Raw genomic sequence first — 261449 nt, forward strand, 5'->3', positions numbered from 1 at the left:
TAGTCCTTTGCAGCTCAAAAACAATGATTATTCCAGATTTGATAGAAGGGAGAAAAAAACTGCATTCTCACAGGAGGAAGAAAACTTTAAAGATTTCCTTCATTTTAGGCAGCCAACCCTTATGGAAAAACCACATGATTTCACATGTGAAATTTCCATGTTTTGCACAATACAGTGCTATGAAAAAGTATTTGCCCCCTTTCTAATTTGCATATTTGTGATACTGAATGTTACCAGATCTTCAACCAAAACCTAATATTAGATATAGGGAACATAAGTGAACAAATAACACAACAATTACATATTTATTTCATAAACAAAGTTATGCAACACCCAATTCCCCTGTGTGAAAAAGTAATTGCCCCCTTACACTCAATAACTGGTTGTGCCACCTTTAGCTGCAATGACTCCAACCAAATGCTTCCTGTAGTTGTTGATCAGTCTCTCATGTCGCTGTGGAGGAATTTTGGCCCACTCTTCCATGCAGAACTGCTTTAACTCAGTGACGTGTGGGTTTTCAAGCATGAACTGCTCATTTCAAGTCCTGCCACAACATCTCAATTGGGATTAGGTCTGGACTTTAACTAGGCCATTCCAACACTTCCAATTTGTTGCTTTTTAGCAATTTTCATGTAGACTTGATTGTGTGTTTTGGATCATTGTTTTGCTGCATGACCCAGCTGCGCTTCAGCTTCAGCTCACAGACGGATGGTCTGACATTCTCCTGTAGAATTCTCTGATACAGAGCAGAATTCATGGTTCCTTCTATTAAGGCAAGTCGTCCAGGTCCTGAGGCAGCAAAGCATCCCCAAACCATCACACCACCACATTTGACCTTTGGTATGATGTTCTTACTGTGGAATGCAGTGTTTGGTTTTCGCCAGGTATAATGGGACCCATGGATGCAGCTCCAATGCGGAAGTGTCCAGAGAATTGGTCAGCAGGATAGCTGTACAGGGATAGTATTTGTCGCAGATGGAAATGGAACCATTGGAGAGGCGATGGAACCAGATTTGGTGATGAATAGTGGATCGGATGGAGAAGCATGTTGAGATTATCTGAGCTGTAGGAAGTTGGTTAGTGGTTCACAAGGGCTAGATTGTAGCCGAACAGTTAGACTGGTGTGGTTTTGCCAAACTGATCGGTTAACTGTGTTTGATGGTGAAGGTATCTTTGTCGAGGATGGTGATGTCGGATATGCTGAGATGAGAAGGGATGTAGGTAAAAGATGAGGATGTTAACTTGGAACATCGCAGGAAGCGAAAAAACGCCAAAAGAAACCTCCATCCCAGTGTGGCGAGACTGCGATGGAGACGTAACCTGATCTCAGCATCTGGATGCAGGCAGACAGGATGTCAATGGTGATAGGCTGGCAACGAGGGTGGGTGGCGGACGTCGGCAAAGGTGGACTGTGGGCGGCAGTTGAAGACTTGAACAGAGCCAGTTGGTTCACTGATCTAGGAGAGAGTTTCAACTGGCGGAGGAAGAGCCAGGAAGGCCGTCAAGAGGGAATGTTGAGCCGGAGGGCGGGGATCACTGAACTGAGAGAAGTTCACAGCTGTAAGGAACAGGGGCAGAGCCACGGCTGGAGCAGCAGGCTGCCGCTATAGTCGTCGCTGGCAGAGAAGAAGGTGAGGCACTGCAGGGGTGGCGGTCACAGGACCAGTGGGACCAGAGGTGAAGATGGAGGTCATTACTGGTGAAGAGGGAGGGTGTGTCACTGTGGGAGCAGCGGTCACGGGTCAACGGAGCCCGAGGTGGGGAGAGAGGTTGTCACTTGCAGAGAGAGGGAGAGCTGCTAGAGGCTGTGAAGATAGCGCAGGCTAGGTAGCCGGGAGGCCGGAGCGGCCGGCAGTGAAGACTGGAACAGAGAGGCAGCTGAGAGGGCCAGGGCCAGGGGCCAGACCACTGAAGGGGCAGCAGGCACATAACTGGGTGTGGTAGTAGGTGGGGATGTGAGAGGTCATTGCTGGCAGAGAGTGGAGACGCTGGTGTGGTGGCAGCGGGACCTGAGGGAAAGAGAGAAGTCGACACTGGCAGATAGAAAGGGTGAGCCGCTGCCGGAGTAGCAGTCACAGGTCATTCGAGACCTGGGGGGATGGGAGCCAGAGGCTGTGAAGATAGTGCAGGCAAGGTAGCCGGGAGGCCAGAGTGGGAAAACCAGTTGCACCGCCAGCGGAGACAGAACGTGAGAGGTATAGGAGGCAGTATGCTGAGAGAGAGGTTGTCACTAGCAGAGAAAGAGTCGCTACCCTAGCAGGTAGTCACAGGGCCAGTGGGACGTGAGGGAAAGAAGGGGAAAAAACTGGCAGAGAAAGAGGGTGAGCCGCTGTTGTAGTGGCGGTCACGGAGCCAGCCAGACCTGAGGTGGGGAGAGAGGTCGACACTGGCAGAGAGAGGGTGAGCCACAGTCATGTGCCAGTGGGACCGGAGGGAAAGAGAGAGTTCGACACTGGCAGAGAAAGAGATTGAGCTGCTGTCAGAGCAGCGGTCACAGGGCCAGCGAGACCTGAGGGGAGAGAGCCAGAGGCTGTGAAGATAGTGCAGGCAAGGTAGCCAGGAGGCCTGAGGCTCCCGAGAAACAGCCACGAACTGTCCTGTATAACTACCGTATGAACAGCCTGCAAAACGCCACTCTACCCACTGCTGTCAGACTGTATAATAACTCTAGCTCTTAAATGGTTTTCCGAAAAATTATATTTTTTACAATCACATTTTAACATTTGGCACCGGAGAAGATGGCTGCCGTTTTACAGCCCTCTAACCAATTGTACTATAGTGTGTGTGTTTTCACGTTATTTGTAATTTATTCTGTACATAAGGTTTCTGCCATCGTCTCTTATAACCAAAAAGAGCTTCTGGATATCAGGACAGCGATTACTCACCTCGTATTGGACGAAGATTTTTTCTTCAACGAGTCGGACGCGAAGGATATCCTACAGACACCCGACAAGGCCCAAATCCCTGTCATTCGCAGGAGATAGAGACGGAGATATCGTGGACGTAGGTCGGGGTGCCTTGTAAGGATCCGACGGCGAGCGAGTAAACTGCCTCTTCCATCAATCCTATTAGCCAATCTTCAATCATTTGAAAATAAATTAGATGACCTAAGATTACGGTTATCCTACCAACGGGACATTAAAAACTGTAATATCTTATGTTTCACCGAGTCGTGGCTGAACGACGACATGGACAACATACAGCTGACGGGATATACGCTACATCGGCAGGATAGAACGGCTGACTCCGGTAAGACAAGGGGTGGCGGTGTATATTTGTAAACAACAGCTGGTGCACAAAATCAAATACTAAGGAAGTAGACCACACTATTTACCAAGAGAGTTTTCATCTATATTTTTCATAGCTGTCTATTTACCACCACAAACCACTGCTGGCATTAAGATTGCACTCAATGAGCTGTATAAGGCCATAACAAAACAGGAAAACGCTCATCCAGAGGCAGCACTCCTAGTGGCCGGGGACTTTAATGCAGGGAAACTTAAATCTGTTCTACCTCATTTCTACCAGCATGTTAAATGTGCAACCAGAGGGGGAAAAAAACTCTAGACCACCTTTACTCCACACACAGAGACGCATACAAAGCTCTCCCTCGCCTTCCATTTGGCAAATCTGACCATAACTCTATCCTCCCGATTCCTGCTTACAAGCAAAAACTAAAGCAGGAAGCACCAGTGACTCGGTTAATAAGGAAGTGGTCAGATGACGCAGATGCTAAGCTACAGGACTGTTTTGCAAGCACAGACTGGAAAATGTTCCGGGATTCTTCCGATGGCATTGAGGAGTACACCACATCAGTCACTGGCTTCATCAATAAGTGCATCGATGACGTCGTCCCAACAGTGACCGTATGTACATACCCCAACCAGAAGCCATGGATTACAGGCAACATCCGCACTGAGCTAAAGGGTAGAGCTGCCGCTTTCAAGGAGCGGGACTCTAACTCGGACGCTTATAAGAAATCCCACTATGCCCTCTGATGAACCATCAAACAGGCAAAGAGTCATTACAGGACTAAGATTGAATTGTACTACACCGGCTCCGATGCTCGAATGTGGCAGGGCTTGCAAACTATCACAGACTACAAAGGGAAGCACAGCCGCGAGCTGCCCTGTGACACGAGCCTACAAGACGAGCTAAATCACTTCTATGCTCGATTCAAGGCAAGCAACACTGAAGCATGCATTAGAGCATCAGCTTTTCCGGATGACTATGTGATCACGCTCTAAGACTTTTAAGCAGGTCAACATTCACAAGGCCGCAGAGCCAGACGGATTACCAGGACGCGTACTCCGAGCATGCGCTGACCAACTGGCAAGTGTCTTCACTGACATTTTCAACATGTCCCTGACTGAGTCTGTAATACCAACATGTTTCAAGCAGACCACCATAGTGCCTGTGCCCAAGAACACTAACATAACCTGTCTAAATGACTACCGACCCGTATTACTCACGTCTGTAACCATGAAGTGCTTTGAAAGGCTGGTCTGTGGTGCCAGGATAATAACCTCTCCCTCAACATGATCAAGACAAAGGAGATTATTGTGGACTACAAGTTAAAAAAATAGGACTGAGCATGCCCCCATTCTCAATGACGGGGCTGTAGTGGAGCAGGTTGAGAGCTTCAAGTTCCTTGGTGTCCACATCACCAACAAACTATCATGGTCCAAACACACCAAGACAGTCGTGTGGAGGGCACGACAAAGCCTATTCCCCCTCAGGAGACTGAAAAGATTTGGCATGGGTCCTCAGATCCTCAAAACGTTATACAGCTGCACCATCGAGAGCATCCTGACTGGTTGCATCACTGCCTGGTATGGCAACTGCTCGGCCTCCGACCGCAAGGCACTACAGAGGGTAGTGCGTACGGCCCAGTACATCACTGGGGTCAAGCTTCCTGCCATCCAGGACCTCTATACCAGGCTATACTGCTGCTCTTTAATTATTTGTTATTTATATTATCACTTATTTTTCTTAAACTGTATTGTTGGTTAAGGGCTTGTAAGTAAGCATTTCACTGTAAGGGTTACAGCTCTTGTATTCGGCACATGTGGCAAATAGGGGCTTGACATTCAAATCTAATTCTAAGGAAGATGGCGCCGGAACCTCTGGATCCAGGGCGGCAAAGCCGTTTCTGGTCTGTGTCAGGTCCGGGCTTAACATCTCCAAGGAGACCCCCGTTGCCAGAGGACGCTTTCTTCGATTTCCACGGCATGTGACGTATCTCTATGGCTGGTTGGTTGGGTCGAGAACAGCCCCTTCTCCAGGGAAGGGGGAGACCCCGTCGGGGATGGAACCCTGCTGAGCACCTGCCAGTCGGCTGTGGAGAGCCGACACGGCGGCAACACTTCCACCAGACCAGAGCGGCGTCCGGCTACTGTGGTGGAAGAAAAAGAAAAAGTAGGCGGGCGTGGATTCCCCAGCAGCTTGTGTAGGTTTGCTACTTGCTTGCTAAGAGTAGCCATTTCTCCCCTGTAGTCCTCCGCAAGCAGTTGCTACATTGAAAGTCAGCGCGGTCCACATTGTCCCGGAACAAAGCAAAATAAACACAGCTCCTGCAGCGCTGGAAATGTTCAATAGCGACATCCATTTGAGTCCACCGAGCCGGCTAGGCTAGCTGGGCTTCCATGTCTCTCCCCCTATGCAGAATCTGGCAGGATCCCGGGACAGACAGCAGCGCTCACAGCAACTAAGCCAAACAGAACCGCAGTATCCAAAATAAAAGTATAGAAAAACACTGTCAGCTTTACAAAAACAATAAACTGTGGTCTCTCGTTCAGCTTTTAGCGTTCAACAACATACGTCGCGCATACGACACCTTCTGCACTACTCTGACTCTAGCCACCTCAACCTGCCTCTCTCCCACCGGACACTTGCGATTCCCAGCGACATAGGCATCCCTACAGTTGACAACTTTATCCACCGAAACTACACAATCCTAATCTTTAACAGGATAACTGATATATCCTAACATGACTTGTTCGGGTAAAGACTGACTCAAAACTCAAAAGGACTGACAGTGGGTCTTCGGTTTCACTGCGCTCACCATCGGATCTGCGTCGCACCAAACGGCGGGCGTCACAAACACCAGAAATCTTCAACTTCAATTGCTCCACCTCCACACTTAACGCTACCCCAGAAATCACTCCTTTCAATGGTGCCCTGTTCCTAAGAGCAAAGCAAGAAACAGATCTTGACCCAAGTTATGTGACATGGAGCCTTTGGTCAGAAGAAACACAAACAAATATCACAAGTCTACTACAGGTTACCTTCACTGATTCAACTGCACCCAAGTCCTTTCCCACCCACCCTGAAACCACAAATGGATCTGCCAAAAGGCAAGGATCCACTTTCTCCCAAAATGTCACTCCTACTGGATCAGATTGTTCTTTGTCATGTCCATTGATTCCAGGCTCGGGTTCCGAGCTCTTCACCACACCTACCAGGTCACTTAACTCACACTCATTCACTTCCATTTCACCTCTAGAACTTAGTCTGGCGCACGGCTCACTCTGTTTGCACTTGAGACCAATCTTCTTCGACACCCCATCTCTGAATTTTTATCGCCATCTTCCTCAAATTTAAATCCAACCTCTGCTTTCCTCATTCTCTTTGACCTCTTCAGAAAGGAACACAAAAAGGTGGATTTCTGACCTGTTCCAATATTCCTTTTCTCCCGATTTTGCTCGCGGCCCGGTGGCATCCCGACATAACTCCATCTCGTAATCGTCCTGCTCACCTCGGAAACGTGTCTTCCCCGGTGGCCGACATTTTCAGAGCATGAGCAGTGGCCACACACAGAAAAACGACCCCCAAACTCTGTTCTACTCCTGTAGTGGCGGAAAACCTTCAGCTCTCTCTTGGTACACACTCTGATAGCGTCTTGCACACTAGTTCCCTCAATTGCAGAGTAGCTACTCTGAGCACGCTGTGACATGCACTGCAGAACAAGAGGAGGAATATTAGTTTGGTCAGGTTAAAGTAGGGTGGCAGTGGTGATTAAGGAGAGTGAGGACATGTGTGGAGGCTGATTAGTTACAGCTGATGCTTGCTGAGGAGCTACGTTCAAGGCAACTAGTTAAAGTGTTGCAAAAAGGCATGGAGGCTGATTGGCAATTAGTAGCAGCTGGTGCTTGTTAGGTTGCTAGGGAGCTGTGTTCAAGGCAACAAGTTAAAGTGGGAACTACCACCGATTTCTCTCTCTTTCGCTCTCTCTTTTGCTCTCTCTCTCTCTCTCTCTCTCTCTCTCTCTCTCTCTCTCTCTCTCTCTCTCTCTCTCTCTCTAGCATTGAGCACATTAGTGTTGCATGGGCAATTCTCTCCCATTGATATGGATATTACAGAGCAGCAGTTTGTAGCGCTGTTCAGCGGATCCCAATTGATATGAGTTATTCCCTGGTTTCATCTGTGATTTCCCTCATCCAACAGCTCCTTAAGTCGACTCTAGACAGACTCTAGGGCCGGAATTCATTCATCAGCGCATTGTAAAGCTGAGCACTGCACTACTGACAATGTACCAGGTAATTTCCCAGACATTCATGGTAAATGCTGCAGATGTCGCAATGCGCTTGTTGGCCACACACCTTTGATTGAATCCCGGCCTTGGTAGCTTAAATGCAGCTGTTTTGGACTGTCGTGACAGTGTGCAGTTATTAAAAAGAAGGTAGTTTAGTTGAGACTTGAAAACTGTAGTGCACTTAAACAGATTGTGCACTTATCCAAGGTGCACTTATCAAATTTAGTCAATTTAATATGGCAACACACTTTACAGTAAAAAAAAATAGTGAAATCGATGATTTAAAGGAAAAGCTAAGTAACAGTACGATTATAGTTTGAAGGCCATGCTAAAAAGGTGTGTTTTCAAACGTGATTTAAAAACGTTGACTGTGTCTGCCCCTCTTACATTGTATAAGTAGTTCCATAGCTGTGGGCCTTGGCTCTAAACATACTGTAGGTATTGTTCATATGCTAGTACCTTGGGAGCGGAGCACTCTCTCTGGGTTGTATGGAACAAGAATGTCTGACGGATAAGAGTGAGAAAGGCCGTGCAGTGCTTTAAAAGTTAAGAGTAAAATCTTAAAATCAGACCAATACTTCAGAGGATAAAACTGGAGTGATGTGCTCATACTTTCTAGGTTTGGTTAAAATACGGGCAGCAGTATTCTGTAAAATGTGCAGGGTTTTAAGAAACTAGACAGGAGAGAGTTAAATCTAACCGTGACACAAATTTATGGACCAGTTTTTCAGCATCCTGTTGTGAAATAATGTGTTTGATTCTAGAAATGATTCTGAGGTTATATGCTGTCTTGGAAATGCGTTTTAAGTGAATGTCAAATGTAAGACTAGGGTCATCAAAGACATTTTTGGTTTAATAAGGCAACCGTCAACATCAAGAGTAAAATCAGAAATCTTATTGGTAAATCTCTTATTACCAATAAGCATAATCTCTGTTTTGTTGCTATCAATGCTTAACCTCCTTGATGCATGCCGCGAGGCGAGCTGCCAGCAAAGTATTGTCTGGATTAAAAGATAAGTACATTTGAAGAGCTTCATTCCAAAACGCTATATATAAATTTTCAGAAATGTTGGTAAATTAGCTTTTATTGTTTAAATAAATTATGAAAGAGATTGGTGTGTTTTTCCACTATATAATCACGGAATGGGGTTGTTCAATGACAGACATGTATTTGTTTAAAATCTATTATTTGATGGTTTCATTTCAGATAGACAAATAATCTTGTTTTTTTGCTAAATGCTATACTGTCAATCACAGAGAAATAAGTCCTACGGCTAGGTTTTACACAGTCAAATGTAACAAATAACTACATTTTTAATAAGGAAATGTACAAATGATACATTTCTGACATCAATATTTAAATCATGTTTAAAAAACACAATTCAATACAGTAATATAAGATCTGTATGTAAAACATTTACATTTGACATTTTAGTCATTTAGCAGATGCTCTTATCCAGAGCGACTTACAGTAAGTGCATTCATCTTAAAATAGATGGGTGAGACCTCCACATATCACAGTCAAATATGCATGATACAAACATTCCATTCCAGCTAAACAATGGATATATAGCATTTGGCCAAAAAATAAAAATCATACACTTTTAAAATCTATGAAAATGTATGACAATAGTAATATTTTACACACACATGAAGGTACCCCCATAAGCAATAATTTCTGATAAACAAAACACAAAACACACATTTGTGGATATGGCGTTTCGTAAATAAACTTCACTTGAGTATCATCTGCATAACAGGGAAAGTGCATGGCATGTCTGCGTATAACATTTCCAAGTGGTAACATGTATAAGGAAAACAATAGAGACTTGTGGAACGCCAAATTCAACTTTGGAACGTTCAGATACTTTGTCACCCAGTTGCACAAATTCATAACAATCAATAAAATAAGATTTAAAGAAGTTAAAAACTTGTCCTCGGAGGCCAACCAAGTCTTCCAGTCTCTTAATGAGCACGGTGTAATCCCTGCAGAGATTTTTAAAGAATGAGACCAGAGACACGGTCAGAGGACAGCAGTAGTTTCATTGCTACGACATGTTCTAAATCCAGATTGGAGGGTTTCTAATGTGCTATTTCGAATCTGGGAAAGAAGTAAGCTGCTGAGCAACTGCTTTCTCTAAAATCTTTGAAAGAGAGGCCTATCAGGAGTGGACTGTACTAATTAGTGCTCCTTCCATGATCAGCCACCTCAATAAAAGGATGGTGATTTATTCTTACTGCAGTGAAATCAACTTGGTCTCCTTATTTCCCACAGCTACCATTATTATAGTAGTATTACTGTCTGTGATAAGATACTCTGCCTATCAATTTGTCTTTGTAATAAGATCTCAATTATAGGTGGATGGTTTCTGCTAGTTTTGAATGGTTTCTCATATAATTTCACTGCACTCTGTTCTGGCTCAGCAGGCTACTTATAACGGCTTCCAATGTAATCCTCTTCTTCAGACCCCTACATGCACACACATGCAGACACACACATTCATTCATTCGACACCCGCTGTCATTTAACCATCACTCATATACGTATCAGTGTGAGAGCACAGCCCACAGACAATGTCAAAATATGAACGATAAAGACAATCATATTTGTCCAGAATCAAACTAAGTCGAATGAGATTCACAGAACCACGTCATCGGCGCCCAGGGAGCAGTTGTTGTTGGGAGATGATGGAGATTGTAGAACTAAATATTGCTTGGGGGAGTAAGGTATAATCTGGATTTTTATGTCACGTAATTAGACTACGTGTTTGGAATGCTAGTTCTCTACCTGTGGATTTCTGTATAGAAGAATGCCTGCGACGAGTCAAGTCTGTATACATGTGTAAAGCATGTGTTGCAGTCACAGTAAACACAGTTTATTGTTGTTGGCCAGGATGGTAAGACTTTGACGACAACATACAGTAGATATTGCAAAGATCTCCTTACACAGAAAGCGGCACAGGTCCTAATCCAGGCACTTGTCATCTCCCGTCTGGATTACTGCAACTCGCTGTTGGCTGGGCTCCCTGCCTGTGCCATTAAACCCCTACAACTTATCCAGAACGCTGCAGCCCGTCTGGTGTTCAACCTTCCCAAGTTCTCTCATGTCACCCCGCTCCTCCGCACACTCCACTGGCTTCCAGTTGAAGCTCGCATCTATTACAAGACCATGGTGCTTGCCTACGGAGCTGTGAGGGGAACGGCACCTCCTTACCTTCAGGCTCTGATCAGACCCTACATCCAAACGAGGGCACTATGTTCATCCACCTCTGGCCTGCTAGCCCTCCTACCTCTACGGAAGCACAGTTCCCGCTCAGCCCAGTCAAAGCTATTCGCTGCTCTGGCACCCCAATGGTAGAACAAGCTCCCCCACGACGCCAGGACAGCGGAGTCACTGACCACCTTCCGGAGACACTTGAAACCCTACCTCTTTAAGGAATACCTGGAATAGTTAAAAGTAATCCTTCTACCCCTCCCCCACCATAAAAAAAAATGACGTAAATGCTACTGTGCTGTGTACAGTTTCCTATATGAGACCAAGGTTAGCTAACGAAATTAGAGGTTCTACAGTCGAAGTCGGAAGTTTACATACACCTTAGCCAAATACATTTAAACTCAGTTTTTCACAATTCCTGACATTTAATCCCAGTAAAAATTCCCTGTTTTAGGTCAGTTAGGATCATCACTTTATTTTAAGAATGTGAAATGTCAGAATAATAGTAGAGAGAATGATTTATTTCAGCTTTTATTTCTTTCATCACATTCCCAGTGGGTCAGAAGTTTACATACACTCAATTAGTATTTGGTAGCATTGTCTTTACATTGTTTAACTTGGGTCAAACGTTTCGGGTAGCCTTCCACAAGCTTCCCACAATAAGTTGGGTGAATTTTGGCCCATTCCTCCTGACAGAGCTGGTGTAACTGAGTCAGGTTTGTAGGCCTCCTTGCTCGCACATGCTTTTTCACTTCTGCCCACACATTTTCTATAGGATTGAGGTCAGGGCTTTGTGATGGCCACTCCAATACCTTGACTTTGTTGTCCTTAAGCCATTTTGCCACAACTTTGGAAGTATGCTTGGGGTCATTGTCCATTTGGAAGACCCATTTGCAACCAAGCTTTAACTTTCTGACGGATGTCTTGAGATGTTACTTCAATATATCCACATAATTTTCCATCCTCATGATGCCATCTATTTTGTGAAGTGCACCAGTCCCTCCTGCAGCAATGCACCCCCACAGCATGATGCTGCCACCCCCGTGCTTCACGGTTGGGATGGTGTTCTTCGGCTTGCAAGCTGCCCCATTTTTCCTCCAAACATAACGATGGTCATTATGGCCAAACAGTTCTATTTTTGTTTCATCAGACCAGAGGACATTTCTCCAAAAAATATCTTTGTCCCTATGTGCAGTTGCAAACCGTAGTCTGGCTATTTTATGGTGGTTTTGGAGCAGTTGCTTCTTCCTTGCTGAGCGGCCTTTCAGGTTATGTCGATATAGGACTTGTTTTACTGTGGATATAGATACTTTTGTACCTGTTTCCTCCAGCATCTTCACAAGGTCCTTTGCTGTTGTTCTGGGATTGATTTGCACTTTTCGCACCAAAGTACGTTCATCTCTAGGAGACAGAACGCGTCTCCTTCCTGAGCGGTATGATGGCTGCGTGGTACCATGGTGTTTATACTTGCGTACTATTGTTTGTAAAGATGAACATGGTACCTTCAGGCATTTGGAAATTGCTCCCAAGGATGAACAGGACTTGTGGAGGTCTACAATGTTTTTTCTGAAGTCTTGGCTGATTTCTTTTTGATTTTCCCATGATGTCAAGCAAAGAGGCACTGAGTTTGAAGGTAGGCCTTGAAATACATCCACAGGTACACCTCCAATTGACTCAAATTATCTCAGTTAGCCTATCAGAAGCTTCTAAAGCCATGACATCATTTTCTGGAATTTTCCAAGCTGTTTAAAGGCACAGTCAACTTAATGTATGTAAACTTCTGACTCACTGGAATTGTGATACAGTGAATTATAAGTGAAATAATCTGTCTATCAACAATTGTTGGAAAAATTACTTGTGTCATGCTCAAAGTAGATGTCCTAACCGACTTGCCAAATCTATAGTTTGTTAACAAGAAATTTGTGGAGTGGTTGAAAAACGAGTTTTAATGACTCCAACCTAAGTGTATGTAAACTTCCGACTTCAACTGTATATGGTGACGTCATTGTCAGAGCCATTTTGTGTGTTGAAAGAAAATGTACAGAACTTATTTTGGTTTATTTCCAAAATACTTATTATAGGATAGAAACTCTATGAAATGTACTTATTGTTGTTAGGAAACGTAGCTTTATACTGCATATGGAAAGCCTTTTATAGTTGCTAATGTGAAACCAAGTGGACGCATGTGGGTTTGCTAGGAGGAGTAGCATAAAGGCTTATGTGTAACATGGATAGTTAGTTTAACTCTAATTAGGCCAGGTTATTGTACCTGATATAGGAAGACGCCGTGCAGAGTTCCAGTTTTCTACTGTTTCATTTGGATTTAATTTGCCTGCTGCACTTTGGGATTGTACTTTGGGATTTTACCTTTTTACCATTAATATCACATGGAACCTGTCAAACCCTATCTGGATTACAATGCTTTATTTGACCACTTATCAACTTTGAATATGTGTGACAAAAAACAGACATTTATCAGCAACCTCTCATCTCATTGATGGAAACATGTATGGAACCAACCTGTATTTTGGTGTCTATAGAAGGCTTTTAGAATCTAGGAACCTTAGCCACTGCAGTCATCATTAGTGTGGGATGTCATCATTAGTGTGGTGCTGTCATCATTAGTGTGGTAAAGCCATCATTAGCAGTGCTTTAATGTAGTGATGTCATGATTAGTGTGATGAGTGTGGTGTAGTGTGGTGATGTCATCATTGATGTGGTGATAGTCCCGTGTAGCTCAGTTGGTAGAGCATGGCGCTTGCAATGCCAGGGTTGTGGGTTCGATTCACACGGGGGGGCAGTAGGAAAATGTATGCACTCACTAACTGTAAGTCGCTCTGGATAAGAGCGTCTGCTAAATGACTAAAATGTAAACGTAAAAATGTGATGACATCATTAGTGTGGGGATGTCATTTTTAGTGTGGTGATGTCATAATTAGTGGCTGTGGTGTGGTGAGGATATCATTAGTGTGGTAATGTCATTGTTAGTGTGGTGGTGTCATCATTAGTGGTTGTAGTGTAGTGATGTCTTTATTTGCAGTGCTCCCATGTCTCTGTCTCTCTCTCTCTACCTGTCACTATGACACGTCTCCTGTCTCCTGTCACTCTCCTGCCATGCCGACCGCTCGGATACTTGACAGACTGATGCTGGACGCCTGATGTGTGTTGACAGCCGTGTGTGTTTGTGTCTGTGCCTGTCTCTGTGTGTCTCTCTCTGTGTGTGTGTGTGTGTGTGTGTGTAGCTGTGCTAACTAAAATGTGTCAGTCTCTAGCCCATCACAGCAAAGGCCAATTATTTCCAGTAATTGTGTTGCTTGGACCTTGAAACCATGTTAAGCATATTTAACACACACAGTCTAATTGTCTTTAATGAAATACACTCTTCTCTCTCCCCCCACTCTGATCCCTCCCTCTCTCCCACTCTTCTCACTCTCATCCCCTTTCTCTCTTCCCACACTCCTCTCTTGTTCCCTCTCTCTCTCCTCACTTCTCTCTCTCATTCTCCCTCTCTCCTCCTGTACTACCCACCCCCCACTCTCTCACCCCCTTCCCATTCTCCCCACTCTTCTCTTTCATCACCTCTCTCACCCCCTCCCTCCCCTCCCCTTCCCTCCTCCCTCCCTCCCTTTCCCTCCCCCATCATCCCCCTCTCCCCCCTCCCTCTCTCTTTCAGCTCTATGACGGTGCGTAAAGGAAAGAAACTCAGCATCACCATCCAGGAACACATGGCCATTGACGTCTGCCCCGGCCCCATCCGACCTATCAGAACAATCTCCGCCTACTTCCCCCGCCTGTCCCCCACCTCTGAGCCCCTCTCCCCCAACCCCACTGGCTCCCCATTGGTCCTCAGTCCTGGGGGCGCGGCCTGCGGGATGGGGGGTGGCGGCGGGGGCGGGCTCTTGACGCCATTGCTGCCGGGGATGATGGGAGGGGGCGGGTCTTTGTCGTTACAGAGCAGTATGGACACGTCTGTGGAGATCAACAGTTCTGACAGTGACGACTGCAGTGAGTCCAGATGTTGGCGTGTTGATGAGTGTGTTTGTGTGTGGGTCGCGTGTGTGTGTGTGTGTGTGTGTGTGCACTTAAAAGTGTATATGTGTGTGCATGAATTAATGTTGGTGTCTATCTATCCCACCCACTCGATTTTATATGGTTGGCAAGGTTGACACGTGATGTGCTTTCCTCTTATTCATTTGACAAGTTTGAGTTAATGTGATTTACATCCCATTTAAATGCATAGTGTTTCATTGATGTACTCTGTTGTGACATCTATATGTAATGTCTTTAGCATGTGTGTAATTTCAGAATGTGGAAGTCAGTGTGCTGTCCTTTCCTTACTGTCATTGGTTGGTTTCAAAGCCTTCTGTGAGTCCATTCTGTGGCTGCCATTGTGACAGGTATGTTGCAATAGCCTGGTCCAAGATCGGGTTGTACTGTCTTGCCAACTCCTATGGTCATTGTCACATCAAACATGGCTGGAAATGATTGATTGATTGATTGATTGACGGAGTCACTGGTTCATTGATAAAGGTTCCAAACTTTTGCTGCCGAGTTGTGTTATTTATGTGACTCCCTCACCCATTCGGTCATTGATATGGGGGTTTTCACAAGTGCAGGAGATGTAGGGGTGATGTGATGGTGTTTGTTTCTAACCATGCTTCTGGTTTTTAACCATGCCAATGATTGTCTCCTATACAGCTTCTTTGGGAACACTGGAGTTTGACTTGCGGTACGAGCGAGCCTCCAGTAAGCTACACTGTACTATCCTCAGGGCTAAGGTAACCTCACAGATACTGTTCACTCACTTCCTATCTGCTCTTCAGCCCAATCCCAAATTGAGCCCTAGACCCTGCGTCCTATGCACTTTTGGAGATCTGAGAGAATGTGACAGGTATAAGCTATATGTTAATAGCTCCATCTTGCCCTCTGATACCAATCAAATCCTCTCAGATCTCCAGAAGTGCATAGGGCACAGGGTCGATTTGGGATTGGGCCGCTCCAGCATCCATCCACTTACCCTGCCATCATACATTTGCGGAATTTCTTCATTCCATTCCTGAAAAAGAGGGTCTAGTAAAGTAAATGAATGAAGGCAGTCATAGGGGAGCATTAATGGGATAGTTCACCCTAAAATATGCAGGCCTCAATCATCCCAAATGAAAGGGAAAGATAAGCACCATCTAATTCCAACTAATTAGACTCAGTTTGACTTCTGACTAACTTTGATGTGGAATTGAATGATCCCTTTTACGTTAATGAGTTTCTGTTTTCAGAATATAATGTTGAAAACAAAGACAGGGGCATTGCTAGGGTGAAACTATATAGTGCACTTCTTTTGACCAGGGCCCATAAGGCTCTGGTCAGAAGTAGTGCACCAAATAGGGAATAGGCTGCCATTTTAGAAGCAGCCTTCATGTTTGCCACTTTGTTAAGCCTCTCTTTTTCTTTCTTTCTTTCTCTCGTTCTCTGTTTTCTTGTCTGCCTTTCCTCTGTTCAGGGTCTGAAGCCTATGGATTTTAACGGCTTAGCAGACCCCTATGTCAAACTGCACCTTCTTCCCGGGGCCTGCAAGGTGAGTCCTGTACAGTAATTATGGGATCTAATACTGATACAGGTTCAGTTAGGTTGTCTTCCCCTCTAATGTGTTAGAATGGAATTGAGTGTAGGGTAATCTGATTTAGATCTGTGGCTAGCACAACTTCTTTGTTTGTGTGTGACTGTAGAGGACCAAACAGTGAATTCCATCAATGTCTCTGAACTCTATTGATGTCTTTGGTTGACAGAATACTGTTTCCTTTCCTCTCTTTTTCTCTTTCCTTTATTTATTATACTCCCTCCCTCCCTCCCTCTCTCTTAACCCTGCATCTCTCTCTCTATTCACTGTCTTTCTTTTTCAGGCTAACAAGTTGAAGACAAAGATAGTGCGGAATACTCTGAATCCGGTGTGGAATGAAACGCTTACCTATGTTGGGATCACAGAGGAGGACATGCATAGAAAGACACTCAGGTGTGTGTGTGTGTGTGTGTGTGCGTGCGTGTGTGTGCGTGTGTGTGCGTGTGTGTGTGTGTGTGTGTGTGTGTGTGTGTGTGCGTGCATGCATGCATACATTTCAGTTGTATGTACAGACTGAGATATGTTCTGGGATTCATCTGATAGCATTAAGGAGTTTACCACAACAGTCAAGGGCTTCGTCAATAAGTGCATAAACAATGTCATCGAGAGGCTAGAGTTACCGCTCACAAGGAATGGGAAACGGACATTGACGCATACAAGAAAGTGCGCTACGACCTCCGACGAGACATCAAAGATGCAAAAGGACAATATAGGAGGAAAGTGGAATCCTATTACACCATCTCCGACGCTCGTCGTATGTGGCAGGGCTTGCAGACGATAACGGATTACAAAGTGAAACACAGCCATGAGTTGCCCAGCGATGCAGAACTCCCAAATGAGCTAAATGCCTTTTATGCTCGTTTCGAGGAATATAACACTGTGCCTTGCATGAAAGCCCCTGTTTTTCCAGATGTCTGTGTGATCTCGCTCCCGGTGGCTGCCCCCCTCTCCATGATGTCACACCAATGAAATGGGCTTAATAACAATAACTTTGATTTTCTCTTGTCAGACCAATAAATAAATTATGCTGGATTATGCTGTCCCAGTTTATATGATGTCCCTCTCTTTCCGAATTCACCTTAAATAATATATATATATATATATATATACAGTGGGGAGAACAAGTATTTGATACACTGCCGATTTTGCAGGTTTTCCTACTTACAAAGCATGTAGAGGTCTGTAATTTTTATCATAGGTACAGTTCAACTGTGAGAGACAGAATCTAAAACAAAAATCCAGAAAATCACATTGTATGATTTTTAAGTAATTCATTTGCATTTTATTGCATGACATAAGCATTTGATACATCAGAAAAGCAGAACTTAATATTTGGTACAGAAACCTTTGTTTGCAATTACAGAGATCATACGTTTCCTGTAGGTCTTGACCAGGTTTGCACACACTGCAGCAGGGATTTTGGCCCACTCCTCCATACAGACCTTCTCCAGATCCTTCAGGTTTCGGGGCTGTCGCTGGGCAATACGGACTTTCAGCTCCCTCCAAAGATTTTCTATTGGGTTCAGGTCTGGAGACTGGCCAGGCCACTCCAGGACCTTGAGATGCTTCTTACGGAGCCACTCCTTAGTTGCCCTGGCTGTGTGTTTTGAGTCGTTGTCATGCTGGAAGACCCAGCCACGACCCATCTTCAATGTTCTTACTGAGGGAAGGAGGTTGTTGGCCAAGATCTCGTGATACATGGCCCCATCCATCCTCCCCTCAATACGGTGCAGTCGTCCTGTCCCCTTTGCAGAAAAGCATCCCCAAAGAATGATGTTTCCACCTCCATGCTTCACGGTTGGGATGGTGTTCTTGGGGTTGTACTCATCCTTCTTCTTCCTCCAAACACGGTGAGTGGAGTTTAGACCAAAAAGCTCTATTTTTGTCTCATCAGACCACATGACCTTCTCCCATTCCTCCTCTGGATCATCCAGATGGTCATTGGCAAACTTCAGACGGGCCTGGACATGCGCTGGCTTGAGCAGGGGGACCTTGCGTGCGCTGCAGGATTTTAATCCATGATGGCGTAGTGTGTTACTAATGGTTTTCTTTGAGACTGTGGTCCCAGCTCTCTTCAGGTCATTGACCAGGTCCTGCCATGTAGTTCTGGGCTGATCCCTCACCTTCCTCATGATCATTGATGCCCCACGAGGTGAGATCTTGCATGGAGCCCCAGACCGAGGGTGATTGACCGTCATCTTGAACTTCTTCCATTTTCTAATAATTGCGCCAACAGTTGTTGCCTTCTCACCAAGCTGCTTGCCTATTGTCCTATAGCCCATCCCAGCCTTGTGCAGGTCTACAATTGTATCCCTGATGTCCTTACACAGCTCTCTGGTCTTGGCCATTGTGGAGAGGTTGGAGTCTGTTTGATTGAGTGTGTGGACAGGTGTCTTTTATACAGGTAACGAGTTCAAACAGGTGCAGCTAATACAGGTAATCAGTGGAGAACAGGAGGGCTTCTTAAAGAAAAACTAACAGGTCTGTGAGAGCCGGAATTCTTACTGGTTGGTAGGTGATCAAATACTTATGTCATGCAATAAAATGCAAATTAATTACTTAAAAATCATAGAATGTGATTTTCTGGATTTTTGTTTTAGATTCCGTCTCTCACAGTTGAAGTGTACCTATGATAAAAATGACAGACCTCTACATGCTTTGTAAGTAGGAAAACCTGTAAAATCGGCAGTGTATCAAATACTTCTTCTCCCCACTGTGTGTATATATATATATATATATATACAGTGGGGAAAAAAAGTATTTAGTCAGCCACCAATTGTGCAAGTTCTCCCACTTAAAAAGATGAGAGAGGCCTGTAATTTTCATCATAGGTACACGTCAACTATGACAGACAAATTGAGGGAAAAAAATCCAGAAAATCACATTATAGGATTTTTTATGAATTTATTTGCAAATTATGGTGGAAAATAAGTATTTGGTCACCTACAAACAAGCAAGATTTCTGGCTCTCACAGACCTGTAACTTCTTCTTTCAGAGGCTCCTCTGTCCTCCACTCGTTACCTGTATTAATGGCACCTGTTTGAACTTGTTATCAGTATAAAATACACCTGTCCACAACCTCAAACAGTCACACTCCAAACTTCACAATGGCCAAGAACAAAGAGCTGTCAAAGGACACCAAAAACAAAATTGTAGACCTGCACCAGGCTGGGAAGACTGAATCTGCAATAGGTAAGCAGCTTGGTTTGAAGAAATCAACTGTGGGAGCAATTATTAGGAAATGGAAGACATACAAGACCACTGATAATCTCCCTCGATCTGGGGCTCCACGCAAGATCTCACCCCGTGGGGTCAAAATGATCACAAGAACGGTGAGCAAAAATCCCAGAACCACACGGGGGGACCTAGTGAATGACCTGCAGAGAGCTGGGACCAAAGTAACAAAGCCAACCATCAGTAACACACTACGCCGCCAGGGACTCAAATCCTGCAGTGCGAGACGTGTCCCCCTGCTTAAGCCAGTACATGTCCAGGCCCGTCTGAAGTGCATTTGGATGATCCAGAAGAGGATTGGGAGAATGTCATATGGTCAGATGAAACCAAAATATAACTTTTTGGTAAAAACTCAACTCGTCATGTTTGGAGGACAAAGAATGCTGAGTTGCATCCAAAGAACACCATACCTACTGTGAAGCATGGGGTTGGAAACATCATGCTTTGGGGCTGTTTTTCTGCAAAGGGACCAGGACGACTGATCCGTGTAAAGGAAAGAATGAATGGGGCCATGTATCGTGAGATTTTGAGTGAAACCCTCCTTCCATCAGCAAGGGCATTGAAGATGAAACTTGGCTGGGTCTTTCAGCATGACAATGATCCCAAACACACCGCCCGGGCAACGAAGGAGTGGCTTCGTAAGAAGCATTTCAAGGTCCTGGAGTGGCCTAGCCAGTCTCCAGATCTCAACCCCATAGAAAATCTTTGTAGGGAGTTGAAAGTCTGTGTTGCCCAGCGACAGCCCCAAAACATCACTGCTCTAGAGGATATCTGCATGGAGGAATGGGCCAAAATACCAGCAACAGTGTGTGAAAACCTTGTGAAGACTTACAGAAAACGTTTGACCTGTGTCATTGCCAACAAAGGGTATATAACAAAGTATTGAGAAACTTTTGTTATTGACCAAATACTTATTTTCCACCATCATATGCCAATAAATTCATAAAAAATCCTACAATGTGATTTTCTGGATTTTTTTCCCTCATTTTGTCTGTCATAGTTGACGTGTACCTATGATGAAAATTACAGGCCTCTCTCATCTTTTTAAGTGGGAGAACTTGCACAATTGGTGGCTGACTAAATACTTTTTTTCCCCACTGTATATATATATATAGCTCAATAAAAGGAAAAGAGGAACACCTTTGGCAATGATAGGAAAGTGTTGGTGGTTAAAACACGAATATATAAACAAAGAAACACAACGTAAACACATTAACATTAAGCTCCGTGACCATACATATTTCACTTTTAAATTATCAAAATTATGTAGTGAAGGCAGTGTGTGTGTGTGTGTGTGTGTGTGTGCGCTTGCCTTATCTAGTAGGCAAGTGTTGTTTCTCTGAAAATACGTCTCTTCCTGTCAACAGCTTTGACAGTGGTTGCATCCCAAATGGCACCTTATTCCCCTTTATAGTACACTACTTTTGACCAGGGCCCATAGGGATCTGGTCAAAGGTAGTGCACTGAAGGAAGTAGGGTGCCATTTAGGATGCATGACAGTGTGTCGTATATATAGCCAGAATAATTCCACCCACCGCCCGTGGTAAAATCCTCTTGAATTTCGTTATGGCACTCTCAGAGCCACTCGGAGGCTTCTCCTGAGGAGACGAGCGGAACACTGCTGCACTCCGGTTCATCCCATGATTATCCACAGTAAATTACCTGTGTGTGCCCACAACACACTGCAAATTAGCCGTATCCCCGGGTCACACCTGATTCCGGGCCGACCTATAAAACTTTGCTGGGGTTGGGCCTTTTTTTCTGGTGTGAAAGTGAGAGTGAGAAAGTAATTTAGTGGTTTATCTCTCGGGCTCTGTGTGTGTGTATGTATGTGTTTGTGTTCACCTGCTTGTGTATACAAGCACATATATATGTGTGTGTGTGTGCATATTTTCAGGTATCGCAAATAGAGTGAGCACTGGTTTGAACCTGAGCAACACATTGCCCTTTGAACAGGCCCACCTCAAAGAGTTTCCAATTTCATTCTCATTCCATTCATAAATAATACATTTCACTCTGGGCTGATTCCTCTTCTGCATCAAACTGTCACACAGAGGTCCATCCCAGTCTGAACATTACCCCACCCGCCACCCTCTCGCTGTCGCTCTCGCTCTCGCTCTCTCTCCCTCACTCCTTCCCTCCTTCTGTCTGTTTCTGTCTTCCATCCCCCCACCTGTATCCATCCATCACTTCTGTGTCTCTTTCACTTCATCTCTCCCTCTAAATCTCTATCTTCCCCTATTCTCTCTCTCTCTCTGTCTCTCTCTCTCTCTCTCTCTCTCTCTCTGTCCCTCTCTCTCTGTCCCTCTGTCCCTCTCTCTCTCTCTCTCTCTCTCTCTCTCTCTCTCTCTCTCTCTCTCTCTCTCTCTCTCTCTCTCTGTCCCTCTCTCTCTGTCCCTCTGTCCCTCTCTCTCTCTCTCTGTCCCTCTCTCTCTCTCTCAATTCAATTTCAATTCAATTTAAGGGCTTTATTGGCATGGGAAACGTGTGTTAACATTGCCAAAGCAAGTGAAGTAGATAGTAAACAAAAGTGAAATAAACAATAAATATTAACAGTAAACATTACACTCAGAAGTTTCAAAAGAATAAAGACATTTCAAATGTCATATTATGTATATATACAGTGTTGTAACAATGTACAAATAGTTAAAGTACAAATGGGAAAATAAATAAACATAAATATGGGTTGTATTTACAATGGTGTTTGTTCTTCACTGGTTGCCCTTTTCTTGTGGCAACAGGTCACAAATCTTGCAGCTGTGATGGCACACTGTGGTTTTTCACCCAGTAGATAAGGGAGTTTATCAAAATTGGGTTTGTTTTCGAATTCTTTGTGGATCGCTGTAATCTGAGTGAAATATGTGTCTCTAATATGGTCATACATTTGGCAGGAGGTTAGGAAGTGCAGCTCAGTTTCCACCTCATTTTGTGGGCAGTGTGCACATAGCCTGTCTTCTCTTGAGAGCCAGGTCTGCCTACGGCGGTCTTTCTCAATAGCAAGGCTATGCTCACTGAGTCTGTACATAGTCAAAGCTTTCCTTAAGTTTGGGTCAGTCACAGTGGTCAAGTATTCTGCCACTGTGTACTCTCTGTTTAGGGCCAAATAGCATTCTAGTTTGCTCTGTTTTTTTGTTTGTTCTTTCCAATGTGTCAAGTAATTCTCTTTTTGTTTTCTCATGATTTGGTTGGGTCTAGTTGTGTTGTTGTTGTTGTTGTCCTGGGGCTGTGTGGGGTCTGTTTGTGTTTGTGAACAGAGCCCCAGGACAAGCTTACTTAGGGGACTCTTCTCCAAGTTCATCTCTCTGTAGGTGATGGCTTTGTTATGGAAGGTTTGGGAATCGCTTCCTTTTAAGTGGTTATAGAATTTAACGGCTCTTTTCTGGATTTTGATCATTAGCGGGTATTGGCCTAATTCTGCTCTGCATGCATTATTTGGTGTTTTACGTTGTACACGGAGGATGTTTTTGCAGAATTCTGCATGCAGAGTCTCAATTTGGTGTTTGTCCCATTTTGTGAATTCTTGGTTGGTGAGCGGACCCCAGACCTCAGAACCATAAAGGGCAATGGGTTCTATAACTGATTCAAGTATTTTTAGCCAGATCCTAATTGGTATGTCAAATTTTATGTTCCTTTTGATGGCATAGAAGGCCCTTCTTGCCTTGTCTCTCAGATCGTTCACAGCTTTGTGGAAGTTACCTGTGGCGCTGATGTTTAGGCCGAGGTATGTATAGTTTTTTGTGTGCTCTAGGGCAACGGTGTCTAGATGGAATTTGTATTTGTGGTCCTGGCAACTGGACCTTCTTTGGAACACCATTATTTTTGTCTTACTGAGATTTACTGTCAGGGCCCAGGTCTGACAGAATCTGTGCAGAAGATCTAGGTGCTGCTGTAGGCCCTCCTTGGTTGGTGACAGAAGCACCAGATCGTCAGCAAACAGAAGACATTTGACTTCAGATTCTAGTAGGGTGAGGCCGGGTGCTGCAGACTGTTCTAGTGCCCTCGCCAATTCGTTGATATATATGTTGAAGAGGGTGGGGCTTAAACTGCATCCCTGTCTCACCCAACGGCCCTGTGGAAAGAAATGTGTGTGTTTTTTGCCAATTTTAACCGCACACTTGTTGTTTGTGTACATGGATTTTATAATGTCGTATGTTTTTCCCCCAACCCCACTTTCCATCAATTTGTATAGCAGACCCTCATGCCAAATTGAGTCAAAAGCTTTTTTGAAATCAACAAAGCATGAGAAGACTTTGCCTTTGTTTTGGTTTGTTTGTTTGTCAATTAGTGTGTGCAGGGTGAATACGTGGTCTGTCGTACGGTAATTTGGTAAAAAGCCAATTTGACATTTGCTCAGTACATTGTTTTCACTGAGGAAATGAACTAGTCTGCTGTTAATGATAATGCAGAGGATTTTCCCAAGGTTGTGTCACAATCGTCTAATGAGGAGGACCAAGGCGCAGCGTTGAAAGTGAACATAGTATTATTTATTAGACTGATCAAAATAACTGACGAAAACGTGATGTCTCTGGTTACATACACAAACCAAAATGAGAACAAGAAACCACCCAACACAAAGTGCAAGACAAACAGTTAAATATGGCTCCCAATCAGAGACACCCAGCTGACACTCGTTGCCTCTGATTGGGAGTCACTCAGACCAACATAGAAAATTAAACATAGACTTACACACCCTGGCTCAACATAACATAGTCCCCAGAGCCAGGGCGTGACAGTACCCCCCCCCCCCCCCCAAAGGCGCGGACTCCGGCCGCGCCAAACAACCACAACAGGGGAGGGACCGGGTGGGCACTCCACCTCGGCGGCGGATCCGGCTCCGGACATGACCCAGGCACGGGTTGTGCTGGACTGACGACGCACACCCCTGGCTTGCTGCGTGGAGGAGGAACAGGCCGGACCGGGCTGACGAAGCGCACCCCTGACTTGGTGCGGGGAGCAGGAATGAGCCGGACCGGGCTGACGACGCGCACCACTGACCCGGTGCGGGGAGCTTGGACGGGCCGGACCGGGCTGGCGACGCGCACCACAGACTTGGTGCGGAGAGCAGGAACGGGCCGGACAGGGCTGACGAAACGCACCATAGACTTGGTGCGGAGAGCAGGCACGGGCCGTGCCGGACTGACGACGCACACCACTGGCTTGGTGCGGGAAGCTTGGATGGGCCGGACTGGGCTGGCGACGCGCACCACAGACTTGGTGCGGAGAGCAGGAACGGGCCGGACAGGGCTGACGAAACGCACCATAGACTTGGTGCGGAGAGCAGGCACGGGCCGTGCCGGACTGACGACGCACACCACTGGCTTGGTGCGGGAAGCTTGGATGGGCCGGACTGGGCTGGCGACGCGCACCACAGACTTGGTGCGGAGAGCAGGAATGGGCCGGGCTGGGCTGTCGACGCACACCGTAGGTTTGGTGCGGGGAGCAGGAATAGACCGGGCTGGGCTGGCGACGCACACCGTAGGCTTTGTGCGTGGAGCAGGGACAGGCCGGGCTGGGCTGTCGACGCACACCACTGACTTGGTGGGAATGGCAGGAACAGGCCGGGCTGGGCTGACGACGCGCACCACTGACTTGGTGGGAATGGCAGGAACAGGCCGGGCCGGGCTGACGACGCGCACCACTGACTTGGTGGGAATGGCAGGAACAGGCCGGGCTGGGCTGACGACGCGCACCACTGACTTGGTGGGAATGGCAGGAACAGGCCGGACCGTACTGGGGACACACACCATTGGCCCCACGCAGGGATCAGGAACGGGCCGGACCGGACTGGTAACACACCCCAGTACCTCTCGCCGTGCCTCCACACTTTCCCTCTCCTCTGTGCCCAGTGGCCCCCCTAACCTGGCGGCCTTCTCTGCCAACGCTTTGCACCGCTCTAACCCGTACACCTGCTGCCCCGACGTTGTGAGCCCCCCCCTAAAAATTTCCTGGGGGTCTCTCCTCCCCGTGGCCCAGGCCTCTCTCCCTCTTGCCAGACTCGCAATCATCTCCTCCCACGTCCATCCTCTCTCCTCGTCCCGCTGCTTGATCCAGTCGAGGTTGCCACGGAGATCTGCCAGCGATGGCTCCTGAACACGCTGCTTGGTCTGGTTATGGTGGTTTCTTCTGTCACGATCGTCTAATGAGGAGGACCAAGGCGCAGCGTTGAAAGTGAACATAGTATTATTTATTAGACTGATCAAAATAACTGACGAAAACGTGATGTCTCTGGTTACATACACAAACCAAAATGAGAACAAGAAACCACCCAACACAAAGTGCAAGACAAACAGTTAAATATGGCTCCCAATCAGAGACACCCAGCTGACACTCGTTGCCTCTGATTGGGAGTCACTCAGACCAACATAGAAAATTAAACATAGACTTACACACCCTGGCTCAACATAACATAGTCCCCAGAGCCAGGGCGTGACAGGTTGCTGTTGACGCATATCCCACGGTAGTTATTGGGGTCAAATTTGTCTCCACTTTTGTGGATTGGGATGATCAGTCCTTGGTTCCAGATGTTGGGGAAGATGCCAGAGCTAAGGATGATGTTAAAGAGTTTAAGTATAGCTAATTGAAATTTGTGGTCTGTATATTTTATTATTTCATTGAGGATACCATCAACACCACAGGACTTTTTGGGTTGGAGGGTTTGTATTTATCCTGTAGTTCATTCAATGTAATTGGAGAATCCAGTGGGTTCTGGTAGTCTTTAATAGTTGATTCTAAGATTTGCATTTGATCATGTATATTTTTTTGCTGTTTGTTCTCTGTTATAGGGTCAAAAAGATTGGAGAAGTGGTTTACCCATACATCTCCGTTTTGGATAGATAGCTCTTCGTGTTGTTGTTTGTTTAGTGTTTTCCAATTTTCCCAGAAGTGGTTAGAGTCTATGGATTCTTCAATTACATTGAGCTGATTTCTGACATGCTGTTCCTTCTTTTTCCGTAGTGTATTTCTGTATTGTTTTAGTGATTCACCATAGTGAAGGCGTAGGCTCAGGTTTTCTGGGTCTCTATGTTTTTGGTTGGATAGGTTTCTCAATTTCTTTCTTAGGTTTTTGCATTCTTCATCAAACCATTTATCACTGTTATTACTTTTCTTTGGTTTTCTGTTAGAGATTTTTAGATTTGATAGGGAAGCTGAGAGGTCAAATATACTGTTTAGGTTTTCTACTGCCAAGTTTACACCTTCACTATTACAGTGGAACGTTTTGTCCAGGAAGTTGTCTAGAATGGATTGAATTTGTTGTTTCCTAATTGTTTTTTGGTAGGTTTCAACACTACTTTCCTTCCATCTATAGCATTTCTTAATATTATTCAGTTCTTTTGGCTTTGATGCCTCATGATTGAGTATTGCTCTGTTCAAGTAGACTGTGATTTTGCTGTGGTCTGATAGGGGTGTCAGTGGGCTGACTGTGAACGCTCTGAGAGACTCTGGGTTGAGGTCAGTGATAAAGTAGTCTACAGTACTACTGCCAAGAGATGAGCTATAGGTGTACCTACCATAGGAGTCCCCTCGAAGCCTTCCATTGACTATGTACATACCCAGTGTGCGACAGAGCTGCAGGAGTCGTGACCCATTTTTGTTGGTTATGTTGTCGTAGTTGTGCCTAGGGGGGCATATGGGGGAGGGAATGCTGTCACCAGGTAGGTGTTTGTCCCCCTGTGTGCTGAGGGTGTCAGGTTCTTGTCCAGTTCTGGCATTTAGGTCGCCACAGACTAGTACATGTCCCTGGGTCTGGAAATTATTGATTTCCCCCTCCAGGATGGAGAAACTGTCTTCATTAAAGTATGGGGATTCTAGTGGGGGGATATAGGTAGCACACAGGAGGACATTTTTCTCAGTTGAGATAATTTCCTTTTGAATTTCTAACCAAATGTACTCTCTCTCTCTCTCTCTCTCTCTCTCTCTCTCTCTCTCTCTCTCTCTCTCTCAATTCAATTTCAATTTAAGGGCTTTATTGGCATGGGAAACGTGTGTTAACATTGCCAAAGCAAGGGAAGTAGATAGTAAACAAAAGTGAAATAAACAATAAATATTAACAGTAAACATTACACTCAGAAGTTTCAAAAGAATAAAGACATTTCAAATGTCATATTATGTATATATACAGTGTTTTAACAATGTGTAAATAGTTAAAGTACAAATGGGAAAATAAATAAACATAAATATGTGTTGTATTTACAATGGTGTTTGTTCTTCACTGGTTTCCCTTTTCTTGTGGCAACAGGTCACAAATCTTGCAGCTGTGATGGCACACTGTGGTTTTTCACCCAGTAGATAAGGGAGTTTATCAAAATTGGGTTTGTTTTCGAATTCTTTGTGGATCGCTGTAATCTGAGTGAAATATGTGTCTCTAATATGGTCATACATTTGGCAGGAGGTTAGGAAGTGCAGCTCAGTTTCCACCTCATTTTGTGGGCAGTGTGCACATAGCCTGTCTTCTCTTGAGAGCCAGGTCTGCCTACGGCGGCCTTTCTCAATAGCAAGGCTATGCTCACTGAGTCTGTACATAGTCAAAGCTTTCCTTAAGTTTGGGTCAGTCACAGTGGTCAAGTATTCTGCCACTGTGTACTCTCTGTTTAGGGCCAAATAGCATTCTAGTTTGCTCTGTTTTTTTGTTTGTTCTTTCCAATGTGTCAAGTAATTCTCTTTTTGTTTTCTCATGATTTGGTTGGGTCTAGTTGTGTTGTTGTTGTTGTTGTCCTGGGGCTGTGTGGGGTCTGTTTGTGTTTGTGAACAGAGCCCCAGGACAAGCTTACTTAGGGGACTCTTCTCCAAGTTCATCTCTCTGTAGGTGATGGCTTTGTTATGGAAGGTTTGGGAATCGCTTCCTTTTAAGTGGTTATAGAATTTAACGTCTCTTTTCTGGATTTTGATAATTAGCGGGTATTGGCCTAATTCTGCTCTGCATGCATTATTTGGTGTTTTACGTTGTACACGGAGGATGTTTTTGCAGAATTCTGCATGCAGAGTCTCAATTTGGTGTTTGTCCCATTTTGTGAATTCTTGGTTGGTGAGCGGACCCCAGACCTCAGAACCATAAAGGGCAATGGGTTCTATAACTGATTCAAGTATTTTTTGCCAGATCCTAATTGGTATGTCAAATTTTATGTTCCTTTTGATGGCATAGAAGGCCCTTCTTGCCTTGTCTCTCAGATCGTTCACAGCTTTGTGGAAGTTACCTGTGGCGCTGATGTTTAGGCCGAGGTATGTATAGTTTTTTGTGTGCTCTAGGGCAACGGTGTCTAGATGGAATTTGTATTTGTGGTCCTGGCAACTGGACCTTTTTGGAACACCATTATTTTTGTCTTACTGAGATTTACTGTCAGGGCCCAGGTCTGACAGAATCTGTGCAGAAGATCTAGGTGCTGCTGTAGGCCCTCCTTGGTTGGTGACAGAAGCACCAGATCATCAGCAAACAGAAGACATTTGATTTCAGATTCTAGTAGGGTGAGGCCGGGTGCTGCAGACTGTTCTAGTGCCCTCGCCAATTCATTGATATATATGTTGAAGAGGGTGGGGCTTAAACTGCATCCCTGTCTCACCCCACGGCCCTGTGGAAAGAAATGTGTGTGTTTTTTGCCAATTTTAACCGCACACTTGTTGTTTGTGTACATGGATTTTATAATGTCGTATGTTTTTCCCCCAACCCCACTTTCCATCAATTTGTATAGCAGACCCTCATGCCAAATTGAGTCAAAAGCTTTTTTGAAATCAACAAAGCATGAGAAGACTTTGCCTTTATTTTGCTTTGTTTGTTTGTCAATTAGGGTGTGCAGGATGAATACGTGGTCTGTCGTACGGTAATTTGGTAAAAAACCAATTTGACATTTGCTCAGTACATTGTTTTCACTGAGGAAATGAACTAGTCTGCTGTTAATGATAATGCAGAGGATTTTCCCAAGGTTGCTGTTAACGCATATCCCACGGTAGTTATTGGGGTCAAATTTGTCTCCACTTTTGTGGATTGGGGTGATCAGTCCTTGGTTCCAGATATTGGGGAAGATGCCAGAGCCAAGGATGTTGTTAAAGAGTTTAAGTATAGCTAATTGAAATTTGTGGTCTGTATATTTTATCATTTCATTGAGGATACCATCAACACCACAGGACTTTTTGGGTTGGAGGGTTTGTATTTTGTCCTGTAGTTCATTCAATGTAATTGGAGAATCCAGTGGGTTCTGGTAGTCTTTAATAGTTGATTCTAAGATTTGCATTTGATCATGTATATTTTTTTGCTGTTTGTTCTCTGTTATAGGGCCAAAAAGATTGGAGAAGTGGTTTACCCATACATCTCCGTTTTGGATAGATAGCTCTTCGTGTTGTTGTTTGTTTAGTGTTTTCCAATTTTCCCAGAAGTGGTTAGAGTCTATGGATTCTTCAATTACATTGAGCTGATTTCTGACATGCTGTTCCTTCTTTTTCCGTAGTGTATTTCTGTATTGTTTTAGTGATTCACCATAGTGAAGGCGTAGGCTCAGGTTTTCTGGGTCTCTATGTTTTTGGTTGGATAGGTTTCTCAATTTCTTTCTTAGGTTTTTGCATTCTTCATCAAACCATGTATCACTGTTATTACTTTTCTTTGGTTTTCTGTTAGATATTTTTAGATTTGATAGGGAAGCTGAGAGGTCAAATATACTGTTTAGGTTTTCTACTGCCAAGTTTACACCTTCACTATTACAGTGGAACGTTTTGTCCAGGAAGTTGTCTAGAATGGATTGAATTTGTTGTTTCCTAATTGTTTTTTGGTAGGTTTCAACACTACTTTCCTTCCATCTATAGCATTTCTTAATATTATTCAGTTCCTTTGGCTTTGATGCCTCATGATTGAGTATTGCTCTGTTCAAGTAGACTGTGATTTTGCTGTGGTCTGATAGGGGTGTCAGTGGGCTGACTGTGAACGCTCTGAGAGACTCTGGGTTGAGGTCAGTGATAAAGTAGTCTACAGTACTACTGCCAAGAGATGAGCTATAGGTGTACCTACCATAGGAGTCCCCTCGAAGCCTACCATTGACTATGTACATACCCAGTGTGCGACAGAGCTGCAGGAGTCGTGACCCATTTTTGTTTGTTATGTTGTCGTAGTTGTGCCTAGGGGGGCATATGGGGGAGGGAATGCTGTCACCTCCAGGTAGGTGTTTGTCCCCCTGTGTGCTGAGGGTGTCAGGTTCTTGTCCAGTTCTGGCATTTAGGTCGCCACAGACTAGTACATGTCCCTGGGTCTGGAAATTATTGATTTCCCCCTCCAGGATGGAGAAACTGTCTTCATTAAAGTATGGGGATTCTAGTGGGGGGATATAGGTAGCACACAGTAGGACATTTTTCTCAGTTGAGATAATTTCCTTTTGAATTTCTAACCAAATGTAAAATGTTCCTGTTTTGATTAATTTAATAGAGTGAGTTAGGTCTGCTCTATATCAAATTAGCATACCCCCTGAGTCCCTTCCCTGTTTCACACCTGGTAGTTTGGTGGATGGGACTACCAGCTCTCTGTAACCTAGAGGGCAACCAGTGGGTCCGTCTCCTCTATACCATGTTTCTTGTAGGATGACAATGTCTGTATTTCCGATTTCTTTGGTGAAGTCCAGATTCCTGCTCTTTAGGCCAAAGGCAGATGACCTCAGGCCTTGGATATTCCAGGATGAAATAGTGAAGGCTTTGTGTTCCATAAAGTGTCTAATGTTGTTGGTTGTGTGGTTTGGCCTCAGGCCAGTAATTGTGAGCAGAGCCTGCTGAGCATCTGGTACATGCCATTGGCTTGGGCTAGTGTAAGAGTGGGTGTTGGGCCTGTTTGCCTGCTCACGGCCTGGGCGTATGTGTGACTTTCATGTTGAGGCCCTCATTGTGGGAGTGGGGGGCTTGGGGTGGGTAGGAGGGGCATAGGTCTGATCTGAGGGGGCCTAAATGGGGTGTGGGCATGGTTGACTTGGGGGGGAGTTAATTGGTGGGGGTGGGGGTGTAGATGTGGTTGATGGTGCTGTGGTCTGGATGTAGGTCCTCTCTGCGGGGGTCCTCTCTGTGTAGGTCCTGGGGGGGGTCCCGCAGGTCTGGGAGGGTGTCTCGCTGGTCTGGGCGGGGTGTCTGTTGATCTGTTGCTCCTGTGTGAGGTGTTGTGTCTGCGGTTGAGGGCGATATCCTTTAGGGTCCGGGCGAAGGTGGGCACTGCTGCCTTATATAGGTGGACCTGGTCATAAAGGCTGTTCACGTCCAGGGTGGAGTGGTGGGCCAGGTAGACATTTGGTTTTGATGCATAGTCACGGGAAATATTTGCGTTTACCCGCTGTATGGTAGCAGGGTGGAAGTCTTTTCGTGGTAATAGGGTTGAGATAACCACTTGTGCGTTGGGGAAAGTAGAAGAAGCTTTTTCTATCACTCCCTTGAGTGATGTGGCCACCCTTTCCTGCTGTGTTCTCAGGTCGTATGTGCCTGTGTGTATTATTATGTGGCTGGGTGATCCTAGTCGGTCCTCAGACAGAAGGTCTAGGGCGCGCTGGGTGTTTGGACACCAGAGTTTAGACACTGTGTGTTTTGGAAAAAGTTTATTTTCTTGTATGTATTTCCCGTTTGAGTCCATAAGGAGTACAATCTGTGGCTTGTGTATGTCCTCAGTGGGTGTGGGGGGGTCGTCATGAGGGCTATCAGGGTGTCTGACTGGGGGGTTGCTCAGAGGGGTTGGGATCCCCTTGGCTTGGGGTTCTTCATTTGTTTGTCTGTGTGTGATGTCGAGGCTATGGTCAGGGTCTAGGGTGTACTGTTCTGCTGCGGTGTCAAGACTTTGGCCAGGATCTGAGGTGGGCTGTTCTGCTGTCTTCTCTGCGGGGGTGGCCAGCTCTCTAATGGGTTGTTCTATGTCACCCGTCATCGTTCTCACCTTCTCCTCCAGCACTCTGATCCTCTCCTCTAGTGCTCTGTTCTTCTCCTGCTCCTGCTCTTTCTCCTGTTGATGTTGTCTCACCACATTCCAGAGTGCAGACATGTCTCTCTCTACCTGCAGCTCTCCAGGTCTAGTTAAGGGGGTGTTGTTGTGCTGGACTGTTGTCTGGGTCTGTGCTGACTGGAGTGTGTACACCTGCTGTTCCAGCTCCACCTGCCTTACCTCCAGCTGGGTGAATTTATCCTTCATTTCAATGAGGAAGTAGTACTCTGTGCTGGGAAGTTGACTTTCTGCTTGGGGTTGCTCTGTGGGGTTATTTAATGAAGAGGTCTGGTCTGACCCACTCGGGGTAGGGGTATCTTTCTCAAGGGAGAGCTTCTCCTGCTGAGCTATTTCTTTGATTAGGTGAAAGTCCAGCTGGAACTGTTTGGTGTTGCCTTGAACCAAAACGGTTCCAGATTTATAGAGATTAATATTAGACGACTCAGAGTCCTCGTTGTCCAGTATCCTGAGTTTCCACCCGTCGCTAACACCCCCCCCTCTTAACAGAGGGGTAGTGTGCTAGTATAGCACTGTGCCATGCCAGGGGATGGTCTGTGTGGAAGATAAGGTTGCTTATGTTCCCATTTTTATACAAATCAGCAAAAAGTGTCTCCTGCTTCCCCAAAAGAAGTTTCAATTTGTACTCTTTTCGTGTCTTGTCGTTTTTTACATTCAGAGGGTACTGTATTTTAATGACCTCTGAACAGTGGGGGAGTGCTTCTAAGGCCTCTCAATTTGGTTGGGGTAGACTGTATGACTCTCCTGCCATTGTTGGGCTCAGGGGCTTTGACACCTCTCACTTCACACGTCAGTGCTAATTGAAATTGTATCTCTTTGTCACGTAAGCTTAAGCTTGGTAGCCTTAGCATTCAGTCCTTATAAAATAAAATATATCATTGTAATGTATTTTTCTTCTTGGTTTTTGAAAGCGAAAAATAGCTTCATACTAAACATTACTCACTCAGTTCCAGGTTGGATGGTGTTTTCAGGTTTCTGTTTGTTTGCCAGAGCATTTGCTGTATAGTTTGAGAATAGTAATCCTTGGTAGTAGAAAACTTTCCAGGTAATTCCGTCCAAAATCAGGTTGTAGGTTTGGAGTTTTGGTTTGGAATGAAGGTTATGTTGTGGAGGGTAGCCTCCTGTATATGTCCCTGCCAAAAAATCCTACTTTATCTAACTCTAAATCTATATATTTTGTTAAAAATGCAGGAGCAATGTCTTTGAGCTCTCTCTCTCTCTCCCTCTCTCTCTCTCTCTGTCTCTCTCTGTCCCTCTCTCTCTCTCTGTCCCTGTCTCTCTCTCTCTGTCCCTCTGTCTCTCTCTCTCTGTCTCTCTCTGTCCCTCTGTCCCGCTGTCCCTCTCTCTCTCTTGTCTCTCTCTCTCTCTCCTCCCTCCTCTCCTCTCTCTCTCTCTCTCTCTCTCTCTCTCTCTCTCTCTCTCTCTCTCTCTCTCTCTCTCTCCTCTCTCTCTCCCTCTCTCTCTCTCTTCTCTCTCTCTCTCTCTCATCTCTCTCTCTCTCTCTCTGTCCTCTCTCTCTCTCCTCTCTTCTCTCTCTCTCTCTCTCTCTCTCTCTTCGCTCTCTCTCTCTCTCTCTGTCCCTCTGTCTCTCTCTCTCTCTCTCTCTGTCCCTCTCTCTGTCCCTCTCTCTGTCTCTCTCTCTCTCTCTCTCTCTCTCTCTCTCTCTCTCTCTCTCTCTCTCTCTCTCTCTGTCCCTCTATCTCTCTCTCTCTCTCTCTCTCTCTCTCTCTCTCTCTCTCTCTCTCTCTCTGTCCCTCTCTGTCCCTCTTTCTCTCTCTGTCCCTCTCTCTGTCCCTCTCTCTGTCTCTCTCTGTCCTCTCTCTCTCTCTCTCTCTCTCTCTCTCTCTCTCTCTCTCTCTCTTCTCTCTGTCTCTGTCTCTGTCTCTGTCTATGTCTATGTCTCTCTCTCTCTCTGTCTCTCTCTCTCTCTCTCAACAGATAGGTGTCACACCTTGATCCATCAGTGGGGAGAGGTTATCTGTTCTGTGGGGAGGAGACAGCATCTGTTTTGTTTCTTGTTCCAGGCTGGTAGGGTTGTGTTCTCTCCTGGGTGGGTGGTGTATAGGCCTAGGGTTGGGGCTGACTCTGACTCTGGACCTATGCGTTGGAGGGCCTAGGTATAGTGTAGCCAACAGGCGAAAGGACTGCCTAGTAAACTACCTGTTACGGCAGGCAAAAATGGCAGTGTGGAAGACCAGGACACATGAGATACAGGGTGTAAGGACCCCATAGCCTTGCTGCTGAGGCTAGTGTAGGCTCCGCTCACACTGGAGCATGTATATAGGGGCTGGTGAACAGTCTGGAGGACTTTGTAGGGGTGTGGGGCATCGGGGGGTTCTATGTACAGTGGACGAGGAGGGGGGCTCTAACTATCTAGGTCCATTAAAATTAAGTAAAGTTTGTGCTTTTAAGTATGTAACTATTGGGCCAATAAAGGCCAATATATTTCTCCCTGTTGCAGGTTGTCAGTGTGTGATGAGGATAAGTTGACTCATAATGAGTTCATCGGGGAGTCTCGTGTTCCCCTGAAGCGCGTCAAGCCAGACCAGACCAAACACTTCAACACCTGTCTGGAACACCCACCCCCAGTACGAGACCCGACACACACATGCATGCACACACGCACCCACACACACTTCTTTCAACTGCAATCCTTTGAGTTAGCAGATGAGCTAACCCTATGAGGCAGAGATGCACAAAGAAGAAATAAGCTCACATTCTTCCTCTGTCTTCCCTCTCTCTTTCCCCAGCCACCCTCTCCAACCACCATGGGGACAGCACTCCGAGGAATCTCCTGCTACTTAAGAGAGGTGCGTTCCCCTTTCCTTCCTCCCTCTGTCTCTCCCTCCTCACTCTCGCCCCCTCCCTCTCTCTCTTTCTCTGTCAGTCTTTCCCCCGCCCTCTTTCTTCCTCCCTCTCTCTGTCTCCATATCTCTCCCCCTCTCCTTGTCTACCTCTCTCTCTCTTTGTCCCTCTCTCTCTTTGTCTCTCTCTCTCTCTCTCTCTCTCTCTCTCTCTCTCTCTCTCTCTCTCTCTCTCTCTCTCTCTCTCTCTCTCTCTCTGTCTCTCTGTCTCTCTGTCTCTGTCTCTCTGTCTCTCTCTCTTTGTCTCTCTCTCCTCTCTCTCTCTTTGTCTTTCTCTGTCTTTCTCTCTCTCTCTCTCTCTTATTTGAACAGTGAGACAGAATAACAACAAAAAAATCCAGAAAACGCATGTCAAAAATGTTATAAATTGATTTGCATTTTAATGAGAGAAAAGTATTTGACCCCCTCTCAATCAGAAAGATTTCTGGCTCCCAGGTGTCTTTTATACAGGTAACGAGCTGAGATTAGGAGCACACTCTTAAAGGGAGTGGTCCTAATCTCAGCTTGTTACCTGTATAAAAGACACCTGTCCACAGAAGCAATCAATCAATCAGATTCCAAACTCTCCACCATGGCCATGACCAAAGAGCTCTCCAAGGATGTCAGGGACAAGATTGTAGACCTACACAAGGCTGGAATGGGCTAGAAGACCATCGCCAAGCAGCTTGGTGAGAAGGTGACAACAGTTGGTGCGATCATTCGCAAATGGAAGAAACACAAAATAACTGTCAATCTCCCTCAGCCTGGGGCTCCATGCAAGATCTCACCTCGTGGAGTTGCAATGATCATGAGAACGGTGAGGAATCAGCCCAGAACTACACGGGAGGATCTTGTCAATGATCTCAAGGCAGCTGGGACCATAGTCACCAAGAAAACAATTGGTAACACACTACGCCGTGAAGGACTGAAATCCTGCAGCGCCCGCAAGGTCCCCCTGCTCAAGAAAGTACATATACAGGGCCGTCTGAAGTTTGCCAATGAACATCTGAATGATTCAGAGGAGAACTGGGTGAAAGTGTTGTGGTCAGATGAGACCAAAATCGAGCTCTTTGGCATCAACTCAACTCGCAGTGTTTGGAGGAGGAGGAATGCTGCCTATGACCCCAAGAACACCATCCCCACCGTCAAACATGGAGGTGGAAACATTATGCTTTGGGGGTGTTTTTCTGCTAAGGGGACAGGACAACTTCACTGCATCAACAGGACGATGGACGGGGCCATGTACCATCAAATCTTGGGTGAGAACCTCCTTCCCTCAGCCAGGGCATTGAAAATGGGTCGTGGATGGGTATTCCAGCATGACAATGACCCAAAACACACGGCCAAGGCAACAAAGGAGTGGCTCAAGAAGAAGCACATTAAGGTCCTGGAGTGGCCTAGCCAGTCTACAGACCTTAATCCAATAGAAAATCTGTGGAGGGAGCTGAAGGTTCGAGTTGCCAAACGTCAGCCTCGAAACCTTAATGACTTGGAGAAGATCTGCAAAGAGGAGTGGGACAAAATCCCTCTTGAGATGTGTGCAAACTTGGTGGCCAACTACAAGAAACGTCTGACCTCTGTGCCAACAAGGGATTTGCCACCAAGTACTAAGTCATGTTTTGCAGAGGGGTCAAATACTTATTTCCCTCATTAAAATGCAAATAAATTTATAACATTTTTGACATGCGTTTTTCTGGATTTTCTTGTTGTTATTCTGTCTCTCACTGTTCAAATAAACCTACCATTAAAATGATAGACTGATCATTTCTTTGTCAGTGGGCAAATGTACAAAATCAGCAGGGGATCAAATACTTTTTTCCCTCACTGTAGCATTCTAGTTTGCTCAGTTTTTTTGTTAATTCCTTCCAATGTGTCAAGTAATTATCTTTTAGTTTTCTAATGATTTGTTTGGGTCTAATTGTGTTGCTGTCCTGGGGCTCTGTGGGGTCTGTTTGTGTTTGTGAACAGAGCCCCAGGACCATCTTGCCTAGGGGACTCTTCTCCAGGTTCATCTCTCTGTAGGTGATGGCTTTGTTATGGAAGGTTTGGGAATCGCTTCCTTTTAGGTGGTTGTAGAATATAACGCTCTTTTCTGGATTTTGATCATTAGTGGGTATCGGCCTAATTCTGCTCTGTATACATTATTTGGTGTTTTCAAATCTAATCTAATTTTATTTGTCACATGCGCCGAATACAACAGGTGTAGACCTTACAGTGAAATGCTTACGTACAAGCCCTTAACCAACAATGCAGTTTTAAGAAAAATAAGTGTTAAATAAAAAATAGCTAAGTAAAAAAATAGTCAATGTGTGGGGGCACAGGTTAGTCGAGGTAATTTAGGTAATATGTATATGTAGGTAGAGTGAACATGCATAGATAATAAATAGAGAGTAGCAGCAGCTTAAAAGAGGGGGTAGGGGTAGAAGCTGTTAAGAAGCCTTTTGGACGTAGACTTGGCGCTCCGGTACCGCTTGCCGTGTGGTAGCAGAGAGAACAGTCTATGACTAGGGTAGCTGGAGTCTTTGACCATTTTTAGGGCCTTCCTCTGACACCGCCTGGTATAGAGGTCCTGGATGGCAGGAAGCTTGGCCCCAAGGATGTACTGGGCCGTATGCACTACCCTCTGTAGTGCCTTGCGGTCGGAGGCCGAGCAGTTGCCATACCAGGCAGTGATGCAACCAGTCAGGATGCTCTCGATGGTGCAGCTGTAGAACCTTTTGCGGATCTGAGGACCCATGCAAAATCTTTTCAGTCTCCTGAGGGGGAATAGGCTTTGTCGTGCCCTCTTCACAACTGTCTTGCTGTTTTTGGACCATGATGGTTTGTTGGTGATGTGGACACCAAGGAACTTGAAGATCTCAACCTGCTCCACTACAGCCCCGTCGATGAGAATGGGGGCATGCTCGGTCATCTTCTTTTTCCTATAGTCCACAATCATCTCCTTTGTTTTGATCACGTTGAGGGAGAGGTTGTTATCCTGGCACCACACGGCCAGGTCTCTGACCTCCTCCCTATAGGCTGTCTCATCGTTGTCGGTGATCAGGCCTACCACTTGTGTCGTCGGCAAACTTAATGATGGTGTTGGAGTCGTGCCTGGCCATGCAGTCATGGGTGAACAGGGAGTACAGGAGGGGACTGAGCACACACCCCTGAGGGGCCGTGTTGAGGATCAGCGTGGCAGATGTGTTGTTACCTACACTTACCACCTGGGGGTAGCTCGTCGGGAAGTCCAGGATCCAGTTGCAGATGGAGGTGTTTAGTCCCAGGGTCCTTAGCTTAGTGATGAGCTTTGAGGGCACTATGTTGTTGAACGCTGAGCTGTAGTCAATGAATAACATTCTCATGTAGGTGTTCCTTTTGTCCAGGTGGGAAAGGGCAGTGTTGAGTGCAATAGAGATTGCATCATCTGTGGATCTGTTGGGGCGGTATGCAAATTGGAGTGGGTCTAGGGTTTCTGGGATAATGGTGTTGATGTGAGCCATGACCAGCCTTTCAAATCACTTCATGGCTACAGACGTGAGTGCTACGTGTCGGTAGTCATTTAGGCAGGTTACCTTAGTGTTCTTCGGCACAGGGACTATGGTGGTCTGCTTGAAACATGTTGGTATTACAGACTCAGTCAGGGACAGGTTGAAAATGTCAGTGAATACACTTGACAGTTGATCAGTGCATGCTCGGAGTACACGTCCTGCTAATCCGTCTGGCCCTGTGGTCTTGTGAAAGTTGACCTGTTTAAAGGTCTTACTCATTTCGGCTATGGAGAGCGTGATCACAGTCATCCTGAACAGCTGATGCTCTCATGCATGCTTCAGTGTTGCTTGCCTCGAAGCAAGCATAGAAGTAATTTAGCTTGTCTGGTAGGGTTGGGTCACTGGGCAGCTCGCGGCTGTGCTTCCCTTTGTAGTCTGTAATCATTTGCAAGCCCTGCCACAACCGACGAGTGTCGGAGCCGGTGTAGTACGATTCAATCTTAGTCCTGTATTGACGCTTTGCCTGTTTGATGGTTCGTCGGAGGGCATAGCGAGATTTCTTATAAGCGTTCGGGTTAAGCGGCAGCTCTACCCTTTAGCTCAGTGCGGATGTTGCTTGTAATCCATGGCTTCTGGTTGGGGTATGTACGTACTGTCACTGTGGGGACGACGTCGTCGATGCACTTATTGATGAAGCCAGTGACTGATGTGGTGTACTTCTCAATGCCATTGGAAGAATCCCGGAACATATTCCAGTCTGTGCTAGCAAAATAGTCCTGTAGCTTAGCATCTGCGTCATCTGACCACTTCTTAATTGACTGAGTCACTGGTGCTTCCTGCTTTAGTTTTTGCTTGTAAGCAGGAATCAGGAGGATAGAGTTATGGTCAGATTTTCCAAATGGAGGGCGAGGGAGAGCTTTGTACGCATTTCTGTGTGTGGAGTAAAGGTGGTAAATTTGTTTTCCTCTTTTAACATGCTGGTAGAAATTAGGTAAACAAGATTTAAGTTTCCCTGAATAAAAGTCCCCGGCCACTAGGAGTGCCGACTCTGGATGAGTGTTTTCCTGTTTGCTTATGGCCTTATACAGCTCATTGAGTGCGGTCTTAGTGCTAGCATCGGTTAGTGGCGGTAAATAGACAGCTATGAAAAATATAGATGAAAACTCTCTTGGTAAATAGTGTGGTCTACAGCTTATCATGAGATACTCTACCTCAGGTGAGCAAAATCTCGAAACGTCCTTAATATTAGATTTCGTGCACCAGCTGTTGTTTACAAATATACACAGACCGCTACCCCTTGTCTTACCAGCGGCAGCTGTTCTATCTTGCCTATGTAGCATAAATCCCGCCAGCTGTATGTTATCCATGTCGTCGTTCAGCCACGACTCGATGAAACATAAGATATTACAGTTTTTAATGTCCCGTTTGTAGGATATCCGTGATCTTAGTTTGTCTATTTTGTTATCCAATGATTGTACGTTGGCTAATAGGACTGATGGTAGAGGCAGATTACGCACTTGCCGTCGAATCCTTACAAGGCACCCCGACCTACGTCCCCGATATCTCCGTCTCTTTCTCATGCGAATGACAGGGATTTGGGCCTTGTCGGGTGTCTGAAGAAAATCCTTCGCGTCCGACTAGTTAAAGAAAAAATCTTTGTCCAGTACGAGGTGAGTAATCGCTGCCCTGATATCCAGAAGCTCTTTTCAGTCATTAGAGACGGTGGCAGAAACATTATGTACCAAATAAGGTACAAATAATGCGAAAAAACACACACAATAGCACAATTGGTTAGGAGGCCGTAAAACGGCAGCCATCTCCTTCGGCGCCATTCCCTCCTTTGTACACAGAGGATATTTTTGCAGAATTCTGTATGCAGAGTCTCAATTTGGTGTTTGTCCCATTTAGTAAATTCTTGGTTGGTGAGCGGACCCCAGACCTCACAACCATAAAGGACAATGGGTTCTATAACTGATTCTGAAAGTATTTTTAGCCAGATCCTAATTGGTATGTCGAATTTTATGTTATTTTTGATGGCATAGAAGGCCCTTCTTCCCTTGTCTCTCAGATCGTTCACAGCTTTGTGGAATTTACCTGTGGCGCTGATGTTTAGGCCGAGGTATGTATAGTTTTTTGTGTGCTCTAGGGCAACGGCGTCTAGATGGAATTTGTATTTGTGTGGTCCTGACAACTGGACCTTTTTTGGAACAGCATTATCTTTGTCTTACTGAGATTTACTGTCAGGGCCCAGGTCTGACAGAATCTGTGCAGAAGATCTAGGTGCTGCTGTAGGCCATCATTGGTTGGGGACAGAAGCACCAGATCATCAGCAAACATTAGACATTTGACTTCAGATTCTAGTAGGGTGAGGCCGGGTGCTGCAGACTGTTCTAGTGCCCTTGCCAATTCGTTGATATATATGTTGAAGAGGGTGGAGCTGAAGCTGCATCCCTGTCTCATCCCATGGCCCTGTGGAAAGAAATGTGTGTGTTTTTTGCCCATTTTTACCGCACACTTGTTGTTTGTGTACATGGATTTTATAATGTTGTATGTTTTCCCCAACACCACTTTCCATCAATTTGTATAGCAGACCCTCATGCCAAATTGAGTCAAAAGCTTTTTTGAAATCAAATCAACAAAGCATGAGAAGACTTTGCCTTTGTTTTGGTTTGTTTGTTTGTCAATTAGGGTGTGCAGGGTGAATACGCGGTCTGTCGTACAGTAATTTGGTAAAAAGACAATTTGACATTTGCTCAGTACATTCTTTTCACTGAGGAAATGTATGAGTCTGCTGTTAATGTTAATGCAGAGGATTTTCCCAAGGTTGCTGTTGACGCATATCCCACGGTAGTTATTGGGGTCAAATTTGTCTCCACTTTTGTGGATTGGGGTGATCAGTCTTTGGTTCCAAATATTGGGGAAGATGCCAGAGCTAAAGATGATGTTAAAGAGTTTAAGTATAGCCAATTGGAATTTGTGGTCTGTATTTTTATAATTTCATTGAGGATACCATCAACACCACAGGAATTTTTGGGTTGGAGGGTTTGTATTTTGTCCTGTAGTTCATTCAATGTAATTGGAGAATCCAATGGGTTCTGGGAGTTTTTAATAGTTGATTCTAAGATTGTATTTGATCATGTAAACTCAGCAAAAAATGAAACGTCCTCTCACTGTCAACTGTGTTTATTTTCAGCAAACTTAACATGTGTAAATATTTGTATGAACAGAACAAGATTTAACAACTGAGACATAAACTGAACAAGTTCCACAGACATGTGACTAACAGAAATGGAATAATGTGTCCATGAACAAAGGGGGGGTCAAAATCAAAAGTAACAGTCAGTACCAGCTGCATTAAGTACTGCAGTGCATCTCTTTGCTGGCCATGGCAGAACACTGACATTCCTGTCTTGCAGGAAATCACGCACAGAACGAGCAGTATGGCTGGTGGCATTGTCATGCTGGAGGATCATGTCAGGATGAGCCTGCAGGAAGGGTACCACATGAGGGAGGAGAATGTCTTCCCTGTAACGCACAGCGTTGAGATTGCCTGCAATGACAACAAGCTCAGTCCGATTATGCTGTGACACACCGCCCCAGACCATGACGGACCCTCCACCTCCAAATCGATCCCGCTCCAGAGTACAGGCCTCGGTGTAACGCTCATTTCTTCGACGATAAACGCGAATCCGACCATCACCCCTGGTGAGACAAAACCGTGACTCGTCAGTGTAGAGCACTTTTTGCCAGTCCTGTCTGGTCCAGCGATGGTGGGTTTGTGCCCATAGGCGACGTTGTTGCCGGTGATGAGGACCTGCCGTACAACAGGCCTACAAGCCCTCAGTCCAGCCTCTCTCAGCCTATTGCGGACAGTCTGAGCACTGATGGAGGGATTGTGCATTCCTGGTGTAACTCGGGCAGTTGTTGTTGCCATCCTGTACCTGTCCCGCAGGTGTGATGTTTGGATGTACCGATCCTGTGCAGGTGTTGTTACATGTGGTCTGCCACTGCAAGGACGATCAGCTGTCCATCCTGTCTCCCTGTAGCGCTGTCTTAGGCGTCTCACAGTACGGACATTGCAATTTATTGCCCTGGCCACATCTACAGTCCTCATGCCTCCTTGCAGCATGCCTAAGGCACGTTCACGCAGATGAGCAGGGACCCTGGGCATCTTTATTTTGGTGTTTTTCAGAGTCAGTAGAAAGGCCTCTTTAGTGTCCTAAGTTTTCATAACTGTGACCTTAATTGCCTACCGTCTGTAAGCTGTTAGTGTCTTAACGACCGTTCCACAGGTGCATGTTCATTAATTGTTTATGGTTAATTGAACAACCATGGGAAACAGTGTTTAAACCAGGGGTGTCAAACATCTGGCCCGCGGGCCGGATCAGGCCCGCAAACGGGTTTAATCCGGCCCGCGAGATGATTTTGTAAAGTATAAAAATGAGCTGCAATTTTTCAATAAAATAAACTGCTGTTCCAATTGTGTCCACTGGATGGCGCAATAGCAATTGTGTTAAGCAAGCAAACTGTTTATACCGGGGCAGAGCAAATAGGTCAAGCAAGTGCAGCCAGTCCGGATGAGCTACTTTGTTTTGCCCGCGATATTTATTACGGCTTCTACTTTTAACATTATGTGCTTTGGCACCCTCATTGCCCCAATATGTCTCTGTCAAAAAAGAGAAAAGTGGACGCAGAGTGCAGAGTGTTCCAAGAAAAATTGTCATCCTTCTATTTATTCACGGAATTGAATGGGAAAGCTGTATGTTTGGTGTGTTCACAGCATGTTGCAGTGCTGAAAGAATATAACCTTCGTCGCCACTATGTGAGTCTTCATGCCGACAAATATGACAACTTTCAAGGACAGCGGAGAAGAGAGAAGGTGAATGAACTGTTGGTGGGTCTGAAGAAACAGCAGTCTGTGTTTACTCACAGCCGAGACATCAGTGACGCTGCAGTGAAAGCTAGCTACCTCATTGCTAATGAAATCGCAGTGGCTTCAAAACCATTTAGTGAGGGTGAATTTGTAAAAACATGCATGCTGAAGAGATTGTGTGCCCTGAAAAGCACCAGGCTTTTGCAAATATCAGCCTGACAAGAAACACAGTTGCAGACAGGATTTCCGATCTTTCAGTGGATTTGGACAGCCAGTTGAAGCAAAAAGTAAAGTCATTTATTGCGTTTTCGGTTGCAATTGATGAAACACGGACATTACAGATGTTGCACAACTGGCCATTTTCATCCGCGGAGTTGATGACACATTGACCGTCACCGAGGAGTTCGTGGAGTTGGTGCCGATGACAGATACAACGACAGCAGCTGATATTTTCACTGCACTCGTCGGCGCGCTGGACAGGGTCGGAGTGGACTGGTCCCGCGCTGTCAGCCTGGCTACAGATGGTGCTCCCTCAATTATCGGGAAAAAAGCAGGCGTTGTGACAAAGTTCAGAGAGAAAGTGCAATCTGCAAATGGAGGACGTGATTTTTGGACTTTTTACTGTATTTTGCACCAGGAGGCTTTGTGTTGCAAGTCATTAAAGATGGATAACGTCATGAATAAAACAAAGCTGCGCTCAAGGCTCACGCACAAGCACTTGAATCACATCCTGAAGTTGGCTGCCACTCAGGATGTGACGCCTGAAATTGATGCGCTGGTGAAAGCTAAAAGATGCCAGGTATCAGGAGTCAAATAAACTATGCAACCCCACTTAAAGTGCTGCATGAGACACCCTGATATAGTTCTGTGATCTGTGATATACTTCTGTGAATTACTGAGGCATTGTGTGTTTGTGTGTTGTTTGTCCTCAGAATTTCAAATAACTTGAGGTGTTTTATGATTAATAGTGATGTTGTGCTTTTGGACACACTGTCCTCAGGCTCCAGCTTTATGTTTATATGTTTTTATGTTGATGTGCTATTGTTTTTAATTGATTTTATTTTATTTGTATATTTAACCTATTCTTGACTCTGTGGTTCTTGCACTTGTTTGGGGAACAGGATTTCATTATTTGTATCTACATTTCTGCCTGAGAAATGACACCCGGATATAGTTCTGTGATCTGTGAAACAGTTATGTGAATCACTGAGGCATTGTGTGTTTGTGTGTTCTTTTTCTTTAGAATTTTCAAATAAACTTCAGGTGTTTTATGATTAATAGTGATGTTGTGCTTGTACTATTTTGGACACACTGTCCTCAGGCTCCAGCTTTATGTTTTATGTTGATAGTATTAAAACAAAGAAAACAATCTGAAGTTGTTGTTTTTAAGTTATATATACCATGATTTTACCGGTCCGGCCCACTTGGGAATAGATTTTCCTCCATGTGGCCCCTGAGCTAAAATGAGTTTGACACCCCTGGTTTAAACCCTTTACAATGAAGATCTGTGAAGTTATTTGGATTTTTACGAATTATCTTTGAAAGACAGGGTCCTGAAAAAGGGATGTTTTTTTTCTGAGTTTATTCGTTTTTGCTGTTTGTTCTTTGTTCTGGGGCCAAAAAGATTGGAGAAGTGGTTTACCCATACATCTCAGTTTTGGATAGATAACTCTTTGTGTTGTTGTTTGTTTGAGGTTTTCCAATTTTCCCAAAAGTGGTTAGAGTCTATGGATTCTTCAATTACATTGAGCTGATTTCTGATGTGCTGTTCCTTCTTTTTCCGTATATCACGTTTCAAGAGAAGACCCAGATGCAGACAGTGTCGAAGTAACAAAGGTTTATTACAAAAACAGGGGGCAGGCAAACGACAGGTCAAGGGCAGTCAGAGGTCAGTAATCCAGATCAGAGTCCAAAAGCTAGAGAACAGCAGGCAGTCTCAGGGTCAGGGCAGGCAGAGGTCAATAATCCAGGGTGGTGTGACAAGGTACAGAACGGCAGGCAGGCTCAGGGTCAGGGCAGGCAGAATGGTCAAACCGGGTGCTGCCAACTAAATGTGAATTTCAATAGGAGCCACTTTGTGCAGACTGATTATAAGTCATTATCGACCTTATTTCCTTCCTTAGTTACTTAGATACTTAAATGAGATGTGGGGAATATGAGAGGGGAAAAGAAATCAGCTTTTAAAGATGGGAGGAGAGGAGAGAGATAATGTAGACAGAACAGAGTATGAATATGATCAATTCTGGTTGGTTTTTTAAAACTCTAAATGTATCCAAAACACAAGGCAGTGATACATAGGAAAGGGCAAACAACTCAGCTTGGTATCAGTTTATAAGCATCACATTTTGAAGCTTTTGCAAAAAGAGATGCCCCAGCTAGCACATAATGTTCTGAGAACCATATGTTTCTTAGAGGTTGGTGAGAGCGTGGTTGTTCTATGGTTATTTTGTATACAACCTTCCCACAACTTTCTGGGAATGGTGCAGGATAGTTGTTTGGCTTTGGAACATTCTCAGCACATTTAAGGTACTTGACAAAAATGTTTTATTTTCTTGATATTTCATTACTTTTGCAGAACGTTTCCTAAAAGTTCAAACATGGTTACATTTAATTTCCATTTTGGTAATGTTCTAGGAATGTTCTCCAACTGGTTTGACATTGGGAATGTTCTCAAATAGTTCAGAGAACATTAAGAAGCAACGTTCTTCTGTGGGAATTTCAGTGCTTCAGCATAACGTTTCCTACATGTTTCCTCATGGTTCTATTTAAAGTAATGTTCTCAAATTGTTCCAAGAACATTAAGAAAACAATCCAGAAAAACCACAGGCAAACTTTAGTAACATTCAGAGAACATTCTAAGAATGTTATTTAAAAACATACATTCCATTCTCAGAACGTGAAGAAAACTTGCCATAAAAACCACAACAAAACTTTATTAATGTTCAGAGAATGTTCTAAGACTGTTATTTAAAAAACATATACATTCCGTTCTCAACAAAACTCTTTCTATCCTCTATCTTGTTAAGTGTGTTGGCCGCACCCACTATTTGGCCACACCTGATCTTAATGAGTGCTTGTTTCCTTTGAAATGGGGTCTGTTTGAATAGACTAAAATGAACAGCTTTGTATGCGTAGAAATATATGATATGCTAACTCCATCCTGGTGGCGCAGTGGACTAATTCCATTGATAGAAAACATACAATTATTGGTTCGAATCTCACTGATGCCATGTCACAATAAAAATGAATTTAAGGAAATGAATTTCCATGTGTCCTATCTGTGCTTGAAGTAAAACAAAAGTTAACCCAAAATAAGCTAGCAGTGTTAATTAAAGTTTTAAGGAACTTATTCAAAAACCTCAAAATAACCTAGAATTTTCGTTCTTAGAGCGTTAATAAAACCTCCCAGGAAAGCTTTCAAGGAATCAGAGTAAAACGCTCTCAGAACCTCCCTGCAACCTAAAAATAAACATTCCCAGAACAGGCAAAATGTTCAGTTCTGTTCTCAGAACGCTAATAAAACATTCAGTCTTACCAGTCAGGAAATGTATGGTTTCATTCACACAACCAATGTGAAACCAAAAAAATAAGTTCCCACAACTTCCAAGGAACCAAATGTGCTAGCTAGGGCATCACAGTTATTGAAGTCAATACATTGCATCAGTGGTACACCTGCAGCACATAGTCTGCGGTAGAATAAATAGCTGTCCAAATGCATGTGAATAAAGTAGGTGAAGTTAAGACTAGAGACTGAATCCGATTGATATGGATGGTTTTTGGAAGGAGGGATCAAAGCAAGAGAGAGAAAGAGAAAGGAAAAGGAGAGAGGCTGAAAAGAAAGTGGGAGGGTTTTGTGTCTCGATTGTCTTGGACAGCTTGAGGCGATGGGGTTTATTTTAAACTCTTAATTCAGATAGATTGGATGGAGGCCAGTCGTGCGTGCGTTCTTGTAAGTGTTCTTGCGTGCGTTCGTGCGTGCACTTGAGTGGTTTTGTACATCTGTGTGCGCGCGCTTGTGTATGTGTGTGTGGCCGTGATAGCTGTGATGGATGGCCATCTGTGGTTTAATCAGATACATCTGAATATGCAAGCTAGCTAGCACAGTGCCTCAGACAGACAGCCATTTGCATTCCTGTCCAGCCCACCTGACCTGCACGGCTCTGTGTGTTTACCTGCTCATTAGGGGAGGAGGGTGTATGTGCGTGTGCATGCACGTGTCAGCGAACGCAAAGCACACATACACCGCCTTCAGAAAGTATTAGTACCCCTTGACTTATTCCACATTTTGTCGTGTCACAGCCTGAATTCAAAATGGATTCAATAAAAAAAAGAATCGCCCATCTACACACAATACCCCATAATGAAAAAGTGAAAACATGTTTTTAGAAATGTTTTCAAATTTATTGGAAATGAAATACAGAAATATCTAATTTACATAAGTATTCACAGCCCTTTGCTATGACACTCCAAATTGAGCTCAGGTGCATCCAATTTCCTTTGATCATCCTTGAGATGCCACTACAACTTGATTGGATTCAATTGTTTGGACATTATTAAGAAGGAAACACACCTGTCTATAAAAGGTCCCACAGTTGACAGTGCATGTCAGAGCAGAAACTATACCATGAATTCCAAGGAACTGTCCGTAGTTCTCTGAGATATCTCCGATATATCTGGGGAAGGGTATAAAACAATTTCTAGAACAATTTCTAGAGTGTTGAAAGTTTCCAAGAGCATAGTGGTCTCCATCATTGGGAAATAAATACAAATATGGAATTACCCAGACTCTGCCTAGAGCTGGCCGTCCGACCAAACTGAGCAACTGGGCAAGAAGGACCACTCTGACAGAACTACAGAGTTCCTTGGCTGATATGGGAGAACCTGCCAGAAGGACAACAGACTCTACAGCACTTCGCCAATCTGGGCTTCATGGGAGAGTGGCCAGACGGAAGGCACTTCTGAGACAAAGGCACATGACAGCACGCCTGGAGTTTGCAAAAAGGCACATGAAAGACTGAGAACATAAGGCAAAAGATTCTGTGGTTTGATGAGACAGAAATGTAACTATTTGGCCTGAATGCAAAGCGCTATGTCTGGAGAAAACCAGGCACAGCTCTTCATCCGTCTAACACCATCCCTACCGTGAAGCATGGTGGTGGCAGCATCATGCTATGAGGATGCTTTTCAGCGGCAGGGACTGGGAGACTGGAAAGGATATATATATTTTTTATTTATTTCACCTTTATTTAACCAGGTAAGCAGTTGAGAACAAGTTCTCATTTACAACTGCGACCTGGCCAAGATAAAGCATAGCAGTGCGATAAAAACAACAACACAGAGTTACATATGGGGTAAAAAAACATAAAGTCAAAAAATACAACAGAAAATATATATACAGTGTGTGCAAATGTAGCAAGTTATGGAGGTAAGGCAATAAATAGGCTATAGAGCAAAATAATTACAATTAGTATTAACACTGGAATGCTAGATGTGCAAGAGATTATGTGCAAATAGAGATACTGGGGTGCAAAAGAGCAAAATAAATAACAATATAGGGATGAGGTAGTTGGGTGGGCTAATTTCAGATGGGCTGTGTACAGGTGCAGTGATCGGTAAGGTGCTCTGACAACTGATGCTTAAAGTTAGTGAGGGAGATAAGAGTCTCCAGCTTCAGAGATTTTTGCAATTCGTTCCAGTCATTGGCAGAAGAGAACTGGAAGGAATGGCGGCCAAAGGAGGTGTTGGCTTTGGGAATGACCAGTGAGATATACCTACTGGAGCGCAGACTACGGGTGGGTGCTGCTATGGTGACCAATGAGCTAAGATAAGGCGGGGATTTGCCTAGCAGTGATTTATAGATGGCCTGGAGCCAGTGGGTTTGACGACGAACATGTAGTGAGGACCAGCCAACAAGAGCGTACAGGTCACAGTGGTGGGTAGTGTATGGGGCTTTGGAGACAAAACGGATGGCACTGTGAGTAGAGTGTTGGAGGCTATTTTGTAAATGACATCGCCGAAGTCAAGGATCGGTAGGATAGTCCGTTTTACGAGGGCATGTTTGGCAGCATGAGTGAAGGAGGCTTTGTTGCGAAATAGGAAGCCGATTCTAGATTTAACTTTGGATTGGAGATTCTTAATGTGAGTCTGGAAGGAGAGTTTACAGTCTAACCAGACACCTAGGTATTTGTAGTTGTCCACATACTCTAGGTCAGACCCGTCGAGAGTGGTGATTCTAGTCGGGTGGGCGGGTGCCAGCAGCGTTCGATTGAAGAGCATGCATTTAGTTTTACTAGTGTTTAAAAAAAAATATTATATATAAAAAAATATATATATATAATTACAAAATAAAAACCCAAAAAAAACTAAAGTTACATTAATGTATGCACTCACTAACTGTAAGTCGCTCTGGATAAGAGCGTCTGCTAAATGACGTAAATTTAAATGTAAATGATTTAAGAGCAGTTGGAGGCTACTGAAGGAGTGTTGTATGGCATTGAAGCTCGTTTGGAGGTTTGTTAACACAGTGTCCAATGAAGGGCCAGATGTATACAAAATGGTGTCGTCTGCGTAGAGGTGGATCTGAGAGTCACCAGCAGCAAGAGCGACATCATTGATATACACTGAGAAAAGAGTCGGCCCAAGAATTGAACCCTGTGGCACCCCCATAGAGACTGCCATAGGTCCAGACAACAGGCCCTCCGATTTGACACACTGAACTCTATCTGAGAAGTAGTTGGTGAACCAGTCGAGGCAGTCATTTGAGAAACCAAGGCTATTTAGTCTGCCAATAAGAATGCGGTGGTTGACAGAGTGGAAAGCCTTGGCCAGGTCGATGAAGACGGCTGCACAGTACTGTCTATTATCGATCGCGGTTATAATATAGTTTAGGACCTTGAGCGTGGCTGAAGTGCACCCATGACCAGCTCGGAAACCGGATTGCAAAGCGGAGAAGGTACGGTGGGATTCGAAATGGTTGGTGATCTGTTTGTTAACTTGGCTTTCAAATACTTTCGAAAGGCAGGGCAGGATGGATATAGGTCTGTAACAGTTTGGATCTAGAGTGTCGCCCCCTTTGAAGAGGGGGATGACCGCGGCATCTTTCCAATCTCTGGGGATCTCAGACGTTACGAAAGAGAGGTTGAACAGACTAGTAATAGGGGTTGCGACAATTTTGGCGGCTAGTTTTAGAAAGAAAGGGTCCAGATTGTCTAGCCCAGCTGATTTGTAGGGGTCCAGATTTTGCAGCTCTTTCAGAACATCAGCTGTCTGAATTTGTGTGAAGGAGAAGCGGGGGGGGCATGGGCAAGTTGCAGCGGAGGGTGCAGAGTTGGTGGCCGGGGTAGTGGTAGCCAGGTGGAAAGCATGGCCGGCCGTAGCAAAATGCTTGTTGAAATTCTCGATTATTGTAGATTTATCGGTGGTGATAGTGTTTCCTAGCCTCAGTGCAGTGGGCAGCTGGGAGGAAGTGCTCTTATTCTCCATGGACTTTACAGTGTCCCAAAACTTTTTGGAGTTAGTGCTACAGGATGCAAATTTCTGTTTGAAAAAGTTAGCCTTTGCTTTCCTGACTGCTTGTGTATATTGGTTCCTAACTTCCCTGAAAAGTTGCATATCGCGGGGGCTATTTGATGCTAATGCAGTACGCCACAGGATGTTTTTGTGCTGGTCAAGGGCAGTCAAGTCTGAGGAGAACCAGGGGCTATATCTGTTCTTAGTTCTGTATTTTTTGAATGGGGCATGTTTATTTAAGATTGAGAGGAAATTACTTTTAAAGAACAACCAGGCATCCTCTACTGACGGAATGAGATCTATATCCATCCAGGATACCTGGGCCAGGTCAATTAGGAAGGCCTGCTCACTAAAGTGTTTTAGGGAGCGTTTGACAGTGATGAGGGGTGGTCGTTTGACCGCGGACCCGTTACGGACGCAGGCAATAAGGCAGTGATCGCTGAGATCCTGGTTGAAGACAGCGGAGGTGTATTTAGAGGGTAAGTTAGTCAGGATGATATCTATGAGGGTACCCATGTTTACGGATTTAGGGTTGTACCTGGTAGGTTCATTGATAATTTGCGTGAGATTGAGGGCATCTAGTTTGGATTGTAGGATGGCCGGGGTATTAAGCATATCCCAATTTAGGTCACCAAGCAGTACGAACTCTGAGGATAAATGGGGGGCAATCAATTCACAAATGGTGTCCAGGGCACAGCTGGGGGCTGAGGGGGGTCTGTAGCAAGCAGCAACAGTGAGAGACTTATTTCTGGAAAGGTGGATTTTTAGAAGTAGAAGCTCAAATTGTTTGGGCACAGACCTGGATAGTATGATAGAGCTCTGCAGGCTATCTCTACAGTAGATTGCAACTCCACCCCCTTTGGCAGTTCTATCTAGACGGAAAATGTCATAGTTGGGGATGGACATTTCAGAATTTTTGGTGGCCTTCCTAAGCCAGGATTCAGACACTGCTAGAACATCAGGGTTGGCGGAGTGTGCTAACGCAGTGAATAACTCAAACTTAGGAAGTAGACTTCTGATATTTACATGCAGGAAACCAAGGCTTTTGCGATTACAGAAGTCAGCAAATGATAGCGCCTGGGGAGTAGGAGTGATACTGAGGGCTGCAGGGCCTGGGTTAGCCTCTACATCACCGGAGGAACAGAGGAGGACTAGAATAAGGATACGGCTAAAGGCTTTAAGAACTGGTCTTCTAGTGCGTTGGGTACATAGAATAAAGGGGGCAGATTTCTGGGCGTTGTAGAAAAGATTCAGGGCATTATGTAAAGACAACGATATGGAAGGATATGAGTAAAGTGGAGGTAAACCTAAGCGTTGGGTAACAATGAAAGAGATAGCATCACTGGAGGCACCAATTGAGTCGGTCTCCGCGTGTATGGGGGTGGGACAAAGGAGCTATCTAAGGCAGGTTTAGCTGGGCTGGGGGATCTACAGTGAAATAGTACAATTAGAAATAACCGAAACAACAATAAGCTAACCATATTGAGATGGGAGAGAGGCATAAAGCAATCACAGGTGTAATTTGAGAGAGCTAAGACAACAGCTGGTAATGACGACACAGTTTGGGCTGAGGCTAAACATAAACAGGATGCGGTACCGTAAAAAGGAACAGTCCAGCAGACATCAGCTGTACAGCTGAGTTATCCTAAGGTCCGGTGAACAGCAATAGGATAGTTCGGAGGTAGTTCGGGGGCTGCTAAAGCACTAGCGAGCAAGAGGCCATGGCTAGCGTGTGCTAGCGGGCCGGGGCTAGCAGATGGAATCTTCGTGGTCGACGTCATAACGGGAAGCCTGTTGAAACCACATCAGACGATTTCGTCGGCAGACCAGTCGTGTAGGATCGGCGGGGCTCCGTGTCAACACTAGGTGGTCCCGTCCGGTTGACAGAGAGGTAGATAGCCGGGAGATGGGCCTAGCTCAGGATGATTAGCCAGACCACAACGTCCATTTTGTTGCAGCTAGCTGGTAGCGATGAATCCGGAGTTAAAGGTCCAGTGATTCAGTGATTCCGGCAGAAAAACTGATATGTTCTGGGTCGATAACGCGCTGTGCAGACAGTGCAGACTGGCCGAATAATAGTCCAGACTAGAGCTGGCTGGTGGGTGGTGCAGGCCACGGACAATGGTGAAAAACCGCTAACGGTAGCTGATAGCAAGTAGCTAGTTAGCTGGCTACTCCCGTCCGGTAGACCTAGAGGTAGATATGAGCCTGGCTCTAGGCTAGCTCGAGGCTAACTGGTGCTTGCATTGGGGGCAGTGGTGATTAGCCAGACAGCAACATCCATTCGGTTGCGGCTAGCTAGTTGCGATCCGGTGATTAATGTCCAGTGATTAAATTATTCCCGCAGAAAAATCCAATGTTCTGGGTGAAACACCGCTAACTGTGGCTAATAGCAAGTAGCTAGTTAGCTGGCTAGCTAGTTTCAACTGGAGATTCTAGATAAAAGGTAAGTCAATAATAGAATCCGTTCCACATTGAGTGAGGCGGGTTGCAGGAAAGTATATTTTGTAGAAGGATGAAAAGTCTGATAGGGAAATATGTACGAAAAATACAAAAAAACAGGGTATTTACAGGCTATTTACAGACACACGACAAAAACAGGACTGCACTACTACGCCATCTTGGAGAGAACAATCAATGGGATAGAGGGAACAATGAATGGAGCCAAATACAGGCAAATCCTTGATGAGAACCTGCTTCAGAGTGCAAACAACTTTAAGACTGGGACGAAGATTTACGTTCCAACAGGACAATGACCCCAAGCATACAGCTAAAACAACGCTGGAATGGCTTCAGAACAAGAATGTGAAAGTCCTTGAGTGGCCCAGCCAAAGCCCAGACTTGAATCCCATTGAAAATCAGTGGAAAGACTTGAAGATTGCTGTTCACCGCCATTCCCCATCTAATTTAACAGAGCTTGAGAAAATCTGCAAGGAAGAATGGGAGAAAATCCCCAAATCCAGATGTGCAAAGCTGATACAGACATACACAAGACGACTCAAAGCTGTAATCGGCGCCAAAGGTGCTTCTACAAAGTATTGACTCAGGGGTGTGAATACTTTTGTAAATTATATATTTCATTTTCAATAAATTTGCTAAAATTTCAAAAAACATGTTTTCACTTTGTCATTATGGGGTATTGTGTGTACATGGGTGTGAAATAAAATCTATTTAATCCATTTTGAATTCAGGCTGTAACACAACAACATTTTGAATAAGTCAAGGGGTATAAATACTTTCTGAAGGCACTGTATGTCGCATGTGAACCTTCGTTCAAGTCGTCATACTGTGGGTGAACAATGTCAAACTAATCAGATAGCATTGAATAGAGTTCTGTGCTGTATACCCACTAATTGCGTGCAATCTCCTGACAAAGACAGGAATAATGAAGAAACTGATTGCAATAGAAAGAAATTGTAGTACCTTGCTTACGTTTCATTTACTGTCCATGTTAAGCCTTCATGGTCAGTGATGAGTCATAGTGACGTTGTGTCTCTCTATCTCTGTCTCGCTCTCTGTCTTGTCTCAGGTCGCTCTGGCATTTTGTTATTGTTGATGGCCATTGTGGCAGTTTTTGACTCAGCGTGTGGAGTTGTTTTCTATAATGGCTGGAGCCTTTCAACTAACCAGAGATCTCTGGTTAAACTGACAGCTAGCCTCCGCGTCCTGTCTGGGTTGGATTGATGTATTCTTAACGTCACAGGGGCTGAGTGCACTGAAACTATTTGCAGAGGAGAGCGTAGGGCCTGGCTTGACCCTTAGGGAAAAACCACAAGATTTCACATGTAGAAAATCACATGATTTCACATGTGAAAACATGTTTTTGGAACACTTCTCATGTGAAAACAAAAATTGGTCATTATGATACACACACACAGTGCTTTTAACTTACACACTTTGACTACATTGTGTATGTTTATTGATACAGTAATTATTATTCAATGTGTCCTCACCTGGGATTTGAACTCACAACCTCTTGGTTCACTGCATTCCAATCTTTCTGCTATGACATTACGTCTGTCAATAACTGCTTTCACCTGTATTTCTACACTTTGGATCTCAGCTTTGTTAAAAAATACACTCAAGAAAAACTATTATATTTATCATAGTTATTCAGGAGTAATATTAAAACAGAATAAAATGCCCCACCAACATTAGACAACTATATAGAAAACCCTAAAATTACTGAAATAAGTAAATGAAATCAATGATGAGAGAATAGTCAGATTAACTGATAACTAAACTGAACAAAAATATAAACGCAACATGCAACAATTTCAACGATTTTACTGAGTTACAGTTCATATAAGGAAATCAGTCAATTGAAATAAATTCATTAGACCCTAATCTATTGATTTCACATGACTGGGCAGGGGCGTAGCCATGGGTGGACCTGGGAAGGCATAGGCCCACCCACTTGGGAGCCAGGTCCACCCACTGAGGAGCCAGGCCCAGCCAATCAGAATGAGTATTTCCCCACAAAAGGGCTTTATTACAAACAGAAATACTCCTCAATTTCATCAGCTGTCCAGGTGGCTGGTCTCAGACAATCCCGCAGGTGAAGAAGCCCGATGTGGAGGTCCTGGGCTGGCGTGGTTACAAGTGGCCTGCAGTTGTGAAGCCGGTTGGACGTACTGCGAAATTCTCTAAAACGACGTCGGAGTTGGCTTATGGTAGAGAAATTAACATTAAATTATCTAGCAACAGCTCTTGCGGACATTCATGCAGTCAGCATGCCAATTGCACACTCCCTCAAAACTTGAGACATCTGTGGCATTGTGTTGTGTGACAAAACTGCACATTTTAGAGTGGCCTTTTATTGTCCCCAGCACAAGGTGCACCTGTATAATTATCATGCTGTTTAATCAACTTCTTGATATGCCACACCTGTCAGGTGGATGGATTATCTTGGCAAAGGATAAATGCTCACTAACAGGGATATAAACAAATTTGTGCACAAAATGTGAGTGAAATAAGCTTTTTTATGGAAAGTTTCTGGGATCTTTTATTTCAGCTCATGAAAAATGGGACCAACACTTTACGTTACGTTTATATTTTTGTTCAGTATAAAATAGCAGTGCATATGGCATTATCTTGCTAAGTGCAGAGATATATTATAGGTCATTGATATGACGTGTTTTATACAGGATTTGTTCATGTTTTTGATATTACGTGCTGCATATGATTTTGAGGATGAGGAAGGTCTGCGTGCCAAAGAAGGCTTGGGGGCCACTGATGTTAATCTTAGAATGAGTATGTGATGGAATGTCCTGACTGGGGTGCAAGATGATACTATTGTAGTTGGGAGTGACACCCAATAATGGTTGGCAACTGTTGGATGGAATTAGCTTGCAAAGCAGTATATAAACTGAGAGATTTTCTATGTATATCATTCAAATGACAAGTGGCAACTCACGTGCAGCTTGTCATGTTGAATCCAGTACCATATATTAAATACATGTATCAACTCTCCATCTAAGTATTCAAGTATCTTCTTGCATATTGAATTCCTTGATACCAGATAAACTCATCATAACAGTAAGGAATGTGTAGGGGACTGCTACAGACTTTGTGGCACAGCAGGATAATCTATGCACCTCAACTCCAGACGTTGTGAGTTCAGATCCCAGGTGGGGTCATATTTTAAGTAAGCATTTCACTGTAATGTCTGCACCTGTTGTATTCGGCGCATGTGACCAATAAAATTTGATTTGATTTGATTTGATTTGATTTTAGCTGAACAGCGTACCGCTTACTTTAAAATCACAATTTTATTACTTTACTTAGAATAGTTTTGGATGGTTTGGGACAATCTGGGACCATTACGTGACGTCCTGACGACCGGTAAAACAAATGGTCCTCACCCTTATGGAAAAACCACATGAATTTCACGTGTTTCACATGTGAAGGAACATGTGATAACATGAAACTACGTATGTTACAACATGTGAACACGTGAAAACATGATCTTGTGAAATAAATGTGACACATGGGGATGCAAATATGAAACTACACACATGCAATTTCACTTACCCATGTTCTCACATGATTTCACATGTGAAATGTTATATGTGAAGTGTTCCAAAAACACATTTTTACATGTGAAATGCCTTTGAATGTGGTATTGTAGTAGGTGCCAGGCGCACCGGTTTGTGTCAAGAACTGCAACGCTGCTGGGTTGTTCACGCTCAACATTTTCCGTGTGTATCAAGAATGGTCCACCACCCAAAGGACATTCAGCCATCTTGACACAACTGTGGGAAGCGTTGGAGTCAACATGGGCCAGCATCCCTGTGGAACGCTTTCAACACCTTGTAGAGTCCATGCCCCCGACAAATTTAGGCTGTTCTGAGGGCAAAAGGGAGGGGTGCAACTCAAGATTAGGAAGTTGTTCCTAATGTTTGGTATACTCAGTGTATATGCCACTTAGCAGCAAACACTTTTATCCAATGCAACTTACAGTAGTGAGTCCCATACAGTGTTAGTATTTGATTTGAACCCACGACCTTAATGCTAGTGCCACGCTTTTAGCAACTGAGTCACAAAGGACCATCAACACACTAGACTTGCTGGCTTAGTCAGAAGGTAAGGTCCTTGGTTTTCACAGCAATGTGGATGAATGTGCACTCGCTCTGTCCCTGCCTCCCTGTCAACTCATTACCATTTAAATAGAACTTTGGCTACCTCTGAATTTTCTAAACATTGCACTAGCTAGCTTCAAGGATTTACAGAAAATAGGATGGGGTTTTACTTTAGAAACACAACATGCAAAGGCATTGATTTGAACATTTTATTAGGATGGAACAAGCCTGCATACTGCGAGAATTAGATGGGGGGAGAGAGAGAGAGAGAGAGAGAGAGAGAGAGAGTCTGATTGGTGGTAAATTCAATGTTCCGACTGCTATCAACAGAGGATCCATCATAGTGAGGACTTGTGTGTATATATATGTGTGTGGGGGGGGGGAATCACTGTGTGTGTGAGAGAGAGAGTGGGAGCGAGAGACAGAATGATGGAGAGGAACATAATGTGGTGTGAGCCAAACAGTGGGTGGGTGAGAGTGGGCGAGCATTCGTTCAGAGGACAAAGAGAGAGAGAGACGAGGGGAAGGGAGCCAGGCTTATACTATTGATCCTCTCCTCTCCTCTGTCTGGGGGGGTGGGGGGGGGGGGGGGCTTTCTATCTATATTAATGACGTGTCAGATGTATCTAGTAATTGACCTTTTCATAGTGATGAGGGTTAATTCATTAACACTGTGTGTGGTGTAACTGTGGGTCTGGTGCTCGTCTACTGGTTGAGTTGTGCTATGCTGCTGCTATGCTGCTCATTACTGTTGAGTGGAGACTGGAGAGGCTTAACGTCGTCCTTCGTACAAGTCCTGTACTCACTACTCATAACAAGTAGCCTACTGTACTCATATAGGCTATTACCAGGACATTACTCTCGCGTTGCCATACCTCTAAAATCACGTCGTTGTCACGCCTCCTTAAGCCTGGTTCGCGACGAAGCTACCAGGACTAGCTCTCATATGAAACCATCCTCCTCCTCCTAACCACCTTCTAACCTTGTCTGACTAATCCTTTACTCAGAGAAGAAGAGAGGAGGAGAAGTAAAGAGTCAAACATTCTGCCCTTACCCTCCCCTTCTTTTTTCTTCCCTCTTCAAGCAGTGGGAGAACGAGCAGCTCCACAGTCTGGAGGAGAGGGGTCGGTTGCTCCTCTCCCTGCAGTTCCTTCCCCCGCTAGACGCGGGCGAGGAGGGAGGAGGGGGGCGGAGAGGAGAGGGGTTGTGTGTCGGTGTGCAGCGCTGCGCTCACCTGGCCGCCATGGACGTCAACGGCTTCTCAGACCCCTACGTCAAAACGTAAGCGTGTGTCTGTCTTTGTGTTTGTGTGTGTCCACGTCAAAAACTATACAAATCAGACATGAGTTGTTACATCATGAAGGAAAGGCATTACTGCTACGGCTATATCTGTACGACTTAACTCATTTTAGTTTATAGGCCAAACAGTTCGGACACTACAGGCGTTTTTGATGTCTCATGGTCTGACAAACCAGATGCGGAAGGCTCACATAGGCAGATGTGATGGATTGAAAACCTGATATCTCTAGTTTAAATTGATAGATTTTGGTTGGGATTTTTTTATTATGTTACTTAGATTGACGCATGGGTACGTCAATAGACTCTTAAAGAAATAAGAAATAGCAGTGAATCTCCTGTAACGTACTACAGAAAAACCAAGGATCACGGAGAAGATAATAGACTGTTAGATGTCATTGCAGGAAGTTGTTGTGAGACTAAGGGCTGGATTCAATCCGTATCACCGAAGATCCTCATAAAAATGTAAAGGTAATTTCCGATTGAGTCGACATGCAGCGTTTACTGTGAATGCAGTCTCCGCGAACGTGGGAACATAGCCTTTAACTGTCAATCACGCTATAAAGTGGATCTTCAGCACTACGGATTGAATAGAGCCCTATAGTCTTGAAAAAGGCCTCGCTGCCAAAACGTCAACACTAAACAATAAACACTGCACACTAGAGATGACTGACAACCGACCTCGACTTTAGAAAAAATATATATTCTTAAATATCCGTTCTCCTTTCCATCCTAATATCTTCATTCTGGCTCTCAACGATGTCTGACTAGAAGGAGGGGGTTAGTTTTACTTCAGCTTTAGGCATTATTATTCAAGCCAAGCAGGAATTAAGGAAGCTGGAGATTGAGAGGAGGGTATAAAGGACAAGTTAACAGTATAATATATCAAACGCAGCAAAGTCTTATTGTCAAGAAAATTGGATAAGATGGGTGGTGAACCAGCCCTAATTGAGCCCAAATGCAGACAGAAGTAAAGTGTTCAAACCATGTGGCTGGCAGCATTGAAAATCAAAGAGAGAGAGAAAGAGCGAGGAAGCGAGAACGAGACAGAGAAAGAAGGTACTGGGTTTTCAGATGAAAGGAGAGGAGAGTTTGAATAGGTTAAAGAGTGAAGAGAGAGGAATGAATATGGGTAGGAGAGATGACCTGGGCCTAGTTCCATTAGGATTCCTTTCACCTTCTCCTAACTCCTTCCTTTTTGGCATTGGTTGGTCGGGAAATCAATACAGTGGAAGCTTTTATTGTCCTGTTGGAAGGCTAGCTGGAGCATCACCATGTTACTTGAATCTAGACCAACTACAATTTCCAGTTCTATCAGATTTGGAAGCACCAAGAGACTGAAATTGAATGGGGCCCAAGAAGACCATCACTTGGTGTGGGTGGCAAGAGAGCATCAGTGTGATAAAGAGAAAGGAATAGAGCATGTTTCTCTTAAATGTAGCATTCATGTTCCTCTTAAATGTTTTCCTTGTGTCATCTCAGTAAAATGTTCCAAAGCATTTATTCCTCCCTAGGCAAAATGGCACAGGAACAGACGAGAGCTCAGTTCACTATCGCCCCGCCCCCGCACACACACTCTGTCACACACACATGCATAGACTCTGTCACACACAGAAACACACACACACACACACACACACACTGTCACCCACACTCTGTCTCTCACACAGATCAAAGCTAAGTCTCTCACTGTGCGTGTGTGTTTTTTATGCAAGTGACAGTGTGTGTGTACAAGTACATGTTAGTGAGTATTGATGTGTGTGCGAGTGTGTTTGTGTATTTATGTGTGTGTGTGTATGTGTGCTACCCACTGTTTAGGAAACATATCAACATTTTATCAGCAGTCAGTGGGATGTCACCACAAAGGCCTGAGAGACACACCTGTGTGCATGCATTTGAGGGATTGAGTGTTTGTGCGTCAATCTATGATACTGTCCCTCCTACCCTCTTTTTCCCCTCTCTCACTCCCCTCCCTCCCTCCCTCCCTCCCTCTCTCTCCCCTACCCCTCTATCTCTCACTCTTTCAGATATCTGAAGCCCGACACACAGAAGAAATCCAAACACAAAACGGCTGTGATTAAAAAGACCCTTAACCCTGAATTCAATGAGGTATATCCCTGCTGGGTCTCCAGGGGAGACTGGCACAATCCTCTTTCTGGGGGTCAATGTTAATGTCAATGCTAATGAGATGTCCAGTCCAATATCCCACACTCTCCTCATCTGTCATCCTCTCTCTGTCTCTCTCTCGCTCTCCCTCCTCTAGTATACAGTATTCATCACCTCATCTACCCTCTTCCCTTTTCATAGACAAATCTCTCTCTCTCCCTCATTCTCTCTCTATCAGTACTACATCCCCTTTCCTCTGAATTGAATTATAACAATTGATAATAATTTGCAATCGTCTGAACACTTTTACAACTGACACATCAATGTGTTGACAAAGACTTACAGAAAGCATATCAGGAAGGTCCTTTGGTTGGCTCTCTCATCTATATATTTATTTCCCCCCCTCCCTCCCTCCCTCCCTCCCTCCCTCCCTCCCTCCCTCCCTCCCTCCCTCTCTCCCTCCCTCCCTCCCTCCCTCCCTCCCTACCTCCCTCCCTCTCTGTCCCCCTCATTCTACAGCGTGGGCATTGAGAAGTAATAACACCAAGCCTTTTATTTCTATTCACTCAGAAGTAATGTACACTATGATGGGGCATTGATATAATTGCAGGGTTGTAGCTAGTCTGAAACCTATAACTGCCTAAATTCAACTGCAAGTGGAGACAATATAAGGCTGAGTTATAGGCCCGTCTGATGATAGTGCTCCCGCTCATATCTGGTTGTTAATGGATGGGATATACTGTACTGTATGTCTCCAGATCACTTATTGCTAAAGCTATGGCCGTGACGTCACCTATTTCTCAATGACCTCCCATACATCTCCCTGTCATGCGACCAAGGAGTAGTTGTATCAACATTGGAAGCGTTTTGCATAACAAGGGACATCAGGTTCAGTATTCATAAAGTTGCTTGGAGTATAGGTATTGGAGTAGGAGTGATGATCTAGGATCAAATTCCGTCTGTTCATAGCTTTAGCACTGCTACTCTGAGACGCTTTGTGAATACGGGCCCTGTTTTTGTGTGTGGTTTAGTTTTTTCCCATTTAGATTTACAGTACTTCTGTAAGTAATGTCACAGCTACGAGTAGAAGTTACTCTTAGGCACAGATCTGGGATCAGCTTGCCCTTCACAAATCCTAACTTTAGTTATTACAGGGGAAACACTAAAGCTGACCATAGATCAGTGTCCAGTGGTAACCTCCTCCTACTCCTACTGAATGGGCTCTCCTGTGGTTCCCTCGCACCCTACAGGAGTTCTTTTATGAGATCTCCATGTCAGAGCTGTCCAATAAGACTCTGGAGGTCACTGTCTGGGACTACGACTTGGGACGCTCCAATGACTTCATAGGTGAGACTTCACTTTGCACGCACGCACGCATACACACACAGAGCGAGAGAGATGGCGAGAGAGTCAAATCCCGACTTCACACATCCCTCTGCCCACAGAAGCCAAACTTTTGTGCAGATATTCCATTGGGACTTTGAACTCCTGAAAGGTTCCCATGGTGACACTGTTTGTCATGTTTACAGGTGGAGTGTGCCTGAGCTGTCACTCACAGGGAGACCCCCTCTGCCATTGGATGGACTGCCTTAAGAACAAGGGACAGAGGGTGGAGCGCTGGCACATACTGACCAATGAGCTCCCAAGATCCGTATGTCATGAGTAAGGCCACACATCTACTGAGACACAAGGCTGAGTCCCAATTCTTCACCCTTCTCCCAAAGTGTGCACTTGCAGACTTCCAGTCATGGATATATCAATAGTGGAAACTCCCTCAAGGCAATGCTTACATCGATCCAGTGCTTTTAAATCCATGATGGGGAGTGTGCAAATGCACACTTTGGGAGAAGTGTGGAGAATCAGGACACAGATCAAATCATCCCTCTAGCCCCCTACCACCTAGGCATTCCTGGAGATCTGAGAGGATTGGATAGTCCAGAAATGTGGAGGGAACTCCACCTAGCTTATCAGAAAGCAAGGGGGAAGCAATGACCATATTGATCTGGATCCTATCTAAACCTTTCAGATCTACCGTAGTGCCGAGGTGGTAGAGGGTAGGGGTCGATTTGGAACTCAGCGAACATGCAGCATGTCTAGGCTCTCTAGAGCCCTGTTTATACCTGGTTCTAACGTGCTTCCCTCTTCCTGATATTTTCCTGATCTTGACTGTTTACACTTATAAGATCTGATCACAATCAGATAACAATGCGTATTTTAATCGTCTGTCTAAAAATGTGGGCACAATCCAAATGTGGACAGGATCAGGACAAAGGACACATGTTAGCACCAGGTATAAATGGGGATGACTTGCCACAGGATAGGATGCACTACCGGTATGTTTCTATGTGTATAAGGGTGATTCAAACCAACACACCATAACACACCATTGAGATGACACATGCTGAATACAAGTCATATACAGTGGGGAAAAAATGTATTTAGTCAGCCACCAATTGTGCAAGTTCTCCCACTTAAAAAGATGAGAGAGGCCTGTAATTTTCATCATAGGTACACGTCAACTATGACAGACAAAATGAGAAAAAAAATCCAGAAAATCACATTGTAGGATTTTTAATGAATTTATTTGCAAATTATGGTGGAAAATAAGTATTTGGTCAATAACAAAAGTTTCTCAATACTTTGTTATATACCCTTTGTTGGCAATGACACAGGTCAAACGTTTTCTGTAAGTCTTCACAAGGTTTTCACACACTGTTGCTGGTATTTTGGCCCATTCCTCCATGCAGATCTCCTCTAGAGCAGTGATGTTTTGGGGCTGTCACTGGGCAACACGGACTTTCAACTCCCTCCAAAGATTTCTGGCTCTCACAGACCTGTAACTTCTTCTTTAAGAGGCTCCTCTGTCCTCCACTCGTTACCTGCATTAATGGCACCTGTTTGAACTTGTTATCAGTATAAAAGACACCTGTCCACAACCTCAAACAGTCACACTCCAAACTCCACTATGGCCAAGACCAAAGAGCTGTCAAAGGACACCAGAAACAAAATTGTAGACCTGCACCAGGCTGGGATAATAGGTAAGCAGCTTGGTTTGAAGAAATCAACTGTGGGAGCAATTATTAGGAAATGGAAGACATACAAGACCACTGATAATCTCCCTCGATCTGGGGCTCCACGCAAGATCTCACCCCGTGGGGTCAAAATGATCACAAGAATGGTGAGCAAAAATCACAGAACCACACGGGGGGACCTAGTGAATGACCTGCAGAGAGCTGGGACCAAAGTAACAAAGCCTACCATCAGTAACACACTACGCCGCCAGGGACTCAAATCCTGCAGTGCCAGACGTGTCCCCCTGCTTAAGCCAGTACATGTCCAGGCCCGTCTGAAGTTTGCTAGAGTGCATTTGGATGATCCAGAAGAGGATTGAGAGAATGTCATATGGTCAGATGAAACCAACATAGAACGTTTTGGTAAAAACTCAACTCGTCGTGTTTGGAGGACAAAGAATGCTGAGTTGCATCCAAATAACACCATACCTACTGTGAAGCATGGGGGGGGAAACATCATGCTTTGGGGCTGTTTTTCTGCAAAGGGACCAGGACGACTGATCCGTGTAAAGGGAAGAATGAATGGGGCCATGTATTGTGAGATTTTGAGTGAAAACCTCCTTCCATCAGCAAGGGCATTGAAGATGAAATGTGGCTGGGTCTTTCAGCATGACAATGATCCCAAACACACCGCCCGGGCAACGAAGGAGTGGCTTCGTAAGAAGCATTTCAAGGTCCTGGAGTGGCCTAGCCAGTCTCCAGATCTCAACCCCATAGAAAATCTTTGGAGGGAGTTGAAAGTCCGTGTTGCCCAGCGACAGCCCCAAAACATCACTGCTCTAGAGGAGATCTGCATGGAGGAATGGGCCAAAATACCAGCAACAGTGTGTGAAAACCTTGTGAAGACTTACAGAAAACGTTTGACCTGTGTCATTGCCAACAAAGGGTATATAACAAAGTATTGAGAAACTTTTGTTATTGACCAAATACTTATTTTCCACCATAATTTGCAAATAAATTCATTAAAAATCCTACAATGTGATTTTCTGGATTTATTTTTCTCATTTTGTCTGTCATAGTTGACGTGTACCTATGATGAAAATTACAGGCCTCTCTCATCTTTTTAAGTGGGAGAACTTGCACAATTGGTGGCTGACTAAATACTTTTTTCCCCACTGTACAATACAAGGCCTGGATGTTATTAAGCACATCTCCATTATGCTATGGAATAGACTAGTGATGGTGTAGATGGTCCCTTCAAGTTAGATCAGGGTTTCTTTGATTATTGGAATCAGCTGAGTAGTGCTAGGGCAAAAACCAAAATGTGCACCCCTAGGACCGAGTTTGGGAAACGCTGAGTTAGATGGAGACGTTTGTCAGTGGGATGGGGAATGTGGTTCTTGTTGCCTTATGGCCTCTTGTCACAACTCAACATCATACCTCTGATTTTATCTGATTTCATCTGCACGTTTTAGTCTACGGGCTCTTTTACTTCTCTTGTTCAGCTGATTTGATTGATTTCCATGTCTTTCATGGTTATTTTAATAACAAATTGAGATCTATGTTGGTAATAATATGCCTATGCTACACCAATACCGGCACACAAATATCTAACATCAGATATCCTGTTTGTATTGTTGTCATTTGAACCCAAATGGAACCCTATTCCCTATGTAATGCACTACTTTTGACCAAAGCCCTATGGGCCTTGGTCAAAAGTAGTGCACTACATAGGGAATAGGGTTCCATTTGGGACAAACACATTCACTGCATCCCAAACATGACATACACTGATAATATTTTGAATACAGAAGTTCTTCCATGTTGTTGCATGATGCAATACAGTATTGACAAAAAAAAGTTGTCCCCTCCCTAATATAACTATCCCCTGCCCCAAAAAAGTATTTGATTAAAAAAAGTATAATTATTATTACTTTATTTATTATTGAGGTGATTTCCCTGTATTGTTATGTTTGTTTTCTGTCATGTTTCTTATATTTGTCTCTTAATGCACGACTGAATGTGTGAATGTGGGTTTTTACTGACGTTTCAATGGCTATATACGATTATCTTGTTGTGCTTTTAACAATTGTTGTTCTTACATTTATATCAGGTGTTTTGTGTACAATATGAAAATACATTTGGAATGCACTACTGTATAAGTCTGACTTGGTTTCTATTTTGTGAGACGGCTTGGCTGAGGGTAATCCAGTACTCACTCAGTGCTACTGAACAGTAAAATAGCTCACTACCCCCTGGTGGTTCAATGAATACATTACACGTTTTCACATATTAGTAATTTAGCTAACCCTCTGACCATGTTCAACGGTCCTTGCTATCCTGCATCCTTGGGACGTCCCAACTCTGACGTTACCTTATTGAAGTTTAACTTTACAATGCTTCCGATTAGGTAAGGGTTAAAGTTAGGGTTAGGGACATCCCAAAGATCCCGGATAGCACTAACCAATTTTCAACTCCCCAGAAGTTTCAAGCAAGAATCAATAAGACGCTTTTTTTTTTATGTGACAAACTTTTAAATTAAAGGCAACATGAATACAACAACACACATTTTAAAAGAATCCCATTTACTGTACATAAGGCTCTGAACTATCAGCGCCACAGTAACTCTTGAAGTCTGAGCACTTGCTATGAGAGACATTTATATTACATTTTAGTCATTTAGCAGACGCTCTTATCCAGAGCGACTTACAGTTAGTGAGTGCATACATCATTTTTTATACTGGCCCCCCATGGGAATCGAACCCACAACCCTGGCGTTGCAAACGCCATGCTCTACCAACTGAGCTACATCCCTGCCGGTCATTCCCTCCCCTACCCTGGACGACGCTGAGCCAATTGTGCGCCGCCCTATGGGTCTCCCGGTCGCGGCCGGCTACGACAGAGCCTGGATTCTAACCAGGATCTCTAGTGGCACAGCTAGCACTGCAATGCAGTGCCTTAGACCACTGCGCCACTCGGGAGACATAACGAGAGACCATGATGAGACTCTAATGAAGGCATCCTAAGCCGGTTTGTGTCTCCCTAAATAAAATGATCAGATCAGTGCAGACACGGGGCTCTCCTTTTCCTTTAATTTTACTGGAGAGTCACCTTATGAAGTATCCTGGGGTAAGGAATGCGTTTTTGAACTCCTAAACCACATGAGTAAAACTCCAGTCCTTAGATTCAGCACTGCAGTGTCTGTTGGTATTGATTCCTCCCTTTTAATTAATTAATCAGTGTTTCTTAATGGACAAGTTCAAAAAGTTTCACTTCCTTTCCGTTTTCTTCAGTTTCATGCCAAGTGAACACGACCCCGTTTTTTTCTTGCAGGTCTAGATCCTTAAAACTTTTTTTTTTAAAGACCGAAAACAAGCAGACACTGACTGCGGCTCTAAAGGAATTGTGTTTGACACCAGTGTCTTCAACCCATGGTTCATCCTCTGCAGTCTCTAAGGTCAGCAGGCTCCATCCCCTGAGTTACAAGCAGGAAGTGGATCAATACTACAATACGGCAAAAGTCAATAACCTCCCTGTAACAGACTGGGCCCCGCTGCCCTTTGGACGGGCTGGTGCACAAACATACATGCACTGCACGCATACAGTAAAATAAAACACACACGCACAGTAAAAATAAATACGTCTACACACATTTGCTGCTTGCTTAAGGTAGTCCATCACATCTGATGATGACTTCAACTACTGCTTGTGGGTTCACTGATGACTGTATAATCAGATCCGGGATGCACACTGTCTGCCACAGACAGAGCACACTTTGGCCTGTCCCGTTGAAACCGGTGCAGCTATGGTCATACACACCCCTCCATATGTATTTGGACAGTGAAGCTAAAAAATGTCTCTATACTCATTTTGGATTTGAGATTTTTATTCTTATCTGTTTTACCGTTTAGAAATTAAACATTTTTTGTGGATTCCAATTGTGTTTCAATGCGGCAACTCCCCAACGGGCTCGGGAGAGGTGAGGATTGGACAAACACGCAGCTTCTCATACACACCCGGAAGTCAGCTGGACCAATGTGTTGGAGGGGACACCGTTCGACTGATGACCCTAGTCAGCTTGCAGGCGCCCAGTCCACCACAAGAAGACGCTACAGCAAGTTAAGACAAGGAATCCCCTGCCAACCCTACCCTCCCCTAACCCGGACAGTGCTAGGCCAATTGTGCACCGCCCTTGGAATTCCTGCTCACGGCAGGCTGTAGTGACGCCCTTCTGCACTTCGGGTGAAGTGCCTTAGCAGGATGCGCCACTCGGGAGCTCCGTTGCAAAGTACAACTTATAAAGGCTTTATATAGCACTACTTAAACGCTTTACAAATCATAAGCATATGTCATAATCTATAAATGGTGTATGAACTTACATTTGGCAATACACCCTACAGTGGGAATTGTTATGTCACCCGTTATACACCATTTATAGCGTAGGACATACGCTTATAGATTATTTGTGAAGCATTTATATAGTGCTTATAAAGTCTTTATGTATGCTATAAAAAGCCTTTATAGGTTGTACAGCCATCATCCAATGTCTGACACATGAGTCCTGATGTGTTTGGCCAGCTTAGCCTCCTCACTGAAAGCCTTGCCACACAAGCTTCAGGTGTGGGCCCCGCCTCCGGCAGGCTGCATTCCATTATGAACGCGCTGGTGCTTCCTACACGTGTAGGCGTCCTTGAAGCTCATGCCGCAGACAGGGCAGCCATACAGCCGCAGCTCCGTGTGAACGCGTCGGTGGTTCCTCAGTGTGCCATCGTTGTTGAATCGCTTGCCACACAGTGCACAAACGTATGGCTTCTCCCCTGTGTGAATGCGGAGGTGGATCTTGAGACGTGAGACGTGACTGAATATCTTACCACACTGAGGGCACGGGTGGGACCTCTGATCCCCCCTGTTGTTTGTTTGTTGTTGACCCCTGTTGTTTGTGGACCTGTTTAATTGTTGATGACCCCTATTTGTTGATCTATTTGTTTGTGGTTGACGTCTGATTTGACCCGGGTAGAACAGGGATATCAAGGGACCTACGGTACCGGTGGTGGTGGCGTCTCCAAAGTCTAGTTCTGTCCCTGTTGTTACACAACCATCGCTGCCAATCTGACGGAAAAAGCCGTCTGGTATCATGGCAGCACTAGCTGATACCAGGTCAGTGGGGACGCCCGAGGCAGTGGAGGCACCATATCGTCTGCTCTCTGCAACCACTGACTCCAAGTCAGCACTCAGGTCTGAGACAGTGTATCTGGTTTCAACAGTGGCTGGTCCAGGGTCCGAACTGGGGTTTAGTTCACCATACCCCATCTGAGCAGATACTGACCCCAAGTCAGTAGGGCTAGCTTCACTAGGCTCTGTTTTGATGCCCTCAGAGTTATAGTGTAAAACCACTCTGTCCACGGGGCATGATGTGCTGCTCAAGGGATTTGCAGAGGGAAGGAGATGCTGGTCGTCTTCTTCGTCCAAGTCCCTTTTCACAGACGCTGAAGTCAATGGAGCTACTACTGGGGTGGTAGCTGATGTATCGGTCTGTTGCAAGGACAGGGTACGTGGAGAGCTACACAGACTCTTCCACTCGGTGCAGTCTGTGGGTAGCTGGCTATGTGTGGCAGGCATCTCATCTTGGCTCATTACCATGTGGTTCTGGGTCTGTGTAGACTCAGGGTCTGGACTCTGGTCGGAGCTCCACTGGTGCTGCCCAGACACAGAGAGAGAAACAGGCCTGGTCGAGACTGGATGGACAGACAGACCGTCAAACAGACAGAAAATAGAGAGAAATCAGCTTGATTAAGTTCAAACAACTACACAAGCAACGACCCAGACATTAGTTTTCAAGCATTCTGTAGGATGAGATTGTTTGGGTAATGTGGTTATCTACTGGGCTTGAGCCTGTCCAAATGCCCCATATCATAATCTTCTAGAAAAACCTGCGTCTCCTCCCCTTTATCTACACTGAGTGAAAGACTTGACAGGTGAAAACAGTATGGGGAGCAGAGATCATCTGGCTTTCACTTGGTCTTTTTTTTTTTTTTCCCAGATGAGTGCAAATAAAGGAGAGATGAGGAGAGGTTACATTTTTCAGACAATAGACAAAGAGCCATTAGCATTATCACCTGCTGAACACTCCGTTCCCGTGTCGAGTCCAACTTCTCGTAGCCTTCGTTTTAAGAGTTCATTCTCTCTCTTCGTCCGGGCAGTCTCCTCCTCGAATTCTGACACTGTCCCCCCGACCACCTCCAGTATCTCATCTACAGCCACCATTAACCGCTCGGTGAGGTAAGCATTCAAAAGCTGTAGTTTAGCCATTTTCCAGAAATTAGCATGCCCAAAATATTTGTTAAAATCCAATGAAATCTGCCTAGTAACGACCCAAGCTAGACTGTTTTGTAAACATCTCCGCGAAAGCATTCACTTCCTGGTTCTTTAACGCTCCTTGGTCATGTGATAAAAACGCTACCGTAATTCATGAAAAAGGGGAGGCAAGAGTTTTATTAAAGGGGTTTTCTACTTAAGATCTACTGTTAGTTTTGCACCCTTATTAATGAGTATATTAATAAATATCTTGAGTGAAGGTGATGTGAGAAAAGCATCTGGCATCTTCCTTTTGGAAATAAAGAACCTGAAAGATGGTTAAACTTTAACACAAAATAAATACAGAATCAGACATGTGATTTTAATAATTCAATGATTGATTTTAGTCATTTAGCTATTTTTCATACTGCCCCCCCGGTGGAAACGAACCCACAGACGCTCTTATCCAGAGCGACTTACAGTTAGTGAGTGCAAACATTATTTTTTATTTTTCATACTGGCCCCCCGGTGGAAACAAACCCACAACCATGGCGTTGCAAACACCATGCTCTACCAACTGAGCTACATCCCTGCCGGCCATTCCCTCCCCTACCCTGGACGACGCTGGGCCAATTGTGCGCCGCCCCATGGGTCTCCCGGTCGAGGCCGGCTACGACAGAGCCTGGATTCGAACCAGGATCTCTAGTGGCACAGCTAGCACTGCGATGCAGTGCCTTAGACCACTGCGCCACTCGGTAGGTGATGGACTGATTAAATTCATTTTCACAGACACACACTCTTCAATCAAGCTGGAAACATCAGTCAAGATGACATTATCCATTAGTTTTCTACTGCACTCTTCTTATTCATCCCAATAAATACATTTAGGAAATATTCCTATGGCTAAAACACTTCAACGTTTCACAATCCCTTCATGTCCTCGTGTGTTTGAAAAGGTGTAGCTGATTCAGTAGCAGCTGATTAGTTAGCGCATTGTCCTCCTCATGTGATGAGCTGCCCTGCATCTGTCAGGTGTGTGTTCAGGTGTACCCGCAGGCCGCTGGCCACGGTAAAGCTCTTGGGACACTGGACACAGCGATAGGGTTTCTCCCCAGAGTGAGTCCGTTTGTGCTTCTTCATGGTGTCTCCGTCGCTGAAGGTCCTTTGGCAGTAGGGGCAGCTGTAGGGTCTCTCACCGGTGTGGATCCTATAATATATAATACGTTTTTCAAAAAATTTAAAAAATAATCATATATAAATGGAGTGAAGAGACTTTAACCCAACACCTAGCAACCTCGTCAAGAGGTTTGGCTTTTTTGGCGTAATGGCTAAGGTGTTGGATTGACAGTCGCTAGTCAGGGCTACCGCCTAAATTCACTACAATATACAGTGAGCTACAAAACTATTGGGACAGTGACACATTTTTTGTTGTTTTGGCTCTGTACTCCAGCACTACAATGACTGAGGTTAAAGTGTCGACTGTCAGCTTTTAATTGGAGGGTATTTTCATCCATATCGGGTGAACCGTTTAGAAATTACAGTACTTTCTGTACATAGTCCCCCCATTTTAGGGGACCAAAAGTATTGGGACAAATTCACTTATGTGTATTAAAGTAGTCAAGTTTAGTATTTGGTCCCATATTCCTAGCACGCAATGACTACAGCAAGCTTGTGACTCTACAAACTTGTTGGATGCATTTGCTCTTTGTTTTGGTTGTGTGTCAGATAATTTTGTGGCCAATAGAAATGAATGGTAATGTATTGTGTTGTTTTTTGAGTCACTTATTGTAAATAAGAATATAATACGTTTCTAAACACTTCTACATTAATGATTACAGTAGCATCCACATGAATTCTACTCCTTTTGCCACGGGGCAAAGATATTTTTTTTCTCCAGTTTTACAGCAAATTTGCTTAAATTCTACTCCTTTTGCCATGTGATGGAGATAATTGTTTTCAGTTTTAAAGTACATTTCCTGCAATTCTACACATTATGCCATGACTTATGCAATGTTAATGATATCTGAGTGAGAGTGACTAACAAAATCAATGGGGGCCACCTGGAGGTCAGGGCCCCTGGGCACGTGCCCTGCGTGGCCGGTCGGTAGTCGGCCATGATTACTACAAGTTTAGATAGCTTGCTAGACTAATTTACCAATCTAAAAATGGTTAGCTGACATGGCTAATTGAGTGACTGTCAGTGATGACATACAAGAGACAAATTGCTGATGCACAACCACTTGCACCTTATGTATTCTACTATTCTAACTCTCAATAGTAAGTTGAGACCCCAACTGTGGTGCTTATGTTGCTTATGCCTGGAGCCGGCCCTGGTGATAGGGATGAACCAGGTGATCAACATTTAATGGAGGACAAGTTGTCATAGGCCTACAACCTATATAGCACATACTGCCATACCTGCCCAATGCCCATGACCCAGCCACAGAGTCAGTACTTAGCTTTTATGTAAAGATAGACGGCTGTTTAGAAACATATTCTATTCTTATTGACCAAAAAATATTTGGCCTCCAAAATGACACAATCCATTATTTACCATTCATTTCTATTGGGCACAAAATAATCTGAAACAAAAATGAAAACAAACAGCAAATACATCCAACAAGTTTGTAGAGTCACAAGCTTGATGTAATCATTGCGTGCTAGGAATATGGGACCAAATACTAAAATGTTGACTACTTTAATACACATAAGTGAATTTGTCCCAATACTTTTGGTCCCCTAAAATGGGGACTATGTACAAAAAGTGCTGTAATTTCTAAATGGTTCACCCAATATGGATGAATATACCCTTAAATTAAAGCTGACAGTCTGCAGTGTAACCTCATAGTCATTGTATCACTTCAAATCCAAAGTGCTGGAGTACAGAGCCAAAACAACAAAATGTGTCACTGTCCCAATACTTTTGGAGCTCACTGTATAATAATACAACATATTAATGTATGCCAACCTCAGGTGTCGTCTCAGGTTGCCTCTCTGGGTAAAGCTTTTGGAGCACCAGGAGCAGCGGTGGGGCCTCTCCCCCGTGTGGATGCGGTGGTGGCGCCGCAGGTCAGCCGACTGGGCGAAGGATTTACAGCACCAGTCACAGGCGTAGGGCTTCTTGTACTGCAGGTGGAGGTCGAGGCTGGCCGCCTGGCTGAAACTCTCCCCACAGCGGGTGCAGCGGTGTGGGCGCCCCTCCTGGTGGTCGGTGGGGGTGAAGTTGTTACTCTCGTTGTATGTCAACACCCCGTCCTTGGGCCCAGGCTCTGTTTCATGTGTTTCATGTACAGGTGTGTTATGGAGCTCTGAGATGTCCATATCTGGAAGGTCTTTGAAGCCAGCGTCGCCTGAGAGTTCATGGTTGTGGGGTAGTAGTATTATAGGATGACCTGTGTAGCCTGAACTGGATTGAGGTTCATGGTTGGTGAGGTTCACTGTGACGTCGCATTCCTTGGGTTCCATTTTGATCCTTCCCTGGATTGGGTCGATGGGAGAAGACCTCTTTCTCTCTGTCCTAAGGACTGGCACTTCAGCGTTGGCTGCTCCCGTTGTTGTGGCACAGTGGGCATTGGAGGAGAATGGAGACGGGGCCAAGGACGAGGTGTTTCCAAAACCCTTGGGTTCTGGGTCTGAGTTGAGCTCAGACTTTGGGATTGCCTCTCCTGGACTGGACTTCTCTTCTACTCGGACCGCTTCAGTGTGTCCATGGTTTGGTCCTGTGAGACCCCCATCCTGACCCAACGCTACCTGGGTCTGTGCCTGTAGCCCTCGTCTGTTGACCTGGCTCTGCTGCAGGGGCTCTGGGTCCTGTTCCTGACTGGAGCGCCACTCTTGCTCACAGAGTTGCTGCTGTCCAGAGAGAGAAAGGGTGGTGGATCCTGCATAGAAAGAGGGTGCAAAGACAAAGTGCAGTCACTAAATAATTAAGAAATTGAGTAAATATGTAATTAATCATGTACTACTATTATTTGTTCATGTTTGCTGCGAGGGATATTTGGAATTCGGCCACTTATCGCGAGCCAACGTAAAGTTACTGTCAATCGTCGTCAGACAAACAGAAAGACGTCACCCAAAGTAGCTAGCTAGTTGACAGGTTTCCAACTCATTTCTGCATGATCATTAAATTAGTATAATCCAACAAAATGTTCTTACGCCAGTCTGTCTCCGCCAAGAGTAGGATGTCCCGGAGCTGTCGCTGCAGGCTTTCATTTTCTCTCTTCGCGCTTTCATTCTCTCTCTTCGTCCTAGCCGTCTCTTCTCCGTACTCCGCCACTGTGTCCCCGACCACGTCCAGAATCTCCCGCACCACTACCGTTAAACGTTCTGTCAGGTAAGCATTCAACAGCTGTAGTTTGGTCATTTTAAACACATAAAATAGTGCAGAATAATGTCTCGTCTCTCTCTCAGCTGATGTTGTGATTTTACTCTTCGCTTGTTGGTAGTTGGGTGAATAGGAAGTGTGTATGTGTTTTATCGCCACCTGCTGTTTGGGAAGTGAAATGGCTGTCTTGTTTTGAGCTACAAGGGGGCAGTGCAACCCTGCATAATTTCCTCTGCATCAGTAGTTTTATAACACGATCCGTCAATCCTGGTCCATCCCAACAACATCTGATTCAACTACTCAACTAATTTATCATTCAGCCCTTAATCAAAGAGGTAAGCCCCAAACACAAATAACACTAAATAGACAGACCTAGTGAAGCCAGCAGATATACCACCCCAATAGGCTAATATGTGGTTTTTGGGGTCAGGCCAATGTGCACGGTGGGTGATTTATCAAATAAATATTAAATTAGCACAAATTAAGGTTTATGTGACCTACAGTATTCAAACACAGGTTGCTGGGGTGCCACAAGACTGTGTTTATCTCGCTGAGCTAAAGCGATTTATCTTGGGGAACTAAGGCAAGTCTTTTTATATTTTTTATATTTTTTATTTAACCTTTATTTAACCAGGGAAGCCAGTTGAGAACAAGTTCTCATTTACAACTGCGACCTGGCCAAGATAAAGCAAAGCAGTGCGATAAAAACAACAACAACACAGAGTTACACATGGGATAAAACAAAACATACAGTCAATAACACAATAGAACATCTATATACAGTGTGTGCAAATGTAGTAAGTTATGGAGGTAAGGCAATAAATAGGCCATAGTGCAAAATAATTACAATTTAGTATTAACACTGGAGTGATAGATGTGCAGAAGAAGATGTGCAAATAGAGATACCGGAGTGCAAATGAGCAAAATAAATAACAATATGGGGATGAGGTAGTTCGGTGGGCTAATTACAGATGGGCTGTGTACAGGTGCAGTGATCGGTAAGCTGCTCTGACAACTGATGCTTAAAGTTAGTGTGGGAGATAAGAGTCTCCAGCTTCAGAGATTTTTTCAGTTCGTTCCAGTCATTAGCAGCAGAGAACTGGAAGGAATGACGGCCAAAGGAGGTGTTGGCTTTGGGGATGTCCAGTGAGATTACATTTACATTTTCGTCATTTAGCAGACGCTCTTATCCAGAGCGACTTACAAATTGGTGCATTCACCTTATGATAGCCAGTGGGACAACCACTTTACAATATATATATATTTTTTTGGGGGGTGGGGTAGAGGGAGGGTAGAAGGATTACTTTTATCCTATCCCAGGTATTCCTTAAAGAGGTGGGGTTTGAAGTGTCTCCGGAAGGTGGTGAGTGACTCCACTGTCCTGGCATCGTGAGGGAGCTTGTTCCTCCATTGGGGTGCCAGAGCAGCGAACAGTTTTGACTGGGCTGAGCGGGAACTGTGCTTCCGTAGAGGTAGGGGGGCCAGCAGGCCAGAGGTGAATGAACGCAATGCCCTCGTTTGGGTGTAGGGACTGATCAGAGCCTGAAGGTACGGAGGTGCCGTTCCCCTCACAGCTCCGTAGGCAAGCACCATGGTCTTGTAGCAGATGCAGGCTTCAACTGGAAGCCAGTGGAGTGTGCAGAGGAGCGGGGTGACGTGAAAGAACTTGGGAAGGTTGAACACCAGACAGGCTGCATCGTTCTGGATGAGTTGTAGGGGTTTAATGGCACAGGCAGGGAGACCAGCCAACAGCGAGTTGCAGTAATCCAGACGGGAGATGACAAGTGCCTGGATTAGGACCTGTGCCGCTTCCTGTGTAAGGTAGGGTCGTACTCTGCGAATGTTGTAGAGCATGAACCTACAGGATCGGGTCACCGCTTTGATGTTAGCGGAGAACGACAGGGTGTTGTCCAGGGTCACGCAAAGGTTCTTTGCACTCTGGGAGGAGGACACAACGGAGTTGTCAACCGTGATGGCGAGATCATGGAGCGGGCAGTCCTTCCCCGGGAGGAAGAGCAGCTCCGTCTTGCCGAGGTTCAGCTTGAGGTGGTGATCCGTCATCCACACTGATATGTCTGCCAGACATGCAGAGATGCGATTCGCCACCTGGTTATCAGAAGGGGGAAAGGAGAAGATTAATTGTGTGTCGTCTGCGTAGCAATGATAGGAGAGACCATGTGAGGATATGACAGAGCCAAGTGACTTGGTGTATAGAGAGAATAGGAGAGGGCCTAGAACTGAGCCCTGGGGGACACCAGTGGTGAGAGCACGTGATGCGGAGACAGATTCTCACCACGCCACCTGGTAGGAGCGACCTGTGAGGTAGGACGCAATCCAAGAGTGAGCCGCGCCGGAGATGCCCAACTCGGAGAGGGTGGAGAGGAGGATCTGATGGTTCACAGTATCAAAGGCAGCAGATATGTCTAGAAGGATGAGAGCAGAGGAGAGAGAGTTAGCTTTAGCAGTGCGGAGAGCCTCCGTGACACAGAGAAGAGCAGTCTCAGTTGAATGACCAGTCTTGAAACCTGACTGGTCTGGATCAAGAAGGTCATTCTGAGAGATAACAAGAGAGTTGGCTAAAGACGGCACGCTCAAGAGTTTTGGAGAGAAAAGAAAGAAGGGATACTGGTCTGTAGTTGTTGACATCGGAGGGATCGAGTGTAGGTTTTTTGAGATATACCTGCTGGAGCGCATACTACAGGTGGGTGTTGCTATGGTGACCAATGAGCTAAGATAAGGCGGGGATTTGCCTAGCAGTGATTTATAGATGACCTGGAGCCAGTGGGTTTGGCAACGAATATGTAGTGAGGGCCAGCCAACGAGAGCGTACAGGTCACAGTGGTGGGTAGTATATGGGGCTTTGGTGACAAAACGGATGGCACTGTGATAGACTACATCCAATTTGCTGAGTAGAGTGTTGGAGGCTATTTTGTAAATGACATCGCCGAAGTCAAGGATCGGTAGGATAGTCAGTTTAACGAGGGCATGTTTGGCAGCATGAGTGAAGGAGGCTTTGTTTTGCGAAATAGGAAGCTGATTCTAGATTTAACTTTGGATTGGAGATGCTTAATGTGAGTCTGGAAGGAGAGTTTACAGTCTAACCAGACACCTAGGTATTTGTAGTTGTCCACATATTCTAAGTCAGACCCGCTGAGATTAGTGATTCTAGTCGGGCAGGCGGGTGCAAGCAGCGTTCGATTGAAGAGCATGCATTTAGTTTTACTAGTGTTTAAGAGCAGTTAGAGGCTACGGAAGGAGTGTATGGCATTGAAGATCGTTTGGAGGTTTTTTAACACAGTGTCCAATGAAGGGCCAGATGTATACAAAATGGTGTCGTCTGCGTAGAGGTGGATCTGAGAGTCACCAGCAGCAAGAGCGACATCATTGATATACACAGAGAATAGAGTCGGCTCGAGAATTGAACCCTGTGGCACCCCCATAGAGACTGCCAGAGGTCCAGCCAACAGGCCCTCTGATTTGACACATTGAACTCTATCTGAGAAGTAGTTGGTGAATCAGGCGAGACAGTCATTTGAGAAACCAAGGCTATTTAGTCTGCCAATAAGAATGCGGTGATTGACAGAGTCGAAAGCCTTGGCCAGGTCGATGAAGACGGCTGCACAGTACTGTCTTTTATCGATCGCGGTTATAATATCGTTTAGGACCTTTAGCGTGGCTGAGGTGCACCCATGACCAGCTCGGAAACTAGATTGCATAGCAGAGAAGGTACGGTGGGATTCGAAATGGACGGTGATCTGTTTGTTAACTTGGCTTTCAAATACTTTCAAGTCTTCAGGTCTCAGGCAAGGTTACTCATCACACAAACGTAGTAGGCATATTTAATGAAACTCAATTGAATTACAGGTCAAGGTGATTAAAGATGGGATCTCTTTATCTTTGAAAGAGAAATTGGCGTGCTCAGCTCAAACGTTTTGTAGTCCAGAAAATTATTTGGGTGCTGGGTACCAAAGGCATATACTGGAAGAAAGAAACGCATCCGTTTGTTTTGATCACTGCTGCTAAAAAATAAGACATTTAAACTTAAAGAATATTTCAGTGAGTGCGGGTTTTACCTTTCTTCCAGTATATTTCCTGTAGGAGGAGGCTATATCAACATCAACTAACTCTCAACTCCTCTGCAACTCTTCCCCGGGTCGTTGCAGGTGGTGGCTCTCCTGGGAAATTACAGGTAAGTACAAAATAAAGTGTCTAGTGTCTAAGAAAGGTTAATAACAGTAGCTACATTTTAAGAAATACGCCCAAGAGAATTCAGACACTGGTAATTGGACAGAGCGAGCCACTGCCAGCCTAGGTCCTCCACCAAAGCGCTTGGGACTGGGATTGGTCGTCTGGGTTTGCATCCCAAATGGCACCCTATTCCATATTCACTGATTTTGACCAGGGCCCAACGGCACTATATAGGGAATAGGGTGCCATTTGGGACGCATCCCAGGTCTGCCTCTTATCCTCCTGTGGTATCAACATCAGGGCTTTATCGGGAGACGAAGAGGTGCGTGATCCTCTGGACTGGACTGGACTGCCCACTGCCGTCCTCCATGCAGGAGAGGAGATGCAGATTGTGTGGGAGAGGCTGCAGTCCCTTAATCTGATTTATTGATTAGATAATTCATTCAGATTTAACGATGAGATAATTCAGTCAGAGAAGCAAAAGAAATCCCTGAAGGTTAACTGTAACCCTCTCTAAATATCTCCTTTACTCTCTTTAACGCTGTCCCTGTCTCTCTACTTCTCTCTCTGTCGCTCTCTCCCTCTACTTCTCTCCTTCTCTCTGGGACGATCTCAATTGCCAATTGCATACTCCTCACGTCCTCTGTCCGCGTCTCCTTCTCAAACCCCATTGGAGGAGAAGGTGTGAGGGGCGGGACCTTTTGCTTTCTCATTCAATTGGTTTTGAGAAGGAGACGAGGAGAGATGACGTGAGGAGTATGCAATCATAATCTCTCTCGCTTCCTCTCTGTTTCTTTCTCTTATTGGTGAACCAGGAAAAGGGGTAGAAAATATGCATCTTGTACTGACAGAATCTTATGGTTAAAGGTTGAGTTAGAATGTTTGCAGGTGAGTTATTAAATGTTTAGCTGTAGAGTTGAGAACTACTGAATAATAGGATTTTGGCCTGAGTTGAAGGTTTTTGATAAATTCTTTACTGTTTAGTTTCTGGGGCGTGTGGTTTCATGTTTTGCCACTGTGTCACCATCCCCCCCCCCCCCCCCCCCCCCCAGGAGTCAGATTGCAGATAGTGGATTTTCGGATCTATAGCGCTCTCAGAAGTGCATTTCATTCGCACAGCAATGTGTCCTGGGTGATGAAGGGAGTTCACACTCTATATAGAAAGGTTATAGATACGGTGGTCATCAGAGCTGAACAGGTCACGTCAACACAGGTCTGCCCCTTTCCAAATCATATTGGTGGTGTTGTTGTTGCTGTGATCATGTCGTATGTTAATGTTATGTGGGTTTAACGTATCTACACTACTGACAATATTATTGGCCCCTGTGGGATAAACCAAGTGTTTTGAATTGAATGGAATGGAATTGAATTGACTCCCTCCATCCACGAAAAGCTGCTTGACAAATCAAACACACTTTTAAAATATGAAATATCTGACTATCTGGAAGGCCACTATCTGCAATTAATTGAATACTGATTCTGCTAGGAGGTTAAAAGGCTAGATACTGCATCATCAGCCTGAACTGAAAGACGCTTTGAATCAGCCATTTTAGAAAATTTCTGAAATAGTTATTTACCTGGATTAATTTAGATTTGGACCATTTAACATTTGACAATGTACATTGTGAAGTTAGCACGCTAGCTTCTGGAGCACAGTGTTGTTGAGGTGGGATGGAATCCCGGGTCGGCTGTACAGGGAGGGTCTGTGTTACATTCAAGGGGGGAGGATTTCGATAAAGCGTTGCATTCAATGGAAAAAAATCATTTTACAGAATATGGAGTGTAGCAGCCGGTGTCGTTCCCTCCCTCACTTTAAGTCCCAAATGCTATCTCCCAAGAGATCTCCTCTCCCTTCCTTTCCCCTGTCCTCTGTAGCACACTGCGTTCTTTCTCTCCATCTGCTAAAACCGGCAAGTCAGAATCTATCTTCTCACAGAGTTAAGTCTGGAGACACACCAATCCCTCCTTACTGCTGCTCGGATCCTGTGCCCTACATACACACACATCCTCCTTTGAACTCTACTAACACGTGTGTGTGTGTTTTTTTCATGGCTCTTGGTTCAGAACATCAAAAGCACAGCACATACAGGACACTATTTCTCGTTTTGTTTCTCTCCTTCTCTCCCTCTATTACACCAAACCTTTTTACCCCTCCCTCTCCCCCTTTCCTCTCTGTGTTCAACTGCATTTTTTCACCGAATATTTTTGTTGTTGCTCGATATGTCTACCTTTATGTTTACCTGTATCTGTCTCTCTAGTTCCTTCCTTTTCTGCTTTTGTGTCATCCTACCTGTTTTCTTTATCTCCCTCTCTTTCTATCTCTCTCTCTCGCCATCTGTACTCCCACTCTGCTCTCTGCCTCCCCCACCCCACCCCACCCCTCCTTACAAACAGAACAAGTCCATCCATCTCATTATCTGTCTGATAATGCCTTGTTTTTTTCCCCACTTGTCAGCGATTTGTAGCTACCCCATTTATTTTGGTTTACCTCCATCACCTTTTCTTTCTACTGCCATCTCCAGTAGCCATCCTCCCCAACGTGTGGTGCTCCCCCCCCCCCCACCACTCTCTCCCTTCCTTTTTATCTATCCACCCTATCCCTCTTTCTCTACAGCCCCATCGTTTTCTCTCTCTCCTTTATTCCAGGCACGGTGGCAGAATCTTTTAATAATTCATATGGATTTAAAATGTAAATGAGAAGTCAGACCTCACTCCCTCCCTGCTCTATCCCCGCTTCTCCGGTTGCTCTCCCTCCCTGCCAACCGTTGCCTTGACAACCGCAACATCCTAGAAACACATAACAGAAATTCACACACACACACAAGACGAGTGGGTTTCTCGGATACCCTATCTCAAGCACATTCTTAAGGTAGGGAAAACGATGGAAGGAGAGCGAGTCTGACGCAGTTCAGGACTAACATGTAGGGAGATGTATTACTGAACATAAATATAAATGCAACATAAAGTGTTGGTCCCATGTTTCTTGAGATGAAATAAAAGGTCCCGGAAATGTTCTATACGCACAAAAAGCTTATTTCTCTCAAATTCTGTGCACACATTTGTTTACATACCAGTTAGTGAGCATTTTGCCTTTGCCAAGATAATCCATCCACCTGACAGGTGGGGCATATCAAGAAGCTGAATAAACAGCATGATCATTACACAGGTGCACCTTGTGCTGGGGACAATAAAAGGCCACTCTAAAATGTGCAGTTTTGTCACACAACTCAATGCCACAGATGTCTCAAGTTTTGAGGGAGCGTGCAATTGGCATGCTGACTGCAGGAATGTCCACCAGAGCTGTTGCCAGAGAATTGAATGTTCCTTTCTCTACCATAATCCGCCTCCAACATCGTTTTAGAGAATTTGGCAGTACGTCCAACCGGCTTCCCAACCCGCAGACCACGTGTAACCACGCCAGCCAAGGACCTCCACATCTGGTTTCTTCACCTGCGGGATCGTCTGAGACCAGCCACCCGGAAAGCTGATGAAACTGTGGGTTTGCACAACCGAATAATTTCTGCACAAACTGTCAAAAACCGTCTCAGGGAAGCTGATCTGCGTGCTCGTCGTCCTCACCAGGGTCTTGACCTGACTGCAGTTTAGCGTCGTAACCAACTTCAGTGGGCAAATGCTCACCTTCGATGGCCACTGGCACGCTGGGGAAGTGTGCTCTTCACAGATGAATTCCTGTTTCAACTGTACCAGGCAGATGGCAGACAGCGTGTATGGCGTCGTGTGGGCGAGCGGTTTGCTGCTGTTAACGTTGTAAACAGAATGCCCCATGGTGGCAGTGGGGTTATGGCATGGGCAGGCAGGCATAAGCTACGGACAATGAACACAATTGCGTTTTATCGATGTTAATTTGAATGCACAGAGATACTGTGACGAGATCCTGAGGCCCATTGTCGTGCCATTCATCCGCCGCCATCACCTCATGTTTCAGCATGATAATACACAGCCCGTGTTGCAAGGTCAACTCTATGTGAAGGAGATGTGTTGCGCTGCATGAGGCAAATGGCGGTCACAGCAGATACTGACTGGTTTTCTGATCCACGCCCTGCCTTTTTTTTTTAAGGTATCTGTGACTAACAGATGCATATCTGTATTCCCAGTCATGTGAAATCCATGGATTAGGGCCTAATAAATTAATTTCAATTGACTGATTTCCTTGTATGAACTGTAACTCTTTCCTTATATGAACTGTAAAATCTTAGAAATTGTTGCATGTTGCGTTTATATTTTTGTTCAGTGTAGCAATGTACCATGTGAAACAGAGCTCGTACTCAACTAGGGTTTATTCACAAGGTTCCTTTCAAACTTGATCAATAATCAGAAATAATCAGAACAGGATCAAGATCAATACAGAGTGCTTTATCAATATCTTGCATTAACATAGTAGTGTACATACATACTCATACTGTCTGTTTATAAAGCAGTCAATTAAGGCATGCACAGTCAGGCAAGTCTGCACAGATGTCTGATTCAGGATTATAGTATAGATCCGTAACCAACGACAATAAGAAGAACAACACTGATTAACTAAGTGGGCTGATGGTCTGGAACCACCGGTGCTGCAGTCTGTGGTTACCTCCCAAATGGCACCATATTGCCTGTATAGTGCACTACTTTTGACCAGAGCCCTATGGGCCCTGGTCAAAAGTAGTGCACTATAAAGGGAGTAGGGTGCCATTTGGGAGTCATCCAAGAACCCTCTTCCAAAGAGATAATATATCAAACAGGATATAGATTATATAGGAGAGGAAGTAGCTTATAAGAAACAGGAAACGGGATCAAATAGATAATTTTAAAGTGATCCTGTATTGCTCAGCTGGTAGAGCATGGCGCTTGAAGGTTCGATTCCCAGGACCAACCATATGTAAAAATGTATGCACACATGACTAAGTCGCTTTGGATAAAAGCGTCTGCTAAATAGCATTTAATAATATAATAAGAAAATAGAAGGAGAAGAAGAACATTAATTAGTTGGGAATAAATCTGTTCTTAATTAATGAATTAGTGGGAGAAAGAAAGACCTGAGAGATTAATAGGAAATTACTAAGAAGACATGAAGAAAAGATGGTGATAACTCAGCTGGTGGCTTGAAAGACATCTATGTGTGTGTGTGTGTGTGTATAAATTATCTCATGAACTGGTTGGTCATCATCGTTGTAATCAAATAAGGTATCTATCTTCGAAGCATATGAATTGTGTAACTAACTAACTGTAAACATGCTTTTTTAGGGCAGTTTTCTTGTCAAGGAAGCTCAGAATCAACCAGTTGAATAACAGTGAAGGCCATTGTAGAATATTGTTTTCTTTGTGTTGTGCTGTTCTATTGTAATGTCATAAAGAGAACAACAATGCTAATAGAAATAACAGTGGAAATAGAAATAGTAACCATAATAATGACAATAGTAATACTAGTGATGATAATAATGGAAAAATACAAATAATAGCACTAATAGCTCAATAACAGTCAATATCAAACCAAAGGCATAATCAGTTATATAAATAAATATATACATACACAGTCATATATATATATAAACTACCAGTCAAAAGTTTGGACACACCTACTCATTCAACGGTTTTTCTTTATTTGTACTATTTTTTTACATTGTAGAATAATAGTGAAGACATTAAATAACACATATGAAATCATGTAGTAACCAAAAGAGTGTTAAACAAATCAAAATATATTTTCTATTTGAGATTCTTCAAATAGCCACCCTTTGCCTTGATGACAGCTTTGCACACTCTTGGCATTCTCTCAACCAGCTTCATGAGATAGTCCCCTGGAATGCATTTCAATTAACAGGTGTGCCTTCTTAAAAGTTAATTTGTGGAATTTATTTCCTTCGTAATGCATTTGAGCCAATCAGTTGTGTTGTGACAAGGTAGGGGGGGGGGGGGGGTATACAGAAGATAGACCTATTTGGTAAAAGACCAAGTCCATATTATGGCAAGAGCAGCTCAAATAAGCAAAGAGAAACGACAGTCCATCATTACTTTAAGACATGAAGGTAAGTCAATACGGAACATTTCAAGGACTTTGAAAGTTTCTTCAAGTGCAGTCGCAAAAACCATCAAGCGCTATGATGAAACTGGCTCTCATGAGGACCGCCACAGGAATGGAAGACCCGGAGTTAACTCTGCTGCAGAGGATAAATTCATTAGATTTACCAGCCTCAGAAATTGCAGCCCAAATTAAATGCTTCACAGAGTTCAAGTAACAGACACATCTCAACATCAACTGTTCAGAAGGGACTGTGTGAATCAGGCCTTCCTGGTCGAATTGCTGCAAAGAAACCACTACTAAAGGACACCAATAATAAGAAGAGACTTGCTTGGGCCAAGAAACACGAGCAATGGACATTAGACCGATGGAAATTTGTCCTTTGGTCTGGAGTCCAAATTGGAGTATTTGGTTTAAACCGCCGTGTCTTTGTGAGAATCGGTGTGGGTGAACGGATGATCTCCGCATGTGTAGTTCCCACCGTAAAGCATGGAGGAGGAGGTGTTATGGTGTGGGGGTGCTTTGCTGGTGACACTGTCTGTGATTGATTTAGAATTCAAGGCACACTTAACCAGCATGGCTAACACAGTATTCTGCAGCGATACGCCATCCCATCTGGTTTGGGCTTAGTGGGACTATCATTTGTTTTTCAACAGGACAATGACACAACACACCTCCAGGCTGTGTAAGGGCTATTTTACCAAGAAGGAGAGTGATGGAGTGCTGCATCAGATGACCTGGCCTCCACAATCCCCCAACCTCAACCCAATTGAGATGGTTTGGGATGAGTCGGACGGCAGAGTGAAGGAAAAGCAGCCAACAAGTGCTCAGCATATGTGGGAACTCCTTCAAGACTGTTGGAATAGCATTCCAGGTGAAGCTGGTTGAGAGAATGCCAAGAGTGTGCAAAGCTGTCATCAAGGCAAAGGGTGGCTATTTGAAGAATCTCAAAAATAAAACACTTATTTGGTTACTACATGATTCCATGTGTTATTTCATAGTTTTGATGTCTTCACTATTATTCTACAATGTAGAAAATAGTAAAAATAAAGAAAAACCCTGAAATGAGTAGGTGTCCAAACTTTTGACTGGTACTGTATATATATACAGCTCTGTGAACTACATCTACAATATAGTGCAAGCAGGTTAAATATCCATAGTTGTGCACAACCATTGAGATATGGAAATAAAAGAAGCCAAAAGTCAGCATTCACTTTCAGCTGAAAATGTTTTTGCATATGTGGTTAGTACAAACAGACATGCTACACTTTGGCGTGAATGGGGTTACAGGAGACTTGGGCAATGTCCTAATTATCTCTCCTTCCTCCCAAAGTGCGCACTTGTTAACTTCCCTGATTCGAAAATAAATAACTTGTACAATAAATATTGTAGAAACTCCCTCTAGCCAATGCCTCCAAACGCTGGTAGATTTTGGCATTAGCTGGTAGAATGTCTATTCCTATCCACATTGGCGGGTGATCACACAGAGCATTTGGGAGCATTGATTTTTTTAATACAAAGCCCACATATTTGAGTGTGTGTGTGTCAAAACATGTGCATGCGTTTTCTGTGATTTATCTTCATTTTCTTTGTGACTGGTAAAATTTGGGCATCCACGACTGGTGGACCAAAAAGTGAATTTCGCCACCCTCCCTCTAGCCCATGCCTCCTCCAATCCAATGCTTTTAGATTTGTGGGAAGTAGTGAACGAGTGTACACTTCAGGAGAAAGGAGATATTATTGGGACGCAGCCCCTCTCAAACCCTGACGTTGTCAGAGTGGAACATCCTCATTCGTCATTCCCAATTGGAAACCTTCTCCTTTGGTTTTCACCCTATGGTAGCTAGTCTAGACCTCAAGGGTGGTTCAGAGGAAGTGCTTCAAAAGGTAGGGTGGAGCAGAGTCTCCAAAAAAACAAGTTGACATAGATTATTCTGCTCAAACAAATCGAAGTGAAAAAGTAAACTTTGGACGTGAATATCATGTGTCGTCATGGCAAATAAATATGCATATTATTTATTTACAACGCGCTGCTCAAGTCAACGAGCCTCTCAGCTACATAAAGAGGTCCTTGGTGTAAAAACATTAGAGTTAACCCATCCTCCATTAAAAACTCTTAATTATAAACACACTGTAAACGATATTGTAAACATGCACAGGGGACTGGTCTCAGGAAGTGAAGGGAGTGTGGTTTCCATGTAGAATGACACCTTTAAACTGAGTGGGAGGGGACTGACTCAACTGCTTCTCCCTAAACACAGCATCCGGGGGCAGACACTCACACGCAAACACACACACTCTTAAAGACTATCTTACACACACACACACACACACACACACACACACAGCCATACACCGTACAAATACTGTAAGTGTTACACTGCATTTCTCTCACACTCTTTCGCTCTCTTGCGCTCTCTCTCTCTCACACTCTTTCGCTCTCTTGCGCTCTCTCTCTCTCTCTCTCTATCTCTCTCTCTCTCTCTCTCTCTCTCTCTCTCTCACACACTCACACACACACACACACACACACACATACACCGACAGAGCACTTAGCCAGAGTCAAGCCAAAGACTGCCTTGCCCCTACTGTATGTGGCTTGGCTCACATTCCAGGCTTTGGCACACAGTGACACACTGACTGACTCCCAGAGGGAGGAGAGGTCATTATGCTCTGTGAATAACAACCAGACAAGGGCAAACACTAAGCACATTTGCATAGAATTTTAACAAAAGAGGCAACAATCAAAGATAATGACTACATACTTTGAGAGGTAAAGTGGGCAATACATTTGCAATACTGAAGAGAGAGGAATGGATTCAAACTATGTTTAGAATTGTCTAAATACTGTCAAGCAGACTTTCAGAACATTGTTGTTGTGTAAGTAAGATGCATGGCTCCCTTGCAAAAGAGACCTTGGTCTCAATAGGACTCCCTGTTAAAATAAAGGTAAAATGAATAAATAAGTTACCAATAAGGGATAGATGATATGGAGGTAGATAGAAGAGGGGGAAATGAAGAGTAAGCAACAACATAAAAATGACCGCCTGTCTTTTGTGTTCATTCTATAACAGCTCTGCTCAGTCTGTGTTCTTCCAGTCTAGTATATTCTCTGACTTTTTATCCTGCATCAGTAACAAGCACCACACCATCTATCTCTCTCTCTCTCTCTCTCTCTCTCTCTCTCTCTCTCTCTCTCTCTCTCTCTCTCTCTCTCTCTCTCTCACACACACACACACACACACACACACACACACACACACACACACACACACACACACACACACACACACACACACACACACACACACATCCTCTTTGCCTCTATCTGTGCCAAACAAAGGACTGCAGCCCATGCAGCTATCCCCAATCCTCCCCTCCCTCTCTCCCTCTTCTCCTCTCCTGGTTTTTATCTCCCTCTTTCTCTCAGCCAATGAGAATCAGTCATTCAGCCGTATGGGTGTGCCTGCCCGTGTCTCTGTACCTGCGTACATCTGTCTTCTCTTACACTCTGTGTGTATGGATGTTTGTGTGTGTGTGCGTGTGTGTGCGCAGGGGGGTGTAGCTAGTGTGTTTGAGAGTGCATGTGATTTACCAGCCCTGCCTCAATCCCAAACTCAGAGTGGCTCATTCTCCCCAGATTCCAGTTATTTTTAAACGAAGACGATGAAGCAAAGATAGATGGGTTTTTCCTTAAATCAAACTGCAGATGGTCCAATCTGTCTATAACTCCTCCCTCCCTTCACATTAAAGAACGATCTGGAACAAATTCAGAACACAAAGCCCCCCCCATCAACATCATCACATTGATCAAAGATCAATTCCAATCCCTGTCACCTCCCTCCTTAACTCTTCCTTTGCCATCTTTAACATTATCCTATATAGGGTGAGATGGTTTTGGCGTCACAGTTAAAAGGATCCCTTGGTTGCGTTACAGTGGTGTGGACTGACTGGAGATTAATGATACAGTGGAAGGAAATAATCCCATTACAGAGAAAAGCAGATGTCCTTTCCGGCGACAATGGAGACACTCCGTGTTTTGTCACGTTGGAACAGCCTGGGAGGAGCAGCCTGGTCCCGGAAAACCATGCAGACTTTAAATACAGTCTGAGAGACTCAGGCAACCATTGCAGGAGATCATGGCATCGTTGACCAGAGTTAGACTCGTTAGACGCGTCTCTCTCATTCAGAGGAACCAGTCTGGTTGTCACTGTCTATCCTACCTCAGTGTTGTTCTACACGACGCCTTCTACTTTCTGAGTGATGGTGGCAGCCAGTGACGAGTGGTCAAAAAATAGGTGGGTAACTCCAGATCACCGTTCGCAGTCAATAAAGTAACGGCCCCTATACTTTCAATGCATTTATCTGCAAAAGGTGGATAAACACTCGAGCAAAATTAAAAAGGTGCGTAAACGGCGTTTACATATGTTTACCCTGCACTACACCACTGGTGGCAGCGTTGGGGTCCGTGGTGTAGGAGTTAGAGGTGAGGGACTTGTCTATCTATTTCAGATAACATATTACAGGCCATACATGCTCGTGCAGCAAAAAAGGGGACACGGGGGTATACTGTAGGTTGCAGGCGCTTTTGTAGAATAGTGTTTTGATTGTAGGAAAGGGGAAAAGTCTGGTTGGGATGGTTGTTGGTGTGCTGTCTTGCGATCTTGCTCCTGGTGTCCATGGTGACCCTCAGGATTTTATTATACCTAATAATAAAGAGAAAACACAAGGGTGTTTGCAAAGATGTCATCAATAATGTTATGAAGAACAAACACTGAAAACGGTCGGACTCAAACCAGCCACAGATAGAACCAGACACATCAAACGCAGGTTGGCATTTATTGGGATAAATCTTGTCCTAAATCAAATCAAATAAAATAAAATGTTATTTGTCACATACACGTGTTTAGCAGATGTTATAGCGGGTGTAGCGAAATGCTTGTGCTTCTAGCTCCGACAGTGCAGTAATATCTAACAAGTAATATCTAACAATTTCACAACATATACCTAATACACACAAAACTAGTAAGGAATGGAATTTAAGAAAATATACATATATGGACAAGCAATGACAGAGCGGCATGGACTAAGATACAGTAGAATATTATAGAGTAGAATGCAGTATATACATATGAGATGAGTAGTGCAAGATATGTAAACATTATTAAAGTGACTGTAAACATTATTAAAGTGACTAGTGTTCCCTTTCTTAAAGTGGCCAGTGATTTCAATAGGCAGCAGCAGCCTCTAATGTGCTAGTGATGGCTATTTAACAGCCTTGAGATAGAAGCTGTTTTTCATTCTCTCGGTCCCAGCTTTGATGCACCTGTACTGACCTCGCCTTCTAGATGATAGCGGGGTGAACAGGCAGTGGCTCGGGTGGTTGATGTCCTTGATGATCTTTTTGGCCTTCCTGTGACATCGGATGCTGTATGTGTTTTGGAGGGCGGGTAGTTTCCCCCCGATAATGCGTTCGGCAGACCGCACCACCCTCTGGAGAGCCCTGCGGTTGCCGTATCAGATGGTGATACAGCCCAAGAGGATGCTCTCAATTGTGCATCTGTAAAAGTTTGTGAGGGTTTTAGGTGCCAAGCCGAATTTCTTCAGCCTCCTGAGGTTGAAAAGACTCTGTTGCATCTTCTTCACCACACTGTCTGCGTGGGTGGACCATTTCAGTTTGTCGGTGATGTGTACGCCAAGGAACTTGAAGCTTTCCACCTTCTCCACTGCAGTCCCGTCGATGTGGATAGGGGGGTGCACCCTCTGCTGTTTCCTGAAGTCCACGATCATCTCCTTTGTTTTGTTGACGTTGAGTGAGAGGTTATTTTCCTGGCACCACACTCCCAGAGCCCTCCCCTCCTCCCTGTAGGCGGTCTCATCATTGTTGGTAATCAAGCCTACTACTGTTGTGTCGTCTGCAAACTTGATGATTGAGTTGGAGGCGTGATTGGCCACGCAGTCATGGGTGAACAGGGAGTACAGGAGGGGGCTGAGCACGCACCCTTGTGGGGCCCCAGTGTTGAGGATCAGCGAAGTGGAGATGTTGTTTCCTACCTTCACCACCTGGGGGCGGCCCGTCAGGAAGTCCAGGACCCAGTTGCACAGGGCGGGATTCAGACCCAGGGCCTCGAGCTTGATGATGAGCTTGGAGGGTACTATGGTGTTGAATGCTGAGCTATAGTCAATGAACAGGATTCTTACATAGGGCAGTGTGCAGTGTGATGCAATTGCATCGTCTGTGGATCTATTGAGGCGGTAAGCAAATTGAAGTGGGTCTAGGGTGACAGGTAAGGTAGAGGTGATATGATCCTTGACTAGTCTCTCAAAGCACTTCATGATGACAGAGGTGAGTGCTTACAGGGCGATAGTCATTTAGTTCAGTTACCTTTGCTTTCTTGGGTACAGGAACAATGGTGGCCATCTTGAAGCATGTGGGAACAGCAGACTGGGAAAGGGAGAGATTGAATATGTCCATAAACACACCAGCCAGCTAGTCTGCGCATGCTCTGAGGACGCGGCTTGGGATGCCGTCTGGGCCGACTGCCTTGCGGGGGTTAACATGCTTAAATGTCTTAATCACGTCGGCCACGGAGAAGGAGAGGCCACAGTCCTTGGTAGTGGGCCTCGTCAGTGGCACTGTGTTATCCTCAAAGCGGGCGAAGAAGGTGTTTAGCTTGTCTGGAAGCGAGACGTCGGTGTCGGCGACGTGGCTGGTTTTCCCTTTGTAGTCTGTGATTGTCTGTAGACCCTGCCACATACGTCTCGTGTCTGAGCCGTTGAATTGCGACTCCACTTTGTCTCTATACTGATGTGTTGCCAGTTTAATTGCCTTGCGGTGTGAGTAGCTACACTGTTTGTATTCTGCCATATTCCCAGTCACCTTGCCATGGTTGAATGCGGTGGTTCGCACTTTCAGATTGGCGCGAATGCTGCCATCTATCCACGGTTTCTGGTTAGGGTAGGTTTTAATAGTCACAGTGGGCACAACATCACCTATACACTTCCTGATAAACTCAGTCACCGTTTCAGTGTATTCGTCTAAATTATTTTCGGAAGCTACCCGGAACATATCCCAGTCCGCGTGATCAAAACAATCTTGAAGCGTGGATTCCGATTGGTCAGACCAGCGTTGAATAGTCCTTAGCACGGGTATTTCCTGTTTGAGTTTCTGCCTATAGGAAGGGTGGAGCAAAATGGAGTCGTGGTCAGATTTGCCGAAAGGAGGGCGGGGGAGGGCCTTATAACCATCCCGGAAGTTCGAATAGCAATGGTCGAGGATTTTGGCAGCGCGAGTACAGCAGTTGATATGTTGATAGAACTTCGCCAGCCTAGTCCTCAAATTTGCTTTGTTAATATCCCCGGCTACAATAAATGCAGCCTCAGGATATGTGGTTTCCAGTTTGCATAAAGTCCAGTGAAGTTCCTTGAGTGCCGTTGTGGTATCGGCTTGAGGGGGGATATACACGGCCGTGACTATAACCAAAGAAAATTCTCTTGGGAGATAATACGGTCGGCATTTGATTGTGAGATATTCTAGGTCGGGTGAACAAAAGGACTCGAGTTCCTGTATGTTACTACAATTACACCATGAGTCGTTAATCATGAAACACACACCTCCGCCCTTCTGCTTCCCGGAAAGATATTTATTCCTGTCTGCGCGATGAACTGAGAACCCCTCTGGCTGGATCTTTTTCGACAGAATATCCCAAGAGAGCCATGTTTCCGTGAAACAAAGTATGTTACAGGCCTCGATGTCTCTCTGGAAAGAAATCCTTGCCCGAAGTTCATCGATCTTGTTAACCAAAGACTGAACATTAGCGAGTAGTATACTTGGAAGCGGTGGGTGGTGTGTGCGCCTCCTAAGTCGAACCAGCAGGCCGCTCTGAGTGCCTCTCCTCCGCCGGCGATGTTTTGGGTCAGCCGCTGGAATCAGTTCAGTTGCCCTGGGGAGAGCAAACAAAGGATCTGCTTCGGGAAAGACTTATTCCTGGTCGTAATGCTGGTGAGTTACCGCCGCTCTGATATCCAATAGTTTTCCCCGGCTGTATGTAATGATACAAAACACTTTCTGAGCTAATAATGTAAAAAATAATACATAAAAAAACAAAATACTGCAAGTATACTGCAAGTTTCCTAAGAGCTAGTCGCGAGGCCGCCATGTTCGTCGGCGCCACGTAAATTCTCACCTAGAGGCAGCTCTGCAGGGTGATTTTAAACCCACACCCAAGAACGAACTACCGCATTTGGGGCCCCTGGGCACCGACCTCCAGGGCCCCCCCCCACCCCTCCCAATAATTTGTGGGACCCCCAATCAAAAATAAAATAAGAAATAATAATAATTTGGTTGGGGGCCCCCTGGAGGTTGGTGCCCAGGGGCCCCAAATGCGGTAGTTCGTTCTTGGGTGTGGGTTTAAAATCTGACTTTATGCCCAGTGTGCCCGTTCTGTAAGCCGGCCCTGCCCTAACCTTAACCCTAACCTTAACCACACTGCTAACCTTATGCCTAAGACTAACATTAAATTAAGACCAAAAAGCAAATTTTTGTTTTCTATTTTTTTTTTACGATACAGCCAATATTGACATTGCGGCTAGTCCATCTAGCAGAAACAGCACAGCTCTGCCTCCAGGACAAGATTCCTCCCAATATATTTCAACCTGCACAACAAACAGACAAACAGAAAAACAAAAACAGATGTTAACAGAGCTACAATGTCCGTGATTCGATCCGATCGCGTTTGTAGACAATGCAGCTTTTAAAGGCTGTTCGCGAAGACTGCATTCACGGAAAGTATTCAGACCCCTTTACTTTTTCCACATTTTGTTACATTACAGCCTTATTCTAAAGTTGATGAAATTGTTTTTTCCCCTCATTAATCTACACACACAATACCCCATAATGACAAAGCGAAAATATCACATTTACATAAATATTCAGACCCTTTACTCAGTACTTTGTTGAAGCACCTTGGGCAATGATTACAGCCTCGAGTCTTCTTGGGTATGACGCTACTAGCTTGGCACACCTGTATTTGGGGAGTTTCTCCCATTCTTCTCTGCAGATCCTCTCAAGCTCTGTCAGGTTGGATGGGGAGCGACGCTGCACTGCGATTTTCAGGTCTCTCCAGAGATGTTTGATCGGGTTCAAGTCTTCAGGTCTCTCCAGAGATGTTTGATCGGGTTCAAGTCCAGGCTCTGGCTGGGTCACTTAAGGACATTCAGAGACTTGTCCCGAAGCCACTCCTGCGTTGTCTTGGCTGTGTGCTTAGAGTTGTTGTCCTATTGGAAGGTGAACCTTGGCCCCAGTCTAAGGTTCTGAGTGCTCTGGAGCAGGTTTTCATCAAGGATCTCTCTGTACCTTGCTCCGTTCATCTTTCCCTCGATCCTGACTAGTCTCCCAGTCCCTGCCACTGAAAAACATCCCACAGCATGATGCTGCCACGACCATGCTTCACCGTAGGGATGGTGCCAGGTTTCCTTCAGACGTGACGCTTGGCATTAAAATCAAATCAAATTGTATTTGCCACATGCGCCGAATACAACAGGTGTAGATATTACAGTGAAATGCTTACTTACAAGCCCTTAACCAACAATGCATTTTTTAAAGATGTTTTTGTTGTTAAGTGTTAAGTAAAATAAATAAAAGCAAATAACTAAAGAGCAGCAGTAAAATAAAATAACAGTAGGGAGGCTATATACAGGGGGGTACCGGTGCAGAGTCAATGTGCGGGGGCACCGGCTAGTCGAGGTCATTGAGGTAATATGTACATGTGGGTAGAGTTAAAGTGACTATGCATAAATAATAGACGGAGTAGCAGCAGCGTAAAAGAGGGGGGTGGGGGGGCAGTGCAAATAGTCCGGGTAGCAATGATTAGCTGTTCAGGAGTCTTATGGCTTGGGGGTAGAAGCTGTTGAGAAGCCTTTTGGACCTAGACTTGGCGCTCCAGTACCGCTTGCCATGCGGTAGCAGAGAGAACAGTCTATGACTAGGGTGGCTGGAGTCTTTGACAATTTTCGGGGCCTTCCTCTGACACCGCCTGGTATAGAGGTCCTGGATGGCAGGAAGCTTGGCAACAGTGATGTACTGGGCCGTAAGCACTACCCTCTGTAGTGCCTTGCGGTCGGAGGCCGAGCAGTTGCCATACCAGGCGGTGATGCAACCAGTCAGGATGCTCTCGATGGTGCAGCTGTAGAACTTTTTGAGGATCTGAGGACCCATGCCAAATCTTTTCAGTCTCCTGAGGGGGAATAGGCTTTGTCGTGCCCTCTTCACAACTGTCTTGGTGTGTTTTGACCATGATAGTTCGTTGGTGATGTGGACACCAAGGAACTTGAAGCTCTCAACCTGTTCCACTACAGCCCCGTTGATGAGAATGGGGGCGTGCTCAGTCCTCTTTTTTTTCCTGTAGTCCACAATCATCTCCTTTGTCATGATCACGTTGAGGGAGAGGTTGTTATCCTGGCACCACACGGCCAGGTCTCGGACCTCCTCCCTATAGGCTGTCTCATCGTTGTCGGTAATCAGGCCTACCACTGTTGTGTCGTCAGCTAACTTAATGATGGTGTTGGAGTCGTGCCTGGCCATGCAGTCATGGGTGAACAGGGAGTACAGGAGGGGACTGAGCACGCACCCCTGAGGGGCCCCCGTGTTGAGGATCAGCGTGGCAGATGTGTTGTTACCTACCCTTACCACCTGGGGCGGCCCGTCAGGAAGTCCAGGATCCAGTTGCAGGGGGAGATGTTTAGTCCCAGGATCCTTAGCTTAGTGATGAGCTTTGAGGGCACTATGGTGTTGAACGCTGAGCTGTAGTCAATGAACAGCATTCTCACGTAGGTGTTCCTCTTGTCCAGGAAGGAAAGGGCAGTGTGGAGTGCAATAGAGATTGCATCATCTGTGGATCTGTTGGGGCGGTATGCAAATTGGAGTGGGTCTAGGGTTTCTGGGATAATGGTGTTGATGTGAGCCATGACCAGCCTTTCAAAGCACTTCATGGCTACAGATGTGAGTGCTACGGGTCGGTAGTCATTTAGGCAGGTTATCTTAGTGTCCTTGGGCACAGGGACTATGGTGGTCTGCTTGAAACATGTTGGTATTACAGACTCAGTCAGGGACGTGTTGAAATTGTCAGTGAAGACACTTGCCAGTTGTTCAGCACATGCTCAGTGTACACGTCCTGGTAATCCGTCTGGCCCTGCGGCCTTGTGAATGTTGACCTGCTTAAAAGTCTTACTCACATCGGCTACGGAGAGCGTGATAACATAGTCATCCGGAACAGCTGGTGCTCTTCAGGCCAAAGAGTTAAATCTTGGTTTCATCAAACCAGAGAATCTTGTTTCTCATGGTCTGAGAGTCCTTTAGGTGCCTTTTGGCAAACTCCAAGCGGGCTATCATGTGCCTTTTACTGAGGAGTGGCTTCCGTCTGGCCACTCTACCATAAGCCTGATTGGTGGAGTGCTACAGAAATGGTTGTTCTTCTGGAAGGTTCTTCCATCTCCACAGAGGAACTCTGCAGCTCTGTCAGAGTGACCATTGGGTTATTGGTCACCTCCCTGACCAAGGTCCTTCTCCCCCTATTGCTCAGTTTGGCCGGGCGGCCAGCTCTAGGAAGAGTCTTGGTGGTTCCAAACTTTTTCCATTTAAGAATGATGCAAGCCACTGTGTTCTTGGGGACCTTCAATGCTGCAGAATTGTTTTTGCTACCCTTCCCCAGATCTGTGCCTCGACACAATCCTGTCTCGGAGCTCTACGGACAATTCCTTCGACCTCATGGCTTGGTTTTTGCTCTGACATGCACTGTCAACTGTGGGACCTTTATATAGACAGGTGTGTGCCTTTCCAAATCATGTCCAATCAAAGTGAAGGGGTCTGAATACTTTCCAAATGCACTATATGTCAACTCAATCAGAAATTACCTTTAAATGGCGCATTGTTGACAACGCAATCAGATTGAATCCCGGCCAAGAAAAAATAAAAATAATAATAAGTACAACAACGGGCAGTAACCTAACCCACCACCAAAAATCAAGCACAAACACAGACGTGACCAAAAGCAGGATAGAACACACAAACAAACAAACAAAAGCTGCACATAACGACAGACACAAAACGGCACTGCAACAAGAACTCGAGAGCTCAGCCACTTTGGCCACTCACTTCCCCAGTTTAAGACGATGGCCGCGATGATGATGATGACCCCGCCAACTAGCGAGACGATAGACAGCACCATTGCGTTCCGGCCCAGACGCCGCGCCCCGTCAACGTTCCCCAGCTGTAGGCTTTTCCTCGACTGGAGAATGGGGAGAAATGTTATTGATTAGGTTACAAAATGCTGGTAAGTTTCCCAGAATTCCCAGGTTGTCCAGAAATCCTGGTTGGAAGACTCCTGGAATCAGGAGGGAATAAACAGGAAATCCAGGAATTTGCAATCTGGGATTTCTGGAAAACCTGGGGATTTTGGGACCCTAGTTGGTAAATATAAAGGGACCACTGCATGAGGAACACAGACATGACAATAAATACACACAGTAAATCATTCACATACCCCTGCTTCAACATACACACACAAATAGACCCATGCATGCAGTCAGACAGACAGACAGACAGACAGAGAGACAGACACACAGGCAAAACACACTGTGAAGACAAAAGGTTAAAAGTAGTGGGTGGCACTCCTATCTCTTCTGATCAGAACATCGGCCATCATTTTCTGTTCATTTCCCAGCAGGTGATCACTAACACACCACGGCCTCCCACTGCTTTCAGCTGTTCATCTTTGTGGTGTTTCTTAGATATCACACGCACGCATTCCATCACAGACAACACTTACAAACCCCCATGTCAAATACTCACCATAACAGAGAAGACGAGACCCACAATGTTGATGGGCCACAAGGGGCAGAAGCAGGACAGGATGGCCAGGATCAGGTAGTCTCTAGGGGGCTTGCCGTCGTCCTCCTCTGGCACGGTGCTGGGGTGACGGCTGATGGAAGGCCTGGGAGACCCTGCCCCATGACCCAGCAGGGACCCAGAGCGGCTTCCTTTCCGCACCCGGCCGTTGGTTGGTTTGGCGTGTTGCAGTCGCTTGGGGGATGAGATGGAAGATGTGGGCGAGGAGTCGGCAGCACACATTCCATTACCTGTAGTAGGGTGGTAGAGGGAGGCAACGAGAGGGAAGAAGGGAGGAAGAAGGAACGAGAGAATGTCCTCATCGTTTCATCACCAAAATCGGGAATACAGACATGATTCAACATCTATAGACGGGTTGGCTGACAACGTCACGAAAACTATGCGCGCATATAAATGTGGCTGGAAGGTGTGCGTTATTATGATTCTGAACGGTCAGATAACTAGCAGCAATGACAATAAGCTGCCATTAGCAACGCGCATGCCCCGCCCACCTGAGGATCTGTCTTTTTCAGCCATCTATTTCCTGTGTTTTGAGTGGTGCAAAATCCACTTGTCACTTCAATCTCGCTGGATTGATTGCTTTCATTTTACTCCTGTGACTCTTTCATACTGTTGCTTGTGCCTGTCATTTTTTCCCATTAACATTACGACGGCAGAAATGTTTGTAATGACCTGTCAAACACCCCGGTAATGGGCTCAATGGAAAACATTGTCTTTCCGTTGCATCTATAAGAACGCTAAAGCTTCGTCTGAGATTTAACACATCTCGACACATCACAAGAACGAGAATAAAGATAACTTTGTTTTGATGGCTGTTCATTTTTTGTGGAATAGAAAAAAGTAATAATTTGCTGCAGTTGAAATTTTAACAAATGAAATGCGCTGAAATGAAAGCAACTTCCAAAAATGAACACGCGGATTATAGTGATATTGTGTTTGATCTCGCAAGCAATGTAAAGTATGTATAGCAGTGGAGGCTCCTCAGAGGAGAAAGGGGAGGACATAAAAAAGTTATAATTTTTAGATAAAACTATACTAAATATAATCGCATCTCACCAAATAATTGATTAAAACACACTATTTTGCAATGAAGGTCTACAATAGCCTCAACAGAACTCTGTAGGGTAGCACCATGGTGTAGCCGGAGGACAGCAAGCTTCCGTCCTCCTCTGGGTACATTGACTTCAATACAAAACCTAGGAGGCTCATGGTTTTCACGCCCTTCCATAGACTTACTCAGTAATTATGACAACTTCCGGAGGACGTCCTCCAACCTATCAGAGCTCTTGCAGCATGAACTGACATGTTGTCCACCCAATCAAAGGGTCAGAGAATTAATCTAGTACTGAAAGCATAAACTACAACTAGCTAGCACTGCAGTGCATAAAATGTGGTGAGTAGTTGACTCAAAGAGAAAGACAATAGTTGAACAGTTTTGAACAAATTAATTTCTTCCAGAAGCAAGAGAGAGATTTCGTCATTTTTTTTCACTTTCAGTTTCACTTACTTAGCTAGCAAATTCAGCTAATTAGTTTAGCCTACTCAAACACCCTGTTCAAACAGAGGGATGTTATGTTAGCTAGCTGGCTATGACTATCCAACACAACACTGGAACTCTTCCAAGTCAAGGTACGCTTTTGGTTTTACTAATTTATTGCCACCGGGTCCCGCCGGTGTAAGTGCTAAACTGCTTACTGACTGTACACTGTAACGTTACTGCATGATTGTAGCGGGTTTACTAACACGTTAGTTATATTAGCTATGTTGACTATGATGTTACTTTAGCTAATATGGTGACCACGATGTAGGCTGTGTGTAGCGGTTATGATATGGTTTGGCTTGGAAAGGTTTTTTCGCCTGGGCACATACAGCTGATGTGTTGTGGATTGAAGTCCACAAGCGAAGGGAAAAGGTGAGAGGAGGACAGCGAATAGATGCGAGAAGGAATACAACGTGGCTGCTATGAAAGTGATCAGGGGTGTATTCATTCCGCAAATTCTGTTGAAAAACATTTCTTAAACGGAAGCAAACGGAACAAAATGGGGATAAACGTACCTGAATTTGTCCAATAGAAACTCTCATTTGCAACTGTTGGACTAATGATTACACCCTACATCAGCTAGATGCAGGCAAGAGTGTGCAAGGCTGTATTGAATGTGTCACTGTCTGTCCATGTGTCACTGTCTGTCTCCTCAAATTTTTCTCTCGACCTGTGCGCACCTACATTGTAAACTTTAATTCATAGGCTAGGTTGTAGAAACCTAATGATGGGTATAGTGAAAATTCGAGTATCATGTAGTAGCCTAAACCTATCGCTGTTACATTGAACTGGGTTAATGGAATATGAATGACAATAGAATGTAATAGAAATAAGGCCATGCTCATGAAAATAAATAATCGTCCTCCCTCATCTTAAACGGCACTGACCGCCACTGATGTATAGATAAGTGTAATCTAGAGCCAAGCGTGTTGATTTTTAATCCGAGGGTATCCTGTTATTGACACACTTGTTGAATTATGCCGCACAACCTGACAACAACAGTAATTAATGAGGCAGTCTAGATAGCGCAGGTGAGTGCAGGTAGGCCTAGAAAGAGGCACTGAAACCCCTTGGGGGGGGGGGGGGGGGGGGTTTGGGATTGAGTCATTGAAAAAATAAAGGGTGCTGAAGAGAAGAGAAGGCTATCTGTAAATCATGCATCTGTCTTCAGTGATTCCCGGACAGAGAGGGCAACACACTCAGGGAAATTAGAAGGGGAAGTGAGGGGACATCTCTAGAACACAAACATTCATAGATTCGTAGATCACAAAAACAGAGTTGAGCTCAAAGTGTTGAGAGGGGTGTTAATTTGAAGTTGGGGTGGATGGGGGGAGGAGAAGGAGAGGGAGAGGGAGGGGGGGTGGAGGAGGATAGGGTAGAGGTTGTCTAATATTGATTTACTGGTTTCCATCTTCTCACTGATTACTGCCAAGTGGTCTTTGGATTCCGATTGGCTGGAGTCAGGGGCTGTCTCTTGGTGCTCAGCTCTGGTTGGCTGTAAGGTGATGGTCTGCTCCGGCTGCTGTTCTCCCTCCGCTCCACTGGGGACAGCGATGGTGTTGGAAGCCATGGCGGAATGTGGACGATGTTGTTGTCACTGGTAGTTTGGGTCTTTTTGATGATTGGTCTTGATTGGACTTTTGATCTTCTTCAACTGAAATGAACGGGGGAAATAGAGAACATAATTAATTTTACAGTTACTTGCATTGTGGTGTTATTGAATTACCAGTTCGTTAGTATGGAAGTCTTACAGCTCCTGCAATGTTCTGATCAACCATACAGTTTACTATAGTCCAGCATTTCTAAACATTTTATACAGGTATACCAGGGACCAGCCAGCAATCTATGGCTTTCTTCATTGGGGGACTGCTTAGATGAAACTTGACATTTTACCAAATCATAGTCAGCTAACCCTCTGAGGGGCAGGTCAGCAACATCCAGGGACCATATAGGAAGGAAACTGCTCAGGGATTTCACCATGAGGCCAACGGTGACTTTATAACAGTTACAGAGTTTATTGGCTGTGATAGGAGAAAACTGAGGATGGATCGTCATTGTAGTTACTCCACAATACTAACCTTAGTGAAAAGACGGAAGCCTGTACAGAATACAAATATTCCAAAACATGCATCCTGTTTTCAACAAGGAACCAAAGTAATACTACAAAAAATGTGGCAAAGCAATTCACTTTTTGTCCTGAAGACAAAGTGTTATGTTTGGGGCAAATCCAATATAACACATTTCTGAGTACCACTCTCCATATTTTCAAGCATCGTGGTGGCTGCATCATATTATGGGTATTCTTGTAATTGTTGGGGAGTTTTTCAGGATAAAAAAGAAACGGAATGGAGCTAAGCACAAGCAAAATCCTAGAGGAAAACCTGCTTTCCATCAGACACTGGGAGATGAATTCACCTTTCAGCAGGACAATAACATAAAACACAAGGCCAAATCTACACTGGAGTTGCTTACCAAGAAGATGCAGTTTTGACTTAAATCTACTTGAAAATCTATGGTAAGACCTGAAAATGGTTGTCTAGCAATGATCAACAACCAATTTGACAGAGCTTGAAGAATTCAGAAAAAAATAATGGCCAAATGTTGCACAATCCAGGTGTGGAAAGCTCTTACAGACTTACAAAGAAAGACTCACAGCTGTAATTGCTGCCAAAGGTGCTTCTACAAAGTATTGACTCAGGGGTGTGAATACTTATGTTAATGAGATATTTCTGTATTTCATTTTCAATAAATTAGCAAACATTTCTAAAAACATGTTTTCACTTTGTCATTATCAGGTATTGTGTGCCTCGACACAATCAGATCTGTGCCTCGACACAATCCTGTCTCGGCACTCTACGGACAATTCCTTCGACCTCATGGCTTGGTTTTTGTTCTGACATTTTTTACATTTACATTTTAGTCATTTAGCAGACGCTCTTATCCAGAGCGACTTACAGGAGCAATTAGGGTTAAGTGCCTTGCTCAAGGGCACATCGACAGATTTTTCACCTAGTCGGCTCGGGGATTAGAACCAGCGACCTTTCGGTTACTGGCACAACGCTCTTACCCACTAAGCTACCTGCCGCCTGTCAACTGTGGGACCAGGTGTGTGCCTTTCCAAATCATGTCCAATCAATTGAATTGACCACAGGTTGACTCCAGTCAAGTTGTAGAAACATCTCAAGGATGATCAATGGAAACAGGATGCACCTGAGCTCAATTTCAAGTCTCATAGCAAAGGGTCTGAATACTTATGTAAATAAGGTATTTCTGTTTTTTATTTTTAATAAGGTATTTCTGTTTTCGCTTTGTCATTATGTGGTATTGTGTGTAGACTGATACTTTTTTTTTTTTTATACAAGGCTGTAACGTAACAAAATGTGGAAAAAGTGAAGGGGTCTGAATACTCTCCGAATGCAGTGTAGGTATGACAGCCTCTGGGAATGTAATAGATGTTCTTCAAAGAGATGACATTTTTTTAAGAGAACACGTTTGTTACAACTATGCAATACAAAAAAAGCAATAACACAGCAAGGAGTAGGCTATGGCTGAAGACCTGCAATGTTAGACAGAGTAAATGGCAGAGGAAAAGGCACTTCTCTTATAACTAGTCTGTGTTATAATCAAGGGTTGGAACCGGTTAAGGGAACAGAACCGGAAAATAAGGACATTATTTGAGGAACAGAACCCAAACGGGTAAAAAAAAAAATCCATACAAGATAGGGAAAAATAACTTCATCCACCCCCCCCCAAAAAAATGGTACATTGACAAAACCAAACCAAAACTCCCACTTCTTCTTTCATTAAAATCTCCATATCTCCCTTCTCAGGCTCTAGGGCCTAAGAGGATGGTACGGCTTGTGACAATACTCCATGCAACTCCTCCGCCAAGAAATGTTTCAGTCCCAGGAACCGGCTCTGCCGCATCCACAATGATATCTATTTGGCCACCTCATTCTCTTTCACCCTTGTCGGGCATTCCAAAGACGTGGCTTCATGGTTCCCAACACAATTGCAACATGTCACATTTTCATCACTTTTAAAACACATGATATGATCTTTTCCACACCTTGGACATCTTGGCTTTTCCCTTCTGCAAACACTTGAAACATGTCAAAAAGCTGAGGTGACTACCTCATGAAGCTGGTTGAGAGAATGCCAAGAGTGTGCAAAGCTGTCATCAAGGCAATGGGTGGCTATTTGAAGAATCTCAAATATAAAATATATTTTGAATAATTTAACCCTTTTTTGGTTACTACATGATTCCATATGTGTTATTTCATAGTTTTGATGTCTTCACTATTATTCTACAATGTAGAAAATAGTAAAAATAAAGAAAATCCCTGGAATGAGTATGTGTGTCCAAACTTTTGACTGGTACTGTATATATATATTGTGGTCCTCTGTAGCTCAGCTGGTAGAGCACGGCGCTTGTAACGCCAAGGTAGTGGGTTCGATCCCCGGGACCACCCATACACAAAAATGTATGCACGCATGACTGTAAGTCGCTTTGGATAAAAGCGTCTGCTAAATGGCATATTATTATTATTATTATTATATACATATATATAGGTTCCCTTGTAGGATGTCATGTGGTCCTCTGTAGCTCAGCTGGTAGAGCACGGTGCTTGTAACGCCAAGGTAGTGGGTTCGATCCCCGGGACCATGCATGACTGTAAGTCGCTTTGAATAAGCGTCTGCTAAATGGCATATTATTATATTAAGTATCTGATTCCTCCTTAAGACAAGCCCCACCCCTCTAACCTTTATGCCACACCCCTCCTATCTGCACACCTCTCTCAGCCTTTGGTCGCGTTCCAGGCTGACTACATTTCAGACGCCTGACAAGGTCTCACAACGCCTGGATAGGTGTTTTAAATATCTGCTAACCACATCATATGATCGAGCAACCTGATGCCTGAATGCGCAGTCGATGATGTGGCACGCAGCCATTGGTTGGTGAAACACAACATCTGCAATGTAGTCGGCCTGGAACGCAACCAAAGTCTTCTGACAGGTGACGTCACACCTACGTAGTGCTAGTCCCTTACATAAGTTACACAACCTAAGTTAACTAAGTTAGACAACCACATATCACAGTCACTTGACTGACCAAATCTGACATAAGAAAATTCTGTCAACCCTCTTATCATTTTGAATAAGGATTAGTCAGTATCGAACAGAGAAAGGTTGGGATTCATTCCAACCCGCCATAGAGACAGAATCATTGGATCACTTGTTTTGGTTTTTGGTCTCAGATTCAGGAATTGCTGAAGAACTGCAACATTTACTTGGAGCTAACTCTGCAACTAGCATGCTGGGTGATTTGAAAAGTCATAGTCAATCGATCAATAATATATACTGAACAAAAATATAAACGGAACATGTAAAGTGCTGGTCCCATGTTTCATGAGCTGAAATAGAAGATCCCCCCCACCAAAAAAAAGCTTATTTCTCTCATATTTTGTGCACAAATTTGTTAACATCCCTATTAGTGAGCATTTATCCTTTGTCAAGATAATCCATACATCAAGAAGCTGATTAAACAGCATGATCATTACACAGGTGCACCTCGTGCTGGGGACAATAAAAGGCCACTTTAAAATGTGCAGTTTTGTCACACAACACAATGCCACAGATGTCTCAAGTTTTGAGGGAGCGGGCAATTGGCATGCTGACTGCAGAAATGTCCACCAGAGCTGTTGCCAGATAATTAAATGTTAATTTCTCTACCATAAGCCGCCTCCAATGTCATTTTAGAGAACCGGCCTTACAACCGCAGACCACGTGTAACCACACCAGGCCAGGACCTCCACATCCGGCTTCTTCACCTGGGGGATCATCTGAGACCAGCCACCCGGACAGCTGATGAAACTGAGGAGTATTTCTGTCTGTAATAAAGCCCTTTTGTGGGGAAGAACTCATTCTGATTGGCTGGGCCTAGCTCCCGAGTGGGTGGGCCTATGCTCTCTCAGGCCCACCCATGGCTGCGCCCCTGCCCAGTCATGTGAAATCCATAGATAAGGGCATAATTTATTTATTTCAATTGACTGATTTCCTTCTATGAACTGTAACTCAGTAAAAATGTTGAAATTGTTGCTTGTTGCATTTATAGTTTTGTTCAGTATAATAATACTCTTAGCAAAAAAATGGTATCTTTAATTTACAATCTGTAGAAACTATGAGAATAGAAATGTTCAGAACTTTTGTGAAACATCACAGCACAGTGGAAAAGTATATGGCAGCTAGAAATCAAAACTGGATGGTCTTCAGATATAGATGGGAGGGGTTGAGGGTAGCTGAAGGCTGGGACTAAAAACAAACAAAAATATGTAAAATATACTGTGTCCGTAAAATGTACAGTGGGGAAAAAAAGTATTTAGTCAGCCACCAATTGTGCAAGTTCTCCCACTTAAAAATATGAGAGAGGCCTGTAATTTTCATCATAGGTACACGTCAACTATGACAGACAAATTGAGGAAAAAAAATCCAGAAAATCACATTGTAGGATTTTTTATGAATTTATTTGCAAATTATGGTGGAAAATAAGTATTTGGTCACCTACAAACAAGCAAGATTTCTGGCTCTCACAGACCTGTAACTTCTTCTTTAAGAGGCTCCTCTGTCCTCCACTTGTTACCTGTATTAATGGCACCTGTTTGAACTTGTTATCAGTATAAAAGACACCTGTCCACAACATCAAACAGTCACACTCCAAACTCCACTATGGCCAAGACCAAAGAGCTGTCAAAGGACACCAGAAACAAAATTGTAGACCTGCACCAGGCTGGGAAGACTGAATCTGCAATAGGTAAGCAGCTTGGTTTGAAGAAATCAACTGTGGGAGCAATTATTAGGAAATGGAAGACATACAAAACCACTGATAATCTCCCTCGATCTGGGGCTCCACGCAAGATCTCACCCCGTGGGGTCAAAATGATCACAAGAACGGTGAGCAAAAATCCCAGAACCACACGGGGGGACCTAGTGAATGACCTGCAGAGAGCTGGGACCAAAGTAACAAAGCCTACCATCAGTAACATACTTTTCCTCATTTTGTCTGTCATAGTTGACGTGTACCTATGATGAAAATTACAGGCCTCTCTCATCTTTTTAAGTGGGAGAACTTGCACAATTGGTGGCTGACTAAATACTTTTTTTCCCCACTGTATATAGTATGGGGTGGTAGGGTTAGGGGAAAATAATAAATAAGGAAAATATATATTTTTTAAATGTATTTATATTTACAAAAATATATTTATGGGGTATTGGCAGGTAGCTTAGTGGTTAAGAGCGTAGTGCCAGTAACCGTAAAGGTCGCTGGTTCTAATCTCCGAGCCGACTAGGTGAAAAATCTGTCGATGTGCCCTTGAGCAAGGCGCTTAACCCTAATTGTTCCTGTAAGTCGCTCTGGATAAGAGTGTCTGCTAAATGACTAAAATGTAAATATTGGAAATGATGCAGACAATTACATTGATAGAAGCCATAATCTATATGCAATATTAAAGCTGATCTACCCCCCTCATAAAAATATAGAAATAACCCACCATGGCAGTGTCTTTATTGACAATATTCATCCTGTACACACACTACTAATTATGAAAAGTGCACACTGGTTGAATCAATGTTGTTTCCATATCATTTCAATGAAATTGACGTCTGTGTCCAGTGGGCTGGTAGTAGTTGTAGGTTTTTTAGACAGTACCCAGGACCAGTCTGTGAGTTCATTTGACCATTGGAAAAAGAGCTACTGCGTAAATACTGCAATGCGGGTTTGATTGAATTGAGTCCAAACTCTTAATGAAATTATAATTATTATAAACACAGTTTAGGGTGGGGATGGTTTGAATTCCCCAAGCAATCAACCTAACCTGGCTCTTACATCTTGTCTACAAGACAAACTTACACACCTTCCCTCACTTCCTTAATTAGGCAGGGATTTAATTAGCCCTTCCCTGCAGTCAAATGGCAGAGTGGCCTAATGGGTGGAATGTTATTAATATTTTACAATTATTTATATTATTTATATTCATAAATTGGGTGTTTCTATGTCAAACAGTTTTGTTATATTTCAGTTTTCTGTGATGTACAGTATATAAACTGTAATATTGCAAACTCCAAATGTAATACATTTCAACTCTATATCTGACATGGTACAGGTATCTTCTTCTTTTTTAAGCCCATAACCATTTGTGTGAGGTGTATACTTTTGTTTCAAACTAGATTTGTTCAAGACTACCAAGAAACACTCTGTGTGACCCTGATTTAGCCCACTGCAGTAAAATGTTAAAGGTACGTTGTAGACAAGCGCATTGCACTGTTGACAATGCACCTCTTAAAGGCAATGTTCCAGACGCTTGTGGAGATCACATTCACGGTAAACACTGTGGATTTTGGCTTAAGCTTAAATAAAAGCTTTGTGCAGGTCTGATTTCTTCATCCCGCCCCTTCTGCTTTTCATACCGCACCCGCCTGCTACCACCCGCTTCCGCAGGAACTGACCACAGTCCTGCAATGTTATTTTAGGTGTATGTTACATAGCTTGCTTTGCAGCCCCGATCACAGCAATTTTGCCGGCCTAGGCAAGATCGAAATGCGCAAAAATAGCCTAAGAAATCGGAGGATAAAATATCAGAGATTAGTGCTTTTTGAGGTCGGTTCGGGTTCTTTCTTTTTTTAATATAATTTACATTTACATTTACATCATTTAGCAGACGCTCTTATTCAGAGCGACTTACAAATTCACGGTTTTCGGTTTCGATATACACTACTGTTCAAAAGTTTGGGGTCACTTAAAAATGTCCTTGTTTTTGAAAGTAAAGCTATTTTTTTGTCCATTAAAATAAATTAAAATTGATCAGAAATACAGTATAGACATTGTTAATGTTGTAAATGGCTATTGTAGCTGGAAACGGCTGATTCTTAATGGAATATCTACATAGGCGTACAGAGGCCCATTATCAGCAACCATCAGTCCTGTGTTCCAATGGCACGTTGTGTTTACTAATCCAAGTTTATCATTTTAAAAGGCTAATTGATCATTAGAAAACCATTTTGCAATTATGTTAGCACAGCTGAAAACTGTTGTGCTGATTAAAGAAGCAATAAAACTGGCCTTCTTGAGACTACATTTTACATTTACATTTTAGTCATTTAGCAGACGCTCTTATCCAGAGCGACTTACAGTTAGCGCATACATTATTTTATCGAACCCACAACCCTGGCGTTGCAAACGCCATGCTCTACCAACTGAGCTACATCCCCTGCCGGCCATTACCTCCCCTACCCTGGACGACGCTGGGCCAATTGTGCGCCGCCCCATGGGTCTCCCGGTCTAGTTGAGTATCTGGAGCATCAGCAATTGTGGGTTCGTTTACAGGCTCAAAATGGCCAGAAACAAATAACTTTCTTCTGAAACTCGTCAGTCTATTCTTGTTCTGAGAAATGAAGGCTATTCTATGCGAGAAATTGGCAAGAAACTGAAGATCTCGTACAACGCTGTGTACTACTCCCTTCACAGAACAGCACAAACTGGCTCTAACCAGAATAGAAAGATGAGTGGGAAGCCCCGGTGCACAACTGAGCAACAGGACAAATACATTAGAGTGTCTAGTTTGAGAAACAGGCGCCTCACAGGTCCTCAACTGGCAGCTTCATTAAATAGCACCAGCAAAACACCAGTCTCAACGTCAACAGTGAAGAGGCGACTCCGGATGCAGACCTTCTAGGCAGAGTTGCAAAGAAAAAGCCATATCTCAGACTGGCCAATAAAAAGAAAAGATTAAGATGGGCAGTCTGAGATATGGCTTTTTCTTTTTCTTTTTGACATGCTCTCCTCTCCCTGCCCTCCATCTCTTTTTCTCTCATGTACAGGTGTAAAATGCAGAATGGACAAATTACTGGTGCATTCTCTCTCTCACACGCCATAGTCTGCATGCACACACAATGATGACACACCCACTTTAAACCGCACATGCAGTGCATACTGTACACTACAGATAGGCTACTGTACACTATAGATAGCAACATATGAACTAAATCACATAGAAACCGCATGCTATCCACCTACCTGATCTTATTGAGTGACATTAAACATTATCCTTCATATTTTGCTTTTCTTGATCACAATTCCAAATATTACAGAAAAAGCAACGTGTAGTAAAAAATAGAAAATATGACAAGTTCAGTAGACTACGATTAAAATCTGCACCCAGAATTCGTCGAATTCTCTTTTTCTTTTGATACAGGCTATAGTAAACGGTAACGGTAGAATTATGCTACAGACCACGCGCTGGGATGTCAGATTGCGCTCTTGTGCTTGCTATGTTGCTACCTCATCATCTCTCTCTCTCTCTCTCTCTCTCTCTCTCTCTCTCTCTCTCTCTCTCTCTCTCTCTCTCTCTCTCTCTCTCTCTCTCTCTCTCTCTCTCTCTCTCTCTCTCTCTCTCTCTCTCTCTCTCTCTCTCTCTCTCTCTCTCTCTCTCTCTCTCTCTCTCTCTCTCTCTCTCTCTCTCTCTCTCTCTCTCTCTCTTGTTCAACGGCGCTGCAAGATTGAGGAGAGGGAGGGGGAGGCTGGGAGGGGGAGACAGGAAACTCGTATGCCCAGAGGCGGGTAGAAAGGAGGCGAGAGAGGGAGAAGTCAACGCAGCACATGCAATAGAATGCTTTCGCTCGCTTTTCTCTCTCACCCTGCTTTCCCTTATTTTTTTTCTTTCAGGCTCTATTTCGCTGATGGGGCAAATAGTAGACCAACGCGCCACTTGCGCCGTCCCCATACCAATTTAGCTAGCCATACCGCCTCAAGCATTCCTTTGTAGCTGGTGCACTGACCGATTTATGTAGGCCTATGTTTATTCCTGTAATCATGTGGGCAATATTGTTGACAGTATTCACCAGCAATTGAAAAGACAGTGCATGCTTGGCTATTATTTGGTCATTTCTGTCCCAACTTTGCTCATGGCACCTGAGGTGGAGATATACAGTACCAGCCAGGCCGAGCCATGAGGGATACTTTAGCGAAGTGTTGTATGCTAGCGACGTCCTGTGGACATAAATCGTACACGCAACACAAACATAAAAAATACAGTAGAGTTACACAAGGGACCTACCTCCTGTATGTAGGCCAAGTTATAGTGATTCTGTTTACTCTTTGGACAAACAAAACATTCATCACGTTACCAGCTACCTGCAACTAAACCACATTTTGTTCTACGTATTTTACATGGTCAAATATACATTGGGATGGTCGAATAGACTATCAAATCGAGGAAAAATCTGTGCTAAAATATCCAGTGGTCTTCTAATAAAAATTTAACCAGTATCAAATCATTGATTAAAGGTGCAATCAGTAATATTTGTAATGCTGTCCAATGGTCATTTCAATTAATGATATACATTGATATTATACAATTTGAGAGTTGATGAATTTCTCAAGCTCTTGCCATCCCTCAGCTTTCTAGCAAACTATGTGGTGGGGCAGCCATTTGGCTGAGAAACCAATAGAAGATTGTGTCATAAATAAACCAGGCCGGAGCATGTTGCTTAATGTTATTTTATTACTCACTACTGCATGAGCTACACACAAAAGAGTCAGATGAAGAGTTCGATTCATGGTGGTTATTGCAAAAATATGGTTTATTCAAATGGATTGAGACACTTCATCCAGTGTTTGTTGATGTCGTTAAGTTGCGTCAATTCAAATCTGGTATAGGAACAAAAAGAGGTCAATACACGTCTTCTAAAATAGACTATTATTTTAATTAATGCAAACACTTGAATTGGTAAATATGATGTTCGTATATACGGGCCCACTGAATAACCACGCAGGGCAGTCAGAGAACTGAGCCATTGTTATAAGTTCTTCTTTAAATACTCTGACAGAGATAGTTCCTGCTCCATGCAGGCCTATCAGAGTAGAGACTGAGCGTGGTTTAGACTTACTCAGCCTATCGTTGGCGCACAGGCTGGTCCCAGCCCCTTGGCGCTTCACTGTTGCCAGGCATTAGTTGTTATCTCCACAACTTGTCTCGAGTCAGCAACCTCAGACATAGTCTGTTCCTCTCCACTGTAGCAGAACACATGTCCTTGAGCGGTTTAACAAAGAGGCAGTGTGTGTGTGTATGTGAGTCACAAGTCTTATCTCATCCTACCCCCTAACGGTTCCCCACATTAATCACAGCTTGTTATATTAAACAATATATATCAGTATAGTACAAACCTATTATGTTTAATCATTAATGTATTCTTTCTAAGCTAGGCATCACATCTAGTTATAAGAAAATAGATCCCCACAATGTGTGTAAAGACAGACCATGGATACAAACAGACATTGACACTGATTAAGGTTTTGCGGAAAATTAATGCTTTAATTTCTTTGATAAATGGATCAATAAATGAATTAAAGAAATTTGCATCAACCTCAAAAGGAGAACAAGAAAAGATTCCTTACTATCCAGGATTCTAGTTAGTATAGATATGCAACACATGGAGTGGACAGCACTTTATAGGGCATCAACGGCACCAAACAGATTCGTAAAAAAGGCATGTAAACCAAGGGAACGTTCACTTGGACGTCTTTAGTCAGACACACATCTATGTGTACACACACACGTCAGAATAATCACCACAGTACAGTCATCCATATCATATCCCTAATTGTCAGTTACTACGTCAGACAGTGCATAAACATTCTCCTCCTTTTTTTCCCCTCCTCCTTTTCCTATTCTCTTCCTCCTCTCACTGGCCCTGGCTCTGGCTCTGAGATAGAGCTCCCAGAAGGCCGTTGGCCGTGCTGAAGAGGTTGATGGGAGAAGAGCCGTCTGTGATCAGGGTGGAGTTCAAACCCAGAGACTGGAGCAGCTTGACCTGGGAGAGGGTGGGGGAGAAAGGGAGGGAGCGGGGAAAAGAGGGGAGGGATGGACAGAAAGGGAGAGATTATTCATTTAATATGATAATTTATCCTTTCCGTTATAACTGATTGAATAAGATCCTGTGTTCCAGTTCCAATATCCTAAACAGTATCTTATAATGTCTTGTCACGCTAATATAGCTAATTTAATTAAATTGAGATTGGGTGGGAGAAAGACAGACCTGCTCTGTGAAACATTACAGTAAAGTAAAACATTACAGAATGATTCTGACCTGAGCAAGAGCTTAAGGATTCTCCAGGTGCCATTTTTATTCAGACAAATGTATTGTGTAGCACAAATATGACGGTGTTATGTATGTAAGGAGTTATGTACCTGTAGCTCGGGCCCGGCTCTGGCCATCTCCTTCAGGGTGTCAGCTCCGATACTTTCCACCAGCTTTTTAAAGCGGTTGCTCTCTATGTCAGCCAGCTTCTGCTGTTTATCCACTTCCAAACGATCCATCTCAGACTTATAGCTTAGCTCCTGCTCCCTCGCCTTGGACAGACGGTCCAGCTCGCCCTCCTGCACACATAATTACAGGTCAGCTACACATCGTATGTGAACCTTTCAGCATTACACAATGTAGAACACCTTCAAACAAAACAGACCTACACACACACACACACACACAGGTCAGCAATTACAGGTAAACTACTGGTTATGTACCATTCAGAATTACACAATGTACAACACTTTCAACCATACACATGCACACACAGCATAGCGAGAGCGGGAGGATACGTACAGCCTCAGTCCTCAGGGCCTCAGCCTTCAGTTTAGCCTCGTTGACTGCCGCCTCTCCCTGGATACGGGCTGCCTCTGCTCTGGACTGGGCCTCTGCCTTGGCTGCCCCTGTACTCTCCACCGCCGCACTGCAACACACACCGTTAGAATTGGTATTTTGTATTTTATTAGGATCCCCATTAGCTGTTGCAAAAGCAGCAGCTACTCTTCCTGGTGTCCACACAAAATACAGAACATTAATAGACAACAGCTCAAGGACAGAACTACATCAATTAATTGTAAAAAATGTTAAAGGCACACGTAGCCTACATATCAATACATACACACAAACTATCTAGGTGAAATGGGGAGAGGCGTTGTCCAATGAGGTGTTGCGTTATCCGTTTTTTTCACTTGAGCAATATGAGATGGAACGGAGTTCCATGCAATAATGGCTCTATATAATACTGAAGGCATTCTTGCATTTGTTCTGGATTTGGGGACTGTGAAAAGATCCCTGGTGGCATGTCTGGTGGGGTAAGTGTGTGTGTCAGAGCTGTGTGTAAGTTGACTATGCAAACAATTTGGGATTTTCAACACATTAATGTTTCTTATAAAAAGAAGAAGTGATGCAGTCAGTCTCTCCTCAACTTTTAGCCAAGAGAGACTGGCATGCATAGTATTTATATCAGCCCTCTGATTACAATGAAGAGCAAGACGTGCCGCTCTGTTCTGGGCCAGCTGCAGCTTAACTAGGACTTTCCTTGCAGCACTCGACCACACGACTGGACAATAATCAAGATAAGAATAAACTAGAGTCTGCAGGACTTGCTTTTTGGAGTGTGGTGTCAAAAAAGCAGAGCAGCTCTTTATTACGGACATACCTCTCCCCATCTTTACAACCATTTAATCTATATGTTTTGACCATGACAGTTTACAATCTAAGGTAACGCCAAGTAATTTAGTCTCCTCAACTTGTTCAACAGCCACACCATTCATTACCAGATTCAGCTGAGATCTAGAACTTAGGGAATGATTTGTACCAAATACAATGCTCTTAGTTTTAGAGATGTTCAGGACCAGTTTATTACTGGCCACCCATTCCAAAACAGACTGCAACTCTTTGTTAAGGGTTTAAGTGACTGCATTAGCTGTGGTTGCTGATGTGTATATGGTTGAATCATCACCATACATGGACACACATGCTTTGTTTAATGCCAGTGGCAGGTCATTGGTAAAAATAGAAAAGAGTAGAGTGTTTAGAGAGCTGCCCTGTGGTACACCACACTTGACATGTTTGACATTAGAGAAGCTTCCATTAACTAAAACCCTTTGAGTGCTATTAGATAGATTGCCATATCGTGGATTCGGAGCTGAGGTTGAAAAACCATAACACAAGTTCTCAACAACAGGTTATGCTCAATAATATCAAAGGCTGCACTGAAATCTAACAGTACAGCTCCCACAATCTTATTATTATCAATTTCTTTCAACCAATGATCAGTCATTTGTGTCAGTGCAGTACATGTTGAGTGCCCTTCTCTATAAGCATATTGAAAGTCTGTTGTTAATTTGTTTACAGAGAAATAGCATTGTATTTGGTCAAACACAATTTTTCCCAACAGTTTGCTAAGAGCTGGCAGCAAGCTTATAGGTCTGCTGTTAGAACCAGTAAAGGCCGCTTTACCACTCTTGGGTAGCGGAATTACTTTGGCTTCCCTCCAGCCCTGAGGACAAATACTTTCTTCTAGGCTCAGATTAAAGATATGACAGATAAGAGTGGCTTTTGAGTCAGCTACCATCCTCAGTAGCTTTCCATCTAAGTTGTCAATGCCAGGAGGGTTGTCACACTAACTTTACAAATTCAAACTTGCAATGCTTTTCTTTCATTATTTGTTTTTTTTATGCATGAATACAATAGCTCACTGTTCGTTGTTGGCATTTCCTGCCTAAGTTTGCCCACTTTGCCAATGAAGTAATCATTAAAATAATTGGCAAAATCAAATGGTTTTGTGATGAATAAGCCATCTGATTCGATGAAATATGGAGTTGAATTTGTCTTTCTGCCCATATTTTCATTAAAAGTACTTTTTTTCCATCATTCTTTATATTATTGATCTTGGCTTCATAATACAATTTCTTCTTCTTTTTGTTTAGTCACATAATTTCTTAATTTGCAGTAAATCAGCCAGTCAGATGTGCAGCCAGACTTATTAGCCACTCATTTTGCCCCATCTCTTTCAACCATACCGTTTTTCAATTCCTCATCAATCCATGGAGCCTTAACAGTTCTAACAGTCAGTTTCTTAAGAGGTGCATGTTTATCAATAATTGGAAAAAGCAATTTCACAAATTCCTCAAGTGCAGCGTTTGGATGCTCCTTATTAATCACATCAGACCAACAAATATTTGTAACATCATCCACATAAGAGTCACAGCAAAATCTTTTGTATGATCTCTTATACACAATTTTAGGCCCAGCTTTTGGAACTTTGGCTTTCCTGGATATAGCCACTATAGTGATCACTGCATCCAATGCGTACGGATACAGCTTTAGAACAAAGTTCTACAGTATTAGTAAAAATGTGATCGATACATGTGGATGATCTTGTTCCTGTAGTGTTTTTAAACACCCTGGTAGGTTGATTAATAACCTGAACCAGATTACAGGCACTGGTTACAGTGAGAAGCTTCCTCTTGAGCGGACAGCTTGATGAAAACCAGTCAATATTCAGGTCCCCAAGAAAGTAGACATCTCTGTTTACATCACATACACTATCAAGCATTTCACACATATTATTTAGATACTGACTGTTAGCACTTGATTGCCTATAGCAACATCCCAAAAGAAAAGGCTTTAGATGTGCCAAGTGAACCTGCAACCACAACACCACTTGACATAAGACCTTCTCTAAGCATTACAGGGATATGGCTCTGAATATATACAGCAACATCTCCCCCATAAGCATTTCTGTCGCTTCTATAGATGTTACATCCTTGTATTGCTACTGCTGTATCATCAAATGAATTATCTTGATTATTAAGTGAGTCTCAGAAATGGCTAATATATCAATGTTATCTGATGTTAGCAAGTTATTGATTTCATTAACCTTATTTCTAAGGCTACATTTAATAATATGTGCTATTTTCAGCCCTTTCCTGGGTAGCTTATCAGAGGTAGACATAATATGGAAAAGAGCAAACAAAGCAAGAGAAAAAAATATATACATTCAGCAGTTGAAGCTACGAACCCATAGGCTTGGCTCTCTCATCCCTTCTAGGCTTCTGGGAGGTCGGGTGGACAATGAGCCTGTCATAGCGAATGTAAGCAATGTCCCCGCGCGTTCTGGCAGCTTTTATGGCTGGGATAAGTTCTTTCCTCTTCTGGCGCACAGCTTCAGGATAGTCCTCGTTGAGGAAGATATACGTTCCTCTCAAGTTCTTGGCTCTTTCCAGAACAGCTACCTTGTCCTTGAACCTCAGGAACTTGACCACTATCGGCCTGGGCCTGTCACCTGGGCCGATGGTGGGTTTTCCAGTCATGTGGGCGCACTCCACCTCAATCTTCCTGTCGTCCATCTTCAATTTCTCAGAGCTCATTTCCCTCACTTTGTCCTCAGACTCCGTCCAGGTCTCATGTGGAGATTCTGCTAATTCCGTCCACAACCATGTTATTCCGCCTTGATTGTCCTTCGAGATAGTCAGATTTATCCGTCATTGTTATCATGGATTCACACACAGAACGGATGTCCTCTCTCAATGACTTACAGATTGCTGTCATCTTGCCGTTCACCTATTTCAACTCGTCGAGCTGACCCTGAGAGAACTGCGAGCTGTTCTTCAGGTCCTGGACCTCTCTGGTCAGGTCGTCCATTATTTTATTAGTTGAATCCACCAGTATTTGAACAAAATACTTGAAGCTGGGGGAGAGAAAACTGATCCTAGATTTGTACCTAGGGTAAACTTCACCCCAGCGCCACAACTAGCCACATATCTAACCTCCGCATTCACACAACTCACAATAGCATAGCTATATTATGTTAGGATCTCTGATCTAAATGTTACTCGGTACAGCTTCGCATTCACACTACTAAGAACAGCATGGTGCTAATGCTAGCCATGCTAATTCTAGCCCCTTGTCATAACATTTTCCCATCAGCGAAGCTAATGTGTTAGCGTCATGCTAATGCTATCCCCCTGCCATTACATTTCCCATAAGTGATGCTAACGCGCGTTAGTGTTAGCAGCATAGCATCAATGGTCACCTGAGGGCCTCCAGCTCCAACAGCTCTTTCCTGGTCCTCTCTGCCTCTGCCTGGTCTGTGATCCTCTGCCTCTCCAGACGACCACGCGCCTCCTGCTCGAGACGCTCTGCCTCATGGCTGCAGGGAGGGAGGGGAATACAAAGAGGGAGAAGGAGAGAGAGGGACGGGGGGGGGGGGAGAGAGAAGTTAACGCTTACCAAACTGGCAAAAACAACCCAATTTGAAGATTAACTGTGTGTGTCTGTCTGTCTGGTAGCAGGTAGCCTAGCGATTGAGAGTGTTGGGCCAGTAATTGAAAGGTCGCTAGTTCTAATCCCCGAGCCGAACTAGGTGAAAAATCTGTCAATGTGCCCTTGAGCAAGGCACTTAACCCTAATTGCTCCTGTAAGTGTGTGCGTGCATGCATGTTTGTCAATGACTGTATATATGAATGGCCAAAGCCATCAATCATGTAACACCAATCATTCCTATGTGAAGACTCAATAGCGCATTGAAGCCAAATTAAGTTTTAAAATGGTGTCTCATGTGCAGCTTGAGCTACTCCAGGAAGTGAGTTGCAGGCTAGCTCAGTGCTGCCCACTCTCATTAAATAACTCAAGTTGAAGGCAGACAGGGGTACTGCAGGCTGCCATTAGCAAATACATTATTCTTATAACTTCTTCTGTAATGAGATTTTAAAATAAAATCGGTTCAAGGACATACATCTGTGGTATTAGAAGCAACTATTGGTACCACGATTGTCTTCAAATTATTACAATTTTATTCACGAAGATTGACATTTTTCCATTCACTATAAATGGGGGATGCTAACAATGCCTGCAGTACCATGGTTGGCCTTGAACTTCGATGGCTTCAGAGGGGGCAGTCGTTCTCCCCTGGTGTGAGTACACGTGAGTGTCATGTGTCCTACCGTGCGGCAGCCTCCTGGGAGTTGGTGGTGATCTCGATGGCCAGCTGGACACTCTTCTGCAGGGAGTCCCTGGTCCTCTGGTCCACCGGCTCCACTGACTGGATGTCCACACTGCTGATGACCAGACTATTCTGGTGGAACAGCAGCCTGGGACGCACTGCCAGCTTGTCATCAAAGCCAAACACAGAGGAGCAGATGATCCGGTTGGAGTTCTGTAGAGTGGAGGGGAGAGGGTTAAAGAGGTTCAATCATGGGGTGTTATTGTTGTCTGGATCAATTGGCATACGTTTTCCAAAGCGGCGTATAGGCCTACCTAAACTACGGAAGCTAAGGGCTGGAGGCCATGTAGAATTCAAAAGTGTGTTAAAAAGCCATCAAAGTGCAGATTTAGATGATTGAGGTGTGGACGGACCTTGTGAAAGTCGTCAAACTGCACGGAGGCGACGGCTCCTCTGACGCGGGAGGCGATGGCTTTACAGGCATCCCCCACAAAGTCAGGCACCGAGAACAGAGCCGCAGCCTGGGAGGGGTCCGCAGGAGACTTCAGGTCAAAGTGCCTGAGAGAGAGAGGGGGAGATGAGGGAAGCGAGGTAGAGATGTATTAAATACATCAGCTGGCCTACAGACTAGACTAGGGACACAGAGCACAGAAAGACAGACCAAATCGCAGAGGATCCTCAAACACACAGACACAGACCCCGCCCCCCCCGTCCCACCCACCAGTTGTAGCTGAGCTGCAGCTGCAGGCGTGCGTGGTCGGCCGTCTCTATGGTGATGATGTCAGTGAAGAAGTCCGGCCCCAGCAGCAGACACACGGCCTTGATGACGTTGGCCCTCTTAGGCTTGTCCCCCGACAGGGACAGCACGGTGAACTGCTCATCAGGACCCATCATTACCAGCTCTGGCCCAAACACCACCCTGAGAGAGGGGAGGGATGGACAGAGGTCGAAAGGGAAAAGTTAACACTAGGGGCCCAATGTTGCTCTGGTCAAAAGTAGTGCACTATATAGGGAATAGGGTGCCATTTGGGCAGCTAGTATAGGGGTTGTTTATGGACAGGGCCAGTGTCATTGTCCCTCCACGTCCGTCTGTCTGTCAGCCATGTTTACCTGGCCTTCTTCTCCCTGTAGTCGTAGACCTGCACGGCAGCATTGTGGGGCACCCTGTAGGACACTACCTTGGTCTTGTCCCGGTCATTCATCTCCACTTCCTTGCTGCGGTCCGAGCGGTCAGCCAGGGGGTCTTTTGTGGAGGCCAGGAGGGTCTCAACGTTCTGAGGCAGATTCTTCGCCCACAGCTCCTCGTCCTGCGTCAGCATGTAGCTATGGCCAATCACAGCACGGACCTAGAGCCAGGCAGCCAATAGGGGAGAGGGATGGTGAGAGGTGGGTGGGGTTTTAAGGCTGCTAAATAACAGGTGGATGGATTCCCTGGATCATTTGAATCAGGTGTTTTAGTGTACGTCCCAAATGGCGCCCCTACAGTACATGGTGCACTACTTTTGACCAGAGTCCTGTGGGCCCTCAATAGTGCACTATATCGTAGGCGCCTGAGCAACGGAGCAGGTGCAATCCCACTTTTTTACCAGAAAGGATCATGATCCATTGGTAATGTCATTTTCAATGATTAGTAATGTTTTGAACTAGTCTATATTAAAATACATATGCCTATTTTATATAATAATTAAAAGCTGCAATATGTAACTTCTTGGCGACCCGACCAAATTCACATAGAAGTGGGAGTTATAGATATATTTGTCATTCTCATTGAAAGCAAGTCTAAGAAGCGGTAGATCTGTTCTATGTGCGCTATTTCTACGCTTCCTGTTAAGTTTTGTTTTTGCGTCTTCGACTTTCAGTTTTGTACAACAGCTTCAAACAGATAAAAATAAAATATTTTTGGTTACTGAAAATATATTTAACAGTGGTTTAGATGGTACAATAATGCTTGTTTTGTCACAAACAAAAATTAGGCGACCTATTAGAATTTTAGCAACCAGGAAACGGCGGACTGATTTTTACATATTGCTCCTTTAACATATTGCATTTTGCACACCCTCCCCTCAAAACGAATGTTTTGCCCACTGGAAAGTTTTGCTTCCCTCCTGCACGCCATTGTTTTGGTTCAGTGCCATAAGAAAGCACTAGTTGCACCACTGGTGTTTAAAATGAAAAGGCACCTGCAAAATAAAATGATGTATCCATTTCGTTGTGCCGTTACCTTTGTATTATTGTTTCATGTCCAATGCACTCAGGGTGTTGTTACATATCATTTGAGAGGTGTTCACTATTTCACTTTGCCTGTAAGAACCATGTTGAGCACGGGCATGTCTGATTGGTTGTATAGCAGCATCTGGGAGAATCTCAATCTCAGAAGGGAGAGACCTCTCACTTTCTCATCCAATGGGTTTTGAGAAGGAGAGAGGACGCGAGGAGTATGCAATTGAGGTTCTCCCACTGACTCAAAGTAGCCTTCCATCAGCCTAGAAAAGATTGCACCTTTGCAGAAAACTGCATGTCTGGTAGCTCGCAATGAGTAGTTCGCAAGAAGATACTGAGAAATAATCAGTAGGCCTAATATTACATGATTAAATCTGTGAAAAGATTTATCCCCAAGCTGTTTAGAGGCATTTAACACCATTGTGCATTTGCACCATATATTTCCCCAACATCAAAATCGGTTAAAATGTTTTCATTCAGTTACAAAAGTAACAGTCCTGACTGAGCCCCATACACGAGTGGACCGTGGCCGCTTCGTGGTTATAATGTAGCCAAGCTGTGTCCGTATGCGCAAAATGAAAAAGCACAGGATATTTGTACCTCGATAAAACAGCTCTGCTTTGTAAGTAATAATCGTCCAAATAAGCCATTTCTACCCTCGTTGCATCAAATACACTACATGACCAAAAGTATGTGGACACCTGCTTGTCGATATGGAGTTGGTCCCCCCTTTGCTGCTATAACAGCCTCCACTCTTCTGGGAAGGCTTTCCACTAGATGTTGGAACATTGCTGCAGGGACTTGCTTCCATTCAGCCACAAGAGCATTAGTGAGGTCGGGCGCTGATGTTCGGCGATTAGGCCTGGCTCGCAGTCGGCGTTCCAATTCATCCCAAAGGTGTTCGATGGGTTTGAGGTCAGTAAAGTTCTTCCACACCGATCTCGACAAACCATTTCTGTATGGACTTTCTTTGTGCACGGGGGCATTGTCATGCTGAAACAGGAAAGGGCCTTCCCAAACTGTTGCCACAAAGTTGGAAGCACAGAATCGTCAAGAATGACATTGTATGATGTAGCGTTAAGATTTCCCTTCACGGCCTCCTGAGTGGCGCAGCAGTCTAAGGCACTGAATCGCAGTGCTAGAGGCGTCACTACAGACACGGGTTCGATCCCGGCCTGTATTACAACCGGCCATGATCGGAAATCCCATAGGGCGGCGCACAATTGGACCAGCATCGTGAGGGTTTGGCCGGGGGGGCTTTACTTGGCTCGTCGCACTCTAGTGACTCCTTGTGGCGGTCCTGCCGCCTGCAGGCTGACCTTGGTTGTCAGTTGAATTGTGTTTCCTCCGACACATTGGTGCGGCTGGCTTCTGGGTTAAGCGGGCGGGTGTTAAGAAGCGCATTTTGGCGGGTCATGTTTCGGAGGACGCATGACTCGACCTTCGCCTCCCAAGCACGTTGGGGAGTTGCAGCGATGAGACAAGATCAAAATTGGGGAGAAAAAGAGGGTAAAATACAAAAAATAATAATAAATACAGTGGGGAGAACAAGTATTTGATACACTGCCGATTTTGCAGGTTTTCCTACTTACAAAGCATGTAGAGGTCTGTAATTTTCCAGAAAATCACATTGTATGATTTTTAAGTAATTATTTTGCAAACAAAAGGTTTCTGTACCAAATATTAAGTTCTGCTTTTCTGATGTATCAAATACTTATGTCATGCAATAAAATGCAAATTAATTACTTAAAAATCATACAATGTGATTTTCTGGATTTTCTATCAAATACTTGTTCTCCCCACTGTACTAGCCCGAACCATGAAAAACAGCACCAGACCAGTATTCCTCCTCCACCAAACCTTACAGTTGGCACTATGCATTGGGGCAGGTAGTGTTCTCCTGGCATCCGCCAAACCCAGATTTGTCCGTCGGACTGCCAAATGGTGAAGCGTGATTCATCACCCCAGAGAACGCGTTTCCACTGCTCCAGAGTCTAATGGCGACGATGTTTACGCCACTCCAGCCGACGCTTGGCATTGCGCATGGTGATCTTAGGCTTGTGTGCGGCTGCTTGGCCATGGAAACCCATTTCATTAAGCTTCCGACGAACAGTTCTTATGTTGACGGTGCCATGTTGAAAGTCACTGAGCTCTTCAGTAAGGTCATTCTACTGCCAATGTTTGTCTATGGAGATTGCATGGCTGTGTGCTCGATTTTATACACCTGTCAGCAACGGGTGTGGCTGAAATAGCCAAATCCACTAATTTGAAGGGGTGTCCACATACTTTTGTATATATGGTGTATGGCCAGTATGAAAAAAACACAAAAAACTAACAAAAAATCATGTATGCATTCACTAACTGTAAGTCGCTCTGGATAAGAGCATCTGCTAAATGACTAAAATGTAAATGTATGCTGCCTAGACAAGTTTTAAGCATTTTCATTGTGACAGAGTGCTTAAAAAAATATTATAATAAAATAATCTATGTTGGAGGTAGGGATGGGCAGACATCTAAACTCGATCTTTAACCAGAGAAAAAACTAATATATATATATATATATATATATATATATATATATATATATATATATATATATATATATATATATATACATATACACACACACACACACTGTAAAACTATTTGGTGGAATGTGCTTAGAATTTTTTATTTTGTATTATTGTCTTGAAGACAAGGTTAATTTGCTTTGACTAGTCTTCCATAGGCCTACATGTGCATTTGCGGGGCACAACAAAAAAGAAACCAAGTCAAGCATCACACAGTTCTTCTCCTTAAATTGTCTCACTCCCTCAATTGCATTCTGACCGCTTCCTCTACACATGCGTCCTGAGTGCGCAACCAATAGCCTATATCTGTTTACTAGGTCCAATTAAGTGAGAGATGCGCATGGTAATTTGTCGTATGGCTACTTCAGGAATGAACTCATCACGGCCAGAAAAGGTGAGGAATTTATTCTGCAATGGTTATGAAAATAAAATAAATAGGAAAAAGATTCCTATGTCTTAATTATTTTAGATTTTTTTAAAATAAATAAAAAACACTGATTTTCGGTCTAAGGCACTGCATCTCAGTGCTTGAGGCGTCACTACAGACCCCCTGGTTTGATTCCAGGCTGTATCACAACCGGACGTGATTGGGAGTCCCATAGGGCGGCGCACAATTGGCCCAGCGTCGTCTGTGTTTGGTCGGTGTAGGCCGTCATTGTAAATAAGAATTTGTTCTTAACTGACTTGCCTAGTTAAATAATGGTAAAATATTTTTTATATGAATGTATATTTTTTATATAAATATATTTTTTATATAAAACGTGAGCGCCTATTACCATCTAGTTAAACCGTGAGCTACGGCTCTGAAAATGGTGGGTTCAATCCCAGTGCTAGGCACATGTTTTTATTTTTCTGTTTTAACACCCCATCTCAAACCTTAACCCTTACCTTAACCAGTCTAAATTAATGCCAAAAATGTACTGTCAAGTTCTGTTTAACCCTATCCCAAACCTTACCAGTCCAAGTTATTGCCTAAACTTAACGGTCAAATGTAGGTTTGGACTGTCATTTCTCTTTGCTTATTTGAGCTGCTCTTGCCATAATATGGACTTGATCTTTTACCAAATAGGGCTATCTTCTGTATACCTTGTCACAACACAACTGATTGGCTCAAACGCATTAAGAAGGAAAGAATTTCCACAAATTAACTTTTAAGAAGGCACACCTGTTAATTGAAATGCATTCCAGGTGACTACCTCATGATGCTGGTTGAGAGAATGCCAAGAGTGTACAAAGCTGTCATTTTACATTTACATTTACATTTGAGTCATTTAGCAGACGCTCTTATCCAGAGCGACTTACAGTTAGTGAGTGCATACATTTTTCATATTGTCATCAAGGCAAAGGGTGGCTATTTGAAGAATCTCAAATATATTTTGATTTGTTTAACACTTTGTTGGTTACTACATGATTCCATATGTGTTATGTCATGGTTTTGATGTCTTCACTATTATTCTACAATGTAGAAAATAGTAAAAATAAAGAAAAACCCTTGAATGAGTAGGTGTGTCCAAACTTTTGACCGGTAGTGTTTATTTTTATGCAATCTTCATTATTGGACACAAAAGACTAAAAACACCAGAAAATCAGCTCCAACTGATTTTAATTTAGGAAATCTGTTCCCAAGTATTCCCACGCATAATGTTATCATATACAAATGTAAGCAAGGTTTGAAATGATTATGTTTCAGTCAAATATTATATCTGTTTGGGCTTCTTGCGGCCAATTTGCAGTCTACAAATTATTTGTAATTATTCCGGCCTCCCCACCATCCGTCAACAACAACAAAAAATGTCCCGCAGCTGAATCTAGTTGATGATCCTTGGAATAGGGTGCCATTTGGGACATGGCTATTCAGCAAGGTAAAAACTCTCACCTTTCCGGTCTTGATGTCTCGGACATAGATTCCTTCATTCTCGTCCAATGGGATGGCCTGTCGCCGTAGCATCACCTCCACGGCAACCGGGGGGACGTACTCGATTGGTCCGCGCAGCATCCAGCGGTCACCGGGGCGACGTTGGACTCCACCCCTCCAGGAGCGCTTGGCCCTCTCCACCCCCTCCTCCTCCTCCTCCTCCTCATCCTCCTCTTCTTCCTGCTGGCAGAGAGAAGAGAAGGAGGGAGAGAGAGAAGGGACAGAGCGAGAATGAGGGAGAAAGTGAAGGGGAGAGAGTTAAGGAGAGGGAGGGAAAATGAGAGAGCGAGAAAGAAACAGTGAGAGTGTGAAAGGACAGAGAATGTACAGTCCTGTTTAGGATCGTTGTATTTGACTCATTTGTTTCTCATCTGCATTTAATTATTCCACCCTTCCCCCTCTTTCCTCACCTCCTGTGTATCGTTGAAGGCCTCTACGGCCCTCAGCACCAGGCCCTCCTCCTCAGAGAGTATATAGACGTCCTGGATGCCCTGCTCTAAATGCTCCCCTGGCTGCAGGAAGAATGAACGCTCACCCTGGGACGAGGAGAGGAGAGAGAGCAGTGTTAAATTAAATCTCATTGGGGAAATGACTAAAAGCTACAAAAAAACAATGAAGTCACTGAACTTCCTCACCAGTGTGTTAAACGGCAATGAGTGACTGAACAAACAATTGACCAAACAAAGGAGTGAATGACAGAGCTCTCTTTCAGTCTTACCTTGACCACCCTCTTCTGACCCAGCTGTGGTTTACCGTCTGGTCCCACCGGGTCCAGGATCACACAGTACTGACGGCTGCTCAGCGTGGTCACGTTGACCACTCCCACCACTTCCTCGGCAACCGACGGGATGTGTGCCTCCCGCTCTGCCATAGTAACGAGCCACTCTTCCCCAGTGCGCCGGTCCCGCCCCCCGTCGTCACGGAATGGCCGTAATGCTCGCACGTGCAGTGCTTTCTGAGAGTGAGAGAGTGAGAGACCGCTTTCACATAGGATTTACTGTATTCTGCCTATAAAATAAAATGTTTATATGACCCTTACATCCAGGGCCATTTTTACCACATTCTTGCCTGCATACGACTTTTATCCCTCCCGTGCGCATGCATGTGGTAGTAGTGGTGTGCAGTTGTGGGTGGGCATCTATTTTAATAAATCCATTGAGAAACGTTATTTCATTTAGGCAGGTCCTAAAAAAACACAAGACTAATATTTTTTTTTTTCAAAAGAATAGAAGGGCATATTGAGTTTATTTAGGCCTATGTTACGGGTCAGTGCAGCCATGGCTGCGTCATTCAAATGAAATCAATAGTTCTTTATTTTGTTTATTAAAACAGACAAGACACCTATCCGATCACAGTCAGACATATTTTATAGTAAGAATATAATGGAATACAGTGCCTTCGGAAAGTATTCAGACCTGTTGACTTTTTCCACATTTTGTTACGTTACAGCCTTATTCTAAAATGGATTAAATACATAAAAATCCTCAGCAATCTACACACAATACCCCATAATGACAAAGTGAAAACAGGTTTTTAGAAATGTTTGCAAATTTACAAATTAAAAACAGAAACACCTTATTTACATAAGTGTTCAGACCCTTTGCTATGAGTCTCGAAAATTGAGCTCAGGTGCATCATCCTTGAGATGTTTCTACAACTTGACTGGAGTCCACCTGTGGTAAATTTAATTGATTGGACATGATTTGGAAAGGCACACACCTGTCTATATAAGGGCCCACAGTTGACAGTGCATGTCAGAGCATAAACCAAGCCATGAGGTCGAAAGAATTGTCCGTAGAGCTCCGAGACAGGATTGTGTCGAGGCACAGATCTGGGGAAGGGTACTAAAACATTTCTGCAGCATTGAAGGTCCCCAAGAACACAGTGGCCTCAATCATTTTTAAATGGAAGAAGTTTGGAACCACAAAGACTCTTCCTAGAGCTGGCCGCCCGGCCAAACTGAGCTATCGGGGAGGTGACCAAGAACCCGATGTCACTCTGACAGAGCTCTAGAGTTCCTCTGTGGAGATGGGAGAACCTTCCAGAAGGACAACCATCTCTGAAGCACTGCACCAATCAGGCCTTTATAGTAGAGTGGCCAGACGGAAGCCACTCCTCAGTAAAAGGCACATGACAGCCCGCTTGGAGTTTGCTAAAAGGTACCTAAAGACTCTCAGACCATGAGAAACAAGATTCTCTGGTCTGATGAAACCAAGATTGAACTCTTTGGCCTGAATGCCAAGCGTCACATCTGGAGGAAACCTGGCACCATCCCTACGGTGAAGCATGGTGGTGGCAGAATCATGCTGTGGGGATGTTTTTCAGCGGCAGGGACTGGGAAACTAGTCAGGATTGAGGCAAAGATGAACGGAGCAAAGTACAGAGAGATCCTTGATCAAAACCTGCTCCAGAGCGCTCAGGACCTCAGACTGGGCGAAGGTTCACCTTCCAACAGGACAACGACCCTAAGCACACAGCCAAGACAACGCAGGAGTGGCTTCGGGACAAGTCTCTTAATGTCCTTGAATGGCCCAGCCAGAGCCCGGACTTAAACCTGATCGAACATCTCTGGAGAGATCTGAAAATAGCTGTGCAGCAACGCTCCCCATCCAACCTGACAGAGCTTGAGAGGATCTGCAGAGAATGGGAGAAACTCCCCAAATACAGGTGTGCCAAGCTTGTAGCGTCATACCCAAGAAGACTCTAGGCTGTAATCGCTGCCAAAGGTGCTTCAACAAAGTACTGAGTAAAGGGTCTGAATACTTATGTAAATGTAATCCGTTTTTTTTTTAATATACATTTGCAAAAATGTCTAAAATCCTGTTTTTGCTTTGTCATTATGGAGTAGTGTGTAGATTGAGGGGGGAAAAAACAATGTAATCAATTTTAGAATAAGGCTGTAACCTAACAAAATGTGGAAATAGTCAAGGGGTCTGAATACTTTCCAAATGCACTATATAACAGAATAAAATACAAATAATATTTCCCACGGGAACGAGTGGAACCGCTGTCATAAACAAAAGTTATATTTTCAAACAGAGCCCAAGCCCATGCATTTTTTATCCACGTTTCATCCCTTTCCTACCCTCCCTCCACCTCGTCAGGAAGCAGGCGTAGGATCTTATCTTCGTCATGATACCGATAGAAAATAATACCAATACTATTTTCAAAAGCATGTGAGTCTCATATTGATATTTCACAACCTCTGCGGGTTTTTGGAGTTGCCTATACGCGAGCAAAATAATTGGCCTACTCTTGATTTAGGCTACATTATTGCATGCTAAATGTTTCTGATCAGTGATAGATGAGCAACCGAATGAGCTATACCACCACTTATTTGCCCAGCCAGAAACCAACTAAACAAACAGCCTACACAGACGGAAATTCAGTTAAACAAAATAACATTGATTGATTATCAGACAAGTCAGTGAAATAACAGGCTTTTGGTCGGGAAGAGCAAAATAATCCAATAGTTAAACTAGAAAAGTTGTAATAAATGAGCCAAATAGACATGTTCATGAGCAGCACTCACCTCAGCTAACATTTCCCTCAGCTAACATTAGAATTGTAGCCTAAACAAACAGAGATTCAGTGAAAACAAAAAGTCTGACATTGATTGATTTATCAAGACGAGTCCCCGCGCTTGTCTCAAAGCAGCGCAATGGCGCTGTCCCAATCAAAACGGTGCTGTAATCAGTGGTGTAAAGTACTTAAGTAAAAATACTTTAAAGTACTACTTAAGTCGTTTTTTTGGGGTATCTGTACTTTACTATTTATATTTTTGACAACTTTTACTTCACTACATTTCTAAAGAAGATTATGTACTTTTCACTCCATACATTTTCACTGACACCCAAAAGTAAATTTTGAATGCTTATCAGGTCAGAAAATGGTCAAATTCGCACGCTTATCAAGAGAACATCCATGGTCATCCCTACTGCCTCTGATCTGGCGGACTCACTAAACACAAATGCTTTGTTTGTAAATTATTGTTGGAGTGTGACCCTGGCTATCCATAAATAAAATAAAAATAAAATTGTGCCGTCTGGTTTGCTTAATATAAGGAATTTTAAATGATTCGTACTTTTACTTTTGCTACTTAAGTGTATTTTAACAACTACATTTACTTTTGCTACTTAAGTATATTTAAAACCAAATACATTTACTCAAGTAGTATTTTACTGGGTGACTTTCAATTTTACTTGAGTCATTTTCTATTAAGGTATCTTTACTTTTACTCAAGTATTAGAATTGAGTACGTTTTCCACCACTGGCTGTAATTACCATCTAGTTGACCACACGTGGGTAGGCGATTGCTTCAAATGTATTACAAGGATTGGATGGCTTTGGGAGTTTCAGTAAGCAACAATATGATACACGCCTTCAATTGCATTAGCCTAGTTTACGCCAATAGTTTCATCATTCTGTGATATTCATTCCCACAGTTATTCTTTATGGATCCATCCAGTTCTGGTAAAAAAAATAAACAGTGCATGCTTAGTGGTGGGCAATGCGAAGAGATGGGTGAAGTGCCATGCCTTGCAAAGTTTAGAACTGCCAGGAGGGTGGTAACAGGGAACTGCCTAGCAATCATCAAGAGTTTAAGAGTGTAGTGCGTGCCAGTGCCAGTGCCGCCTCAGCATTGCGGCTACGTGTCATACTAAGCCGCAGGCAGTACTTTACCGAAATTATTACTAGGTCGTTTGGAGGAAATAAAAGTTTCGGCTTTGATACTGGCAATACCTTTCAGATATAAAGAAAAGGCGGAAAAAAGTTGGAGGTATGGTAAATCTGGCAGGAAAACGTCTTAGGGGGATGTGTGTGTGAGTGAGAGAGAGAGAGAGAGAGAATATCATCCAGCACAAAACATAACACCTGCTGCAAACTTTTGAATTTGAGGCCGCCAATCAAGAGGAGGGAGGGGGAGAACAAGAGATGGTGAACGAATAAAAATAAATAAAGGGCGGGAGAGAGGAGGGAAAAGTAAAGAGGGGGAGAGAAGGAGAGAGGGGGAGTAAATGGGGAAGGAAGAGAGTGAAGGAGGGAGGGGGAGTAAATGGTGAAGGAAGAGAGAGAAGGAGGGAGGGGGAGTAAATGGTGAAGGAAGAGAGAGAAGGAGGGAGGGGGAGTAAATGGTGAAGGAAGAGAGAGAAGGAGGGAGGGGGAGTAAATGGTGAAGGAAGAGAGAGAAGGAGGGAGGGGGAGTAAATGGTGAAGGGAGAGAGAGAAGGAGGGAGGGGGAGTAAATGGTGAAGGAAGAGAGAGAAGGAGGGAGGGGGAGTAAATGGTGAAGGAAGAGAGAGAAGGAGGGAGGGGGAGTAAATGGTGAAGGGAGAGAGAGAAGGAGGGAGGGGGAGTAAATGGTGAAGGGAGAGAGAGAAGGAGGGAGGGGGAGTAAATGGTGAAGGGAGAGAGAGAAGGAGGGAGGGGGAGTAAATGGTGAAGGGAGAGAGAGAAGGAGGGAGGGGGAGTAAATGGTGAAGGGAGAGAGAGAGGAGGAGGGAGGGGGAATAAATGGTGAAGGAAGAGAGAGAAGGGGGGAGGGGGAATAAATGGTGAAGGGAGAGAGAGAGGAGGAGGGAGGGGGAATAAATGGTGAAGGAAGAGAGAGAAGGGGGGAGGGGGAATAAATGGTGAAGGAAGAGAGAGAAGGAGGGAGGGGGAGTAAATGGTGAAGGAAGAGAGAGAAGGAGGGAGGGGGAGTAAATGGTGAAGGGAGAGAGAGAAGGAGGGACGGGGGGGTACATGGTGAAGGAAGAGAGAGAAGGAGGGAGGGGGAATAAATGGTGAAGGGAGAGAGAGAAGGAGGGACGGGGGGGGTACATGGTGAAGGAAGAGAGAGAGAAGGAGGGAGGGGGAGTAAATGGTGAAGGAAGAGAGAGAGGAGGAGGGGGGGAATAAATGGTGAAGGAAGAGAGAGAAGGAGGGAGGGGGAGGAAATGGTGAAGGGAGAGAGAGAGAAGGACGGAGGGGGAATAAATGGTGAAGGGAGAGAGAGAGGAGGAGGGAGGGGGAATAAATGGTGAAGGAAGAGAGAGAAGGGGGGAGGGGGAATAAATGGAGAAGGGAGAGAGGGAGAAGGAGGGAGGGGAGGGAAAGAGAGAGGGAGAGAGAAGCAAGGGAGGGAGTGATAGGTAAGGTGAGGGAGAGAGAGAAGGAGGGAGGGGGAGTGATAGGTAAAGCAAGGGTGGGAGAGAAGTATGGAGGGGGAGTGATACAGTGGGGAGAACAAGTATTTGATACACTGCCGATTTTGCAGGTTTTCCTACTTACAAAGCATGTAGAGGTCTGTACTTTTTATCATAGGTACACTTCAACTGTGAGAGACGGAATCTAAAACAAAAATCCAGAAAATCACATTGAATGATTTTTAAGTAATTCATTTGCATTTTATTGCATGACGTAAGTATTTGATCACCTACCAACCAGTAAGAATTCCGGCTCTCACAGACTTGTTAGTTTTTCTTTAAGAATCACTCCTGTTCTCCACTCATTACCTGTATTAACTGCACCGGTTTGAACTCGTTACCTGTATAAAAGACACCTGTCCACACACTCAATCAAACAGACTCCAGCCTCTCCACAATGGCCAAGACCAGAGAGCTGTGTAAGGACATCAGGGATAAAATTGTAGACCTGCACAAGGCTGGGATGGGCTACAGGACAATAGGCAAGCAGCTTGGTGAGAAGGCAACAACTGTTGGCGCAATTATTAGAAAATTGAAGAAGTTCAAGATGACGGTCAATCACCTTCAGTCTGGAGCTCCATGCAAGATCTCACCTCGTGGGGCATCAATGATCATGAGGAAGGTGAGGGATCAGCCCAGAACTACACGGCAGGACCTGGTCAATGACCTGAAGAGAGCTGGGACCACAGTCTCATAGAAAACCATTAGTAACACACTACGCCATCATGGATTAAAATCCTGCAGCACACGCAAGGTCCCCCTGCTCAAGCCAGCGCATGTCCAGGCCGTCTGAAGTTTGCCAATGACCATCTGGATGATCCAGAGGAGGAATGGGAGAAGGTCATGTGGTCTGATGAGACAAAAATAGAGTTTTTTGGTCTAAACTCCACTCGCCATGTTTGGAGGAAGAAGAAGGATGAGTACAACCCCAAGAACACCATCCCAACCGTGAAGCATGGAGGTGGAAACATCATTCTTTGGGGATACTTTTCTGCAAAAGGGACAGGACGACTGCACCGTATTGAGGGGAGGATGGATGGGGCCATGTATCGTGAGATCTTAGCCAACAACCTCCTTCCCTCAGTAAGAGCATTGAAGATGGGTCGTGGTTGGGTCTTCCAGCATGACAACGACCCGAAACACACAGCCAGGGCAACTAAGGAGTGGCTCCGTAAGAAGCATCTCAAGGTCCTGGAGTGGCCTAGCCAGTCTCCAGACCTGAAGCCAATAGAAAATCTTTGGAGGGAGCTGAAAGTCTGTATTGCCCAGCGACAGCCACGAAACCTGAAGGATCTGGAGAAGGTCTGTATGGAGGAGTGGGCCAAAATCCCTGCTGCAGTGTGTGCAAACCTGGTCAAGACCTACAGGAAACGTATTATCTCTGTAATTGCAAACAGGTTTATGTACCAAATATTAAGTTCTGCTTTTCTGATGTATCAAATACTTATGTCATGCAATAAAATGCAAATTAATTACTTAAAAATCATACAATGTGATTTTCTGGATTTTTGTTTTAGATTATGTCTCTTACAGTTCAAGTGTACCTATGATAAAAATTACAGACCTCTACATGCTTTGTAAGTAGGAAAACCTGCAAAATCGGCAGTGTATCAAATACTTGTTCTCCCCACTGTAGATAAAGCGAGGGAGAGAGCGGAGGGGGGTGTTACCTTGTCAGTGAGGATGAAAGCGTTGACGATGTGGAGGACCTCCTCATGAGCCCCTGGTAGATACGCCCCCACCTTTCTCACTTGCCACTCCTCACCTGGACACACACACACACAGGGAATCACTCAGCTAGGTAGGCGTGTGTGCGCACCGTGTGATGTATGTCTGTGTGTGTGATAGCGATACAACATCTGCTACTTATGTGTACATACATTATATGTACATTCAAAACATTAAATACAGTACATTTGTCTCACCAGTGACCCTGCGGACTCCGCTCCTGTCCACTCCCTCTTTGCGTGCTCGGAGGCGGATGGCCTGGTTCTCTCTGATCACCGTGGCCTTGATGGTCTCCAGCACCGCCACCTCCTTCCTGGGGATGTATGTCCCTAGGAAACAAATTGAAAGATCACTAGCTATCATGTTAAAACAATGCTCTGATTTGGTCTAAAAATATATACATTTATCAACATGACCCCTGTTAGGACCCAAGGAAAGTTGTAATGGATGTGTTAGGAGTTGGACCCAGAGAACTCACCTGGCCCTTCGAACAGCCACTCATCTCCAGCCACCCTCTTCTCTCCTCCCACCTCCTCAAAGTCCAGCAGAGACTGCAGGCGCAGAGCGGTGTCTGGGTAGACGATCTGCAGCGCTGTCACGTGCTGGGAGGGAGTAAAAAATTTATAAAAAAATAAATATCAAAAAAAGAGATTAACACCCATGTGATAAGAATTGCTTTAACTCTCCAAACTTCTAATGCCTAGGCTTTAACTCTGCAGGCTAACACAGTTGTGGCATGCAGGAGAACCGGGTTAGCACCCAGGTACTAGACAGTTATATTATCTCTCCAAGTGAATGCCTACACTTTAGCTCAACGTGATTGTAATGGAGGTGGTTCAGTGAATCACACTTGTGTGCTGAGCAACCTCTGCTCTGAGACCTGAAGACTTGCATTAGCTCCCTCCACTGCTAACACCTAGGCTTTAGCGCTGACGTCTAACAGACAGACAGTACCTGCTGGATCTCCTCTCCGGGGTAGAGGGGGAAGGGGTCCTGGGTGAGCCGGATCTCCTGGTCGGCATGGCGAAGCTTAGCCTGTCCTGATTGGTCGAAGAGCACCTGTCCGTTGTCGTCGCGAGCGACGGGGTTGAGCACCACGCAGTAGTGGCGAGGAGGGACCATGGTCATTCGCACGGGGGAGAACAGCACTCTGGGAAGGAGGGCACAATACAGTCACCTAATGACTGACATGCTAGTCTACACAGATACTGTCCATACACACATACTGAGTGTAAACGTGTTTGTACAAGGCATATGTTGACTAACCTAAACCTGTAAAGAAACCATTAAAAACTTGATATTTGGCAACGTTCAAAGTGTGCTGTCAAACAGAGTGTGTGATGCTGTAACCAGAGATAAAAGGCTTGTTTGGAGTCAGGAGGCTTAGAGTAAACTTAAAACAACCAATCACACCTGTAATTAGGAAATTCAATGCAGACCTTATCAGATAAACACACACCACATACACACCACATCCACTCCTCACCTCTCATTGTCCTGTCTGATGTAGGTGAGTGGTCCTATCTCCACACGAGCGATATTGGTGTTTTGGTCCAGGACATGGATGTAGTGGTGGGGCGGGATACGGATGATTGACGGATTCACCAGCCCCTCAAATTCCATACCTCCACTGATCTCGCTATTCCTGGATGTCATCTAGAACAGCCGGAGTGGAAAAGGTTAACAGGGGTCTATTCAGTGATGTGAAACGTACGATTTCCTATTCTATCTGACAGATAGTCATATATCTGTTCTACACGATACTTTAAAAAAAAATATATAATAATAATAATAATAATCATCATCATATTTACAGGGGACAATAAACATTAATCAACATCAACATTACAGTAATGAAACATCCATGTAAATGTGCCGGGGTTAGCCAAAAGCTAATTTGCACCCATAGTCCCAGGGCAGGTAAAGGCAATTCCACAGCCACAACACAAATACACACTAAAACAATACACTAGCCTACATCCAATAATATATCATTCTAACAACAACTTATTCGTAATAAAAACACTGTCGTCTTACATATGAGAAACCACAGATAACTCATGTGCACAGGTTTGGATAGATTTGAGCCATGTTTTCAATTTAAAAGTACAATAATCAGTGCAGCTTTTCAAGTCCATGGGCATTACATTCCAGTATATTGTAGCTCTGAGAAGGCCGATTGTAACAGAGAAGGCCGATTGTCCAAATTTCCTGTTTGGAAAAGGGACAACGCAATCCCCTCTAGTTTCCGCCCTTGTTATCCTACAGGTGCTTTCCTTGAGCATGATATGCCAGTATAAGGTTGGAGGGGCAAGACAATGCAGGATCTTAAAGACAAGGCTTGTATCTACATACTGCTTAAAGCTATCCAGACTGAATAAATAATGTTTGTGAATGATGTGACAATGGTGGTAACTGTTTGGTTTGTTATCAAAAATCTTAAGGGTTTGTTTGTAGAGTGATTCAATTGGTTTCAGAATAGTAGCTCCTGTGACCAGCATGTGAGGCAATATCTCAGACGTGAGAAGATCACAGCATGCATATATAGTTTGGTGGCCTCCAGAGGAAGGTAAGGTTTTATAAACCTAAAGTTGGATCATCCAAACTTCACCGTGTTTACCACCTTCTTCACGTGTTTCTTCAATTTCAAGTTGGAGTCCAAAATGACGCAGAGATACCTGAAGTTAGACAACTTTCAGATTCACATCATTAACAAGAACAGCTCGTTGGGAAGAATCAATGGAATTTGTTGAGAAGTACATACAGTCTTTTCGATATTTAAATGCAAACAAGAATCAGTCATCCATTTAGAAATGTGTACCATAGCTTCAGTTAACAAACTTGTTGTCTGTGTACATACAGGACTGTATCGTCTGCATACATCTGCATGTTAACTTGTGGGCAAGCAAGTGGGAGATCATTTATATAGATGGTAAACAGAAGGGGGCCTAATATTGACCCTTGTGGGACCCCAATGTTATAGTAAAGGGAGTCCGACTGAGTGTCCCCCAGACGAACCCTTTGGCTTCTGTTTGTCAGATAGGAAAACATCCAACTAATGGCTTCAGTGGACACATTAAGAGAGGATAGTTTGGATAGGAGGACCTCATGATTCACAGTATCAAAGGCCTTTTTAAGATCCAAAAGGACTGCACCAACTTCACCACCTATATCCAGTTTAGATTTAATGCACTCCAGAAAATAGCAATTGGCAGTTTCGGTAGAATGGTTAGTTCTGAATCCAAATTGCATTTGATGTATGGAGTTGCCCTGATTGAGGTGATCAGTCAGATGATCAGCCACTCATCTTTCAGCTACTTTTGATAAGACTGGAAGAATGCTTATAGGTCGGTAATTTTCCACCAGTGTTGGGTCACCAGATTTTAAAACAGGTATCACTGCAGCAGACTTCCAAATATTGGGGAAAATCCCATATTTGATGGACAGATGAACTAGATGTACAATAGGGGCAGTCAGAGGATATTTGTGTCTCTTCAGGAATACAGCGTCTAGACCAGGGGTGTCAAACGTCCGGCCCGCGGGCCGGATCAGGCCCGCAAACGGGTTTAATCCGGCCCGCGAGATGATAAAAAAATAAAAAAAAATAATAATAATTTTGTAAAGTATAAAAATGCGCTGCAATTTTTCAATAAAATAAACTGCTGTTCCAATTGCGTCCACTGGATGGCGCAATAGCAATTGTGTTAAGCAAGCAAACTGTTTATACCGGGTATAAAGTAGGTCAAGCACATGCAGCCAATGAGCTACTTTGTTTTGCCCGCGATATTTATTACGGCTTCTACTTTTAACATTATGTGCTTTGGCACCCTCATTGCCCCAATATGTCTCTGTCAAAAAAGAGAAAAGTGGACGCAGAGTGCAGAGTGTTCCAAGAAAAATTGTCATCCTATTTATTCACGGAATTGAATGGGAAAGCTGTATGTTTGGTGTGTTCAGAGCATGTTGCAGTGCTGAAAGAATATAACCTTCGTCGCCACTATGTGAGTCTTCATGCCGACAAATATGACAACTTTCAAGGACAGCGGAGATGAGAGAATGTGAATGAACTGTTGGCGGGTCTGAAGAAACAGCAGTCTGTGTTTACTCACAGCCGAGACATCAGTGACGCTGCAGTGAAAGCTAGCTACCTCATTGCTAATGAAATTGCAGTGGCTTCAAAACCATTTAGTGAGGTTGAATTTGTAAAAACATGCATGATGAAGGCAGCGGAGATTGTGTGCCCTGAAAAGCGTCAGGCTTTTGCAAATATCAGCCTGACAAGAAACACAGTTGCAGACAGGATTTCCGATCTTTCAGTGGATTTGGACAGCCAGTTGAAGCAAAAAGTAAAGTCATTTATTGCGTTTTCGGTTGCAATTGATGAAAGCACGGACATTACAGATGTTGCACAACTGGCCATTTTCATCCGCGGAGTTGATGACACATTGACCGTCACCGAGGAGTTCGTGGAGTTGGTGCCGATGACAGATACAACGACAGCAGCTGATATTTTTACCGCACTCGTCGGCGCGCTGGACAGGGTCGGAGTGGACTGGTCCCGCGCTGTCAGCCTGGCTACAGATGGTGCGCCCTCAATGATCGGGAAAAAACCAGGCGTTGTGACAAAGTTCAGAGAGAAAGTTTAATCTGCAAATGGAGGATGTGATTTTTGGACTTTTTACTGTATTTTGCACCAGGAGGCTTTGTGTTGCAAGTCATTAAAGATGGATAACGTCATGAAGGTGGTCATCCAAACTGTTAATTTCATCCGATCCAGAAGCCTGAATCACCGTCAGTTTGACAGCCTTCTCAGAGAGAAAGACCACATCTATGGCCTGCCATACCACACTGAGGTAAGATGGTTAAGCCGAGCTGTGCTGAGGCGTTTCTTTGATTTACGAGAAGAAATTGAACAGTTCATGGAAGAAAAGGGCAAACCAGTGTTAGAATTTCATTCCGCAGAATGGATGCAGGACCTTGCATTTATGGTGGATGTTACAGAGCACCTGAATAACTTGAACAAACAGCTGCAAGGGCGCAACAAAGTTGTCACGCAGTATTATGACAGCATACGTTCTTTCAAGTTGAAGCTGTCATTGTGGGAGACGCAACTTGCCGGTGGTGATGCAGCTCCCTTCCCCTGTCTGAAAAATGTGTGCGCGACCCAACATGTGGCAGACATGAAGCGGTTCAAAGATAAAATAACGGGACTGTTACGGGAGTTTGAGCAACGCTTTCAGATTTATGTTTATATGTTTTTATGTTGATGTGCTATTGTTTTTAATTGATTTTATTTTATTTAACCTATTCTTGACTCTGTGGTTCTTGCACTTGTTTGGGGAACAGGATTTCATTATTTTTATCTACATTTCTGCCTGAGAAATGACACCCTGATATAGTTCTATGATCTGTGATATACTTCTGTGAATCACTGAGGCATTGTGTGTTTGTGTGTTCTTTGTCCTCAGAACTTTCAAATAACTTGAGGTGTTTTATGATTAATAGTGATGTTGTGCTTTTGGACACTGTCCTCAGGCTCCAGCTTTATGTTTATATGTTTTTATGTTGATGTGCTATTGTTTTAAATTGATTTTATTTTATTTGTATATTTAACCTATTCTTGACTCTGTGGTTCTTGCACTTGTTTGGGGAACAGGATTTCATTATTTTTATCTACATTTCTGCCTGAGAAATGACACCCTGATATAGTTCTGTGATCTGTGAAACAGTTCTGTTAATCACTGAGGCATTGTGTGTTTGTGTGTTCTTTTTCTTTAGAATTTTCAAATAAACTTGACGTGTTTTATGATTAATAGTGATGTTGTGCTTGTACTATTTTGGACACACTGTCCTCAGGCTCCAGCTTTATGTTGTATGTTGATCGTATTAAAACAAAGAAAACAATCTGAAGTTGTTGTTTTTAAGTTATATATACCATGATTTTTCCGGTCCGGCCCACTTGGGAATAGATTTTCCTCCATGTGGCCCCTGAGCTAAAATGAGTTTGACACCCCTGGTCTAGACCAAACCCATCTTATGTTCTTGAGCTCCCGAATAAGCTAATAATACTGTCCACTGCTGATGCTGAGATTTCAGGAATTCAAAATATTTGTTTATTATTATCCATGGGAGTAAGAACTGTGGTCTTGGCTGAACATCTTTGAGCCAGTTCCCTGACAGAGTCAACAAAAAAATGGTTAAAGGTGGTGGATATGAAATTGGAGTCTTGAATTAGAATCCCATTAACCTTTAAACGTTCAGGATGTTTTTGGGACTTTTCAGCTCCTCTCCCTGTTAGTTTGTTGAGTTTCCCAAATCACTTTACCTTTTCCTTTTGCTTCATTGATCACTCTGAGGAAGAACTCTGCTTTCGCTTTTTAAATATTCCTTACCACCTTATTTCTCAGTGATGTAAATATACGTCTGTCATCATTCTGACCAGACTTCAGTGCTTTTTTCAAGGACAAATCCTGTTCTCTCATCTGTCACCAGAGGTCCTCCTTGAGCCATGGCAGAGAGGTTTTTCATCTTGGCTTACGTTGAAATGTCCTGGTAAAAGAGGTATCCACTTTATCAATAGCTGACGGAAACGTTCTGTGTCCAGACTCTAGATCTTCATTTCTTAACAGATCAAACCAGTCAATTTGACTTATAGCTGCATCGTAGTTACTCTGCTCACTTTTTTGGATTTTTTTATCGTACTGTTGCACATTAATATGGTTCTTAAATCTCTTTTTAGTGAGCTTTCTAACGACCAATGTAACATTGTGGTCAGATATGCCAGTTAGTAAGTTAATGGACTTAGTTATTCGATCAGGTCTGTTAGTAAAAACCAGATCAATTTGAGTCTGCGATATCTGAAAAGTTCTGTAATGTTATGTCCTCCAGAACAGGCCCCTGAAGCAGCCTTCCCTACTGCCTAAAGGTGACACTGGCCATGTTCGAGAGCATCAAAACCGTGATGCATCATATGTCAATTGTGACGGACTGACCTACAAATTATATTGAGTAGTTATTTATGATGCAAGGTGATTTGTAGATCAGTCCGTCTCGCCTTTAAAGTCGGCTGCAATGTCGAACATGCCCACTGACTGCACACTGACCTCCTGACTCATTGGGTGGATCTCAAGCTCATCCTCCCCCTCCCCTGACTGTAGCCATCTTACCATAAGTGGAATGCACCGACTGCAAGTCCCTCTGGATCAGTCTGTTAAAAATGTCCAAAATGTAAAATGATTCTCCACTTGTTCCCTTTTCCTTCGATGGTTCTGATCTGAAGGAGCTGACCAGGTGAAAGCTGATCCCCCATTAGGACTCCATTATCTAGCTCTCCTCTCAAGCAGCTTCTCTCTCTGCCATTTTGGATTTTGAAACACTTGTGTAAGAAAATGAGCCAAGAATTATATTGGCTTCAAGCCTACTTCTGGACTAAAAAGATGTCCAATAGAAAAGTGCCTTTCAGTCCAGGACTAGGTTTACTGTCATCTGCGCTCAGTGGTGTAAAGTACCTAAGTAAAAATATTTTAAAGTACTACTTAAGTCATTTTGGGGGGGTATCTGTACTTTACTATTATATTTTTATAATACTTTACTACATTCCTAAAGAAAATAATGTACTTTTTACACAACACATTTTCCCTGACAACCAAAAGTACATTTTGAATGCCTTGCATGACATGACAGCATGAAATTGTCCAATTCACGAACTTATCAAGAGAATATCCCTGGTCATCCCTACTGCCTCTGATCTGGCAGACTAACTAAACACACATGCTTTGTTTGTAAATGATGTCTGAGTGTGCCCCTGGCTATCCAAAAAAATAAAAATAAAATGGTGCCGTCTGGTTTGCTTAATATACGGAATTTGAAATCATTCATACTTTTACACTTAAGTATATTTGAGCAATTACATTTACTTTTGATACTTAATTATATTTAAAACCAAATACTTTTAGACTTTTACTCAAGTACTATTTTACTGGGTGACTTTCACATTTACATGAGTAATTTTCTATGAAGGTATCTTTATTTTTACTCAAGTATGACAATTGGGTACTTTTTCCACCACTGTCTGCGTTCAGGGAACTATTATTTATACTATACTAGAGTGTACGCTATAACTCAAGAGAAAAGATTCCCATTAGACAGTGTCCTTTAACTGACATGCTCAGACATTTGTGGGAGCGCTCGTGAATAGTGAGAGCAAATACACCTGACAATGACACTACAGAACGACTGACGCAAACTGGCTGGACCAGGTAATAGGTATACAGGTGGGCTTGAGAGAACAAAAGTAAATACAACATGCCTCTCTATACAAGACACAACTATGGACACTCCCACCATGTACACACACACACATCTGTCATTCACACAAATCTGAGCCAAACACATGTCAAATCGGTCATACAGACACCTTTCACAAACTGGCACACCCAATTATATTGCCATTTCACTGTACATTCCAGTGCCTCCACCCACTCAAGAACTATCAAGCAAGAGGGACAGTACACATACCTCATGTACTGTACATTGAGCTCATGTTATTATAAGGTGTGCGCTGTGTACTAGGTGTGAAGGCACAGTACAGTAACCATCGTCACCCACACCCTCTCACAGCAACAATCCCATCCATGACACCAAAAGCACATATGGTACACAACAAAATGTGAAGTGCATGTGTTGGTTCAGGAAAGTTCTTATTTTTGGGGGGGGGGGGGGGGGGTGAGTGGCGACACAGATGCGCATGGACAGCAGTGGACGCATAAATTCTGGCCTAATGTCATTACACTTTGTGGTGTTTTGTGTAACAGATGTCTCTTTCCATTCACCACTGTTTTCCATTGGCCTGCTAGCTCCTCTACCTCTACAGAAGCACAGTTCCCGCTCAGCCCAGTCAAAGCTATTTGCTGCTCTGGCACCCAAATGGTGGAACAAGCTCCCCCACGACGCCAGGACAGCGGAGTCACTGACCACCTTCCGGAGAAACTTGAAACCCTACCTCTTTAAGGAATACCTGGAATAGTATAAAGCAATCCTTCTACCCCCCATAAAAAAAAGAAAGAAAAAAAGTGGTTGTCCCACTTGCTATCATAATTTGAATGCACCAAATTGTAAGTCGCTCTGGATAAGAGCGTCTGCTAAATGATGTAAATGTAATGTAAATGTTTGGAGGCTGTAAATATGTTTCAAGTGAATGCGTGTAGCCTAGTAAAGGAACCCTTTGAAGTGATTGTTTGACAATCAGATGACAACATCATGACTGGTTGTGTTTATGCCACAGTAAATGGTAACACATTTTAAAAGTTAAATGACAACTCTTTACGACTAGGCCCACAGAGATCCTATTGAATGAATAGGTATTCTATATGTAATTCTATGATTAGGCCCATACGCAAGCGCATGCACACATAGGTCGTGACTTTCATTATTGTGATGACTATTTATAGAATAATTACCTACAATGTTTAATTGTTACTAGATTAAATTAATCATGTAACAATGAACTCATTAGGAATTTGGGGCACCACGGGAAAAGTTGTTTAACACGTTACCGTTTCCCGAATTAACTGTAAAGATATCTAGATATCTCTTATCATTTAACAGTCATTTCTTAATATCAGTCTCATTCTGAATGGCGTAGACTCTAAGTCTGCACGAACCCGGGTCTTACTGATCATTCCGTACCACACAAATGGATTTAATGACCTTCCTTTCACTATACTAGAGGCCAGAGATAGATTCTCCTATCTCTAATTACAGTACTAAGGTGTCAAGACCGGCACAGCCCGTCCCCCCCGACCATTTGAGTTAAGGCCTTCGATCCTCACCCAGGGAGAGTCATGACACATTGGGGGTCCCGTACAGAGAACAAATTCAATCTACTTTCACCCGATGGTGTCAAACTGTGTGCTACTATTTTGCTCAGGTCTTTCTTGTTAAAGGGATTTTTAATCCCAATTACATTTTAGTCATTTAGCAGATGCTCTTATCCAGAGCGATTTACAGTTAGTGAGTGCATACATTTTTCAAACTGGCCTACCATGGGAAACGGACCCACAACCCTGGCGTTGCAAGCTCCATGCTCTACCAACTGAGCTACAGGGGACTATGAGACTAACCTGGTAAAATAAAGGCAAATAAATATGTCCTAGTTTAGGGACTGTAGGGGTAAGATTTGTTTGTGCATTCTTGAGCGGAAGAGGAAGTGGCTTTCTGTTGAAGTGGCTTTTGAAAAATCTGTTTCTAGATTGGTGTGACATAAATTGCAATGATCAATTGGCTCACTTATGCTCTTAAACTCTCATATGGTATGTGTGCAAAGTGTGTTGTCTCCACATCTGTCCAGTGTAGCTCAGTTGGTAGAGCATGGTGTTTGCAACGCCAGGGTTATGGGTTCGACTCCCACGGGGGGCCAGTATAAAAATGTATGCACTCACTAAAAAAACTGTAAATCGCTCTGGATAAGAGCGTCTGCTAAAATGTAAATCTGCAAGTTTTGCATTGATAATGGTCTGTGCTCAAAGAGGCAGATAAATCTCCCTTTTAAAAATATATGCCCTGTCCTACAGTGGAAAATAAAATGTTCCAGAAAGAGTCAAAGATCATAACGTTAATCTCTGCTGTTTAGAGGGAGGGAGGCACCCTATAGATAAAACATTCACAATCAGTGGTGTAGGAGATATGGACATAATATAGTTTCTTTGAAGTGGCAAAGTGCATCTGTTTTGCAGTGAGTTCAGTACCATGTGATATGGGTGTTTCCCTTTTAGAATTAGGAAATAGCACACAAAGCATTCTCGTAAGGGCTAGTTCCAATACTTTAACAATACATTATTCAGTACTCACTGATCTGAGCCCGGTTTCCCAAAAGCATCTTAACTTAGCCTTAAGATGCTCTTATGTTTCCTCTTATTGCTTTGACCAGGAAGGATGATGCATTTTGATTTTGGAAGAGAAGTTCTGTTCTAGGCTTTTTCTTAGCATATTTTGAAATGTCTTGAGTTCAGAATGCAAATGTAGTTCTAATGCATTGGACCAAGTTGAGGTGTAAATGTTGTTTTTTAAGTTGAAAGAGGAATCTATGAACAATCTGTTTCACTTCCACAAGCAAGTAGAAGTTTACTTATACACTACCAGAGCGAAATGTATTAGGCCTACTTTGTTAAAACTATTGCACTTGAGAATAGGCTACTTACTAGTAGCTATGCGAGTTTCTTACCTTTGTTGAATAATTGAGCAGATCCTTCACTTCTCCTAGCTTGGATAAAGTCGGTGGTTAATGCGCTTCTTCTTTCATTTTGCTTTTATATTGTCTCTGTGTTTGTAGTGGTTGGTGGGCGTGCCTGGCTTGTTTATGCAGAAGATTCGTCACTAGTTACCACAGCCACCCAGCCTATTTCTACAATTCATTTTCTTTCAAATGTGATTTTAAACCTAATCCTAACCTTAACCCAAACCACACTGCAAACTTTATTCCCAATCCTAACCTTAAATTGAGACCAAAAAGCAAATTTTAACCTTGTGGTTGTGCTATCTAGTGGAAACCATGCGGAAGCAATCCCGGAAAAACGATTACAAGTCACATGGTTTACTGGACGCTCACTGTTATGTAGATATTCATAAATGTACTAGATACGATTGACAGACAGTACGAACACCATTGTACTATCTAGTTTATTTGCTCTAGGAGCCCATTGACGCAGTACTACCAAATATTTTTGGTGCGTTCAAGACAACTGGGAACTCGGAAAAAGATGAAGTCAAATCATGACGTCAGTGATCTTCAGGTCGGAAAGTCGGAGCTCTAGAAAGAGGCCCGAGTTCCCGAGTTGGAATTCCGAGTTGAATGACCGTTCAAACGTTTTTTCCCATTCGGAGCTCGTTTTGATCCGAGTTCCCAGTTGTTTTGAACACAGCATAACCCTGTGGTAACTACTGCATGGTTTACTACGTCTCGGTGAGGGATTTACGCTAACGCACCACAATCAACTCGAAATTTGCTGCAACTTCGAAATGGTTTGTTTTGTTTGATTCTGTTTGATTTAGGCTATTCGTTTTTTTCTATTTCTCAAAACGTCGTAACCTGTCAGTCAATCTGCAAATCCGTGGCTCAAAAACACCAGATATATGCTATAAAAAGTAAATGTTATCAAAAAAGAAAGAGCTGATTAAAAAAAATTGTTTTGAAAAAACCTAAAATATAACTAAATATGTACAAATTTACAGGACCTCTATGTTTAGGCTGCTACTAGGGCGCCACGGCAACTATACAATTGTGTAGTCCCCTGTAGCTCAGTTGGGGCGGCAGGTAGCTTAGTGGTTAAGAGCGTTGTGGCAGTAACTGAAAGGTCACTGGTTCTAATCCCCGAGCCGACTAGGTGAAAAATCTGCCGATGTGCCCTTGAGCAAGGCACTTAACCCTAATTGCTCATGTAAGTCGCTCTAGATATGAGCGTCTGCTAAATGACTAAAATGTAATGTAAATGTTGGTAGAGCATGGCGCTTGCAACGCCAGGGGGGGCCAGTATGAAAAATGTATGTACTCACTAACTGTAAATCGCTCTGGATAAGAGCGTCTGCTAAATGACGTAAATGTGTAATGATACCAATGACGTATTTAAACCCTGGGTTGTTGATGCTGAGAGCCTTTGAAGCAACAGGTAAATATGAAAGGAGCAAAGCCCGGGTAAAAGTTAGATGAAAACCTAACCCTGGGATAGAGTTTTATTTTTCAGCGAGACAATTAAAAAAAATTGTAATGTCAAAGACACACCAGAATGGCTTTCCAAGAGGTGTTGGATGTTCCTGAGTGGTCTAGTCTCAGTCCTGACTTAAATCTGCTTAACAGATTTGAGACAAGGATGAAATATCGCTGTCCATTAATGATCCCCAACCAAATTTACTGAGCCTGAGCAATTTTAACAAAAACGATGGGATATATAATGCCCTAAGAGTTGTGCAAAGTTGTTAGAATCTTTATGAAAATGACTCACAGCTGTAATGGCTGCCAAAGGTTCTTCCAAGTATTAAATCAGGGGAGTGGAGACTTATGCAATTATGATATTTCTTTTTTTTCTTCTTAATTTGGAAAATGTTCTATAACCTTCTTTCACTTTGGAAATGTAGAGTATGTTGTGTAGATCTGTAGAAAAAATATATAATTTAAAAAAAGTTCATGGGGGTTTCTATAGGCACTCTACGCAATTCTCTATAAACTAATGTATTTATTTATTATAAATTTTTTGTCATTTAGCAGACGCTCTTATCCAGAGCGACTTACAGTTAGTGCATACCTTATTTTTTATTAGATTTTTCATACTGGCCCCCCGTGGGAATCGAACCCACAACCCTGGCGTTGCAAACGCCATGCTCTACCAACTGAGCTACATCCCTGCCGGCCATTCCCTCCCCTACCCTGGACAACTTGTACGCCGCCCCATGGGTCTCCCAGTCGCGGCCAGCTACGACAGAGCCTGGATTCAAACCAGGATCTCTAGTGGCACAGCTAGCACTGCGATGCAGTGCCTTAGACCACTGCGCCACTCGGGAGATCTAATATACTGTATGTTATCATATTTCCATCTGCTAAAATGAATTAGTCTATGTTCAACTAAAATATAATATATTATAAATATAATACAGTATAGCCTATAATATTATTCATTTATAGAATCCCACTCAAGTTTGGCAGTATTTCACAACCAGCAGTAGTCCTACTTTGACCCTTGAGAAACAGAATTGCAGAGCTCTGGGTACCTATTCATGAAGCATCTCAGAGAAGTGTAGCTTTTTAGATCATAATGAATAAGATTCCATGGACAGGGGGGGGGGCTCCTACTCTAAGAAGCTTTATGAATGTGGGCCATGGACTGTAGGAAGGATACTCAAACAGCAGTCTTGAGAGAATTGATCAATGAATACCATTTAAAGTGAGATCATTGTTCAAAGTATAGTGAGTCTTGAATGAAATAAACAGACTCAACCAGGAATCTTCTTTATGCACAAACAATGGGGAGGATTTTATTGGTCAATCTGTTGCATGTAAAGCAAAACTTCACTCAAAGTTCTTCACCACGATGAGACTGGTGCATGTTGTCAAAAGCAATGCATTGGTGCTAGAATGGTAGAATCATGATGTCACGTTGGTAGTCAGAGCAGGAGAGGAGAGTATATGTCAGTCAACAGAACAGGTCTGTGTACGAAATGGCACCCTAGAGTTCCCTACATACTGTAGTGTACTACTTTAACCAGGCCCTGGTCAAAAGTAGTGCACTATGTAGGGAACAGTGTACCATTTCAGACACAGACAGGAGTTTACACAGTAGAGCCCACGGTTAGTCAGGCAGCAGTCAACAGACAGAACACAAGCCCATACGTCCAGGATATATATAATCTACATATGTATTCATATGTACATTCAAACCTCTTTAATAAATAACAGAGACACATTAAAATAAATTAATAAAATAAACAATATGGAAGATTCAGTTAATTTTTAAAAATACTTTCCATGACAGAGGACACATACCGAACAGTAGGTACTGGTAAAATGGATGATATTTTCTTTTGGGAGGTAACACTTGTAAGGAAAATTGGTTGAAATACCATTTTTTTTGCTCATAGGGTTTAACATGAAGGCATCATTTATAATGGACTAGAGGGGGTCAGTTGCAACAGTAGTCACTAGGAGATGACGTTACAGTTTTGGCTTAACTCATCACCAACTTGTCTTTTAACTCCAACAACTATCTCACTCACTCAAAGCATATCTTCTGGAACTAAACTTTGCAATCGAGTGCAACTGATATTTAGTGGCAGTTTCAGCGACCTCTTTCAGTCAGATGAGGAACAGAAAAAAACAGCTCTGGTGTTGAAGACGCCTAAAAATAATCATAAGGCTCTATTCAATCTGTTAAACTGAAGCATTACAGATTACGCGATATAAATGTATAGGCAATTTCCGATTGAGCCGTCATATGCAGCGTTTACCGTGAATGCAGTCTCCGCTAAAGTGGGAACATTGCCTTTACATTTCAATCACGCTGTAAAGCTGACCTTCCGTAATGCGGATTGAATAGAGACCCTAATCTTTGTTACAACTGACATTTGTGAACATATCATTCATTTTTGAGGAATGACATTTGATTTGTACGATCAACACTACAGTTTATATCCCTTGTCTGACACATAGCAGTACTTTTTGGCATGCAAAAGAATGTTGATCATACAATTTCCCAATCAATGTACCTTTAATCAGTGCCTTTAAATCAGTTATAAAGCATGAATGAAAATAAAAATATATCTATCGTAACAAAACATTTCAAAATGTTAAAATCGAGTAACTGATTTGGTTCTGGGTGCGGAGATTAACAAGTCCTCAATAAGCCATTTTAATCAGTACCATAACTGACCATTGTAAATAGTAACTCTAAGTTAAGTGTTAGTGTTCCCAGGTTAATATTGGCCAATGGTCAAAAAGCCATTCGCAGAAAACAGCCTGATGCAATAAGTATAGTCCAGCATATTATACAGTAGTCCCTTTATCTGTTCACTTTTCTTCCATGTACCAGTAGAGATCTGGGACCAGGCTAGTAGAGTCCCACTGTCGACCTGCTCCCAAGTCACAACCCATGGCAGTGGTCAAGTGTTCAAGGTCCGCTCACCTTGGGGTTGAGTTTCAAGGAGCACATTTCAACCCTCTTGACTTAGGTTTCGTCCCAAATGGCATTTATGACACAACCTTAGATAGATAGCTACATTGGTGCCATTGCGCACTGTGTCAACATGAGTAAACGGCACCAAAACAAACACAAGTAATAATAGTGGCGAAAAATTAGAACTTGGAGCCTGTGTATGGCTGTATGTTACTACCCATGCCCCCCCCCAACCTCAACAGTCCCTTCTCTCAGTCCATTTTCAATGTGTGTCTTCTTCGGTCCTATCAAACAAATCCCTCAGTGCATTAAGAGACTAGAGTACCTCAGTTGCCAGTACAGTGCATTACTAGCACTAGTCTGCCAGTGCAATCCATTTCAAATCCCACCCATACAGTTGAACACACTGCAACAACTTACTCTCTCTAAATCCTTCATAATACTGCTTTAGATCATCTAGGAATCCCTATCATCAGCAGACTCTAGAACGCCTGTACAATGCCTCTAGAATGCATCTAGATTCTAAAACGTGGTTACCCTGTTTAGTCTGCAGGAGACCATATTCCACAACAGCCTTCCCAAACATTGCAGGACCATGGTGATGATAGCAGTGTTCCTGATACACAGGTTCTGTGCACATTATAAGAGCGTTATATCATGTTGATGGGGTTTCTGAGCCATTAAACACCTATCCAGGCATTGTAAAGATCTGGTAAGCTGCACAGACCCACCCAGTGGTGTATTGAAGACTGCCTGCCATCGTTACTCAACTTGGGTGGGTGACTGGGACAGCGTGGCTGCATCATTGTCCCATTTGAGTCTACAGCTCCCCCTTCTCTCCCTCCCTCTCTCTATTAATCTCTCTCCAACATTCCATCTCTCTCCTCTTTTGATTGAAGTGTGGAGTGAGTACAAGAGGGTGGGAGGAATACAAATGTTTACCCGTACTAAGAAATCACAATACATAAATAAATCAAAAACTATCAACATGAATAAATAAATAAATGCTTTGAATGAGAGAAATATAAAAACCTAAAATGTACTATTCTACTATTATAAACTTGTCACATTTTGGGGTAAACTCCCTTCCTGTCCTACCACATTAGTTCTCTCAAAGGAGAAAAGGGAGAGAGCGAGAATTTCAGAGGGGGGAGAAGGCAGAACTAAGCGATACCAGAGGCGCTGGTGCATGTCCCTCTGTCCTTTCCCAAGACAAGACCCACTCAATCGATCCAGAGTAGATCATCTTGATGGACAAATAATACAGTACCAGGATCCCAAGTTGAAATACTGGTATTGTCTTTGTTCCCCTTTTTGCAGTCACCAAAATCAAATGGTCACCAAATAATAATTGACTACATATTTCTATACATTATGATATATTCATTTTGTATCCTTCCCTAATCTAGAACAGCAGTTGAATTTCTCTTTCAAGAGATGACTACTTTTTATCTACCCCTTTAACTCAGTCAAATAAGATCTATCGCTCTTGCTTAATCAGTCTGTATCCTTCTGTGCATCCCTCTATCACTATTGCTCTTCAATGTGTTCTCTCATCCTAGCATCCTTTCGCTTTCCAATCCATACATTTTTTCCCCATTCAGTTTGAAATCAGTGTGTACAGCCATGTAATATTTAAATACTTGCCATTTCACAAGTCTTTCTCCTGTCTATGCTTCTATCTATCTCTCTCCCTTATTCATTTCTTTCTTTCTTCACCCTCTCCTCTTTCAATCTGTCTCTCTCGTCTTCCAGAGGTCAATGTAACTCTAAAGGGGCATTGGAGGGAGGGAGAGTGGTAGTGGATGAGAAACAATTTTTCCTCTCTCCCTCTCTTCTCTCTCCTAGGTTACAGCGTCATTGCAATACAGTACAATACATTCCCTTGACAGACCTCCGTCTTCCCTCCCCTGGCCTGGTCTGGCTGGCCCCATCCCCACAGTGATCTCTCTTCCTTTCCCTCCCGCTTTCTTTCTCTTTCTCAGTGCGTGTCGGTCTCTCTGTCTGCCTGGTAGGGGACGGGACTGTAGCCGTTGGCTGGAAGAGGTAAACGGTCTCCCTGGCCAGGGCAGCAGCCCCCATCAGGCTTGTTGAGGGGGGCCGGGGGTCGAGAGCGCGAGGCCCCGGTGAAGAGGCGGAAGGCGCCCCTGCAGATGAGGGTGAACCAGTAGACCTGTGGGGCCATGAGGCAGAAGGCCCCCACGTTGCACTGCCAGGGAGCCACCAGGGGCACTGTGTAGAGGGGGATGGAGGCATACCTGCAACACAATGAGGAGGAGGGTGAGGAGTAGGGGGGAATGAGGGTTAATGTTCGCTTAATGTTGCTAGCTGACAAGCTTACCCAGATTTTTAAAACTTACTTAGCGCAAACTTGTTCATTTGAACAAGTTCTAAAACAAGACACCTTGTCTCAAGCTAGCTATAGTCAAGGATGTCGGTTTATGGCTAATGACTTTCAACTGAACAATCTGATTTAATACAAATAATCAAGGAAGAATGCTTCCCTTACCGAAAAAACACATGAATTTCACATTGTGATCACATCATTTTATGTTAATGTGATAACATGAAACTACACGTGACAACATGTGAAAACTTGTTTTTGGAACATTTCATGTGAAAACGTGTGTAAGTGAAATTTCACATGTGAAATCACTTGCAAACATGTTTTTGGAACACTTCACATGAAATCATGTTTTCACATGTGCTTACATGTTGTAACATGTCCATCACTCTAAGACATGTGCTACTGAAATTGTATATGGTTATATTACATAAGAACAACGGTGCAACACTAATAAAAAGTATATTATTATATAACACTTTTTTATATGCACTTTCTCCCGCATTGGATAGTGGTCGCTGTCCGCGGTTCTGAAACACATCAGTGCGCTGTTGAATTGGCGCCTTTTCCTAGACCATGTTGCTATGTGCATAATAGCAAACTTAACCAGCATATTGGTGTTGAGAACAATGTGGTGGAGGCAGCAGCAGAGTTAGGAGACGAGAAAACAGACCTTGCCTTAATTGTCTAAGAAAAGTGAGGAGCGAGAAAACTCAAACTTAATTAGGTCTATAATCAATAGCCTAACTGTTAAATGTGTCTTATAAATCATCAATCAGTACTCTCCTTCTTGGTAAAATAGCCCTTACACATCCTGGAGGTGTGTTGGGTCATTGTCCTGTTAAAAAAGAAATGATAGTCCCACTAAGCCCAAACCAGATGGGATGGCGTATCGCTGCAGAATGCTGTGGTAGCCATGCTGGTTAAGTGTGCCTTGAATTCTAAATAAATCACAGACAGTGTCACCAGCAAAGCACCCCCACACCATAACACCTCCTCCTCCATGCTTTACGGTGGGAACTACACATGCAGAGATCATCCGTTCACCCACACCGTGACTCACAAAGACACAGCGGTTGGAACCAAAAATCTCCAATTTGGACTCCAGACCAAAGGACACATTTCCACCAGTCTAATGTCCATTGCTCATGTTTCTTGACCCAAGCAGGTCTCTTCTTCTTATTGGTGTCCTTTAGTAGTGGTTTCTTTGCAGGAATTCGACCATGAAGGCCTGATTCACACAGTCCCCTCTGAACAGTTGATGTTGGGATGTGTCTGTGACTTGAACTCTGTGAAGCATTTATTTGGGCTGCAATTTCTGAGGCTGGTAACTCTAATGAACTTATCCGTAACTCTGGGTCTTCCATTCATGTGGCAGTCCTCATGAGAGCCAATTACATCATAGCGCTTGATGGTTTTTGCGACTGCACTTGAAGAAACGTTCAAAGTTCTTGAAATGTTCCGTATTGACTGACCTTCATGTCTTTAAGTAATGATGGACTGTCGTTTCTCTTTGCTTATTTGAGCTGTTCTTGCCATAATATGGACTTTTTTACGAAATAGGGCTATCTTCGGTATACCCCCCCCCCCCCCCCCACCTTGTCACAACACAACTGATTGGCTCAAATGCATTAAGAAGGCACACCTGTTAATTTAAATACTACCTTCTGAAGCTGGTTGAGAGAATGCCTAGAGTGTGCAAAGCTGTCATCAAGGCAAAGGGTGGCTATTTGAAGAATCTCAAATAGAAAATATATTTTGATTTGTTTAACACTTTTTTGGTTACTACATGATTCTATATGTGTTATTTCATAGTTTTGATGTCTTCACTATTATTCTACAATGTAAAAAACAGTAACAATAAAGAAAAATCCTTCAATGAGTAGGTGTGTCCAAACTTTTGACTGGTAGTGTATATCTACAGAAATAAGACAGATCCTACTTCTGTTGCCTGTTTGAGTGTTTGTTTAATAGCCTACTGGTTCCGTGAGCACCAAGCCTCACGCAACAATTTCACAAATTCGGCTATTTTTAATCTTTGCTTTGCCATTATTTTTAGTAGGCTTAGTATAGCAGCAGCCTTGTATAACCACCATTGAGCTGTAGGCCTAAGAGCGCATCCTGTTTAGTCTTAATACCGTAACTTACTTAGGCCTATATTTCAACACTTATATAGGCTACTGTGTCAATCAATCATTCATTAATTCATGTCATCACACAGCATACGCGTCATTCATGATTTGAAATGCAATCAAGCATTTTATTTTAAAAATAAAATAAAGCAAGCCTTGAATAATTAACTTAAACAAGAAATAAACCGTTCCATTTCGGAAATTGCATTCACGAATTAATGCGACTGTTTGTAGTCTTTGCTGTAATAAAGGCTTTACAAAAAAACATTACAACAGACTATCTGGTACGCTTATAATTTATTTAGTGTTCTTTACATTGTTCCAAACGGTCCGAAAAATTATATTGTAATCTAACAGCACCTGTTTGGCACACACAGGCCTAATATGCACGCAGCGCTTGATCCTTACCTTATTTTTCTTGATCTAAATTTTCCACAACTAGTCAAATTTATTCCACACATTTTACTTCCCCTTTACCTTATGAGCAACCAGTAGCCTAAACATTCCCCCCTTTCGAGTTTATTTGTCACGTCCCCTGCATCCATTTTGCTGTTACGTGTTCGGATTTTGTTACAACCAATTGATTGATGTGATTAAGATATGCTATAGGTCAGGCCCTATTGGTCACGGGCATGCGATGCATACGTGTCACATAAAGAGAGCAAGGGTTGAGGGAATAGGGAATGTTTTTCCTAAACAAATTAGGGAATTCGGTAACAGAACTTTTCAGTCAGAAATGGCTGTCATTATGTTGCGCCAGCCTTAACATTAATGACCTATAATACAGTACATCTCTGCACTTAGCAAAAGAGTGCCATCTGCACTGCTATTTTAGTTAGCAGTTAATCTGGCTTTTCTCTCATCATTGATTTAATTGACTTATATCAGTAATTTGAGGATTTTCTGTATAGTTGTCTAATGTTGGTGGGGCATTTTATTCTGTTTTAATGCTATTCCTGAATAACTATGATAAATATAGTAGTTTTAATTGACTGTTTTTTTAACAAAGCTGAGATTCACTTTGATGTCCAAAGTGTAGAAATATAGGTGAAATCAGTTATTGACACCGATGTAATGACATAGCAGAAAGATTGGAATGCCGTGAACCAAGAGGTTGTGAGTTCAAATCCCAGGTGAGGACACGTTGAATAATAATTACTGTATCAATAAACATACACAATGTAGTCCTGTACACTGAGTGTACAAAACTGTAGGAACACCTGCTCTTTCCATGACAGACTGACCAGGGGAATCAAGGTAAAAGCTATGATCTCTTATTGATGTCACTTGTTAAATCCACTTCAATCACTGTAGATGAAGGGGAGGAGACAGGTTAAAGAAGGATTTTTAAGCCTTGAGATAATTGAGACATGGATTGTGTATGTGTGCCATTCAGAGGGTGAATGGGCAAGAAACTGCAATGCTGCTGGGTTTTTCACGCATAACAGTTTCCTGTGTGTATAAAGAATGGTCCACCACCAAAAGGACATCCAGCCAACTTGACACAACTGTGGGAAGCAGTGGAGTCAACATGGGCCAGAATCCCTGAAGAATGCTTTCGACACGTTGTAGTGTCCATGCCCCAACAAATTTAGTCTGTTCTGAGGACAAAAGGGGGTGCAACTTAATATTAGGAAGGTGTTCCTAATGTTTTGTACACTCAGAGTTTGTCAAAGTGTGTCAAATATGTAAGTTGAAAGCACTGTGTGTGTATCATAAGGACTCATGTTCCAAAAGTGCATGTTTTCATAAGTGAAATGTCACGTGAAGTGTTCCAAATAACACGTTGTTACATGGGTTCACATTTGATTTTCCACATGTGAAATCGTGATTTTCCACGTGAAATCAGGTAGTTTTCCCTAAGGGTTGATAGAACTAGATAACAAAAAAAATGGTGACGTGGTGCTGAGTAGCTAGATAGCTACATACAAGCAAGCAAGATATTTTCAATCAAACAATGAGAAAGAATGTTGCTTATTTATGAATTATATTATCTGCTAGCTAAGTAGCTAGGTCAGAAGCCTGCAAACTTAAACTTGTAGCCTACCATCGTAGATCTTAAGAACGTGAGATAAAAAAAATGCATGGATGAAGTTGGGGACAGACAGACAGACAGAGACAGACAGACAGACCCAAGTACACAAACAAGTAGACAGACAAGTAGACAGACAGGCAGACAGACAGCCAGGCAGACAGACAGACAGACAGTGTTCAGTATGTTACCTGCTGTAGGCGTAGTAGAGGTAGGGGAAGAGCAGAACTCGACAGATGAAGAAAGTGACCAGCATGAGAGCGCCATTCACTTTATGAAGAAGAGTGTGCTGCTTCTTGTACTGAGGGGGACAAAGAGAGATCGAAAGAGAGAGAGAGAGGGCAGGAGCAAGGGAGGGAGAAAAAAACGAGAGCAGGGTGAAGGACAGAGAAAAAAATCTTGGGTAAATGTTAACCCAAAATCACAGGAGACAAGAATGTCAACATGAAAGCTAGTAAGTGAACACTTCAGAATCAGAAAGACTCAAGTTCTTAAACTGCTGCAAGGAGAGTAAGAGACTGAGGAAGAAAGGTAGAAGGAAGAAGAGGTGCAGAGAGAGAAAGCAGGAGGAAAGAGAAAGAAAGAGCGAGAGAAGGAGAGAGAAAGAGGAGAGAAAAAGCAAGAGGAGAAAGAGAGAGCAAGAGAAAGAGAGCGAAAGAAAGAGAGAGCGATTGAGAGAGGGAGCAAGAGCGACAGAACAGGGGTCCAAAGAGAGGAGGAGAGATAGAGGAGTGAGTGAGTATTACTTGGATGAGGATTTTCCCCAGGCAGACGGACGGAGTGCTGAGTTCAGCCATGAACATGACACCCTGGAAGTAATCCCCCTTTCCCTGCCTCCAGAACTAACAGAAAGTGAAAGAGAGAGAGAGAGAGAGAGAGAGAGAGAGAGAGAGAGAGAGAGAGAGAGAGAGAGAGAGAGAGAGAGAGAGAGAGAGAGAGAGAGAGAGAGAGAGAGGGCCATGATATGGCTGATAAAGTATATAGACAGCCCACTGAAAGAAAAGCTCACAAACACGCACACCTTATTTTCTCCTTAAAAATACGTGTCCATAGAAGGGATGTTAACATTGGCTGCCATGCCGCTGCCAGTAGCAACAGTCTCCTAGGAGGCAGATGGGTATTGGAGCAGGAAAGAGTCTAGTCTGCAGATGGCAGCCAGTTAGGGACAATTTTAGGGATGAGAAACCAAATCGCCATCTGATCATCTCTTTCTGTCAAGACTTTAAGGGTTAGTGTGTGTGCGTGTATCATTTAAAATTAATAATTGTTTCATTTTTAGACATAAGACAGACCATGGCACGGTAGACTAACAAAATAGTCTGCTGGCGCCACCCTAGTTACAGTGATAATTACCACGGAGACGGGGAAGCAGATGGTCACCATGACGACGTGGTGCAGCACCATGAGGAACTCTCGGCGCAGGTAGCTGGCCACTGCCGAGCCCATTGGCTTAGGCCTGCCGCCCTCCTCCTCGTGCCCTTTGACCTGCAGCTTGTGCCAGTAGCACAGGAACATGGCGTAGATGTCGTACGCAAAGTAGGGCACCGCAAACAGGATATAGGTACTGGTAAGCCAGTGTCTGGAGAGGGGGAGGGGGGGGGGGCAAAAGAGAAAGTGAGAAAGGAGAGAGCAAAAGAGAGAGCGAGCGAGAGAGAGGGAAGGTGTAACAGTTTAAGTTCTATGTAACAATGTGTACCTACACTGTAACTACATGTACACTGTACCTGCCTATGTGACTACCATGTACACACACTATTGCCTATTTCAGTGCGATGCATCCTGTGAGTCTCCAGCCTAGACGTCAGGGGGTTAAGTGACTGGCCAGGATGCACTGCTCTGGGCCACGAGCGTGATTCGGACGGGTTCGTGATTTGGTAGTCAAATGAGCCGGCACTCACACGAGCACCTCCCGACTTTGACTGTCAAATGAGGGCAAGGGGAGGGAGGGAGTCGGTGGCTGGCAGTATCTCTCTCTCTCTAGCTCCATCTCTCCCCCCCCCCCCCCCATCTCTCTCCTCTCCCCCTCTCCTCTCCCTTTCTCCTCTCTCTCTCTCTCTTTCTTTCCCCTTCTCTCTCCCCCCTCCTCCTAATTGATGGAGATGAGGGGGAAGAGGAGAGGGGGGGGGGGGTTAAGAGGAGCACCTGTGTCACATTGTGAGTTATCTTAGGACGACAGTGTCTGACTCACAGAGCATCTCACTAGTCTAAAGTGTCTTCCTTTCTTCCTTTTCCTCTCCTCTTCCTCCAACCAAAAACAAACCGTCTTCCTCTAATCAAAAACATGACACTTTCAGTGTGCATTGTATAGTTTTGCTGTAGTCCACTGTTAACAAAGTTGCAGTTGTAAAACCAGTGGAGACATGTTTGAGTAGCTACTCCTACATTTCCATAGCAGCATGCTGCAGTCTAGGTTTATGGCTTCTGTGTGACTGCATTACAGATACTAAAATAGTGCTGCTGGCTTTGGGACAGACAGAGGTTAATTAGGTTGAAATACTAATTAGGTTAACAGGGACAAGGTGAGCAGGGAGAGAATGACAGATTATTACGTACACACACACACACACACACACACACACACTTGAATACTTTATTTGGATCGAAAGTTAAACATACACAGCAAATTGGCCAGTGTTAACTTGTGTTGATTTTTCAATGTCACATTTTGAGTGTTGATTTAGGAGTTAAATTAACTCTGTAAGAGTGAAATTAACACTCATTGGTGTAAAATAACCCCAGTGTTGGGGTTAATAACCAGTGTTGAGTGTGAGAGTGTGATTGTGTCAGTTTTACTCTGTGGAGAGTAAAACCTTCCCATCAAAACCAAGCCCATCATTATCAGATTTCCCAGCATGCTCTACTGCAGGTAGATATTTCTAGGATTGTTTTTAATATCTGTGTTTTTGCATGTACATTGACTGATTAATCTTATGCTACATAAAGATAAATAACATACATTCTTCTAAACTAATCCAATCAGTTAGATTTATTGCACCATTTATTGAAATGGTTGTTCCAGTTTAAAATGGTTTAGATCCTCTGGGGGGGGAAATGTGCTTGATTCATAGAACCGGGGTTACGTGAGTAACCTCCGGTAGCTGCTAAATGTGGTTGTAATAAACAGAGCGGTGTCTGTTTTCTTCCTAGAAATGTTGCTCTAACTTTTAAACGGTTGAAGCAACCCCTGAAAACATAAGACTTTCAGAAACACATATATGTCTTCTGTTTCCTTCAGAACAGAGTGGACAGGACCAGGCAGTGAATCAGACTGGTGAAAAAATAACATGATCAATGATGGTTATTTTCTACACAGAAGATCATACACAATTATTGCCTGATGTTTGCCTAAATCCTGAACTTCACAAATCCTTTCTGATGTTTTTCAAACCATACTTCAGATTGAAATATTATTACAAATCAGTCTAAAACAATGTTTGACAGACTGTCATAACTCCATTTAAATAAGTAAACATTGGTCGTTGATTACATCACTTTTTTTACATGTTGGGGTTACGAAACATTTTTTATTTCAAAATAGGGTCACGGGCCAAAAACGTTTGGGAACCCCTGATTTAGCTAGTCTCCTCACAATGTTCCTAACCCTAACAGTCATTCTGAATGCAGGTGCAGGTGAATGCAAATTCAAACTGTTCGATGTCCTAACTGGCTGAATTCCAATAGGAATTACACATCACTTTGCAAGCCAGAAGAATGTGACTTGCAGGCCTGATGTGGCCTGTAAACCAGGAGGTTTCTAAAACCACTGTGGTAGGGTAAAACTAGGCCTACTAAGGCCTTATTTACTGTATTGTCCTAAAGAGCTTAATTTTAATGATACCATTAGGAATACAGTAGGAACTCATTTGGTAAAGTCCACTGGACTGAAAATGAACGAATTCAACAACCATGTCTCTGTCACCAAAAAATACAGTCATGGGTGGTAACTCTACAATTCACTCGAAAAGGCAAGGCACACTGGGAAATGATATTGGAGGAGTGGCTTAGTGGGGGCATGGCCTTCAATTAGTTGTTTTTGGCTACCCGTGAGTGGAAGTTTAAGGACCCAAATATTTTAGGTGTCACACCTCTTTGGGCAGTGCACAGACTTTTTGGGGGGCAGGTGCTCAAACAAAAAAACATTTGTAACTGCGGTTACAGTGTCACGGTTTCGGCCGAGGCTGCCTCTCTCCCTTGTTCGGGCAGGCTTCGGCGTTCGTTGTCTCCGGAATACTAGCTGCCACCGTTGTATGTTTCATGTTCGTTTGCTTTTGTCTGTTTGTTGTCACACCTGTTCTTGTTTAAGCCTAATTAGTGTTCTATAAGTTTCTCGTTGTGTTTGTCTAGTGTTGTGTGTTATTGATTTTTGTCAGTCGTGTATAGGGCGTGTTTCCTGTATTTCGCTCGGTTGAGCTTCCCTCCACTGTTGGAGTATTTACGCACCTGTTTGTGCGCTTTTGTTTTGTTCGCCTTCGTGCGTATTTCGCCTTCGGGCAAGAGTGGACCTATTGCCGTGTTTGGCGATCACTAAAGTCTGTTGGATTATCCGTATGTGTCCTGCGTTTGATTCCACCACTGCACCCACCTACAGCACGCGTTGACATACAGACTCGTTGAGCAATTATGACTGATTATTTAGTTACATAAAAGCAATAGATGGCCACATCTTAATGGCTAATTAAATTACACATATTTAACTAATACTTGTGGGGAGTGGGTTCAGAACAACAATGACAAAAACTGTATACCCAAAACAAAGGGGACTTTAGAGACTGGAAGGGCAAACGGGCATGTGCTCTGCACAGGTAGAGCCTATCTGTGCAGGTGCCTGCACACACAAATCAAATGTTATTTGTCATGTGCTGAATACAACAGGTGTAGACCTTACCGTGAAATGCTTACTTACAAGTCCTTAACTAACAATGCAGTTCAAGAAATAGAGTTAAGAAAATATTTACTAAATAAACTAAAGTATAAAATAAAAAGTAACAATAAAATAACAATAACGAGGCTATATACAGGGGGTTAGTCCAGGTAATTTGTACATGTAGGTTGGGGTAAAGTGACTATGCATAGATAATAAACAGTGAGTAGCAGCAGTGTAAAAACAAGGGGGGGTTCAGCAGTCTTATGGCTTGGGGGTAGAAGCTGTTAAGGAGCCTCACTAAACACACACACACACACACCTGAAACACAAAACTTTACAGCAACTACTACTGCATTATCATTATTTTGTACTTACTGATCCTCGATGATGTCCTCACAGGAGGATGCGATGATGTAGCCAGCTGTGGAAGCCATGATGGCTTGGATGGATGACACCAGCCTAGTGGGGAGAGAGGGGCCAGAGAGTGGGGTTTCAATTGATATATTCATACCCATAACAACTCCATAGAAAAATGTATTGACATTCAACAATGTAAACCATAGCAGAATATTATAAAATGTCAAGCAAAGCAGAATAGCATAAGGTAAAGGTATGATAGGTAGGCATAGTCCCTACATTGACTCATGTATCTGACTTGTAAGTGTGTGTGTGTGTGTGTGTGTGTGTGTGTGTGTGTGGTGTGTGTACCTGGCAGACACGATAGTGGCGTCTCCCTCGCTCAAGCCCAGGCCTGGGCCGTGTTTCAGGCATCTCTTAGACAGTAGAAACAGGCCCGGGAAGAAGATGGAGCCGGCAGCCAGGATACTCAGCATGGTCCCAGAGTGTGTGTGTGTGTTTCAACAGGTGCCTCACCACTGCCCTCAAACCACTTGACAAGTGGGAATGGTTGAATGACTGATCTATGCAGGGTACTCTCAAAGCTACGGTAGCAGAGTTTCCAATTATCATTTGCTGCTAGATGTTTGAAGGTATTGATGGGTATATAATTAGAATGTGTGGCAGCGTGTAAGTATTGTCAATAGAACACTGGCACAGAATTTGTGTAATGTTATGCTAGTTATGTTATGCTAATAGCAATGTTATGCTAGTGTTATGCTATGTTATGCTAATGCGGTCTGTGGTCAAATGCTGTATTTGTTTTTAGTAGGCTAGTTTTGGGGATATTTTGGGAATGAAAATGGACTTGCTAGTAGTTACAGTTAATGTTAATAAAATAGATACATGAGGAAAGAGAGGGCTACGATAAAGCTGTGGGTGGAATGTTTGTTAACGTCCCACACCTCCCTCCCAACCCTCTGCTCATAACCAGCAGAGGCCTGGGTGGCTTCTGGGTCTACACACACACACAGAGAGACAGACAGACAGACAGAGAGACAGCGAGACAGAGAGAGAGAACAAACAGAAGATGGGGGGATGGGGAACACATGGAGAAAAAATTGAGAAAATCAATCAAATAAGTTTCACCCACCTTGATTATAAGCGCAGTAAATGTACAATAAATTATAGTTATATGCACATATAAAACTGTTCAACTGTCATCGTATAGTTTCTACGAATGTCACATTTATTTCAGTGTCATCATGCTGCCTTTAAAACATGATCAAAATCGTATCCACTCAAGTAATTACCTTGTGTGTAGACAGACCCTACACTGCACTCTAATCTCACAAATGCTGACAAATCCATTGACTACACTGTGGCCGTCATATATCGCTGGCTGTACCAGCTGTGCTACCAGGCGCCATTGGTGAATTAATTAATTTAGGTTTTCCACTGTCATTGCTCTCTAGGTAAATGCATGTACTCACAGAGGGACTGGAGAGAGACAGGATGAATAGGTGGAGAGAGAGAGAAAGGTGGCTGAAACCAAAATAGATTTAGAAAGGGATTAGAAAAGCAGGAGATTTAGACAGATTACAGCTGGGAGAGAGGGAATTAGTGACACAGAGAGAGAGAGAGAGAGAGAGAGAGAGAGAGAGAGAGAGAGAGAGAGAGAGAGAGAGAGAGAGAAGAGAGGAGATGGGCTGACAGCTGACAATAGGAGTACAGATGGGATATGATGAGGGGTGGTGGAGGGGGATGTTGTTGGGGCGGGACCTATTGTTCCATCCTAGGCTATGTTGGACAATAGGGGAACACAACAACAGGTTAATCCCATAACCAACAAATGGGTGCACCTGCATGCGGTTTTGATTGACGGGCTAAAGGCCTATCTGGACATAAGATAAATACTTTCAGATGTATCTTGGCTAGCTGTGTTTTTCTGTTCAGCACAGCAGTGCATAGGTTACACCTCCTGACTGTAGGCTACCAGCAATTTACAGGGGGGGATAAAAAAAAAAACACTGGTCCCCTCCATAACCCCGTCCCCCATGATGCCAAGCATATCTTGACGTTGCTATATCGCTAACTTGCCAGAAAACAAAGACTCGTTTGAGTCAAAACCTAGCTGGCAGGCCCGTGCAACAACGTGGCTCAGACTCAATTGTCAAAATACGCAATGCGCGTAAATAGCCTAAGTACCACGGTCCTCCTCTATTAGAAAATTACGGGACAAGTCTGTTTTGCACTAAATAGGAGTTATCACGACCCATTAAGTAAACTCAACAACAAAAAGCAACACATTATTTTGAAAATGGCATACTTGTGCCGGTCTTGGCACGGATCTAAATCTGCATAGGCTAACCTTTGTCATATGTTTGCTTGCTAGCTACTGTAGGCCAGTGTAGACTACAAGCCGGACAAATCAATGTAACTATTTGAGTGTGACTGCGAGCTCGCTACGCTATATTTGCATTCGATACATTTTTACTTGCAGTCGTTTCATGCACAAGAGTGATTGAAACTTGTAACAGGTTGTATGGCACGCGGTTTGTCTAGTAATAACACACACGCAAGGGATAAATTGTCTAGCATGGTTTCAGTTTTTACAGACAATACATGCTTGCTAACCACCCAACATGCGTTGGGTGACAGATTATTCAGGCCTGTATAGGCTAAAGCGTGACTGTTCGCGACACACACAGACACAACATTTATTACAGACATAAAATAAGAAGAGATGGATAGGCTACATTTACATTTGGGTTTTGCGGCGTCCCGTTCTGCGGCCCGGTCGGTCGGATGAAGGGGAAATCAGTGTGTTGGGTCCTGGTGGTAGCCTACACGTCGAGAATTGTTCAACATTATCTTTGTGTTTTGTCGTTTTATTCCGTATTCGGGATATCTGCAAGAAATCAGATTACTCGCGTCAAGCAAGACAAATGGATGTGTCTGTGTGTCCTCCTCCCGCTTCTGACGTGTGGTCTCTGTCTTGGTCCGAATCAGAATATGCCGCTTCTGACGTGTGGTCTCTGTCTTGGTCCGAATCAGAATATGACTCCCGCCCCGATGTGCTGCGGTCGGATCGTTGCTTCAGCAATATTATTTCAGAGCGGCGAAATGCTGTTGAAGTCGATGGCTCGCTCGAGAGTGTTGTTTTGACTTATATTGCGAGGGCACTTCTCTTCTCGTCTTTCGCCGCCGTACTAGCCTACTGATAGCTGAACCGTTATGCCAAATCGACCGACCGACCCTATTGCTTGCCCGATAATATTCGATACATTCACTGTGAAGTCTTTAGCTGCATAGTATTTTAGGACCTGTCGCACTGGATCCGTTGTCGTAGAACTAATTTGAGCAAACGTTCGTCTAGCAACAAAAAAATCATAGTGTATGCATGATACAGTCCCGCTGTGCCTAAAGTGTAGCCATTAAGCCGGCTACATAGCCAGTTCGCTGACACCTATCTCCTCCCCCTTGCTCCCTGGGTATGGTAGGCTAATATCCAAGTATAACGGCCGGTGGCGGATGAGGTCGCCTCATATGCTATGACTCCTAGGACTAGCTGTGCTGTGATAGCCTACAGCTGTCCCTGGATAAAGTATTTTTTCTTTTCAAGAAGGGAAACGGACTTTAATAATAGCCTGAGTCATTTTCAGATCAAGCTGGCTAGGAAAAAGTCCTTAGTTTTATAAGACATCAAACTGAAAGTTGTCAAACCCAAACCATGGGTTGAATTATTAACTTGACTATTTTGAGAATGAATGTAGCTATGCTCAAAGTCAGATAAGACTGTAAAAAGGTCCACAAACAGTGGGGTCCGCTAAACACGCCAGACTACAGTGCTTAAATAAGCCTACAGCTCCCTAAACATGTCTGATCTTAGAAATTAAGATGTTTAGCACATGGATAGAACATATAGAAGCAATCTAATTTGCACAACCTCTGCAGTTGGGTCAACCTGAAAATTATAAGCTGTACAATAATGTGTGATAAATTGGGTAACACTTTACTGAAGGATAATACACGCTTGTCATATGTATAAACTGATTATAATATCTCAGTATCATATATAGGCTATAATGCAATAGCCATAATAACCAGTTATTTTCAGACATGTTGAAATTGAACATGTTGAAAAATTGCCATAGAGAAATATAACATTACAACCAAACTTTCTGAAAGCAATAAAAAGTATAGAACCAAAAAACAAACAAAATATTGAGCAAAAATAACTAATAATTTGAGGCGGCAGCCCTTAAGTCAACAACCTGATACAGTACAATGTAACTTCGCCCTTTGAGCCCCCTCCCCATTGATAAGCGGACAGACACCACACAGGAATATTATCCAGTGACTATCCATTTATTCACTACTTTACTCTAGTCGTTTTCTTAAGAAATTCAAGTATTTGTTGGGAACACAAGTCAAAGACTTTTCCTAAAACATCATGACAAGAAAACAAACCAACAGAATATTAACATTTTCAAAACAGCAGTATTCAACATCAGTTTCATATTCAGAATAATCAAAAACACAAGTATCACTTTTTTTCTTATCTTATCAGAAACATTTCTAACATCTACATTCCCAAGTGTAGTCTTCTCTCCCGTGCCTATTGATCTCATGAACAAAGGATACAGACTTGCTTCCTTTCCTTCAGTAGGGTCCATCCCAAATGGCACCCTATTCCCTATAAAGTGCACCAGACCTTTTGACCAGACCCTCAAAGGTAGTGCACTACAAAGGGCATAGGGTGCCATTTGGGATGGATCCTAGATCTGAAGAGAACTGGACATGTGAAAGCAAATCCCCAACTGGGCTTCTTTCTACTACATTGCTTTAACCCCATCTTCTCTTCTCCTATCAGTGCCAATGAAGGAAAGAAGGGGAGGTTAAGAAGCTGCCTTAAGCTATTGAACTGCTGGAGGAGGATGTCCTACCTCAAGCATAGCTGGGGCATATTCCTTAGAGCACAGTGTAGGAAAACATTTTGCAACAAGTTCCTTATTGGACAAGCTCAAGTAGTCCCTCCCAGTTTGTCTGTTTTCGTACTTTCGGGGCCTTAGTGGATATGACCCTGCTATAAAGGCGAACAGAGACGAGAAGACAGCGTGAAGGGGATAGAGAGAAGACAGGCGGGTGTAAGGGAGAGCGAGACAGACCCTGGTGATCTCTTCTAAAACTCAGCCTGCTTGGGCTCTCTACTAAAACAATAGCAAAGTTGTGAAACCAAAAATAACTTTTTAAATGAATTACATCACGAAACAGAACTAAATAAAAACAAAAACATACAAATAAAAAAAGATTCATATTCCCTAAAATCTAATTAGTTAACATCATCACAAGGAAGGTTTGTCCATGGCGACAACTCCCATTGCACTGCATTCAAATCCAAAATCCTCTTCCTTTATTTATCATAAATACACACATGCAGGTTTAAGTGAAACATTCTGGCAATCCCAATCACCCCCTAGCCTACACTTCCAATAGCACCATCAGATGGCAGGACAAGGGCCTGACCACTGCCATGACGGCAATGCCAACTAGCACAGTACAGTGTCTTCAGGAGCCTAATTATAGTTAGTACTAGCTCCAGTCAGAGCTTCAGCGCACAGAGCTTTGCGGTTCCTCTTTGTGGGAAAAAGAGTTGAGGCACACTGTTAATGGTGAATAATGTGTGTATTTGTGTGGTCGGGTCCACAGTCTTTGCAATGGAACACCTGAACTAAACTGGAAATAAACCAACAACCAATAAAGGAAACCCAAAACAAGAAAACAAAATACAGCAGCATTTCACCAATATATTTCAACAAGCTGTTCTTCCTGTTATCTGTCCCTCTTCCTCCATCCCTCTCTTCAAGAGGGAGAAAGGAGGAAGGGAGTGACAGAGAGGTTAAGAAGGACAGTGTGATTTAGTACAAAGGAATGACATCACGTTACAGTACATAGTAGTTGAGTGGGGTCTATGTACACGTTACCTAGTAGACTCTCTCTGGGTTCCCTTTTTGACTCCAACAGTTTTTGAGGTAATGAGATCATTGAAGCAGAAAACTGCACTTTCCCCTAAACTCTACACACAGACACACACACTGAAATGGCAGACTACTACTCAGTACATGGGCACAAAACGTGCTCAAGCTCGAACCGGCACTCACAGAGAAAGCTAAAACACACAATAAATTAAAATATAAAATATTAAGATTTTTAAAACATGGGCGAGGATCCATCTGCCTCGAGTCCCAGAAGCTCCATCCCTGCCGTTGCCCCACCCAATCAAAGAACCTGGCCAATTTGTTGTCTAGGAAATTGTTTAGTCTTATGGACGAGGGCAGATTAGGAGGGAAGATTCTAGAGTAGCGTAGAGCAACGCTCAAGGCCAGAGGTTGCCTCGTAGCTAAGATAGAGAATCTGTCCAGTGAAACTATCAAACCAAAATAGAATAAATGATAAAAGGTAGAGTCATCAATGTGACATTAACATGACTAAGTCACTGAGAGCACAGGTAAGAGAGTATGGTATTACCAGGAGCACGTTGCTTAGACGCTTTTCATCATATTGCACGAGGCTGGAATGAATTCAAAATTAACAGAGCAGAACAATTATTCAACATAAATTAATAAAAACAGCTATTCCTTTGTCTCAGCCATCAACCACGTTGGAGCACAACACAACCAACTTCAACTCTTCTAGTAATAAATGTTCAACTTCTTCTACCACTTCCTCTTTCCCCTTTCTTTATTCTTTTTTTGAATTCAGCAGCACGTTTTAGTTTTCAGCATTGGGGAAATGCCTATAGCTTTGGTGTCGTCAAGTCTTCACCAGTGTCAATAATCGTTTTCATAGTTGGAACTGTAGTTTTCATTGAAGGGTAGTCTTTGGTCAAATTGAGCATTTCCTCTGACAGACACTGTTCTTCTCTCTGAGAGGCTGGCGTACTGTTTCATGCACACCTCCCCTCCATCCAGAGAAACACAAACCTATCTCGATTAGATTGACCAAAGCAAGTCATTTCCCATGATTCCTCTTGTACATGAACTATACTCCCCTTCACCTCTCTTCCTTCCTGGAGACTTTGGAGGAATGCCACGCAGTAGACCTGAGAGAGATCGAGAAAGAGAGATGTAGATAGTACATGGCTAAATAGTATTTTAAGATGCATGTATGTTAGTTGTGTTCTTCCCTCCCTTGGTGTTCCTCACCTGATGAAGGTCTTGAAGGCGGCACTCTGGGGGTTGATGCACAGCGGCACTCGTTTCCCCTGCTGGTGCTCTGTTATGAAGCGATGGATGAGCTCTGAGAGAGAGAGAGGAGAGATTGCGAGAGTGAGATCGCAAACAGGCCATCAATTTCAATAACAAGCTGGGATGGAAAAGAGAAGAGAATAGAAGAGAAAGAGGAGATGAGGGAAGAGCACCAGATAGCTCCTACCTTTGCCCTGCCAGACAGAGAGCAGGCTGTTATCGTAGCTGTGGCTGAAGTTACGGTCGGCGGGCGGTTCAAAGTCCCGCGTGTACACACGCCCGCTGGGCACCGAGTAGCAGCACTGGCACATGCACGTGTGGTAGCGCAGGCGGCCCTCGTCCAGGTAGGGGTGGGAAAGGGCGTCGCTGCCTGAGATCCGTTTGGCCTGAGGTAGTGACATACACATGGAGAGAAAGTTGGTCCCTCTCTAATCTTGATTTTTCTTCTAGCTAGCTAAGCATTTTCCCTCTCAGTGGTAGCTAGCTACATTTTCAGCTCTTGTTGCTTAAACTACAACTTCCCTATACAAGAGGAAGCCTTTAGAGTGACAATTCCCTATAGACTTCTGTCTGTACTCACCGGATCAAACACCAGCATACGACACAACAGGTGCACGGCCTCGTGGGTCGCCCCGTCCGACAGCATGTATAACACAGAGAGCGACGGCTGAGAGGGAAGGGGCGGGGGGGAGAGACAGAGATTTTACAATATGAACTGCTGCACCTGGTTTTAGATAAGGATGGTGGGTGGGGTATAGATTAGTTAATAAAACAATTTTGGGGTGTTCTTGTGTATTGTTAATCTTTTTTTTCTTCTTCTTTTTTTAAACACAAACACGTTTGGCAACTCCTGGCTTCCACGCAAGTACAAAAAAGCATAAGAAATTAATTTAATATAGCTTACACCATCACAATAAATCCATTATTTATTTTAGACAGGTCTAAAGAAACATGATATGAAGAAAATGTAGTCTATTTCAGAAGAACAGAACAGCATACTCTGAGTTGTCCTTATGCTAGGCCCTGATCTGGCTATACCATATAGCTGGGGGCTACACTAGTTCATTTAATCTGGTCTTTACACATAGCCTACCAATATACCCTACATGACCAAAAGTATGTGGACACCTGCTCGTCGAACATCTCATTCCAAAATCGTGGGCATTAATATGGAGTTGGTCCCCCCTTTGCTGCTATAACAGCCTCCACTCTTCTGGGAAGGCTTTCCACTATATGTTGGAACATTGCTGCAGGGACTTGCTTCCATTCAGCCACAAGAGCATTTGTGAGGTCGGGCACGGATCTTGGGCGATTAGGCCTGGCTCACAGTCTGCGTTCCAATTCATCCCAAAGGTGTTCGATGGGGTTGAAGTTCTTCCACACCGATCTCGACAAACCATTTCTGTATGGACCTCGCTTTGCGCATGGTGGCATTGTTGCCACAAAGTTGGTGGCCAAACTGTTGCCACAAAGTTGGAAGCACTGAATCGTCTAGAATGTCATTGTATGCTGTAGCGTTAAGATTTCCCTTCACTGGAACTAAGGGGCCTAGCCCTAATCATGAAAAACACCCCCAGACCATTATTCCTCCTCCACCAAACTTTACAGTTGGCACTATGTATTGGGGCAGGTAGCGTTCTCCTGGCATCTGCTAAACCCAGATTCGTCCGTCGGACTGCCAGATAGTGAAGCATGACTCATCACTCCAGAGAACGTGTTTCCACTGCTCTAGAGTCCAATGGCGGCGAGCTTTACACCACTCCAGCCGACGCTTGGCATTGTGCATGGTGATCTTAGGCTTGTGTGCGGCTGCTCGGCCATGGAAACCCATTTCATTAAGCTCCCGAAGAACAGTTCTTGTGCGGAGGCAGTTTGGAACTCGTTAGTGAGTGTTGCAACCGAGGACAGACGATTTTTACCCGCTTCAGCACTCGGCAGTCCCGTTCTGTGAGCTTGTGTGGCCTACCACTTCGCGGCTGAGCTGTTGTTGATCCTAGACGTTTCCACTTCACAATAACAGCACTTACAGTTGACCGGGGCAGCTCTAGCAGGGCAGAAATTTGACTGACTGACTTGGAAAAGTGGCATCCTATGACGGTGCCACATTGAAAGTCACTGAGCTCTTCAGTAAGGCCATTCTACTGCCAATGTTAATCTATGGAGCTTGCATGCTGTGTGGTTGATTTTATACACCTGTCAGCAACAGGTGTGGCTAAAATAGCCAAATCCCCTAATTTGAAAGGGTGTCCACATACTTTTGTATACACAGTGTATGTGTGGAATTATTTATACATAATAATCCGTGGCCTGCACTCGAATAGCAAATGGAGGTTCCGTTTTTAATATGCAAGCATATGCGGCACATCCATAAGGCTAGGGAAGCTTTCCCTAAAGTAAATTGACTTAAATTGCCAAAATTATATCGAGAAATAAATAAAAATCATTCACAATAGGATACTAAAGCATGATTTGGCCACAGAGGATCATTAGCTTCTTTTTTTTGTTTTAAGTTGTGGATTGGTTTAAAATCACATTGCCTACAGTGGGAAGGAAAGGCAGCGCGCGCAATATGGGCAGATTAATTGTTGAGTTGCGACGGTCTGTGAAAAGTAGAGACCAAACCAGGCATATCGCAATTTAAAAATACAATCGCTGGAAAAAAAGGCATGGAAAGAACAAACACATCTGATATACCTACTCTAGGTTATACGCGCTCAGCCATTCATTGAGCTGTCTTTTTTGCTAACAGTGATTGAGTTATATTATTAGCCTAAATTATGAATATCCAATCTATTCATCACATTACAAATAGTAGGCCATCTTACACAAGTCTGCAAATGCGATGAAGCATGGAATGCTTTATTATAAAAAGGTGCATTTCTATGGTGAAAAGTAGCTCCCCAAACTTGAAACTCACGCACCGTCTATGTATGCCTGGTAGGCTACACTGGTTGTAAAGCGGACTAATGTGCTTAATTTTAAGAAGTGAGCAAGAAATATAGCAGCACAAGAAAGCTGGGATCCTCTTTTAAATAGTGGCTAGTCAAAACTCTGTTTACACACGCGATTGCGCAACGACTGGGCATATAAGAAAACGTTTCACTAGGTTATGGACTATCCAACCCTGTTCCAGGGGTCCTATGCCTAGGCTATGTTTGGAGTTATTTGGCCACTTTAGTTGCGATACAAACCTTATCAAAACATATAGCCCTTTGGACTAGGCTACATGGTGTGCAACTATAATTATCATGTACCTGTCAGAACAGGGGCAGAAAAAATAAATAATATGTCATATGCAGAAATAGCGAATGGAGGACACTTTTCCTGCGGTTCATTTTCATACCAGCCAGGTAGGCTACTCCTTTTTTAAAAATCTCACCTGTGGTAAGTTGAAGGTGCCTACAGGGTAAAAATAGCCAGTCAAGCAGTTTTGAAAAGAGAGTAATACAAAGGAAGGTCAGATCAGTTAGTGAGTAGTTCAGAGGTTCAGTGAGGAGGAAGTACCGGTTTGTGAGGTCCTCTCAGGATGTGAGCTCTGGCCCCCTCACAGGCAGATGCCATGGCAGAGAGAGGAGGGGTACCCAGCAGATCAGTGATCAGATCCAACTGAGGGGGAGAGAGAGAGAGGGAGAATATAGAGAGTGAGGAGATAGCGTGAGGGTGGGACAACCCTAAATAAATAAAAACCGACCATCCACAAGTGCCAAAAGTGTATGGAGCACAGATCTAGGATCAGTTAAGTTCGATAAATTATTTGATTATTAATTGTTAGATTAAATTAAATTAATGCCCAGACAGATTACACCTTTAGATGGGTTTCCCTGCTTCTTCCTCCCTCCCAACCTGTTGAATAGGGTTCTGTGCCTCCCACCCCTCTACCTGTTGTATGGGGCTCTGGGCCTGGAACAGGATGCGTCGACCCAGTAGTTCAGCGAAGATGCAGCCCACCGACCAGACGTCTATGGCAGAGCCGTAATGGCGGCTGCCCATCAGCACCTCAGGAGCCCGGTAGTACTGAGTCACCACCTCCTGGGTCATGTGACGAGACGGGTCCGGCTCCTCCACACGTGCCAGCCCAAAATCACAGATCTGAGAGCGAGGGTAGTGGAAGAGGGGGAATTTAGTTACATGATAATAACATACACTGTGTATACAAAACATTAAGAATACCTGCTCTTTCCATGACATAGACTGACCAGGTGAAAGCTATGTTCCTTTTTGATGTCACTTGTTAAATCCACTTCAATCAGTGTAGATGAAGGGGAGGATTTTTAAGCCTTGAGACAATTGAGACATGGATTGTGTATGTGTGCCATTCAGAGGGTGAATAATGGGCAATACAACATATTTAAGTGCCTTTGAACGGGGTATGGTAGTAAGTGCCAGGCGCACCAGTTTGAGTGTGCCAATAACTGCAATGCTGCTGGATTTTTCACGCTCAACAGTTTTCCGTGTGTATCAAGAATGGTCCACCACCCAAAGGACATCCAGTCAACTAGACAACTGTGGGAAGCATTGGAGTCAACATTGTCCAGCATCCCTGTGGAATGCTTTCGTCCATGCCCCGACGAATTGAGGCTGTTCTGAGGACAAAAGGTGGGGGGGTGCAACTCAATATTAGGAAGGGGTTTGTAAAGTTTGGTATACTCAGTGTAGGTTGACCAGTGTAATTATAGCATAATATACACGTGTTCTTCAGCCCATATTGACCTCTACTAAAAAAAAAAAAAAATTTGTCAGCATCATGCTTTCTTGTCATGTCTTTTGAGGAAGTTCACACACAGATTCACACATGCGGACACAAACGTGTACACACACAGTTACCTTGAGCAGGCAGTTGCTGTTGACTAACAGGTTCCCAGGTTTGATGTCCCTGTGCAGGATGCCAGCAGAATGCAGGTACTTCAGCCCTGAGAGAAGGAGAATCACTGTTACTCATAACGGTCCAAATACAGCCCCTAGCCAATTCCTCTTCTGTGTTTGCAGTCAATGACAACATGAATCCGTCAATATGGCTCCATCACATCAAACAAGCTGGCTCCTTTAAACATGCAAACCCAGAAAGGCTACGGGGCAAACTCACAAATGGGTTGTTTTTGGGCTCAGGAGTCAACCTTTAACCTTGACTTCCAACTCCTTTTCAACCTTGAACTTTGCCCCTTTCCCTACTCCTCCCTCCGTCCCACTCACCTCTGAGGATCTGGTACAGGAACACCTTGATGTGGTCGGTGGTGAGGGGCTGGGGAGACACAATGACTTTGTGGAGGTCACTCTGCATCAGCTCAGTGATCACGTAGCTACAGTCAGGGCATGGCCCGCGGTCAAGGAAACAACAGACGTCTATAGGATGTGGATGGACCACATAGAAGAAAGCATAATACCCCATCTATCTTTATTAAAGTTAAATGTATCTATCTATCATAAGACAAGACTATCACTAATAGGATCATCTCTGTTGAGGTTTATCTTGATTTAGATTCAGACTATTTTGAAAGGAGGAGGCCATGATAATAAATAGAGAGAGAAACTAGGACAGAGAAAGTGCAGGAGTGAACAATGGCTGACACAACTGTCATGTGTGCAAGTGTGTGTGTGTGCACATGAATGCGCATGTGAAGGATACATTTCCTCGAAGCAGTCGATCTGTGGAGGCTGCAGAATGTCCAGCGCTGACAACACCTGTAAACACACATCATCATCGCCACCATTCGTCAACACTTTGTTATGGCGCTTCTTGTCCTTAGCCAAGTCTCTAAACTATAACAAACCTCTAACTTCACAGTGATATTTGTAGAGCTAGCCTCTGTATGGAAGCATATCAATGAGCAGTGTGAAGATGCATTGCTATGTCTTATGTTATGCCTAAATTATGGATGTAATACTGTATGAAAACGTCTCAAATGGCACCCTTTTCCTAGTGTAAGTCTACTATTTTTTACCAGAGTATATGGAATAGGGTGCCATTTAGGACGTTGCGCAGTGCTGTGTATAGATGTATTGCTATCCATTCTTACGTTGTCATGTTTGAAGAAGCAGAGCATCCTCAGTTCTCTGAAGACCCTCTTACAGGAGACCAGGTTCTGGAAGACATTGGGCATCTTCTTCAGGGCTACCTTACGCCCGTCACGAGGGTCTGTCACCGACCTGCAGGGGCAAGATGAAGAGAGGGGTCTGTTAGCACTGGTCACCAATGAGAGGGCACTTGCACGCACACACACAGTATGTCTATCTCATTCACTTGTCAGATACAAACCCTTTTTGGAAAGGGAAAACACCATGCAAAAACTCATGGAAATCAGTCTTAATTCTTATTTGAAATGGCACCACTTACCAGACCACACCAAATGCGCCATAACCGATAGGTCGATCAGGCTCCATCTCAGCAGGGCTTGGCACTTCACTGGCAGGATTACTATGAGGCTGTGGTACAGCGGCCCCGCCACCAGTGCTTCCCCCAAGAGATGTTGGGTGTCGAGGCGTCCCCGCCGGGGCAGTGGGTCCAGTTAGACTCGGTGTTGCAATGAGGCCCGTGGAAGTGGCCCCAGTTGAGGTGTTGACGCAAAAATACTTGTTATGGCCTACCTCAGATCCGGGGAACAGGTTACCACATACTGTCTGCTGCCGGCCTGTCCCATGGAATGCCATTCTATTTCAAACCCCTATCAGAAGAGTTCGTTTGGGAGCTATGTCTAATACTGTATTCGCTTTGAGCGTTGTATGCATTACATATACATGAACCAAGAGCTTGACTTCAATGTTTTATGCAGGCATGATTATGACTATGTTCCTTGCTTGTAGAACATGCAACAGGGAGAATGTAAACAATGTCTGAATTGGCTAGCAGCTATCTTGCTAGCTATATAATAACAGGAGCAGTGTTGTTTAGCTTGCTATTAGACTCTTGTCGTGGAATCACCAGTTTTGGCTTTAGTGAGGTAGGTCACGACAGAAAACTAAATATGGTTAGCAATGTGTTCGAAAACACAGTCGGGTCCAGAAATTCCTGAGCTAGAGAGACACAAACGCTATCTAATTGGCCAGAGACCACATAATCAATACAAGTCTGGCTGGGGAAAACAATGCCGGTCACTGTCAATATATTTGTATTTAATGTTATGTGGCCTAATTTTACAATGAGAAAGAAGTCTCCCCTTAGCTAACAATGCTATGTTACATTACCTGGCTCGCGCTACATTTGTTTATTGCCCGAGCATAGCTAGCTACCTTTGTCTGGTAGATGTTAACTAACGAGCTAACTAAACCGAAAAGTACACACACCTGTGTTTGCATATAGTTAGCTAGTTAGCTGAGTAATTACAGTCGCTTATTATATAGCTAACCAGTTGCACTCTGTTGCAGAGGTAGCTAAATAAAGGTAGCAAACGCCCGGTTCTTCCAGCTCGAGGTGTCGATCAATGAAATTCAGATTCGTAGAACGTTAGCTAGCTAGCATTAGCCCGAATGCTAACCAGCTGTTCCATGGCCCATATAGACAGCCGGGTATTTAGCTAGCAGATTAGCGTGACCTATATTTTTGCTTTGAGCAAAAACACTTCAAGTAGAAACGATTCCAGGAAAATGAAACAAAAAACAACCAGCACCCAACGTGGTTCGCAGCGCGAGGAAGACCTATTTTGATTTTACACAACGAAAGTCAGTTTTGCATCGCTAGCTACATAACGTTATCCGGGGTTGCCAGCTAGCTAAATTGCTAACAAGCTAACCATATCATACCCAATGCTAAAAATGAAAAGTGCCCAGAGAGATTAAACCAGCTGCTATGTGATATATTCCATCGCTCTTCTCTATATCATCTGCTAAACATGTCTTCCGAATGATCCCTTTCTTTCTTGTAAATCAGCTGTTTGAAATAGTGGGATAGTGCGTGAGTAGGAGGAGTTGGGGGGATGGATAGCAAAGAAGAGGATAAAATGTGGGGGAGGGTTAGACCACTGGTGTAAACAATGCCATGGACAATAGATCAACGGCTCATATAATCTCTATTTAGATTATCATAACTACATATATATAGGAGGGGGCATTGAAATAATAATTAAATAATAATAGTTAAATAATAATTAAATGTTTCTCCATTCAGTGAAATACTAATGTTCTATTCTACTGCATCTCTGATATCAGATGCTGTACATATTCACAGATAAAGTGCATATAGGTTATACATACTACCGCTTTAATACAGTCACATTAACAGAGGAGATTTTACACCAACAGATTAACAGTCAAGAATGCAGTCTCACAAAAATGTGTCACAAAAGTACAAATACTTTTCAGACCAATTCAACTTTGAGATAATTAAAAATCAGAGCATCCAGAATAATAACAACAAGATCATAGGAAGAAAAGAAAGACGAGCATTCAGTGTCCAAATATACAGACAAATCTGCCTATAAGTCATAGGGTAAAGTTACATGGTGATGACATGTTTCTGATGAAAAGGCAACAGTCCCTTCTTGGAGACAGTTCATCTTAAAAAGCTAAAAGCCAATGTAGGACCACGGCTCATACTGCGCGTCTGGGTGATCATATACTGTATAATTAATATTTCCAAGGAAAATAAATAGCGATGCATTTGTAAAATCTCAAACATCGTTATGGGAGTTTGTGTTCTGTGTGAATGGAAAAGTGGCATATTGTACTGGAAAACGTTCTCTTTCGTTCAGTATGATTTAATTTTAAAAAACAGGGGGATTCCCTGGTCTCTCCTTTCCGTCTGTGTCCACCAATGGCAGTTGATAAAGTGACTGTTGCGTAAACAACAGCAACATGTTAAATAGGATCGAATACAAACGGGACCTGGTTTGCAGCATACTTTAGCCTTCATAACATACAGACATCCACCGGAGGGTGAATGCCCCTATATGCTGATCCTGGGTCCATTTTTCATTTCCCCCACTAATGGTTAAGGTTAGGATTGGGGGAGGGGAAACTGATCCTACATCTGTACTTAGGGGAAACTTCACCCCAGAGCCACATCCACTCCTCTCGCACCTGTCCTGACTGCAGTCTCCACGGCCTCCCACTACCTCCATCCCCTCTCCCCCTTCCCCTCCAATGGGCCTGGCTGCTAGCTAAGAGGCTGGGGGGCGATGCTGGAGCAGTCAGTGACCAGCAGGCCCACGGTTGAGCTGCCTGACAGAGACACAGCCACAGCCATGGTACCGGTCCCCGCAGGGCTACTGCTGGGGCTGGGGGCGCCCTGGACCTGGGGGGTGGCATGGGTACCCATGTGGCCCTGGAGCTGGGTGGGTGTCTTGCACTGCACCCCACACAGCTGGCACAGCAGCACCCCGCCGGCACCGGCCCCGCCGAACATGCCCCGCGTCCCGCCGCTCTCCTTCCACTCCTGGCCGTGGTGTTTCTGAGCGTGGACACGCAGGTAGGTGAGGGTGGTGAAGCCTGGAGGGAGACAAGGGAGAGAGGGAGCGGGAGGAAGAGAGTGGGAGAGAGTGGGAGGGAGAGCATGGAGAAATAAGAAAAGGTGAGGAACAAAAGAGAAGGACATTTGAGAGATGAGGAAAGACGAGGAATGAGAGAAGGATACCTGTGTAACCACCTCGTTACACATGTATTCTCCTCTCCTTTCACACATTTTTAAAAAAGCACACGGAAGTCCACTCACTGCGGTTGCACAGGTGGCAGGCGTGGTGCTGTGTTTGGTTGTGGACCCTCATGTGATCGGTGATGTAGGCGGCAGAGAGGAGCTTGCCACAGATGTGGCACGGCACCTTCTCCTCATGGCGAATCAGGTGGGCACGGAGACGGTCCCGCGTGGCGAAGGCAGACGTGCAGGTCTGTGTAGCACACGCGTGCGTGCACACACACACACACACACACACACACAAAACCACTGTTGTATCTTGGACATTTTGACATTTTTCATCGTCATTATATTTTAGAAGCTAGGCAGGTCAATGTCATTAAATTGCCTATAAAACTATTCATACAGTGTATACAGAGAAGCAAGGGACATATGACAGGAAACAAGGTTGAAAATAGAGAGAAAGAACAAGGCAAGAGTTAACATGTTGTCTCCCACGAATGATGCAGTTTCCTTCAGATCGGTCATTCGGTGCCAGAGGAGTAAGTGTTTTCCACAAAATCCAAAATGGCAGGAAATACATCACGGCGGGCCTTATGGTCCCTGAGGCAAATTTGTTCCTTGTGAGGAGGGACCCACAATACCAGTCAAAAGTTTGGACACACCTACTCATTCAAGGGTTTTTCTTTATTTTTACTATTTTCTACATTGTAGAATAATAGTGAAGACATCAAAACTATGAAATAACACATATGGAATCATGTAGTACCCAAAAAACTGTTAAACAAATCAAAATATATTTTAGATTCTTCAAAGTAGCCACCCTTTGCCTTGATGATAGCTTTGCACACTCTTGGCATTCTCTCAAACAGCTTCACCTGGAATGCTTTTCAATAGTCTTGAAGGAGTTCCCACATATGCTGAGCACTTGTTGGCTGCTTTTTCTTCACTCTGCGGTCCGACTCATCCCAAACCATCTCAATTGGGTTGAAGTCGGGTGATTGTGGAGGCCAGGTCATCTGATGCAGCACTCCATCACTCTCCTTCTTGATCAAATAGCCCTTACACAGCCTGGAGGTGTGTTGGGTCATTGTCCTGTTGAAAAACAAATGATAGTCCCACTAAGCGCAAACCAGATGGGATGGCATATCGCTGCAGAATGCTGTGGTAGCCATGCTGGTTAAGTGTGCCTTGAATTCTAAATAAATCACAGACAGTGTCACCAGCAAAGCACCCCCACACCATCACACCTCCTCCTCCATGCTTCACGGTGGGAACCACACATGCGGAGATCATCCGTTCACCTACTCTGCGTCTCACAAAGACTCACACGGTGGTTGGAACCAAAAATCTCAACCAACATTTGGACTCATCAGACCAAAGGACCGATTTCCACCGGTCTAATGTCCATTGTTCATGTTTCTTGGCCCAAGCAAGTCTCTTCTTATTGGTGTCCTTTAGTAGTGGTTTCTTTGCAACAATTCAACCATGAAGGCCTGATTCACGCAGTCTCCTGCAATTTCTGAGGCTGGTAACTCTAATGAACTTATCCTCTGCAACAGAGGTAACTCTGGGTCTTCCTTTCCTGTGGCGGTCCTCATGAGAGCCAGTTTCATCATAGCGCTTGATGGTTTTTGCGACTGCACTTGAAGAAATTTTCAAAGTTCTTGAAATGTTCCGTATTGACTGACCTTCATGTCTTAAAGTAATGATGTACTGTCGTTTCTCTTTGCTTATTTGAGCTGTTCTTGCCATAATATGGACTTGGTCTTTTACCAAATAGGGCTATCTTCTGTATACCAACCCTACCTTGACACAACACAACTGATTGGCTCAAACACATTAAGGAAATAAATTCCACAAATTAACTTTTAAAATTGGCACACCTGTTAATTGAAATGCATTCCAGATGACAACCTCATGAAGCTGGTTGAGAGAATGTCAAGAGTGTGCAAAGCTGTCATCAAGGCAAAGGGTGGCTACTTTGAAGAATCTCAAATATAAAATATATGTCGATTTGTTTAACACTTTTTTTGGTTACAACGTGATTCCATATGTGTTATTTCATAGTTTTGATGTCTTCACTATTATTCTACAATGTAGAAAATAGTAAAAATAAAGAAAACCCCTGGAATGAGTAGGTGTGTCAAAACTTTTGACTGGTACAGTATGTACCGAACTTCATGACTTCAGGTCAAACGGGTTGAGGAGCGTGACCTTTTAAAGTTAGCATTTTAATCGCTTGTTATGGCGCCACCATCTGGCCAATCAGTGTAAATGTGTAAATGACTGATCTTTATGGCAAGACCCATCTGAGATATCACGAGTGACTTATTAACTAACAGACGAATGGACCGAGACAGATTCATCGTGGGGGTCAAAAAGACATGCAGAGAGTAGAAAGAGAGTAAAAGAGTTAAAGTGAGTTAGAAAGAAGAGGTTTACCGGGCACTTGAAGGGTCTCTCAGTGGAGTGCACCTGTCTGACATGACTGTTGAGGTGGTCGGGTCTGGAACAGACAGGAGAAGGGATTATGACCCCGCGCGTGTCTTATCGGTAATTTCTCGTCGATAGTGCTAGCCTTGCACTACAGAGGTCAGTTGGAACTGAATTCTATTAGAACTCCAGACTAGTTTCACAAATGTGTGCATGTACATATATGTGCATGTGTGTATACTTGTTTCACATATTGCCCCCCCCCCCCCCCCCCCCCCCCCCCCCCCCCCCTTCTCACCGTGAGAAGCCCTTGGCGCAGTGGGGGCAGACGTAAGGTTTCTCCACCCCTCCCTGGTGGGAGCGTACATGGTAGCTCATGCGGTCTTTCCTCTTGAAGCGCTGCTGGCAGATGGGGCAGTGGTAGGGCTTCTCGTCCGAGTGGGAAAGCCGGTGGCGGTTCAGGTGGTATACATCTCGGAAGGCCTTCCCACAGGCCTCACATGCATGGTTCTTCTTCACCTGGTTGGGGCTTGGGTTGGGGTTGGGTTGAGGCCCCGGGTTCTGGCTCTAGGTTTGATGAGAAGAAAGGGACAGTTGGCTGGTGCTGGCTGTGGGATCAGTATAGCTACTCTGGCTACATTGCACAATAATTAGGCGAGGAGAGAGAGAACGGCAAAGGGAGCAGCAAATGTTTCTTCAATAATTATGACAAAACAGGCACCAACCAACCTGTACCATTGTCCCGGCAACCACAACTGCAGCTTGGAGCACCTGGGGCGCAGCCATGGTGACGGTCGCTGGGGCGATGGACACCGCAACAGGTTGGCCCTCCTGGTTTCCAAGTGGGGAGGGTTGGGGGAGGGATTCTGCGGGAGGAGGATGAGAGGGCAGAGAGAAGTGGAGGAGGGAGAGAGGGATTGTTTGCCGTCCTCCTCCTCCACCTCCTCCTCCGTTGCTCCCGTCCTCCCTCTCTCTGGCTGCTCTGTCCTTCATTTTGATGCCAGTGTGCACCGACTGATGGCGCCGGAGGTTGTAGTTGTTCTTAAACTGCTTGTTACATGTGTTGCAGATGTGTGTCGGCCGGCCAGGCTTGGAGACAGCCTTCACTAAAGGAGAGAGGGAAAAGAAAGAGAGAGGAATAGAGAGGGGAAAGGGAAAGAGGGAAAACAAAAGTGTGCTATAAGGGTAGAGTTTGTGGGTTGGATTCCTACATGGGCCCCACATACTGAATAAGTAAGCTATTGGGCCCCTCTACATTTGTATACTGTAAGTTGTTTAGGATGAAAGCGTCCGGTGAATGACCACCCAGCTAGCACATTTGATTCCTTGGAAGTAAGTAGGAACGTACATTTTTGGTTTCCCATTGGTTCTGGGAATAAAGGCATACGTTTCCTGGAAAATGTAAAATGTAATGTTTCCTGACCTGTAAAACGGAAAGCTTTTTAAACGTTTTGAGAACAGAAGTGAAAATGTACATTGCAAGGAGGTTCTGAGAACATTTTACTATGGTTACCTGAAAGTTTTCCTGGAAGGTTTTATTAAAATGCCAATTTTTCAACAAATGTTAGTCTATTCAAACAGACCTCATTTCAAAGGAAACAAGCACTAATTAAGATCAGGTGTCGCCAATTGGTGGGTGCGGCGAACACACTTAATAAGATTGAGGATAGAGAGAGTTTTGTTGATGCTAAGAACAGAATGTATATGTTTTTAAATAACATTCTTAGAACGTTCTCTGAACGTTACTAAAGTTCTTGTGTTTTTTATTGAACGTTTTCTTAACATTCTCAGAACAATTTCAGAACATGACTTTAAATAGAACCATAAGAAAACCTGTAGGAAACGTTATGCTGAAGTACTGAAATACCCACAGAAGAACGTTGTTTCTTAACGTTCTCTGAACTATTTGAGTAAAAAATGGTCAATGTCAAAACAGTTGGAGAACGTTCCTAGAACATTAACAAATTTGTAATTAAATGTAACTATGTTAGAACTTTCTGTTTAAGTCAGGGGCACAACTTTAACTGGGGACAGGGGGTTCATGACCCCCCCAACATTCTGAAATTGCATTTTTCCCCCCCCCCCAGTTTTATCATTGCACTGTGATACCAAAAACAGCATCTGTGTGGTTTAGGACCATGCGGACGCCTTATAGCAGTTGGTTAGGCTGTTTGGAGGTTTCAGACAGCTGAATTTAGGACCATGGGGACACCAGAGAGCAGGCGAGCGGGCGGACAGGCTGTGTGAAGGCAAAGCTTCTGAAAGGCTGGCTGGACCAGCACAGGAGAGTTGAACAGAGGCAGCTGCTCTCAGTGTGTATGTGTTGAGTTCTTTCTCCAAGTTGTAAAAGCAAGCAGAGCAGAAACTGGCTACTCTATAGTTGACTGATGTAGCTGGCAAAGTAAATAAACTAGTGTTTATTCCCAGTGCTGAGCTGGTAGTGTAACTGACATGTAACGTTAGCTAATGTTTTACCCCATCTTGACTGAGGTGAACGAATTAGCTACCACAGTCAGTTCAGCTCTAGCCTGTAGCTATCTGTCAGATAGCGATATGAGGTGGCTATTATTACTATCTAACAGCTGTTTATATGGAAATGTTTGTAGCCTTTTTGTCCTGTTTCAACAGAAGTAAATTACTTAGATAGCTTTCGCCAGTTGATATACCATCAGAGAGAGAGCTGGCCAAAAGTAGGTATTATTTTTGCCTCATTCACATTAGACCTGAATCAAACGATGAAACCAGCGGCTAAACGATTGAAGACCGATAATTCTGACGTTTATTTTGTGGAATGTGAGTTTTTATTAGAGTTTTTCCTATTTTGTTGCATTACAACCTGTAATTTAAATTGATTTTTATTTGGATTTCATTTAATGGACATACACAAAATAGTCCAAATTGGTGAAGTGAAATAAAAAAATAAGTTGTTTCAAAAAATTCTAAAAAATAAATAACGGAAAAGTGGTGCAACCAATTACCTTCAGAAGTCACATAATTAGTTAAATAAAGTCCACCTGTGTGCAATCTAAGTGTCACATGATCTCAGTATATATCCACCTGTTCTGAAAGGCCCCAGAGTCTGCAACACCACTAAGCAAGGGGCACCACCACGCAAGTGGCACCATGAAGACCAAGGAGCTCTCCAAACAGGTCTGGGACAAAGTTGTGGAGAAGTACAGATCAGGGTTGGGTTATAAAAAAAAGATCAGAAACTTTGAACATCCCACGGAGCACCATTAAATCCATTATTAAAAAATGGAAAGAATATGGTACCACAACAAACCTACCAAGAGAGGGCCGCACACCAAAACTCACAGACCAGGCAGGGAGGGCATTAATCAGAGAGGCAACAAAGAGACCAAAGATAACCCTGAAGGAGCTGCAAAGCTCCACAGTGGAGATTGGAGTATCTGTCCATAGGACCACTTTAAGCCGTATACTCCACAGAGCTGAGCTTTACGGAAGAGTGGCCAGAAAAAAGCCATTGCTTAAAGAAAAAAATAAGCAAACACGTCCCCAAACATATGGAAGAAGGTACTCTGGTCAGATGAGACTAAAATTGAGCTTTTTGGCCATCAAGGAAAACGCTATGTCTGGCGCAAACCCAACACCTCTCATCACCCCGAGAACACCATCTCCACAGTGAAGCATGCACAGTGAAATCCAAATAAAAATGTATTCAAATTACAGGTTGTAATGCAACAAAATAGGATAAACCCCAATGGGGATGAATACCTTTGCAAGGCACTGTAATTACCTTTGATCTAGTTCACTGAAACATATTTAACAATGATCTCTTACCTAGCTTGATGACTGGGGGCATTTTTGATTACTTTTTATTGTTCTAAATAGAGACGTCTAGAAGCGCCATGGGTCATAATGGATTGTGTAGAAATGCACGAAATTAGCTTTAGCTACCCCCCCAAAATATGGGGGAGGACCCCTAGACCCCCCCGCCAGGTTATGTGCTAGCTGGACAGAAACTATGATGTAGCATTGTTGCACTGCTCTCACCATCACAGATGTAGACGATTCACTCATTCTTTTTCAATTACATTTCTTTGTATTTTTTGCTCTCTCACAACCTCTCTCTTTAGTCCTCCTCTCTCTCTCTCTCTCCACCCCTCTCTCCCTCTCTGTCTGTTACAAACATATGCAACAGACACAGGGAGTGTGAAAAGGACATTGTTTCCTGAGGTAAGAAATCCCATGGTTCAGGGTGGGGCTGAAGAGATATCGGATTGTGTGTGTTTTCAGCTTTGATATGTAAAAAGAGGACATCAAGGTGCTTCCGCTTAGTCTGCAGCAGCTGTGACTCTTGACAACAAGAAAACTTCTCTCTGCCCCTCCACCCCCCTCCTATCCAGTAGTTTATTGGGGATTCCATATGTTAATTGAATTGGAATAATATTGAATAAACATAGTGGTCCTCTGTGGCTCAGTCAGTAGAGGATGGCGCTTGCAATGCCAGGATTCGATATCCGCTGGGACCACGCATACAAAAATGTATGTCGCTTTGGTTAAAAGTGTCTTATAAATGGCATATATATTTATTCAAATATTATTATTATCATAGACTGTTTAGAATTGATCAATTGAGTAAATTGTACCTGATCCTGGCTGTGTCTCAAATGGCACCCGCCACCCTATTCCATACACAGTGCACTATTTTTGACCAGAGCCGTATGGCTGCTGGTCAAAAGTAGTGTACTATATAAGGAAAAGGGTACCTTTTGGGACATAAGACCTGCATGCTCACCAGGTAAAGGCTCTTCATTCAGGGCGGCTGTGTCCACTGTGGATGGGGGCGGGGCTATGTGCTCTGTAGGGGGGCTCTGGGCGGAGCCAGTCATGTCCGGAAGCAGCTCTGATTGGAGGGCTGTCTCAGACTGGGTCTGTGAGGGCGGAGTCTGGGGAAATTAGAGAAAGAATTAGCTGCTGAGGACTTGAAATACACATCAATGGGGGATCATGCCACCTTTGACCCCAGTCACCACACACACAAGCTCTCACTCTTGCCCTCATAAGCAGTACTACTACAAATCTGTAAGGGGCACAGTTGGCAAACTGTCAGCTTAAGACTTATATGACATCACAAACACATAAGAAGCATGTGTAGAATCCCAGCATCCATAGCACTCTGATGAGTGAGACACTAAACACCATTTGTATCTTTATTTCTCTGACAAACACACACACAAACTTACCTGAAACAGAAAATTACTCCAAGAAGAATCCATTTTGAAGCACGATGATGTCAGATACTTTTAGTCCAGGTGTCAAAACTGTATAAATATATATCCAACTGAGATTCCGGGGGCCAACCAACCATAGGCTGGGGCCAACTGATGAATCACTTCACCTGCTGTAATGTCTGTAGCCTACCTAGTTCCTCTCTGCAGTTTAAAATATCAAAGGTGAATATTTCTGTGTGAAAGTTTAAATCGTGGTGCATTCAATAGCAGAAATTATTACTGAAGATTAATGACCAATTTTGAAACGCTATCAGTTATATGACAATAATATATGACAGTAATGATAATGTTAAGACTAAAATGTTGTAATATGGTGTGGGACGAAAGGATGCAACATGATATTATAACTAAAATGCGACAAAATGGTTAATGCATGCTTTTAATGATGCATTTACAATGCAATTTACATTGTATATTTATATTATAGCCTAAGGAAAAAACCTATTCTCAAATTCATGCAAAATTAGGTTATTACAATTAACGAAAAAATCTAAAAGTAATAATAAGTCAGCAGTTGTTTGTAAATGCGTGGAAGAAGAGTAATTTATTTCGATAGCTCCGAGAGGCCAAAGCGGTGGTGGATTCCAAAGCCTCGGTGTTGCGTAAAATCGTGTCCCTAGCTAGAGAGTCCCTGATCCGCCGCAATCCAAAGCTTCGCCTCGGCTTTTCAAACGAGAGGATGACATCTTTCTTTTTTTTTTTCTATTTCTCTCTCTCCCTCCCACCCTCGCTGTCTTTCTTCCTTTTATTTTTTTAAATCTCTTCTCCTCTCCCCTCTCTATCTATCCCCCGCCGCCGTGTCCCCTGTTTAAAGGGAAAGTATTTTGTGTAGCCTATGCACCCTCCTCTCTTTTCCCGTCTTCTCCGTGGCGTGCGCTGTTTTCAATAGACCGGTGCATCCGATTTATTGCCCCCGCCAGTTCGGCCGACAGAAATACCTATTTATCAACAGCTAGTAATGCAATAAAATTGCGTAACATTGCCCAACTCCAAACATTTTTCACAACATCCTTATAGCGAGATAATATTGAGAATACCCAACTGGCTGACATCAATAGAAACGTATGACAGCAATAAAACAATATCACACATCTTAAAGGTAAATATACACGCTGCAGGTGCAACAGCTTCCTAGCAATAGGAATACACATTAAAATGACAACAATGTTTTAGTTTTCAATAGATTGTTCAGGCTAGAATGCAGCACAGTGAGGTAGGCTAATGCTCCAGAGATACTGGACTCCTTACTCCTATCCGCATCTCTGTCTGTAAAAGAATGCTGCTGCTAAAATGGACTATTGTAGGAGAGTTACAATGGTTATTCCATCAAACTTCACATTATTAGAACAGTACACAACGCAGACCAGAACATCCAGGTTAATGGTCAGTGGCCCAAGCCCGCGAACAGGAATATTCCAAGTTCAGACAGAAGGGGGAATCAAAACTTTGCTAGCCAAAGCCTGAACCAGTATCTGGACAGAGGAGATGATGAATATGACGAGATCTTCTCTCTGCCCAGAAAGCTACCATTTAAGTTACCATTCACCAGCTCTGTCAAAATACGTTCGTTACTCACCAAATATGCCTGCCCTGCCTGCAACTATCGTCATTTACTGCCGTTATGCCCGGTATGTACTTCCAAAAAATGATTAAATACTAATCTACAAGCAACCCAAAAAATGGTAATGTATAGTTTAATAGGCACCTCTTCTGTGTGACTAACGTATGTACAGTTGATTAATATAGGCCCTTGGGCCAATGTTTAATTTAGTAAATGGCGGATCTCTATGGCAAGACACATCATTCACCCAAATGTTGTCTAAATTGGGCCAGTGGTATCTGAGATATCACATGTTAAGCTAGACTCATACCTGAGAAGGTCTTCCAAATTGCATCACTCTGAGTCAAACAGATATATACATGTGGTCGTTATGAATGTTCTTGCATATGTGGAGTCTCGACAGTGTACCACATTTTGTTACAATATTTATGTGCCAGACCACACCCACGTGAATGTTTATTGGTCAACAGTCTGGAAAATATTGCGTTGAGAGACCTTAGTCCATAGATGCCACATATAAAGTTTCGTGCAGATTGGTAATTCTGTGCCAGAGGAGTAGCGTTTAAGAGTTATCCATTTTAGAGTAAGGCTGTAATTTAAGACAATTTGGATAAATCTGTCCAATCAGTGTAATTTTGTAAATGCTGGATCTCTATGGCGTGCCGCCTCATTCACCAAAGTTTCGTCAAAATCAGGCCAGTGGGGTCTGAGAAATCGCCTGTGACGTAAGTATGTACGCACGGAGACAGATGTCCCCTCCCAGATTTCATGGTGGAGGACAATGACGACGTTGCTAATGCCGCGAGTTGTCCTGAAAGCAGCATCAGAACTCAGAGTAAAATTCTGCATGTTTTTTGCGTATAAATTCCTATTGGTTGATTGTGATACTTTCTAAGTGGGAAACTCGGACTTAATCTTTCTACAGCATAAAATAAGGAATTTTAATAGGATCTTGATAAATCCCTCCTATTAACCCATGCCGCTGGTTTGCACAATAACGACGCTGGACCTCTACTTTGACAGCACTATGTAGAAACTCAATGAACACTGTACAAGGTGTGGCCTGTGTGGTTGCAGCCGCTGACTCTGGCACGCATTTCGAGTCCGGCTCACTGCCCTTTAGCTCGCCCTCCCAGTCTCCTCTGCCTTTCCAGCACTTTATGGTCTCGTCCGTGGAACTAGAGTTGCGAGAGGCGTGGGATTGCTCTTTACGAAATGCCTTATTTTTTAAAAAAATATATATATATTTTTTAAGAACACTGTACAAGAACAAGAAGCCATGCACATAACTGAAGATACAGGCACAGGAGAGCAAACGGGTTGGTTCAAATATGTTTTTATTGCCTTTTCATCCATTACGGTTGACAAAGACATTCTCCACAACGTCTGCATGCCGAAGGCACTGCATGGGAATAAAACCTTAACACCTTACGGTTCTTACACGGACACCCACAATGAATTTTCATATATTACCATACATCTTACGAATTACACGGCTTGGGTTTTAACTCCTCCCTCTCACCTTCTAAATGATCCAAATTATACAGTACATTCTCCCAAACGTGTTGTTGAACTAAAATGAACTAGGGATCTTTGATGCCATCAGCTAATAATAATAATATAGTTTATAATTGTTCACAAACAGATCAGCCACAGTATATAAATACACACGGTCACATAGTGATGCTAGAGGAGCTCTTAGAATAATCTTCATAATAACAATAAAAACATAATACTCAGGTGGTCTTCACTTGAGCACAGGAAGGTGCCCAATATACATGAATGCATGTCTGTAAGCAAGTGCGTGAGTATGTGCATGGCAAGTGCATATATATATATATACACACATGTCTGTAAGAAAGTGTGTGTACGTGTTTGCTAAAAAGTGTGTGCACATGTCTAAGAAAGTGTGTGGGTCTTCCCCATCCAATCATCACTGCAACCTAATGCCCAACACCACCTCTACAGTCACCATTACCCAGGGGCGCAACTTTGGTTTTAGAAGTGGGGGGGACCATTAGTATTATTATTAAACACTCCAAACAGCCTACCCGACTGCTCGGAGGCGTCCGCATGGTCCTATAGCACACCGATGATAAAACTGGGAGGGACAAAAATGCAATTTCAGAACGTGGGGGGGGGGGGGGACATATCCCCAGTGAAAGTTGCACCCCTGCCATTACCAGTTGGTACAAGTTGCAACTAAGCACTGGTTCAGGGTCAGATATGTTATCCTCCTGATGGTCAAGGTTAAGAGTTGTGGTTGGGTAATCTGATCCTAGATCTGTGGCCGGGGCAACTTCTACCTTTATCTATTACCACAGTAAAAAAAAAACTAAAGATATAATATAAACAAAGTTAAGTAAAGCTGTAAAGACTCAATCGTCAAAATAACAAGTGAACTGATGGTGACCGACACATCTCTAGTGCAACTATTTCAAATCATTACTGATGATAGCAATAAATAATCATAAAAACCACCACAGGAATTTTTATATTAATTGGAACAGTGGCTTGGACGTTACCACTTAGTAGGATTCATTACAGAAGGTTTAACTTGTTACAATCTTCTAACTAAAATAGCCATCATCAGTGTGTTTAAAAAAAATGGACCCCTGATTACTCTTCAGCTCCATCTGTGTTTTGGACTACATCACACAATAATATTTCTTCCCGCACCTTCTCCTTCAACTCTATGCAACAAACACAGCAACTCTGACTCGGCTTTCTGACTTTGTGCCAATCTTCTCAAATATCCACATTCCGTTGCTTAATTTCCTTCTCTCCTTCCCTTAGATATCACTAACGTTTTTTTCCCAATGATTTCCCCACTATTTCAAGTCCTTTGCTATCAGTGCTGTGACTAAAAGAGTGGGTTATTTGAGGCTTTTGGGTGCATCTCAATAGTCTAAAGTTGCTTCCTCTCCTCATCTCCTTTCCTTTCTCTCGTCTGATGTGAGAGAACTGGATGGGTAAGCAGTATTGACTAGTAGGCATCCACTATACTATTTTCACCAATCCCTCGTTTTCAGATCAGTGCAGATGCAAGGAAAGGACATGAGGAAAGGAAGCCACTTTAGACTATTGAGATGCACCCATCTACAGCCTCCTACACCCTCTCTCTCCCTCTTCTTTGCCTAATCCTAACTCGACCTCTAGCCCCTAGGCACTCAAGTAGATCGGAGAGGATTGGGTCGGTGTAAACGTAGGACAACAGCCCTACCTAGCCTATCAGAGGACAAGGTGGATTTGCTACCAAATTCTTACACCCATCCTCTCAGATCTACACACGTACCAAGGGATTAAGAGGTCCCCCCCTCTCCTTCTCTCACTCGGCCTTGCTCCTCTCCCTCTCGCGGTCGGACACGTCGATGGCAGCCATGTTCCTGGAGGCGGTGATCAGGTGCAGAACGCTGATGGCAGACTTCAGCACACACACCACGGCACAGACACCAAGCAGCCACTGCAGCCACACTGGAGAGAGAGAGAGAAGAGAAGAAGTCCGTTGTTGCCCCTTCCTAATGCGTAGGACCCGCGATACAGATCAGCTATTTAGCATAGGATTACTATGCTTCTGTGAGTGAATATAAGCCAACGTATTTAGACAGAGGAAAGAAGGGAGGGATATTACAGAGGGAGGTTGAGAGAGATTTGAAGAGCGGGAGAGAAAAGAGAATGGGGATATGAAAAGAGAGAGGGATAAACTAAGAAAAGAAGGGGGTGGGGGGGCTCACCATGGGGTTCCTCAATGTAGTAGGAGACGTAGAGCAGGCAGAAGAAGAGCTCGTTCCCCATACACATGACAAACAGCACCGGCTATGGAAGACAGCAGTTAGATCAGCCTGTTGGCGTGTGTGCGTGTAATAGGAGAAAGTATGTAATAAGTATGTGTGCATGGGCGCACGCTAGCGGTTAAGAGCGTTGGGCCAGTAACTGGTTCGAATCCCGAGCTGACTAGGTGAAACATCTGTTGATGTGCCCTTGAACCCAAATTGCTCCTGTAAGTCACTCTGGATAAGAGCGCCTGCTAAATGACTAAAATGTTAATGTAAAGTGCGAAAGGAAAAGTGTTTTTGTTGGTGTGTGTGTGACTGTATTTCTTACCCGGGAAGTGTAGTAGAGGCGAAGGATGGGGTTTCCAGATAGATCAATGGCCTTGTGGCTGGTGGATCCCTTCATCATTGAGCTGAGAGAGAGAGCGAGAGAGAGAGCGAGAGAGAGAGAGAGAGAGAGAGAGAGAGAGACAGAGACAGAGACAGAGACAGAGACAGAGAGGGTTAACCTTTACTTCAGTACAAGGACATTACACCACCACCATGCATGTGATGCCCCTGGGTGCATCTCAGTAGTCTTAAAAACGTCATTTTCTCCATCCACATTGGAAAAAAAACACACGCTAAAGCAATATTGTGGGTGCCCACTACTGGGAATCTGCTGTCACGTGTCCATTCCTTTCAAATCAGTGCAAATGAAGGAGAGGATTATTGAGATGCACCCAATGCCTGTTACCCACGCTGACCTAGATAAATCTGATGGATGTACATCAACAAATTATCCACACTTGGCTGTGGATGGGGTGAGGAGCCCCAATAGAACTCAAAGAAATCAGTGACTAAACAAACGCTTAATGGACACAAACATTCCCTGAAACCATTATCATTTGTGTCAATCGTATGTAAGGTACAGTTCATGGTTCTCCTAGGCTCTTATGTTATGTACCTGTGCAGGTGCAGCCAGTGGCTGGCCATGTCCAGGCTCATGCTGATCTGGAAGAGGAAGGTATAGGAGGGGTAAAGCAGAGCTAGGTTGACCAGGAGACACATGGTGGCACAGCGGTCTGTCAACATGTCCAGCATCGCACCAAACTTAGTGCCTACAGCACAGGGGAGAGATAGCGAGAGGTTATTTTTGTATAGTACATTTATTTTTAGAAATTATTACCCAAATGTATTTCTGCAAATGATGTGAAAAGGAATTACGGTGCAGGACCTTTAACCACTGGCTGGCAAAGCTCCAGATAGCTTAGATATTTGCAAACTGTACGACTCAGTGTATGGAAAATGTGATGTCCTGCTGTGTGTTTTATCAATGACAGTGAGAACACAATCCCTTTACTCCCAATCCATAGACTCCTAAATTCATCACGATACAGTATTCAATATGTCTGTCTAGGCTTGGGTGATATACCTTTAATACCGTATACTGGAATTTCGAAATAGACTGATTTTCAATACCGTAAATAAATTATATATATGCACTTCCGGTAATACCGTATACCCCGGTATAGTACAGAAACGGTATGACTGTATGCAAATCTGGATACCGCCCAACCTTATGTCTGTCGGCTGCAGACCACTGGATGGTCCCACTGGTCACTAAGATAAATGTAGATAGACTTTCACCTTTCCACTGTCTATTCTGACATACCTTCGCTTCTCCCATTCATACTCCTGTTTCATGCATGTTTAAACCACTCACACGATCGTTTGATATCCATTCATGCCTTTTTTATATATTGTTGATATTTGGAAATTGATCAACGACAGGCCTATCATCTGCTGCCATAGCCGTGATTACAAACACCTGCAAGTGTCCAATGGAAACCTGCTTGTGACCTGCAGTGTTTGACATGAAACCCTGATTAAGACAGCTTAGCGGTCGAAACGTTGGTGAATAAATGATTGCATCGAAGCGACTAGTGCAGCTTTTCCTTTTCGTTTGGACTTATTCATTACCAGTATTATGAAACCTTACAGTTGCAACCAGCAAGTATTTTAGCCAATACACAACAGATACATCAGCATCAGACAAAGACTTTCAACCTCCAATATTTAAAATCTGTGCAGCTAATGAGTTCCGGTTCATGACCATAGCATTACTTTATAATAAAAGAGAATCGACACAGGAGAGAGAAACGTTCTAGCTGTTATTCTCCAGGATTGCCTGAAAGCCGGACACAGATTTACACTTGAGTTCAGCAGCTGTGGGAATGGGGCAGGGACTGTCATACTCCGGGCGAGATGTGGTCCAAATTGTACAAGAGGGCCCTACATGACAAGGGTCTACCTGATGTGAGCATCAACAGCACCCACTACTCTGGGCTGAACTCCACTGTCGTCCTCCAGGACCACTCCTCCAGTATGATGGAGCATGTGGCCGACCAGGCCCCCTGTCTATGTGGAGAGGCTGAGCATTGCTCTGGGGGGCTCGACCAGTATGTTGGCCGTGGGGCAGGTAGCCCTGGTCATCTCCATGGTATTAGAGGTGATCCTCATAGCCAACAAGGAGGTACCGTTGGACACGGGGGACATGCTGCGTCCGGTGTTTGCCGAGGAGAAGGCCTCGGCGGTGCGAAACTGGATGGATGTGTATCTGAAGCTTGTGCAGATGGATCTGGAGACCAAGCTGCTCCTCCTTGAGGACACCAAGCGTGTGGAGGGTCAGCTCAGCTTTAACCTGACCGCGCTAATGAACACCATTTCTAAGAGACGACCAGATGTCCTCCCGCTCCATGATGCACTGGGTCAACGGAGCTGCCTTCCACTCCCAGATGCTGATCCAGCAGGCTTGACTGGAGACGGGCCACAAGACGGCCGAAGTAGACATCTACCTACAGGATCCACAGAGGCTGATGGAGTACAAGGTCTACCTGGAATATAAACTCTATTTGGATGTTGAGTCGACTATGATTGGTACTTACTGCTGGGTTCAATACATAGAGCAGAATTAGTGGAGTAGTAATTCTGTTGATTTTCATTATAAGTGCTCCTGTAAGTCGCTCTGGATAAGAGCGTCTGCTAAATGACTAAAATGTAAAATGTAAAAATGATAAGTATTTTTGATATTAGCACAACACTCAATACCTCCGACTCTGAGACCAGAGAGTCTGAATAAATCTATCATGGGTTGAATCTATCACAGGGTAGAAACGACATGAATAGTAGTAATAGTGGTACTTTGGTTGAGGGCGCGGGCAGCATGCCCATCAAAGGCATCCAGGAAGGCACTGAGCAGGTAGAAGAACACAGCTGGTACTGGACAGCATGGCATCAGGTAGAAGGCAAGCAGAGCCAGCACGATGCGGGCATAGCCTAATAGAGAGGATAGGATCAGAGGAGAGGAGAGGGGAGGGGAGGACGAGAGAGAGGGAGGAGAAAAGAGGAGAGGGGGAGATGGGAGAGAGGAGGGGAAAGGAGAGGAGGGCCAAGGGATGGGTGAAGAGAGGTGGTGGTGATCAAAATAATAATTTTCAGATGGCTTGATTTCGCAAGCCCAATGTGACAACACACTGAGCCATTGCTAGACAAGAGACCTTTCAAGAGATGCCTTCGCCATCTCTGAGAAAAGGTATCCAGGCATTCTAGAAAGCTACATAATCTTAAAGAATTTCTGGAAGCTCTACAGAAAACATTCCCATCCTAAGACAGTAATACGAGTCATAAGAAGCCCTATACCTGACAGGACGGATATGTAAAAGCCCCCATCCGATTTGGGTTAAAATTATAGACTTTAAATAGCGTTTTAGCATTTGATTGCCTGGCGTGCCAGAGGGGCGAGATGTTTACTTTTCCAACTTTAGGTTCCATTTTACCAGTCAAGCTCAATCAAGCCCAGATAAAGTATTTGAAATGAATTCAAATAGTATTTAACCAACCCTGGTCTGGCACCCAATACAATCCTTACCATACATTAGATGATGATACAGGTGGCTGGCAATGGCTCCCTCACTACACTACGAGTCATCTCTCTATAGCTACTTGTATCGTGAATATAATAGCCAATTCAATTCATGGTGGCAATACTGTCTAAAAATCTAACAGAGACAACATTATACTACGATTGACTATGCTTATTACACCTACTGTAGCTAGCTAGCTGCTTATTTGCTAACGTAATCTAGTACATTTTAGCCAGTTTTCATTGAATTGGAACCATCCATGTGAACAGAAACTCACCGATCAAATTTGGAACGAAAAGGAATATGTTTTCCTCAACCATTGCAGTGGTCTTCAGGGGTTTTCGGTAGAGGTTAACGTATTTTCGACAAAATGAAAATATTTGTCTTATTCCGCTCTTCCTACTTTAGCTACCCTTCTGACTTGTTCGAATGTAAAAAAAAAAATTCTGACAGAATACTGTGCGACGTCAGACTTCCGGTGAGACGCACAACTAGGCACCTCCCCTTTAATTGTCATTGTCATCCCAAATGGCACCCTATTCCCTATATAGTGCATTACATTTGACCAGAGCGCTATGGGCCTTGGTCAAAAGTAGTGTACTAAATAGGGAATAAGGTACTATTTGGGACAGTTGACAGTCTCCATCATCAAGGACAGGGGACAAAAAAATGAAGCTATTTTTGGCTTATGAGGGCACATCGTATGCATGCATGAGTGTCCTACTTGCTGTTACTGTATGAATGATCCATGTACATACGGTAAATGACTGCAAACTCACTTTGCACTGCAAATAACAGCTGGCAATGACCATGTTCTCAGTCAAAATCAGTAAGCAAATTATCACTCTTGGCTATTTCAGGGCCTTAAAGGATTATTGTAAATCTCTACAATGTGTGGCCGTATACCCTTGGCCTAGAATACGATTTGGTCTGTCAGTGGCCTGTACACTTGTGCCTGAAATCAATTACTGTACTAGTTGTAAAAACTGAAAGGATCTGGATGACCTCTACTAAACACTATGTACTGACTCAGGGACGTGTGAAGGACCACAGGGATGTGCGGCAAGAATAGAGCCAAAGGATGTCAGGGCAAAGGGGTTTTATTGTCACCAAAACACACTCCCAGTGGTGTAGTGGAGGGTATACACCGTATACCCACTTATTTTTCAGTGGACATTGCCTATACTCAATTCTTAATCGAAGTAGTGTAGCGGATGTATATGCCGTATCAATTAATAGGACTTATGGAACAGATCGGAATGTTTCTTTTCAAATGTATATCACATTTTAGGCGCAGCAGTAGGCCTACGCGTGAATGTTCCAAAATGCAATTTGCTGGAAAACATCGTTCTAAAATGCGCACAGCACATGCACGCGGTTTCAGGGACAGAGATGGAAATATCCGTTAGAAAGAGGAGGGATTTAAAGATGCAACAAATATCATGGGTTGCTAATATGATTAGGATAATGCCTTTGGCTGCTAGACAATGAAATAACGTTGAAAGACAACCAATAGAACAGGAGAACGCATATGTCTTTATAAAAATAATTGCCTCCACGTTTCTAAGGTGAGATTTTGGCTATAGGCTACTTTGAAGCAAGGTAAGACATGCCTCATAATAAGAAGTAAAAGGTCCAGGTTTCAAACAATGAAAGAACAGAAAAAATATAGTGATGCTAATGATAACAGTCTTCTGGTACATGGAAAGAAAAAAACTCTCTCGATTAAATGTTAACTAGCTACAAAGTACTAATATCATGATTATTGGCGTCAATCCAGTGGGCATTTCTTTTGCAAACTCCATCTCATGTGCTACAGAAACACCTCTAATCAAACAATAGTGCCTGCACAAAATGTGTTAGATTTTTCCCAGACCTCAAAAGTGGTCTCCTGATGTGGTTTAAGCATTGTTTTGGACATAGTGCATTCGGAAAGTATTCAGACCCCTCGACTTTTTCCACATTTTGTTACCTTACAGCCTTATTCTAAAATTGATTAAATTGTTGTTTTTACCCCCATCAATCTACACACAATACCCCATAATGACAAAGCAAAAACAGGTTAAATAAATAAATAAATAATAATAATATCGGAAATATCAAATGTAGGTAAGTATTCAGACCCTTTACTCAGCACTTTGTTGAAGCACCTTTGGCAGCGATTACTGCCTTGAGTCTTCTTGGATATCACACTACAAGCTTGGCACACCTGTATTTGGGGCGTTTCTCCCATTCTTCTCTGCAAATCCTTTCAAGCTCTGTCAGGTTGGATGGGGAGCGTAGCTGAACAGCTATTTTCAGGTCTCTCCAGAGATGTTCAATCGGTTCCGGGCTCTGGCTGGGCCACTCAAGGACATTCAGGGACTTGTCCCGAAGCCACTCCTGCGTTGTCTTGGCTGTGTGCTTAGGGTCGTTGTCCTGTTGGAAAGTGAACCTTCGCCCCAGTCTGAAGTCCTGAGCACTCTGGAGCAGGTTTTGATCAAGGATCTCTCTGTACTTTGCTCCGTTCATCTTTCCTTCGATTCTGACTAGTCTCACAGTCCCTGCCGCTGAAAAACATCTCCACAGCATGATGTTGCCACCACCATGCTTCACCGTAGGGATGGTGCCAGGTTTCCTCCAGACGCGACGCTTGGCATTCAGGCCAAAGAGTTCAATCTTGGTTTCACCAGACCAGAGAATCTTGTTTCTTATCGTCTGAGAGTCCTTTAGGTGCCTTTTGGCAAACTCCAAGCGGGCTGTCATGTGCCTTTTACTGAGGAGTGGCTTCCGTCTGGCTGTTCTACCGTAAAGGCCTGATTGGTAGTTTGTTGTAACCAAGTATTGGTGCTAAACTGTGTGTTATTGGATGCTAGCATGCTAGTTAGCTATGGCGTCATAGCTAGGCATCGTGGGCTGTTGTGGGTAGTTACTGTGGGTTGGCATTGTTTTTCGGCGGTGCCGGGGGTAGCACGAAGCTCGCTAGCTAGCCGTTCTTCAAACAAGGTCAACACAGTGGCCATTGCTAGCTAGCCAACAGACACGGACACGAATTATCTGCTTAGTGTGTTAACACACTATTGGTGGTTTGTTGTGACCAAGTGTTGGTGCTAAACTGTGTGTTTTTGGATGCTAGCATGCTAGTTAGCTATGGTGTCATAGTTAGCTAGCTGAATAAAGTGGGTTGAGTCTATTCCTTTAAACATTGAACCGCTGTGGTTCACAACAATTCTGATTTCTAAAGGTGGAAGTTGGTAGAGTTTTTGTTCGGGTGGTTCAGTGAAACAATTATAGTTTCTGAGGTAGAAGTTTTTGGTGAGGGAGGCCCTGCTCTCTACTCTCCCAGATGTTTAGTTCATTTCATTCCGATCTCCTCTGCATTATTGTAGCCATTTGCTACAGCCTGTCAACTATGCCTCTGCCTATCCCTGTTCTCTCCTCTCTGCACAGGCTACACAAACGCCCCACACCGCGTGGCTGCTGCCTCTCTAACCTGGTGGTCCCTGCACGCACCCCACACCTGGAGTTCCAGGTCTCAGGCAGCCTCTGGAACTGCCGTTCTGCTGCCAACAAAGCTGACTTCATCCCAGCCTATGCTAATCTCCAGTCCCTCGACTTCCTGGCGCTGACGGAAACATGGATTACCACTGAAAACACTGCTACTCCTACTGCTCTCTCCTCGTCTGACCATGTGTTCTCGCATACCCCGAGAGCATCTGGTCAGAGGGGTGGTGGCACAGGAATCCTCATCTCTCCCAAGTGGACATTCTCAATTTTTCCCCTAACCCATCTGTCTATCTCCTCATTTGAATTCCATGCTGTCACAGTCACTAGCCCATTTAAGCTTAATATCCTTGTCATCTATCGCCCTCCAGGTTCCCTTGGAGAGTTCATCAATGAGCTTGATGCCTTGATAAGTTCCTTTCCTGAGGATGGCTCACCCCTCACAGTTTTGGGGGATTTCAACCTCCCTATGTCCACATTTGACTCATTTCTCTCTGCCTCCTTCTTTCCACTCCTCTCCTCTTTTGACCTCACCCTCTCACCGTCCCCCCCTACTCACAAGGCAGGCAATACGCTTGACCTCATCTTTACTAGATGCTGCTCTTCTACTAATCTCACTGCAACTCCCCTCCATGTCTCTGACCACTACTTTGTTTCCTTTTCTCTCTCGCTCTCCTCCCACACTACTCACTCTGCCCCTACACAGATGGTAATGCGCCGCCGCAACCTTCGCTCTCTCTCTCCCACTACTCTCTCCTCTTCCATCCTATCATCTCTTCCCTCTGCTCAATCCTTCTCCCTCCAATCTCCTGATTCTGCCTCCTCAACCCTCCTCTCCTCCCTTTCTGCATCCTTTGACTCTCTGTGTCCCCTATCCTCCCGGCCGGCTCGGTCCTCCCCTCCAGCTCCGTGGCTTGATGACTCATTGCGAGCTCACAGAACAGAGCTCCGGGCAGCGGAGCGGAAATGGAAGAAAACTAAACTCCCTGCCGACCTGGCATCTTTTCACTCCCTCCTCTCTACATTTTCTTCATCTGTTTCTGCTGCTAAGGCCACTTTCTACCACTCTAAATTCCAAGCATCTGCCTCTAACCCTAGGAAGCTCTTTGCCACATTTTCCTCCCTGCTGAATCCCCCCCCCCCCCCTTCCTCTCTCTCTGTGGATGACTTCGTCAACCACTTTGAAAAGAAGGTTGACGACATTCGATCCTCGTTTGTTAAGTCTAATGACACTGCTGGTCCTACTCACACTGCCCTACCCTATGCTTTGACTTCTTTCTCCCCTGTCTCTCCAGATAAAATCCTGCGACTTGTGACTGCAGGCCGCCCAACAACCTGCCCGCTTGACCCCATCCCCTCCTCTCTTCTCCAGACCATCTCCGGTGACCTTCTCCCCTACCTCACCTCGCTGATCAACTCATCCTTGACCGCTGGCCATGTCCCTTCCGTCTTCAAGAGAGCGAGAGTTGCTCCCCTTCTCAAAAAACCAACACTCGACCCCACTGATGTCAACAACTACAGACCAGTATCCCTTCTTTCTTTTCTTTCCAAAACTATTGAGCGTGCCGTCTTTAGCCAACTCTCTTGCTATCTCTCTCAGAATGACCTTCTTGATCCAAACCAGTCAGGTTTCAGGACTGGTCATTCAACTGAGACTGCTCTTCTCTGTGTCACGGAGGCTCTCCGCACTGCTAAAGCTAACTCTCTCTCCTCTGCTCTTGTCCTTCTAGACCTGTCTGCTGCCTTTGATACTGTGAACCATCAGATCCTCCTCTCCACCCTCTCCGAGCTGGGCATCTCCGGCGCGGCTCACTCCTGGATTGCGTCCTACCTGACCGGTCGCTCCTACCAAGTGGCGTGGCGAGAAGCTGTCTCCGCACCACGTGCTCTCACCACTGGTGTCCCCCAGGGCTCAGTTCTAGGCCCTCTCCTTTTCTCCCTATACACCAAGTCACTTGGCTCTGTCATATCCTCACATGGCCTCTCCTATCATTGCTACGCTGACGATACACAACTAATCTTCTCCTTTCCCCCTTCTGATAACCAGGTGGCGAATCGCATCTCTGCATGTCTGGCAGACATATCAGTATGGATGACGGATCACCACCTCAAGCTGAACCCTGGCAAGACGGAGCTGCTCTTCCTCCCGGGGAAGGACTGCCCATTCCATGATCTCGCCATCACGGTTGACAACTCCGCTGTGTCCTCCTCCCAGAGTGCGAAGAGCCTAGGCGTGACCCTGGACAACACCCTGTCGTTCTCCGCCAACATCAAGGCGGTGACCCGCTCCTGCAGGTTCATGCTCTACAACATTCGGAGAGTACGACCCTGCCTTACACAGGAAGCGGCACAGGTCCTAATCCAGGCACTTGTCATCTCCCGTCTGGACTACTGCAACTCGCTGTTGGCTGGCCTCCCTGCCTGTGCCATTAAACCCCTACAACTCATCCAGAATGCCGCAGCCCGTCTGGTGTTCAACCTTCCCAAGTTCTCTCACGTCACCCCCCTCCTCCACACACTCCACTGGCTTCCAGTTGAAGCTCGCATCCGCTACAAGACCATGGTGCTTGCCTATGGAGCAGTGAGGGGAACGGCACCTCTGTACCTTCGGGCTCTGATCAGTCCCTACACCCAAACAAGGGCATTGCGTTCATCCACCTCTGGCCTGCTGGCTCCCCTTCCTCTGCGGAAGCATAGTTCCCGCTCAGCCCAGTCTAAACTGTTCGCTGCTCTGGCACCCCAATGGTGGAACAAGCTCCCTCACGACGCCAGGACAGCGGAGTCACTCACCACCTTCCGGAGACATTTGAAACCCCACCTCTTTAAGGAATACCTGGGATAGGATAAAGTAATCCTTCTACCCCCCCCCCCCCCCCCCCCCCAAAAAAAAATTGTAAAGTGGTTATCCCACTGGCTATAGGGTGAACACACCAATTGGTGAGTCGCTCTGGATAAGAGCGTCTGCTAAATGACGTAAATGTGCCCTTGAGCAAGGCACTTAACCCTAATTGCTCCTGTAAGTCGCTCTGGATAAGAGCGTCTGCTAAATGACTAAAATGTAAATGTAAAAATTGGTGGAGTGCTACAGAGATGGTTGCCCTTCTGGAAGTTTCTCCCATCTCAACAGAGGAACACTGGAGCTCTGTCAGAATGACTAGTGGGGGGCCTTGGTGGTTCCAAACTTCTTCCACTGAAAACACTTTTTTGGTTACCACATGACTCCATATGTTTTATTTTATAGTTTTGATGTCTTCACTATTATTCTACAATGTAGAAAATAGTAAAAAGAAAGAAAAACCCTTGAATGAGTAGGTGTGTCCAAACTTTTGACTGGTACTGTATATACTAGGCTGTGTCAGAGGAAGGCCCAAAAAATTGTCAAAGGCTCCAGTCACCCAAGTCATAGACTGTTTTCTCTGCTACCGCATGGCAAGCGGTACCGGAGCGCCAAGTCTTGATCCAAAAGGCTCCTTAATAGCTTCTACCCCCAAGCCATTAGACTGCTGAACAATTTATCAAATGGCCACCCGGACTATTTACATTGACTCCCCCTTTGTTTTTACACTGCTGCTACTTGCTGTTTATTATCTGTGCATATTCACTTTACCCCTACCTACATGTACAAATTACCTGGACTAACCTGTACCCCCGCAGATTGACTCGGTACCGGTACCCCCTGTATATAGCCTCGTTATTGTTATTTTATTGTTTATTTTCCTTTTTCCTTTAGTTTATTTAGTAAATATTTTCTTAACTCTATTTCTTGAACAGCATTGTTGGTTAAGGGCTTGTAAGTAAGCATTTCACGGTAAGGTCTACACCGGTTGTATTCGGCGCATGTGGCAAATTTGATTTGATTTTGATTTGGCAGGCCATGCTAACAAATATACTTTACAAAAATATAAATGCAACAATTTCAAAGATTTTACTGAGTTACAGTTCATATAAAGGAAATCAGTCAATTGAAATAAATTCATTAGGCCCTAATCTATGGATTTCACATGACTGGGCAGGGGTGCAGCCATGGGTGGGCATAGGCCCACCTACTTGGCAGCCAGGTCGACCCACTGGGGAGCCAGGCTCAGCCAATGAGAATTAGTTTTTCCCACAAAAACAAATATTTCTCAGCACCCAACCTCAGATGATCCCACAGCTGAAGAAGCCAGATGTGGAGGTCCTGGGCTGGTGTGGTTGTGAGGCCGGTTGGACGTACTGCCAACTCTCTAAAACGACGTTGGCGGCAGCTTATGGTAGAGAAATGAACATTAAATTATCTGGCAACAGCTCTGGTGGACATTCCTGCAGTCAGCATGCCAATTGCATGCTCCCGCAAAACTTGAGACGTCTGTGGCATTGAAATTGCACATTTTAAAGTGGCATTTTATTGTCCCCAGCACAAGGCGCATCTGTGTAATGATCACTGTTTAATCAGCTTCTTGATATGCCACACCTGTCAGGTGGATGGATTATCTTGGCAAAGTAGAAACGCTCACTAATAGGAATGTAAACAAATTTCTGCACAACATTTGAGAGAAATAAACGTTTTGTGCATCTGGAACATTTCTGGGATTTTTTTATTTCAGCTCATGAAACATGGGACCAACACTTTACATGTTGCGTTTATATTTATGTTCAGTGTAATTAGCCTAGCATGCAAATGCATATGAATGAGTACAAACATCAATCCCTGCAAACTCCACTATCAACTCTCAAATAGGGCTACTTTCATTATTTTACACACACACTTCTTTGTTGCTAGCTCTGCTCCCATGTGTCCATTTCCCTCTTTTATCAGATTAGCCACACCCAGTAGGCGGGTACCAGCAAGGTAATTAAGAGGACACATGGGAGCAGCGATTGGTTCGTTGGCAGGTCAATCGTGGTCTGTAAGAGCCTTTTTAACACTACTGGCCTTGAACTGATAAATCAATTTGGTCCAGGAGTGAGTAGGCTGAATGAAACCAACCCTTCATCCGGTCGTATTCATAAAGAATCTCATGAGTGCTGATCTAGAATCAGTTACGCCTTTTAGATCATAATGAATAAGATTACATGGACAGGGGGGACCTGATCCTAGATCAGCACTCCTATGGGCCCTGGAGTGGTTTTCACCAAGTCAATTTCCTTTTAAAGGATGCACAAAATATAATCTTAGTTATATATAGGTTAGTTATACCAACTAATGTAGTTTGTGGGTGTTGTTTTGAACTCATACACAATCCAACCAAGTCCATACAAATGAAGACAGCCTCGAAGTCATTTTTCCTTTTTTTATTTTTCAAAATTACTTTTGTTTCTGTACAACAAATTCTGTAGCAGACATCTGCTCCACTTTGCATTGAACCTGAACATAACTTGGCCTCTCTCTGTACAACAGTCCTATATCCGACCACACACATCCATTCCTCCTCTTTCTAGCAGATTCTCTCTCATCCATCATCACCGTTGCCCTGCCCAACTGAGGTGCATCTCAATAGTCTTGAGTCCCTACCTCATCTCTCCTTCGTTTGCAATGACGTGAAAGGACAGGTTAAAGTGAATTTCCAACACGCATCCACCAAAGTCCTTTCGCCTGTGCTGTGTTTTCTATATGCCGTTGAAGGGGATGAAACAAGGAAAAGGAACTACTTTTAACTATTGAGACCCACCCCTCTAAGCGTACATCAGCACTACATGTGGGCAGCGACATCACACATTCTCTGTCCTGTCTGTCTCCATGCCCTAGTCTAAAAATCACAGCCTCTGAAAACGAATCCAGCATGTTCCGTAGTGAACGACGTGTAAACGACGTGTAAACTGAAGTAAACCACCCAGATGTCTCTCGAGGTAACAGAGGTTAGAGTATTGAAATGCACCACTGGAGACCAATGTTTCCCACCCCACCATTTTGTTGTAATTTTGGTGCTGTTGAGAGTTGGCAGTGTGAGTTTAGGAGCCAAATGGTAGATGATCCTCTACACAAGAGATCCTGGGCTCGGTTAGAATACTTTAAAATGTCTCCTTCCTTTCTCTTACTTGACTGCTGATTGACTACTGATGAGTGGGAAGGTGAAAGCATAACAGTGGTGACACATAGCTTCAATCCAATCCTGTTCCATCCAGAAATATCTTCCAGAAAGGAAGGACAAAATGTAATATTCACACAGACCCCAAGCTATTTAGAATGTATGCACTTGCTTGTTCTTGGCTGCTTATATATATTTTTAAAGATCAAAGAAATGAAACCAACTAATTCAGAGTATTTTTGGTGGGGTGTAGTAGTGTATAGGATGGGTACTGTAGTGTACAATCAACTAGCTTGGCTGGTCTGTATCAACATGAACCACAAGAAGAGTGAGGTACAATATGGCACAAAACGTGCTGGATTACAGAGGCTGACTTTAGGAGACACTGTATGGTAAATCTAGAACTCAATATATTCATACATACAGCTAAAAACATGAACGGCCCCGTCCACATTTAATACTGGCTCTATAACACTACAACCATTTGTGGCAATGCACTGCCCAGTAGACTCCGACCCTGAGACCATAGAGGGAATGATTGGGGAAAGGTAGTCTTTTCTCCTCCTCTTAAAAAAAAAAAAAAAAAACAATAAAAACAATAGATTTTTTCCATAGTGCTCCATCACAGTAAAATTGCTCCTACTCCCCACCTAGTGGTCAAAATTGGCAATTAAAACATTTTAAAAAATCTTTTTTTTTTTAAACAAAATTAGTGTACAACAAACATTACAACTGCTGTAGTAGTAATAATAATAAAAGCAACCGTATCTATTTTTCCTCAAAACTATTTTCCAACTTGACAAAATTATCATTACTCTACCAGCGTTTCAGAGTTAGTGCTTTTATGTACACTTTATAAGTACAATGTAGGACAAAGGTGTTGGACAGTGAACAATCTTCAATTTTACTGTCAAACTTCTGACAGGTATATACTTATATGCATTTCTATAAACATGTATGAATACAAATGCTTCTGTACATCACTTTCATGCATTGAACTGTAATAACCGTTTGATGCATATCTAAACACACCTACCAGGCTGTGTCCAGGAATGGGTCAAGGGTGAAAAAACTAAGCGAGCATTCAGCGCTGTACACACACACACACACACTTTCAGAATGTTCACAGGGAAATTATTGCTCGGCAGTGGCAGAGTTGTCTTCGGTCAGCCGAGCCACCGGATGGCAGTGTTACATTTGTTATATATTTGAAAATCCTATTACCAAAAAACCCCAACTGTTTCTGTTGTTGCCTCTCGTGGTTCAGCTCCTTGCTTCACCACAAATGTACAGTATATGACACATCATTAACTAGTACGCTTCACGTCTTAGTTTCTGCATTATCTACATAGTTTACACTATCTTAAAGCACCCTCTTCCAATTGAGTTTCATCTCCACATCCATTAGTTTCTCTCAGTTTGATGTCAGCAAAAAAACTTAGTGTTAAAACTCCCCTTTAAAACGCCCTTTTCCTCCCACTTGTATCCCTCCCGTCTATCTGTGCAGACATTGTAATACTCTAAGGTGTTGGTCTACTCTAAGCAGCTAGTCTGCGCAACTGACCCCTACTGGTGGCCAGCCGTGTTGGACCTAATTGTTAATAGCCCCGCCCCCTCCCTAATCTAAACCCCTCCCCTGAATTCGTGAGAGAGTTGACCTCATCCCAATAAAAATAACCCCCTTGAACAAAAGGAAGGGTGGCCTGCTTTGGCTCCACCCTTTGTGGTGGTAAACCTGTTTTCGCACCACCCCCTCCATGAACAAACACTCTTGTAGAAGAGGGGGCGGGGACATTCAAACCCCACCCACTACTAACTGCATCAGCATATCTCAAACGACACCCTAATCCCCATACAAGGGTTAGGGTGTCATTTCAGATGCAGCCTCTGAGAAGGGGCAGGCTTGGTTTGTTCTCTCACCCCGCCCCTTTAAGACAGAGGGGTGGAGCCTATCATTGCCCTTCCCCTTTAAGAGTAGGAGAGGTGGGAGCCGTTGGAGATGTGTGAGGTGACTGAGGTGCTCCGGCTCAGACCCCCCTCGCCCCCCCCTGCCCCACCGGGCCCCCCTGAGGCCGTCCTCCTCAGGGGCTGGGGGCTGTTCCTCAGGGCCATCAGGCTGGGGCCCCTGGCCACCAGACCCCCGTATCCCCCTCCCTGGGAAGACGAGGAGGAGGAGGAGGAGGGTGGGGAGGAGGAGTAGAGGGAGATGGGTGGTGGGGGAGGCGGAGGTGGCAGGAGAGCCAGGGACTGGGCTGAGGCGTGTTGGGAGAGGTGGTGGTGATGATGAACTCCTCCACCGTGGTGGTGGTGTCCTCCTCCCCCCCCCCACTCTCTCTCCCTGTCCCTCTCCCTCTCGCGGTCCTCGCGCTCGCGGCTCTCTCGGTACAGGTGTGGCGTACTCTGGTGGTGGTGGTGGTAGTGCTGGGGGAGGTAGTGTTGTTGCTGCTGCTGGTGATGGTGATGGTGGGAGGACGAGGAAGAGGAGGAAGAGGAGGAGTTGGAGGAGTGGCCTCTACCACTCATGTTCATCTCACTATCCCTCCCCAGGCCCTGAGACGAAGTGATCGACTCGGCACGGCTGAACCCTCGTCCACCGCTGCAGCTGTTCTGGCTACGCCATGAAGGGGGCGCCACCGAGTTCTGCACGCCGTGGCTCCAGTGGCTCCCGGAGCGAGGGACAGGGCGGGAGGGCCAGCCCCCGGAGCCAGAAGAGGAGTTGGGATTGGGGTAGCCCTGGTTGAAGGCCTCGGCGGGGATGCCCGTCAGAGCCATGTTGCTGAAGCCAAGACGCATGCTCTCCGAGTCAAATGACTCGATCTCCCGGGCCTGGCGCTCCAGTAGATTACGGATACGCTCTGAACGCTCGTTCTGCAGGGACAGCATCTCTTCCTCAATCTAAGGGAGAGAGAGAGAGGAGAGGAGGAGAGAAAAATGCAGTAAGACTACAAACTGGTTGTGTCCCAATAATCTTTTAAGTGGGCTATCCTTTTTGGTGTCATGTACACTACCGGTCAAAAGTTTTAGAACACCTACTCATTCAAAGGTTTTTCTTTATTTGTAATATTTTCTACATTGTAGAATAATAGCGAAGACATCAAAACTATGAAATAACACATATGGAATCATGTAGTAACCAAAAAAGTGTTAAACAAATCAAAATATATTTTATATTTGAGATTCTTCAAATAGCCATCCTTTGCCTTGATGACAGCTTTGCACACTCTTGGCATTCTCTCAACCAGCTTCATGAGGTAGTCACCTGGAATGCATTTCAATTAACAAGTATGCCTTCTTAAAAGTTCATTTGTGGAATGTCTTTCCTTCTTAATGCGTTTGAGCCAATCAGTTGGGTTGTGACAAGATAGGGGGGGTATACAGAAGATAGCCCTATTTGGTAAAAGACCAAGTCCGTATTATGGCAAGAACAGCTCAAATAAGCAAAGAGAAACGACAGTCCATCATTACTATAAGACATGAAGGTCAGTCAATAAGGAACATTTCAAGAACTTTTAAAGTTTCTTCAAAAACCATCAAGCGCTATGATGAAACGGGCTCTCATGAGGACCGCCACAGGAATGGAAGACCCAGAGTTACCTCTGCTGCAGAGTATAAGTTCATTCGAGTAACCAGCCTCAGAAATTGAAGCCCAAATAAATACTTCACAGAGTTCAAGTAACAGACACATCAACAGTTCAGGGGAGACCATGTGAATCTGGCCTTCATGGTGGAATTGCTGCAAAGAAACCTCTACTAAAGGACACCAATAAGAAGAAGAGACTTGCTTAGGCCAAGAAACACGAGCAATGGACATTAGACCGGTGGAAGGTTGTCCTTTGGTCTGATGAGTCCAAATTGGAGATTTTTGGATCCAACCGTCGTGTCTTTGTGAGACGCGGTGTGGGTGAACGGATGATCTCCGCATGTGTATTTCCCACCATAAAGCATGGAGGAGGTGGTGTTATGGTGTGGGGATGCTTTGCTGGTGAAACTGTCTGTGATTTATTTAGAATTCAAGGCAAACTTAACCAGCATGGCTACCATGGCATTCTGCAGCGATACGGGCTTAGTGGGACTATCATTTGTTTTTCAACAAGACAATGACCCAACACCCCTCCAGGCTGTGTAAGGGCTATTTAACCAAGAAGGAGAGTGATGGAGTGCTGCATCAAATGACCTGGCTTCCACAATCCCCCGACCTCAACCAAATTGAAATGGTTTGGGATGAGTCGGACCGCAGAGTGAAGGAAAAAGCAGCCAACCAGTGCTCAGCATATGTGGGAACTCCTTCAAGACTGTTGGAAAAGCATTCCAGGTGAAGCTGGTTGAGAGAATGCCAAGAGTGTGCAAAGCTGTCATCAAGGCAAAGGGTGGCTATTTGAAGAATCTCAAATATAAAATACATTTTATTTCATAGTTTTGATGTCTTCACTATTATTCTACAATGTAGAAAATATTAAAAACAAAGAAAAATCCTTGAATGAGTAGGTGTTCTAAAACTTTTGACCGGTAGTGTATATTGTACATATTCTCTTGCACCCCCCCCCCCCCCCCCCCCTCCCCTCCACACACACACACCCACCCACCCACCCACACACTTCCACCCACCCACACACTTCCACAAACACACACACATACCCCTCCACACACACACACATAATCCCTTCAGACACCCCTCCACCCCCTCTCTCCGTCCCGCTCTCACCCTCTGTTCCAGCAGGGCCCTGCGGATGGACACCCTTTGCTCCAGGTCCTTGGCCTCTCTCTCGTGCTGGGAGTCTGTGTGGATCTTGATCTTGCTCTGGTAAGCATTCAGCAGCTCCAACTCCTGCTGCAGCTGCATTCGCAGCACCTGGTACTCTGCTTCCTGGGTCTCGTCCAATCGCAGCTAGAGGAGGAGGGCTGGACGTCAGTAGAGCACACCCTGGTCTAATGGACGGTTTGGGGTTGCCTACCACTCAAAATGTGGGATTTGTAGTCCTAATATGTAATTTTAGTAGTTCTAAAGCTTAGCATGGGCGTAGTCGGTGTTTGTTGAACTGAAATGTGTTGGTATACATTTTGGTGTAGCTGCTTTAATATGTAGGTGTGTAGTTGATGTATAGTGGGTGTTATCTGCAGTGTGTGCGTGTCTTTGTGTGGGTTTTGTCTCTGCGTGCGTGTGTGTGTGTGTGTGTGAGTGAGTGTAGTTGTTTTGTAGTATAGCGTCGTCGTAGTTGTCAGGTGTAGGAGAGGTGCACGGTAGGGTCCTTGCCTTACTCACAGCCTGTGTGGACAGCATGTCGTTGATGGAGTGGTCGTACTGCTCGGCCAGGATGGCCAGTTTCCTGGTCTGCTCCTCCTTCAGCCTCTTGAGCACCGCCTTGTGGTCGGCCTTGGGAGTGCTCTCCAACAGGTGGTTCCTCAGGGCCTTGTACTGACGCGTCTGGATCTTACACGTGTCTTGGAACTGACGCTTGATCTGAAGCTCCTTAGACTGGGATAGGGGAGAAAGGAGAGAGGGAATGAGAGGGGGAATGAGGGAAAGGGGGGGAATGAGACAGGGAGGAGGGAGGAGTGGGGGAATGAAGGAGTGGGGTAGAGTGAGGGATTGGAGGAGAGGGGTGGAGTGAGGGATTGGAGGAGAGGGGTGGAGTGAGGGATTGGAGGAGAGGGGTGGAGTGAGGGATTGGAGTGAGGGAAGGAGGGAGAGGGTGGAGTGAGGGAAGGAGGGAGAGGGGAGTGAGGGAAGGAAGGAGAGGGGAGTGAGGGAAGGAAGGAGAGTGAGGTAGAGAGGGACGGAAGGAGCGGAGGGAGTGAGGGACGGAAGGAGAGGGGAGAGTGAGGGACGGAAGGAGAGGGGAGAGTGAGGGAAGGAAGGAGAGGGGAGAGTGAGGGACGGACGGAAGGAGAGGGGAGAGTGAGGGAAGGAAGGAGAGGGGAGAGTGAGGGACGGACGGAAGGAGAGGGGAGAGTGATGGACGGAAGGAGAGGGGGGAGTGATGGACGGAAGGAGCGGGGGGAGTGATGGACGGAAGGGGAGCGGGGGGAGTGAGGGACGGAAGGAGCGGGGGGAGTGAGGGACGGAAGGAGCGGGGGGAGTGAGGGACGGAAGGAGCGGGGGGGAGTGAGGGACGGAAGGAGCGGGGGGAGTGAGGGACGGAAGGAGCGGGGGGGAGTGAGGGACGGAAGGAGCGGGGGGAGTGAGGGACGGAAGGAGCGGGGGGAGTGAGGGACGGAAGGAGCGGGGGGAGTGATGGACGGAAGGAGCGGGGGGAGTGATGGACGGAAGGAGCGGGGGGAGTGATGGAAGGAAGGAGAGGGGGGAGTGAGGGAAGGAAGGAGAGGGGGGAGTGAGGGAAGGAAGGAGAGGGGAGAGTGAGGGAAGGAAGGAAGGAGAGGGGGAGTGAGGGAAGGAAGGAGAGGGGGGAGTGAGGGAAGGAAGGAGAGGGGAGAGTGAGGGAAGGAAGGAGAGGGGGAGTGAGGGAAGGAAGGAGAGGGGGAGTGAGGGAAGGAAGGAGAGGGGGAGTGAGGGAAGGAAGGAGAGGGGGAGTGAGAGAAGGAAGGAGAGGGGAGAGTGAGGGAAGGAAGGAGAGGGGGGAGTGAGGGATGGATGGAAGGAAGAGGGGGGGGGGGGGGGGGGATGGAAGGAGAGGCGGGAGTGAGCAGAATGGGTTCAGGGTCAATAAGAGCACCCCTTGATCCCCACTTCCCTTCTAGCTCCCCATAGGCTACGCCCGATTGTCTACCCTTGTCCCTAAGTGTGAACACTTTGGGGAGACGGTGGAGAACAGGGATGCCAGCCAGGGACATTAAAGCTCATCGTATACTATCCTATCCTTACCTTGAGACTCTTGGGCTGCTGGCGGACCTCCACGGTGTGTTTCTGCCGGAGCTCCTGCTCCCTCCTCTTGTTGTACTCCATCTGGTTGGTGAGCTCCGTCTGGTGCTGCGTGCGGATCAGGTCGGCCCGCGTACGCTGCACCGCCCCCAGCTGACGGAACTCCAGCTCCTGGGTGGACTCGTGGTGCCTCAGCAGCATGGCACACTCCAGGTCCCTCTGGGTCTGTTTCTTGTTCAGGTCCTGGAGGAAGGACAGAAAGAGAGAAAGAAAGTATAGGAAGAAAGATGGAGGGAGGGAGTGAGAGAAGGTAGGAAACGTGTCAACTAAGTTATACACACACACACACACAACCAGTCAAAGGTTTGGACACACCTACTCATTCAAGGGTTTGTTTTTATTTTACATTGTAGAATAATAGTGAAGACATCAAAACTATGAAATAACACATATAGAATCATTTAGTAACCAAAAAAAAGTGTTAAACAAATCAACATCTAATTTTATATTTCAAATAGCCACCCTTTGCCTTGATGACAACTTTGCACACTCTTGGCATTCTCTCAACCAGCTTCATGAGGTAGTCACCTGGAATGCATTTCAATTAACAGGTGTGCCTTCTTAAAAGTTAATTTGTGGAATTTCTTTCCTTCTTAATGCGTTTGAACCAATCAGTTGTGTTGTGACAAGGTAGTGGGGGTATACAGAAGATAGCCCTATTTGGTAAAAGACCAAGTCCATATTATGGTAAGAACAGCTCAAATAAGCAAAGAGAAACAACAGTCCATCATTACTTTAAGACAAGAAGGTCAGTCAATAAGGAACATTTCAAGAACTTTGAAAATTTCTTCAAGTGCAGTCGCAAAAACCATCAAGCGCTATAATGAAACTGTCTCTCATGAGGACCGCCACAGGAATGGAAGACCCAGAGTTACCTCTGCTGCAGAGGATAAGTTCATTAGAGTTACCAGCCTCAGAAATTGTAGCCCACATAAATGCATCACAGAGTTCAAGTAACAGATATCTCAACATCAACTGTTCAGAGGAGACTGTGTGAGTCAGGCCTTCATGGTCGAATTGCTGCAAAAAAACACTACTAAAGGACACCAATAAGAAGAAGAGACTTGCTTGGGCCAAGAAACACGAGCAATGGACATTAGACTGGTGGAAATGTGTCCTTTGGTCTGGAGTCCAAATAGGAGATTTTTGATTCAAACCGCCGTGTCTTTGTGAGACGCGGTGTGGGTGAACGGATGACCTCTGCATGTGTATTTCCCACTGTAAAGCATGGAGGAGGTGGTGTTATGGTGTTTTGCTGGTGACACTGTCTGTGATTTATTTACAATTCAAGGCACACTTAACCAGCATGCTACCACAGCATTCAGCAGCGATACGCCATCCCATCTGGTTTGGGCTTAGTGGGAATATCATTTGTTTTTCCAACAGGACAATGACCAAACACATCTCCAGGCTGTGTAAGAAGGAGAGTGATGGAGTGCTGCATCAGATGACCTGGCCTCCACAATCCCCCTACCTCAACCCAATTGAGATGGTTTGGGTTGAGTCGGATGGCAGAGTGAAGGAAAAGCAGCCAACAAGTGCTCAGCATATGTGGGAACTCCTTCAAGACTGTTGGAAAAGCATTCCAGGTGAAGTTGGTTGAGAGAATGCCAAGAGTGTGCAAAGCTATCATCAAGGCAAAGGGTGGCTATTTGAAGAATCTCAAATATAAAATATATTTTGATTTGTTTAACACTTTTTAGGTTACTACATGATTACATATGTGTTATTTCATAGTTTTGATGTCTTCACTATTATTCTACAATGTAGAAAATAGTAAAAATAAAGAAAAACCCTTGAATGAGTAGGTGTCCAAACTTTTGACTGGTACTGTATATAAAAATGTGCTTAACAAGTCACATAATAAGTTGCATGGACTCACTGTGTGCAATAATAGTTTAACATGATTTTTGAATGACTACCTCATCTCTGTACCCAACACATACAAATATCTGTAAGGTCGTCAGTCGAGCAGTACATTTCAAACAGATTCAACCACAAAGACAAGAGAGGTTTTCCAATGCCTCGCAAAGAAGGGCACCTATTAGTAGATTGGTAACAAATGCAGACATTGAATATCCCTAGCAGCCTAAAGTTAACCTTTTTCTTTCTGGTTTTATTTAAAGCTACAATATGTAACTTCTTGGGTGCCTGACCAAATTCACATAGAAATGTGGTATAGATCTGTCACTCATTGAAAGCAAGTCTAAGAAGCGGTAGATCTGTTGTATGTGTGCTATTTTTATGCTTCCCGTTCTTAAAGTTTTGTTTTTGAGTCCTTTACTTTCAGTTTTGTACACTAGTTTCAAACAGAAAATACTATATTTTTGGTACAATTGATTCTCTACACTGAGCGCTTGTTTTATCACCTACACTGAAATTAGGCGAACTATTAGAATTTTAGCAACCAGGAAATGGCGGAGCGATTCCTGCATATTGCACCTTTAAGTTAAACCACTTACCTCAGGCCGTTATAGCCTATAATCTAATTAGGCCACAACACGGAAAACAATATATTTTGTGCGGGGGGGAAACAAAAAAAGTTATGTTTGGGATTTTTCTTAATGTTAAGGATCACAATTTTGTTATAAACGTTTATACGTTTGCCTTCGGAAAGTATTCAGACCCCTTGACTTTTTCCACATTTTGTAATATTACAGCCTTATTCTAAAGTGGATTCAATAAAACTGTTTCCTTAGCAATCTACACACAATACCCTATAATGGCAAAGCGAATACAGGTTTTTAGAAATGTTTGCAAATTTATTAAACATAAAACACAGAAATACCTTATTTACGTAAGTATTCACACCCTTTGCTATGATACTCGAAATTGAGCTCAGGTGCATCTTGTTTCCATTGATCATCCTTGAGATGTTTCTACACCTTGATTGGAGTCCACGTGTGGTAAATTCAATTGATTGAACATGATTTGGAAAGGCACACACCTGTCTATATAAAGGTCCCACAGTTGACAGTGCATGTCAGAGCAAAAACCAAGCCATGAGGTCGAAGGAATTGTCCGTAGAGCTCGGAGACAGGATTGTGTTGAGGCACAGATCTGGGGAAGGGTACCAAAACATCTCTACAGCATTGAAGGTCCCCAAGAACACAGTGGCCTCCATCATTCTTAAATGGAAGAAGTTTGGAACCACGAAGACTCTTCCTAGACCTGGCCACCCAGCCAAACGGAGCTATCGGGTGAGAAGGGCCTTGGTCAGGGAGGTGACCAAGAACCCGATGGTCACTCTGACAGCTCTAGTGTTCCTCTGTGGAGATGGGAGAACCTTCCAGAAGGACAACCATCTCTGCAGCACTCCACCAATTAGGCATTTATGGTAGAGTGGCCAGACGGAAGCCACTCCTCAGTAAATGGCACATGACAGCCCGAGTTCGCCAAAAGGCACCTAAAGACTCTCAGACCATGAGAAACAAGATTCTCTGGTCTGATGAAACCAAGATGAATGCCAAGCGTCACGTCTGGAGGAAACCTGGCACCACCCCTACGGTGAAGCATGGTGGTGGCAGCATCATGCTGTGGGGATGTTTTTCAGCGGCAGGGACTGGGAGACTAGCCAGGATCGAGGCAAAGATGAACAGAGCAAAGTACAGAGAGATCCTTGATGAAAACCTACTCCAGAGCACTCAGGACCTCAGACTGGGGCAAAGGTTCACCTTCCAACAGGACAACGGCCCTAAGCACACAGCCAAGACAACGCAGGAGTGGCTTCGGGACAAGTCTCTGAATGTCCTTGAGTGGCCCAGCCAGAGCCCGGACTTGAACCCGATCAAACATCTCTGGAGAGACCTGAAAATAGCTGTGCAGCGACACTCCCCATCCAACCTGACAGAGCTTGAGAGGATCTGCAGAGAAGAATGGGAGAAGCTCCCCAAATACAGGTGTGCCAAGCTTGTAGCTTCATACCCAAGAAGACTAGGCTGTAAACGCTGCAAAGGGTGCTTCAACAAAGTACTGAGTAAAGGGTCTGAATACTTATGTAAATATATTTCAGTTTTGTAATTTTTATAAATTAGCAAAACATTCTAAAAAACAATTTTTGCTTTGTCATCATTGTGTGTAGATTGAGGGGGGGGAAAAACAATTTAATCAATTTTAGAATAAGGCTGTAACCTAACAAAATGTGGAAAAATCAAGGGCCCTGAATACTTTCCGAAGGCAGTGTATATATAAAACAAGGAAATAGAACAGAAGTGTCTAGGGCGTAAGGTGTAGGGGTGGATTGGGCGAGGTTTAACCTCGTCCCCAGGCTCGAATTGCTGGCGCATAGAGCCTGGTAACAGTGTGGGACTGTTTGGAATTGAGGGGGTGTGGATTTACTGAATTACATGCTAATTAGGATGGGGGGTATACCGTATATCTGGGTATTTGGAAATAGCCACGGGATGGTTTTTCAATACTATCAAAACCGTTGAAACTATTTCAATACATTTTTATATTTGTAGCTATACTGAACAAAAATATGAACGCAACATGTAAAATGTTGGTCCCATGTTTCATGAGTTGAAATAAAAGACCCCAGAAATGTTACATACACACAAAATGCTTATTTCTCAAATCTTGTGCACAAACTTGTTTACATCCCTGTTAGTGAGCATTACTCCTTTGCCAAGATAATCCATCCACCTGACAGGTGTGGCATATCAAGAAGCTGATTAAGCAGCATGATCATTACACAGGTGCTGGGGACAATAAAAAGCCACTCTAAAAAGTGCAGTTTTGTCACACAACACATTGCCACAGATGTCTCAAGTTTTGAGGGAGCGTGCAATTGGCATGCTGACTGCAGGAAAGTCCACCAGAGCTGTTGACAGATAATTCTATGTTCATTTCTCTACCATAAAGTCGTTTTAGAGAATTTGGCACTGGAGACCAGCCATCCGGACAGCTGATGAAACTGAGGAGTATTTCTGTCTGTAATAAAGCCCTTTGTGGGAAAAACTCATTCCGATTGGCTGGGCCTGGCTCTCCAGTGGGTGGGCATGGCTCCCAAGTGGGTGGGCTTATGCCCTCCCAGGCCCACCCATGGCTGTGCCACGTCATGTGAAATCCATAGATTAGGGCCTACTAAATGTATTTCAATTGACTGATTTCCTCAGTAAAGTCGTTGAAATTGTTGCATGTTGCGTTTATATTTTTGTTCAGTATACTTTAAGTAAATACTTGCAGTACGTTAAGATATAAAGCATATCGCGTTCTTAATTTCACCTTATGAAGCTTACTGTAGTTCTCCAGAACGGTTGAGCCAGTCACGTGTTTGTAAATAGCACAACGGGAGAAAGCAGGATCAGGTGAGTACAGCTATGTATTGACAGGGGTCGTGTTTTATATCGAAAGTCAGTTGATTTATTTTCTTCAATAATAGATTGATCCGGAACATTCAACTATAGTTTTCCTTCACAGAAAATACATTAGTGCAACACATTCAGCAAAAAATAGCTAATTGTTATCAGCGGTAGCAATACAAGTAAATGAGCTTACAATGAAAAAGGTATATTTTGCCTCCATGGAAATGTGTTATTACTTGTACAAATGTTGTTAGCATTCTAGTAATAGACACCCAACGGGATGTTGTGTTTTTTGGCGCCCCCTTGTGTACTAAGCCGGTAATACCGTAAATCCTGGGATGAGAGAAGGATGGTATGACGATATGAAAATATTACGCCCAAACCTAATCAATTCAAATTCTGAGCGAATCACATGACTATGACGTGTGGCTCTAAATCGAGGCAATAGTTGTATTAGATGTGACTTTGAAAAATTGCAAAATCGCCAATCAAAAATAAATGTTCTATCACATTAGCCATATTATTTTTGGGAAGCCCAATTGATTCTGATTTGAGGCATATAACGTTTATATGTAAAAAACATTTCTAAGATGCGTACTTTCAGATTTTCCGAACTCACTTCTTTGTTTAAATAACTTCTGCTTGAAGTCCACAATGTTGGGGGGAGGTTCTAAGGGTTATGCTAGATGGTGATGGACAGAGCTCCTGCCATAAGCTTCCATTCAACTTGATTTAAGTTCAGTTCCGAGGCGCTGTGAAACCAGATGGTTTGACAGAGAGAGCCGGCTGGTGGATGAGACTAGACCTCTCTGAGCAGGTCAATCTCCCCCAGTAACATACCTCTACTATAGGTACTTCAATAGGCCTGCTATACCTCTCTGAGCAGGTCTTGTTCCAGGTTGTGTCGGGCCAGCAGCATCTTCCTCTTGTACTGGCGACACTGCAGCTCATAGTACTGCCTCTGTCTCCTCAGCAGCCCCGCCTCCTCCTCCGCCTGCAGCTGCTGCAGACACTCCTTCTGACGCACCAGCCATTCCTGCTTCTCCCGCTTAGGGGTCGACTGGTTCTCATTCAGTTCCTAGTAGAAACACAGGGGGACGGGTTAGAGGGTGACACCGGCCACTCATTACAACACATGGGGAAGGGTTAAAGGTAAGGGATGTGACAAATGGCTCATAACATTCCACATCAATGCAGAGTAATGGTCCTATTACGTATGTATGAATGCTAGGGCCGGGGAATGAAGTTGTGTGCCGCAGTCATATACCCTTGAAAGCGCCTCGGCTACGGCATGTTTGTCTATCTGTGAGGACACACTATGGCTTTTTAAAATGCCGACAAAACCTTCTCTGGAGATAGTTTTGAAGCACCACTGAACGGGCATTTTACTTGTCTGTAAAGGAATGCTGCTTCTGAAGCGAAACTAACGTCCATCACTAGGCGATCAGAACGGTCAATCAAATCATCTCGAGCTGCCTGCATCTTCCATAGCAAGCTAGCGAGGGATGGAGAGAGAGGGGAGGGGCACAGTATAGGGATGGAGAGAGAGGGGAGGGGCACAGTATAGGGATGGAGAGAGAGGGGAGGGGCACAGTATAGGGATGGAGAGAGAGGGGAGGGGCACAGTATAGGGATGGAGAGAGAGGGGAGGGGCACAGTATAGGGATGGAGAGAGAGGGGAGGGGCACAGTATAGGGATGGAGAGAGGGGGAGGGGCACAGTATAGGGATGGAGAGAGAGGGGAGGGGCACAGTATAGGGATGGAGAGAGAGGGGAGGGGCACAGTATAGGGATGAGAGAGAGGGGAGGGGCACAGTATAGGGATGGAGAGAGAGGGGAGGGGCACAGTATAGGGATGGAGAGAGAGGGGAGGGGCACAGTATAGGGATGGAGAGAGAGGGGAGGGGCACAGTATAGGGATAGAGAGAGAGGGGAGGGGCACAGTATAGGGATGAGAGAGGGGAGGGGCACAGTATAGGGATGGAGAGAGAGGGGAGGGGCACAGTATAGGGATGGAGAGAGAGGGGAGGGGCACAGTATAGGGATGGAGAGAGAGGGGAGGGGCACAGTATAGGGATGGAGAGAGAGGGGAGGGGCACAGTATAGGGATGGAGAGAGAGGGGAGGGGCAGAGTATAGGGATGGAGAGAGAGGGGAGGGGCAGAGTATAGGGATGGAGAGAGAGGGGAGGGGCAGAGTATAGGGATGGAGAGAGAGGGGAGGGGCACAGTATAGGGATGAGAGAGAGGGGAGGGGCACAGTATAGGGATGGAGAGAGAGGGGAGGGGCACAGTATAGGGATGAGAGAGAGGGGAGGGGCACAGTATAGGGATGGAGAGAGAGGGGAGGGGCACAGTATAGGGATGGAGAGAGGGGGAGGGGCACAGTATAGGGATGGAGAGAGAGGGGAGGGGCACAGTATAGGGATGGAGAGAGAGGGGAGGGGCACAGTATAGGGATGAGAGAGAGGGGAGGGGCACAGTATAGGGATGAGAGAGAGGGGAGGGGCACAGTATAGGGATGGAGAGAGAGGGGAGGGGCACAGTATAGGGATGGAGAGAGAGGGGAGGGGCACAGTATAGGGATGAGAGAGGGGAGGGGCACAGTATAGGGATGGAGAGAGAGGGGAGGGGCACAGTATAGGGATGGAGAGAGAGGGGAGGGGCACAGTATAGGGATGGAGAGAGAGGGGAGGGGCACAGTATAGGGATGGAGAGAGAGGGGAGGGGCACAGTATAGGGATGGAGAGAGGGGAGGGGCAGAGTATAGGGATGGAGAGAGGGGGGAGGGGCACAGTATAGGGATGGAGAGAGGGGGGAGGGGCACAGTATAGGCAGGTCGGCCACCAGACAGACGGAGTCAGAACCGTACACTAGGCCTATCTACCGGCAATCAAAATCTGTATCTCGCAATGGAATGCTGTATTTCGCCATTTCATGCAGTAAAAAAACTTCAGGAAAGCAGGGCCTATCATCAATGAATAGACTAGGGGAACAGACTGAACACACACTGGCATCATTAGTGAAGAGAAAGAGCAGATTAGCCAGGTGCACTGTAATAAAATATTTGTGGGGGATAAAAAACCAAAACATGGATTTCCCCTTAGGGATTTTTTTCCTAACGTTAAGGATCCCAATTTCGTTTAAACGTTCACAACCCTAGTTAAAGGCTGCCAACAGCCACCCTTGTTTCTCCCTCTTAGGGGTTGAATGGTTGTCATTCAGTTCCTAGTAGAAACAACACATTGGGAATGGTTAGAGCAGGGATCATCAACTAGATTCAGCCAGGGGCCAATTTTTTCTTGAGCGGATGGTCGGGGGGCCGGAACATAATTACAAATAATTTGTAGACTGCAAATTAACTGCAATAAGCCCAAACAGATACAATGTTTGATTAAAACATAATAATTTCAAACCTTGCTTACATTTGTATACGATGACTTGTTTCTCTATTATGCGTGGGACTACTTCGGAACAGATTTTTAAAAACAAAAAAATAACCTGGAGCTGATTTCCTGGTGTTTTTACAGTCTTATGTGCAACAAGAAAAAAAAACATATTTTTTTCTTTATCTTCTCAGAAAAAGTGCAGCCCGCCAGTTGGGGAACCCTGGGTTAGAGGGTGACACCAGCCAATCAATACAACACAGGGGGAAGGGTTAGAGAGTGACAAGCCAATCAATACAACACAGGGGGAAGGGTTAGAGAGTGACACCAGCCAATCAATACAACACAGGGGGAAGGGTTAGAGGGTGACAAGCCAATCAATACAACACAGGGGGAAGGGTTAGAGAGTGACACCAGCCAATCAATACAACACAGGGGGAAGGGTTAGAGAGTGACATCAGCCAATCAATACAACACAGGGGGAAGGGTTAGAGGGTGACACCAGCCAATCAATACAACACAGGGGGAAGGGTTAGAGAGTGACACCAGCCAATCAATACAACACAGGGGGAAGGGTTAGAGGGTGACAAGCCAATCAATACAACACAGGGGGAAGGGTTAGAGGGTGACAAGCCAATCAATACAACACAGGGGGAAGGGTTAGAGAGTGACACCAGCCAATCAATACAACACAGGGGGAAGGGTTAGAGGGTGACAAGCCAATCAATACAACACAGGGGGAAGGGTTAGAGAGTGACACCAGCCAATCAATACAACACAAGGGGAAGGGTTAGAGGGTGACAAGCCAATCAATACAACACAGGGGGAAGGGTTAGAGGGTGACACCAGCCAATCAATACAACAGGGGGAAGAGTTAGAGGGTGACACCAGCCAATCAATACAACCAGACGACTACCTTGTGTGGTTGGAATAAGGTAGTCGTGTGGTTGGAATAAGGTAGTCGTGTGGTTGGAATAAGGTAGTCGTGTGATTATAATAAGGTTGTCCTTTGGCTGGAATAAGGTAGTCGTGTGGTTGGAATAAGGTAGTCGTGTGATTATAATAAGGTTGTCCTTTGGTTGGAATAAGGTAGTCGTGTGGTTGGAATAAGGTAGTCGTGTGGTTGGAATAAGGTAGTCGTGTGATTATAATAAGGTTGTCCTTTGGTTGGAATAAGGTAGTCGTGTGGTTGGAATAAGGTAGTCGTGTGGTTGGAATAAGGTAGTCGTGTGGTTGGAATAAGGTAGTCGTGTGATTATAATAAGGTTGTCCTTTGGTTGGAATAAGGTAGTCGTGTGGTTGGAATAAGGTAGTCGTGTGGTTGGAATAAGGTAGTCATTTGGTTGGAATAAGGTAGTCGTGTGGTTGGAATAAGGTTGTACCTCTTTGAGCTGGTCCTTGCGCTGGCGGTACTGGCGTTTCTGAGACTCCAGTAGACTGGTCAGCTCTTTCTTCTGCTGGCTCAGGATATGCTGCTGGAACTTCTTCTCCTCAGCTAGGGCTGCCTTGGTCTGGAGAGAGAGAGGGAGGGATGAAGGGAGAAAACTAACATTTTGTTCCTCTTTCCAAAGTCCTTCTTCCCTATTTCTTGCCCGGTTTGACCCCCTCTCCTCCGAAGCTCAGGATCTCCACCCCTCCATACCTCCTCCTTTCCTCCAGTACCACCATCCCTCACCTCCTTCTCCAGGATGGCCTGGTGTTTCTTGCCCAGTTTGTCCCCCTCTCCTCCGAAGCTGTTCCTCTGGTTCTCCAGCTCTTTGTCTAGTCTCAGCTGGTGCTCGTCCATCTCAGCCTTCAGCTTGTTCTCCAGGCCCATCAACTGTTTCTGGTGCTGCCTCCTCATCCTCTTATAGCCGGACATCTGCTCCCTCAGCGCTGAGCCCTGCTCGTGTTCCTGGATCTGACGAGTCACCTGGAGAGACAGAGAGGGAAGAGAGAATGGGGAGGAGAGAGGGAAGAGGGAGAGAGGGGGAAGAGAGAGAGAGAGAGGGAAGAGAGAGAGAGGGAAGAGAGAGAGAGAGGGAAGAGAGAGAGAGAGGGAAGAGGGAGTGGGGAGGAGAGAGGGAAGAGAGAGAGGGAAGAGGGAGTGGGGAGGAGAGAGGGAAGAGAGAGAGAGGGGGAAGAGAGAGAGAGAGGGAAGAGAGAGAGAGGGGGAAGAGGGAGTGGGGAGGGAAGAGAGAGAGAGGGGGAAGAGGGAGTGGGGAGGGAAGAGGGAGTGGGGAGGAGAGAGGGAAGAGAGAGAGAGAGGGAAGAGAGAGAGAGGGAAGAGAGAGAGGGAAGAGGGAGTGGGGAGGAGAGAGGGAAGAGAGAGAGAGGGGGAAGAGAGAGAGAGAGGGAAGAGAGAGAGAGGGGGAAGAGGGAGTGGGGAGGGAAGAGAGAGAGAGGGGGAAGAGGGAGTGGGGAGGGAAGAGGGAGTGGGGAGGAGAGAGGGAAGAGAGAGAGAGAGGGAAGAGAGAGAGAGAGGGAAGAGAGAGAGAGAGGGAAGAGAGAGAGAGGGAAGAGAGAGGGAAGAGGGAGTGGGGAGGAGAGAGGGAAGAGAGAGAGAGGGAAGAGGGAGTGGGGAGGAGAGAGGGAAGAGAGAGAAGAGGGAGTGGGGAGGAGAGAGGGAAGAGAGAGAGAGAGAGGGGGAAGAGAGAGAGAGGGGGAAGAGAGAGAGGGGGAAGCGAGAGAGAGAGGGAAGAGAGAGAGAGAGGGAAGAGAGAGAGAGAGGGAAGAGAGAGAGAGGGAAGAGAGAGAGCGGGAAGAGAGAGAGAGAGGGAAGAGAGAGAGAGGGAAGAGAGAGAGAGGGAAGAGAGAGGGAAGAGGGAGTGGGGAGGAGAGAGGGAAGAGGGAGTGGGGAGGAGAGAGGGAAGAGAGAGAGAGGGAAGAGGGAGTGGGGAGGAGAGAGGGAAGAGAGAGAAGAGGGAGTGGGGAGGAGAGAGGGAAGAGAGAGAGGGGAGGAGAGAGGGAAGAGAGAGAAGAGGGAGTGGGGAGGAGAGAGGGAAGAGAGAGAGAGGGGGAAGAGAGAGAGAGGGGGAAGAGAGAGAGGGGGAAGCGAGAGAGAGAGGGAAGAGAGAGAGAGGGAAGAGAGAGAGAGGGAAGAGAGAGAGCGGGAAGAGGGAGTGGGGAGGAGAGAGAGAGAATGTGTCTCAATAGTATCTGAAATCTGAGTTTTCGATTGAGCCTGCCTGGAGAAACAGATGGGTGGTGTCAATCAGACCTAGGTTCAAATAGTATCTGAAATCTTTGAGCGTTTGATTGAGTCTGTCTGGAGAGACAGATGGGCGGGGTTTCCAGTTGTGGGACTGTTCCATTGGATCGCAGGCAAACTCAATCAAGCTCGGGCAAAGTAATTGTAAGAAAACAAACAGGCGTTCATAGTAGTATGAGAGAAGGGTTAGGGGGTTGTGTTAGCAGTCGTATCAGAGAAAGAGAGGATTGGGGGTTAGCGTTTGCGGTCATGTCAGAGAGAGTGGTTAGCGGTTGTGCTAGTGGTTGGGTCAGAGAGTGGTTAGCGGTTGTGCTAGTGGTTGGGTCAGAGAGAGTGGTTAGGGGTTGTGCTAGTGGTTGGGTCAGAGAGAGGGGTTTGGGGTTGTGCTAGTGGTTGGGTCAGAGAGAGTGGTTAGGGGATGTGCTAGTGGTTGGGTCAGAGTGAGGGGTTTGGGGATGTGCTAGTGGTTGGGTCAGAGAGAGTGGTTTGGGGTTGTGCTAGTGGTTGGGTCAGAGAGAGGGGTTTGGGGATGTGCTCACCAGGGAGGCCGTGCGGATGGTGGCGAAGTGGTCCCGGTTGCGGTAGTAGGCCCTGCGGCGGGCGGCTGACGAGGGCTGCTGCTGGTCCATCTCTGGCTGGTATGGGTCATCATAGATATTATCCTGACCCTGGGGGAGGGGGACAAGGAGAGAGAGAGACAATTCAGAAGGAGAGGGAAGTTTAATTAATGTCCACAAACACAGACAATTGCACAAACCTGACATATTTACCACATACACACACACACCACCATCTTCTCTCTCTAACGCACACGCCACACACACCTCTCTCAGACTTACAGTAGGGCGGTGTATAATGGAGGAGTTTGAGGTGACTGTGTGCTCTCCCTCGGTCATCATGGCCATCTCGTTGCTGTCGTCGGAGCCGTCTGCCAGGCTGTTAACCGAGGAGCTCTGGGAGCTGGCGGAGATGGACATACTGGGCACAGACTGGGAACTCTCCATGCTGCCCACAGTGCCCGTACGCAGCAGGTACTGCTCCACCTCCTGGGTGAGAGGAAAGAGAGAGAGACGTTATACACAGGCAGGCAGGGAGAGAGAGACACATAGGCAGAGACATGCAGAGACAGGCAGGCAGAGACAGAACGTTAACATAAGATACATTGCCTTGAAAAAGGTATTCACACCCCTAGACTTTTCCCAAATGTTGTTGTGTTACAGCCTGCATTTAAAATGGATTACATTGAGATTTTGTCACTGGCCTACACACAATACCCCATAATGTCAAAGTGAAATTGTTTAGACATTTTTACAAATTGATTAAAAATGAAAAGCTGAAATGTCATGAGTCAATAAGTATTCAACCCCTTTGTTATGGCGGGCCTAAATCAATTCAGGAGTACAAATGTGCTTAACAAGTCATATAAGTTGCATGGATTCACTCTGTGTGCAATAATAGTGTTTAACATTATTTTTCAATGACTACCTCATCTCTGTATACACATACAATTACTGAGGCCCCTCAGTTGAGCAGTGAATTTCAAACACAGATTCAACCACAAAGACCAAGGAGGTTTTCCAAAGCTTTGCAAAGAAGGGCACCTATTGATGGGTAAAAAACAAAAAAAAGCTGACATTGAATATCCCTTTGAGCATGGTGAAGTTATTAATTACACTTCGGATGGTGTATCAAGACACCCTGTCACTACAAAGATACAGGCATCTTTCCTAACTCAGTTGCCGGAGAGGAAGGAAACCACTCAGGGATTTCTCCATAAGGCCAATGGTGACTTTAAAACAGTTAGAATTTCATGGCTGTGTTAGGAGAAAACTGAGGATGGATCACCAACATTGTAGTTACTCCACAATACTAACCTAAATGACAGAGTGAAAAGAAGAAAGCCTGTACAGAATAAAATATTCCAAGACATACATCCTGTTTGCAATAAGGCACTAAAGTAAAACTGCAAAAAATGTGGCAAAGATATTAACTTTGTCCTGAATACAATGTGTTATGTTTGGGACAAATCCAACACATCACTGAGTACCACTCTTCATATTTTCAAGCATGGTGGTGGCTGCATCGTGTTATAGGTATGCTTGTCATCGGCAAAGACTAGGGAGTTTTTTAGAATACAAAGAAACGGAATAGAGCTAAGCACAGGCAAAATCCTAGAGGAAAACCTGGTTCAGTCTGCTTTCCAACAGACACTGGGAGACAAACTCACCTTTCAGCAGAACAATAACCTAAAACACAAGGCCAAATATACACTGGAGTTGCTTACCAAAAATACATTGAATGTTCCCGAGTAGCCTAGTTAGTTATTACGTAAATAGGCTTGAAAATCGATGGCAAGACTTCAAAATGGCTGTCTAGCAACAATCAACAACCAACTTGACAGAGCATGAAGAATTGTTTAAAATAATAAAATGTGCAAATAAGTATAGAACCCAGGTGTGCAAAGCTCTTAAGAGACTTACCCAGAAAGACTCACAGCTGTAATCGCTGCCAAATGTGATTCTAATGTGTATCGACTCAGGGTGTGAATACTTATGTAAATGAGATATTTCTGTATTTTATTTTCAATAAATCTGCTAACATTTCTAAAAACATGTTTTCACTTTGTCATTATGGGGTATTGTGTGTGGGCGGCGCACAATTGGCCCAGCGTCGTCCGGGTTTGGCCGGTGTAGGCCGTCATTGTAAATAAGAATTTGTTCTTAACTGACTTGCCTAGTTAAATAAAGGTCAAATAAAATGTAAATAAAAGAGGAGAAAATATATATTTTATCCATTTTGAATTCAGGTTGTAACACAACAAAATGTGGAATAAGTCAAGTGGTATGAATCCTTTCTGAAGGCACTGTAAGTGATCGACCCAGATCTGCCCTAACAAGCCCCATACCACCTCCTCCCCACCCTACAACCAGAGGAGGTCCATTATGGGCCTTACTAACCCCTACCTCCTCCTCCTCTCCTCCCTCTGGGGTGGGTCCGTTGTGAGCTTCGTGGAAGAGGATCTTCTTCATCTTCCTGTACTGCAGGTTGTCCAGCTCCCGCACTGCGTCCTTGGTCCTCGCTATGAGGTCCATCACCGCCGTCAGGGGACGCTCACGACACAGAAACCGGTGCTACAGACGGTGGAAGGAGGGGAAGAAGGGGGGGGGGGAGTGCTAAGAGTTAGAGAGAGAAATAGAGGAAGACAGGAGGAACGAGGAAGAGGTGTGTGTGTTGCACTCTTACATTGAGCAACACATCAGAGATGGGCCTGTCCTGTGGAATCTTCTGCAGACAGGAGTCCACAAAGTTACGGAAATAATCAGACCTGCGGCGAGAGAGAGAGAGAAGAGAGTTCAGTCAGAGAGAACACAGAGAAAGAGAAAAAATGAGTTAAGCAAGAGAGAGGGTTAGGTGAATGACAGACTGATAAGTGAGTGGAGAGATGTGCATGAAGGAGATAAAAGAAAAAGACAGACAAGGAGAGATTGTGCATGATAAGAGGGGGAGAGAGAAAGAGGGAGACAGCGAGTGATGCTCACCAGTGATTGGACGCTAGGATGGGGCTCTCGTTCTGGGCGATGTGGTATAAGGCACTCATTGCATTCATATTGAACAGAGGAGGCTTCCTCTCCGCTAAAGAGAGACAAGGGGGGGAGAGAGAGAGAGAGGGGGTAGAAAAAGAAGAAGAGGAGAGAGAGATCAAGCGAGAGAAGGAAAGGGAGATAGAGAGAGGGAGAAAGTGACCAAGCGATAGAGAGAGAGAAGGGAGAGAGGACATGTTAGCTAACAACCAAAGCAGCTTAGCGCCGAGTCTCTTAAATCCCAGTAAAAATGTCGGGACAAACACACACAAAACAAAATCCCTAACCACTCCCAGGGGTTAGGTCAGACCACTCAGACAGGGGTCACACTGAGGGCCTGGGGTCAATGTTCACTGTGAAACTACATTGATATATTTCAGAAGTTAAAACTCTCTCTTTCTTTCTTTTTTGTAATTTAGCAGACGCTCTTATCCAGAGCGACTTACAGTTAGTGAGTGCATATTTATTTTTTATATACTGGTCCCCCGTGGGAATCGAACCCACAAACCTGGCGTTGCCAAACGCCATGCTCTACCAACTGAGCTACACGGGACTACATGTAGTGTCAAAGGGCGCCATTCCCTCTCTACAGTACCATGGAGACTGAATAGTTTGTTGCCATGGCGATGCCTACCCAGCTCTATACAGGTGATGCCCAGAGACCAGACGTCCACCTTGCCGTCGTACTGACCCTCGTCCATCGCTAGGATCACCTCCGGAGCCATCCTGGAAAAAGAGTGAACCATCCCTTTAAAAATCAGCCACTGGTTAAAAAGAGTGAACCATCCCTTTAAAAATCAGCCACTGGTTAAAAAGAGTGAACCATCCCTTGTGTGTAGGGCAGGGGGTGGGGGAGGATTTGTAGATTCACGGGAGAGGACCAGCAGTACTTTGGCCCTCAAGAAATTGAACAGTCCACAGTTCTAGCTCCTCACCAGTAGGGGGTTCCTACAAAGGAGTTGGCGGGGGCAACAATGGAGGCAGAGCCAAAGTCTCCCAGCTTCACCTGGCCAGGCTCTGTCAGGAGGATGTTCCCTGCCTTCACGTCCCTGAGAGGAGAGGAGCAATGTTAACACAACGTGACAAAAACAATGTTGACAATGTTAACAAAATGTTGACAACGGTAACACAATGTTAACGTTGACAGTGCAGACATAACCATGTTGAACATAATAATTTAACGCAGGGGTGGGCAAACATTTTGGCTCAAGGGCCACATCGGGATTTCGGAATACAACGGAGGGCCGCACAGATTTTTTGGGGACCGATTTGTTTGTCAAAATCAATTTGCGGGCCAGAAAAGGGGCAGTTATTTGAAAATATATATATACACACACTACCAGACAAAAGTTTTAGAACACCTACTCATTCAAGGGTTTTTCTCTGCAATCCAGTCACCTGGAATGTATTTCAATTAACAGGTGTGCCTTCTTAAAAGTTAATTTGTGGAATTTCTCTCCTTCTTAATGCGTTTGAGCCAATCAGTTGTGTTGTGTCAAGGTAGGGGGGGGGGCGGGGGTATACAGAAGATAGCCCTATTTGGTAAAAGACCAAGTCCATATTATGGCAAGAACAGCTCAGATAAGCAAAGAGAAACGACAGTCCATCATTACTTTAAGACATGGTCAGTCAATCCAGAAAGTGTCAAGAACTTTCTTCAAGTGCAGTCGCAAAAACCATCAAACGCTATGATGAAACTGGCTCTCATGAGGACCGCCACACAAATGGAAGACCCAGAGTTACCTCTGCTGCAGAGGATAAGTTCATTCGAGTAACCAGCCTCAGAAATTGCAGCCCACATAAATGCTTCACAGAGTTCAAGTAACAGACACATCTCAACATCAACTGTTCAATGGAGACTGTGTGAATCAGGCCTTCATGGTCAAATTGTTGCAAAGAAACCACTACTAAATGACACCAATAATAAGAAGAGACTTGCTTGGGCCAAGAAACACGAGCAATGGACATTAGACCGGTGGAAATGTGTCCTTTGGTCCAAATTGGAGATTTTTGGTTCCAACCGTCGTGTCTTTGTGAGACGCGGTTTGTGTGAACGGATGATCTCTGCATGTGTAGTTCCCACCGTAAAGCATGGAGGTGTTGGTGTTATGGTGTGGGGGTGCTTTTCTGGTGACACTGTCTGTGATTTATTTAGAATTCAAGGCACACTTAACCTGCATGGCTACCACAGCATTCTGCAGCGATACGCCATCCCATCTGGTTTGGGCATAGGAGGGGACTATCATTTGTTTTTCAACAGGACAATGACCCAACACACCTCCAGGCTGTGTAAGGGCTATTTTACAAAGAAAGAGAGTGATTGAGTGCTGCATCAGATGACCTGGCCTCCACAATCCCCCGACATCAACCCAATTGAGATGGTTTGGGATGAGTCGGACCGCAGTGAAGGAAAAGCAGCCAACAAGTGCTCAGCATAAGTGGGAACTCCTTCAAGACTGTTGGAAAAGTATTCCAGGTGAAGCTGGTTGAGAGAATGCCAAGAGGGTGCAAAGCTGTCATCAAGGCAAAGGGTGGCTATTTGAAGAACCTCAAATATAAAATATATTTTGATTTGTTTAACACTTATTTGGTTACTACATGATTCCATATGTGTTATGTCATAGTTTTGATGTCTTCACAATTATTCTACAATGTAGAAAATAGTAAAAAATTGAGAAAATCCCTTGAATGAGTAGGTGTTCTAAAACTTTTGATGGTTAGTGTAGGTCCATTATAATTTCTGCACACTTTCTATACAACTGTAGACGTTCAATAGTGGCCTGGAGTGTTTTCTTAACCCATGATCATTTTCTTAACCCATGATCATTTCCACCCCCTAACAAATGCATACAGTGAGGGAAAAAAGTATTTGATCCCCTGCTGATTTTGTACGTTTGCCCACTGACAAAGAAATTATCCGTCTATAATTTTAATGGTAGGTTTATTTGAACAGTGAGAGACAGAATAACAACAACACAATCCAGAAAAATGCATGCCAAAAATTTTATAAATTGATTTGCATTTTAATGAGGGAAATAAGTATTTGACCCCCTCTCAATCAGAAAGATTTCTGGCTCCCAGGTGTCTTTTATACAGGTAACGAGCTGAGATTAGGAGCACACTCTTAAAGGGAGTGCTCCTAATCTCAGCTTGTTACCTGTATAAAAGACACCTGTCCACAGAAGCAATCAATCAATCAGATTCCAAACTCTCCACCATGGCCAAGACCAAAGAGCTCTCCAAGGATGTCAGGGACAAGATTGTAGACCTACACAAGGCTGGAATGGGCTACAAGGCCATCGCCAAGCAGCTTGGTGAGAAGGTGACAACAGTTGGTGCGATTATTCGCAAATGGAAGAAACACAAAAGAACTGTCAATCTCCCTCTGCCTGGGGCTCCATGCAAGATCTCACCTCGTGGAGTTGCAATGATCATGAGAACGGTGAGGAATCAGCCCAGAACTACACAGGAGGATCTTGTCAATGATCTCAAGGCAGCTGGGTCCATAGTCACCAAGAAAACAATTGGTAACACACTACGCTGTGAAGGACTGAAATCCTGCAGCGCCCACAAGGTCCCCCTGCTCAAGAAAGCACATATACAGGGCCGTCTGAAGTATGCCAATGAACATCTGAATGATTCAGAGGAGAACTGGGTGACAGTGTTGTGGTCAGATGAGACCAAAATCGAGCTCTTTGGCATCAATAATAATAATAATAATATGCCATTTAGCATCAACTCAACTCGCTGTGTTTGGAGGAGGAGGAATGCTGATGACCCCAAGAACACCATCCCCACCGTCAAACATGGAGGTGGAAACATTATGCTTTGGGGGTGTTTTTCTGCTAAGGAGACAGGACAACTTCACTGCATCAAAGGGACGATGGACGGGCCATGTACCGTCAAATCTTGGGTGAGAACCTCCTTCCCTCAGCCAGGGCATTGAAAATGGGTCGTGGATGGGTATTCCAGCATGACAATGACCCAAAACACACAGCCAAGGCAACAAAGGAGTGGCTCAAGAAGAAGCACATTAAGGTCCTGGAGTGGCCTAGCCAGTCTCCAGACCTTAATCCCATAGAAAATCTGTGGAGGGAGCTGAAGGTTCGAGTTGCCAAACGTCAGCCTCGAAACCTTAATGACTTGGAGAAGATCTGCAAAGAGGAGTGGAACAAAATCCCTCCTGAGATGTGTGCAAACCTGGTGGCCAACTACAAGAAACGTCTGACCTCTGTGATTGCCAACAAGGGTTTTGGCACCAAGTACTAAGTCATGTTTTGCAGAGGGGTCAAATACTTATTTCCCTCATTAAAATGCAAATCAATTTATAACATTTTTGACATGCATTTTTCTGGATTTTTTTGTTGTTATTCTGTCACTCACTGTTCAAATAAACCTACCATTAAAATTATAGACTGATCATGTCTTTGTCAGTGGGCAAACGTACAAAATCAGCAGGGGATCAAATACTTTTTTTCCTCACTGTATATAACACTGATTTAACCCTTAACCAGGAAAGATCCTTAAGGCTAGAAACCTCTTTTGCGAGGGTGACATACCCTATATAGCATTTATAGAAGAGGCCAGGACCCGGTTTCCCAAAAGCATCTTAAGGCTAAGTTCATCGTTAGAACCTTCATAGGAGCATCGTTAAATCGGCAAGCGATCGTTATTAACGTTGTACTTGAAAACGCTCGTAATCTAACGCCTACCTCAGACCACTCGTTGAACAGCTAATTGTGTCATTACATGCTTTTTTGCACTCCCGAATCACTTAATACTCTGCTAAAACAGAATCATGGTTTATCCGTCTCTCTGTGACCGCGAAAACTTCAGAACAATGTTGACTACAAATACAAAGTTGCCAATATCTTTGCAATTGATTCAAACAAGCAACATATAAAAATATGCTTCAAATTAAAACCGAGATGACTGCACAAAAATATAAACAGTAAGCTATAGGCCTTTTTTTCAATCATATTGAAATACATTTCAATCATATTGAAATACATTTAATGTTCAATCAATTTAGTTTTATTTTTCTACTTGTAGGCTACTGTCTATAACTTGTCTCAATATATTGCATGATGTGCCAAATCTGTGATTTATTGAATTTTTTTATTGGGTAAGCATTAGAATAAGCTGCCTCAATATTTGCAGCCGTAGGTGGTAATATCTCTCTCTCTCTGAAGGCACTTAACCCTAATTGCTCCTGTAAGTCGCTCTGGATAAGAGCGTCTGCTAAATGACAAAAAAATAAAAAATAAATAAAATAAATTGCGTCAGTATTGTGAAATAATTAGAATGTTAGGGAAATATTTGAATGGAGAAAGCTAGCTGATCCGAGAGCAGCGCTCCTTTTCTTTCGATCCTATCAGTGATGACAGATGCTCCAACAACGCACTTGTAGTGGTGTTTTGTTACATCTTCGGCCGTTGTAGGAAAGATGCAAGGTTAAAACACTCGTAAGCCTAAGTTCCATCGCTATCGGGAAAATGGGCACAGGCTATTAAGGCCACAATGGAATATTTATCCAAACAATGGAATGATTATTGAAACGGCACTGAGTAAAATCCCTGAGACGTTACTGAGATATTGTAGAACCAATGATGAGAGACTAAAAGACATAGCAGTGAAAACAGAACTGGAATTGAACGGCCAGAATTGCTCTAAGACACTGCACAGTGACAGCGTATTGACAACAGAGTAGCATGGACCAAGAGGTTGTAGTAGATGTAAAAAAATAAAACGTTTCTGCTAAATGGCATATATTTTTATAATATTACCTGTGGATCATGTTGTGGGAGTGAAGATAGGCCAAGCCGAGCAGTGCACCATGGGTAATTGCAGCTATTTCTACCTCCTGTAGTGGCTTCTTGTGAACTACAGAGAGAGATAGAGAAAAATAAAGAGAGAGAGAGAGAGTCTAGTTATATACAGAGCTTCAAAAACATGCTAAATGCCCTTAAACATGTGACTAAAAATAATCCCCGCAGTTGTTTCACTGGTGTACTAACCTTCTAGAAGATCGGAGGCTGAGCCTAAACAGTACTCCATCACCAGCTGAGGGAGAGAGGGGGGGACGGATTATTAGTACAGGCTCGCAAATAGTGTACTGGGGGCACACACTGCTAATACTGACCCATGCCGTGTGCTCTCTGAGGTAGCATCCTCTGTACTCGATGGTGTTGGGATGACGGAGCTTCTGGAGGAACTTCACCTCCTTGATGATATCCTGCCATTTCTGGGGAGAACGAGAGAGAGCAGGGGTTAATACTAAACACCAGGCCACAGGGAATCATGAAAATAGACAAAAAGTAGATTGTTTAGGCACAAGTCTAAGCCATTCTTGAATAGCCTATGTAAGGGTTCTCTGACTCTGGTCCCAAGTCTTAAGTGTGTGTGTGTGTGTGTGTGTGTGCGCGCATTGGCTCACCTCGTTGGACTGCTTGCCAGTGTAGGACATCTTCTTGATGGCCACCACCTCGTTGCTGCGCACATCCCGGGCCTGTCGGACACAGCATCGAGAAGGACAGTCACGCACAAACACTCCATTCAAACCTTAAAATACTGAAAACAATAACAAGAGGTTCTGGCTCATACAAACTCTCAAAACACCTTGTCACACACTTTGATAAGGAAAGCAAACACACAAACTTTCTTAATCAAAACACCCCTCCCCCCCAATATAAGGATCCCTTACGAAGTAGACCGCCCCGAAGCTGCCATGGCCGATCTCTCTGAGGTCAGCGAAAAGCTTCTCGGGGTCATCTCTGTAGAAGAGCTCAGCCACATCCGGGTCCTTTAGATTGCCCGCCCGCACACTCGAGGGCATAGCCAGGGCCTGGTGGACAGAGGGAGAAAATTAGGAGGGAAAGAGAGAGGAGACAAGGGAGATAGAGGGAGAGGAAACAGAGAGAGAGAAAGGGTGTGGAGAGGAGAGGGTGTGGAGAAATAGATGGGATAGAGAGAAAGGGTGTGGAGAAGAGAGGGTGTGGAGAAATAGATGGGATAGAGAAGAAGAGAGAATGGTGGGAAAATAAAGTGAGAGGGACAGAACAGAGAGTGGAAGACAAAATGAGTGAGACAAGGTAAAGAGAGAGTCGGGGAATAGAGGTAGAGAGAGAAAGAGGAGTAAAGAAGGGTATAGAAATAGAAAGGTAGAGAACAAGTGCGGAGAGAGGAGAGAATCCGAAAGAGAGGGAGGTTAGTTCTCACAAAGTGCACTTAATAACAAACCCATATTAAAAATGTATAACTCGTCTCAACCTCGGCAGAGAGCGCTAGCGTACATATCATGGTGATGGATACACAAACTTTCACTACAGCTCGCATGGCATGTGCACACACACGATATAAAACACAGTCCCTCTGTCTAAGTGTAAATCAAAGTGCTGTGAGAGAGCAGACATGATTTACTCATAACAACTTAAAAAGGTGCTACACATAGGATTGTATTTTTATTTATAGATGCACATAATATATCTGCAGTGATTGTGGAATGATAGTGTTTCACAGTATTACTTACACGCCAGTGTTGTGATTGGCTGGGATACTCGCCTATTGATTTCTCCCGCCGGAGCGGCATCTGTTGTCAAACTGGGAAAGCTGTTCTGACTTTGTGGCTGTGTTATCTAGTGGAAATCGCTCTAATTTCCTGGTTGATCAAATTCTACACTGTTTGCTCAATTTCAGTTTATGTGAAAAAAACAAACAATGAATAGTTTAGGGAATCATTGTACCATCTAAATCGTTGTGAAATATATTTTCAATACCAGAAAATATTGTTTTTACAGCTGTTTGAAGCTGGTGGACCAAAACCGAAAGTAAAAGGCTCAAGCCTAGATAACACAGCCACAAAGTCAGAACAGCTTTCCCATTTTGACAACAGATGCTGCTCGGGCGTGAGAAATCATTAGGCGAATAGCACAGCCAATCACAACACTGACGGGTAAGTAATACTGTGAAACACTATCATTCCACTATTACTGCAGATATATTATGGAAATTCTGAAATAACAATAAAAACCCTATGTGTAGCACCTTTAATAGATGTTGGCTACCCATCAACACGGACTGATCCTTTTCAATCAAACATAGTTGAACTCAAATTAATTAACAAACACATTTAGCATCTCCTTGCTTGCACACATAGCCTACAAGCCACTGATGCAGACCTTTGGAACATCGATATTTTCTAATAAATGTATTTAATTATAGCCTACACCTTCACAATAAATCCATTATTTATTTTAGACAGGTCTAAAGAAACATGATATGAAGAAAATATAGTCTATTTCAGAAGAACAGAATAGCATACTCTGAGTTATCCTTATGTTAGGTCCTGATCTGGCTATGCCAAATGGCTGTGGGCTACACTAGTTCATTTAGCAGATAAGATTTGCTTAGAATTCCGTGGCATTATTTTATAGTATGAAGAATACAATTGAACAAAGCTGAATTATTTATTTTTTAAATGTAGGGGGTAGATCAGCTTTAATATTGCAGATAGATTGTAACTTCCATCAATGTAATTGTCTGCATCACTTCCAATCCCCCATATGTTTTTCTTTCTCGCAAATACGATCCCCGGGACCACCCATACACAAAAAAAAAATGTATGCACGCATGACTGTAAGTCGCTTTGGATAAAAGCGTCTGCTAAATGGCATATTATTATTGTTATTATTATAAATACACTGCTCAAAAAAATAAAGGGAACACTTAAACAACACAATGTAACTCCAAGTCAATCACACTTCTGTGAAATCAAACTGTCCACTTAGGAAGCAACACTGATTGACAATAAATGTCACATGCTGTTGTGCAAATGGAATAGACAACAGGTGGAAATTATAGGCAATTAGCAAGACACCCCCAATAAAGGACTGGTTTTGCAGGTGGTGACCACAGACCACTTCTCAGTTCCTATGCTTCCTTGCTGATGTTTGTCACTTTTGAATGCTGGCGGTGCTTTCACTCTAGTGGTAGCATGAGATGGAGTCTACAACCCACACAAGTGGCTCAGGTAGTGCAGCTCATCCAGGATGGCACGTCAATGCGAGCTGTGGCAAGAAGGTTTGCTGTGTCTGTCAGCGTAGTGTCCAGAGCATGGAGGCGCTACCAGGAGACAGGCCAGTACATCAGGAGACGTGGAGGAGGCCGTAGGAGGGCAACACCCAGCAGCAGGACTGCTACCTCCGCCTTTGTGCAAGGAGGAGCAGGAGGAGCACTGCCAGAGCCCTGCAAAATTACCTCCAGTAGGCCACAAATGTGCATGTGTCTGCTCAAACGGTCAGAAACAGACTCCATGAGGGTGGTATGAGGGCCCGATGTCCACAGGTGGGGGTTGTGCTTACAGCCCAACACCGTGCAGGACGTTTGGCATTTGCCAGAGAACACCAAGATTGCCAAATTCGCCACTGGCACCCTGTGCTCTTCACAGATGAAAGCAGGCTCACACTGAGCACGTGACAGAGTCTGGAGACGCCGTGGAGAACGTTCTTCTGCCTGCAACATCCTCCAGCATGACCGGTTTGGCGGTGGGTCAGTCATGGAGTGGGGTGGCATTTCTTTGGGGGGCCGCACAGCCCTCCATGTGCTCGCCAGAGGTACCGAGATGAGATCCTCAGACCCCTTGTGAGACCATATGCTGGTGCGGTTGGCCCTGGGTTCCTCCTAATGCAAGACAATGCTAGACCTCATGTGGCTGGAGTGTGTCAGCAGTTCCTGCAAGAGGAAGGCATTGATGCTATGTACTGGCCCGCCCATTCCCCAGACCTGAATCCAATTGAGCACATCTGGGACATCATGTCTCGCTCCATCCACCAACGCCACGTTGCACCACAGACTGTCCAGGAGTTGGCGGATGCTTTAGTCCAGGTCTGGGAGGAGATCCCTCAGGAGACCATCCGCCACCTCATCAGGAGCATGCCCATGCGTTGTAGGGAGGTCATACAGGCATGTGGAGGCCACACACACACTACTGAGCCTCATTTTGACTTGTTTTAAGGACATTACATCAAAGTTGGATCAGCCTGTAGTGTGGTTTTCCACTTGAATTTTGAGGGTGACTCCAAATCCAGACCTCCATGGGTTGATAATTTGTGTGTGATTTTGTTGTCAGCACATTCAACTATGTAAAGAAAAAAGTATTTAATAAGATTATTTCATTCATTCAGATCTAGGATGTGTTATTTTAGTGTTCCCTTTATTTTTTTGAGCAGTGTATATACAGCTGTGTAAAAGATTAAGAGACCACTGCAAATGTTTCTTAAAATCAGCATCTCTACATGTATGACAGCCATTAGTAAGGTCATCTTCTCTGATGAGTCCGATTTTCAGCTTTGCCCAACACCTGGTCGTCTAATGGTTAGACGGAGACCTGGAGAGGCCTACAAGCCACAGTGTCTCTCACCCACTGTGAAATTTGGTGGAGGATCGGTGATGATCTGGGGGTGCTTCAGCAAGGCTGGATTCGGGCAGATTTGTCTTTGTGAAGGACGCATGAATCAAGCCACGTACAAGGTTGTCCTGGAAGAAAACGTGCTTCCTTTTGCTCTGACATTGTTCCCCAACTCTGAGGATTGTTTTTTCCAGCAGGACAATGCGCCATGCCACACAGCCAGGTCAATGAAGGTTTGGATGGAGGACCACCATATCAAGACCCTGTCATGGCCAGCCCAATCTCCAGACCTGAACACCATTGAAAACTTCTGGAATGTGATCAAGAGGAAGATGGATGGTCTCAAGCATCAAACAAAGCCGAGCTGCTTGAATTTTTGCGCCAGGAGTGGCATAAAGTCACCCAACATAAATGTGAAAGACTGGTGGAAAGCATGCCAAGACGCATGAAAGCTGTGATTGAAAATCAGGGTTATTCCACCAAATATTGATTTCTGAACTCTTCCTAAGTTAAAACATTAGTATTGTGTTGTTTAAAAATGAACATGAACTTATTTTCTTTGCATTATTCGAGGTCTGACAACACTGCATATTTTTTGTTATTTTGACCAGTTGTCATTTTCTGCAAATAAATATTTTTATTTGGAATTTGGGAGAAATGTTGTCAGTAGTTTATAGAATAAAACAAAAATGTTATTTTTATCCAAACATACCTATAAATAGTAAAATCAGTGTATCTGATAATTTTGCAGTGGTCTCTTAATTTTTTCCACAGCTGTATGTATGTGTATATATGTGTGTATATATATATATATTTATTATACACATCCTTTTTTAAAATATATTTCCCTTTATTACTTTCCAACCCCACCACCCCTTCCCTAATTGGAGTAAACTAGTGAACAACAATGCTTAGGCCTCTACTTCCAGCTTATACATACTATGTAGTACATACTATATAGTCCCCTATAGCTCAGTTGGTAGAGCATGGCAATTGCAACGCCAGGGTTGTGGGTTTGTTTCCCACGGGGGGCCAGTATGAAAATGTATGCACTCACTAACTGTAAGTCGCTCTGGATAAGAGCGTCTGCTAAATGACTAAAATGTAAAATATACATTTTATGGACACAGTCAATTTTACAATAATTATATTTTGTTTGTTTTTACTCCTGAACTTCCTCTACCCTCAACCTCTCCGATCATTTTCATGATGTCCATCCGGTTTGCTTCTATTTGCCATATCTTTCTAACTGTGCTCTTTCACAAAAGCTCTCAACCTATAACCTATATACTTATTATGGCCACAGTATGCTTTACATTATTAGTTATCTTGTTGTTATTAGTTGTTGTTAGTTGTTATTAGTCCCATCCTTCAACTCCATTCAACACCACCCATCTATCTCTTAACACCATCCATATTGGATTTGTACTTGCCATATATTTTTCAGCTGTACTGTGATGTTTTACAAAAGTTCTGAACCTTTCTCTTCTCATTGTTTCTACAGATTGTAAATTGAAAATAATTTTTTTTGCTAAAAGTATTATTATTGATCGATTGACTATGACTTTTCAGATCACCCAGTAATGCTATCTGCAGGGTTAGCTCCAGGTAAATATTGCAACAAAGCTGAATTAAATAGAAAGGATATTTTCTCCAAACGATTTGAAGTAGTGTGCACATGCGACTATTCTGTGTTGAGCAGTTAACAAAGAAATAGGTACTCCTATATGCTTAATTTAGAGTTATTAATCTCACTTTGGTTGTTCTACAAACGTTGGGCTATATGTTTTGATGTTTAAAACATTGTAAGGCGGCATGATGCGACTAATGATGATTTGAAAAATGTTTGCTTGAAAGGCATGAGCTCTGGTTTGTTTTTTGCGCAGCCTGTACACACTTCATCAGTCTCTCATTCACAATTTGACAAGCACTTGATAATGCCTCGAATTTCCTGCGGCATCCCCTTTGTGTGGCTGTAATGCACCCTAAAAAAAATCCATGCCTTTTGCGGCCAGTGGCCGTTGTGCCCTTGGCCCGGAGTGCTGCGTTGAGCCCTTCTCCATGAGTGCTGCGCGCTCCGAAGCACCTCTCACTCACATGGCTCTCCATCACGTGATCGGGTCTTTCTCACAGGCTACAAGTGAAGACAGACACATCGGGGACACAACTGCGCGCGTCCTTATCCAATTCCGAGGTGCATATTGAAAATTATCTTCCACAAACATGAAACTCACGCGCTGCTTATGTATGCCAGTTAGGCTCTACCCATTGTAAAGCAGATTAATGTGCTACATTTTAAGTTATTTGGCCACTTTAGTTGTGATACAAACTTTATCAAAACATATAGGACTATGGGCTAGGTTACATGAGGTGTGCGACTATGATTTGAAAAAGTTGCAAAAAAGGCATTGTTTCTTGCCTTAAGCTGGGCATCATTCACAAGTGATATATAATTCACAAGTGATAGGCTAATATTGTCACCCATCAGACTATTCTTGATTTAATACTGTCTTTACATATACTAAATAATATGTGTGAAATTTGTTTTGATTTAGAATGGACCATTGTCATTCACCTGTCTTGAAACTGGGGCAGCGGAAAAAATACATGTCATCAATGCACTTAAATAGTGAATGGAGGACGCTTTTCCCATTATTCATTTTCATGCCAGGTAGGCTAGACTCCTGTTGTAAAGATAAGCAATTAATATTAGGAAAGTTGAGAAATAAATAGTAGGCCTAGCCTATAGAAAGCTGATGGGATCCTCTTTTTAATAGAGGCCATCACTCTGTTTTCTCGCGCAACTGCATTGCCTATAGAAATGTTGCGCAACATGAGCGCATGGGCTCTTATGAAGTGTTTGATTAGATTTTCAATTACATTTGCATTGATGTCAGAGTGATTAGAGGGACAATAGAGTGCCAGGTAGTTAGTAAGTTTGGTAAGCTACTAATGACCATCAGCAGCATCAGAGCTTGGAGAAGCCTAATTTCCGTGACTAAACGGTCATGTGGAATTTGACTGCCTTCATGACTCTTGACCGCCGGTGTGGGGGTAATACGGTCACCGCAACAGCCCTACGTCCAACCAGCCTCACAACCGCAGACCACGTGTAACCAGGCCAGCCCAGGACCTCCACATCCGGCTTCTTCACCTGCGGTATCGTCTGAGGCCAGCCACCCAGCAGATGAAACTGAGGAGTATTTCTGTCTGTAATAAAGCCCTTTTGTGGGGAAAAACTAATTCCCATGGCTGTTCCCCTGCCCAGTCACGTGAAATCCATAGATTAGGGCCTATTTAAAAAAATTAATAATAATAGACTGATTTCCTTCTATGAAATGTAACTCAGTAAAATCTTTGAAATTGTTGCATGTTGCATTTACATTTTTGTTCGGGAGGTTTTATAATTTCTTACATTTTATTTTATAAAAATGACGTCATCCCCCCCCTCGCCCCCGTTAATCTTCAATTACCTAAAAACTTGTAAACTCAGATTTTTATATTCGCATGTTGTAGCTTAGACCCTATTTTAAATCCTCCGAGTTTTGTTATGTGCCCGCAATCGGTTGAGACACAACATGCTCTTGAATACAAGGTGGGTGTCATGTCATGTTTTGGCTGACAAATGTACTAAAATGGGAATAAAATAGAAATTTCAACTTTCAAAATGGTACCACAAAGATGGTTGGAGGGCCACACATCAGATCATTTTGACTTGAATGGGAATATCTGTAGTTTGAAATTAAACAGTCAATCCTCCATAGGAAACGTATTGAAATCATAGAATGTAAATATAGATAAAAGGAATAGACATGCCCATTAAAGTTGACATTCGGCGGTGGGTGGACCGGCGGTCATCTTTGTGGTAGTAATTAAAAGTTAAAATGTCTATTCAATTTAAATGTCAATGTGTACCAGATAAATTGCAGTGGTCTGAAGGGATAGGTCCATTCTATGAATTATATTTCTATGATTGCAATGACACCCACCCTGTATTCAAGAGCATGTTGTGTCTTAACCAATGGCAAGCACAACACAAATCCTCATGATGTAAAGTAAGCTACAACATATGAATGTATTTTTTTTTAAATCAGAGTTGACGTGTTTTTAGATAATTGAAGTTAAATGGTTAAAACATTTAATATATATATTTTTAATAAATATTAAATAGTTTGACAACCATGCCTGTAAGCTTTTAAATAACAGCAAACTCAACTGTTCATCTTTTCCAGTGATGAAGACATGGATGTCTCATGGTATGGTGGGGTATGCAAAATGGGTCAACTTTGAGCACCTTTATCTCCTGAATGTTTAGGCATTCAGGTCCAACAAGTCACTTTCTGACCAAGTCTTCCACAGGCAAACATGTTTTGTTTAAATCAAAAGGGATGCTGTCAAAAAGTGATTGAATTCAAATGGTTTTACCCAGCACCAATATTTCCCATTCATATAAGATTGATGTCTGGCCTGCAGATATCTAATAGATTTGCAAATAGGGTTCATCATATGATGTGGAATATCATCACATGTAGCCAAACCTGACAATTGAAGATTTTGGAGGTGAACTATCCCGTTAAAAACAGCCAAGTCCCTATTTGCCTAGGGGCCTATTCAAACACTCTTCAAATGCATCCTTCTTCCTGCCCTTCCTTGAAATAATCACTGATCTCACATGGTTGCATAGGTGCGAGCATGGCCTTCCACCGTGATGATTTCTCCAGTCATGTCATGTGAGATCAGTGATTAGCCTAATTCAAGGAATAAAGAAAGGAAGGATGCCTAAGTCTAGGTCTTGGTTGGTTTTGAGTGTGACCGCTTGAGAGGAAAGAGCAGAGCTAACTAACCAGCTCCAGTGACTCAGTCTGGAGTGAATGCATCAAGACATCGCCCCAGGGCCTCCACTGGGCTTGGGATGCTCTCTTTAAACAAACCCTTTACAATAATGTGTGTGAGAGACAAGTGTTTGTGAGTGTGCAAGAGTGTGTGTATAGGGGGGTGGGGGTGTGTGTGGAAAGGACATGCCATGTCTTTACATTATATGGACTGTATGGTCTTTATAGAAATCCAGTGAACCAAACCCACGATTTTAGGGTCAAAATATTCAATATGCTACGCTCTGTTACACAATAACAGTCTATTGTTGCTCAATTCAAGACTCATGTTAGCAGAGAAGACCTACATCTTGATCTAGTTATCTGCGTTGTCATCAGTGGCTGCACTGAGCATATCACCGATAGGTGTTGTAATAGGGAGATATTGCAGCTGATGTGAATTTATGGCCTATATTTTTGGTTTGAAGTTTATCCAATTCTCCAACGTTACACTAATTTCTATTCCCTTTTTTTCCCTGTTGTGTTTCAGTATGTATTCACCCTTTTTACAGTGTGATGTGAATCATAGTAAAGTAGGTAGTTAGCAGCTGAACTGGGGGTAAATGAACGTGGGGGGACTGTGCATTCAAATAAGGGAATTGCTCATGACAGCACATACATGATCTGATCTAGCCATGTAGCTAGACCAACTCATTCTGGAAGAAAGGAATCGGGTCATGGAATGCTTGGCTACAATAAAACCATAATGTGTCATTCATTCTATTTCTATGTCATCATGCCATGTAATGAGTCTTGTGTGACGGACTGCGTTCGAATCCGGGTATCGCCCTAGGTTGAAGATGGGATATATTTTCAGCCTAGGTCTCACCATGCATGAGTCTCATTCACTTTCAACTTTGTTAACTACACGTGTACAAGTCAGTGTATGCTCAAATAAGTGTGGTCATTGAGATAACTATCTAGCTAGTTATCCACATTAGACTATGTCATAGTTAGGGTGATACATTATTTTGGGGGCTTAAACATGTCACTGTCAGCTGATTTAGTTTAGCATTTTGGCTAATTAGTTATCTATGGATGTCTGCAAACACCATACCGTCGTTAGTTTAGTAAGCTAGTTAGCTGTGGCTTGCCAGCAATGTCAGTTAGCTGGTTAGCTAGCTAGCTGGCCATTCAATTAATTTCAGTCAATTGATATGTAACCTATTCTGATGCTAAATACACGCTAAGGCCAGAATCGCAAACTGGCTAACTAGCGCTAAACTAGACGGCTAGCTAGCTAGCCAGCCATCATTCTTGGCAATAAATTGCAACACTTACCACGGCTTGTTATGATCCCGCTCTAGCTACAGAAAAAAAAGCAAATCCCTGTAGCTAGTAGTGGTGGTGGTCTCTTCAATGGGGCGTCTCAAATCGACGTACGATGCATTGTCATCGATTTCCTTCTCACAGACATTTGACGATGAATTTGACTAGTTCTCAATTTCCTAGGCTAGCTAGCTTAGCTAGCTGTCTGACTAGCTACTTAATCCGTCCCGAACTGGTTAGCCGCTAGCTAGCTACTAGCTAACGTTAGCTGTGTACGGGGTGCGGCTGGTCTTCTTCCACCTCGCCTGCTCCCCTTCCTTTCATATCGTATTGTATCGCTACATCCGTCTTTCCGTAAAGTTTTTACAATTTCTAATATGCTTCTCCCCCGTCAGAGTTTTTCTGTCTCCCACCTTTTTTTTGTTCTGAAAAAGAAACAAGATGGCTGTGAGTGGGGCGGGAGCCATGCGAAAACCGGAAGTAACGTGCATGGGTGTCAAAGATTTTTATAAGTAAATCTCATTGTTCTATCTGTGTGGGTTTCTTCTTCGTCTTTTTCTTCTTCTTCTTGTCCGTTTCCGTTTCCGGCACACTAGACACTGTATTGCGTATTGCTGCCTTTCTCAGGCTGGAGAGTGAAATACACAGTTCAATATCTAGCAGGTGGACTAAAGAAACCACAACAACTTGCTATTTTGCTCTACCTGTCATTTGAGGCCAAAATAGTTGCAAGCAAAAATTTGGTTACACTTTACACCCAACTCAGTCAACTCACCAAAAAATATCCTCCTATCCTCACCATACTGTCTGCAATATAACACAACATGCTTCACAGTCTCTACCTCCCCACATTCCTCACACTTCCCATCTGGGGTTTTCTCCACTAGCAATAACCCACGTCCCAATCCACAATGCCCCAACCTCAGCCTTGTAAACAGAGCCACATTCCTCCTTTCCCTCCCAAGATACCAACTGCCCTTCCTCACAGAATTCTGGATAGAGAAAAACGATTAGTTACCGGAGTGTAACTCCAGTTCTATGAGTGGAGCGGAGCCCCATAGGGGAGCTCTGCTCCTATTGGTTTACCCTCTGCCCTAAGGCAGCATCAGCCTGAGACAAAATTATGCACACACCTGCAGCCAATAGGAGTACAGGTGTCCCTATAAGAGGGAATGCCTCCCCTCAATCTGCCTCCCGAGATATTTATCTTCAGCGAGACTAGAGAGGGTCGGCAGGGCCTTAAGTCCTATGGGGCTCCGCTCCACTCATAGAACTGGAGTTACACTCCGGTAACTAATCGTTCTATATCGTGGAGCTCCGCCCCATAGGGGAGCTCTGCTCCTATTGGTTTAAGGTGGAGCGTAGCGCTCCAAAATGTACTCCCTGCCGAGCCCAACACTTCCCATCGAAACGACAAGGTCAGGCCTAGCAATGGCTGCGACCAAGTCCCGCAGTACTGCAACTAAAAACCCATACGGGCGTCACAATATACCGCGTCATCGGTTAAAGACCCGCCCCACCTAGTCCAATAGCAATGCCAATGACTAGTGGGCAGATCACCAGAATAGAAGCCATACTACTCTGTACTAGCAGATAGATGTGACTCAATATCCTGTGAAAACACTACCGACCACTAATGGAATGACACAAAGTGTCACTCTACATTGTGAACGCGGTAGACCGCCTCACTCACTCAATGGAATCCCAAAGATTAGTGGGCAGGAACAAAACATGGGTCATACTAAACTGAACAAGCAGATAGATGACCTCACATTCTGTCAATCAATGCATGTCTCTACTGTACTGAACCTGTCAGTCAGGAGTCATGCCACAAAATATGTTTTCTTATCCAAAGCGGACCTGATGGAAACCTTGTCCATAGTCCTGCTTTTTTCTCTCTTCCTAGCTCAAGATCTCCCTTCAGCTATGCTGAGTACAGACCGAGCCAAAGAGTTAGAAAACACATCTGTCAAAAACACATCTTCCTAACCAAAGCGGACCTGATGGAAACCTGTGTCCACAGTCCTGCCTCTCTTCTCTTTCTTGCTCAAGATCTCCCTTCAGCCACGCTGAGTACAGATCGAGCCAGAGAGTTAGAAGACATATCTAAGAGATAGAAACGGATAAATGGAGACGGCGTCGACCATGATGCTGCTCTACAGATATCCTCTACCCCTGTTCCTCTGAAAAGGGCAGTAGAAGCCGCTACTCCACAAGTGGAGTGAGCTCTGATACCCTGAGGCAATTGCCGCCCCGCTGCCTCATAAGCTGTCTCAATGCCTTCACAAAGCCAGTGAGACAACCGCTGTTTTGAAAGTGGTCTACCTAGTGCAGCCGCACCGTGACACACAAACAACTGAGGCGATGACCTAATTGCTGCTGTGCGCTCGACGTAACACGCCCAAACGCGTACCGGGCACATGCGATGGAGCTTTTCCTCACTCCTCTCTCTAAGAGGAGGAGGAGAAAAAGCCCACAGCTCCACGGTCTGTGACCTATATGAACTCTTAATAACCTTCGGCACAAATGCCGGGTTAGGACGTAACACTGCTCTGCTCAGGTCACCATTGATGGCCAGTCAGTCAGGTCTCGTTGAAAGAGCACACAAATCACTGACCCGCTTAGCTGTAGTCAAAGCGAGCAACAGTGCTGTCTTAATAGACAGCATCTTGAGGGGTATTTGATTCAATGGCTCGAACGGCGACTTACATAGCGCTTCGAGTACCAAAGCCAAATCCTACTGAGGAAGCGTGACTCTAGGTGTTGACCTAAGTCGCCGCGTTCCTAATAGGAAGCGTTTCACTAGAGGGTGGCTAAAGACATTGTCTCTGCCAAACCCCTCATGACAAGCTGAAATCGCTGCTGCAAACACCCTAATAGTGGCAGGCGATTTTTGCTTATCAAACATGAGCTGTAGAAAAGAGAGAATACTCTCCACCTGACAGCTCATGGGGTCTACACCTTGTGTGACACACCATCGTGAAAACACGTTCCATCTACTGGCATACATCTTAGAAGTGGAACTGGCACGTGAACCCTGTATGGTCCTGATCACTGCATCAGATAACCCACGGCGCTCTAGCCTGTCCCTCTCAGCAGCCAGGCCTTCAGTGGTTGGCCGATTATGGGCAATTTCCCTATCGTGCCTCCCGCCTGAGACAACGCGTCCCGTCGATGTGGAATTGGCCAAGGTGGCGCAATCAACATCTGACTCATCTCCGCAAACCAAGGAGCCCCCGGGCGATCGGGCGCTATCAGTATCACTGACAGCCCCCCTGACCTCACCCTGGCTAGCAGTGGGAGAATGCAGGACAGCGGAGGGAATGCATACAGGAGAACTCTCGGCCACGGTTGGTGCGCAAAGGCGTCCCTTCCCAGTGGCGGTTCGTCCTGTTCCCTCAGAGAGAACCACAGAGGACATTGCGCATTCACGCGTGACGCGAATAGGTCCACCTCGGCTCTCCCGAATTGTTCCCAAATCTGGAGAACAATGTCCGGATGCAGACACCACTCGTCGTCTCGAGGACCCCCTCTTGACATGAGGTCTGCTCCTACATTCAAGTAGCCCGGAATGTGTGCTGCTCTCAATGAGCGAAGGTGCTCGTGAGCCCACAGCCACAATTCCTCTGCCGCCCGATGGAGAGCAGGAGACCTGACTCCTCCCTGGCGATTTATGTGAGCTACTGTGGTCCGGTTGTCTGACCAGACCAGCACATCGCGACCCCGAAGAGTAGACGCGAAGTGGGTCAGAACCAGTCGAACCGTTTCCAACTCCAAGAGGTTGATATGACGACCTGATTGAGGCCACACACCTCCTATCGCTTGGGTCTGACATGTCCCTCCCCATCCCGTCAGGGACGCATCCGTGAATACTGGGATGTGAGAGGACACCTTTCCTATCGGGACTCCATGCGTGAGAACGCGTGGGTTTCTCCAATAGTTCAGATCTGCACTGAGCGAGAGGGGAACCACCACCAACCGATGACGTTGACGCAATGGGTCTAGTCTTGGTTGGGCGAACCATCGCTGCATCCTGCGCAATTATGCAGGAGTCCCAGCGGAACCACAGAGTGGGCTGACGACATGAGACCCAAAAGTGACATGATCGACAGCGCCGTCACTGTGTGATTCGGACGACACTTCCTCAGGGCTAGCAACAAGGCTACCCTTCGGGGGTCCGAAATTCGAGCCCTCATCCTCACAGTGTCTAGCTGTATCCCCAGGTAGACAATCTGATGGGTGGGCCAGGGCGCGCTCTTTTTCCAATTCACAGCAAACCCCAGACTTGTGAGATGCATCACTGTCTGTGTTGTGTGAGTGATCGCCAGCTCTGCTGACGGGGCGAGAACCAGTAGATCGTCCAGGTAGGCTAGTAGCCGTATTCCCTGACGACGCAACGGCTCCAATGCCGCCTCCACACACTTGGAAAATGTGCGAGGTGCCAGGGCGTACCCAATGGCATCCTCGTGTATTCGTACGCCACCCCTTGAAAGGCGAACCGCAGAAACTTCCTGTGACGCGGCTGAACCGGCACATGAAAGTACGCGTCCTTTAGGTCTATGCTCGTTCAAAAGTCCCCTCTCTGGACACATTCCAGCAGACGTTTTGTCGTTAGCATTCGGAAGGGCCGTTTGGTTATGCTCTCGTTGAGAATGCGTAAGTCCAAAATCGGCCTCACTCCCCCCGTCTTTTTGGGCACTAGGAAATAAGGCGAATATAGCCCTTTGTTCCTTTGCTCCCGGGGAACTACTGTCACCGCCTCCTTCGCCAAAAGTTCCGTAATCTCTGTCATCAGAGCGGCCACTTTGTCTGGCGTTTTCATCACCGTCTCCACCACTCCCCTGAACGGGGATGGGGTCCGGTGGAATTGGAGAGCATAACCCTTCTGCAACGTCTGTTCTAGCCAGCGTGAGAGGGTGCAGCTTCTTCGCCACTGCCAGCAATGTAGAGAAAGCGGCTGAGCATGAAGCTGTGGTGCATCCAGTAGGAAGGACCTGTATTCCTCTATGGCCCTTGCCGCCGCTGTTCTCCAACACTGAGGTGGTGGAACAGCCCAAGACGGGCCTCCCAAGAAAGGGAGAGGAAACATTAGTGCGTTCTGAACCAAAAGGGGGGGCAGAAACGTCAGTTAAACCTGTAACCGTCGTATTCCTGTCCTCCGTGAACGCAACGTGGGTCTGAATTGCACTGACCGAGGCCACAGCCTGCGACAGGGCACCATCCCCAGCAAGCGATTGCGTCATCGTAGGTGACTGCAAACCGTTATTAGAGCCACTCACTACAATACTCCTCGAAGTCTGTAATATGAGGTCTCTATGAGGTAACACAAGGCGGCGCCTTGATACCGTTTTACCCTTCACCTTCTGTGTGTGTTCAACTCTTCTCCTGACTGAGACTGCAGCCTGCTATGAGAGACACTCACTACAGTACTCCTTGGGGTCTGTAATGTGAGGTCTCTTTGAGATAAGCCAAGACGGTGTCTTGGTATCTTTCCTCCCTTCACCTCCTGTGTGCGTTCAGCTCTGCACCTCTGGTGGGCTGAACTACGCTCAGTGTGGTGAGTATTAGCGCGTTCAGAAAGAAGTGGGGGCGCCGATACACTGGGAACCTTCGTCACCGTGGTAATCGGGCCCTCCGTGAACGCAGCATGGGTCTGAATCGCACTAACCAAGACCTTAGTCTGCGATAGTGTGCCATCCCCAACTAGCGGCTGCGTCATCATGTCTCCTGACTGAGACTGCAGCCTGCTATGAGAGGCACTCACTACAGTACTCCTTGGAGTCTGTAATGTGAGGTCTCTTTGAGATAAACCAAGACGGCGTCTAGGTATTATTCCTCCTTTCACCTCCTGTGTGCGTTCAGCTCTGCACCTCTGGTGGGCTGAACTACACTCAGTGTGGTGAGCCTGGGCGCGTTCAGAAAAAGGTGGGGGCGCCGATACACTGGGCACCTTCGTGACCGTGGTAATCGGGCCCTTCTTGAACGCAGCATGGGTCTGGGTCGTACTAACAGAGACCTTAGTCTGTGATAGTGCGCCATCCCCAATGTGGTTATTATCAGCGCGTTCTGAGAGAAACGGGGGCGCCGATACGTTGGTTACGCCCGTAACCGTAGTAATCAGGCCCTCCGTGAACGCAGCACGGGTCTGAACTGCACTGACTGAGGCGTTAGCCTGAGACAGAGCGCCGTCCCGAATAGCGGTCACGTCATCATGCCATTATCTGGCTGAGACTGCAGCCTGCTATGTGAGACACTCACTACAGCACTCCTAGGAGTCTGTAAAGTGAGGTCTTTATAAGGTACACTTAATACCTTTTATATACCTGCCTTATGTGTGCGTTCAGCAACGCACCATGGTGGGCTGAGCTGCACTCATAGTGGTAAGAGAGAGAGCGAGAGTGAGGAAGGTCGAACGCTCTCGGATGTATTATGGAAAAGGGGCTCTTTTTGACAGTGTCAAGTAGAGCCAACTCTTTATTACACACATCAACAAAAAACATTCTCCTCCATACACTCAACGGTAGGGTGGGGGGGGACAGTGGGCTCGGTCACAGCAGGCGCTGCGCCGTCTTCCGTTCTCTCCCCCTCGCCTGTCATAAACGGCGTCTTTTCTGGCCGCCCTTCGGGTGATGCCAGGATGACGCTTTAATGACCTCTCTCGCCGGCACCTCTGGCGCTGCAGGGGGGGGCGAGGCCCGCTCCCTTGCTGCTGGAGGCCGCCGTCTGACGCCAAGCTGTAGCGAGAGTAACGGCCGCCCTTCCTCATATCCACTTCCAGGTTGGAGGGAATGGGGGACAGCTTAATCTCCCGCTGTTTAGCAGCCCACTCAATGAGACCTGAGAATTCAGAGCACAGAGAGGCTGTGGCGTCATCATCCAGGGATGTAATGACCTCACAATTTCCTGAAGGAAAAGGGGTGTTAAACATCTGGGTCAGTGTAATGAATTGTTCCAATAGAATATTAATTTCTTCCCCAATAGCCCTGTCATCTCCTGAGTCAGCGCCTTCAGATGATGCCTCAGAAGCTGAGACTAACACTGATAGCACATCCTCAAGAGGAATATCCTCCCTAAAAATGCCCAACGCTGCTTCCACTCCTTCAAAAAAGGAGGTCGCAACTGGCGCATAGTGGGGGATTAATGAGGCCGTCCCTGGCGTGCTGTGTCCCTCGACCCACGAAACATATGTCGGGGGGGGGGGTGACAGCCGCCAAAGGGAACAGCGACATTGAGCTCTGAAAAGAGCTTTTGTTAAATACTTACCCTATGGATAAGCTTGGTGTGCTCATTGTAGGACGACGTCGATGATCTGGAAAATCGACTGCGTTTTCTTTGTCCTGAGTCTTCTCTTCGTCTCTTCTTGGCTTCTTCAGTCTAGTCCAGTCGCTGAAGATAAAGGGAGGCAGATTGAGGGGAGGCATCCCCTCTTATAGGGACACCTGTACTCCTATTGGCTGCAGGTGTGTGCATAATTTTGTCTCAGGCTGATGCTGCCTTAGGGCAGAGGGTAAACCAATAGGAGCAGAGCTCCCCTATGGGGCGGAGCTCCACGATATAGAACTGCCTACCCCGCTCCTCTCTCTCCCACTCACGTTGCCACTCCTTGGTCAACCCCTCTGCTTTGATGCTCCTACATTCCATCCCCCCTAACGGGACCACCACATCTACCTCCTCGCTCTTCAAAGCAGCCTTCGCCACAATGAGCTCAGAAAAGCAGTCCCCATAGGAATGAATTTAATTCTACATTATTTCAATTAAACGTTTCAAGGACAAAATTATATGTATTTAAGTATTTCGTTGTTGTAGAGGGGATAGTAACATTAGTACTAAATTATACTTTAAGGAAAATGTTTTTATACATTTTCTAATGATTTAATTTTTAGCTCATATAATTTAAAAGTATGCACTAAGGTGTCTAATAGAATAAACTTTGCAAAAACAAATAAATAAATGCATTTCTATAGCTTCCAAAATATTTTTTACAATGATGGGGAAGTCCCAAGATGGAGTCGCGGTGGCTTCAAAACAGCGCCCCCTGTCAGTTAGTCATCTAGTGTATATGTAAATCATTGGTAGTAACTAGTGAGGACCATGTATTTATTTCCTGTAAGGTCGAAAAAACAATGCCAGCCAGCCCAACAGATTTTCTAAACCATTCCATTGGTCCTTAAGTGAAATCTCCACCCATCTGGGGCACCGGGCCATGCAAAACGAACTCGCCCAGTAAGAGGGGAAGTTACAGACATGATACAACTTGAACCACAGAGTAAGGCAGCCTTCAAATCAAAATGCATATAACGCATGTCCGACGCAGCGGTGTGGTGAGGAGAAACACTGCTCTACGTTTTCAATCCATACGTCCATGCAACCTTTCTGACGGACAGCGCAACACAATGCTAGGTCCTCCCCCAACACACTCCTCCCATTGAGTTGCTGTGTCTTTTACGCATCTATGTCTGATTTGAAGGCCCCCTTAGTCCTCAAATCAACAATGTAATACTTGTTACATGTTAACTCTCTTGCTCTTTCATTCACACTCAGTACGTCTATCACAGGAGGATGCTGAGGGGAGAATGGCTCATAATTATGTCCGGAACGACGCTAATGGAATGGCATCAAGCACCTGGAAACGATGTTTGATGTATTTGATACCATTCCACTGATTCCGCTCCAGTCATTACCACGAGCCCATTCTCCCCAATTTTAGGTGCCACCAACCTCCTGTGACGTCTATTCATCCCTTTCCAGGTGCTAAAGAGAGAATAATCCAAGGACCTCCAGAGCCTCCTGGCCAACTATCTACAATCTCTCCCGAGCACAGAGAAGTAGGCTCTGGTCGTAATAGTATACTTATAGAACCTTCACTATTGCTGTCTGTATGTCTTTGATATAGCATATAATCAAGGGTCACTGGATGGATTCACTGTACTTCAAAATGTATGCCCACTCCTCCCTCAGTATCCCAGACTTTAATAAATAACTTACGTGAGTCTTTCCCCCTGTCCTCAGGTGAGTCTGTTGGGCCATTGAGCTCTAGAGCAGCACATTAAAAAAAATAACATGCCACCCTGTTACAATGGCTTAGGAAAGCCCCCTTGGCATTTTTCCTATTTTGTTGCCTTACAACCTGGAATTAAAATGGATTTTTTGGGGGTTTGTATCATTTGATTTACACAACATGCCTACCATTTTGAAGATGCCAAATAATTTTTTTTGTGAAACAAACAAGAAATAAGACAAAAAAACTGAAAACATGAGCGTGCATAACTATTCACCCCCCCAAAGTCAATACTTTATAGAGCCACCCTTTGCAGCAATTACAGCTGCAAGTCTCTTGGGTTATGTCTCTATAAGCTTGGCACATCTAGCCACTGGGATTTTTGCCCATTCTTCAAGGGAAAACTGCTCCTTCAAGTTGGATGGGTTCTGCTGGTGTACAGCAATCTTTAAGTCATACCACAGATTCTCAATTGGATTGAGGTCTGAGCTTTGACTAGGCCATTCCAAGACATTAAAATGTTTCCCCTTAAACCACTCGAGTGTTGCTTTAGCAGTATGCTTTGGGTCATTGTCCTGCTGGAAGGTGAACCTCCGTCCCAGTCTCAAATCTCTGGAAGACTGAAACAGGTTTCCCTCAAGAATTTCCATGTATTTAGCGCCATTCCTTCAATTCTGACCAGTTTCCCAGTCCCTGACGATGAAAAACATCCCCACAGCATGATGCTGCCACCACCATGCTTCACTGTGGGGATGGTGTTCTTGGGGTGATGAGAGGTGTTGGGTGTGCGCCAGACATAGCGTTTTCCTTGATGCCAAAAAGCTAAATATTAGTCTCATCTGACCAGAGTACCTTCTTCCATTTGTTTGTTTTCTCTAAGCAATGGCTTTTTTCTGGCCACTCTTCCGTAAAGCCCACCTCTGTGGAGTGTACGGCTTAAAGTGGTCCTATGGACAAATACTCCAATCTCCACTGTGGATCTTTGCAACTCCTTCAGGGTTATCTTTGGTCTTTTTGTTGCCTCTCTGATTAATACCCTCCTTGCCTGGTCCATGAGTTTTGGTGGGCGGCCCTCTCTTGGCAGGTTTGTTGTGGTGCCATATTCTTTCAATTTTTTAATAATGGATTTAATGGTGCTCCGTGGGATGTTCAAAGTTTCAGATATGTTTTTATAACCCAACCCTGATCTGTACTTCTCCACAACTTTGTCCCTGACCTGTTTGGAGAGCTCCTTGGGCTTCATTTTACATTTTTACATTTTAGTCATTTAGCAGACGCTCTTATCCAGAGCGACTTACAGTTAGTGAGTGCATACATTTTCATACATGGTGCCGCTTGCTTGGTGGTGCCCCTTGCTTAGTGGTGTTGCAGACTCTGGGGCCTTTCAGAACAGGTGTATATATACTGAGATCATGTGACAGATCATGTGACACTTAGATTGCACACAGGGGGACTTTATTTAACTAATTATGTGACTTCTGAAGGTAATTGGTTGCACCATATCTTATTTAGGGGCTTCATAGCAAAGGGGGTGAATACATATGCACACACCACTTTTTTTTATTTTTTAGAATTTTTTGAAACAAGTTATTTTTTTCATTTCACTTCACCAATTTGGACTATTTTGTGTATGTCCATTACATGAAATCCAAATAAAAATCCATTTAAATTACAGGTTGTAATGCAACAAAATAGGAAAAAACGCCAAGGGGAATTAATACTTTTGCAAGGCATTGTATCAGCAGGCCGTTCCCTGAGGAAGGTATTAACGGTCATGGCTTTCAATTGCCGAATTTGGGGGATGACTAAATGCAATAAAGCTGTGTATAAACTATGCATGTTCTTAAAAAAAAAAAGGTTACAAAATAATAATTTTTTCATAGCCTGTTGGTCTTCACATTTTTACTAACTACTATGGTAACTTAAACATGCAGACTGTATCAAGACTTAGTTTATGATTCAACAGTTCTAAAAATCTATTCAAGTCTCATGTCCGGGGTGAATACATTTTTATTGATGTATATCAGACACATCGCACAGGTGTATCAACTAAAATATATAGTATCTCAAAGACCAGGTTGAAGAATAGGAAAATAGACAAGTGAATATAAGTCAGTTCTTGCATTTGTATCAGTTTGTATGAATGAGTGGTTACAAGATATGTAGACCTTCCAAACACAGAGACAGAAGGGTGTTCTACACTATTTAACAAAAGCTAAAAGTCCAAAGTGGACAAGTCCAAAAATATCAAAATGTAAAAGTCCTATTGTAAAAGTCCTTGAGGAACTTTCCGAGGGATCCAAGCCAGTGTTCGCAGCAGGCCTCTCCTGGGTTGTGTTGTGTTGAGTGAAAGACTAAAAGATTCTGTCAGCAGATTGTGCTGAGCTGTTGTAGGGCCAAGTAAAATAAACCTCCACAATACCTCTCCAAAAAATGATTAAACAATCACAAAAAGCCACAATAGAACTAAGGAAACTACAACGCAGTTTTAAGAAAATAAGAGTGAAAATATTTACAAAATTAACTAAAGTAAAAAAAGTAACACAATAACGAGGCTATATACAGGGGGTACCGGTACCAAGTCCATGTGCAGGTGTACAGGTTAGTTGAGGTAATATGTACAGTGGGGAGAATAAGTGTCAGGTTCGAGCGTGGATGTGGTGTGGAATCAAGCGCAGGACAACAGAGGCTTCGTTCAACAGTCTTTAGTGAAGACCCGAAAACAAGACACACGGCTAAAATCAAAACAAAATGCGCACACTGTGCGGACACTCTCTCCAAACAAACACGAGAGAGAGAAGTACTAGCAGCCCTTGCTGACATAAGAAACAATTACACACAACACATGACAAAACCCTTTGAGAACTTATAGGACACATAATTAACACTAACAATGAACAGGTGTACAAACAGACCAAACCAAACAAACATCGAAACATAGAACGGTGGCAGCTAGTACTCCGGAGACGACGACCGCCGAAGCCTGCCCGAACAAGGAGGAGGAGCAGCCTCGGCCGAAACCGTGACAATAAGTATTTGATACACTGCCGATTTGGCAGGTTTTCCTACTTACAAAGCATGTAGAGGTCTGTAATTTTTATCATAGGTACACTTCAACTGAGAGACGGAATCTAAAACAAAAATCCAGAAAATCACATTGTATGATTGTTAAGTAATTAATTTGCATTTTATTGCATGACATAAGTATTTGATACATCAGAAAAGGAGAACTTGAATGGAGCCCCAGACCGAGGGTGATTGACCGTCATCTTGAACTTCTTCCATTTTCTAATAATTGCGCCAACAGTTGTTGCCTTCTCACCAAGCTGCTTGCCTATTGTCCTGTAGCCCATCCCAGCCTTGTGCAGGTCTACAATTTTATCCCTGATGTCCTTACACAACTCTCTGGTCTTGGCCATTGTGGAGAGGTTGGAGTCAGTTGAAGTGTACCTATGATAAAAATTACAGACCTCTACATGCTTTGTAAGTAGGAAAACCTGCTAAATCGGCAGTGTATCAAATACTTGTTCTCCCCACTGTACATGTAGGTAGCGGTAAAGTGACTATGTACAGTGAGGGAAAAAAGTATTTGATCCCCTGCTGATTTTGTACATTTGCCCACTGACAAAGAAATGATCAGTCTATAATTTTAATGGTAGGTTTATTTGAACAGTGAGAGACAGAATAACAACAAGAAATCCAGATAAGCGCATGTAAAAAATGTTATAAATTGATTTGCATTTTAATGAATGAGGGAAATACGTATTTGACCCCTCTGCAAAACATGACTTTGTACTTGGTGGCAAAACCCTTGTTGGCAATCACAGAGGTCAGACGTTTCTTGTAGTTGGCCACCAGGTTTGCACACATCTCAGGAGGGATTTTGTCCCACTCCTCTTTGCAGATCTTCTCCAAGTCATTAAGGTTTTGAGGCTGATGTTTGGAAACTCGAACCTTCAGCTCCCTCCACAGATTTTCTATGGGATTGTATTTGAGAGGGGGTCAAATACTTATTTCCCTCATTAAAATGCAAATCAATTTATAACATTTTTTACATGCGTTTTTCTGGATTTCTTTGTTGTTATTCTGTCTCTCACTGTTCAAATAAACCTACCATTAAAATTATAGACTGATCATGTCTTTGTCAGTGGGCAAACGTACAAAATCAGCAGGGGATCAAATACTTTTTTCCCTCACTGTATAGACACAAGTAATTATTTTATTACATTTACTTCAGGGGAAGTTTATCTTCCCCTAGCCTATTGGATGTGGCCAATGCCGACGTCAATGTGAAAGTAACCGGTGCATAAAACATCTGGCCACCAGGCTTACAAGGCCGAGATGAAATGCCGACATCAAATAAAAATACATCGGTGCACTGCCTAAACCAGCAAAGCAAACTGTCTGGCACTGTCTCTGCTCTCTGCTTTAAAAAAATGAGAGAAAGGTGTGCAGGTTGGCAGCTTCTCTCCGAGCGATGCTCCGTTTGGTCCTAAAGCCAGCCAGTCATACATTAAGCAGCCGTTGTATTTTAATCGGGATTGGAATGATTTTTGTCTACTTTTTTGTAGCCTACTTTTACATTTTTGGTCTTGAGACCTGCCATACCTAATTGACTCCCCTGGTCCTCTCCTCCGGATCCCACAGAGTAGGAGTGTATCTGGACTGGCCGGCCAGCACGCTGTCCTTAGAGCGTCTCCCCTGAAACACTGACCCACATGTACACATTCCACACCACATTAACTGAGCCCCTCTTTGCAGGGTTTAGGTTACAGTGGTATGACTGATCAGTGTCCCTGTGTCAGGTGGTCCCTGGGTCAAACACAACATGATGTTTCACTCTAATCATGGTAATGTTCAGTAGGACACACTGTAGCAACAATTTATAATAACTCTAGTGGGTATATGATTGTAGATATTCATTAATAAACACCACTGAAGATGTACGCTACACTGTAAACCCCAATTTGCTGTCAAAGCAGTGACTCGCTCTAGCAGGTTCATGCTCTACACAACATCCGTAGAGAACGACCCTACCTCACACAGGAAGCTAAGCAGGTCCTAATCCAGGCACTTCCCATCTGGACTACTGCAACTCGCTGTTGGCTGGGCTCCCAGTTGATGCCATCAAACCCCTACAATTTATCTCGAACGCAGGAGCCCGCCTGGTGTTCAATCTTCCCAAGTCCCCCCGCTCCTCTGCACACTACTGGCTTCCAGTCAAAGCTCGCATCCACTACAACTGATTTCCCTATATGAACTGTAACTCAGTAAAATCGTTGAAATTGTTGCATGTTGCGTTTATACTTTTGTTCAGTATACATGCAAAAACACAGATATGAAAAACAATTCCTAAAAATCTACCTGCAGTAGAGCATGTTTGGAAAAAGTTAATTTGTTATGGGGCTCCCGAGTGGCACAGCCTCAGTGTTAGATGCGTCACTACAGTTTGATTCCAGGCTGAATCACAATCCGGCAGTCCCATAAGGCGGCGCACCATTGGCCCAGCGTCGTCCGGGTTTGGCCGGTGTAGGCCGTCATTGTGAATAAGAATTTGTTCTTAACTGACTTGCCTACTTAAATAAAGGTAATAAAAGAATAACACAAAATTATCATAACTTTAAAAAACTGAGTTGATGTAACTTCTCATTTAGGTTTGAGTCAGTACCACATAAACATTTTAAGAAATAATGACTTTTCATTTACTTTGATTTCAATTTGCTAGAAGTATTTGAGTTAAAAGTCCTTTGTGGTTTAAGGTGACTAACCTTGTAAACTACAGCCATTAATCAATAGAATGAATGATCACACTGTGCAGTAAAAACGTGTCATTTATAAATCATTGATCTTGTTGTTGGTTTTCAATCAATCAAATGTATTTTATAAAGCGCTTTTTACATCAGCAGTTGCCTGGTGAAGGAAAACATCACTTCTGTCTTTCTTTGTGTTTGTAAATAAATATGGTCACTTGTAGAATGTTTATTTTGTTGTATGAACTGAATTACAATAATTTCACTGATTTGAATAAATAAAACAAATAAAGGTGTTTTAAAACAGATCATGCAAGATTGCGTTGAGAATATGGCAAAATTAAAATAAAAGTCCACTGTTGTTTGTCCACTGAGTGACTTGTGTGCGCGCGCGCATTTGCTCTAGTAGCTTCAACGGTATCCATGACGATATGACCTAAACAAAGCATCATCTTCAAACACTATTGAAGCTCCTATCGTGTTTTCTATCCGTTTCTGCTGATTTGAACGAACATGCGTATATAGACATCTCGTGTGATACCTCGTTTTCTTCTTTCATGTTTATGCTCTTGGTATTTTAATAGCTAAGTGAACAGGATTTTGGAACAGGGAGTTCCTGTTGTTGGGTCAACTGTCACATCAATCCAATGGCTTTGCGGGAGGGACACAGGCGAGAGCTGGGACAGACAAGCGCAGGTGTCGGCCATACATTTGTGCAGCCCTTGCCTTATTATAAGGAGAGTCACAAGGTAGGTTTAAGAGTAAGATGTTTTACAATTTGAATTAGGCCTATAAAGATTAAAATAATTCAGATTATAAATCTTCTCATTTTAGTAAGAGATATGGCTAGGTAGGTTTATGTGTTTCAGCAGCTATATTTTTCACCATCTATGGGCGATAGGCTATTTTATGATCATCAGTGTTTAAAAAAAGTGTTCACACCCACTCTCTAGCTTCGTTTATACCTGAGCTAGCATGTCCTTTGTCCTGATTTTTTTTATTTTTTTTTATTTCACCTTTATTTAACCAGGTAAGCCAGTTGAGAACAGGTTCTCATTTACAACTGCGACCTGGCCAAGATAAAGCAAAGCAGTGCAATAAAAACAACACAGAGTTACATATGGGGTAAAAGAAACATAAAGTCAAAAATACAACAGAAAATATATATACAGTGTGTGCAAATGTAGCAAGTTATGGAGGTAAGGCAATAAATAGGCTATAGTGCAAAATAATTACAATAGTATTAACACTGGAATGCTAGATGTGCAAGAGATTATGTGCAAATAGAGATACTGGGGTGCAAAAGAGCAAAATAAATAACAATATAGGGATGAGGTAGTTGGGTGGGCTAATTTCAGATGGGCTGTGTACAGGTGCAGTGATCGGTAAGGTGCTCTGACAACTGATGCTTAAAGTTAGTGAGGGAGATAAGAGTCTCCAGCTTCAGAGATTTTTGCAATTCGTTCCAGTCATTGGCAGCAGAGAACTGGAAGGAATGGCGGCCAAAGGAGGTGTTGGCTTTGGGAATGACCAGTGAGATATACCTGCTGGAGCGCAGACTATGGGTGGTAGTCTGATCTTGTTCACATTTTGATTGTGCCCACCTTTTCAGAAATATGGTATTAAAATGTGTCTCATATCCATCCACTGTCAGCATTGTGACCATATTTCCTTTCCTGTATGTCAATTATTTGACAGCTATTCTTTCAAAATAATATTGCTATATTAATATTTTTTTCAGACACATTGATGCCATAAATCAATAGTCCCACCTGTCAATGATTTTGGGATCATTATGATTTACATGGTTTCACTGTCCAGATCTGTCTACAAGATATTCAGACCCATTGCGTGCCTGACTACCTCCAGAAGTGGTCAAGAAGATCACAATCAGATCACAATGCGTCTTTTAATAGTCTACCCTGTCTGAAAAATGTGGGCACAATCAAAATGTGGACAAGATCAGGACAAAGGATGCATGTTAGAACCAGGTATAAACGAGGCTTCTCTCTCCACACACACACACACACACACACACACACACACACACACACACACACACATACCTTGTGTGTTTCAGGGTGCGTCTCTGCCCCCTCTGCTCCAGCGTTCTCCCCTGGTGTCCACCAGTGGTCACTTCTCTGTCACCTCACGCTTGGAGCACGACAGGAAGCCTCAGACGGGGCCCCTAGCCAACACACTGCACCCACGGGCCCCTCCACACTGGAAAACACACTTCCTCAATAAGCTGGCACAACAGGTGAGGAGAGAGACAGAGAGAGAAAGCGAGAGAGTGTGTATGTGTGTGTCTGTGTGTGTTTTCATTCCATGTTAACACCTTATTGGTTGCCCCCCCCCCCCCCCCCCCCCCCCCTCCCCCAGCTCATGGACTGTGGGACAGTGCAGCTGCTCTCTCGGCCAATCAGTGAAATGCAGGACAGCTACAGGGGCCAAGCTGCTCCACAGGGCCCCCTGCTGGACCACTGCAGCACTCTGCTGGTAAAACATACTAATAAACTGACAATAATATTGGCCAATATTTCATGTTCTGACATGTCTGAATAGTGTATTTGTGAAATGGAAATTGTGAATACATCTACCTCTCAAAGTAAACAATGGAGCCAGTTGAATGTGTGAGTGGAAAGATGAGACTGAATGAATGTCCAACCTGTATTCCAACAGATCTGTATATCTTCTCTCAGGCACTTTATGGACAGCTTGATCCAGGCCAGGCTCCGACTGTGACACCAGATCCTTGTGTCAGCACAGCTCATGCAGACTACAGGCGCTTTAGCAGGTACCCCTACACCAGAGGAGTGTGAGTGTGTGTATGTGTATATATATATGTGTGTGGCAGAGGAGGCTGGTGGGAGGCGCTATAGGAGGACTGGCTCATTGTAATGGCTGGAATGGAATAAAGCCTCCTCTGGTGTGTGGGTACGTGAATGTGTGTGTGTGTGTTTGTGGCTTCACTACTAGAGGGTGAGTATGTGTGTGTTGCCTTTATTTCACCACTAGAGGGCAGTGTGTGTGTTTCCTTTATTTCACCACTAGAGGGTAGTGTGTGTGCTTCCTTTATTTCACCACTAGAGGGGAGTGTGTGTGTTTCCTATCCCTCTCTCACCTACCTCTCACCTCTCTCTCCTCAGGTCAGAGATTGCCCCTTCCTCTGGTCTGGAAGCCCCTCCCTCCTACCTTAGCCTGACCAAGAGCTCCACCCACAGCCGCCTGCCGGGCCACAAAGCCCCTCCCACTATGTCCTGCCACCCTCGGCTGCCCCGCCCCTCTGTGTCCTTACCCTATGGAGGGAAACACAGCCTGTACAGGGACAGCTTCCGTGTGCCCGCCCCTCACCCTGCTCGCTCTGGGCCCTCACCTGCTGCCATCCCAGACTGGGGACGAGCCGGGACTGAGGCTGGGGCTGGGGCTGGAGGAGCTAAGAGAGGCATACTCAGGAACATCGTGGAGGTCCCCAAAATGTACCTGACAGAGAACCGGGTCTACGGGGGGAACCGGACAGTGCTGGTCTGAGACCATGCTGGACCGTGCTGGTATGTGTGTGTGTGTGTGTTTCAGAAAGACGACTACGTGCGTGTTTTTTGCCAGATGTCACCAAATGCGATCTAATTTATACAAGGACCATGACCCCACTTTGGAGTCAACCGTCCCAGCGTTTTTGTGACTATTTATCAAAGGCCCAATAAACAGAAGAGGACTGTAGTGGACTGATTGATTTATCGATCTCCACCAGTGATGCATGACCACGTGGTCCCAAGAGACACAACATATTTCAGGGAGTTGTAGGAAAAAGGTTGCGAAGGCTGAGCTGAGATCAGTTTGGGCATTAGTCTTTCTCATTGTTAATGTTAGAATGGGAGCAGGCTAAGCTGGTCCAATATCTGTGTTTAGGGGAGCTAGAGAGAGACAGATCAGGGCTGGACAGTGGCAGGGAGTGAATTATGAGAAAACGGCAGTATACTGTAAACATATATTCTAAGTTAGAAGTCCTATGGTTTTCTCCAGGCTACCAGGCAATGCCCTTCTTTTTTGTTGTTGGCCTTTCCTGTATGTATGTGTGTGTGTTTGTGTGTGTGTGTGTGTGTGTGTGTGTGTGTATGCGTGTGTGTCAGGGAAAGATAAATGCTGAGTAGGTTAGAGGTTATTTTGGCATCATCTCACAAATTACCCTCAGAATCCACTGGAGTCCCTCCCTTCTTTCTACTGTTTTCTCTTCCGCCCACCTGCTCGATCGCTCTTTCACTCTCCTCCCCCTCGTTCCTCCCTCCGGCAACATGCCAGATGGAAG

The 261449-nt window shown here is 44.3% G+C and overlaps 10 protein-coding genes across 12 annotated transcripts; 1 reads left to right on the forward strand and 9 right to left on the reverse strand.

Moving 5' to 3' along the window:
• Nucleotides 1–14425: 14425 nt before the first annotated feature.
• On the forward strand, nt 14426–62881 carry doc2a (double C2-like domains, alpha; the record flags this gene model as incomplete). The annotated part of the gene is made up of 10 exons (XM_084144920.1): nt 14426–14753; nt 15447–15526; nt 16246–16320; nt 16646–16755; nt 34999–35125; nt 35288–35347; nt 58898–59094; nt 61137–61218; nt 62466–62562; nt 62745–62881. 10 exons carry the CDS (start codon nt 14426–14428, stop codon nt 62879–62881), a joined length of 1293 nt encoding a protein of 430 aa, XP_084001046.1.
• A 3865-nt stretch (nt 62882–66746) lies between these two features.
• On the reverse strand, nt 66747–70646 carry LOC311103492 (uncharacterized protein). Its single transcript, XM_084145061.1, has 2 exons — nt 70343–70646; nt 66747–69961 (listed from the first exon to the last, which is right to left on the reverse strand). The coding sequence occupies exons 1-2, from the start codon at nt 70635–70637 to the stop codon at nt 68841–68843; spliced, it is 1416 nt and encodes a 471-aa protein (XP_084001187.1). The 5' UTR covers nt 70638–70646; the 3' UTR covers nt 66747–68840.
• Nucleotides 70647–70700: 54 nt separating this feature from the next.
• LOC311103562 (uncharacterized protein) lies at nt 70701–74971 on the reverse strand. The gene is made up of 3 exons (XM_084145150.1): nt 74676–74971; nt 73489–74401; nt 70701–71727 (listed from the first exon to the last, which is right to left on the reverse strand). Exons 1-3 carry the CDS (start codon nt 74881–74883, stop codon nt 71523–71525), a joined length of 1326 nt encoding a protein of 441 aa, XP_084001276.1. The 5' UTR covers nt 74884–74971; the 3' UTR covers nt 70701–71522.
• Nucleotides 74972–93701: 18730 nt separating this feature from the next.
• Nucleotides 93702–101065, reverse strand: LOC311103835 (proline-rich transmembrane protein 2; the record flags this gene model as incomplete). Its single annotated transcript, XM_084145476.1, has 4 exons — nt 93702–93706; nt 97203–97335; nt 97899–98185; nt 100915–101065. The coding sequence occupies 4 exons, from the start codon at nt 101063–101065 to the stop codon at nt 93702–93704; spliced, it is 576 nt and encodes a 191-aa protein (XP_084001602.1).
• A 10768-nt stretch (nt 101066–111833) lies between these two features.
• Nucleotides 111834–144531, reverse strand: LOC311103637 (major vault protein-like). Of its 2 annotated transcripts, none has more exons than XM_084145242.1 (17): nt 144143–144531; nt 134408–134577; nt 133876–134071; nt 133400–133523; nt 133119–133250; nt 132864–132958; nt 125724–125960; nt 125416–125541; nt 124967–125188; nt 119411–119646; nt 119022–119219; nt 118714–118858; nt 118302–118513; nt 117392–117508; nt 113149–113275; nt 112737–112925; nt 111834–112359 (listed from the first exon to the last, which is right to left on the reverse strand). In XM_084145242.1, exons 2-17 carry the CDS (start codon nt 134575–134577, stop codon nt 112231–112233), a joined length of 2655 nt encoding a protein of 884 aa, XP_084001368.1. In that variant the 5' UTR covers nt 144143–144531; the 3' UTR covers nt 111834–112230. The 2 variants fall into 2 exon arrangements, with proteins under 2 accessions (XP_084001368.1, XP_084001369.1); XM_084145243.1 differs by having other exon boundaries at nt 124967–125185; nt 144143–144232.
• A 2383-nt stretch (nt 144532–146914) lies between these two features.
• LOC311104223 (ceramide synthase-like) lies at nt 146915–163696 on the reverse strand. Of its 2 annotated transcripts, XM_084145962.1 has the most exons (7): nt 163051–163696; nt 160658–161303; nt 160325–160408; nt 156439–156664; nt 155832–155927; nt 155277–155386; nt 146915–150835 (listed from the first exon to the last, which is right to left on the reverse strand). In XM_084145962.1, exons 2-7 carry the CDS (start codon nt 160780–160782, stop codon nt 150559–150561), a joined length of 918 nt encoding a protein of 305 aa, XP_084002088.1. In that variant the 5' UTR covers nt 160783–161303; nt 163051–163696; the 3' UTR covers nt 146915–150558. The 2 variants fall into 2 exon arrangements, with proteins under 2 accessions (XP_084002088.1, XP_084002089.1); XM_084145963.1 differs by lacking the exon at nt 163051–163696 and having other exon boundaries at nt 160658–161898.
• Nucleotides 163697–167042: 3346 nt separating this feature from the next.
• LOC311104292 (serine/threonine-protein kinase NLK2-like) lies at nt 167043–175418 on the reverse strand. The gene is made up of 11 exons (XM_084146093.1): nt 173867–175418; nt 173550–173679; nt 173159–173214; nt 172726–172832; nt 172360–172445; nt 171415–171624; nt 171040–171141; nt 168116–168202; nt 167723–167921; nt 167494–167587; nt 167043–167390 (listed from the first exon to the last, which is right to left on the reverse strand). Exons 1-11 carry the CDS (start codon nt 174178–174180, stop codon nt 167342–167344), a joined length of 1434 nt encoding a protein of 477 aa, XP_084002219.1. The 5' UTR covers nt 174181–175418; the 3' UTR covers nt 167043–167341.
• A 287-nt stretch (nt 175419–175705) lies between these two features.
• Nucleotides 175706–185703, reverse strand: LOC311104433 (myc-associated zinc finger protein-like). The gene is made up of 7 exons (XM_084146270.1): nt 184738–185703; nt 184290–184440; nt 180260–180636; nt 179829–180097; nt 179540–179603; nt 177176–177347; nt 175706–176952 (listed from the first exon to the last, which is right to left on the reverse strand). The coding sequence occupies exons 1-7, from the start codon at nt 184768–184770 to the stop codon at nt 176621–176623; spliced, it is 1398 nt and encodes a 465-aa protein (XP_084002396.1). The 5' UTR covers nt 184771–185703; the 3' UTR covers nt 175706–176620.
• A 1963-nt stretch (nt 185704–187666) lies between these two features.
• Nucleotides 187667–194472, reverse strand: LOC311104434 (CDP-diacylglycerol--inositol 3-phosphatidyltransferase-like). Its single transcript, XM_084146271.1, has 6 exons — nt 194302–194472; nt 193303–193437; nt 191066–191219; nt 190451–190532; nt 190081–190162; nt 187667–189820 (listed from the first exon to the last, which is right to left on the reverse strand). Exons 1-6 carry the CDS (start codon nt 194342–194344, stop codon nt 189675–189677), a joined length of 642 nt encoding a protein of 213 aa, XP_084002397.1. The 5' UTR covers nt 194345–194472; the 3' UTR covers nt 187667–189674.
• An 8301-nt stretch (nt 194473–202773) lies between these two features.
• On the reverse strand, nt 202774–242843 carry LOC311104435 (serine/threonine-protein kinase TAO2-like). Its single transcript, XM_084146272.1, has 20 exons — nt 242408–242843; nt 232554–232694; nt 232287–232358; nt 231993–232094; nt 231868–231913; nt 231637–231733; nt 226786–226899; nt 226485–226576; nt 225809–225902; nt 225513–225594; nt 225233–225400; nt 223109–223315; nt 222809–222937; nt 220755–220991; nt 220462–220590; nt 216570–216773; nt 210333–210572; nt 208773–208985; nt 208215–208397; nt 202774–206407 (listed from the first exon to the last, which is right to left on the reverse strand). The coding sequence occupies exons 2-20, from the start codon at nt 232683–232685 to the stop codon at nt 205481–205483; spliced, it is 3468 nt and encodes a 1155-aa protein (XP_084002398.1). The 5' UTR covers nt 232686–232694; nt 242408–242843; the 3' UTR covers nt 202774–205480.
• Between the last annotated feature and the right edge of the window lie 18606 nt (nt 242844–261449).

The sequence above is a fragment of the Coregonus lavaretus genome (assembly GCF_964263955.1).
Source record: "Coregonus lavaretus genome assembly, chromosome: 28".
Lineage (NCBI taxonomy): Eukaryota > Metazoa > Chordata > Actinopteri > Salmoniformes > Salmonidae > Coregonus > Coregonus lavaretus.

Coding starts and splice junctions, on each gene's coding strand:
- LOC311103492 (XM_084145061.1), bottom strand. CDS start 70,637: ATGCTTTCGCGGAGATGTTTACAAAACAGTCTAGCTTGGGTCGTTACT. Junction 69,962..70,342: donor GGGAACGGAGTGTTCAGCAG/GTGATAATGCTA, acceptor CTGTCCATCCAG/TCTCGACCAGGCCTGTTTCT.
- LOC311103562 (XM_084145150.1), bottom strand. CDS start 74,883: ATGACCAAACTACAGCTGTTGAATGCTTACCTGACAGAACGTTTAACG. Junction 74,402..74,675: donor CTTGGCGGAGACAGACTGGC/GTAAGAACATTT, acceptor CTTTCTATGCAG/GATCCACCACCCTTTCTCTC. Junction 71,728..73,488: donor AACCTGAGACGACACCTGAG/GTTGGCATACAT, acceptor TATATATTATAG/GATCCACACCGGTGAGAGAC.
- LOC311103637 (XM_084145242.1), bottom strand. CDS start 134,577: ATGACATCCAGGAATAGCGAGATCAGTGGAGGTATGGAATTTGAGGGG. Junction 133,251..133,399: donor GTGGCTGTTCGAAGGGCCAG/GTGAGTTCTCTG, acceptor TTTGTTTCCTAG/GGACATACATCCCCAGGAAG. Junction 119,647..124,966: donor GAGACATCAAGACCGGAAAG/GTGAGAGTTTTT, acceptor GCCTGGCTCTAG/GTCCGTGCTGTGATTGGCCA.
- LOC311104223 (XM_084145962.1), bottom strand. CDS start 160,782: ATGCTGAGTATCCTGGCTGCCGGCTCCATCTTCTTCCCGGGCCTGTTT. Junction 155,928..156,438: donor TCTGCTTCCCCGTCTCCGTG/GTAATTATCACT, acceptor ACTTTCTGTTAG/TTCTGGAGGCAGGGAAAGGG. Junction 150,836..155,276: donor CTCTACTACGCCTACAGCAG/GTAACATACTGA, acceptor ATTGTGTTGCAG/GTATGCCTCCATCCCCCTCT.
- LOC311104292 (XM_084146093.1), bottom strand. CDS start 174,180: ATGGCATTCCATGGGACAGGCCGGCAGCAGACAGTATGTGGTAACCTG. Junction 173,215..173,549: donor GCTTCTTCAAACATGACAAC/GTAAGAATGGAT, acceptor GTGTGTTTACAG/GTGTTGTCAGCGCTGGACAT. Junction 171,625..172,359: donor ACAGCAACTGCCTGCTCAAG/GTAACTGTGTGT, acceptor CCTCGCTCTCAG/ATCTGTGATTTTGGGCTGGC.
- LOC311104433 (XM_084146270.1), bottom strand. CDS start 184,770: ATGGATTCTTCTTGGAGTAATTTTCTGTTTCAG. Junction 180,637..184,289: donor GAATGAAGAGCCTTTACCTG/GTGAGCATGCAG, acceptor TCTCTCCTTTAG/TGAAGGCTGTCTCCAAGCCT. Junction 180,098..180,259: donor TTGCCGGGACAATGGTACAG/GTTGGTTGGTGC, acceptor CATCAAACCTAG/AGCCAGAACCCGGGGCCTCA.
- LOC311104434 (XM_084146271.1), bottom strand. CDS start 194,344: ATGGTTGAGGAAAACATATTCCTTTTCGTTCCAAATTTGATCG. Junction 190,533..191,065: donor CACTGGCTGCACCTGCACAG/GTACATAACATA, acceptor TCTCTCTCTCAG/CTCAATGATGAAGGGATCCA. Junction 190,163..190,450: donor GCCTCTACTACACTTCCCGG/GTAAGAAATACA, acceptor TGTCTTCCATAG/CCGGTGCTGTTTGTCATGTG.
- LOC311104435 (XM_084146272.1), bottom strand. CDS start 232,685: ATGCCCTCGAGTGTGCGGGCGGGCAATCTAAAGGACCCGGATGTGGCT. Junction 220,992..222,808: donor CCATCCGCACGGCCTCCCTG/GTGAGCACATCC, acceptor CTGTCTCTCCAG/GTGACTCGTCAGATCCAGGA. Junction 206,408..208,214: donor GGGCCCTGCTGGAACAGAGG/GTGAGAGCGGGA, acceptor TCTCTCCCTTAG/ATTGAGGAAGAGATGCTGTC.